Source organism: Choloepus didactylus, chromosome 10, assembly GCF_015220235.1.
Source record: "Choloepus didactylus isolate mChoDid1 chromosome 10, mChoDid1.pri, whole genome shotgun sequence".
NCBI classification, from domain to species: domain Eukaryota; kingdom Metazoa; phylum Chordata; class Mammalia; order Pilosa; family Megalonychidae; genus Choloepus; species Choloepus didactylus.
In genome coordinates, this window is record NC_051316.1 from 43,236,412 (window position 1) to 43,524,769 (window position 288,358).

General features: G+C 38.2%; 1 protein-coding gene and 1 pseudogene across 1 annotated transcript; one reads left to right on the forward strand and one right to left on the reverse strand.

The window, feature by feature from the left end:
- Window positions 1–20,485: 20,485 nt before the first annotated feature.
- TMC1 (transmembrane channel like 1) lies at window positions 20,486–172,868 on the reverse strand. Its single transcript, XM_037850748.1, has 20 exons — window positions 172,856–172,868; window positions 153,243–153,290; window positions 150,492–150,663; window positions 144,524–144,652; window positions 113,186–113,276; window positions 102,325–102,406; window positions 92,025–92,131; window positions 89,098–89,196; window positions 73,114–73,256; window positions 66,904–67,048; window positions 66,071–66,265; window positions 54,166–54,345; window positions 53,891–54,052; window positions 48,019–48,147; window positions 38,834–38,901; window positions 33,981–34,220; window positions 28,975–29,100; window positions 24,765–24,843; window positions 24,608–24,659; window positions 20,486–20,521 (listed from the first exon to the last, which is right to left on the reverse strand). Exons 1-20 carry the CDS (start codon window positions 172,866–172,868, stop codon window positions 20,502–20,504), a joined length of 2,280 nt encoding a protein of 759 aa, XP_037706676.1. The 3' UTR covers window positions 20,486–20,501.
- Window positions 172,869–213,515: 40,647 nt separating this feature from the next.
- Window positions 213,516–228,546, forward strand: LOC119545174 (annotated as a pseudogene).
- The last annotated feature ends 59,812 nt before the right edge of the window (window positions 228,547–288,358 follow it).

Consider the following 288,358-nt stretch of genomic DNA (forward strand, 5'->3'; position numbering starts at 1 on the left):
TCCCTTCTATGTTCTACCAAGTATTTTAAGAGTCTAGGGACCCCACAAGCTCCATTTTCCCAGTTACTTTCCAACTGCCTTCTGGTTCATTTCTACCAATGGGAAGCACTGGTAGAAATTTGCAAGGTAGGAGTGGGGAGAAGGGAAATAATTTTATCCAGGACCCCTAGTAGTCTGCTGTAGATGGATGATATTGAATGTTACTGTGCACAACTATACCTAGGAGCTTGTTAAGAATACAGATTTGAGGACCCTACTCATCAGAGATTCATACTGAAGAGATAAAAAATTTAGAGAACAGAAACTAGTAATTTTTATAGGCAACATTCCATTCCCAATGCCCACCAGTGTATCTGATGCAAATGATGTGTGGCCTATTTGGTGAAAAGTGTCTTAAACAGTTCTCCAAAAAATCTCACACTATGTGGTCATGAAAATGCTCCCAATTTCATGATCTTTCTCTATGCTTAGATAACTCATTCAGAGTTGATAGGCTGGATTGGATGTCATCAAACATTACACACCTGCAGCTAATTTGAAGTCCATTGAGCAGCAGCAACTTATTGACTTCATTATTAAAGTTTTGTACTGATTCTTTCATTGACTTTTTTGAGAAGTTTTATTTATTACTATTAAGTAGTATATGATAATCCATTTGTTTACCACTATGTCAGGCATAGCCTCAAGTCCACACTAGTATAAAGATTAGTAACAGTTCAAGATAAACTCTTCATCTCAACTCTATGAATTGGAATTCTAGGCCCCAGTTCTAAGCTTACTCCCTGTGGTTTAAGAGGAGAAAAGATTTTAGCCCTAAAAGTGCCATCATCTGGATTCCGAAATTCCTTTTGGTTTCCTGACTACTAAATTGATGCCCAAACACTTCAAATGAATCTAACAACCTATAACTAGTGCTGGTATCCTTTGATTCTGTTGTTTAAGCTTCTCTGATGCTCCTTCTCCTCAACATCTACTTTTCTGGGTCTTACTCAAGTATGTCCTTGGATGAGCATCACGATATATCATTGTTATCATTGTCATCTTCATCAATTCAAACAAACTTAATTAAACACGTGCTAAATGATACTTATTTCCCTAAGAACTATATATTTAATTTTACTTCATTTCATCCTCACAACAAACAATCTTATGCGGTGGGTATATTATTCCTAATTTACAAGTGAGGAAATTGCATGAGTGGCTTTCCCTCTTTCGTCCTTTATTTTTAATCTCCACTGAAAACTTCCTCAAAGGAAATTCCATATAGTTGCAGTGTTGGACCATTTGGTTGGTTCTTTTCTTTAAACATAGTCAATCTTGTCCTTAAATATGTAGTATATATATCTGTAAAATGTGTGTGACTGTTGAGTGCATATGTTGCAGGGAAAAATTCCTAAGAAAGATAAAATATTATAAAAATCTTCAGTCAAGGTATATACACTTCGTATTTTGCCTTGAATGTTACCCAATTGTGGTAGATTGTTTACAAACACGGGTCCCATCAATTCCCCCATGCTCCTTTGCAATGAGACTTTTTGCCATAGCTCAGGTCAAGAAGTTGTGTCTCTCTACCACCACCACCACCACCCCCAACCCTTGAATCTGGTTTGCTCTGACTTGCTTTGACCAATACAATGAAGAGGAAGAGACACTGGGCCAGTTCCAGACCTGGCTTTTAAGAGGCCATTTAGCTTCTGCTCTCATCCTCTTGGAACCCTGAGACCACCATGCTGTGAAGAAGTCCAGTCTAGTTTACAGGACACAAGCCCATGTGAGAGAAAACCAAGGTCCCCTAGTAACCAACACCAACTGCCAGACAGAAACTTCCAGGCCAGCCCAGCTTCCAGCTGAATGAAAGTGCGTGAGGGAATCCAGGCTCTACCAGAACCACTCAGAAAACCCACAGAATCCTGACGATTGATAGTTTTAAGCCACTATGTTTAGAGATGCTTTGTTTTACAACAAGAGGTAACTGAAATAACAATATATAGATAGTATAGATGAGCAATTTTTTAGATGAGCAATTTTTTAGATAGCTTCTTCTTTGAAATAAAAGTTTTCTCATTATTGCTTGAAATGAAAATACAGAGTTTTGTAGGGTGATTTTAGTGCCATTTTAGATGGGTGCCTCCAAGATTTCTCACAACATGAGACAGAAAAAATGTGAAACACTGGATTTTCTCTTCTCTTGGTAAAGGAATGTATTGCAAATTATTTCCCTACTAGCGCCCTGTTGCAAGCTGTTTCCCGACCAGCAGGCGTGTGAACTTTCATCTGCTTTTAGATCATGGGAGTGAGTTGTTAAATGTTTTGTCTTACTTTATATTGTTTTTGTTTCCCCAATACTGTTCCTCTATCCATAAAAAAAATCTTTCTTCATTTCCTCCTCTCTAAAACTTGCCTTTTAGACAATAGTCAAGGGTTCTCAGTTGCAGGCAAAAAATATCCAACTTTTTTGAGTAAAACAAATTTACAGCAAGAAAATCAGAGCCGACAAAATTGAGGAGAGGCTAGAGGATCAGGCCTAAGGAATGAAAAAGGACAGAATGCTGAAGAGCTAGGCAGAAGAGACCACTGCCAAGATTAAGCAGCATGCACAGGCCAGTACGGGGGGAATCAGTCACCTGCAGTGGAGTCCCGTGGATGTCACTACAAGTAGTGTCACTACAAGAGGCCAAGTTCCTAAAGAACTTCTGATTGGCTGAGCTCAAGTCATGTGCCCACCCTCTGGTTGCTTCCAGGTAGAGAGGCAAGATGAGGCCCTTTAGGGTTCTGCAGGGGAGAAACTCTTCCCCACTGAGTCCATAAATTTGTCATTCTCCCTAGTGGCAATTTTAGGTAGAGGGCTTGAAGGCCAGATTATCAAAAAGCAGCAAAGGTCCACGACAATAAATTTTTCCATCATTTTGAACATGTTTTAAGTTTGTTATTTTCTATTACAATTACACACTTCATTGAACAACTATAAATAGATTAGACTTTATTCTTTAAATAAATTTAAAGAATTCCATTTTTGTCTCAATTGTATTGCTAGGCATTTCTTTCAGTTTTCCAGTTTATACTTCTTGTAACAAAATAAGATTTAAAATGCCATAATATTATCTAATTGTTTGCTCTTCCATATCGTCTATATAAAACCAAAAATACTGGATTGCAGGCAGCACTACAAATTGATGGCTTGCAATGCTCATTTGTCAACCATATGAAAGTTCACTGTAAACATTCCAAAGTTGAGGACTTCTAGTGCTCTGTGTCCTTTCAGATGAGTGAATGAATTCGTTCTTCTTTCCTATCCTATAAACCAAAGCTGATGGAACCTGCTGGGGGTGGCAGAGGCATGGAAGGAGAATCTTTTCTCTCCCACCAACCCTGTCCCTTTATGTGTAAAATCTTCATTATACAGATAAAAACAGAAAAACAAAAAAATTGTGAATCACAAAGAGCAGTAGGATTGAAACCTAATTTCAATACTTTAACAATCACCAATTTATTGGCATAGTACGGATCACAAGGAGGGCAGGTATGAGCAGTCAACATATCTGAAGGAATGGTTTCTCATTATAGGTCATTGATCTCTAATCACACAGCCTTTCATTTCTATAGCACAGTTTAATGGAAAATAGAATTTAATCAGAAAGCATGACTTAATATATTAAAGCAGTTATTATTGCTGTGAGAATGGTTCATTTTTATATAAATGGAAAAAAAAAAACAAACTCCACTGCCAATCCTATCACATACCTCCCAGGTAGAGGCCAAAGGAACAGCCCATTATAGAACCATTTATTTCTAAGGCAAATGTGAATCTGATTCAACTTCATCCCCAGTACTGTGTTTATAAACTACCTTAAAATATACCTTAATTTAACTATTCTGGTTATTCATCTTTTCACTTGATTTTGATTTAGCAGGAAAATTTAAGTGTTGTAGTCTCTTTTGTTTTCGAAGCCCAAGAAGGAGTATCTTAAAGTGTCATAGGATAATAATTTCAATTGTTGCATTAGTGTTTTATGTAAAATTAAAAAAAAAATGGAAAAAGAAAAGAAAAAGTTTGAGCTCCCCCTTGTGGTAGTAAATTTTGACAGCAGAACTCAAATCTTAACGATTTTTGTGCAGGAAAATTGTGGATGTTATATTCAGAGAGATTTTCTCGAAGGAAAAAAATATCAAGAAGATCTTGACAGGTGGTTTTAGATTGTGAAAAAGAGAGCTGTTCATTCAAAGCACTTCTAATATCAGAGTGTGCTCTGGGATAGCTTCCTGCCAAGAGATGGTGTGTGTGTGTGTGTGTGTGTGTGTGTGAGTGATTTGTGCTAACTACTAACAATTAAATATTTTGATATTTCACATAAAAATCAAGGTTTCCAGCTTTTCCTTTAAAATCAAAGTTCTAGGACGTGTGGGTCTGTGATAATTAGTTGAAATTGAGTAATGAACTGCCCCCTAAAGAGAGGACAATGTTTTCTCTATTTCATCATAGTCCTCACTAGACAACTTCACTTATTTGTAATACTCTCTCACTTCCCTGTTAAAGCAGGAACTGCATAGCAAAAAGGTTCCAAAGTTATTGAAAGAGCATAAAACATAGAATAAAAGGCTTTTCTGGGTCTCAGCATTGTCTCTTCCTGACTGGGTCACCTTGGGCAAGAACAGTCCATAATTTTGAGCCTTTGCATACTCAGTGTGCATGGGTTATACCCTACAACATAGGATTTTTTAAAGTGATGTTTATTTCTCTATAATAAGCAAATACCCTGTTTGTGGAAACTTTACTTTTTCTGAGGTTCCCTTCCCTTTCAAAGGGTTCTTAAGTAATCAAAATCATACAAAGAAGTGCCCTCTGGTTGCCTGTTTCTCTTCAGTGTCTCAACTCCAATGTCACCCTCTCAGACAAGCTTCCCTGATTACCTTGCTAATAGAGGAGCCCTCCCAGTCACTCTATCACATTTACTTTACTCTACCTTTTTGTATCCTCCTTATGGAAAGAGATCTGTTGTGTTCACGACTGGGTCTCCAGAGCCTTGTACAGTGCCTGGTACAAACGTCCCACAAATGTTTCTGTGCCTCACAGAGTAATTTCCCAACCTGTACTTTAGACCAGAAAGCTCTATACTTTCTCTTGTTATCTCCAAGGAGATTAGACAGGGGGAGAACAAGCATCATGGAAGTCCAGCTGATGTTGTCAAGGAAGAAGGCAAAGAGAGAGCACTCACAATCAAGGTGGTAGTAATCAGCCTTGCTGAATTATGGACTAACAGTTGAGAAGCCCTTCTCATTGGTCAGTCTAACCCTGAACATGATTCTAAGAGCACTGCTGAAAGGTCTTATTGGATTCAACCAGGAATAATTGGTATCACTTGTGATTCGTAGCTTTGTGAAATTTATTTTTCATAAATATTTCAATCCAGTTCTAAACTCGAAAATGAATATGAGTTAAATAGTTAAGAAAATTGGGAATAGTGCAAGTCTCTTTATCCTTAGGGCCAGATCTCTTTCATTAATATTTGTGGTTACATTAGCAGTAATAATCCAATCAGTCGTCAAATGGCAAAGGTGTTAAGAATGAAATAACCACAAATTCTTATCACTCAGTGAGATAGTTTGCATTTTGCTTTTTGAGATTTATAGGCTTGGGGAGGGGTGGCAGTTAGTGTTCAACTTTGTCATTGCCTCTAGAATATTATCCTTGTGTTCCAAAAAAGTAAGCTCTGCGATCCCCGTTGATTCTCCACTGTCTGTAAAGCAACAGAGGAGGCAACACAAAAGTGGCAATGTGCACATCTGTCAACACTTCCTCCCTCTCACTGCCCTCCCAGATACACCCAAACAATGTGCTTAAGTCACCATGAGCATCCTCCCTTCTCTTTGACACACACACTTAGACACAAACTTTCCTAACCTCACCAGTATTAGAGAATATGTTTATTAACATTAAGATCCCAGATTTATTATGCCCACACATTTTAGGGCATAGACATTAGTACTATACAAAGTGTCATCTGGTTCTGTCTGAGAGTCCATGGGTTTATGGATTGATCTATCAGGCTCACTCACCATGTGCCCTTCTCTGTGTTCTTACTTTGCTCCTCCAGTCCTTCCAAATTGACTTGGGAATTGCCTGCCATTGATGCTTGCCATCAGGACACCAGATTGTTGGCTGTCTCCTAGCTTCCCATGCAGCCTATTGATGGCAGTGCCATTCACACATGGACAGGACGTCCCTCTTTTCTCCTCTGTCAGACCAGCAAAGGTGCATTAAATGTATCCCCTCCAGATTCTGCTTGCAATCCCTGTCTGTCTCCACTAGACTCTAATCAATGGTCACAAAGTTCTTCTCCATTCCCATTCCTTTCCTCTACTTCCACAATTGTTGCTTCCCCCCTACCCCATGCAAATCAACTTCTGCCATCAAATTGGACTGAGTTGCCAGCACCACCTGCTCTCAGATATTTCCCATCTGACTTGAATCCCAACCTTGGGTATAATTTAATTGGAATTCCCAATAAATTGTATTTCATAAACTCAGAGACTTTTTAGAGCATCTTTGTCCATTAGAACTGTCATGTGAGCCACAAATGCAGGCCACAAATGATATTTTAAATTTTCCAGTAGCTGCATTAAAGAGAGGAAAAGAAAGAGGTGAAATTAAGTTTAGTAATTTATCTATTTCACCAACTATATCCAAAATAGCATCTTTTCAACATTTAATCAAAATTAAAAAAAAAAAAATCATGCATTATTTTATATTAGTTTTTCATTTGAAATCTTGGAAATCTAGTGTGTACAGTTACAGCACATCTCAATTTCTGGGCACAATTCAAGTGCTCAATAGCCACATGTAGCTAGTGGCTACCGTATTGGACAGTTCAGGTTTATGGTATAAGGAAGGAATTTTAGAATTTACTTTGTGAACCCCCTTACCTTACAGACAATTGAGACTCAGAGAGGTTACATGATTTCCAATAGATCAAATAGCTAATCAGTGGCAGAATCAGGACCAGAACACTGGGATCCTAAGCTCAGTCACATGCATGTTTATTCATTTAATGCTGCTTCTCTTAAATTTGTAAAACCTCCTTGCTACTAGAATGTTCCAACCTAAAAAATAACTATGTATGTATTACCATTGTTTTTATTGGACTTGTGTAAAGGTAAAGTTTTTCCTGTTGAGTCAAGCTTTCATTGCAGTTGTTTGTTTTTTTATTAATAACTATGTGAATTCGATCAATTAATCTCACTCTGAATTTTTAACTAGAACATGACTAAATTTTTCAAATAAAAATAATTGACATAGAAAAGGAGAATCAGGTATCATATTTACTCAGCTTTTAATTGTGTGCTAAGTCCTGTGCTTAGTGGTTTTCAGCAACATCTCATGTAATACCTGCAGCAACTCTAGTGGAGATGACTATAATCCACTTAAAAGATGAGGTAATTAAGGCCTAGTGAGGGTAAATAATTAGCCAGGTAAAAAACTAATAATGATAGTAGCTGCTAATAATTATTGATCACTTACTTTAGACCAGAAATTTTTAAACATCTTTTTATCTCTTAGTTTATTTAATCTAATCAGTAGTGGAGCTTGAAACTGACTTTGGACTCTGATTCCATAATGCACACGCTTAACTGCACAAGATTGATAGCAAGATTGAATTGGAAAAATCCTAAGAGACGATCTGTTATAACCACCTCATTTCATAGGTGAGAGGCCTGATACCCCAAGAAGTAGAAGCCCATACCCAAAATCACACAGCCAATGAATGATATTTTAGTAAGGGACAGAACTTGAACTCAAACTCTTGTCCTAACTCCCAAGCCATTGCTTCTTAACTCCACCACTCAGCAACCACAATTACCTTGCGGTCTAATGAGCTGACATACATGGAGCTTTTTCTCTGACACAGGCCCAAAAGGCTGAGTATTTCCACCAAGTCTTATCTATTGTTCCAGCAGAGACAAACATTTCCTATGGAATCAATTCATTCCATGTTATATTGATATCAGTTGTTATTCCAGCCAATGGCTCCTTTTGCAGCAGGGTAATTTTCATCTGCTAGTGGGCTGTTCAGAGTCATTTAAACAATATTGAACTCCACTACAAAAGTACTTATTAATTCACTTGGTCAGTGATTCAAGCACCTTGCCATTCAGATCTATTGGCCTATCTATCGTCTTTTTCAGGGTTATCGTCACACCATGCATAGCAATACAACATTCACATAAAATTTCTCTTATTACCATTCAGTTTGACCTCCCTTAACACATAAAACCCATTTCTAAAAGTTTGCCCTGCATCCATTTCCTCCACTGACTTCTGTTATTAAATCTGAGCTATATTCCTATGGGAAAAGAAGTTTGATCCCTCAAAAACAAGAAAAAAAAAAGCACATTTTAGAATTTTAGCATTCACTTTAGTGAGACTTTCTGTTCCTGTTGACTCTCAGTCTATATACATTTAGCCCACTTATATAATTCTGTAATATATTAACCACAGCTATAGGGCCTTATGCTCTAATATACGAACATGCTAGTATTACAGGTTGCTAATTCCATGGCTAGACAGCACAACAGACCAAGTAAGCTTAGAGAATCAAAAGAGCAAGATTTTTTTTCCAGAAAGCAGCATGTGTGTAAGTCTAATGCTTTAAGACTAATATTGTTTTAAATTTAAATTAGATGTTGAGGAGCACCATGATATTTGCAGCATTTAGGGACTGTGAAAATCATGATCAGAGTCTGGATAATTCTCATTTCAATGGTCTTCTCAATTGCTTCTCAAAGTTTAAATGTGTGGTCAAGCAGGAAAATCAATTATACCACAAATACAAATATTTAGAACTCCATAAAAATAAGAATGTGTCATAACTATTATTGATCACCAATGATGAGTCAGCCATGGTTTTAGGTACTTTGCCTGCACTATCTCATGTAATCCCAAATAAAAGCTTGATGAAATAGGAATCCTATTATCCCCAATTTTAGCGATGAGAAACATGAGGTTTTGTTGTGGTTGAACAACTTCTGTCTTAGATTTCCAAGAAGCTGTGACGAATCCCACACAATGGGTAGGTTTAAACAACAAGAATTCATTGACTTATGGTTTCAGAGGCCAGAAGACCCAAATCAAAGCACTAGCAAGGCGATGATTTCTCCTGGGGTGGGTAGCATTCTGGTGATACCAGGCCTCCGTCACATGGCAATGTCCTTGGTTTTTCCTGGTGTCTGTGCCCTTCCAGTTTCTGCTGACATTTGGCTCCTTCCTGTGTGGTCTTCTCTGACTTCTGACTTCTGGTTTCTTCTCTTTATAAGGCCCCCAGTAATATGGATTAAAACCCATCCTGTTTCAGTTGGGCCATACCCTAACATAAACAACATCTTCAAATTCTCCAGATGGTTGGTCATGGCTTTCAGAGCCTAAGTCACCCTCTGAATTCAAGCTGGGTGCTTTGGGATATGTACTGATCCCTTCAACGTGATCAATTACTAATTTATTATATTACGGATTATTCTCTGATTCCATTTGGATTTATGGGATTTCCACTTGTTTGTGTGTGATGAAATGTGAATGATCCAGAAGGAAGTTGACTGGTGTCCTCCCTGAGATAGACAAGATGTCAAGGTCACACATCTCAGGTTTTCCTTTGGCATCGTGATAATTACCTGAAAAATGTGGTCCTTGTCAACAACCACGACACACAAACTTTTCATAAAATATCGGTGATGAACATCATATTGAGTGAAAGAAGCCAGACACAAAAGGACAAATATTTCATTAACTCAGTGATATGAAATAATTAGAAGAAGAAAACTTATCAAGTCAGAGACTAGAATAAAGGTTATCAGGGAACAGAGTGGGGATACGGAATGAGGAGTTAATGCTTAAATTGCACAGTGCTTCTATTTGGGTTGATCATAAAGTTTTATAAATGAATGTTGGTGATGGTAGCACAGTATGTGAATGTAATTAACAGCACTGAATTATATATGGGAATGTGGCTAAAAGGGGAACTTTTAGGTTATAAATATGTTACTGGAATCAAAGTTAAAAAAAAAAGCAACATAGGACTGTACAATACAGTTTACCCTATTGTAAACTATGGATTATAGTTAATAACACAAGTATAAAAATGTTCTTTCATGAATTGTAGCAAGTGTACCATATTAATGCAAGGTGTTAATAATAGGGTAGTATTTGGGAACTCTGTATTTTATGGATGATTTTCCTGTAAACCTACAACTTCTCTAATAAAAAAATATTTTACCTGTGTTCTATGATTTGGAGAAATAATTTTGGACCAGTTATTTTTAGTAACAAAATCGAAACATAAATACCATAATTATGACTGAAGTTGTAATAAGTCAAACTAAATAAGAAAGGAAATGTTAATTTTCCAGTTGGCACTTTGGATTGATTATCAAATCTGGATGATACTTGATTTAATGCAGAATATGATATTTGGAATCCAAAAAAACAAAAATGATTTAAACATTTTCTTAACTTGAAAACTCCTGAATAAATGAGACAGGTCCTGAAGAGCCACAAGTAAAACAGCCTCAAGAGAAAAATAAGTGACATTTAAGGCTAATTGGTCTAAAATAGAAAAAATATTCCTGTAATAGAAAGTAATACATTTGCATCAATAATTTGACCAAAATGGCTTCCAAATGTGTATATATTGATTAAAAGCTCTATGCTAACAATTTAATGCTTTTACACAAAAATGTATACCAAGGGGAAGTTTCAGTTTTCTGGCTGCCAAAACAAACACCATGTTATGGGTTGGCTTAAACAGTGGAAATTTACTGGCTCACAGTTTTGAGGCTAGGAGAAGTTCAAATCAAGGAATCATCAAGACAATGCTTTCTCCCAGAAGACTGTGGCTCTTGGGGGTTCAGCTTTTCTGTCACAGGGCAACACACGTGACCTCTCCTGGCTTCAGCTCTCTTTGGTGTTCCATTGGCTTTCAGCTCCTGGCTGCTCCCTCTGGCTTTTCTCTCTCTGTGACCTTCCCTATAAGACCTTCAGTAATAGAATTAAGACCCATTCTAATTCAGTTGGGCCACCCTTAACTGATGTAACCATATCAAAAGGTCCTATTTACAAGGGTTCACATCCACAAGTATGGATTAAATATAAGAACATGTTTTTTGGGTGGTACACAGCTCCAAGTCACCACATGGGACTCAAATTTAAAGCTGATATTTAAATGTAATATTAAAAAACATAAATTACTATCATACTTCTGGGAAACAGTTTGATCATATGGATTAAAAATCTTAGAAATGCTCTTACTTTTTTTCTCAGTAATTCCTTATGGAAGCATTTACCATACCTTGTGGAAGCTATAATTAAGAAATAATTATAGGTATGCCCAAAGATTTATAATAAAAGCATTCACTGTAATTATCTAAATCAATCTTAAAAATGTGTAATAATAGTAGAATGGTTAACTACTTATGTCACATTGCTATAAAGGAATATTTGTAACCATCAAAAATGCCTTAGAGTGGAGGCAGGGCAAAATGGTGGCATAGGGAGGTGTGGAATTTAGTTAGTACCCTAGTAAATAGCCAGAGATAACTAGAAAATTGTCTGGAGCAACTGATGTGAGGACATCCGTGACCAAACACACATTGTACACCAGTCCAGAATGAGTGGAATGGCTAAGACTGCAGCATAGAACTGTAAGTAAAGCTCCCCAAACTGCAGAGCTGGTGCTCCTCCTCCACCAGCATGGCAGGCTAAGTTGGAAAACTTCACTGTGGGAAAAAGCAGTCCCTGCCAGGAGCAAGGGAATGTAGCTCAACCAAGCTCCAAGTGTGGTTTTAATTAACAAATCTGGACTACAAAATATATGCTACAAGCACAGATAAACCAGGAGCAAGCAGGAAAAGAACCCGGAGCTTTCTCCTGGCAGAGAGAACGCAGGGCTGATGGGAAAAAAATGCATAAATAAATAAAAACAAAGGCTTTTGGAGTCCACTGAGCTTGGAATACTGGAAAACAGCTGTGTCCCAAGAAAAGGGGCAAACGGAACTAGGAACCAACTCCAGTTCTTGCCTGGTGAACTGAAGGGCTGGAAACTGACTCTGGAACAGGGACTTCTTTTTTTTCCTTTTTTTTTTTTGTCTCATTTTAAGTAGCACATTAGAGAATATCTCAGGTACTGACCCTGGCAAGGGTAGAGTTAGGATAGTCAGAGAGTCAAAGGAAAAACTCAAGTGTAGAAGATAATTCCCTAAAGGGCTTATCTTCCCTAAGAAAAGGGAAGATATAAAGGGGGAAGGGAGCAAATCAAGTGGCAGCCCTCCCTCAGAGAACTCAGACCCCAGGTCCTGGGGTGGGGAGGAACAGAAATAACTTAAGCTTGGCTTCTGACACCCATAGTCCCTAGCTGGGGCAGGGTCCACTGAGAATTAAATGCACCACATGTTTTTATGCCAGTGGGGAGCTGTAGACTGACAACCACCACCTGCTGGGCAGGATAGGAAAAGCACAGAATCTAGAAGCCTCACAGGAAATTCTGACAATCTGCTGGGTCTCATCTTCAGAGAAACCTGATACTGCATACAGTTCCCTCCTGAGACCTGGGCCTGTCTGGTCTGGGAAAATCTGACTGGGGTAATCAAAGAAACCAGATGCCTAGACAACAAAAAACTGTTAATCACACTGGGAAAAATAAAGATATGGCCCAGTCAAAGGAGCAAACTTACACTTCAAATGAGATACAAGAGATGAAACAACTAATTAAAGATCTTCAAACAAATTTCCTAAATCAATTCAAAAATCAAATCAACAAGTTGAGGGAAGATATGGCAAAAGAGATGAAGGATATTAAGAAGACATTGTGTGAACATACACTCGAAAGTCTGAAAAAACAATTGGCAGAACTTACGGGAATGAAAAGCACAACACAAGAGATGAAAAACACAATGGAGACATACAAGAGCATATTTGAAGAGGCAGAAGAGAGGATTCAGGAACTAGAGGACAGGACATCTGAAATCCTGCACACAAAAGAACAGATAGGGAAAAGAATGGAAAAATATGAGCAGCATCTCAGGGAATTGAGTAACAACATGAAGCACAGGAATGTATGGGTCGTGGGTGCCCCAGAGGGAGGGGGAAAGGGAAAGGGGGCAGAAAGAATAATGGAGGGAATAATCAGTGAAAATTTGGCATCTCTTATGAAAAACATAAAATTACAGATCCAGGAGGTGCAGCATACCCCAGACAGAATAGATCCAAGTAGACCAACTCCAAGACACTTAATAGTCAGATTATCAAGTTCCAAGGACAGAGAGATAATTCTGGGGGCAGCGGGAGAGAAGCAATCTATCACACACAGGGGAAGCTTGATGGGACTATGTGCAGATTTCTCAGTAGAAATCATGGAAGTCAGAAGGCAGTGATGTGATATATTTAAGAAACTGAAAGAGAAAGACTGCCAAACAAGAATTCTATATCTGGCACATCTGTCCTTCAAAAATGAGGGAGAGTTTAAAACATTTTCAGACAAACAATCAATGAGAGAGTTTGTGAACAAGATACCTGTTCCAAAAAAAACTAAAGGGAGCACTGCAGACAGATGGGAGAGGACAGGGGTAGTTTGGAGAAGAGTGTAGAAATGAGGACTATTAGTAAGGATACTGTGTGGTCTCACCAATACGGACTAACACTGATGAGTGACATTTGAGAGTTGAGAGCATGGGTTATCAGGAGATGGTAGGGAGTTGGAGATTGGGCATTTGATGCTGAAGGAGTGCAGAAGTTTTGATGGGGTTGATTGTATAGAACCAGAAATGGAATGGATAGCTTAATAGTGTGTGATGGTAACACAATACTGTGGATACTCTGAACAAGGATGAGTGTGATTGTGGTTGAGGGAGGAGGGCTAAGGGCATGTGTGATGCAGAGGGAAGGATAGAAGATAAAAACTGGGATTGTGTAACTTGGCAAAGCCTAGAGTGGTCAATGATAGTGATTAAATTTACAAATATAAGAATGTTTTTAAATGAGGGAGAACAGATGAATGTCAACATCGCAGGGTGTTGAAGATTGGATGGTGTAGGGGAAAGGATGGAGTCAATGCAAACTAGAGTCTATAGTTAACAGTAATACTGTAAGATGCTTCCATTGATTGTAACAGGGCCAATATACCAAGGCCAGGTGTCTGTAGGAGGAGGACATAGGGGAGTGGTATGGAATTCTTGGTGGTGGTGTTGTCTGACATTTTCATTGTATTTTATTTTATTTTTCTTCTATCTTTTGTAATTTTATTATTCATTTTTTTCTCCTTTTCCTCTTTCTTTGAGGAAGAGATGGAAATTTCCTCACATAGATTGTGGTGGTGAATGAATAATTGTGTGATTATGCTGGGAATCATTGATTGTTTGCTTGGGGTGGATTGTACGGTGTGTGAATAAAGCGGTTTAAATAAACAGAGGGATGCAGGTGTTGGCAAGGGTGTGGAGAGGGGGATGTGCCTATTCCCTGTTAGTTGGGGGAGGGGGGGTCCAGCCTAGCTGGAAGGAGGTTTGGTTGTTCCACAGGAAGCTGACTATGGGGTTGCCATGTCATCCTGCAACCCGTTATTGGTTATATACTTGGAGAAACTGAGAGCAGGGACATGAGTGGACATTGCACACTGGTGTTTATGACAGCAGAATTCACAATTCATCGTGGATGGGGGTGGCTTAAGGGTGCATCAACTGATGAATGGAATGTTGAACTGTGGTGTATACAAACAATGGAATAATGAGTGGTGGCAAGAAGAAATGAGGTTGTGAGGTGTGCATTTAGGTGGCTGGAACTTGAGGACAGTATGTTGAGTGAAATAAGTGAAAATCAAAAAGACAAGCATTGTAACACCTCACTAATATGACTGGCCATAATGTGTGAACTCTGATAATTGAATCTAGGAGCATGGGTTATCAGGGGAAGCCTTGTGATAGAGGTTCCCAGATTGTAAGCTCTTACAGCAGTCACATCTATTCATGAGTTGTAATGGTTAGTTGTAATGGTTATTCCTAAACTCTGAGATGATAAGCTCTTTGTGTGTAGTCTGGTTGGGTCCTGGAACTTTGGGTATTTGTGTGACACCTAAGACTCAGAGCCAGAGTTCAGCCGCTATGAATGTAAGCATTACCCCATACAGAAATCATTAAAGAAGCTGAGAAAGAGATCAGATTTCAATTAAAGATATGAATGAAACGGACTTGATTAGAACTAAGGTAAGCCTGACTAAAGGGAAAAGGATGATACTGACTGTGTTTTGGAACCTCAGCTTCTGTGTGAAATCAAACGAAGAGATGTTTTTTTGGTGCAAAATCTATATTTTCTGTAGCACGCTATATAAGTTAACTTGAATGGTTGGTTTGTTCAAGCACCATGATTGCATGGAAACTTGAGTGGGGGGGTGAGATCTGGTTGGTTTGTATGGGTTGATATGGGGCCCCAATGCATCCCAAGTAATTTGGGCAGAGAATAAAAAGTGTTTGCAAAGCCCCCTTGAGGGCCTGGGGAAAAATGTGGAAACATTGAACTTCCCCACCCAAGGAATGCCTGGTATTCTTGCAGGCATTGGAGACAACCATTATGGTGGGCCGAGTCCTCGATCTTGGGGCTTGCCCTTGTGGGGCTTGTTGCTACAAAGGAGAGGTTAGGCCTATTTATAATTGTGCCTAAAAGTCACCACCAGAAAACCTTTTTTGTTGCTCAGATGTGGCCTCTTTCTCTAGGTCAACTCAGCAGGTAAACTCACTGCCCTTTGTGGGATATGACTCCTGGGGGTGTAAATCTTCCTGGTAATGTGGGACATAACTCCCAAGGATGAGCCTGGACCTGGCATCATGGGATTGGGAGAGCCTTCCTGACCAAAAGGAGGAAGAGAGATTAGGCTAAATGGAGTCGAAAGATCATTCTGGAGGTTATTCTCATGCATTGTATAGATGCCCCTTTTTAGTTTTTGGTGTATTGGAATGGCTGGAGGGAAGTACCTGGAACTGTTGATTTGCCATCCAGTGTCCTTGATTCTTGAAGATGATCATATAAAACTATCTAGCTTTTAGAGTGTGATTGTGGGGGTCTTGTGGCTCATACTCCCTTTGTCCAGTGTGTGGACAGATGAGTGGAAAAAAGGGGGACAGGGTGGATTAATAATAGGAGGGAAAGGGTATGGGATGTTTTGGGGCTCCTTTTTACTTTTATTTTCATTTTTATTCTTAATTTTAGTTTTGTTTTTTGGAGTAGTGGGGGTGTTCAGAGGGTTGATTGTGGTGATGAATGCATGGCTATGTGATGATGCTGTGAACATTTAACTGTGCACTTTGGATGATTGTGTGGTGTGTGAATGCATCTCAGTGGAACTGCAATGCCTTAGAGTAAAATTTATGATATGATGAAATGTATATTAAAAAGTAGGGTGAAACCTAGGCTTGTCATATGACCCAAAGTATTTTACTGAGTCTGAGTGAACTTGAAAAAATATACACCAAAGTATTTTGGTGGGATTATGGGATTTCTTTTATTTCTTTACACTGCTATATATTTTCAAAGTTGCTGTAATGAACATGTAGCACTCTTGTAAGTTTTTAAATACACATGAGGTTTTTCGATGAAAACTTGGTGCATGTTATATGTTACATAAGCTAAGTTCCCAGAAGATGTCACACACTTTCCCATTATTAATAATTACTGAGTCATTGAGACCTGCCCTAAAAATGGAAGCCATCCAAAGGATGAGTATCCAAAGAGATCTGTTACAAGAGAACTTTGAGAAAAAGAAATCTCATATAGGGGCCAAAGAACCCCTGACATATAAAGATACTTCTTTCTTGCAGGAAGTAGATAGGGATAAAAGCTATAACTATAGTTTTTAATTTTTTTTAAGTTATGCTTAGGTCTCAATGTGTCTTCCAAGAAATTATGTGCGTATCTGCATGGAGAACTGAGGACACCTGCAAAGCCTATTCTTAAGACTTTATTTTTGAAGCCCTGCTCACTTATTCTTTTGCGATATCTATCGATCTATCTATCTATCTATCTATCTATCTATCTAAACAAGTAAATTTTGGAGGCACTTATTTTTGTAAACCAAATGAGCTAAAAGACAGTTATAACTGGATAGTATCACAGGCACATATTTTTGCCTCAAGGGAGGCAATAGAAGTCACCAGACCCCCATCTTACTCCTTTCTGTTGCCCTTTGCTAAAACACTTCACTGGTTTTCCCTACAAGAACTAGGTGTTAGATTCAAGCTAAACTTCTTTTTGTACCTCCCACTCACCATGCAAGCAATGCCAATTCTAAGGTTTAGGAATGTTTGTTTGTCAAAGAATCCTAACTTTGGAAGAGAGCTGGGAAAGGTGAAGATAATATCTGGATTTTGTTTGACATTGCATTTGATAGAGAAAAGGAGAGAGTAAATCCTTTACCAACTTCTGTCACTTAGTGTTCTGCAATATCAGTGTCATTGTGAAGAAAGGGATAATCTTGACCCAGATGAGAAGATATCTTTAATATTGTCCTATCTTAAAAGTTTTACAAATTCTGGTACTATGTTTGCAGATGCTGGAGACCAGAGAGACCAATGTGGCAGGTAAGGCAAGAGTGGAAGAAAATCTAGAGAGCAGGAGAAACTTGGGATAATGACCCATAGTAGGTGTTTGATAAATGGTTAGCCAATGGATCAGAAGATACAGGCCTCACTGTAGTTCCTGGTGACTCTGCACCCAGCGTGGTGCCCAGTGTTTACTATAAGCTCACACATACACACACACACACACACACACGCACACACACACACCCATCTATACATACCCTTTTGGGACAGGACTGGTAAAATAAAATAAAATATTCTGCATTCCAGTCAAGATGACCGAGTTCAAGGCAGAACTCCAGACCAAAAAGAGCACTGGCATGCTAGGTAGGGAGACTGAGACAAACCGTCTTTCTATCACCTCATCCACTAAGGACTAAAGATAGTAAAGTCTGTACCCCAAAAAAAGCTTGGAAAATCAGGATTCATCTTCTGCCCACTGGTCAGCAAGGCTTGTCCCAATCTTACCAAGTGGTAAGACTTGGTTTCCCAATATATTTCCAGACCTGGCCAGCATAGCCTCTGGCTCTGACACTGGCAAATAACCATCAGGAGGGAAAAACATAGATCAGGCCGACACTTTGTTAATCTACATCCCTCCATGTGGCTTAAGCTATGTGTTCCTTTCAGGAGCCAAAGGAGATAATTAAAACAGTGTGTTGGAATGCAATTTTGCAGTTTTCAACAAATCAAATAGTTCAAATAAGTGAACTTAGCTTTCCCATATTTGTCACAGCTTATTGTTTTTTATTCCTCTCAGAATAAAAGGTGCAGTCTTATTTCTTTGTTAGCTTTCTAATTTTCCCTATGGCTTTGGCCATTAGATACAGAAATTAGACATTGAAATAAGGTTGTGGAAATAAACCATACTAATCTGATCTTCCCATAGAAAGGCTGTTCCCTGAATACCCATAAAACCATTTTGGACATTACATCCTTGTCCATATAGTAGTATGGGAATATTTTCAACAGCTCTCTGGCGACAGAGAGGATTAACATTTCTAAATATACTTAATTTAAATCAGGTGGGTGTTTAGGTATTATAAAAATATAACTTTTTTTAATTATAAAAAGATTGAAATCTAGCATAGCATGTCAGAAAACTTTTACCATGAACGTTTGTCCAAAATGTACATTGCCTTCAGGAGATGAATGCCCTTGGAGGACAGTTTCTCATCTCTCATCATTGTCTTTATGAAATAGATAAACGGCCTGGGGCGTCATCCACATTGTAAATTTTACAATACACATAAATCGATTCTCTTATCTCATTAATACACAGTGCAAAAATGATCCAAGTAGAAATAAAAAGTAGCTTGACCTACTCATCTGCATTATATTCTAAAGAGATGACAAACGCACATATCAACAGATAATCCATTTCTTATATGTAGTAACATTTTCATCCAGATAACAGAAGTTTTTATTTCACAATGCAACTGCTGTAAGTTAAATTGATTCAATTTAATTAATGAGTACTTATTAAGCACCCGCCTGTGCACAGCACTATACAAGGCAATATATGACAAAAAGAGTTAGGTGTTATGATCCTTGCTCTTGAGGAGCTTACAATCTCATTAGGAAAGAAAAGCCATGCATACAAGAAACAATAGAGGACCATTACAAAATTACATGAAAATCAATACAAATAAAAGTCTGATTAAAGATATAAGAAATCTAAAGAAGGTTATCAAGGGAGTGATAAGATTGGGAATGAAGGCTAATCTGAAAACATTCCCCAGAGGAAGGAAGTGTTGAATTTGAGATGATGGAAGTGATGAACATGTGGGTTGGCAGAGGAAAGCGAGATCATTCTAGGGCTACTAGAAAATTGCAAAGGAAAAACTTGAAGACAGGGTAATAAAAATCACCAAGTCAATTGCAAGGAATGGCAGGTAAATTGGCTTAGCTCTGGAAAATGAAAATGTAAGTTAGTCACACAACAAAGTTAGCTGAGGGTGTTGAGCATTATTATTCAAAGTCAATTCAAACTTTAAATCAAAAGTAATGTTTAGACACATCTATAAACTAAGGCCCTAGATAAAAGTGTGTGTTTTCCTAACCTTAACAAAAAAAAAAAAAAAGGAAAAAATAGAATATTAGAATCTAAACTCAGGAGATAGATCATTGGAGATCGAATGAGCAGACTGTGATATAACAGCAGTCACATGTGGTGTCATTTACTTTTTAAAAAATAAAGAATTTGTTTGACTATGACCCATCTGCTTCCTCAAGGTGAGAGACCTTCAACCCAGTCTGATCAGGCCCCTAATCATTTAATACTTTTCCTCTGAAGAGCCCATTCCCTTTTTACTGAATTCAGCAGCAAATAAAAAGTCTTGGGTGTATACTTATGGGGCAGACGGTGGGGAGACAGGTAGAAAAAAGGAGAAAACAAGTGGCTGGTTTCAAAAAAATGAATTGGTGAATGAGTACAATGAGTATTTTATGACGCTGTTTCTGAACTTAGCAAAAAAAGAAGGTGAAATAGTCCTGCTACCCATCCAAGAAAAACTAAGGCAGAAGACATGTATAAAATGCAAGTCCATATGAGCAAAATGCTTTTAAATTAAACTTCCTAGTAAACCAGTGAACTATATTGCTGGATCACACCTGTTTTTAAGCTCAATTTGTAGGGAAAGTGTCAGGGAAATGGGTCAGGAGAGAAAGTGACAGTGTGGGAACAAATCTTTAATGGAGAATATGCTGGAATTCTTGCCAAACTATGATTGGCCAATGTCTTGATTTATCTTGATTGACTCGATTGAGCTTGATTATCCATCAGCAGTAGAACAGGGGAATAGCAGCTTCACCACGCTTGTTCTCTGGGCCTTCATAGAATTCATTACTCTTAAACAGCACAGTGAGGAGTATTTCTGGGCCCCAAATACATGTGAAAGTTACTTGCCACCAGCAGCAGCTGTCAAAAATAAAAAAGAGAGAGAGAGAGAAGATGAAGAAGAAAATAAAATTTTAATGTCATTAATGTTCTGATGAAGTGGCCTGAAATCTGTGTCTTCCAAATGTGCTACACTTTGCCATAATATTTGGCATTTTTATATTCAAAGTATTTCTATATTTCTTATTTTACAAAATCATCACAGAAATTCTAAAGAAGGCAAAATGGAAGCTCTGCTTTTGTAACATTTATTAACTATTACTTCTGTCATTAACATAGAAATGTATGCCTTTCAAATTTCTCCAGTGAAAGAGTTCTTTATTGTCCAGTAGATATTCAGTAGAAATTTCTACTGAGGGAAGGTTATGTGTCAAGTTCTGTATTAAGTCCTGCGGAAACAACTATGAATAAGATACAGTATCTGCCTACAAAGGGTTATAAAGATTTTTAAGCAAAAATTATGAGAAATCATCAGAGAAACAACATGGTCTAGTATTACATAAATACTTAAAACAAAGAAGATACCAATGTACCTTAACTAGACTTCAGATCTTAGAATTCAGAACTTTTCACTCACCATTCTCAACACTAATTTGATAAGGTTAAATTATAGCCACAATCTTGAGGATATAGAAAAGCACTGCTTCTACCCCCTAATATTCTGCAAAGAGTAGAGAATACTAGTAAGTCCAGTCTTCATCTCAACACAATGCCCTAGGTAACCACTGTGGAATGAACAGGGTTAAGATGGAGATAAAACTACTGCTTCTTTTGGTGTATGAGATAAGGAGTTTGCCTAGACTGTGGAGGTAAGCACACTAGATTGAATTTTTGCTCCTTCCCAAATTTAACTGCAAAGGTTTGTTTTTGGTTTTTTGTTTGTTTGTTTGTTAGACATACTCCTCAACAGGGAAAACAAGAGAGTAGACAACAATGATGACATATGGATTAATAAGTTCTGACAAATTGAATTCTCAAGACAGCAGTGGGAAAAAATGGAAGCAACACAATTTACACTGCAAAACCTCCAAAAGGCTCAGGAGTTGGCAACAAAAGGTGCCTCTGGAAGTGAGGAACCAAAATTAAGAGGATGGTTTAGATGTCTCTATAAAAAGCTGTTAGTGCCACAAATCTAGTCTTCCACTTGGCAAAGTGCTACCCACTCCCCTGTCCTGGCAGAAGACCGGAAGAATTTTCTCCAGAGAGAGTAAAACAGGGATGCTTGTGGCTAGAAGACTGCAAGGAGTACCAGAGTGAGAACGGGGGGCTTACGTGAGCATGAAGAGCTGAAAGCTGAGACCCATGTCTTTTCCCATTCAGATACTATGGTATTGCTAGGCAAGTCTTTACTCTCCAGACAGAAGTCTGAAAGTGACTTTTCCAGAGAATCTGATCAGTTCCAAGAGGAAAAGCCCAGACTCTAAAGTTACTGACATGAAGGTTCATCAAGCAGCTCAAGTAGAGCCCTACAGTGAAGATCTGTTGACAAGCCCCACCCACATACTTAGAGCTTCCAAACACACTTTCCTGTCCCACCCTTAAATATGGGAGAAGAGACAAGGATCACAGAGCACCTGCGAAAAGACTCTACTAGAGACCAGTAGGAAAAAAAGGAAAGGACAAAGCAGTGTGGAGAAAACAGAGACTGGAAAGCAAAGAAATTTCAAAGGGAGTTTTTAATACTCTCATAAAGAAAAAATAAACCACTGCAGCCATTAAACAAGAGCAGATGCTATTTTAAAGAGAATAAATGAAGAGTAAAACAGCCTTTGGAAATTAAAATTACAATAGCAGAAGTGAAAAGGTCAAGGGAAGTCTTGAAAATTAAAGTTATAGGTAAAGCAAAAAGACAAACAGAAGGAACATAAGAAAGAAAAGTAAGAAAATTAGAGAATCAGTTCTGGAGGTCCAATATCTAAATAATAGGAATTCCATAAAAAAGAAGCCAAACAAGGAAATAACTGAAATTGTGGAACTGTAACCCATAATATTCTTTGAAATTTGCTCTCTAATTACTTGTTAAACCATACCCTGAAAGTTATCACTGTTCTGTATATATGTTACATTTGACAATAAACAATGCATTAAAAAAAAAAGGAACAGAGACAACAAAGGGGATGAAGTCAGCAAACAAATAATTCAAGAAAATTCCCTACAATGGAAGAGCTTGAGGTTCCAGACTACAGGAGTAAAAATAGATTCACTCCAAGATGCATCATCATGAAATTTTAGAACACAGAAGGTGATAAGGCAGTAGATCCTACAACTTTCCAGATAGGCAAAGCAAAGAAAGAAATAAAAATACAAATCACACAGGAAGGATTAAAAATTAGAATGACTTTAGAATTCCGAATAGCAATTCTGGAATCTGGAAAGCAATGGAAAAGTGTCTGCAAAATTCTGAAGGTATATATTTGCAATCTAATTAGAAGGGTATTTCCTACAGTATCTATACTCTCAATCAAAGGGGAGGGTAAAAGAAGGATAGTTTCAGACATACAGTGTCTCAGAAAATTTACCTCTTATATACCGTTTCTTCACCAAAACATAGGAGCAAACAAAAAAAGAGGAAGCTGGGGAAAACAGGAAACAGGACATGCAAACTAGGATGGAGTGATGGAGAACCGCTGGGTTGACCATGAAGAGATGTCTGAGGATGACAGCTGCGCATTAGGCATGAGAGAGGAATCAGCTAGATTGCAAAGTTCAGAAGATTCCTGGAAAAACTTCCCCAATAGATAAAGTGGAGAGAACACCCAATCTGTCTGAATATACAGAGAGCAAAATTCAATAAATAGCTGAGATTTGGAAACTGGATTCGTGATAACTACATAAAAAAATAAGCAAATGTTTAAAAACAGACAATTATGAAGCCTGGGAAAATAAAAAGTGCACACAAAAAGGTAGTCATATTTTACTACATAGCTCAGCCATGAAAAACATCAGATGGCCATAATACTGTAAATACTCAATATTAACCTAACCAAAATAACAATATATCTATACTGGAAGGATATGTGGAGAGATTGGGGCAAGGGTGTGAAATGGAGTTATATCCTTATTTGCATTGCAGTTCAAAATTTTTATTTATAATACTTAATAAAGAAATAGCAATAAAAACATGCAGTTTGGGAAAAAAACAATAGAATTAACTAAAAGGGTTGGAAAGGTTTGTCTTTGGGTAGTTGAATGGCGGGGGCAGGGCTCACAGTGGAGAGGAGGGGAAGGAGATGCTGTTTTTCATAATAAGGTTTGTAGAATTATTTGATTCTAACCCATGCTCATATGTTGCCTTGATAAAAACTAAAGTGTTTTATTAAAAGACTAGTCTGAGAACTGTAAATTTTCACCTAACATCCCTTTCTCCTTCTCTTAGGTAGATGTTCCACGTGCTTCAGGGAAACTGACCAATCCCAGTTCCAAGGGTGGTCCAGACTCAACTTGGGTTGAGTTTTCCAATACTTAAAAATAAGCAAATAGTCCTACTAATATAAAGAATTTTTAGAGTTAGGAATGAAGGAAAAGCTGAAAAAGGCATTGAGTAAAAAGGATTTTCACTCAAGTTCTTAGGCATCTCTTTTCCCTGTGGAACTCAAAACATATCATTAATTTTTGCAAACAGGAAAACAGTTTGTTATAATATTTTACAAATTAAGGAGGTTTTAAAAAGAGAGAGAGAGAGAGAGAGATTAATGGATTAGAAAAAGGCTTCTGGCAATCAATGGAGGCGACTCCCTTGGGGTCTTCTGAGTGGGTCCCTACATGTACAAAAATGGTCAAAATAGGCAAAAGAGAATCTGCATTTGCACCTGCTATTTGTATAAGAGTATGTGGATGTTGTCTTCATCTCCTGTCAATTTTCAAGGTAACTTTTTCCTTTTTTATTGTTACTACTAAGTTCACCATTCCTGAATTTTTCTTTCTCATTTCTTTCTCCCACTGGAAAACACCCTATCCCCTTGGATGTGAAGGCTGAGAAGGGCTAAAATAGCTTGCTTAGGGCATTAATGCCATTCCCACATCAAATGCCCTGCTTGAAGGGGGGCAGGAAAGGAAGGGAGTGCTACTCGTGGAAAAAATATTTGCAATCATAAAGATTTCTCCAACCTGCCCGTGCAGCTGCCATTTTCATGTTTCGCATTTTGTTCTCCAAAGCTTGCTGCATGATGGAAAAAGAGACAAGAAGAAAAATTAGGTTTCCTGGTCTTTTCTATTACTTAACTTTAATAGAGACAAAAGTTTTATAAAATCAATTGCATCCTACCATTTTCATCTTCTTTTTTAGATCCAGATTTGCTGCCTTCTGGCCCTTAGCTGTAGCATTGAGATAATAGATGGTCAAGCTAAATTAAAAAAAAAGAAAAATTTAGTTTATAGTGTTTTTCAGTAGACCATAGAATGTTAGTGTTGGAATGGACTTTAAGATATTTTCTACTCTAAGACTCTTACTTTGTAGATTAAAAAAAAAGTGGGGTACAGAGAGATAATAAGGTACACTCAGAATTAACGCAGGAACAAGGGAAAAAGCTGCAAAGTTGGGCCCCAAGGCATCTGATCAACAGCCTGCTGATCTCTCCAAACACTATACTGCCTAATTTTAGCTCTTTCTTGGAAGTGTACTAATATCAGATTAAATTATAATTAAAACTAACATTTAAAATCAATGACAATGGCTTCCAAGAGAATCTACTGAAGCTTAGAAAATATGTCCAACAAAAAGGAAAACAACTTTCTGCATTAAGTTCCCTCCTTTGGCTTTTACAACTAAGAATGTAATTCTTCATAGTCACAGTTAAGTAATATGGATTTTTCTCATAGGATATTGTTCGCATTTCTCTCCCTCAAAAAGAAATATCTTATAAAAGAATATTTGTGTCTTGTAAATGACATTTATATTTCTAGAAAGAGCAAAGCAAAGTTATTCTAGACGAACTATTCTGCAAAAATAAATATACATGTCCTCACTTAATCCCACTTCTAGGAATCTACACAAATAATTGAAAGCAGGGACTCGAACAGATATTTGCACACTGATGTTCATGGTGGCATCATTCACAGTTGCCAAAAGTTGGAAGCAGACCAAGTGTTCGTCAACTGATGAATGGATAAACAAAATGTGGTATATACATACAATGGAATATTATTCACCCATAAAAGGGAACGAAGTTCTGATACATGTGACAACTTGGATGAATCTTGAAAACATCATGTTGACTGACAAAAGGACAAACATTGTATGATCTCACTGATATGAAATAATTAGTCAGAAATTAGAATACAGGTTACCAGGGGCTGGGATGGGGGTAGGGAATGAGGAGTTAATGCCTTAACCAGTACAGAGTTTCTGTTTGGAGTAATGGAAAAGTTTTCGGTAATGAATGGTGGTGATGATAGCATAACTTTATGCATGTAATTAACACCACTGAATTATATTTCTGAATATTACTAAATGGGGGAAATCTTAGAATATATATATAGAAATTAAAAGAAAAACAAAACAGTGAACCCTAATGTAAACTATGGACTACAGGTAATAGTCGAATTATAGTAATATTCATCTTTTCATCAATTGTAACAAAAGTACCACACTAATGCAAAGTATTAGTGATAGGGAAAATTGTATGTGTGTGTGATGGGTATATATGAGTACTCTATTTTTTCTGCATGATTTTTCTGTAGGCCTCCAACTTCTCTAATAAAAAAATATATATTTTTTAAAAAGGTAACTGGCATTACTGAACATTGAACACATTTTCTCTACTTATTGACATGCCAGATTAAATCCTTTATGAGCCATCTGGTGCTAGCAACATAATTATTGATACAGTTTAGCTAGGTTTGTTTATCTTTTATATGAGTGACAGGAGTTTGAATGAAATTACATATATGAAAGCTTCTGGTGCAAAAACTGGAATGAAGATTGTGCTCAGTAATGTGTGTGTGAATGTGTGAGTGTGTGTGTGCATGTGTGTGCATGTGATTTAGATTTTCTTAGCAAAGGGACTGGATATGGAGGATGAACTCAAAGATCTCACCAGTCATTTCCAGTCCTAGAAATGACTCTTCATCCATCCATCACTTTTTTCTTCTGCCTTGTAGTAAACTTTAAATGGGTTTTTCTCACAAATCATTTTCTAGTCCCCAAAAGTATGAGATTACCTACAGAGAACTAACATGAACTCTGTTTATTCAGTGACCCCAAACCATCAAGATTGAATTAATATGATCCAGTGGGGGAATTCAAAATGCTTGTAACTTTCTCTGATTAAAGATAAAGAAAAGCCAAGCCAAATGTATGGGAACCATAGAATAAGAGATGAGATCTTGGGAATTCAAAAAGCAAATCAGTGATAAACTGAAATTTGCATTTTAAATCAGAACCTCAGAACTAAATCAGCCTTGGAGAAAATCTATTTAACCCCTCCATGCTGTCAACTTTCCTCCAGACTGTCTTATCAAGGGTTGGCAAATGATCTCCAGGACTTATCTAGTCCACTGACTCTTTTATATAACTCAGGAAATAAGAAGGATTTTTACATTTTTAAATGTTCATATAAATACTTACATGGTAGGCTCAATTTTGCCTCTTGGCTCACAAAGCCTAAAATGCCTACTGCCTGGCCCTTTAAGTAAAAGCGTGTAGACACAGGGTCTAGGCCATCCCTGACAAGTAGCTTCCAACCCTTCTGCACACCCCCACTGATGGTGAACTCAGTGTGGGGGGCTGCAAATGTGTGGGGAGAATAAGGGGTAGAACAGGAGGGGCGGTTGAGTTTGAATCCTACCAATTAGCTACTTGATTTGGGGCAGTTAATTACTCAAAGCTTCCATGTGCTATTGGTAATACAGTTAATGAAGCCAACTTCTTAATGTTATTGTGGGAATTAAAAGAGTTACTGCATGCATGCCTGGGACAACGGCAGACCACAAATCATCAGCTTTAGTTCTTTCTCCGTACTCCTGAGATGGCTCACTAAACCTTTAGATGGTGGCATTAGAACAATGTTCTTCCAATGCTTGCAAAGAAATCTATCTCTTCCTAAGTTAAGAAAATATTAAGACAACATTTTTAAAACCAAGATCTCAATTATAATACTAAAGGGCCTTAACTCTTAAAGGCCACAAGGATACTTATTAATATGCTCTCAGAAGCCACTACATCATGAAAATGTGGAGAAAGAAAATTGCTTCAAGGGTCATCTGTGCAACAGCCAGGTCATTTTCTAATGCATCTGGACCAGAGATTTCCCATGGAATTCTTAAGCCCACCCCAGGATTGAGAGTCTGTAATATATAATAGTACTGTCTTATTGTTAATTGTCCTTACTGGCCATTAGGTCTCCTTATAGAAGGTGTCACAGTATAAAGGAGTAAGTAAGCACTGAATTTACCACCAAAGGATCTGTTTTAAGTCTGACTGCTACCATTTCACTATCTTTCCCACCTAGGAAAATCACTTCACTCCTATAAGTCAGTTTCCTGATTTGGTTCCTGATAATGACGATGAGATGATGGTAACGATAATGATAAGTTAACCCAGAATCCCAGCTCATTTGTTTCAAACCAGTGGAAATCTTCTGGCTGAGATATCCCGATTTTGCTTCTTTTTAAACCAAACCCACCCCTTTGCATCAACTTTCATTTCTAAAGTCTCCAGAGGAGTGGCTTAATACTTGCCCTCTTTGACTGAGAGCAGTGGCAGTTTCACACTTTCCATACGGGAGGGGCTTGGGGGTTAAAAGGAAGGACTAGGGCACTTTCTTAGCTCATCCACAGCAAGTATATATTTTTACTTAGAATGTCCATTGATCCGTGGTGGCCAAGAATCAGAAGCCAATGAAGATTACATGGGAACCAAAGTCCACTCCCGCATTCCCCCTCAGATAACCAGCTCTGACTCTGCAAGTATAAACTAACTGAACTTTCTGAGACCCTTCTGGTCCTATGATTACATTATCATGACATACAGTTATTGATGACCCACTAGAAACAAGGACAGGGTGATTTTTAAGACCCCTTAAGCCCTTAGCCCTGAAATACACCCTACAGGCTCCCCAAAGGGAATATTAACTGAGAGACTAATCACTTCTGTATATTCACAGCCATCTGCTTTCTGGAACAAGAGGTGGGTGCCAGGCTGTGGGGGGAAGCTCAATGTGCTGATTAGATTTAGCATTTAGCATTTATGTTTCCCTTGCTTTAACTGTTTACTGATAATTATTTTGGTTACTTGGGAACAAATCTTATAATCCTGGGGAGGCAAAGACAGATGCAGATGGCTGTGAACTACATCCAATAGGATCAGAATATGGTTCATGAGTTTCAGTCTCTCACCACCATGTAATTAGTTACTGAATTTGGTCAGGTTACAGCACAGCCCCTGGGGAGAGTGAGGAAGCTGGAAAAGCTGAAACCTAAAATGAGCCAGGAAGACGATTACCAACTCTCTTTCTATGAGGAAGGAAAGCACATACCCCATAACCAATACGACAGCAATGACAAGCCCGGGGTTAGAAAGCTGTCTTAAAATCTTCGCCATCCAGCTTGGGAAATCTTTTTCCAGTGTCTCCCCAATGACTTCGAACATCCTATTTTTGCCACTGAAAAAGCAGGGAGAGAAGTTTCTTTAAAACGTGGAAAAACCATAGCTATAGCAGCAAACTAGAAATATTTCTCAAACCTTGCCTAGGTACTCTTTCAGGTTAGGCATTTGACATTTATCTAGTACAACTTCTAATATTTTGATCTCACATTGTTAGCATATGGCTAGGAAATGAGAAAAGTTATTTCAATGTAGGTACATAGCCAAGGCAGTTAGGTAATCAACCATGGTATTAAGAGTTTTTTTTTTTGTTTTTTTTTTTTTAATGTATTTATAAGATTTTGATTGAAATGTATTTTGTAAATAGTGCATAAGCCTACTTGTCAACCAGCTGTCCTTGCAGGAGAACACTCCTTTTTTGGGGCTGTGGAAACCATGCACTAAATTTTTAATTAGCTTTGGAAATGAGCAAAAGGATTAGCTTAAGGAAATAAAATCTGCAAATAATCCAATAACTTTTTCCACCCAATAGCTCCCATCTCATTTTCCACCAGACCTCTTTCATCAGAGCTGTTAATAGGTAATCACACTAAATGATGAGTCTTTTTCTTCTCAGTTTCTTCTCCTGGACAAGCCCTAATGAGAACCAGCTCAGCTCCACTGCTAAGAGCAGAAAGTGCGAAGAGAAGGAAAACAAATCTAAACAACAAAGGACCTTAATGGATTGATCCTGAACATATTGAGAATCAGCCCCTATAAACTGGAGAAATGGGAACAGGGTGTCTGTCTTAACTTTAATTTTCAGAAAAGATTTTGGGTAATTTTTCACCAAGTTTTATGTATCAACAGAATAAAAATTGGTGTAGCCCTTAATATAGTGTTTTGGTTTTGCTTTTGTTTTTTAATCTTTAAACATTCTGAACTACTAAATGAACATGACCCACAAATCCCAGATGAGATTGTTTTTTGCTGATGTAACTAACAATATCTTTTAACAGACCAAGAGTTGCTCCAAGTATCTTGTCAGGGATCACTGTACCACAGGGGTATCACAGAGATATGGGTAAACTCTGCTTCATGAATCACATGTCTATACACTAGGTAACAGGATCTACAACACATGAGGGAGAAGGAAGCTCACAAACAATTTAGAATTCTATCAACTTATTCCAAAAAGGTTTTTTCTTCATCACTCCTGTGGTTGAGGGAATCATGTACCCCAGCAAAAGACATATTAATCTGCATTCCTGTGGATGTGATCTCATTTGTGAACAGGAATCTTTGAAAACATATTATCGGTTAAGGCATGGACTCATTTGTTCATAGGATCTTCTAGGACCCTGTTTAGGTGTGGACAAACTGAATCATGGACCTTAATCCATACTCCTGATGTCCTTTATAAGCAGAAGAAATTTGGAGACAGTCAGCCCAAGAAGTTCACAGGAAGAAGCCAGAGGTCAGTGGAAACCGGAAGAGCAGACACAAGGAGAGAGGGAAATCACCATGTAACAGAAAGCAGAGATGCAAGCCGAGGGGCCCCAAGGATCATGGCAAGTCAGCACCAGAATGCTACTGATTTGGGGGAGAAAGCATGGCCTTGCCAATACCCTGATTTTGGACTTCTGGCCTCCGCAACTGTGGGGCAATAAATTCCTGTTGTTAAGCCAACCAGTGTGTGGTATTTATCATAGCAGCCCTGGCAAACTAAAATAACTTCACTCTAATTGATCATAGTTCCCACCTGCCATATGGAATAGAGGGGAAAGAAATAGGCAAGGAGGACAAGGTAAGAGAATCTGTCCTTCCTTCTCTAGCATCTCAGGCTATGGGTGAGGAATGTGGTCGGAGTGGGAGGACTGGAAATTTAGCAATTTAGAAAAATAATCCCTACCCACAAAGATCTTCTGAGAATCCAGTGTGTATCAATGCACTTGCCAGCATCTCTGGGGTTATTTCTTTTCCAGACTAGGTCTCTTACTAAAGAAAGGAATCCAGGTCTGTTAACTATAAGCAAACTACACAAACATCTTCAACAAACCTGGGAATCCTATCTTCTGCCAGATTAGCCCAGGTATGCACTTTACAAAGCTCCAGAAATCCTTTCCAATCCGTCTGTGACCATACAGACAAGTGAAATGCTACTGCAGTGGGCATAGCTGAGTTGGAATGGTCTATGAAGAGGCCTGTCTTCCCAGCTAAACTGTAAGCTTGGCAGAACCAGAATCTATGTCCAATTTGCCCCAGATCTCCTCCAGTGCTTAATGGACAATAAGCATTATTCATTATTCATTCATTAACCCAAAGTATTTATCAGCATTCTACTGTGCTCTGTACTCATAGAGATTAAAATATTCTGTCCTTAACCTCTAGATGTCAGCTAGATTATTAAGGAAGATAGATGCAAAAAACAGCATTTGCAATGAGTAACGTAATAGCAGAACACATTATAATGCTAATTTTTAAAAGCTCTACACAAAGAGTTATAAAAAAGATGTCAGTTATAAAAAAATAATCCACCTAAAAAGAAAACAAGAATACAAAATGCCAAAATGTTGAGAGTTGTTATTTCAGGTCTTTAGGGTTAAGAGTAGTGTCTGTTTCCATGTTAAAATTTTCCACAATTTCTAAATTCTCTAACAACTATCACCTTTTTAGTAAAAAGAAAAACAGAAAAATTAATGTTTCCACAATTTAAGAAAGGAGATGTGTGAGAGCCTAAAGAACTACAAATTGTTTGGAATTATTGGCAACAAGTGGCAGGAAATGAGATTGAGCAAGCAGAAAAAATTTCTTCAACTGGGTACAAAAGAGATGGTTTTCAAATTGTTGAACTGTTTAAGTATATCTATTTCAGAGCCTATCGGAATAATTTCCAGGCAAATTCACCTTCTCGAACCAGACTGAGCCAGAATATCTAAAAAAAATTGCTTTGCTACATGGGCCCTCTAAAAGTTCTGTAGTCATCTTCCCTGAAACTATAGCTGTCCTGGGAATGAAGTCCCCTACCTGATAACCTTCAGTGTGATGTCCCCATTAACCTTCCTCAAATGCGTGTTTGCCAATTTGCTACCCACCCCAGGAGCCAGGCAAGGTCAGAGGACATTCATTAAACAGCCTGGAGAAACCTCCTTGAAATCAGAGTCCCTAAGGAGGTCAAGCCATGAGGTTCCTACCAGTAAATGCTTTCTCTCCTCATTTCTAGAGCAGAACAACCCTTTTAAACATTTAAGTCCAAGCAAGTAAATATGGTGAACAGTCTTTTGCTCCAAAATGAGATTGACATAAAAAATAGACTATATAGTACCTTTCCTAACATTCCACTGAAAATATTTAAATTTCCCCAATCATGACATTGTGAAATATATGCAGTGATTTGCTCATGTTTGCCAATTAGGAAACACTTGGACAAAGTGGGATACTTTAGATTAGCCTTAGATACAGAATAATTTTTTTTTTTTTCAGTACAAATCAGAATGACATAAAGAGCATATGACATAAAAAGCAGCAGAGAATGGGGGCTCAAAAAGCTAAAATTGTGCAGTACTTGTAAATGGTTAGCTCAAAGATAGTTTAAATATGAATGCACCTGAGGAACCACCAAGCAGTTCCATTTTAAATTGTGTGGTGTCCCTTGTGGACAGTGAAGGTTCTCTGCTATGTTTTCCTGAGAAAGATCAATTTCCAATTAAAAAGTTAAAAGCATCTTGAAACCTTATCCTATATCATAAGTTATAAGAATAATTTACAGTTAACTAGTGTATTTGAATGACTTGTCTCTCAAACTTTGTACCCTGAGATTTATTAACAATTTAAGACCAAGCTCTCCTTCAAGACTGCAATTTCATATTTAGTCTCCAGATGTCACTGTCTACATTATTTATATCAACCCACTTGGGAAAAAAAAAAGCAAACAGGGCCTGTCAACTTCAGCTTCTTGAGTATGATAAAACTCCAGCTGTTTTTGCCCTATTAGCTGGCTTAACATTTCTTTCTTTTTTTTTTTTTATACTTAGCCTTTGGATAAAGAATCTTTTGATTCTAATAACATGGGTCTGACAGCACGAAGGGGAAATCATATGTGGCCATGACTGCGTCATGCTTGTCACTCACCTGGCTTTTTCACTTTCACATTTCCTACACTGAAAAGGAAAAGTAACTCAAATGCATGCTAACCATTGACTCAACATGTAGAGATTTGGGGGGAGGGGACTTGTGGTAAGTTCATTTCTAAAGCCCTTCACGGACTTAGCTTTCTTGATATATGCCATGGAGAGAACACTACCATGGAGAAGTGCAGAAAGGGGCATCTCCAGCTTGGACCAAAGAGCCATCTTGACTCTATTGCTGACTTCAGCAATTTATCCTGTCACTTAGGGAGAATATAATATGAGGAATACCCTTAAGTTTTCTTAGAAGCAAGTTATAGCATTCTGGCTCATATATTATGTGACCCTCTTTTTATTAATTATTATCCAACAATCATTCCATTTCCTTGATAATTTGTGGGGCAATCTACTTTATTATGTTTTTATTTGGTGATGCAGGTGGGAAATAACGGCAGCCTACTATTCCTGGAAGTAATGGCTTAGCATCGGGAAAACCTTCACAATCAGACTAATGAAATCAAACCTTGCTTTTAGCTCTCTCCTACTATGAAAATAGCTCAGAGTCATTGTCCATATTTTATTTAGGCAAGAGACTGGAACAGTAATTTTCCCTTTTATGATTTCCAAGTGAGAAAACAGATCGAACTTGCCTAAGAACTCAATATCCACCTTACACACCTAACCTGAATACCCAAATGATCTCATTTCTACAGGATGAAAATAGCATTGATTGATTTAAAAAAAAAAAAATAGAATATACAAATAAGAGACGATTTCCACCAGCACCCCTGAAAGACAAATCAGTGCAAATGGAATTTCAAAAGAAAAAGACCTGAATGGGCCACAATCAAAAGATGGTGGGAGGGAGACGATCATATACAGGACAGGCATGGTGGACAGGAAGAGGATGAGTAGTAGCATGCCTAGGTAGAAATTATTTGATCTGGAAGCTTTGAAGACCCTGGCCTCAGGAACGTTGCAACACATCACAGCCCAGCACTGGAAGTACATGGAAGTGTGGAGTCGAAGGATGTTGATGCCTGGGAGGCAGGGAGCATAGAATGAGCCCATCCTGAAAAGAAAAAGAAAGCTCTGCTCAACTTTGAGTCTTTCCTCCGTAACAAAATCACATAGTACCTCTTTCTGGCACATCTTGCACATTTTAAAGGCAGAAAATAAATTGCCACATTCAACCACACAAACTCTTTTGATAAATTAACTTCACTACTCTAGTCCATCTTCTATGCACATTTTACCATTTCCCCCACTACTGTAGGTACAGTATACATAAGTCTTTCATGGCAGTTATGCTGTACACTAAGTATATCTGCTACCATTAATTCATTTACACCACAAAGAGTTAACCAGCATATTATATTTCTATCATTTGCTTCATTACTCTCTTCTAAACTCTAAAGAAAGCTTAATTTCCCCTAATACTCATATCATTAATTAACATAACTCAAAATTTAACTTTTTTAAAAATTGACCCTTTAAACCCACTCATTCTATTCCCATGACCTGCACATTTGGATTAATTACTTGGGTCATGGGTAATTGATTTTTGCTTAAAGAAAAATAAAAAATTACAATGAGTTTTTCTGACGCAGACTATTTTCTGTTTCTTGCTGCTATAGTGTTTTAGAGATAAATAGAATAATGTCTTTGTATCCAAAATGAGCATTTGCTTTGTTGAAAATTTATAGCTAGCTTTAAGTGTTTATAAGATGAAAATCCACATTCATTTAATTTTGGTTTGTCTGTTTACTTTTTTACTTTAACTTGTCCTGGGAATCTACTGCCTTATACACATAACTTTTAAAAAGTGCTTTAAAATACCATTTTAAACAGGAACTACCTAGGGTAGGTCACTTTTAGTTGATGGCTTAGTTGATTATTTCAGCAAGATGGATTTCAATTTTCTTGGATGAGAGATGCCTTCAGCACCAAAAAACAATAACAACTGATTACATTCAAAACCAAAAGGAAGATATATGTGCATTTCTTTCAGAATATAAGCAATGTCCTATCTTTTAAACTGTCCCAACTATAACAAAGCCCTCAACACTTCTAGTTATATTTAGGATTTTGTACTTCCTAGGTATGTAGAAAAATTGTTTAAACCAATCCATTGTAAATTCAATATATTATAGGAGGTTTTGTGAGTTAGATGAAAAATTAATTTTTCCTGTAACCGAACTTATACCAACCCCATTCTATTGAAAATTGGAATCTCGCCACAATTTGGGTTTACTTGTTGGTAGTATTTTAGACAGCAGATCTGAATGATATTTTCCATATCAAATTGACTGGAGACATTGTAAAAAGTCAAACTGCTAAAAATAAATGGGAGGATAGGCTCTGGAACAATACAGTGTATCTCTGTTACAGAAGAGTGGGGGAGAAATGGGAACTCCAAGAGTTAGCAAATGATAGAACCAGCTGAGGGGTCAGAATTACAAAGCACTAGATTATGTTCCCAAATACCAATACCTGTAATAAAATGTATTTGTAGATGACCATACTCTCCCACTCCTAGGCTTGGCCATGTGACCTGTTTTGACCAATAATACATGAATAAAAATGAAGAGCCTTTACAAGCCGTGCATGCTTTTTCCTCTCTTCTCCGTCTGCTACTATGAACAGCAACGTCCCAGATGTTTCCTATTTTGGCAGCCTGAGTCTCCAAAGTAAGGGTAACTGCAATGGCAGAGCCTCCTGACAGCCCAAACTGGAGATATAATATAAACAAGATATAAACCTTTATTTTTGTAAGCATTAAGATTTTGGTGATGTGTTTCATTGTTGCACACCCTATTCTGTGCTGAGATGCAAATTTGCATGTTATTTGAAACCTAGAGTTGCCTAAGACCATATATATTTGTACCTATACAAATGTGCATTCTTTGTATGTTTACATCTACACATCCCTATTATATAAATGAATTTCAGATTTTTGAAATAAACATCATATAGATGTTTTGAACAAATGGGTCAAAACATACCCTAGAAAAATGGGTACTGCACAGGGACATCTGAACCTTAATACCCATCTTAGCTTTGCTCCTGACTCACTAAGCAGCTCAGCTGACTAAGTCCCTTACCCAGACTTGATCCTGTCATCTGTCAGTTAAAGATCATGGTAATACCTTAGCCTTTTAAAATGCTTTTCTTCCAGGAAGGTCAAAGCAAATGAAAGTTTCTTTTATTTAACTCTCATTACTTCAGTGACATGGTACATGGCAGATAAATTATTCCCTTTTTTATCAACTGAGAAAATGAACTTGAAAAAAGTTACAGGACTGGCCAGAGGATACACAATGAGACAGTGTTTGGAACAATGTCCAAAGCTCATGTCTCCTTCACTGTATGTTCTCTGCTGTCTTTCAACATTCTGATATGATAGAGATATTATGTGCTTCCATCATATAAAAATATTATTACAAAAATCTATGATGTCTATCCAAAAATGTGCGATATAAAGGTTTACTGATCATTTTGGTTAAATCATCATAACAAAATGGATTTTCCCTATAAATGTTTGACTTTAATAACAATATAAAGAACCCATTCACTACTCAGCAACTCCTAAAGCAGTAGTTGACCGTCTCCAGTTACAAACCAACTGAACTGAATACAAAATCCCCATACTCCTTTGATGGGTTCTGTAAAAAATAGCCAAGCTCGGGCATCAGATCCTCATGTCTCATAAATTAGTGGAATTAGCATGTGTGAGTACCCTTCTGCACAATGAGCCTACTAATCTTTCATTACTCCTGGCCTCTCACCTCCCCCACCACACTATATCCCCACTCCTTCACCAACCTCCTGGGAGTTAGGAAAAGAATATCTATGCAAAAGGCTGACCTGAGGGTTAAAAAGAGTTAATTTTTTTTCTGGGACTCTGTGAATAACTAGTTTACACTCAAAAACCACAATCATGTTCTAAAGTCCTCTTCAAACTAACCAGAAGAAGACTTAATTGTCTGACCAATGAATACATAAAAGGGATAGAGTAATGGGTGACAGACTTTGACAATAGGTCTGCCTATGAGAAAAACTGTATAAGATTTTTAAGAATTTCAATATGAGCAAAAGTGGACTAAAGAGTTGCAAAATTAGAAGTAAAACCAACGAGGACGGCCATCCTAACAGCTTTTCTGATGATAAAAACGGATTTCTAGCCCAATCTGTTGTCTTAACTCTGAAAGAACACAATAGACATACAACATATGTCTGCACAAATGGCATCCACCAGGCCTGAGGGATTTATGGCATCTTGTGTAAGAGCCAAGGAGTTTTTAAACTGAAATTTAAGGCAGTGGTTTCTCATTACTCCAAAAGCAGTGCTAGCCATTTTCCGCTGTGACAGCAGAATCCTCTCCAGGAAAAGAAAGATCCAGAACCCACAGAAGCTGCTCCCTTTTACTATCTCTGTTGGTAGCCACATCTAGGGCCACCTTGATTTTTCTTTCCTGCTCAGAGAATAAAGGATACATTTCACTCTGGACACGTGAGCCATAACTTAAAAAATTTGGAATGTGAAGGAACAGGAATTGGATTTTTTAACATACCTGACAATAGGGAAAACAGTGTTTTTATAGCCTTTTCTTCATCTTGATACAACTAGTGAGGCACAGGAATTTTTTATAGGCCCCATGGTAGGACAATGGAGCCCTTGAGATTGATCTTTATGTGACTGAAGCATGATGTTTTTTAACATTTGCAGAGGGACCCAGTCTCTGTCAGTACACAAAGGTTTAATAATTCAGGCCAGCTATGACTGAAGGATTTGAGTAACAAATGAAGCTTGTTCAAATACCAAGGGTAGTTACTAATACTTGTACATGGAATAATGGTGTGTTTGGTAGCACAATATTGTGTTACATATGTGTCAATGGGACAAAGCAGCTCAATTGTAACCACTTGTGCTTTTAGATAAGAGTGACAGATTTCCAAAATACATGGTCCCCAGATGAATTACATTTTTAAATTACATTTTACATTGAATGGTTCAATTTTTAAACCCAAAGAGTGTTTCTACTGTATCAATTCATCTTAACCTGTCAGGATTTACAGTGAAAATGCCTTCATTCAACAAGAAATGACAATCCTTTGTATATCATAAGAAATAATTCTAATGTGCAAATGGTCCTATGAAATGAGTTACAAAGTAAAGATCATATTTTTAACTTTTCCTTCCTAAAATGTGTTTCATCTTTATAAACAATTGGACTTGGTAAAGTATCATTTTTAAAAGTAGCTATGAGTTCTATTTTAAATATATTCAATAGTGACAACACAACAAATTCAGTTTCTTGGAAATGTCTCACATTAATTTATTTCATACTTTACATGTGGTAATAGGATGAGGTGATGTTTCACTGTTAGATCGTAGAGCCACAGAATATAAAAAGCCTTTAAATAAGTCTACCAACCAGAAAATAGACTCTTACCACTGACAAAGGAGTACTCTGCAAAACAAGCAGATGCCTTTGAGGACCAAGGTTTATGAGACGGGGAAAAAAAAAAAAGCAAACTAATCATAGCCACCCGCTTCGCAAAGACAAATGTCGAGTTAGACGCAGATCGTCATCTACTCTGACACCTGGCAATGCTGCTTTATGTTACAAGAGACCTTTGTGCCTTTTCCATGGGTGATAAACTGTCCAACTGCTTGCCTACCAGATCATGCCTTGGTTGAAGATCAGAGCGAGGACATTGCCACTGATGTCAAATTCGGTGTACGAAGGCTAGAGGAGACAAAACATTCATTGAATTAGCATCTCAGTGAAAATTGAAAGGCAAATGTTTCTGCATAGGCATGGCTAGGTTCTCAACTACATTACTGCAGCAAAATAATCAATATAACAAATAATTAGAAACAAAGGAAATAACAAGAAGTCACCATTTTTAACATAGTAAGATTGATAGAAGTTGTTATGATCCCAAGCTATGGAAGTGTGTCAAGACAGGCACTGCTGGCAAAAGTAAAAGTCGGAGCAACCTTTTGGAAAAACAATTTGATGATACATAGTAAAAGATTTTAAGGTCTCATTCTCTTTGACCCTGTAAGTCTATCTCTAGGAATTTGTCTTGGTGGAAATAATATGAAATGCCAATAAATTTTAACAAGCAAAGGTGAAACAATCCAATTCCAGCATTGTTAATTAAATACAATACATCTACACTGTGATATAGATTGCAGCTAATTACAATCATTTTTTGGAGTCATTTACAAACATAAGAGAAATCTATGATCTAATGTTAAATAAAAATACATACAAAATTGGACACATTATTTGTATCAACTCCATAAAAAATTATGCATGGGAAAAAGACTGGAAAATAAATAGCAAAATACTAATAATTGTTACATGTGGTTGGTGGAATCGTCTATTTTCTTAGGTTTTGCATATTAAAAAATTTCAATAAAAACGGGAATTACTTTTACAATAATATAAACATAGAGAAAGAAATATAACAAAAGTTTAAGAAGCTATTCAAATCTATGCCCAGTGTCCATCTCCTAGATCATACTTCCCTATTCTGGACAGCAGCAACAGACTGTTTTTTGTGCAGAGGGGACACCAGTAGGAACTGAGCTGGGCATCTGTCCTAGGGTGGTCTACCCAAAGGCTTCCTGGTGACTCTTTAGGCATTCTTGCAGGAAAACTCCTATCAACAGGGTCAATGCTAATCAGCATAGGCAATAAAATTGGCTCTTATTTAATCTGTGATAGAGAATTCAGAGAGACTGACTGGTAATGAGAGAATAAGAAAGCAGCAAATGTGAAGTGAGAGGACCAAGACAATGAGAGAGCAATAGAGTGGCAGAATGCCCAGATCCTAACATGTCTCCAGGTGCGGCTTCAGACCCCACATTTCCTCATAACTCCCTCTCCAAACATACAAAACACACACACAAAATAAGGTGACCCAAGAGAGTTTCTGTTCTTTCCAAACCCAAGATCCCAAAAAATATATTTTTAAGGAGGTAAAACAGTTCTCTGAGTTGGAACTCCAACAAAACTATCCACAACATTCAAATGCCTTGCTTAAAAGACTCTTTTAAATTACATTTTATTGTAGTAACACATATATATAACACAAAATTTACCATTTTAACCATTCAACACAGAGATTTGAAACGCATTTGCAATGTTGTACCACCATTACCACCATCCATTACCAAGACTTTTTCTTGACTCCAAGTAGAAACTCTGTATGCATTAAGCAATAACTCCCCATTCTTCGTCTCCCCCAGGTCACTGGTAATCTCTAATCTACTTTCTGTCTCCATTGTTTTGCTTATTTTAGATATTTTATATAAGTGGAATCATATAATTTTTGTCCTTTGCAACATAGTGCTTTTGAAGTTCATCCATGTTGTAGCACATATCAGAACCTCACTCCTTTTTAAGGTTGAAGAATAGTCCACTGTGTGTATATACCATTATTTTTATCCATTCACTTGTTGATGGACACTTGGGCTGTTTCCACATGCCTTACGAGGTTCTTGAGTCCAGACCTCAACTTCATCCCTTTCCCATAAAGCAGCGGTACTCTCCTATTCAACTGAAACAAGTTTGCCTTGTTACAGATTCAGTGAAATGATAAATAGCCTTGTGTATTAGGCAAGACAAGTATGGCTGAGGTAATTTCAACAAATTCATTCGAGGTGCTGCTAAAGGATATAGAAACTGTTTCATTAGTTTGCAGATTATCTAGTGGCAATAAATGGCCACAAAATGCAAAAATGTTTAATTGACAGTTTTCATTCTAAGATCAACAATGAAGAAAATGTGTCCTTCATGGAAAAAAAAAATGAATTGCTTTTAATTTCTGGAGCATTAATTTTGAGTCTTTTGCCCTCTGCGGGAGTGAATTGCTCTGAATCCTCTACACTTTCTCCTGGATTCCTGTGTGGTCACAGAATACATTTGAAAAATGCTCAGTTGGGTGGCCTATGCCATCTGCAGCCTTGGAACAGCTTTTCTCTGTGCCAGCTCAAAAATCAGAGCTTCAACCTTGGCCTTCTTAGGAAAGTGTCATGATTTAGCCCACCAAACTATGGAAAATGAAAATAAAACTTGACCTTTTAGATGAATATTTCTTTTACTCTCACAAGCACATAAACCTCTTAAAGGTCATTTGAAATGAGATATTTTTTATAACTAGGTGACTAGAAAGCACAAAGGACACACTGGGATCCCTTGGTCTCACACTGTGTTTGCAGCAGTGGCAGCTGGAGGAATAAAATCTTTGATGTGTAAATTGACCTATGCAGAGAAAGGGCATAGGGTAGCCCTGATGGGCCATGTGGTTTAGTCAAAGACACGTGACTGGGATTCAGACCTGAATATTAGCTTTTGCACTGCTATTTCCTAGCTGAGTGAGATATGCCAGTCACTTAATCTCTTTAGGCCTCAGTTTCTTCACAAATAAATGAAACAAAACAGGGGTGACCAAACCCGGCCTGTCTTTTTTTTTTTTTTGCCACCTATTTTTGCAAATAAACTTGTATTGAACACACTACACTCGTTCATTTACATATGGTCCTGGCTACTTCTGAGCTACAAAGGCAGAAATGAGTAGTTGCAACCAGACCATAGGGCCTGCAAGGGCTGAAATATTTACTGTCTGGCCCTTTACGGAAAAAGTTTGCTGACCTCTGAATGAGATCATTTCTAATACCTCTTTACGAACTAAAAATTTTAACTGGTTGAAAATTAGATCTAGTTATTAAAGGACTGCTTCTCTGGAAACTCCTTCGGGAAGGAATTTAATACTGCATACATTAAACTCATAAACTGCCACTCTAAAAATAAAGGAAATAGAAGAGGCAACATATATATATACATATATAATTTTATTCAATATGCTATATATACTGTACAATTTAATGTATATACATTATAAAATTCAATGCTCATTCTTTTAGAGGTAGACTTTTTAAAAAACATGTTATGTTTAAAAAATTTCTTCAAGTAATAGTTTAATGACATAAGAGTAAATAAATCTGGAATATATTTGTTTAATTACCTCTAAAATAGAAAAAAGCTTAAAGATAAGTGCTGCTTGGGGAAATAAACAGGTTTTCTTGAAACCAAACATAATGAAATTATTTAAATGGGATAAGTGTAATAAACTCACTAATGGCCACTTATTCCTAATAAGATTCTTAGAGCCAGCAACAGAGAAACCCACTTGAATTTAGGCTGAGGTCCATAAAAGCCAAGGGGATGGAAATTATCTTGTTTTATTTTGGGGCCTTTGTTTGTGGTGGGCTAGAGTCAGTCATCTACCCAGAGGGAGGACATATGGTGTTCATTGGACCGAAGAGCCTGGGAAAATCCATCCTCTCTCTGCAAGTGTAGTTATTTGGGGCAGAACACCAACCTATGGATATTGTGAAATGCATTTTGGGATATCAGAGAGGACTCTGATGTTGCAGTGACCTGCCTGTTCTTCTTTATGCAAATCCCATTTCCCACAACTGGAATCACTCTACTTATAGATGCAGGCTGGCCTGGCTATGGCTCTAGGGCAGTCGTCCTCAAAGTGTGGTCCCAGTCCAGAAGTAAAGCAAATTCTTGGGCTTTCTCCAGATCTACTAAATTAGAAGCTCTGTGTTTTCCCACGCCTTCCAAGAGGTTCTAATGTATGCTCAAATCCTAGCCTCATCTATGGAACTGTTCAGCAACTTGAGGCCTTCCACTTCAACCCTGGTTGAGATCAAAACCCTGCTAACTGTAGACAGACACCCACCACAATTTCATGTGGAAGTTCACATACAGCCTCCGCTGTCGCTGTTCCCGTGTTCTCACCCCCTCAGAGCATACCAGCAACTCCCTACTGACTCTCATGTTGTCTTCCTGGACTGCTACATGTTACCTCCACATTCCCAACTAGAGAGAGAGTATCAGGTAATTTTATCTTCTAATTCTATATCCCAGCCCCTTTTGCTAACCCATTCTACTGTAAGTAACCTATCTATGCCTGGGAGCACTTTGAGTTAAAGAGGCCCTAGGTTAATGCATAGATTGGTCATGTTTTGGCATAGTTAATTTCTATGGGTTTTTCTAGGGTTAAGCATTACATATAAACATTCAATATGACGGAAATACAGTGATGGCTTTGCAATCAGTCAGACATGGGTTTGAGTCTTGTTATGCCACTGACCAGTTATGTGTCTTTCAGTAATTTATTTAATATCCCCTGAGCCCCAGTTTACTGTAAAGTAGGAATAATAATACACCTCTCATAGCATTGCTGGTATGACATGGAATAATATATATGAAGTATTTCATAGAGTTTCTGATACATAATAAGCAGTAAGTAAAAATGCAATTTTTTATAATATAGCATAATATGATTGGAATCTATTTTGATAGTCTGGCAATCATAGGCCTCCTATTTATGGATAATCTTGAGGCCCCTTCTTCATATCTCAAGGAAATCTCTCATATATCCCATTTGTAAAAATTCAAGAAGAACTACCTTAAAAATACAACTTTAAACAAGACCCTGAAGTTTTAATTTGATTGAACATGCTCTTATCCCGTGCCATGCATTCAGTTCTATTTCTTCTTGAATTCTTTACCAGCTTTATTAGTAAACAGCAAGAATGTTGTCTAAGCAAATTAAAGTGAAAGTAAGGAAGTTCTGAATTGAACTGTTGCAGAAACCTATAGAATTTATAAGAGGCCTCATCTTGTGCTGAATCATGGTAATTAAAACTCCTCCTGGGATCAAGCCATTCACTGCCAATGACTCAGTAAATTCTTTGAGGACTATCTACTATGCCAAGAAAAGCCTCGAGAAATGTTAACTTACATTACATGGTCTAACAATCTGATCCTAGCCATAATTTTCCCACCTCAATTTATCTTCACAGGCTTTTTGTGATAATACCTTAGTCATAAATTTATGACTGGAAATATAATACAGGATCACTTTTAACCCAACTTACTCAAATGTAACCAACATATAATTCAGTATACTTAACTTTATGTTTTGTCCAGAAGGGAACATCATTATCCATATTTATTCTCTGGCTACATAAACTAAGGCAAGTCTTTTCAATTCACAGATTCTCAGTTTTTCATAAGTAAAGTAAAAGCATTATGCTTGATCACGTCAAAATTTCAGTTCAACGCTAACTTTCTGTGGATCTCTGAATTGAATGCCAGGGTCTGCAGAGTTTAGTTTTTACAGAGGTTGTTGTAATAAAAGTAAATGAACGTTTTAAGAGGCACCTTCTCTATGACTGAGCAATTCAACTTAGAGATATTTATCATAAGGAAATAATTTTTGCATACCACTATGATCTACCTATAAGGATATTTATCTACATGGATATCTAAATGGTTATCACAACATTCATTACAATAACAAAAAATTAGAGACAGTTCAACTGACCTCAAAGAAAAAACTAAATTAATTATAATACATCCATACGTAGGATATCATTCAGATATGTAAAAAGCCTGTTATAAACGAATAGTTAAAAACATGGAGAAATGATCACTATTAGTTTAGAAAAGCAGGTAATGAATAAATGTATATTTCTCTTTACATACAGACATACATATATATTTAATGTATTGATATTTATAAAAATCTATAGATTGTAACCTATAATCTATGGATTTATAAAAATCTATAATCTTCTGTATATTTACAAAAATCTGTATTTTATAAAAATCTATAATGGTATAAATCTATATATAAATTAATAATAAATATAAATCTATATAGAAATAATTAAATAAGTAATTATATGTACTATATGATTCAAATTATCAAAATAAATAATCCCATGACTACTAGGATTACATGTGATTTTTATTTTCATATTTGACTTCACTGTATTTTCCAAATTTTCTACAGTGAACTGGCATTATTTTTGAGGTTAAAAAAAACAAACAAAAGCCAATTATGCTTATTTTGGTGGCAAAAATGGCTACATTTTTCATTTTTCTCTTTCATTTCTGAGAGGATTCTCAAAGGTATCTCCCCCTGTCCATCTCAGATCTTCTGTCACCTCAAGACAGGCCTTTTCTGCACCCATATTGTCCATTAGTTAAGGACAGAAGGGAAAAATCATGTTAAGCCCAGAAGAGTCAGAGCAACCTTTACCTAAGCCTCTTTTCCTCTAAAACAGCCCCATCGTAGGCTTTTGCATCTGTACTTGTACGCCCATACTTTCTTCTGGATCTTGCCTTATACCCATCCCTCCACTGAGAATGTCTTCTTCCATCTCAATCCTTTGACATCTTGATCATACTTCAAGGCTGGACTCAAATGCTTCCTCCTCCATCATGTCTTATTTCTACAAGAGTCTCACACTCTCTGTTTCCCTCATCTTCTCCCTGCTTCTTCAAAGTTCCATAGCGATTTGTTTCTCCTATGGTGATTACATGCTCTGCCCTTTATTGAGAGTGGAAACTTAGAAGAGTGGTGAAGCGTGTAGCTAAAGAACGAATATCTCATCTGAGTGGTTTCTCAGCTCAAACCAATTTCTGCCAGGCCTTCCAATACATCAAAAAAAGTAAAAAAAAACAACTACTTTTATTTTTACAGGCCCCAGTTTGCAACCTCTTCTTAGGCTTATATTTCTACACCTGGGTATCCCCCATCACCTGGCACAGAGGTTTGCTTATAATGATTTGCACTTAGTAGGCACTCAATTGTGAAAGCTTTCCACTTGGTGCATCAATGTTAACAGGAATCACATCAAAGATGCATCACCCAACCTTAATGCTTTAAAAATTGTTTTGATGATGAGCTTCACTCCAAAAAAATACCTCCCAAAGGTAGCATGGAAGAAAATTCTTTATGACCTAAAACAGGAACTTGTCTTTTTCCTGTGCTTTGTATTAACCCAAGAGCATTCTCAGCACTCAATAAATAATAAATTACAGCCATTTAATTACAGCTTTTATGCATCCGGGTCATGTTATATTGACTTCATATTTGCAGCAAATTTTCTACCACTTAAGAAGAAGAAAGCAGCAAGGGATAAAAGGCAAGCAAAAATGAAGCAATGGAAAGAAATGGCAATTTTTATGTCTGCCTCAGAATAGCTGAATCAGGCAAGAAAAATAGAAATGAAACCAAGCCAGGTGAATACCTCATTGCAGGGAATGGGAAAGCAACACAACAATATCCTGGATCTATAAGCATTACCTCACTGTCGTTTACCAAAGAGCATTACCTAACTGTCTTTGGCTCCTCTAAGAAGGCACTTTCAGCAAGTAAAACAGAGATGACCTAATAAATGAAATGGTCGTGAAGTCAGATAGCCAAGCAGAGATTCTAGCCTAGCATCTGGAAAACATTCCTGAATGTTGGACTTGTCCAGAGATTAGAAGGCATAAGAAAGGAGGGAGATCAGCAGTAAAGTATACCCCTCACTATGAGGGAAGGAGCAAAACATACCATTGGCTCAGGAGCACTAAGTCAGACTGAGTCCTTTGGCACAGCCCTGAGGAATGCAGAGTTCTGTAGACGATACTGTCTCAACAGTGCTAGAAAGTGGAGGTAAAGCAATCAGCCAGTTCACTGATAACTCCTCGCATGTCACAAGAACAGTTGCATAGTTTGAGGACAGCGATCAAGAACTCTGCTTTCATAGAGTTTACATTCTAACAGACAGAAACAGACAATAAGCACATTTTAAGAAGTAAATATCAAATAGTTATACACCATGAAGCAAATAAAACAGCGTGTTGAAAGAGAGAGTTCTTAGTGGACTTCTTTAGACTGGATGGTCTTGAGAGAAGACCTCCAAAGAGATGACACATTAGTGGAGACCTTGAAGACAAGCAGAATCGGCCATGCCAAGTTCTAGGGCAGCATCCCTAGAGAGAACAGCTAGTGCAACTACAAGGACCATCTCGATGTGTTTGAGCATCAGAAAGAAGAATGATGCTTTTGGATTTTACAGATAGTGGTAGGAGAGAAGCTCAGAGAGAACAAAAAGAAGGTTCTAGAAAGGGATTTGGAATTCATTCTAAGAACTTAGGAAACCATTGGAGGATTTTGAGCAAATGAATATGTCATCTCCCATCTCCCCAAGTGATATTTTCTGGAATGACTGGAGCTAGTTTCCTTTGAAAAAGAGGGTCAAGGGAAACCTGGAGATGTGTTAGACCACAGTGTAGTGCTGCTCAGCTGCTGCCTTCAAGTTTTATAGGGTAGCTGGAGTTGAGCAACGAGGAAAAGGCAGTGATGGAGTTAGCACCAGTGGGGGGTCCAGAGAAATCTGTGCTATTTTTGCAAGAATTCAGCATCACCACTTGCCAGTCCTATTAGCAAACTCACTGGGACTTCTTTGAAACATTCACAGTCCCCTGCTGTGTGTCTCTGCCTAAATCTTATTAGACTGTGAGCTCTATAAAGCAAAGACCATATTTATTGAATCCTTTTAACTTCCAATATAATGCACAGTGACTGGTACATAATAATTGCTCAGCAGTTTGTTTAGTTAAATTCAAAGGAATTAATAGAATGTGTAGTTGGTACCATCTACCCTGCTCTAACACCAGAAACATAAGCAAGCTGTATGGAGAGACAGCTGACTATGCTGGACAAGATTTACTGAGTTCAGTGTTTTAATGACTGGTCCAGGTCCATTGCTTTAGCACTAGACAAATCGGTGTTAATTTTACTAGAATCTTGAAAGCCATGATACCCAAGTCTGGCCTCCTCTGAACTATAGCTCTATTCATTGGCTTTCATTTATTGACATCTAAAGAGGAGACCCTACCCCCTAAACACTGTTGTGTCTTATTCCTTCAGAGTGAGTTTAAATGATAAACCACAAAGGCATAACCTGATAAGAGAAAAATTAACATACTTACGTATCCATATTCCAAATCCCAGCACCAGCAGTAATTGCAAAATCTCACAAAACATGCCCTGAGGAAGTCCCCGATGAGGATTGTGACATAGGTAGTTAAAACATCAGAAACGGTCAGCCGCACAAATTCCTGTTGAGATATTAGCTTCATTAAAAACGTCTATTTCCATCCTCAAATGGTCCTAGCCTTGGCATCAAATTTGTCATATTTCCAAAAAATTACAAGCTTGAAGACTGCAACTAATGGTAAGAAATGTAGGTATATCTAAAATTGTTTCACCCCTACTGTATGAGTCCAAAAATAATTTTTTCTCATTCAAAAATCACTTTATCCAAAGTTATCTTCTTCCTGATAAACTTTTATAAGTATAACACAAGAGCCAAAAACAGGTAGGAAATTAGTGACTGTATAGAGGTTTAAAACTTTTACCTGGCAAATAGCACCATTTACAAAGTTAAAAGACAAAAGACAAGCTTGGAAAAAGTATTTGCAACACATATGCAGAGGGTTATTATTCCTAAGATATAAAAAGCTTTTACAAATCAGTTTTATACTGTTTTTATAACAGATGGGCAATCCAATAAGGGGGGAAAATTTGGCAAATGGCATGAATAAGAAATTCAGAGAAGAAAAGATATGAATGGGCAATTAAAACACGGAAAAAATATTTTAATTCACACATAATAAAAAATTCAGATTATAACAATGAGTATTGCCTCACAGAATGATAAATATTTAAAAATCCATACTTCACACTGGTGACAGTGTGGTGAAATCAGCACTGTCAGACTAATGGGGAAAGTTGAACTGGTACAACTCCCAGGGGGAAATTTGTCATATTCATCACATTTTAAAGTGGAATTTGATTTTAAAAATCGGCTTCTAGAAATTTATCCTACAGCAATATTAACACAAGTGCACAAATCTGTATGTCCAGCTATGAAAGTACTGCTTCTTCCAGGTAAAATTGGAAATAATTCAAATGTACTCAAGGGAAGGTTAATTAAATAAAATGGGGTGTCCACTCAATGGAATATTTTCAGCTTTTCAAAAATTGGAGTGATGGATGCACAATCTCTATGAGTATAATAAAGACTATTGAATTATACACTTTAAATGAGAGAATTGTGTGGCATGTGAGTTATATTTCAATAATATTGTTTAAAAAGTGCAAAAATGTTATGCTCTGATAGGAAATGTTTTTTAAAAAACTTATGAAACAGTAAATATGAAATGAACTCATTTGTTAACAAAAAACCTAATGTATACATATAGATGTATAGCATAATAGCTATATATATATGCATAGAAAAGGTCTGAAAAATTAGAAACTGGTAGGGGTTTGAATTTATGTGCATATATATGGGTGTTGTGGGTGAGACAGAGGGGAAAGTCACTATTTTCTGTTGGAATTCCCATGATAGTAGGCAATAAATATAAGAATAGGCATAATTATAAACTTGCATCATGATAGTTTACATTTGCTCTTCAATTTCCATTCAATAATTTGTGCTCTAATACAGAAGACACTGAATATCTAACAAGACATATTTTGCCAAAAATACCAGTGCTCTTCCATAACATGAAAATTCTTGTGGTTTTTATTCCCAGAAACCTATATAGCCTCCCCTCCAAACTAACTAGTGAGAAAGAACTATCTCATAGCAAAGGACCATTTGACTTCCAGCCTCATGCTTCAGAGCCATGCTCCAAGCAGTGACATACCAGCTCCACAGTGCTTGCCATGTCCAAATACTCTCTGAAATATTGTTTATCTATTTTTATTAACTTTTATATAGTTTGTTTTTAAAAGATAACTGCTACTATAGTAAATGGAAGGTATATATCATCTTCCATAAACAGAAGTTAACTGTAAAATAAACACAATTAAAAACAAAAAAATATTATTTTGATATATATATTTCAATATATATATAATTGTCTTAGCCTTAGTTCCCAACAAAAGAGGAGCCTGTGACAAGGGCTTATAGGCAGAAAGCATAGTTTGGGAAGTGCTCTCAAAGAACAAGGGTAGGGATTGGGGAGAATGAAACAGGGAAGGAGCCTCTCCAAGGCTGCACGAAAAGGCGTCACTACTGAGGAAAGTGGGTCTTGATCCCTCTGGGGATCAGCTTAGTAACCACAAAGAATAAGCCTCAGAATTTTCCCCTCAAGAGACAGAGGAGTGAAGTTTATCCTCCAGCTCCCATTTCCCATTAATCAAGGGTGGCCCCATGAGTTTAACATCCTTGCAGTCTCAGGTTTACACAGACATCAGACTGGCTGAATAGGTTCCCGCAGGCATCCCACTGTGCTGATAGAGAAGCGCTGAGCAGAAGACGAGAATATGAGTGCAGCTCGGTTGAGAAGTTTTCATATAGCTGCACACGGAGTGAAAAAATGGGCCAAGAGTGTATGAGGGCCTCAAAGTTTCGGCATAATGTGACTCCTGTCTAGCTCTCAATATTCACCTTGTTCTCTCTTCCCTTCGTCTTTCCCAATCCCACAGACCTTCTTTCAGACCCTTAAACAACATGCTTCTTCAGGCCACAGGGCCTTTGCACATTGCCTTCATTCTACTTGACTCACTCTTACCTTACCTCATCATTCAGTTTATGCCAAATAATACACATCCCTACAGCATTACTAACTTATGGAAGCTCCTCCTCTCCTCCCTGACTGGGGAAAGCTCCCAATAAGAAGTTCCCGGAGCATCATGTATTTTATCCTTGTAAATTTACAATTTACAATATTAAAGGATAAAGTAAATTTTCAATTCTGGTGTAATTATTCAATTAGTGGCTTTGTTTCTTCCAACAGGTTATAATTCTCAGGAAAGCAAAGAACTTATCTTCATCCCCCTTGGTATCACTAGTATCTAGAATAAGGCCTCACACTTGGGACAGACTCAATGAATAATGAATGAATGATAGTAAATTCCTACCATTATTTCTGGGCACAACTTTTCTATTCTCTACTTTTATCTTCCTTGTCATTCCCCAGGCACTGTTGAGTTCAGATTCTGATAACTGGCCAAGAATCAATTAGAGGTAGGTGAAAGGATATTTTTGGGTTTCTACCATCAGCTCAGAAAGACTTCCTCAGGTAGGAGAATATTTCAGAGTGGTTTTGAAGTCCTCTAGATCCTCCTAAGCATCCCTATCCCAATAGTTGAAATTCTATTCTTTCCCAAGCAGTGTCCTAACTTTCACAAAAAAATAGCAAAGGATTCAGATACTATTTTTAAATTTAAAAATACTTCTTCCCATACCAATTGAAAGATCCTCACATACCGTAAGAGGGATATGGTGCTTTAGAGGAAGGGGAAATGCCAAAAATGGTGATCTGGCCCACCTAACTTGTTGCCTGGTGCTAGTCAGGAGGGGACATACTGTCTACACAGGCCTTTTGTTAAGCACCATACTCCTTACACTTATGACATGTAGTTAAAATGTCTGGGCAGTTTTGATCAGTAAACCTAAGGGAATTATTAACAATTAAAGGGGAAAAAATAGGCAAGAGACATACAAAGGGTCAGAGACAGTAGATGTTCCATGGCAGAAGCATGGAGAGTGTGTGTTGATGCTAACTATGTTTCTGGGAGGTGATTCAGCACTGCAGCTACAGCCACAAACTTTATCAGATTATGTAGGTTAATTTGGGGTGTTGTCATTGACCTCCCTTAAGATCTTAAGCAAATGATTTAACCATCCTAAGTCTCAGGCTTCTCTTCTGTAAAATGAGAACAATAATAAGGCTTATCACAGGGAGTAATTATAAAATTCAATGAGGTAATGCTTGGCACATTGAAAGCATTCTTTAAATATTAGCTATTGTTTCTACTATCTTCAGCTGATGGTTGTTTTGTCTCCTTCCCCAAAATGCAGACCTCAGTAAATAGCTTCAGATAGCTGTCCCCCAGTAATGGCTCTGCTACCGACCTATCAAATGCCATTGAAGAGAAGACTAAATGACTGCTTCTTGGGAATCCATTCAGAGGAAAAGACGCAGCCAGATTTGTCTTTATTCAAATACAAAGAGAGCTTCGAATCAGTCGCACAGTATCATTGAGGAGAAACAAGCAGAGGGCATTCATGAGGGAGAAGAGGAAAGAAACATCTGGAATATTCTCATAGAACAATGAATGAGCCTTTGGGGTGCATCTCCAACATTATATGCAAAGCCTTTACCATTTCTTCTGGGGTCACTTTTTTTTAATTGACTAGAATTTAGTAATGCTTCCAGATGCATAGATAGAGATATTGATATTTAAGAAAAGGCCAGACCTTGCCAGCAGTCATAGGCATGTTCCCAGAGTCAGCTTTGTTTGCATGGATTCCATCTGCCTCCTCAACATTTTATTCAGAACCACAGTACCTTCGCCCTAGCCGGCTCCTGCAGACTTCTTCACTAGTGCTCAGTGCAGACTTAGAGAAAAGAAAGTGAAAGAAGGAAGAAAATCAACTGCAAGTGGCAATAAGGAAGGATGATGAAGCAAGGAAAATCACTAGAAGCAGAATTAAAAAGCAAAAAAGTCAATGTCCCTCGACAAGATAAGCAGTAGAGTCCAGGGGCTTCCAAGAGGAAGAAATTAAATACATAAATGGCTTTTCCCTTATTTAAAATCATTATGTGAGGGAATATCACAGAATCTTCTGCATAATCATAAACTTAAGTGTTCTCCCATGATTGCATTGTCATTCATGTCTAATTTATCCTTTTCCCATCCCCAGAAGTGGCCATCAGCAATCTTATTCTTTGCAGCTAGTTCTATTAATCCTGTTTAATAGGTGTTTGCTTACTAAGGGGTAAGTTTCTCAGCCCTCATGCCAGCCTGCATTCTAGAATGGACAGAACAGAATTTCTCAGATTTTTCTGAGTTTGTGAAAACCGTATCCCTATTGTTTTTCATTTCTCATAACCTTTGCTGAAGATTTAGGATGCAGACTAGACATGATAAATTAGGCTCAAATTTGGCATCATGACTACTTTGCTTCAAACAGCCTTGAAACATGGAAACCCTTTTGCCCCTGGGTATTAGTTTCCTATGGCTACTGTAAAAAATTACCATAAACATAGTGGCTTAAAACAAAGAAAGTTTATTCTTTTATAATTCTGGAGGTCAAAAGTCTAAAACCAAGGTGGAAGCATTAGGGGAGAATCCATTTCCTGATCTTTTCCAGCTTCTTGAGGATGCCTGCAGTCCTTGGCTTGTGGCCCATTCCTCCATATTCAAAGTACATAACTCTAACCTCTGGTTCCATCATCACATCTCCTTTTTCTGACTTAGGTCCCCCTTCCCCTTGTGATTACATTGGGCCCAACTGGATAATCCAAGAAAATTTTCCCATCTCAAAATCCTTAACTTAATCACATCTGCAAAGCCCATTTTGCCACAAAAGGTAACATTTCATTGGTTCCAGGGATTAGGACATGGACCCAAAGGACACAGTCCCCAAAGATTTGGGGGCCATTATTCTGTCTACCGCAAGCATGTCTCCACTACCTGCAGACGGCTTTTATTTTCTACATAATGTGTTCCTATAAACATGTATGAAATGTGCATGTCTGAAAGTCAAATATTTAATCACATGGGTAGCAGGACTTTCCTGTTCCCTGAGAGTTTAAAAAATAAATAAAATAAAATCCTTAATTATACCATACTTTTTTGACTCAATCTTCAATAATATGTGTTTAGCAACGATATTGGTTTAGCAATGATATGTGCCAGTACATAGTAAGCATTCAGTGTAGCTTAACAACTTTCTAATAATAAGCAATAAAAAAACAGGCCACACTTAAGGAAAAAAATATATTGACTCTGCTTTCTGTAATCTACAAATTGTCAAGCACTTCTGCTTGTGGCATTCACCTGCCCCACCATTGTTTCCCAGCATGGTCCTCGAGGCACATCTGCAGGGTGAATAAAAAATGGTGGCCCAGTGCTATTTCCAGAGAGCGATGCATTGTAGGCCTTGATCATGTTGGCTTCCCATAAGGTAATATTGGCCTTTACCAACTTCTCTTCTTCAATCTAGAAAACAAAAAGATGGAAACAAAAATGAAGACAACCCAGATTTCAAAGACGTTTCTGGCAATCATCAAGGCAGTATTTAATAACACACTGATGGCAAAGACAATGCTTACCTTGTTGTTGATTTCATCCATCAAGGCAAGAATAAATACATACAAGTTGCCTAAAAGAAGGGCAAAAATGCGTCCCAGTAGCCATTTCAGAGCAATGAGGGGGTGATAGTCTTCTAACTCAGCAAATAAGTCAAACAGAGTTGGACAGAACATCCCCAGGAGGGACATAACCATGTTCATCTATGGCAAGACACAAGGGATAAACTTGATTAATCGTGTTTTAAAATGACGTCTTTCCCCCGCAATTCTGCAATATTCTCAACTAGATTCTCTTTGATCTTTTATAAAACTAAAGAAGAGTCTTTCACACACCTTTAAATTTGATCTTAATAAAAGAATGAACACAATACTCAACTCACATTCTCAAGATGTCCATGTGTGTGAGCTTGTGTATGTGCCAATAATAACAGTGTGTTTTCTCATATAGCCAAAGATACAATTTACATCACAGTACCCACAGTCCCATGAGATAGCTGATTGTGATATGGTGATGCACATTACAGCAAGATTTCCAAAAGAAAAGGCAAATGATCTGCATGAGGAATGAGGTCACACTGGAAATACCAATTTGGCAATTATCAGGATATGGGCTAGTTCAATCGATTAGAATGGATAAGTTCCCTGAGATAGACTCAGGACCAAATACTGAACTTTGGGGAATGCAAACTGTTTGGGGGCAGAAGAACAATGGTTTTTATGAAAGAAAACAGAGGACATTCAAAGAAGCAAAAGGAAAAACACATGGCATAGTTTTATAGAAATAAAGGTAGGAAAGTTCCACAGATGAAGTCTATAATTTATTTGTGAAAACAAATTGAGTCTATAATGCCAAAGGCAAAAGAACAATTTTAAGAAAAGAACAAAAGAAAGAATGGAAATATGGAAAATAGGAAATGTGTGGTCTTAATCATCCTGGCTCTCCAGCAGTCTTATCATTATAGCATTAGCTAAATTAGGTTAAAGAAAAAGACCCACAGAATGTGCTAATTTTAGAATAGGAAAAAAAACATTCCTTTAAATTAAAAAAGGCTTCAGGTATCTCTGGCTACTGTCTTTCTCAAATACCTGACTCAAGCTATTACCACTAAATAGTTTTTATCTCCCCCACCTCCATGAATGCCCATGTTCTGAACAATGAGAACTATCAGACTACATTTCTAAAATCATTTTAATATGCTTTTAACATTTTTATTAATTATTAACATTATATAATTATGGCCAAGGGAAGCTCAAAACCATGACATAGCATAAAATCAACATGATATAATTTCAACCCAAAGCAAAAAGCCTACCATATCCTGCATAATCTTATACAAGTTGTGCCAGTTTGATGTATTATGACCCCAAAATGCCATTATCTTTGATGCAATCTTGTGTGGGCAGATATACTAGTGTTGATTAGATTTTGGAATCCTTTGGGTGTTTCCATGGAGATGTGATTCAATCAACTGTGGACAAGACCTTTGGTTGGATAATTTCCATGGAGGTGTTGCCCCACCCATTCAGGGTGGGTCTGAATTAAATTACTGGAGCACCATATAAGCTCAGACAGGAGGAGCAAGCTTGCTACAGCCAAGAGGGACACTCTGAAGAACGCACTGAAACTGAGAGAGGAGCTTCAGCTTACAGACACATTTTGGAGATGACCTTTGAAAGCAGACTTTTGCTCTGGAGAAGCTAAGAGAGGACAAACACCCCAAGAGCAACTAAAAGTGACATTTTTGAGGAGCTGAAGCCCAGAGAGGAATGTCCTGGAAGAAAGCCATTTCAAAAGCAGAACTCCGGAGCAGACGCTGGCCACATGCCTTCCCAGCTAACAGAGGTTTTCCGGACACCATTGGCCATCCTCCAGTGAAGGTACCCGATTGCTGATGTGTTACCTTGGACATTTTATGGCCTTAAGACTGTAACTGTGTAGCCAAATAAACCCCCTTTTATAAAAGCCAATCCATTTCTGGTGTTTTGCATTCCAGCAGCATTAGCAAACTAGAACACAAGGTAACATTAAATTCAAGTTCATTAAATTTGTAGTTACTCATGAGTCTTTGTTATTACTTTTTTATAAAATAGGATTCAGGGGTATCCTAAGATAGAGGTCAAACAGGTTCTTTAAAAGAGCGATCCATTTATCGACACCCCTTTCCAGCATGAAGAAGTTAAAATAGTCATTGCCCAGATATGCCTGAAGATTGAGAGAATGATTAAATGAGAAGGGGGAAGTATAACTGTGAAATTAAGATTTAACAAATTATTATGACTACTAATTCATTAGATAGATATTTCTTTTTAGATTTAAGTATATTAGAATAGCTAGAAGGAAATACCAGAAATTGTTGAGCTGTAATCCAGTAGCCCTGATCTTTGATAATGATTGTAATAGCTATATGGAAAGAAAAAAAATTGGTTGCCCATGCTTGTATGGATCTACTTCTGGATGTTTTATTCTGTTTCACTGGTCTATATATCTATCTCTGACAATACTATACTGTTGTAGTTAACCTACCTTTATCGTAAGTCTTAAAATTGGGTAGAGTGCAATACTAAGGGTCAATAAGGGGAGGATAAGGGATATGGGATGTTTGGGGTTTTCTTTTTTACTTCTTTTTCTGGAGTAATTCAAATGTTCTAAAATTGATCATGGTGATAAATGCACAACTATGTGATGGGACTGTGAACCACTGATTGTTTACTTTGCTTGGACTGTATGGTGTGTGAATATATCTCAATAAAATTACACTTAAAAAAAGAGTGATCCTTTTAATGATAATCAAATACTTACCCTTTGATATGATTTATTTATCAAAAAATATGATCAGTATAAACCATGGACCAAAACAGCATGATAATTATGCCTGTAAATACTATCACAATTATAAGCAAGAATTTTGACATTGAGCTTAGGAAATGCTTTCAGGTTTTCTTTTGTTTTAAATAAATAAACTCCCTCTACCTAATGACTTTCTATTTTACAGGTTATGTGAGCAGTCTATGATATTATTGTCTCTTAAATATATGGTTCCCATCTCCACTGTTACTAATTTTGAAATACCTAGAACGTTTTTCTTCGGAACCTTTTAAAAAAAGTAATTTATATCATTTGATGCCCAAGAGTCCTCCAAGAAAGTCTATGCTTATGGAGACTTTTTAAAGATTTTGATCTACAAGGCTCTGCAGAAGTTTCAGTGATAATGCACCTCAGAAGTATCCTGATGTGTCTACACTTCCCACAGCCTAAATGCCCAAGTTCAAAATTGGGCCACATTGTACTCTAGACCATTTTATGAAACACTTAGCAACAACACTTAGCAACAACACTTGATCAATGATTTCTTGATTCTAAATTTCTATCTCTAACCTTTCTGTGATCTACTAGGTGGGCAGATGCTCCAAAGATAAATAATGACCATAATAAATAATAAATAATTCCTGACAAAAAGCTGGCCTTCCTCATTTGCATAATGTTTGGAGGGAAGGGAGCAAGACTAGGTGGGGGTGGACATGAGCAGTAAGGCTATTTGTGAAAAACAAAAGGAATCTATACCTCCCCCAAATGGGGGACCTAGTCAATGTTTCCAGTGAGATAAGTGAAACAGGACCCAAGGAATTTATCATAGTTGTTTCAAAGAATTGAGGCAACAGCTGGATCTTTCAATGACATATGTGGACACTACAGATAAAGCAAAACAGGGTAATGGAAACAGCCCTGGGCTTGAAATTAAGACTCTTAGGTTCTAGCCCTCAATCTTCTTCTAACTCTGTGCCCCTGATCACATCACCCAACCCCCTGAGATTCATTCATACATTCATGCAAAATGTTGTTGAATTGTATATTTTCTAAGATCTCTTCCAACTCTAATATTCCATAATGTCACAAATGGAAGAAAAAACATACAGTAGACAGATTTGGAGATAAGACTGGAACAGAGTAGAGGGGTTAAATCTAAGGGCAGGAGAGGGGATAGGTAAAGAGTGGCCACCTTTAATGTTCCACCATAGAAGAATAGCCCACAAAGCAGCAACTGTCAGGTTCTAAGCACATAAAAAGCATGCAGGGGGGAGGCGGGGCAAGATGGAGGACTGGTGAGCTGTAAGTTTTAGTTACTCCTCCAGGAAAGTAGGTAAAAAGCCAGGAACTGCGTGGACTGGACACCACAGAGCAATCTGTCTTTGGGCATAATTCATTCAACACTCATGAAAATGTCGAACTGCTGAGATCAGCGAAATCTGTAAGTTTTTGCGACCAGGGGACCCGCGCCCCTCCCTGCCAGGCTCAGTCCCGTGGGAGGAGGGGCTGTCAGCTCCGGGAAGGAGAAGGGAGAACTGCAGTGGTTGCTCTTATCGGAAACTCATTCTACTGAGCCAGACTCCAACCATAGATAGACTGAGACCAGACACCAGAGAATCTGAGAGCTGCCAGCCCAGCAGAGAAGAGACAGGCATAGAAAAAAAAAAAAATAACACGAAAAACTCCAAAATAAAAGCAGAGGATTTTTGGAGTTCTGGTGAACACAGAAAGGGGAAGGGCGGAGCTCAGGCCTTGAGGCGCATATGCAAATCCCGAAGAAAAGCTGATCTCTCTGCCCTGTGGACCTTTCCTTAATGGCCCTGGTTGCTTTGTCTATTAGCATTTCAATAACCCATTAGATCTCTGAGGAGGGCCCTTTTTTTTTTTTTTTTTTTTTTTAATCCTTTTTTCTTTTTCTAAAACAATTACTCTAAGAAGCCCAATATAGAAAGCTTCAAAGAATTGCAATTTGGGCAGGTCAAGTCAAGAGCAGAACTAAGACAGCTCTGAGACAAAAGGCAATAATCCACTGGCTGAGAAAATTCACTAAACACCACAACTTCCCAAGAAAAGGGGGGTGTCCGTTCACAGCCACCATCCTGGTGGACAGGAAACACTCCTGCCCATCGCCAGCCCCATAGCCCAGAGCTGCCCCAGACAACCCAGTGTGACGGAAGTGCTTCAAATAACAGGCACACACCACAAAACTGGGCGTGGACATTAGCCTTCCCTGCAACCTCAGCTGATTGTCCCAGAGCTGGGAAGGTGGAGCAGTGTGAATTAACAAAGCCCCATTCAGCCATCATTTCAGCAGACTGGGAGCCTCCCTACACAGCCCAGCAGCCCAGAACTGCCCTGGGGTGATGGCACTCACCTGTGACACAGCACAGTCATCCCTCAACAGAGGACCCGGGGTGCACAGCCTGGAAGAGGAGCCCACTTGCAAGTCTCAGGAGCCATACGCCAATACCAAAGACTTGTGGGTCAGTGGCAGAGACAAACTGTGGCAGGACTGAACTGAAGGATTAGACTATTGCAGCAGCTTTAAAACTCTAGGATCATCAGGGAGATTTGATTGTTAGGGCCACCCCCCCTCACCGACTGCCCAGAAACACGCCCCACATACAGGGCAGGCAACACCAACTACACACACAAGCTTGGTACACCAATTGGGCCCCACAAGACTCACTCCCCCACTCACCAAAAAGGCTAAGCAGGGGAGAACTGGCTCGTGGAGAACAGGTGGCTCGTGGACGCCACCTGCTGGTTAGTTAGAGAAAGTGTACTCCACGAAGCTGTAGATCTGATAAATTAGAGATAAGGACTTCAATAGGTCTACAAACCCTAAAAGAACACTATCAAGTTCAGCAAATGCCACGAGGCCAAAAACAACAGAAAATTATAAAGCATATGAAAAAACCAGACGATATGGATAACCCAAGCCCAAGCACCCAAATCAAAAGACCAGAAGAGACACAGCACCTAGAGCAGCTACTCAAAGAACTAAAGATGAACAATGAGACCATAGTACGGGATATGAAGGAAATCAAGAAGACTCTAGAAGAGCATAAAGAAGACATTGCAAGACTAAATAAAAAAATGGATGATCTTATGGAAATTAAAGAAACTGTTGACCAAATTAAAAAGATTCTGGACACTCATAGTACAAGACTAGAGGAAGTTGAACAACGAATCAGTGACCTGGAAGATGACAGAATGGAAAATGAAAGCATAAAAGAAAGAATGGGGAAAAAAATTGAAAAAATCGAAACGGACCTCAGGGATATGATAGATAACATGAAACGTCCAAATATAAGACTCATTGGTGTCCCAGAAGGGGAAGAAAAGGGTAAAGGTCTAGGAAGAGTATTCAAAGAAATTGTTGGGGAAAACTTCCCAAATCTTCAAAACAACATAAATACACAAATCATAAATGCTCAGCGAACTCCAAATAGAATAAATCCAAATAAACCCACTCCGAGACATATACTGATCACACTGTCAAACACAGAAGAGAAGGAGCAAGTTCTGAAAGCAGCAAGAGAAAAGCAATTCACCACATACAAAGGAAACAGCATAAGACTAAGTAGTGACTACTCAGCAGCCACCATGGAGGCGAGAAGGCAGTGGCACGATATATTTAAAATTCTGAATGAGAAAAATTTCCAGCCAAGAATACTTTATCCAGCAAAGCTCTCCTTCAAATTTGAGGGAGAGCTTAAATTTTTCACAGACAAACAAATGCTGAGAGAATTTGCTAACAAGAGACCTGCCCTACTGGAGATACTAAAGGGAGCCCTACAGACAGAGAAACAAAGACAGGACAGAGAGACTTGGAGAAAGGTTCAGTACTAAAGAGATTCGGTATGGGTACAATAAAGGATATTAATAGAGAGAGGGAAAAATATGGCAAACATAAACCAAAGGATAAGATGGCCAATTCAAGAAATGCCTTCACGGTTTTAACATTGAATGTAAATGGATTAAACTCCCCAATTAAAAGATACAGATTCGCAGAATGGATCAAAAAAAATGAACCATCAATATGTTGCATACAAGAGACTCATCTTAGACACAGGGACACAAAGAAACTGAAAGTGAAAGGATGGAAAAAAATATTTCATGCAAGCTACAGCCAAAAGAAAGCAGGTGTAGCAATATTAATCTCAGATAAACTAGACTTCAAATGCAGGGATGTTTTGAGAGACAAAGAAGGCCACTACATACTAATAAAAGGGGCAATTCAGCAAGAAGAAATAACAATCGTAAATGTCTATGGACCCAATCAAGGTGCCACAAAATACATGAGAGAAACACTGGCAAAACTAAAGGAAGCAATTGATGTTTCCACAATAATTGTGGGAGACTTCAACATATCACTCTCTCCTATAGATAGATCAACCAGACAGAAGACCAATAAGGAAATTGAAAACCTAAACAATCTGATAAATGAATTAGATTTAACAGACATATACAGGACATTACATCCCAAATCACCAGGATACACATACTTTTCTAGTGCTCATGGAACTTTCTCCAGAATAGATCATATGCTGGGACATAAAACAAGCCTCAATAAATTTAAAAAGATTGAAATTATTCAAAGCACATTCTCTGACCACAATGGAATACAATTAGAAGTCAATAACCATCAGAGACTTAGAAAATTCACAAATACCTGGAGGTTAAACAACACACTCCTAAACAATCAGTGGGTTAAAGAAGAAATAGCAAGAGAAATTGCTAAATATATAGAGACGAATGAAAATGAGAACACAACATACCAAAACCTATGGGATGCAGCAAAAGCAGTGCTAAGGGGGAAATTTATAGCACTAAACGCATATATTAAAAAGGAAGAAAGAGCCAAAATCAAAGAACTAATGGATCAACTGAAGAAGCTAGAAAATGAACAGCAAACCAATCCTAAACCAAGTACAAGAAAAGAAACAACAAAGATTAAAGCAGAAATAAATGACATAGAGAACAAAAAAACAATAGAGACGATAAATATCACCAAAAGTTGGTTCTTTGAGAAGATCAACAAGATTGACAAGCCCCTAGCTAGACTGACAAAATCAAAAAGAGAGAAGACCCATATAAACAAAATAATGAATGAAAAAGGTGACATAACTGCAGATCCTGAAGAAATTAAAAAAATTATAAGAGGATATTATGAACAACTGTATGGCAACAAACTGGATAATGTAGAAGAAATGGACAATTTCCTGGAAACATATGAACAACCTAGACTGAACAGAGAAGAAATAGAAGACCTCAACCAACCCATCACAAGCAAAGAGATCCAATCAGTCATCAAAAATCTTCCCACAAATAAATGCCCAGGGCCAGATGGCTTCACAGGGGAATTCTACCAAACTTTCCAGAAAGAACTGACACCAATCTTACTCAAACTCTTTCAAAACATTGAAAAAAATGGAAGACTACCTAACTCATTTTATGAAGCTAACATCAATCTAATACCAAAACCAGGCAAAGATGCTACAAAAAAGGAAAACTACCGGCCAATCTCCCTAATGAATATAGATGCAAAAATCCTCAACAAAATACTTGCAAATCGAATCCAAAGACACATTAAAAAAATCATACACCATGACCAAGTGGGGTTCATTCCAGGCATGCAAGGATGGTTCAACATAAGAAAAACAATCAATGTATTACAACACATTAAAAACTCGAAAGGGAAAAATCAATTGATCATCTCAATAGATGCTGAAAAAGCATTTGACAAAATCCAACATCCGTTTTTGATAAAAACACTTCAAAAGGTAGGAATTGAAGGAAACTTCCTCAACATGATAAAGAGCATATATGAAAAACCCACAGCCAGCATAGTACTCAATGGTGAGAGACTGAAAGCCTTCCCTCTAAGATCAGGAACAAGACAAGGATGCCCGCTGTCACCACTGTTATTCAACATTGTGCTGGAAGTGCTAGCCAGGGCAATCCGGCAAGACAAAGAAATAAAAGGCATCCAAATTGGAAAAGAAGAAGTAAAACTGTCATTGTTTGCAGATGATATGATCTTATATCTAGAAAACCCTGAGAAATCAACGATACACCTACTAGAGCTAATAAACAAATTTAGCAAAGTAGCGGGATACAAGATTAATGCACATAAGTCAGTAATGTTTCTATATGCTAGAAATGAACAAACTGAAGAGACACTCAAGAAAAAGATACCATTTTCAATAGCAACTAAAAAAATCAAGTACCTAGGAATAAACTTAACCAAAGATGTAAAAGACCTATACAAAGAAAACTACATAACTCTACTAAAAGAAATAGAAGGGGACCTTAAAAGATGGAAAAATATTCCATGTTCATGGATAGGAAGGCTAAATGTCATTAAGATGTCAATTCTACCCAAACTCATCTACAGATTCAATGCAATCCCAATCAAAATTCCAACAACCTACTTTGCAGACTTGGAAAAGCTAGTTATCAAATTTATTTGGAAAGGGAAGATGCCTCGAATTGCTAAAGACACTCTAAAAAAGAAAAACGAAGTGGGAGGACTTATACTCCCTGACTTTGAAGCTTATTATAAAGCCACAGTTGCCAAAACAGCATGGTACTGGCACAAAGATGGATATATAGATCAATGGAATCAAATTGAGAATTCAGAGATAGACCCTCAGATCTATGGCCGACTGATGTTTGATAAGGCCCCCAAAGTCACTGAACTGAGTCATAATGGTCTTTTCAACAAATGGGGCTGGGAGAGTTGGATATCCATATCCAAAAGAATGAAAGAGGACCCCTACCTCACCCCCTACACAAAAATTAACTCAAAATGGACCAAAGATCTCAATATAAAAGAAAGTACCATAAAACTCCTAGAAGATAATGTAGGAAAACATCTTCAAGACCTTGTATTAGGCGGCCACTTCCTAGACTTTACACCCAAAGCACAAGCAACAAAAGAGAAAATAGATAAATGGGAACTCCTCAAGCTTAGAAGTTTCTGCACCTCAAAGGAATTTCTCAAAAAGGTAAAGAGGCAGCCAACTCAATGGGAAAAAATTTTTGGAAACCATGTATCTGACAAAAGACTGATATCTTGCATATACAAAGAAATCCTACAACTCAATGACAATAGTACAGACAGCCCAATTATAAAATGGGCAAAAGATATGAAAAGACAGTTCTCTGAAGAGGAAATACAAATGGCCAAGAAACACATGAAAAAATGTTCAGCTTCACTAGCTATTAGAGAGATGCAAATTAAGACCACAAGGAGATACCATCTAACACCGGTTAGAATGGCTGCCATTAAACAAACAGGAAACTACAAATGCTGGAGGGGATGTGGAGAAATTGGAACTCTTATTCATTGTTGGTGGGACTGTATAATGGTTCAGCCACTCTGGAAGTTAGTCTGGCAGTTCCTTAGAAAACTAGATATAGAGCTACCATTCGATCCAGCGATTGCACTTCTCGGTATATACCCGGAAGATCGGAAAGCAGTGACACAAACAGATATCTGCACGCCAATGTTCATAGCAGCATTATTCACAATTGCCAAGAGATGGAAACAACCCAAATGTCCTTCAACAGATAAGTGGATAAATAAAATGTGGTATATACACACGATGGAATACTACGCAGCAGTAAGAAGGAACAATCTCGTGAAACATATGACAACATGGATGAACCTTGAAGACATAATGCTGAGCGAAATAAGCCAGGCACAAAAAGAGAAATATTATATGCTACCACTAATGTGAACTTTGAAAAATGTAAAACAAATGGTTTATAATGTAGAATGTAGGGGAACTAGCAGTAGAGAGCAATTAAGGAAGGGGGAACAATAATCCAAGAAGAACAGATAAGCTATTTAACGTTCTGGGGATGCCCAGAAATGACTATGGTCTGTTAATTTCTGATGGATATAGTAGGAACAAGTTCACAGAAATGTTGCTATATTATGTAACTTTCTTGGGGTAAAGTAGGAACATGTTGGAAGTTAAGCAGTTATTTTAGGTTAGTTGTCTTTTTCTTACTCCCTTGTTATGGTCTCTTTAAAATGTTCTTTTATTGTATGTTTGTTTTCTTTTTAACTTTTTTTTCATACAGTTGATTTAAAAAAGAAGGGAAAGTTAAAAAAAAAAAAAAGAAAAGAAAAACAAGGAAAAAAAAAAAGATGTAGTGCCCCCTTGAGGAGCCTGTGGAGAATGCAGGGGTATTCGCCTACCCCACCTCGATGGTTGCTAACATGACCACAGACATAGGGGACTGGTGGTTGGATGGGTTGAGCCCTCTACCATAAGTTTTACCCTTGGGAAGACGGTTGCTGCAAAGGAGAGGCTAGGCCTCCCTATATTTGTGCCTAAGAGTCTCCTCCTGAATGCCTCTTTGTTGCTCAGATGTGGCCCTCTCTCTCTGGCTAAGCCAACTTGAAAGGTGAAATCACTGCCCTCCCCCCTACGTGGGATCAGACACCCAGGGGAGTGAATCTCCCTGGCAACGTGGAATATGACTCCCGGGGAGGAATGTAGACCCGGCATCGTGGGATGGAGAACATCTTCTTGACCAAAAGGGGGATGTGAAAGGAAATGAAATAAGCTTCAGTGGCAGAGAGATTCTAAAACGAGCCGAGAGATCACTCTGGTGGGCACTCTTACGCACACTTTAGACAACCTTTTTTAGGTTCTAAAGAATTGGGGTAGCTGGTGGTGGATACCTGAAACTATTAAACTACAACCCAGAACCCATGAATCTCAAAGACAGTTGTATAAAAATGTAGCTTATGAGGGGTGACAATGGGATTGGGAAAGCCATAAGGACCAAACTCCACTTTGTCTAGTTTATGGATGGATGTGTAGAAAAGTAGGGGAAGGAAACAAACAGACAAAGGTACCCAGTGTTCTTTTTTACTTCAATTGCTCTTTTTCACTCTAATTATTATTCTTGTTATTTTTGTGTGTGTGCTAATGAAGGTGTCAGGGATTGATTTAGGTGATGAATGTACAACTATGTAATGGTACTGTAAACAATCGAAAGTACAATTTGTTTTGTATGACTGCGTGGTATGTGTATATATCTCAATAAAATGATTATTAAAAAAAAAAAAAAAAAAAGCATGCAGGGACGAACTTCATTTTTTTCCCACCACCCAAGGGTGTCAGGATCTTGCTGCGCAAATTCCTGGGATCGCTTCACAGCCCAAAAGATGAGGTATCCACTCCCACCAAGCGTTAGAAACACGAAGAAGTTAGCAAGAAACCTCAGGAATCTGATCAAGTGGACGTTTTCTTCTACTTGGGCCGCTCTTTCTTCTATTATAGCTTCCTGTACCCAGGCAAAACATAAAAAAAAAAGAATATCTGAGCTATAAAGAGTATCATGATCTCAGGATAATTTTTGCAAACATCAGAATGTAAGGAATGAAAATATAAAGTAAATCTGATTCCATAAACCAGGTGAATTTTCCCATCAAATGATGACAAGTGAAAGAAGGAATAATTACTGCAGATAAACTCAGATTTATCTAGTAACGAGAATATTCTTCATTCTAAAAGGCATTCTTTTCCAAACAGCTTTAAAAACAAAAGAAAAGAAAAAACTACAAAATAATACTTGAGAGTCATTTTAAAGATTGAGCTAACTTTTCCTGTAAATAATTAGCAAGCATTGTTCTATTATTTAAAATTTCTGATTCTTATTACTAATGGTCTCATGTTTTTCAAAACAATGCCATTACTTTATTACCCAAATTTAGAGAAGAAAAGTACGAGAGGGATAATAGTGCTATTCTAAGTAATCAAATATTTTCCAGTTTCAGAACCCTGCCCAGATCCTGGTAGGAAGAAATGGGGAGTTAACCTTTCTTTTAATTGTCAAGATACTTCATTAGCAAGACCATCAGGAATGCCCCCAACTTAGCTTTTAAGAATACAAGAAAAGACTTTCGAAGTTTGTATCTTTACCTTAAAGTTCATCGTAATAGAATTAAATTTGTTGTCGGCTGTTTCAGGATTGCCGATCAGGTAATCCCAGCTCGTGAACACTTTCCAGCTGAAGTTGAAAGTGTTGTCATCACCACCCCCATCATCACCAATATTTTTGGTCATCCTGTAAGAACAGGAGTTTAAGCCAGCATCCAGAACACACACATACAAGGTGAGGTTGGGGAGGCTGGGAGGGAATGGCAATGCACCATAATTATAGATAATTTGAAGAAACAATATCTAAAAAACATGTATGTTCTAACAAGTTTGTTCCAATAAACAGGAAGTAGTTTATTTTTAAATTTTTTATGTGTTATTTTTTTTTTTGTCGTTTGTTCTGATTTTTTTAAACAGTTCTTTTTCCAAGGCTTCAAAATTATAAGACTACTAAGCACTGAGGATTTTAACAAACAAATATAACAACAAAACAAAAATACATATTCTTATTTGTTTTCTTAAAATGAGAAATTAATGTCATATAATTAGTTCTTAACCTTGTGTGGGATAAGGTTCTCTTAAAGATCTGATGAAAGTATTAAGTTCCTCCCCAGGAAAAACAAAAATGCATAGACATTTATATTGTTCCACGCACCAGTCGTTGGTTCCCAGACCCCCTGAAGCCTACTAATGGACTAACCCAGGTCAACAAACTCCTGCATAGGTTTTAATTTCCCCTAGAATCTCTTCACAAAGAGTGATTACAGGGGATGCCTTAAATGTCTCCCTATTCTACATCTGTTGACCAAAAATCAAAATTTGCCAAGTAGATACACGTGTTCTAATCAGTGATTTAAAAAAAAATTTTTTTTTTTTGCTTGGAGAATTTAAAATGCATTTACTTACAGGTTTATTTCAGGGGGTAGAGATCCATGTTCCATTTACTCTGCTTTTTCCCCCTTTTACTATAAATAGCAAAATTGAAATATATGACATTATAAAATGGTGCCATACTTTTAAAAAAATAGTATAGTGATATGAAACCAAAAAAGAAAGGAACACAATGACATATAGCTGACATAGGTTTGGCAGAAATCTCTAAGGTCATCTAAATTCCCCCACCATTAGTCTCACTCATTATGGAGGCTTATATATTTAACACGGACTAAAAAGTTATGAGAAATAACTAAAAATAATAATCCCTTGCATCGATCTACAATGTTACCCTTTGTGAGTGGTGTTCATGGGCATTCTCATTTTTGTTCTCCTCAAAAACTTAGCAAGGAATCAAGACAGTTATGCTACTTTTACAGATGAGGAGACTGAGGCAGGAAGTGATTTGCTGGACATTATCCAGTAGTAAATGACAGAAAGGATAGAGGCTCAGGTTTTCAGACTTCCACTCCAGTGCTCAATCTAGGACACTACGGGATGTGGTGAACCACGTAAAATGCCTGTTATGGTGTTCGTAAAGGGTTGAAATCAGACATTTCATAGGTTTTAACTTAGAGAGAAAATTACTTATTTAATTAATACACCACCACCCATTTTTGCACAGTCACTTCATAAGGGGCGGGGTCTAAAGTAAAAATGGCCATTTGACGGTAAGTTTTGAATGGAGTGTTATCACAAGCAAAGTTTTGTGTAAACGAAGACAGCCTCCAGGAAAAGGGGCCCTGTCTGGAGGAGCAAACTGGGAACACATTGCAAGTGGGAACTGCCATGAAAGGGAGTGGAGCACTGAATGGAACTGGGAAAGTGCTGAAGACAAATTGCTCATAACACATTTTTGCCAAGTGATGGCCCCGATAAGCTATAAAATGCTCCCTATGCAGCACTACCCTTTATCTATAGAAAAATTATATACTGTACTTATGAAAATTCTTCCTTTTCCAAGGGGACTGAAGTTTTGAACTGCAATATCTATGAGAAGCAATATCAACTTAAATATATTTTGGCAGGGAGGGATGTTAGGGAGGGGGGTCAATTGCAGGATTTATGCCTTTGCCTAAGGTTTTTATACAGAATTTCTCACCTTGCACCACAAGTTTGCAGCTCTGTTTACACAATGGGGTCGTTTGGTCAATTTATGGATGCATGTAGAGGTTTTTAAAAAATCAAATAGATGCTTCCATAAATTCTAAGCCACAAGGTCACCATAATGCAACCTCTGCTAACACAGAAGTCAGGAAGAGGAAAGGATTGAGAGGGAGGTTAATAAACTTTTCCCTAGAAGCTCAGAAGATAATACCACTCCACAAAGAAAAGAAAATTATAACAAGGAGTATACTGAATAGCATGAATTACATTCTTGAGAAAGAAGAAACTATAGTAAATATTTTACTGCAATGGATAACACTCACAAAATATAAATTCACAGTATACAGGCAACAACCCACTGGTTGTTGCTTTGTTTCCTGTCTGTTTCCCCACCTGAGCACATGGGAATAGGGACTTCATGTCGCTCACCACTGAATCTCCAGACACTGAATAGCTCCCTAGATTGCCCATAGTAGGTGCTCAATAATAATTAAATGAATGAATAAATAAATGAATTGTCATTCTGGAAGTAAACTTAGCCTTGGCAAGAGCCTCACCAAATAAATACATATAACAACTATAGCTTCACACATGGTACAATACATATCATATGTGCAATGCTATCACTACTCAGTTCTGTCCTTATCATTATGATAGGTTTTGATGAGATCATCTCACTTCGTAAATGGTTGCAATTCATCCTGGACCAATGTTAAACCTAGTCCGTGCTTGAAAGATGAGAATTTTTTCACACTGAATTTCATAATCTTAGATGCAGTTCATTAAGCAGTAATACGAAATGGAACACCAGAATATGGTGCTTTTAAATCTGTCATACCTCATTGCTTTTCTGCTGACAGCAGAAAATCCTGACCTTTTTTTAAACAAGGTCAACCATAGTTTGAGGAAGAATAGACAATCATATGCTTTATGGAATCTGCCAGGACTTCCTGCCCTGTAGGCCAGTCCCACTTAACCTTCCAGAGCCTGCAATAACATCTGAAATCCATCATTAGAGACTTCAAACACTGGCATCCCCAGTGAGTATATCTCTGAGAAGTAAATTATTAGTCCATAGTCTATGAGGGATTTTATTCTGATTGCTTTTACTGGAGACAGGTAGCTAGGAGAGATTCTTGCAGCAAAGGAAAGTTTAATTGAGAGGAAGAAAGAGAGGACAATTTTGAAGATAAGATCTTAGGCAAGGATTTCAAGAAACATGGAAGACTTTTAGGCAGAATTAGGAAGATAACAGTTATACGGGCCAGTGTGTACAAAAGAAGTGAAGAAAATGCAGACAGAGCACTGAAACTCAAGGTAGAAAGGACAAAAATAATTTTTGTTTATTTAGAAACGTTGCATGAAGTTGGCCATGATATTAATGTAAGCTGGCAATAAACATGTCTTATCAAAGACATTGTTTTGATTGTTTTACTTTTTTTTAATAAAATTTTTGACCACAGAAATTACACAGAGACCATAAAACTCCAAAGGAATTTGGCAACAGACAAGGAACAACTTTTTAATACAGAATTAAAGAAACCAGCCAGATCAAGGTAGAAGCAGGTCTTGTCCTCATTACGATAGATGTAGCCTCATCAGAGTTTAGGGGAAATATCCTGGAAGGAAGGAAGGAAAGACCTAAAACTTGGGTGACCAACCATCCTGGTTTGCCAGGGACTGAAGGGATTTCCAAGATTCCAGCCTTTCAGTACTAAAAAAGGGAACGTTCTGGGCCAACCAAGATAGTCACCCTATCAAAATCCCCAAAGGACTCTTTTGGGTTTTATCTCATTTTACCTTTCAATTTCTGTTAGGTAATTTAAAAAATAGGTATTTGCCCCATTTTGTAGATAAAGATGCTGAGGCAAATGGTATGGGCAAGATGACAAAGTCAATCAGTAGCCTAGTTGATTTTAGAACTCAGACCTCCTTCTACTCAATGAGTGACCCATCCCTTAAATTCACCCATGTCTTTTTCCCACAGTGTATTTCACTGGGGTAGGGGTAGAGAGATGGTAAATGATTCTGCATAGTCATTTAGAAAATACTTTTTCTACCAAACATTGTCCCCAGGTCTGGGGCTGAGGGTGAGTGTGAGGTCATGTATTGTTTTGGGGTTGTCTTGATATACAGGCCAATGAGTGGAAGACATTTGCCAATCAGGTAAGGAGTGATCAGAGACCCACGCCAGAGGGAGGGGCCAGAGCCAGGTTAGTTGACATAACGTGAATAACTTCAAGGGAGAAAATATGGCGTTGATTGGTGCCTTGCAACCAACCTAAATGACATCCTTGAATGAATTCAAAATAAGCCACCACTTCCTCTAGAGGTGTGCTGTTCAGTGATCACTGAACGCTTATTAAATGGATCGCTCAAATTGAGATTGCTAAAAGTGTAAATACACACCAAATTTCAAAGACAATACCAAAAAAAAAAAAAAAACATTTCCATAGAAATTTTTATATTGATTATACGTTGAAATGATAATGCTTTTTATATATTGGGATGAATAAAATATATCAAAATTAACTTTGTTTCTTTTTTATTTTTTTAAATGATGGAAAATGTTAAATTATTTATGTGGCTTGCCTTATACCTCTTTGGCACAATGCTGCTCTAGATACTTTAAATCCATCTGCCATAAAATTGCTCTAATAAGTATACAAATCTATTGATGTACAACTGCATAACCATATGTGCTTGCCCTGCCTTTGGGGCTATCACATGGTCTCAACAAAGCCTATGAATTATGACTAATAGAATGGTCAACTGTTGTCAAGCACTTACCACATGCTAGGGATACTGTAAGTGCTTTGTATGTATTAACTCATTTAGTACTCACAACCAGGAGAATAAAGCAGTTGAGCAATTCATCAAGGGTCATGTAAGTTTGCAGCAGAGCTGGGATTTGAACCCAGGCAGAAAGGCTCAACAGCCTTTGCTGTTTACCATTAGGGCGCACTGCCTCTGTAGTCACTGAGCAACGGGACCTACAAAACATATTTTTCCCCAGTGACCAGAAAGACTAAGAGACCAACACAGAAGTGGTGTTCACAAGGCCTCAGTAGTGTAAATGGTACGCTTAATTAGCCCAGCAAAATCAATATGGTCAGAAGACTAGAAAATACCTTAGATTTTGGCATATGGTAGTATTGTATCAGAGGAACAGTTACCTTATATTTGGGCCTCTGACTCCACTTGGACACACAGATAAATAGCATGGATATGTGGTCTCAATTAAGGTTTTTTTCAAATCCTGAAAGGGCTTAAAAACTACATATGACAGTTATCTCTGAGGGAACAAGTCAGTCTGTCAGGGGCAGCACACACAGCATGGCTCAGACTCCTGCAGAGAGCTCCAGCTTAGAGAGGCTGTATACTTTATCCCTTTTGGACCTTGGCAGAGGGACTTCTCTATAATGGGACAAAGGCTGCCACATTGTGCATAGTGACAAAAAAAAAAAAAAAAAAAAAAAAAAAGAGTGGGGTCTTTAATTGAGATGTCTCAAATCTTCTACTAAACTAGTTCAGAAAATTGGCTAAAGGATGGATTATTCATAGTTCCAAAATATCTGTGCTAGGTTTCTGCAGTGTCTTTAAGTGAGGTATTACACATATATTTCAGGCAAGAGAAAAAAACGAACTGCAGTTTAGTTTCATCAATTCTCCAATGAAATCTTTCCCCCATGCTCTAATAAATCCTTTTCCAAGACAAACCATGATTATATAGTTGATCATGATGCTCTCATTGGGGGGCATTCTTTCTTTGCTGTCATTCCCAGCCAAAGTTTTTTGGATGAGTGGTTATTCTGGTTCTTAAAAAATGAGCAGAGAACAATAGATTCTGCCTATTGAGCTGATTCTGCAAGTCACAAACCTCTCTGCACATAAAAAGAAAGGTCAGCAACTATTTCCCTAGCTTAACATTCATTCACACCTTGAAGTATAAAAAGGCATGTATTTTAATATGCTCAAACACAGGAGAGGCATGCAATCATCACCCGACCCAGTGAGATGACGTTCAGCTCTTTTGTTTTGAGTATGTAACAGTCAGTCATTAGTGTTGGTGTTAAAACTAATTTCATCTCTTACAGGCCTTTCATTCCCTTGACATAAAATAGCAACAGAATTATATCTGATTCTCGAATTAATTCCCTGGTTCGATTCCAGAAACCATTGTTTACTTCCCAAAAGAAAAATTAAACTTACGCTTTGAGGACAACCACAAAGCTGTATCCAATGCACATAATCCCCACCAAAAAATAGGAGAGCGGCATCCTGAAATTCATCCATCCAATTGTTCGTCTATTGTCGTAATAGCCATAAAAGAGGACAGAATATTGCGCCAAACCCTAAAATCCAACAACAAAGCCACTTAGCAGATACTGTGAAGAACAACTCAAAGTAAAAGATATTAAGAGGAATAACAAAATAATGTTAATTTTCAAACTTTGGTGACGGCTCTGACATGAGCCCTATTGTTTTGCTCCAGAGAGTGAATGTTTCAGCTGCCGCATTGATTGGCAGTTTTTTGGTTTATTCAAAATTCAACGACTTCTAAATAGACCATATTTTTAACCAAATATAGGCTCGCTCAGCTGTGGATCCATTACCGCAAAATGTCCATGTATTTAAACATCAAAACACACTTCATGGTGTCATTCGATTTACAATTTTAAGAGCTGCTTAATATTGGGGGAAGGCTCTGAAACATGTTTCCTCAAAGAGCTTTGGCAGGTTTCCACTTCCAGTCACCTGAGCCATGATTAGATCAGTTCTCCTTAAACCACAGAGGCTGAGTCTCTGCACGTACTTAGCAAAAATGATAAGCACATGAAACCCATCTATACAACCTTCTATTCATCAAGACTATTATAATGTTCTCCCATAACAAGCATGTCATTTATACACTAAGGGCTCTTTCCTAAAAGTTATATGCGAGGGTTGGAATTACCATCTCCCAAAGCCACCTAAATAGCCTCTCTTTCTCTGCAGAATGTTGGCTTATTCTGATGTTGAATAATATATTCCTACATAGTATTCTTCATCTTTCTCTCATTCACTGTGTCTTTCACACTCAGCATTATTTCCACATTACTATATATCTACTCTGAGCTTCTCTCTGATTTTCTTTCTTTAAATTACAATGCTTTCTAAGGTGAGAAGGTAATTTGACAATCTGGTACTTCCTCCTGGGATCAAGTTACTCTTACATCTGAGAAAGTCCAACTGGTTGTCTTTAATTTCATTAATACCAACCCAGGGTCTTTGAAGCCCAGCGGGGAGAAGAAGGTGGAGAGAGGAAGTAGAAGCAGCAGGAGGAGAAAATACAATGGATGCTAATCCCAGAGGAAGAAGTAAGAGAAGTGTCTTAAAACATAGTCCTTAACAAAGATCATGCCTACCTCAATTCAGAGCCCAAAGGAGATCTGGAAAAACTATTGCTTTCAATTTGGGGGGAAATTTTATTTTTAATATTCTGTAAGAATTACCAGGAAAAATCTCAGAGGAGCTCATGGGCTTAACTTGGGAGAGGGGGAGAAGTACTTTATCGGAAGAACAGATATCTTGTATTTGGGTCTCTGATTCCACTTGGACAGGCAGATAAATATTTTGGATGTGTGGCTTCAATTAAAGTAAGTGCTTTGCTTCCCTGCACCATACCAGCCTGCATTTGAATTTTTGGGCTCAAGAAAAAAAAAACAACCCAAAAGAAAATTTGGGGTTAAACAATAAGTAGAAACCTCAAATGGGGGAGCAGGTGTATCCAAGATAAGACACAAATAGATAACTTGGCCAGCTGCCCAAGACTCAGAAATCACCCCAAGGCAAAGATGCTTCAGCAGGATTTCTCAACACCTAGGTCAACGACATCTTCTTGTTCATATTCATCTAGTTCAGGTCTCCACTTCCTCCCATATGTTTTAAATCCATACTCCTTCTAGCCTGTCCTGAATCTTCAGCTGGTCCACCTGTAGCACAGTTCTTTTGACTGATTTAAAGGTTAAATCCTGAACTACTCTTGCCTATAGGTGCAGCACACATTGTTTTTCCTGATAATTGATCCCTACCTCATTTCCTTGCCACAACCTTGATACTTGGTGATAATTGGTGTAATAATATCAATTGATAAATGTTGTTGCTCATTTAGCATTTGCCAAATACCTTATCTCAGAATCCTCACAAGAAAACTATGAACTTGCTACTACTGTGTTCTGCCCTTGCAGTGGGAATCCTGTCCATGTCTGGGCTGCTGGGTAGCTAGTTCTGGCTTTAAAGCCCACTTTGCCCATAGAGAGATGCCACATTCTTTAATATTAGCTTCAACAGTAATAAAGGTGACGTGTTGACCTCCAACTATTTTATTCTTTGTCTTATATCTGGTTGGCTCACAACCTCGTTGGGTAAGAGAGGGAGTGTTATTTACCATTACTGCCCTACAAAGATCCAATATCCACTATTTTTTAGACCTACTTTATAGGTGACTAAAGTGAGCCTTCAAGAGGTTGAGTAACTTGTCCAAGTCTACATAGTAAATGACAGAGTCTGAACTTGAACTGGCTCTGTCTAATTCAAATCCATATACTTGACCACTGTGCTATACTGCTTCTCCCAGGCTCTCTTCTGCCTCCCAGCCCTTGTATCATGATAGCTCTATACTTACTCAATAAAGCAAAGAAATGAGAAACCCTACTAATCCAATATGGACTTCTGACCTATATCCGTAGATTGGTCCCTGGTGGTACCAGGGCCTCTTGGAAAGGACCCTGGACACCTCTTTTGAAAAGATTTCTGAGGGCCTAATGTCCACATCTATAAATATTACAACCTGACATCTTTGTCTAATTCATCACGACAGTATTAGGATTAAAAATCACCCCCAAAATAACATGAAAGGAGAAAGTAGATATAGAACAAGCATCTGGTGAGCTTGTTAGTTTAGCACAATAGCTACTGGGGGCAGCCAGCTCATCTGGTGTATGTACCATTCAACATATGTTCATGGCTGGCATCTCATAAATATTAAATCACAACCAAAGAAGGGTAAGGGTCCTGTTTTTCCTGATTATTTAAAAAAAAGTTTCTTTAGTTTGCCTCTTTATTACATACGCAGTTAAATGTTTAAATGAAAGAGGTATGACTGAAGAGTAAACTTTGTAAAAGGTTTATCAAATCCACCATAGTAGTACATTGCAGGGTGGCTTTAAACACAAGTTGGAAGGGCTTAATAAAGGAACACCCCTCTTCTCCCGCCCGGTGGGCACACCATACTCCAAACATCTTTTCCTTTCCCTTAAAACTACAACAGCAGACATGTGGCAGTAACTAAAATAGCAATGACTCCTAGCCTAGCCAAGGTTCTATTCAGTTTCCATGTCACTGCATGCTGCTCTCCCTGTGGGAGCACTCTCCCACCCCAATGTCTGTGACAGAGAAACCACAGCTAGAGCCAAGTTTCAACAGAGCACAGAAAATTCCTGTCCAATTCTGGGGTCCCAGGCTATTAAGACTCATTTCTGTTAGAAGGCTGCAGCTGGTCTGGTTCAAAGTCACTGACATATCAGGAGTCAAGAATATTTTGATTATCTAGGCACCTGGAGTCAATTCATGTATGTATTAATCTAACATTTACCAAGAACTTACTATTTACCAAGTACTAAACATAGATGGAGAAGGAGACTGGATTATAGAGGTCCCTGAAAAAAGTTCTATGTGAAAAATGTCCCCTTCACCAGTGTTTGTGGCCTGAAATTATATTAGAACTCCATCCCTTTGGTGCTGTTCATGACTATAAGTAAATACTCACCGGAAAAGACAACACTATCCCCAAGATGGTGAATGAGTTTCATTACCCTTAGCAATACTACTTAACTTGCAGTAACTGTCAGACCACTATTTGGAACAAGATAAAAGATCAGCAAGTAAAAAGTGGTGGGAAAAGGAGACATAATGGATGAAGAATGCCTGCCAATGGTATGCGAAGGAGAAGTGGTACCAAATATGTCAGAGCTATATTTTTATTTTCCTCTGAGCTGCTATCAGTCATTTACACCTTCGTGTAGATGAGAGATAGGGAATGATATCACTTAATATGTGATAGAGTGGGGCTGAGGAGAGAAATAAGGAGTGGAAAGGCTAATGACACCAAAAACAAACCTCAACTAACTTCACAAGGACAGCAGACCTGCCTGGCACCAATGCATGCTGAGACCCAGCCCACAGCTCCCCCAACCAGACCCACCAGGCTCCTACCTAATGCTTTCCTTACCTCTAAGTTTCCTTTTCCTTTGCTACAACCCAGATCGAGAGACAGGAAACAGATGCCATATGGTTCTTAGTTGGGGAGTGTTTAGATTACAAGGAGGAAATAGACCTGAGTAAAGTACTGTAGACACTGAACTCTGGGAGAAGAGTTGACTCCCAAAAAGGCTATGAAGAGGACTGTTTGGGTGTCCATCCACCTACCAGTGCCCTTGTCCAGGTGGGAATGTTTCTGCTGCCCACCCCCAGCTTTACAGCCACTGTGTTCTCACCATCAAGGCTCTCTCTTCCTGTTTTCCTGTCCCTTCAAGAAATGGGTATTTTCATGAGCTTAGTTACCCTGAATGGGCATTTAAAGAAAGAGACATTTATTAAGCATGTACAGGTTCCCAGACATTATGCTAATACTTTATACAAATAATTTCTTTTGTTTTTCACACCACCCTGCCACATAATACTGCCATTTTACTCATGACAAAAGGCTCAAAGTGGTTATCTAATGTCTCACAGGTAGAACATGGCAGGATTCAAACCTGCCATCTGAGTCCCAAAACTGGCTATTTCCATTATCCTGCACTGCCTTTTTAAATTATGCATGTTTCCATAAGGAGTAACTACATTTTCCTTTGTGCCATGGCCCACAACTGACACTAATGGTGGGAATCCTTATGCCCAAAACCCATTGCAAATTTTGCTCCACTGGAATATCCTACAAGAAACTCAAACTCAGTACATTTTAAAAAATAGCCTCCAAATTCCCAAAACTGCTTATTCCACCTATCTCGGAGAATGGCACCACCATCCCATCCAGTACCCTCAGGTGGGAAAAAGAAATGCTGTTTAATGTGTCCCCTCAGAAAACTTCAATACTGAACTCTCCCTGCAATATGCCACCATGTACCTAGAACATATACCCATCGAGATTGCCACATATTATGACAATTGTTTGTTTAGATATCCAGTTAGACCATGAGGTCCCTCTGGGCAGGGAATCTGTATTATTTTATTTGCCTTTGTACTCCCAGCATCTGACCTTCACTTTATGTTTATAGAATGGCTGACTGAACAAAGAAATTGCTTCTGATGGTCATTTAGCAATCCTCAGATTATCATTGCACTGATATCTGCTACCCATTTTAATAAAACAGAGTAAATCATTCAAGACAGTAACATGACAAAAATTATCTTATGTTGGGATTTTATGAATGCAAACACGAAAAAAGTGTTTGAGAGACACTAAAGCTGGCAAAACTCTAAATTTTTTTGGTGGTCTGATGGCCAAAATAGGCAATCTCAGTGCTAGAAAATGAGCTGCTATGCAAAATTTCTTCCCACAAAAGAAAAATGGCCGTCTTTTGTTTCACATGGTGGAGTTTAAAGTATTATATCCTGGAGTTTTGTAGGTCAGTTGACTCCTGAACTTGTAAATCTGCCTACTAGTTCTCTAAAGCAATGAAGAATGAGGCTTTGTTAATTCACACACAAAATGAGAAATGTATTGGCATCTAGACACAACCTGTACTGGGAACGACCTTAGTAATATCTATTTAAAAATGAGTTTTTTAACAAAAAATAATGTAGAGAAAATATTGAGACTACTTTGGAAAATGAATTGAATTCAGGAACTTTCAATCCCATATGAGCAACATACATTTTATTTCAGATACTTAAGGTTAGCAAATATAATTCATTTCAAGTACAATTTATGAGCAAATGATGTCCACTGGAGATATATGATGCTAGCATGTATGATAGCGTTTTTACTAAGTTGTGTTCAAGCATTTGCAAATTTAAATGAATCCATTTGTCTGTGATGCATAAGACTTGTATGATTTGGCATTGTTTGTCTGTATTATGAAATATAATCAATAGGTTTTGAGGTTCTAATCCCACTCAATGGTTCAGCCTTTGATTCATTAGGTTGACAGTGAATGTTTAGATATCAGCCAACTTTCACCAGGTAAATTTAGCTTTTCTAAATAATCTTAATCTCTCACTTGAACATAGCAATAAATTTCTAATAGGTCTCCATATCCATCTGTTCTTCTCCAATTCATTGACTTTTTCAAAATCCAAGTCTGATAATGTCATTCTACCTACCCTCTACCTAATCAAATTATTCTCAATTGCTCTGAGGAAAAACAAATTATCATGGGCATACCCTCCTTCCTCTCCAAATGCCATCTGCCCCTGACTCCCTTCAATCTCTTAACTCTAGCTTTAAGGCCCTTCATTCAGTCTCTACAGCTAAGGCAAGCTCTCTCCCACCACAGAAGCTTTGCACTTACTATTCGTACTGCCTAGAATGTCTTCTTCCTTCTCTTAAATAGGCATTCATTGCTGGAGGACTCATTATCCACCTGGCCAAGATTTTTTCAGAACTGTGCTGCAGTCTGAGACTCTTACTATGCAATCCTTCCTTCCCTCTCTCCATTCACAGGTGTCAGACCCGCATTGCCATTTGAAGGCTCTTTCTCCTTCCTCCTTTATCCTTTATCCCCACCCCCACCCCCACCCCCAAAATCTGCCCCTAATATTATCTTGGTGTCTTCTTCTCAGGAAACCTGAAAAGATAAACCCCTTCACAAGGGCTCCATGAAAATAAAGATGCATTTAAACTACTGAAATATTCCTAAAAGATGTGTTATTCCATGTATAAATTAAATGTAGCCAGTGTAATAAGAGATGAAGGTGACAGACCTCAAGGATGGGATGTGGCAAAAGTCAGCAGAAGGACTAGGCTTGGGATGCTACATTAAGAGTAAAAAAAAGATCAAAGTGGCATTGAAGTCAGCCAATTTTAGTTCAGGTTTTGGTTTTCCCCGATTACCTGTGCAGTCTTCGGCAAATTAACTTCTGCAAGTCTCTATTTCCTCAACTGTAAGAAGACTAATAACCTCTATCTTAAAAGGTTGTTATGAAGATATATTTTAATGTATGTTCCTGCTGAGCACATAACAGATATTAACTCTCCTTTCTTGCCCCTTCTAAGACTTTCCCCATCTCCCTAAACTATGATGATAAGCAGAAAAGGTGAGGCAGAGTGGACTCCAACTTATCCATACATAATGTATAAGATGCCCTCAAGCTTGAAAGTTTTACTCACAACTCAAATCTTTACCTCTATTATCTCACCTTCTGATATCAGCTCAAGCTCCTTTCAGATTCTGCCACAGTTGCTCCCTCTCTCTCTCTCATAAGAATATCAAAACTGTAGAGTCTCTTCCTCTTTATCATTCCTGAATCATTTTTCTCTCTAGATATCTTGCCAAAAAAGACATCCTCTTCTTACTTACAGAAACTCATTTTTATAATTTTACTGATTCAAGTCATACTATTTCTGCTGATTTAATCCATAGAATCCATATTAATCTCCCTATTCCCTCCTATTTGAATAAAATAAATTTCCTTCCTGATCAATAAGACCCATCATTAGGCAGGCAACAAAAAGGTAAAAAAAAAATCTTGCTTTGTAAATGGTAAAATGTAATTTGAGAAGCCATAAAGACAGGGTTGACCTTGCATATATCAAATGGGACTTGTTTGATATCAGTTAAAGGGAATTTGGATGAATTGTGATACATGTTTATAAGTGACAGAGCACAGTGCTTCTGGGCAAGGGTAGGAGATAGCGGTGGACTCCAAGTCTCCCAGATGAAGCTCAGTATGGCTTCTCGTGACCTCCCCCATTTCCAACCCCAAAGTTTTTCTGATCCTTTCCATCCTATAGGCTCCTCTACCAAAAGGCATCATGCTTACATTTGTTTTGCAGTGCTCTATAATGCAGATATTCCATCCTTTTATGCTTCTCTGAACCTGCATCTGTGTGGCATTGCTTAGTTAAGCTGGTATTAACCTTCTTAGATGCAGCAAACCAATCCATGATGACCAAGTTATACTGTTCAGGTACCACAGTCATCCCTACCCTAGGCCTGTTACATGTCTTTTCCTCCTGACTTCTCTGGATTCTCTGGAAGTACAGAATTCTAACTGTCCAGGGAGCTTGAGGGAGCTCAAGGACTTTGGGTCCATGTCTTCCCTTGTGGTGCCATGATAGATGGAATACTGGGCTGTCCTCTTAGATCATCTTAAAATACAGAGTGGGCATCACTATGATGTCATTTCTCAGAGCATCAAATCAAGAACTCAGAAAGAAAAAATATTGAAACTGTCATTCTTTTGGAGAAGCTTATTTGGGAATGGCAGATCTATTTGAAAGGTTACAATGAGATCCAACTGTTTCAGCTCCTCCTCCTTTTTTGAGATAGATGTAGCATTAAATGGAGTCAGTCCAGGCATGAGGAACAGTCAGTGAGAATGCTGTTAAAAATTATAAGAATATTCCTGAAGGGATATGGGACATGGAAAGAGCACTAGATTTGGAGCCACTCATCAGCCATAAGATCCTGAACATGCTTCTGTGACTCAAGTTTCCCTAACTTTATAATGACAGACATGGGATGAAAGAACTGTCCTCACATTTCTAACTCTAATAACCTCTTATTTTGTGAACTTCCAATATAGAATTACAGTGATCTCATGGACTTCTGGAAGGATGTGTGGAGAGAGTTTGTTCTAGGCTTTAGAGTCAGAAAGAACTGTTAGATAGAATGACCGAGAATCCCAGCCCACCAATTACCTTCTATAGAATTTGGGGAGGAAAATATCTAATCCTACTAAAACTCAGTTCTCTCATCTGTAAAACAGGGATGGTTATATCTACCATCTGAGGCTGGAAGAGGATTAGATTTTAGTATAAATAGAATAATGAATGTTATTCAGACCCACTCTGCTCTGTGATATTGGACAAGGGACTCTAGAAACCACATTTCTCCTTTGTGAGCTGACTTCTGTAGGTTCCACCAACAGAGGGCACTAGAGGCAGAAGTTGGCAGAAGGGATTGGCTCCTTGAATCCATCCTCCAGCAAGGCCTCTTCACTCTGGCAAAAGCATGTGATCCCATTTCCAGCTCCTTCTAGCACATCCAAAACCAGTCTCATCACACCAGCTCCCTGGAGGTCTGGATCCAAGCTCTGCAGGGACCTTCCTCCAAGCTCCTAGGCTCAAATTAACCACTGCCTCTGCTCATCCTTCTCCCAGTCCTAGGCTTGATAACTGCTTTCTGTGTTAATTGTTACTGTTCCTGTTACTCAGTGTCCCTTTTTGCCCTTTAAGTCCCCCAATACCTGCTTAACCAATTCCTTATATTAAATTAAATTCTCTCTGTGTAAATATCTGATTTCTGTTTCCCCGATGGACACCAAAACAGAAAATATAAATAAGATATGAGAGAGAAAAAACTAAGATGGCGGCTAGGTGATACAGGGCTAAAAAACACCTCCCTAAACTGAAAAACACTAGATAAAAACCAGAAAGTGACCCAGAATACTGGTTACAGTGATGTGCCATCTGGACGAGCTCTGCTAGTTCCACAGGGGCCGTATACTTGGTGAAACCAGGAGTCTGCATTCTGAAACTAGTGAGTAAGCTGGCTGGAAGTCCCGCAGCCACACGGCGGTGTGGGGAAGCCAGGGGTTGGCATTTGGAGACCGACTGGTTCTTTAAAAAAAAAAGGGAAAAACCCAGGAGCGGCTGCAGCTGCGATAGTGGGAACCACACAGTAAAACACAGCAAGAGGAGGCTGGGCTGGCCTCTCGGTGTCTGGCCTGGAAGATAGCCTGCTGAAGATACCCTTGGGGCTGGGGGAATGGAGGGGAGAGCCAGAAGCAGAAAGAAACCCCACGGCTAGCAGCTGGCTCCCCAGAGGGCTGGATAAACTCCTGCCTGGGGCCGTGCCCACAGCCCAGAGCCCTGCCAGTTGTCCTGGAGCTGGGAAGAAGGAACTGTGCGAGGAGGGGGGTGCTGAGATGCCCCATTCGGCCATCTTTGCATCAGGCTGAAAGCGCCCCAGCACGGTCCAGCGGCCTGAGGCTTCCCTTGAGGGATAGCGGCCCGGCAGCCCAAGGCTTCCCTTGTGGGATGACGTGCACTGGTGACGTAGCACAGTGTCCTAGTTTGCTAATGCTGCAGAATGCAAAACACCAGAGATGGATTGGCTTTTATAAAACGGGGATTTATTTCGCTACACAGTTACAGTCTTAAGGCCACAAAGCGTCCAAGGCAACACATCAGCAATCGGGTACCCTCACCGGAGGATGGCCAATGGCCTCCGGAAAACCTCTGTTAGCTAGGAAGGCAGCTGGCATCTGCTCCAAAGCTCCGGCCTCAAAACGGCTTTCTCCCAGGACGTTCCTCTCCAGCAAGCTTGCTTCTCTTCAAAACATCACTCCCAGCTGCACTCTCTTTCTTCCCCCCAAGTCAGCTCATTTATATAGCTCCACTGATCAAGGCCCACCCCGAATGGGCGGGGCCATGCCTCCATGGGAACATCTCATCAAAATTATCTCCCACAGCTGGGTGGGGCACACTCCAAGCAAATCTAACCAACACCAAAACTTCTGCCCCACACAAGACTATAAAGATAATGGCATTTGGGGGACACAATACACTCAAACTGGCACACACAGCATTCCCTCCATAGAGGTCCTGGAGGATTGCAGCTGGGCGGGGGACCCGCTCGGAGAACTCAGGGACACTACGCCAAGTCCGGTGGTTTGTGGGACAGTGAGAGAGAGGGTCTGGGGCTGAAATGAAATGAAGGCTTAGACTCTTGCAGTGGCCTTGAATCTCCAGGAACCTGGGGGATTTGAATATTAAAGATTCCTCCCTGGCCACCCGTACACCTGCCCCACATTCAGGGCAGACGGCTCCAGCAACACACCCAAACTGAGTTCTCCAACTGAACCCCACAAGAATCATTTTCCCACACACTGCAGGGACAAGGTGGAGAACTGACTTGAGGGGTATAGGTGACTCACAGACACCATCTGCTGGTTAGAGAAAGTGTACGCCACCAAACTGTGTTTCTGAAAAATTAGATAGGTATTTTTTTTACAACTTGAAAGAACCCTATCAAGCAAAGCAAATGCCAGGAGGCCAAAAACAACAGAAAATCTTAATGCATATGATAAAACCAGATGATATGGAGAATCCAACTCCAAACACACAAATCAAGATATCGGAAGAGACACAGTACCTCACACAATTAATCAAAGAACTACAATCGAGGAACGAAAACATGGCAAAGGATTTAAAGGACATCAAGAAGACCATGGCCCAGCATATAAGTGACATAAAGAAGACCCTAGAAGAGCATAAAGAAGACATTGCAAGAGTAAATAAAAAAATAGAAGATCTTATGGAAATAAAAGAAACTGTTGGCCAAATTAAAAAGACTCTGGATATTCACAATACAAGACTAGAGGAAGCTGAACAACATCTCAGTGTCCTAGAAGTCCACAGAACAGAAAATGAAAGAACAAAAGAAAGAATGGAGAAAAAAATAAAAAAAATCGAAATGGATCTCAGGGATATGATAGATAAAATAAAATGTCCAAACTTAAGACTCATTGGTGTCCCAGAAGGGGAAGAGAAGGGTAAAGGTCTAGAAAGAGTATTCAAAGAAATTGTTGGGGAAAACTTCCCCAACCTTCTACACAATGTAAACACACAAAGCATAAATGCCCAGCGAACTCCAAATAGAATAAATCCAAATAAACCCACTCCAAGACATATTCTGATCAGACTGTCAAATACTGAAGAGAAGGAGCAAGTTCTGAAAGCAGCAAGAGAAAAGCAATTCACCACATACAAGGGAAACAACATAAGACTAAGTCATGACTACTCAGCGGCCACCATGGAGGCGAGAAGGCAGTGGCATAACATATTTAAAATTCTGAGAGAGAAAAATTTCCAACCAAGAATACTTTATCCAGCAAGACTCTCCTTCAAATTTGAGGGAGAGCTTAAATTTTTCACAGACAAACAAATGCTGGAAGACTTTGCCAATAAAAGACCTACCCTACTTCAGATTCTAAAGGGAGCCCTACCAACAGAGAAACAAAGAAAGGAGAAAGAGATATAGAGAATTTTAACAGACATATATAGTACCTTACATCCCAAATCACCAGGACACTCGTTTTTCTCTAGTGATAAAAGAACTATAACGTTCCTTTGGAGCTTTCTTAGAGCTGCATCTTTATCTGGGAGATAGGGCATATACACATAGACTTTTAAAGAGCACAAGAGAATATATGAGTTAAAGAAAATAACTATTTGGAGCAGTGCTTCAGGACTATTAAGAAGAAAAAGAATCATTCTCTTTCAGAGTCTCAGCTTATTCTCATGATTTGTTTCTCCTTCTCTCAACTGGGCAGTTTATGTCTCTTCCTCTACTCTTTCCCCTCCCCCTCTCTTCTATCTCTATATTTAATCCCCCCACTCATTTTACTTTGTCAATTCTCCTATATATAACCCCATTCCACCAACATTTAATCTCTCCTTTAATGAATATGTTCATTCATTCATCCAAAAAAAATAAATAAATAAGATATGAGAGCACTAAGCCCAGTGCCTGCCCATAATAGGTACCCAGTCCATGTTAATTTTGCTAATATTAACAAAAAATAGGATAAAAACAAAAGCATATAAGTGGAAATTTAGATTCTATCTTCCGAGAAACATCCAGTTTCCTTACGTGACATATTCAGTTCTTGAGCTCAACTAGACTTTACTTCTCCTTCCTTATGTTCTCTCCTTATTGTATCCAATTGTGATGTGCTAAGGAGGAACTGTCTATCCATGCTGTTGGAATTCTCCAGGAGGCAGTTAGCTACCTTTGGCAACTGATTCCTCCTCCCCACACACACTGCTCACCTCTTTTTTACTTCAGGCAGAGGAGATCATGTCCTGACCAAGACAGGGCCTCCTGTGAATCGATAATGTCTTATTGTGAATAAAGGACAGTTTGGCTTTATTCTTCTGGAGTTCTAGTGAGAAACAAAATCTCCTGATTTCAAATTGAGTGTTGTACATTTTTGCCTTGTCACTATCTTCATGTGTATAATTGGATGCCTGTGTCTTCTTTTATTGATCAACTTGTGAAATTGTTTTGATCTAGTATACAGAGTATTCTCAATCATTTGACTATTCTAGGATGGACTCAGTTCCCTTTTCTTACAGCAATTGGAATGCAGGATAGCACTAAAGTGGATCAACCTGTCTTTCCCTGCCAGTTTTAGAATAAAATGATTGTACGAAACAGAGACAAAGCCATTCAAACTACAAAACTCCAAACACATACTGCACACAAAATTCCTTAAAGCAGCAATATTAGTTTCTCTGCAGGAATGATCATATTCAATGCACAATTTGATAACTACTACATAATCCTATTACTTCTTCTCCCCAAAGCCTTCAGGGACTTCTCATTAGGGTCAGATGCTTAACAAAATATTTTCCTAGGCCTTTCATTTCCTTGTCCCTGTTCACATCTCTGGCCTTGCCTAGTGCCACACCCCTTAAATCCAGTTCTGTCTCTTCATGGCTGTTTGCTTGTGGACAAGGTAGGACTCTTTAAAAAAGGGAATATTCGCCATGTATATCCTCTGGTTAAATGCTTTTCTTGCATTAGCTCACTTGATGCTCTTTGAGGTAGACACAATTATTTTCCCCATTTTTATGGATGAGAAAACTCATAGACTCTGTCTCAGATAAAAATATGCACTTTGTGAGGTGACAATTCTTAATTATTAATCACCTGTCACATGGAGCAGGCACTGAAAAAATAGAGCTATTATAGGTATTGACCACAGTAATAATAAAAGCCAAATAATTGAGCAACTACAATATGTAGAAAAATATGAAAGTCTGTAAGTGAATAATTTCACTTGGATGATTTTCTTACTTTTTCTCAACCTTTTAAAATTCCTTCATTGACTTAGAGGAGTTTTCAGGCAGGTCTAGAATTATACAGGAAAATAAATATCATTGGATACTCTAGCTTCTGTCTTCCTTATCCACTATAAATGGTATTTCACCCAACTGGACATTAGAGAGCTAGCAGTCAAGATCAGTAATAAAAATCTCAGTGAGCCCACTTATCACCTTTCCTCTAGCTTCACTTAGGGTCCCTGCATCGCCCCCCTCCACACCTTTTGTCTCTGAGACCCTCTTGTCCACCCTTAGTAGCATTCTTATATACCTTCCTCTCTGCCCTCCTCAATTGAGTAAATATCTTTTCAAGTGGACATTTTTCCCCCAGAATTTTTTATTTCAGTTAGTCAGTAAATTTCTAAGTGCTTAAACTTCAGAAATTCAGAAATAAGTGCTTAAAAAAGTAAAGGCCTTCAGTTCATATTTTTAGTTCTTCCTTTCCCAGTATGACCAAAACATCAGAAAATGCCAATGGGATTATTAGGTCTTATTAACTTGCCTGGAAGGTCATTATCTTGCTATTATCTTGCAAACAGAGGCTGAGAATGAGAGAGAAAAATAGTGGTATGGTGGACATGGTTATAAATTACTTAAAACTTAAAAGAGAGATGGAGAGACAGAGAGAGAGAGAGAGAGAGAGAAAGATGAAACAAGTAAACAGTGGAAAAATAAAAGATAAAAGATAAGAAGTAAAATCTAACTCAGAACCCCCTCTTCAATGAAGGCCAGACCCTTCCAAGCAGAATTAATCACTTCCTCAGGACTCCCAGAATCTATTCTTTTTTTTTTTTTTCATTTTGCACATATGGCACTTAGTGCCATAGCATGTTGTGTACTACATGTTGTATACTAGCTGTCTATGTACCTTTCTTCTACTGTCATGAGTTCCTTGAAGTCCAGAACTACAGTACATTCATCTTTATAACACCAGTGCATGTTTAGGTTCAATAAATAAATGGAAAGTCCAACCGATGGGGGAGTTTAAAGATCCCAGATGCCACATAGTCATTGCTGTCATGACAGACATGTGTCTTCTCTAGCTTGCTTTGTTCAATCCAAGACTGGGAACCTCTCTTAAAGTCTGCATTTTCTGGTTCTGCTCACATAAATTAATTTCTGTGGCTTTGATCTTGAGGCTCTAAAATCTGCCCCCTCCCTCTTTCCTGTCCCTACAGGTCTTATTAGTCATCAAGATTCTTCGAGTCTCCATGGGGTGAAGACTAAATGGGGGACTGCAAAGAAGACTTAGCTGACATGATCTGCTCTTGAGGAAGCTTACAATTTAGGAAAGTTGATGATAGAAATCAAAACATCTATGAACATATCCATATTAACATTAAGAATGTGAAGACTGCTCTTTTTAGTCCTTTTTTCATTCCACTGACTGCATAAAATTGTATTCTCATTTGCTACCCTTCAAAAATTCCTTGAATTATCAAATCCCCAATCTTCATCTTGCTACTTACCCACTCTATTCACTTTCAAATATCTCTAACCTGCTCATTATTTTCCAAAGAATGTGTGAAATCATGTTGTTGTTACAGACTTGAGCCACACTCCAGATTTTTCAATGGGCAGGAATGAGTCTTTGTCATAACAATATTCTCCACTCTGGGATGGAGCAACACTAATTTTAGTACTACAATGCAGTGTTACTCAAGTTAGTAGTTTTTAGAAGTTAGAATTCAGTAATAAGTACTTAATATTTAGCTTTATTTAGAAGTGACTATTGAGTAATACTAATAGGTCTGAGACTTGTTTGGGGAGTGAAAGGGTTAATATTAAGTGTAAGCGCTAATTCCCCAAGAACACAACAAAATATCCCAAAAGCACATTTACAAACTCTTCCTCTGTTCTTTTTCGAAAGCCAGAGATAAGAATATTTGCTTCTAGTATTTGAACTCTAAGCTCATCTTCATTCATTAGTCTGTATCCTCATTTAATCATATTAGCATATTCCTAAACCCTATTGACATTTTTTTTCCCCTTTTAACAAGGGCCAGGGACATAGCTCTCAAGACATTCATCCATCCCTGGGTTTCAGAAAGTAAGGCCATTCTGTCCTCCTACCAACACAACTCTGTGAAGACACTTACATTGAAGTCATACAGCACACCAAAGTTCGCTGCAGATGACTCCTCAGCTCTGGGAACTGTTTTCCTAGGTAAACTGCCATATGGCAAGCCCCAAAGGTACTATATGAAGAAGCAAAGAAAGCAGTTAGCCATTGGAAACAAATTCTGAGCCACACATGAGATGACAAATGGTTTTGTTTAAAAGCACTCTTCTGAAGCATTTTCATGGGGACGCTATGGGTCTCCATGTGGAGTCCCGTTTTCTGGGAACTGACTGCTAAATGGAGAGTTAAGAACTAAGGGTGTGCTAAGGACCCTACATTCCAAGTTCAGGAAGCCACCAGCAGTTGGGGCCCACCACATTCCCCAGAAGGCTGGCTGAGAGGCCCCACTACCCACCACTACCTCCAAATGTGATTTAGACGAGTTCTGAAAAGGAGAGAGGTAGTCTTTGGGGGACCATAGTGTGAAGAAAACCATATTACCTACACCTTCATAAGGGAATACCCTTTAGTTAGTGGTGGGGAGAAGACTGTCGCCTTGATGTCGAGAAACAGAGGATTCAAGGGAATCCTTCATGCAATTTCAAGGCATCTACAAGGAGGGAAGAGTGTGCCCTGATCAGGCTATCTGCTTTACCGTATTCAGACTGCTGCCCTGAACTTGTGCTACCAAATTAGAAAAGCTCATTAGGGGGATAATATTGGGGAGCAACCAGCCAGTGAGGGGCCAGGAGCACCAAGAATAGGGAGGTAGCCAAGTGCTTTTGTGAGAAGTGGAAAAAGCATCCTTCTGCCCCGAGGGCAGGCACATGGAGATGCTACTCCACCCTTGAAGACAAAGCTTCCCTTCCATAAAACTGGGGGGAGGAGGATGGAGGATGAATGTGGCTTGAAGCCTGAGTGCAGAGGTTGACTGGGTGAGGGCTCGATTTTAGCCCTACGTACTCCCTTCACACAAGCTGCACAACCTTCCAAGGTGGACCTTTGGCCCCTCTGGCTCCCCCAGATGGAAAGAACAGAACGTGGGTTCTGCACATACTTCCAAGCCCCAAAGTTGGGAGCCACAGAGGACAGAGAAGATTAGGGTCTTGGCATGCCCAGGAACACAGCAGCTTAGGGCAAAAGGGCACACACATCAGAGGACTGCTGGGTAGGGCTGCTGGATGGAAGAGCTGAAAAATGTAACCTTGTTGCCAGGAGGTGGACAGCCCCCATTTCTGGTGGTTTCTTAAGTTAGCATGCAGGGCGCTCATTCTTTCTGTTCTCTTCCTAGAGTTGGTAGTCATTGCCCAGAAAACAGGATGAAGCTCTGACCCTCAGCCTTCAACACCATCCCATTAAAAGGCATGCAAAACTCCAATCTACAATATATTAGCTCCATCCCCTATGTAATATGCATTCTGCAATCTCGTGTGGTGCAAATGAATCAGCTACAACCCTTCATTTCGTCCACAGGGAGGCAGCATGGTGTGGGGAAAAGTAAATGTAGCTCGATAAATCTCCATTTACAGCCTGCTTCTGACAGTAAGTGGTGTCATAGTAGCTGGGAGATGAAATGGAGGGGTTTCAAGTTTCCTGAGAGAGATGAGCTAAAACAAAGCTGGGGTTAGAATGCATGAAATGCTGCCCTGCCTAAACTTTTCACTTAGGAGACAAACTAAACAGGACTTCTGATTTCTGCCCATTATTCTTTATGAGCCAAGTAGATTAGAAACTCCAGAATTATCTCAGGGATTACAGGAATAGTAGGTTCGAGTATAAAATTGTGGGGCAAAAGATAAAATCATGGGGCCCAGCCCCAGAACAACTTTAAAAAATAATGAAATTAAAATAAAAATTTACTCTGAAACTTTAGGTAAGCCACACAAGCACTGTGACTCAATTTTTAATATTTCTAAAATGGGGGAAGAAAAACTGTTCTGTAGTCTACCTCATAAATTTACTGTGAGGTTCAGTAAGAAGAAGAAGTGAAAATGCTTTGCACTATTAAAAGCTGAAAGGTCTTTATGAATTTAAGGGACTATTATTATAATTATGCCAGAGGGAAGGCTCAATGCAGAAACTGGCACTTATTCGAAGCTATGGGGATAAAGAGTGACTCAAAACACCAAGTTTGGGCTGTTACAAATGCCGTAATGGACAAGTTGGCTTTGAAGTTCCGGTACCAAAAAAGGTCGTTTATAAGCCTTACTCACCTTTTGTATCCACCTTAGCATCCAAAGAGGTTGGAGACTTTTAACTTCATATGGGTGAAGACCCAGCCCTCAATCTTGCTTCTTGGCCTTAGATTCCCCTTTTGCCCCTATCAGCTCCGGGCTTCGCCTTCTTCCTCAATCTGAACCCATGCTCCATCTGCCTCACTTCCCTCGCCAACGTTGGTCTTAAGTGACTCCATCTCATCCCCTATTCCATTTGTGTGTGAGTGTGTTTTGTGTGTTCATGTGTCTAGGGTATCTTACTTTACATCTGGAAAAAAAATGGTCACTTTGTGTTTCTTCATTTCAGAAAACCTGGATGCCTTGAGTTGCATCAAGAAGCATTTCTTTTAAAGCAAACTTAGCAAAATAAACAAACACAAGCTCACAAGATATCAAAGGCTTCCTCTTGAGTAAAGATTCTTAACATTTGGACACTGGAAACACCTTGGGAATTTGATAGAAGCAATGAAACCCTTCCACATAAAAAAAAGCACATTTGAACATATACCCAACATTCTATATTTGATTTCAGGATGCTCTCACACCCTTTGGAGCAGAGTTAGGACCCTTGGCCATGGGCATCATTTTGCAGGTTAACCTCATGACAAATTTTCGGACTCCAAGAGGTGGATGTAGCCAGTTAGTTAGTCAATCTACTCCTAAAGAAGAGAAAAGAGCTTTCCTAGGGAAGTGCCCATGTGAGAAACTTGTTTCAACATGTTTTCCAAACTGGAGGTTGGAGTCTTACCTCTGGCAACATGATGAGGCTGAATGTCAGGATAAAGAGAACCATATTAACTCCATACATCCATCTCAAAAAAAGGAAATAGGAGGCCACTGATGAGCCAAATTGACCTATTAAAAAGAAAATTAAAGGTTGTAAGGGGGATCAAAATGAAACAAAAGAAAAACTCTGTCCAAAATACATCTCCTCATTGTTGGATATTTGTCCTTTTCACATTTAGAGTTTTTAGCAGTCTTCTTTTTTCTATCCAGGGAGAGAAAGTTGAATAATGATGGGCATGCTGCCTGTTATGTATGTGCAATTGTGTAGAATGACTGTGACCCTTCAGAGTCCATCCAAGAGATAGTTGCTGGGGGTGGGGCAAGATGATGGCATAGGGAGGTATGGAATTTAGTTAGTCCCCTAGAGCAACTAGTAAAGAGCCAGGAATAATAACTAGAAAATAGTTTGGAACAACTGATGGGGAGATACCTATGACCGAACACACATCGTATACCAGTCTAGATGGGTGGAATGGTTGACATCACAGCATAGAAATGTAACTAAAGCACGCCAATCTGCAGAGCTGGCACCACTCCCTCACCAGCAGGAAGTCTGAGTTGGAAAACTTCACTGTGGGAAAAAAGAAGCAGTCCATGCAGAGAGCAAGGGAATGTAGCTCAACCAAGCTCCAACTTCAGTTTTAATTAACAAATTTGGACTACTGAATACAGGCTATGAGCACAGATAAACCTGGATCAAGAAAGAAAGGAGCACAGAACTTTCTCCTGGCAGAGAGGAGGTGGGGCTGATGAAAAAACAATACATAAATAAATAAAAACAAAAGCTTTTGGAGTCTGCTGAGTTCAGAATACTGGAAAAGGGCTGTCTCCCAAGAAAAGATGCACTACAGAACCAGGTAGCAGCTCTGGTTCTTGCCTGATGAACTGGAGGGCTGGGAACTGGCTCTGAAAAGGGTACTTCTTTTTGTCCTTTTTTTTCCTCCCATTCTAAGTAGCTCATTAGAGAAAGTCTCAGGCATTTTCAATTGTAATCACTGACCCTGGCAAAGGTGGAGTTAAGATAGAGAGTCAAAGGAAAAACTCAAGTGTAGAAGACAATTCCCTAAAGGGCCTATCTTCCCTAAGAAAAGGAGGGGGTAGGGCCCAGCCAAATGGTGGCTGTCCCTCAGACAACTCAGCCCCAGGGCCTGGGGTGGGGGCAGGGACAGAAACAGCTTAAGTCTGGCTTCCGACACCCTTAGTTCCTGGCCAACACAGGGTCCACTGATAATTAAATGCACCACACCTCTTTATGATGGTGGGGAGCTGAAGGCTGACAAGCACCACCTGCTGGGCAGGACAGGAAAAGCACAGAATCTAGAGGCCTCACAGGAAAGTCCGACAATCTGCTGAGTCTCACCCTCAGGGAAACCTGGTTCTGAATACAGCCTCCTCCTGACACCTGGGCCCATCTGTTCTGGTAAAATCTTATTGGGGTAATCAAGGAAACCAGATGCCTAGACAACAAAAAATTATGAATCACACTAGGAAAAACAAAGATATGGCCCAGTCAAAGGGACAAATTTACACTTCAAATGAGATACAGGAGTGGAAACAACTAATTAAAGATCTTCAAATAAATATACTAAATCAATTCAAAAATCAAATCAATGAGTTGAAGGAAGATATGGCAAAAGAGAAGAAGGATATAAAAAAGACATTGGGCAAACATAAGGAAGAATTTGAAAGTTTGAAAAAACAATTGGCAGAACTTATGGGAATGAACGGCACAACAGAAGAGATGGGAAACACAATGGAGATATACAACAGCAGACTTAAAGAGGCAGAAGAAAGGACTCAGGAACTAGAGGACAGAACATCTGAAATCCTACACAACAAAGAACAGATAGGGAAAAGAATGGAAACATATGAGAAGTGTCTCAGGGAATTGAATGACAACATGAAGCTCATGAATATATGTGTCATGGGTGTCCCAGAAGGAGAATAGAAGGGAAAAGGGCAGAAACAATAATGGAGGAAATAATCACTGAAAATTTCCCATCTTTTATGAAAGACATAAAAATACAGATCTAAGAAGTATAATATACCCCAAACAGAATAAATTTGAGTACACCAACTCCAAGACACTTAATAAACAGATTATCAAATGTCAAAGACAAAGAAAGAATTCTGAAAGCAGCAAGAGAAAAACAATCCATCACATACAAAGAAAGCTCAATAAGACTCTGTGCAGATTTCTCATTAGAAACCATGGAAGTGAGAAGGCAGTGGTATGATATATTTAAGAAACTGAAAGAGAAAAACTGCCAACCAAGAATTCTATATCTAGCAAAACTGTCTTTCAAAAATGAGGGAGAGTTCAAAATATTTTCAGACAAACAGACACTGAAAGGGTTTGTGAACAAGATACATGCTCTACAAGAAATACTAAAGGGAGCACTAGAGACAGATAGAAAAAGACAGGAGAGAGAAGTTTGGAGAAGGGTATAGAAATGAAGAATATCAGTAAGGGTACTGTATGGCCTCACCAATATGGACTAACATTGATGAGTGAAATTTGAGAGTTGAGACCACAGGTTATCAGGAAATAGAAAAAGGTTAGAGATCGGGCATTTGAAGGAGTACAGAAGACTCAACAGGATTGATTGTATAGATCCAGAAATGGAATGGACAGCATAATAGTGTGTGATGGTAACACAATATTGTAAGTACTCTGAACAAAGATGAGTGTGAGTACAGTTGAAAGAGGAAGGCTATGGGAATATATGACACCAGAAGGAAAGATACAACATAAAGACTAGGATTATATAAGTTAGTGAAACCTAGAGAGGTCAATGATGTTGATTAAATGTACAAATATAAGAATGTTTTTAAATGAAGGAGAACAAATGAATGTCAACATTGCAAGGTATTGAAGATTGGATGGTATAGGGGAAAAATACAATTGGTGCAAGCTAGAGTCTATAGTTAATGGTTACATTGTAAGATGCTTCCACTAATTATAACAAAAGCAGAATACCAAAGCTAAATGTCTATAAGAGGGGGATATAAGGGAGTGATATGGAGTTCTTGGTGGTGGTAGTGGTGTCTGACCTTTTCATTGTATTTTATTTTTATATTTCTGCTATCTTTTGTATTTTTATTCTTCATTTTTCTCCTCCTTTTCCACTTTCTTTTGGGAAGAAATGGAAATGTGCTCATATAGATTGTAGTGGTGAATGCATAATTACGTGATTATACTTGGAATCATTGATTGTTTGCTTAGGGTGGATTGTGTGGTGTGTGAATAAAGCTGTTTAAACAATAAACAGAGGGATACAAGTGCTGGAGAAAATGTGGAGAGAGGGAAGTACCTATCCCCTGTTGGTAGGGAGGTAGAATAGTGCAGCCCACTTGGAGGGCAGTGTGGTGGTTCCACAGGAAGCTAACTATGGGGTTGCCATATGGTCCTGCAACCCCGTTATTGGGTATATACTTGGAAGAACTGAGAGCAGGGACATGAATGGACATTGCACAGTGGTGTTTATGGCAACAGAATTAATGTTTTGCAATGGATGGAGATGGCCTAAGGGTACATGGACTGATAAATGGAATGGTGAGCTGTGGTGTACACATACAAGGGAATACTGAGCAGTGGCAAGAAGAAATGAAGTTGTGAGGTATGCAACTAGGTGAATGGACCTTGAGGATAGTATGTTGAGTGAAATAAGCCAGAACTGAAAAGACAAACATTATAATACCTCACTAATGTGAACTAAATAGAATGTGCAAACTCTGAGAATTGAATCTGAGAACACAGGTTATCAGGGGAAGACTTATGGTAAATGTTTCTGGATTATAAGCTCTTACAGCAGACCACATCTATTCATAAGTTATAATGGTTATCTCTAAATTCTAAGATGCTGAGCTGTTTGTGTAAAACCTGGCTGGGCCCCGGAACTTCGGGTATCTATGTGATACCTGAGACTCAGAGCCAGAGTTCAGCAGCTACAAATGTCAGCATTACCCCATACAGCAAAGGAGTATGAGATGTTTTGGGTGTTCTTTTTTACTTTTATTTTTATTCTTACTTTTAGCTTTATTTTTTGGAGTAATGAAAATGTTCAAAAATTGATTGTATTGATGAATGCACAACTATATGGTGATACTGCAAACGATTGTACACTTCAGATGACTGTATGGTGTGTGACTGTATCTCAGCAAAATTGCATTAACAAGAAGAGAGAGAGAGAGAGAGAGAGAGAAAGAGAGAGAGAGGGAGGGAGAGAATGCTGCCTTCTGTTCAGCAGCCATAATTGCTATCCGAAGAGCCTATTTTACTCCTTGGGTTAATACAGGTAAATGAGCAATAATATGTAGTTACTACTGAACCTAGCCTGTAGTTAGCCACTGTTAAAATTACAATTAGTGCAATTCTTCCCTTTTTTTCTCAGGCAAACAATGCTCCTCTCAAAAAAGTACAGTCCATTCCTAGTGGATGCTATCTTACTGAATGCCCTGTGCTGTTTCCCCTCATTACTGGTCTTCTGTAGGTAGAATGTAGAGACTGAAATTCACTCCTTGACTCCATACATCTTCTGCCAGGCATTATTTTAGATGCTAAGGACAATGTCACTCACAGGGTCCCTGCCCCAACAGAACTTACATTTTAGTGAGATGTGGAAACAATAACAATTATGGGGAAAAAAGAACAAAAACATAAACTAGTAAGATCCAAAGAAGAGAAAGGTAAAGTATTGAGAGGGGATGTTTTTGAAAGGTATTTCAAGGAAGTATATCAGAGATGACATTTGAGCAGAGACCTGAAGGGTCAGAAGAGGAAGCAAACCCAACTGGAGAAGAACATCTCAGGCAGAGGAAAGAGCAAGAGCAAGGACAAAGCTCCAGATAGAGGCAAGAGCTCAGGGCAGTTGGGGGGAAAAAACCAGGCCTGTGTGGATGGAGTTCAAAGAAAGAGGGAAGTCGTTACAGATGAAGATGAAGAGGAAGGCTAATGGCACATTGTGGCATTGTAATGCCACATTTACTTTAAATAAAGTAAAAAGTGAAGTTTTATTTTAAATGTGATGAGAAGTCATTATCAAGTGTTATATATGAGGGGTGTAACTTAAAAAAAAGTTGCTTTGGCTATGGGTAATGAATGAGGAAGTTATAGGCCAAAATTTTCTATCAATTCCTACCTGCTCTAAATAGTGAGGAGCCAATTCTTAGGTTGAGAATTCATAGCATTATTGGTTTGTTGAATTTTCACAGATTTATTGATTAGCAGGTTGGACATCAAGTTGCTAGTTTTCCCAGGCCTCCTTGATGACATGTTCAGTCACCCAAGAAAAAACAGTGCACAGTTTCAGCCTTTGTTCTGTCTCGTTTTGCAAAACATCTCCTGTGACCAATTGTTTTCTTAGACCCACTGCCTTTCCAATATTATCAATGGGGAGACATTATTACAGGAGCAGGGAAGTTCATGTGGAGTAAATTCCAGTCTCTACTTACTGAGATGAGGCTGCCTCCCCTGAGAGGTGTGCCTCTAGTTCTGGAATTTGTTCTGTTCTTTAGAAACCATACTTAATCCCATAACACAGTGGCAGTTTTTTTTAGAAACTTAAAAAGAAGTCAGTCTGTGGATGGATCATTTTGAGAGAAATCAATTATTTTGAAAACTGAAGTTTGTTTTTCTTTCCACTCAAAAGAGGCTTAGATCCATTCAACATCGTGTGGGGAGACGGAGTGGTACCAGATTTCTAGAAGCATGTGGTTTTGAGAAACATGCCCCTCCCCCACCCAGATGCTGTAACCAGATGCACAGGTCAGTCTGCAGAAACACTAAAGTAGATCTGCCCCTCATAGGACATCTGATCATCTACCTGGCTCCCAGTGATTTCATATCATTTCATGGATGTTATGATGTTATTTATGTTATCTAGTAACAACTACCCAAGTCTGCCTCAGCCAGGTTCACTCATCATGTTTCACTGAAGGCAGTGGACTTCCAGTCTGTTATTCATTACAGTGACTCATTTAATGAGAAGCTCAGTCTCTAGGTATCTGGGGTAAGTAGTTCCCTGAAAACAAATGTGAGCAATTATAGGGAAGACCCAACAGAGGTCAAAGAGATTTACAAATATCAGAGGAAAGAACAAAAGCAAAACAAACATGCTCACCAGACAGTTTATGCTAAGGAGATGACACAGTTGGGAGGAGCCTCACCTGTAGTCTTAGGGGGGATGGGGGACTGGTCATGCCAGAAGGACCAACCACGTGATTAGGGGGCTGGGGCTGTGAGCCCCAGCATGTCAGCCCAACCTTCAGGGGAGAAGGGAGGAAAGGGGCTTGAGATCAAGTTCAACCATGTGGGCATTGATGCCATCAATCATGCCAGCATAATGAAACCCCAATAAAAGGTCTAGACACCAAAACTTGGGAAAGCTTCCATGACTGGTAATACACATGGATATGCTGGGAGGTTGGCACATCCCGATTCTATGGAGAAAAGACACAGAAGTTTAGTGTTTGAGACCCTTCCAGACCTCATCCTTCTTTTGGTTCCTTCTGATTTATATTCTTCTTGCTATAATAAAACTATCATCATAAGTATAGCACTTTCCTGAGTTCTGAAAGTTGTTCTAGCAAATTATCTAACCTGAGGGAGTAATACAAACCCCCAAATTTGTAGCCAGTTGGACAGAAGTGTGGGTGGCCTGGGAACTTGAGGCTGATATCTGTAGTGAAAGCAGTCCTGGAAAGGACTGTGCCTTTTAACCTGTGGAGTCTAACCTAACCCTGGGTAGTTAGAGTCAGAACTGCATTGGTGACAAGTGTTATTGCAGAAGGTAAATTACGTAGGCCTCTTTTACTGAAAATTTGTTTTCCGTTTAACTGTTTTAATAATTTACCATTGTTATAAGTATAAAGAACTTCACATGATGCTTACGTAGGTGTATAAAACTGATTGTAACTTATAAACCATAGAATGTTGGGATGGCAGTGACCTTGTATAGCAACTAATTAAACCCTAGATTTCATGAATGTGAAAACAGAGGGCCAGGGGTGGAAAGGGATTGTCCGAACTAGACAACTGATGTGATGGGTTGAATTGTGTACCCCAGTTTGGACATGTTCTTGGTTTGGGTCTGCTTTCTGGTGTGCACCCACTGTAAATAAGATCTCTTCAAGAGGTTACTTCAGTTAAGGTGTGGCCCAACTGAATCAGGTTGGGCTTTAATCCTGAATACTGGAGTGCTTATAGACAAAGTGAAAATCAGATGGAGAGAAGTCATGGGGAGCGGCCAGAAGCTAGAAGTCAATGGAACCCAGAAGAGAAAAGAGAACACACCACCATGTGCATTGTTGGAAATGGGGAGTGGCCAGAAGCTAGAAGTCAATGGAACCCGAAAGAGAAAAAAGACACCAGCATGTGCATTGTTGGAAAAGCCAAGGACCAAGGATCACTGGCAGCCAGCCCTAGTGTGCCAGTCTTGTGAGAGAAACACTACCATGCTGATGCCTCAGTTTTAGATTTCTCCTAGCCTCAAAACCATGAGCCAATAAATTCCCATTGTCAAGCCAGCCTACTGTCCAGACTTTGTTTTAGTAGCTGTGAAACTGAAACAGCTGCTATGAAGCACAAGGGCCTCAATCCTTAAAAAAACTCATCCCAAGTCCCTTTTATTTCCAGATGTCCTTTCAGGTCTGCTTCAAAGATTGTTAAAGATACACACTTACCCTACCTTTGGAATGGTACTTTCTATGAGATGGTTAGTCCAATCCAATGACTCTACTAAAACACTCTTAGATAGGATTTGTACTTTTCAACCAATGCAATAGCACAAACATAGGTTCTGCTTACAACTATTAATATTAAAATCTTAGTGCATTAAGTATCTTATAGAATACAAAATAAATACATGAGAAAATGGAAAATAATGCTCCAAAGGCATTAGTACTTTTCTCAAAGATACAACTAATACACTCCAAAAATGAAGGAAAAAGGTTATGGAGATAGATAGATAGAGACTATGTGTGTCTAGTCATGTCTGTATCTGTGTTTGAATGAGGATGGATTGGGAGGATTACCATCAAGAAAATCTATAAATCACTATCCTGCCATTGGCCTGGTGGAATACTCTCTAGTATCTAACATATTGAAAAAGAGAAAAAGTCTACAAAATTTTTCCCAAATTAAAAATCAACATGCCACATTGTAAAAAGCCCAAGCTTTGGACCCAGAGAACCTTTACCTTATATCTCGCTTCTGACTACTAACTAATTTTGGGGAAGGTATTTAATCACAACTGTTATATATGAAAATTAATATGTACAATTGCAGGTACATTGACTATTAAATGAAATAACATTTGTAGAGTGTATGATTTACAGTGAAAGTCAACAAATGGTGGTCATGGTTATTGCTGATTGAATAGGAAATAAGGGTCAATTTTCCACAGTTGAGGGAAAGCAACATTAAAGGTGAAGAAGTAAGGACAACCTAACTAAATAATAAGTTACATAACAGAAGGAAGATAATTCACATTTCTTGAATTGTCCAGATTGTTCCAAATTTACTTGGGGGGAGAGGGAATGAGGGAAGCTAGCTGAAGGTATTATTGAGTAGCCTCTCAATCTGTCTTTCCCACTGTGACACGCATGATGGATGATGGTCATATGGCAACTTATTTCTGTGTGTACTTTCTGGAGATAGAAATAATTCTATCTGTGTCTACCCCAGTCAGGACAGGCTACTGGAACACAAGTGAGCATGACATCATTATCGTGCTCTAGTGTATTTAAAAATTAACAATTCACCAATGCATGTTATTTCAACTATTGTTAATCACAAATTTCTTGGAACACAACTGGTCAAGATTCAATCCTATCAATTTATAACTGAGTAGACTGACGTCCAGAGGGCTTAATGATCAACTCAAGGCCAAAGAGATAAACTGTGGCAAAGCAAGCATCAAATCCAGAGTTCTTTCCAATCAAATTGTATTGGGGTTTTAATGCCATAAATGGCTCCGCAATGACTTTACCATATTTCAGTTGTACAATTAAAACTTAAGGATCCCATGATGTCTGTTCTTTTTTAATGTGTCTAAATTTCTTCTTCTATCTCCTAGAATGGTGGACATTTGGAGGATGTTGTTTGCATTTAATTTTATTCAATATATATTTATTAAGTGGTTGTTCTAGGTCTGAGAATATAGGAGTGAACAAAACAAAATCCTCACTTTCATGTGTATTGGGAGAGAACATACAATATGAAATAAAATAAAATTATATTAAAATTAAATTAAAATCATAGTGTTTTAGATAGTTGTGAGTACTGAGGAGAAAATAAAGCAAGTAAGGAATGGCAAAAAGAATGTGAAGAAGGGGTTGCAATTAAGGAGTAGATATATTTTAACTTGTTGCCATTTAATAATGAGAGACAGAGGATTGAGGGATAGCCACTCCTCAAACATGCCTAGCCATGCCAGTGAAAAATCCATCAGCTCTGTTATCTCCCTCTAGATCCTCCATTTTAATTATGCAATGCCACATTTAGCCATCAGGAAAACCTGTCTCATGATCTGGAGAGGCATAGAAGAAAATCAGATTTTCCCTTAGAAACCAGTGTATGGCAAGATTGTGCTCAAAATGTTTTTAAATATTATTCCTTTTCATTACATTCTTTGTTTTTAAAATTATTTAAAATTATTTATTATTACATTTACAATATTTAAAAAATATATATTTGCCTTATTCTAAGCCTAGTACTAAAGAGATTTTTGATTGGGTATCATCTTCTACCTTCTCTGCATACTAAGAATACTGTACAAAATGAAGGCATACTATGAATATTCAGATAGCAATTTCCTAGATGATTATTGTTTATTTTATTCAGAGATTTGAAAATGACACTTTGAGACTTCTTCACTCTTTTTAAACATTGTTCATTTTGATTATTGCCTAACATTCATGAGAGTATATATTTTCAATGTCATATTCATTACCAAAATAAAATCCTTGCATTCCCAATGATATGACTTAATGTCATTGTGCAGTATATTGATTTCCCTGTATAGAAAATAAAATAAGCTCAGAAAGGGAATGCTTTGATCTAACCTAGGAAGTGAGACTGGGGCCTCCAGTAATTGGCAAATGCTTACCAATCTTAACAGTGTGCAAAGGAGGGAGTAAAACTGCTTCTTTGGTTTTAATACTTTCCAATTTTCTAGAAACTGAGAAAGGCATCTGACAAAATTACAATACATTTATCTAGGATAACTTCCCCCATCTACTGAGATCTGATGAGCACTTACTTTCAATTGCCTTGATTTTATTTTCCCATGGGACACAAGCTGCTTTGAAGTTCTCGAAATCACGGAGAAATTTTGCCCATTTCTGAAAAGGAAGCCAAGTACAACAGTAAAACTCAACCTCTCCATTCGTCAAGACATTTATTACCCCACCCTACCACAAAACAACACAAGGTAATGGGCTTGGAAATATCTCTTTGGTACTAAATACTGCTTTCTATAAAAAGAGGAAACAGTAATTTTCACCTGTCTCCCTGTATCCTTCCTATCCCCAGACCAGTTTAACTCAAAGTATGTTAATTGACCTTTTGCTTTATAGCAATAACCTGGCCACTGAAAATACAAAGATATGTTTATTCTACCAGAGCATAAGAGAGCAGGGACTGTTCATTAGATGGCTGGTTCGCAACTAATAAGGTGACTGGCACTTAAATGTGTGCTTAATATTCATTGTATGCAGGAATTAATGAAATGTGAATAAGCTATAGTTCCTATCTCAGGCTTCTCATATCCTACAGTAGGATGTATGTAAACAAGTAATTTCAGTAGAAGTTTGGTAAGTGCTATGATATGGGACAATTCTTATTCTGGTAATGGCAGAGCAGTCAGTTAAATGGAAAGACATGGTTTCATAAGAAAGGGAAGAAAAAGAATCATAAATTAATTTTACAAGAAGATCTTCTTCCATTTTAATCCACAGTATTGGGTCATCCATGGTCAAGGGGCCCACTAGGAAGACTGGGAATGGGATAGATGACTTTGCATATGTGCAGATTATCCCGAGATAATGTGTGAGCCTGTACAGGCACATAGAGCCTTATAAATAAAAGTATAGAAAAATATGAGGTTCAATAGATTACCCAAAACTAGAAATGATCTAAATGTCTATCAAAATAGAATGGATAAATAAATGGTGGTATCTTCATACAATGGAATACAACTCAACAATAAAAGTGAACTGTTACTACCTACAACAACATGGATGTATCTCATAAACATAATAGTGCATTAAAGAAACCAGACATAGAAATGCAAATCCTGTACAATTACATTTATTTAAATTGTAAAAACTGTCAAAACTAAGCTATTGTGTGACAGCCATGTTTTCCTTTTGGGGGAAGGGTACTGATGGTAAGTGTGCATAGGGAGTTTCTAGAATTCTGATCATGTTCTATTTCTTGATCAGTTTGCTGGATACCCAGAAATATTTACTTTATAAAAATTCATTGGGCTACAAGATTGTGGTTTTTGTGTTTCTCTGAATGCTTGTATGCTTCAATAAAATTTACATTAAAAGTAACTAAACTAAACTAAAAGGGAAATTTTAGGTTTAAAAAAAAAAAGTAACTAAACCTAAATTCTAAAACTTGCAAAGAAAGTACAGGAAAAGAAAATTACAGACCAATATCTCTTACAAATATAAGAGAAATCCTCAATAAAATACTAACAAACCAAGTCTAGCAACATATAGAAAAGATTACACACCACCATCAAGTGAGACTTATCCCAGGAATGCAAGGTTGGTTTAACATCCAAGTATCAATTAATGTAACATACCATATGAATAGGAAAAAAAAAAAGACAAAAATCATATGATCATCTAATCAAGGACAGAAAAAGCATTTGAAAAAATAAAAATCCAAAACCCCTTCATAATAAAAACACCCAAGAAACTAGAAATAGAAGGGAACTTCCTCAACTTCATAAAGGGAATCTATGAAAAACTTATAGGAAACATCATACTCAATAGTGAAAGGCTGAATGTTTTCCCCTAAGAACAGGAACAAGACAAGTATGTCCACACTTGCCACTTCCATTAAATATTGGACTGGGAGTTCTAGCCAGGGCAACTATGCAAGAAAGGAAAATAAAAGGCATACACATTAGAAAGGAAGAAGTAAAATTATCTATATTGGCAAATGACATGGTCTTGTACACAGAAAACTAAGGAATCCACTAAAAAATACATTAGAACTTGTAAATAAGATGAGCAAGTTTGCAGGATATAAGATCAATGCAAAAAAATTCTACCATCTTTCATACAGTAACTAGTTAACTATAACAATAACAATCCAAAAATGAAAATATTCCATCTATAGTAGCATCACAAATTTTGGAATAAATTTAACAAAATAAGTATCAAACTCATACTCTGAAAATGACAAATCATTGTTGAAATAAATTAAAGAAGACCTAAGTAGATGGAAATATATCCCATGTTCACGTGTTGAAAGACTTACTAAGATGGCACAACTTCCCAAATTTGTCAAGAGATGCAACACAATCCCTATCAAAATCTCAGCTAACTTTCTTCAGAAATTGACAACCTGATCATTACATTCATGTGGAAATGCAAGGGACCCAGAATAGTCAAAACAATATTGAAAAAGAAGAATCAAGTTAGAGGACTCACATTTCGGATTTCAAAACTTACAACAAAGCTACAGTTACCAAGACAGTTTATCCTGGCATAAGGCTAGACATATAGATCAACAGAATAGAACTGAGGGTCCAGAAGCAAACCCTTACATTTGTGAGCCATTGATTTTCAACAAGGTTGCTAAAACCATATGATGCTAAAATAATTTTAAAAATAGCATTCTCAACAAATGGCGTCAGGACAGCTGGATAACTCCACAACAACAAAAAAAAAGGAAAAAAAAGAAAGAGAAAGAAAGGAAAAGAAAGAAAGGGAAGGAAGGAAGGAAGGGAGGGAGGGAGGGAGGGAGGAAGAAAGGGAAGGAAAGAAAAAGGAAGGAAGAAATTGGACACTCTCCCTCGTACCATATACAAAAATTAACTCTAAAGTGGACCACAGACCTAAATGTAAGAATTAAAATTATAAAACTCTGAGAAGAAAACATAGGAGTAAATCTTTATGACCTTGGATTAGGCAATGGTTTCTTAGATAGAACACTGAAAGCACAAGAGACAAACGATGCATTAGACTTTACCAAAATTAAATGCTTTTGTGTTTCAAAGAGCATTATCAAGAAAATGGAAAGATAACATGCAGAATGGATGAAAATATCTGCAAATCATATATCTGATAAGGGACTTATATTCAAAATATATAAGTAACTCTTACAGCTCAACCACAAAAAGGCAAATGACCCAATTATCAAATGGGAAAATGATGTAAATAGGCATTTTTGCAAAGAAGATATGCAATTGACCAACAAACACATGAAAAGATGCTTAACACCATCAAGCCTAAGGAAAATGCAAATCAAATACACAAAGTATTATTTTCGTCAATCTGGACAGCCAGCTGTAACGTGATGATGAGGCTGAACCTACAGTTGACCGTGGGAAACTTCTGTTTTGCTCTTCAGACTAATGGGAGTTGCTTTTGGAATGAATTTGGAGTCTTCTCTTGAGGACCATGGATATTTGGGCTGAACACCAGAATTGTGTTTGTGGGACGTGGTCAAATGTGGAGGTATTTGCTTTCATTCCTTGGACAAAAGCTAGAAGCTCCTTTGCCTCCTATAATGGCCTCTTTGCCTAAAAAGACCCTTCAGGCAATGTTCTGGTTTGCTAATGCTGATGTTATGCAAAATACAGAAATGGATTGGCTTTTACAAAGGGGGTTTATTTGGTTACAAAGTTACAGTCTGAAGGCCATGAAAATGTCCGAATGAAGTAATCATTAAGTATACCTTCACCAAAGGAAGGCCAGTGGCATCCAGAAAACCTCGGTTAGCTGGGAAGGCACATGGCTGGCATCTGCTGATCCCGGGTTGTGTTTCAGCTCCACTCTCAGCTACCCTTCATTCTTCAAATTGTCTCCCTTGGCTGCAGCACCTCCTTCTGTCTCTGAACACTTTTATAGGACTCCCGTGATTCAATTAAGACCCACCCTCAAAGGATGGGGTAACACCTCCATGGAAATTATCTAATCAGACATTTCACTCACAGTTGATTGAGTCACATCTCCAAGGAAACAAAGGATTCAAACCTAATCAACACTAATACCTCTGCCCCCACAATATTGCGTCAGAGAACATGGCATTTTGGGGGACACAATACATCCAAACTGGCACAGGCAGACAGAGGGATAGAAATGAAAAGCAGCCTCAGGCAAGATGGACTTGGATCTAGCAGGAATATCCTAATAAACCATTAAGAACACCCTGTGGGAACTGCATATTTTGTTATGTTAGTCACAGGAGACTTCTGATATGCTTTTATTATTTCCTTTTATAGAGTAGGAGACTTGAAAAAAAATCAGTGATATTTAAATTATAATGTCTGATGGTAAAAACACATGATGGCAGGCACAACACTAGAACTTAATTGCATGATCAGAATTCTGAGTAAAGAAGCAAAGTGCTTGCTTTGAAAAAGGCAAAGATTCTATTTCTACAAACTTAGAGAACTTTTTATAGACATGGTGTGAATCATGGAAAGATTAATTTAACACAAAGTGCAGATTATTTTATATACTTTTATTTGATTTCTACATACAAAGAAAAGTACAATGTTAATGTCAAATGAAGCCTATAAACTTGATGAACCCACATTTAAGATATCAGGTAGCCATAGTTTGTAGTTCCTACCGGGAATCATGTTCCTGTGAATTTCCTCACTCTCAGGTGACTGAAAGCTAACATAATATGTATTAACCTGAAAACAAATTCCGGAAGTTTGTGCTTTAAAATAATCACTGACATTCTTATTTTCTTGTGTGTGCCCCTTTTAAATATAAGGCGGATACAAGTAATTTAATATCAGCATTATTTGGATTCCAGTTAAGGAGATTTTACTGTAATTCTGGACTCCTAAAACTATTTTCATTGTGTGGCTATAATTAAAGCCTTTTGAAATAAAGTAGAAAGCAAATGTTTCCATTCTGTTACTGTTTTGTAGCTGCTTTGTCCATGGCCTGGTTTTTAGAGTGTATGGATCTGCCACCCCACCCCTAAAAAGGAATATTTATGTAACCCAGCCAATTTATATTGCCTACACCCCAAAGTTGACTGATAGGCTTCCTAAAACAAGTGGGAAGATAAATTTTAGAATTGTAATAACATTTAGTTCCCACAGAGATTGGGGTTTTTAAAAAATGGCTAATATCTGTAAACAGCAGCTATCCTTTTTAATATTTTAACTGCCTTTTTTTATATTTTTCTGGACATTAAGTACAGTTTGCAGTAGAACATTATAGTTAAACTTGCCTCCAAAAGAAGCATGACTGGAAGATTCTATAGTGTCTCCAAGAATCCAGAGCAGCTCTTACAATGCAAATGTAATAGTAATGGCAGAATAAATATGCCTAGCCTGTTGATGTTGAGGATACCCTAATATGCCACATGAGGAAGTTTAGCAGTCCATTTGCCAGGGGATTTGGTGATAGGAACATAACTACTATTCTAGATGCTGATTTGAAAGGAAACAGATTAAGTTACAAGTAAGGTTTCCTCACTCCCAGGTGTGGTCATGAGAAGCCATTAGAAGGAAGCTGAGAATAGAAGGGAGGAGACAGATTGGCTTGTCTTGGAAAACTAAGGGGCCCACTCTGCATCTCACCTTGTTCTGAAACATGCTGTATAGTGCCATTGTTGGGACTGTGAATATACAGCCCTCTCTAGCATTTTAAATGCTTGGTGCTTTTCATGGACATCTTAGCAAAATTATACTTCAATTTCACAGTGCCCACTTTTCTTTGGCACACCTCAGAGCCCTCTGCTGCTAATTCTATTCTTATGCTATCACCGTAAAAAAGGTAATAAATATTACTTAATTGTGAATTATGAAGACATCAGCAGCCCAAAGGGCAAAATTTGATTTGACTAAGATCAGGAAAAGAATAGAATTTGGTAATTTTTCCTTATAGTGTTACTGAGTTAGTGAGCTTGGGTAAAAAAAAAAAAACATATATTTTTTAATGAGTCATGTCCCATCAATAAAAGGAATAATAACATAACTACCTCATATGTCTGATACGGAAAGTTACTAATGGTTTATAGAATTCTTGTAAGTGTTTTTAGATCAAGTATGATTTCAAATGTCAGCTAGCTCTGTTTTGACAACTGCAAGATGCTTCTTGTGTTCACTCTCCCTTAAATAATAAAACAGAGCCTATGCCAAAGAATATGAAGGTCAGTAGTTTTAAACGTGGAATTAAAATAATATAGCACATTAACTACTATTTGAAAGTAAGGTGACAGAATTTCAAACACTCAGTGATGTGAGTAAGCAAGCAATTATATCTCCTGCTTAACAAGTACAAGGTATGATACCCTTAACAGACTATTTCTTTGGAAGGTTCTATGAAAATGTGGCAGAATAGATGTCATTTTAGGATGTCATTAATGCTTACGTTACTCTTGGTTTAAAAAAAAAAAAAAGGTTGTAATAACCACCACTTAAACAATTTCTTACTTAAAAGCTACTTATTTTGGTGAGTTGTTCCAAGAATTGTAAACATTTTCATTTTCTGGAATCACAATATTAAACTCAGGCTTTGAATTTAGGATTTATTTTCATTATTTTCGTAGTAACTACTAAGGTGGTCTAACAGTGCATAGAATAGGATATCTGGAGATTGAGTTCTACTCCCAAGCTCACTTCAAATCATCTTTAGTCTTTAAGATCTGTGATACAAATGGCATAAAACCATTTCAAGGCATAAAGCTTTGAAAAATATTATTACATATACAGATAGAAGAGAGACAAAAACTGCAAATATATAAATGTTTTCTGATATCTTGAAGTAAAGATAGTTTTGAGTTAAACTATTTTAAAAAACACAATAAAATATCACTTCACACACCCTAGGATAGCCTAATAAAACAAGCAGATAATTACAAGTACTGATGAGAAATATGGAGAAACTAGAACCCTCATACATTACTGGTAGAATATAAAATGATGCAGTCACTTTGAAAAACAGTTTGGCAATTTCTCAAAGGGTAAACATAGAGTTGTAATATGAGCCAGTAATTTCTCTCCTTAGTATATATTCAAGAGAATGAAAACATATCGCCACATAAAAATCTGTACACAAATGTTTACAGCAGCATTATTCATCATGAGCAAAAAGTAGAAAGCACCCCAATGTTCACCAATGATGAATGGCTAAACAAAATGTAGTATATCTAAAAAATGGAATATTATTTGGCAGTAAAAAAGGAATGGCATACTGAAACATGCTACAACATTGATGAGCCTTGAAAACATTCTGTTAAGTGAAAGGAGTCAGACACAAAAATGCACACCTCGTATTGCTTCAATTTATATGAACTATCCCAAATCTACAGATAGAAAGTAGATTAACGATTGCATAGGACTGGGGAAGTTGAGGGGGAATGGAGAGTGACTGCTTAATGGTCATGGGGTTACTTTTTGAGGTGATTAAACTTTTCTAAAATTAGACTGTCCTGATGGTTGCACAACTCTATGTATATACTGAAAATCATCCAGTTGTACACTTGAAATGGGTGAATTATATAGTATATGAGTTACATCTCAATAAAGCTATTTTCAAATGTAACCCAGGACATCATCAACACAGCAACTTAAACAGCTATGGAAAACCTCTCCTTAGAGATTCAGTGAATAAAAAGACAATTCTTACTTTTTCAGAACTCTGAAGGAAGGTAAAGACTGGAGAAGGATCTCACAAACCCAATCAAAGAGAAAAATATCAGGCAGGAAACTTTGTACTGGACCAGCCAGTCCTCTCCCCTTCCCCACCCTTGGTCCCACACAGCTTGGGGATTGCCTTGTGGCAGCAGCTGAGATCCCTGCCGCCCACCCACTAGAGACACACACTATATAATCTTTAACAGCATTGAGGCAGATCCCCACCTATATCCCGACAGACACCCAAGCCCACAGCAAACCATGACAGGACTTAAGCTGAGGGGGAGGGCAGAATACAAAAGGGTGACAGCAAGGAGGAATTTTCAAAATGGAGGATCAGGGAGGTAATCACAAAATTGCCCCTAAAAGTGACAAGTAGCCAGGCAGAATCTACCCATATCAACTGTTTGGGGACTCAGGGGATAGGGGAGGACATATCAAGACCAAGGTCAGCGAGGGATGAAGAGTCTGAGAAAACATGGACAGAGACTGTGTTTCCAGCCCTGGGTCCTGGTGCCCAACCCCCACTCTTGAGGAAAACAGCAGCTGGAGGCCGAATTCTTGCCCGGAAGATGGATGCAGACTGGAGCAGCTGGGGGAGCCCTCTGCCACAAGTACAGTGGAAAACACACCCCCACAATGAGCCAGATTTTGGCCAAGAAAATGAGAGCACAAAAACCCCACACTCTCAGCCCCACCCAGTCAGATGCCTCCACAGCTCCAGGAGGAAAACAGCTTCTGAGGCTGATCAAGTCACCACACAGCACCATCTGCCGGACAGGCCAGAAATTGCAGAGGAACTGCAGGGCTTTTCAGAGCCCTCTCCTCCAGACCCTATCCCAGGCCCATTGGAGCTGGTCTATACTCCCTGCATGGGTACCCAGCTCTGTTTTGGCCGAGAAATACAGACAATCCAACTGTCAAAGCAGTGCCCTAATACAAATCCAGGCAACAACTAAACCCTATACAAGGAGAGAGAAATTGTCCTTTAAAATAGACCCATCAAGATAATCAGATGACCAGATAGTTACAAAAAATCACACAGCTTATGAAACTCAAGAAGAAATGGCCCAGTCAAAGAAACAGATCAACAAGTTGGAGGAAATACTGAATCTGGAAAAACTAATCAAAGATGTGCAAAACAATCTCCTGAATCAATTCAAAGAAAGGAAGGAAAATGTATATAAAGAGATAAAGGATATTAAGAAAACACTAGAGGAGCACATAGAAGAATTTGAAAGAATACATAGAAAAATAACAGAAATTATGGCTATAAAAGACACTGTAGATGAAACTTAAAATATACTGGAGACACACAACAGCAGATTTGAAGAGGCAGAAGTGTTTCCTTTTTAATTTTTATTTCTTTTCTGGAGTAATGAAAACGTTCTAAATTTGATCATGGGGCTGCATGCACAATCATGTGATGATACCGTGAACCAGTAATTATGCAAGTTGGATGATTTCTATACTGTGTGACTATATCTCAATAAAATTGTATTTAAAAAAGTAACCCAAAGCAATATATATATATATATAGTCTCATCTTAACCTGAGAGGTGAAGCAAAAACCAGTCCAACAACATTGGTATAAGAGGAAAGTAGTCTAGGTGATCAGCTGTGCAAAAAGAGAAGAGGTAAGCCTTATCTGGAAACTTGGAGGATAATTAGTAAAGTATATTGAGATTATGTACAACTTAGCAATAAATGTGATGATGCTGATGATGAAGATAAGGATGATGATGTTCAAACTATCTCTGCTGCTGTTTAAGTTGCCTTCCTTTCTTGAGACACAGTGACACACTGAAACTTTCATGTATTAGAGAAGGTAAGTAAATTTTAGCAAGGAAAGGCAGCATATTTTAGTGGCTAGAGTTTTCATTCAGGTCACTTGGTGTTCTGGTTAAAATCTGTCCCAGTTTGCCAATGCTGCTAGAAGGCAGAATACCAGAAATGGATTGGCCTTTATAAAGGGGGTCTATTTCATTACAAAGTTACAGTCTTAAGGCCATAAAGTGTCCAAGGTAAAGCATCAACAGTAGGGTACTTTCACTGGAGAAAGGCCACTGGCATGCAGAAAACGTCTGTTAGCTTGGAAGGCATGTGGTTGGCATCTGCTTGTTCCCAGGTTGCGTTTTGAAATGGCGTTACCCAAAATATCAGCTTTCAACAGTCGTCATCAAAATGTCTGTCTCTGCTGCAGCTACTCTTCACAATGTCACGCTCGGTTGCTCTGAGGTCCCTCTCTTTGTGAGCTCTTTTTATAGTACTCCAGTGAACTAATCAAGACCCACCCTGTATGGGTCCTGTTAAGAAAAGGGGTTGAATAACTAGGTCTCCAGCCATTCTGATGCTCAGAATAGAGCCCTCAGGTAAGCAACACGTCTTGCAGAATCATGACCAAAAGGGCTTATTTCTATTTGAGGTTACCCTTTAAGCCACAGAATAGTCTCTATGGAAAACAGAGGAAATTTAATTTAACTGAAGAATATGAAAAAAGAGTAGTAGAATATATGAAGTGAAAAGTGGAAAACAAAACTGAAAAGACAGTTCTGAACTATTAGGACCTTGAATGGAAAAGTATATGAACTTAATTCAGAGAACTCCGTCTCTATGGGATACGTTTAGCTTACAGGTGGTATATCTCATCTGTAAAGAGGAGACACTAACACATATGTACCCACTCTGCCGTGAGAATTAACTACAAATCACTTTATAAAAGGATTAAGTTCAGTGCTTGGTACATAGGAAGTACTAAATAAATGTTAGTTTCTTTTCTACCTTTCCCCAAAATCTGTATTTGTGCTGTTATGACTCCTGGTTTTCCTTATTTTATTGTCTAATTTATAGTTAATAATCATGGTAGAGAAAAACTATATGGCTCTGCCACTTGATCACATATTGAGAAAGAAATCTCAACCCAGAACTCGTAATTTGCAGGTAAAAAAAATGAAAGGGGCCTAATCTTTTAAGTTGGGAAGTGATAAAATCACACAAGTAGGTTTTTTTTTTTGCCATAAATCAGTGTTTCTCAACCTATTTTTCATTTTTGCCCCCCTAAGGAACTTTTTTGAACATTTTTTTTCTTAATGAAGCTCCCCTCTCCCCCCCCAAAATTGTAATGCAACAGGTATACTATGTATGTACTGTATTCATAACCCTGCTTTATATATAAAAAGAGTAAAATTTATTTCACTCTTCTAAGAACCATTTTTCATCCTTTGGGGTGATATTGCCTCCACCAAGAATGCATGGCATAAATGAAAATACTTACTTTGGCCATCATCATCTTAAATGCAAACCACTGTTTTCCTTTTCCTTTCCCAAGAGCTCCTTCATTTTCACTCACAAATTTTTTTGCTTCCCTGAGAAAAGAAAAAAAAATAAGGTATGGGAGGTGGGGTTGAGATTAATAGAATATAGAGATAGCAGACATTCAATTTTATTAGGTCTGCATCCTTATGTCTTCTAGAACTTTCTAGGCCCTTAATAAGTTTTATTTCATAACCAAGGAAATTGTAACAGATGTTTAAGTTTTTTTTTTTTAAATTCTGGACAGGAAGAATAAGATATCTTAGTCTCACTTTTTAATCACCTAGAGTCATTGAAAAGCAAGGAATTTATGCTAAATATCAAAATAGAAAATCCTAGTTCTCATTTCTAACACGTATAAAATTGAATCTGAAGTTTATTTCAGATTCTGGCAGTCAAAATGTTTCTTTAAAAATACTTTCTTTCATTCCTTTTTAAGGATTATCTTTTTCTTTTGTTTTGAAAATAGGGCAGTGAGTTTAGGACAAATCAAAATCAAATATACTTACTGACCCAGTATTTAATCCTATAAAAGAAATTATGTCTTAGAACATAAGAATCATACTCTGTAAAGCAAATTGAGCTGAGGGAAGAAGAGAAAAGAAAAGGAATATCTTTGGCCTCACATTCAGAAAGGGCTTCAAATTTAAACTTAGACACTATTCCCCCAAATGTATACATTTACAGTATATATATATGTGTTAAAAAACATCAAGTCATCAAAGTGGATTATGTGAGCATGTTAAATATACAACAACTATTGTTTGGCCATTTTTATTGTTTGTTGTTTATATATGAGGAGAATTTACTTTATTTTTAAATAGAGGTAGCCCCAGCTTCTCTTGACCTCTTAGGGGTCCTAGACAGTATCAACTACGTGATGGAGAGTAGCCTCTGTAATGATAAGGAAAAATAATCCAAACCGACTCTGATTTTGCAGGTGCAATGTTGTTTTCAGTTGTTTGGACCCTGGAGTGCATGGTTTTGCAGACAAGACCCTTCAACACAATGACTACAAAAAAAACTTTTAATTAACACACAGGGTAAACCTTAAAAAATAAAGTGTTGGTTAGGGATATTTTTGTAAATTGTTCCAGGGTATCAATGCTAAACTTAGGATTTTACCATACACAATGACCAAAACACACCACCACACACCTGCTGACTTAGCCAATACTAGGGAGGGGTGCCTCATTTCTCATGTGTATGTGCACATAAAAACACAAGCACAGTGGTGAAGATTCTCTTCCGTCATCAAACAGAAGCTCAAGAGCAGTTGTTTGATGGTAGGGAAAATATTTTAACTGACTTTCTATCTTCCGCATCATTCACCACTGCTCTACCCATAGAAGCTGCTTAGTAAACTTAAACCTTCTTGAAAATAGAGCTAAACAGAGCAGATGCAGACAGGGAGGTAGTCCCTACATTGATTGATGCTTGAAAACAAAGTCATTCCCAGATATTGGACCGCACCTTTAATCATTAGTCTTCCCAGAAAGTCAACAGGGCAGCCTCCTGGAAATGCAGAAGTCACTAGACTGGTCTTTCTGTCAAACCCTCTGACATTTGACATGACCTCTGTTCTGGGAAGATTAATTGAAAAACAGTTTCTAAAATGTTCTGAATATTCTAAAATGTTCAATGAAGCCACATAAAAAATTATAACTGGATCTCATGGCTGGGTTTTTAGATCTGTGCAATCATGGAAACACATCATATTTAAGCATTACCTGTGTGTTATAGGAATGATGAGCCAGGACTCAGTGTGGTACCTGAGTTGAACTGATCGCAACTAAAAATTAGGTAACTTGGGTTCTATCCCAGCCGCTATAGTTTGTCTCTGTGTCCTCGCCCACATTTTGAAGCTCTCTATACCCACATTCATAGGTGTCCTGCTTTTCAGAGGAAAGAACGCTGACCCAGCATTCACAGACCTGAGCAGGGTCTGGCACAAGTTCTCTCAGTGGCTGAATGGTCTTTAACAGGTCAGGATTTCCCAACAGAGAAACAAATGATCAGGCAATTGTTTACCTGCTTGCCCAGGTAGTTGTGAGAATAAGGTGAGTTCATAAAGATAAAGGTGTTGAAGAGATGATTACACAGTCAGGTCTCTTTTAATGCTTGTTTTGAAACCATGAATTTGTTCCAATGTGATTGATATGTTAAGGAACAAGTTGAACATAACATGAATTTTGCGTTTGCTTATGTGTGATTTTATCCATGAGAAACACTAGGTGAAGGCAGAAAACTGTACTCATGTGAACCCAACAGCATAGGAATACACAAAACACACACCCCTCAAACATCTACTAACCACCTCACTGCACTTGTTAGCATCCACACCTATTCACATCTGGTGATATCATTTTTCATCTAATTTTGGAAGCCTTCCTTCCACCACTTCACAATAACACAAACAACAACCCTTCCAACACCTGCTTCCACAAGCCAACTTCAAGTCTTTTTCAAGATAAAGTGCCATATTTATGTAATATTTATATTTCTTAACCATTTAATATGCATAAAACTGTTACCATTTTTAAGTTCCTATCTTTTTATTTTAATGTGCCACTGATGATATTTCTGAGTACTGTACCCCATCCCCATTTTTCCTATAAACTCTATAGTTTTTGTTGCACAATTTTGCATAGCACATTGATTTTTAGGAATCCATTCATTGTGTTATAACAGAACAACTATAAATAAACATTTTGGTGTTGAGAATTTTGAATTTCATAAAATCTACCATACATATGAGCAATTCCATCATTCTTGATTATAATAAACATTTACATAAACCAAAATCCAAAGTTCCTTATAAAATAAAAATTTATTTTTCAGATATAATAAAGTGTTTACTTTATGGGCATATCCACTATTTTATATGTTTAACAAACAATAAACGACACTAAGTGTAGCCTATTAGAGTTACATCACTTTCTAAATGAGTAATCAATTAGAAAGCCTGACCTTATTCTAAGCATTCAGAAGTTTAAAGAAATAGCTATTTTACTACACATTTCTGCCAAGATTTTTAAATTTGTGAGCTGATGATTATGTTACAAGATCATTAAACTAGTAAGACTTAGACAGAAGGGAAGGTCAGTATTGTAACCAAATTTAAATCACTATAAAATTCTAAAAGCATTTAAAATACAGAATCCCATTTGCAGGATACTAATAAGATTTTTGTCAATTGTTACAAATATAATTCTCCTTTGAACAATCAAAGCAGGTTTTTATCATTTGTCTCTTCAACTACCAATATTTCCTCTGATGTTAAGTATAGTTTCATACTTCTCTCTCAGTCACTACATCTTCCCACCATCAGCATGTATGTACTGACTCTGGTTTTCAGACAAAAGTCTGACTCCACGCTACTCCATATAGTCTCATGTAAGGATTTCTTTTCTTCCTTAATGCCCTCCCCACTCCATTTTTCAAGAACTCCCTACCCTGAAGTTTCATACCCAAGTGGGTCCATGAACAACTATTCTAGCTACCCCCTGCTACCTACTGCCCACTCTGCCCAGAATTACTACTAGACTCAAATCATCAGAAATCTGGGGGATGACTTTCCAACCAAGTCAAAGGCCATAACATGGGGGAAGGCAAAGAATAAGGGTTTAGCAAAAACACTATCTTGATCCCACTAATCTGATGCTCTTCGGAAGCAAGGAAGTGCTTTTGCAGTCTGGTGGTCTAGAAGAAGGGGCACTGAGCTGGAAGAGGTCAGAGATGCAGGGAGAGAACGTCTTAACACTATATTCAGGGTTGACTTTTACAATGGACTGGCATGATTTCAAACATACAGAAAACTAGTATCACCCAACCCCATTCTCTGTGATAATAGTTAACAGAAGACAACATTTTTCACTATGCAAATAGAAATAAAGTATAAAAAGCAAGTATCCAATATAGAGATAAATACTGACCAATACTCATTATACTAAAGTCATCCATGATAGTTATCAGAATGTAAGCAAATAAAGAGAAGAATCTTCAAAAAATTAAGAAGACAAGTTAAAAAAATTTTCCCCAATAGCTAACACATTTTCCTACTCATTTGTATTTACCAGGATAATTTAAAGGGATTTTTCAATATGGCTAAGATGAAATAGGCGTTTGTGGATAAACTTTGAATATCTATTGGCCTCAAACCATCCAAATGTCTGCCTGAAAAATGTGTGTCATCCCCTTGAACTGCATTCAACAAAAGCCACCTGCCAAGAGTGTAATCTGGTCTCCAGATCTCAGAGCTCAAGCAAGCCCTGGTACAATATGCACAGTTCTCTGAGCTGTAACCCCAGACTCAGGAATAAATAATTGAGTGAGGTCTATTTAATGACAATACCTGGCCTCATAATTCATTTATCAGCCCCTTGTGTTGGTAATTAGAATAATAAGGTTTCACAGACTTTCAAGAATGCTTTCACAGTTAGTTGAAGAAACACACTCTGGCCTACCTTACAAAACAGATAATTTACCCATAACACATGATACAGTGCTGATCACACTGGGGAGTTAGGACATGCTGTGCTGCCTTTGACACATTCTTATCCCAGGAAACATGTTCCCTGTTTGGATTAGGTTAAGTTGGCTTTTCTTTTCTCTTGTTTTCCCTTTGACAGTGTGATTGAGCAACCAATTTACTACTCAATTAAATGAAAGATATTTTCTAACTGGTGTTTAGTGCAACTGCAATGAAACATGATACTCATGACCACTTCCCAGTAATGAAATCAGAAGAAAGAGAGACCTTTTCCTAATAAACTCTTTAAAAAAAAAAAAATTAACCTATGGTCCAGAGAACTCTAAATATACCAACTAAAATATTACAAAATAATTAAAAGAAAGTGTGTTGAAAGAAAGCTTTTGAAAGAAAGTAATGGAAAGAAAGAAAGTTTTGGTAATTGAAAGGCTACTCTAAAGTACTGAGATTGAAAATAAGGACTACAAGCCTCCTAGATAATATGACTCCAAAGTTAGACTGGAAGAGTGCTTTAAAATCATCTCCAATACTGGAAATGATGATTCAAAATCTGTTTTTATAAGGGGGTGGCTGGTGGCAGTAGTTATAATGGTTAAGATGCCCAGCTGCTTCATCTGTAAAATGGAAATAATAATAGCAGCTACTCCATAGGATTACTGTATGTTTTATAGGACATAATGTACATAATGTACTTAACTTCACCCATGGCAAGCAGCAAGAGAATTATAAATAACAACTATTATTAAAAGCAATAGTACCAAAAAAAAAAAAAAAAAAAAAGCAATCGTACTTATAATGCTAACTTGTTTATGCCGAATCTTTAAATGCAAAGTTGAAAAAGGAATAGGTACCCAAAGTCCTTCAGAAAACAGGCCCACTTTCCCTCAGATTGTCACCCCAATAAGATAAGACCATGGGCCTGATTCTAGTGGGAATTGTTCTTGCTGTTATATGTGCAATCAAGGATTATGCTCCCTTGAGAAGGCCCAAGTGTAGCGTTTCAGAAGCCCCAGTAATTAGGAACCTAGGAGGATGAAATGAGCCAGAGATTCTTTCTAACCCAAGTCCTGCTCAGCATGACAGTCTCCATGATACCGTGATAAAAGGCAAAAGAGGGATCCTTCTCCCAATCTCTCTCTCTCCCTCTCTCTCTCTCTCTCTCTCTCCATGGAATGATCTGAAGATATTTCTCCAACTGTGTTTTCCCTCAGTCCTCAGAATCATGCACATGTTCTCTGTCTCACTAAATTTTAAAATGTTACACTTGGACTACATTCTATTCAATTCTGTGAGCTGTATCTCCTATCATAATTAGGACATGGATTTGAATCCCATCTCTGTCCCAAATTCTAAATCCACAAACTTTGTGATCTCAGAAGAGCTACTAGACATCTTTGACCCCTTACACCTGTAAAATGAAAGCAGTGACAGCTAACATACAGTAAGTGCTTCCCATACACCAGGCACTATTTAATTCCACTGGCCCATTTAATCCCCACAAAATCTGGTAGGTACTATTATCATTCCCATCTCAGAAATAAAGAAACTGAGGTTTAAAAAAAAATCTTTAAAATAATTTAAAATAAGTGTCTAAGGTCACCCAACTAGCAGGTGGCACAGCTCAGCTGGGTATTGAGCTCAGTACCCCCGGTTCTCCCAGAATAACAACATTACTTATATTATAGGGTTATTATAAGGACTTACACATGCTAAGGCAACATGAGCAAAGCAGTACCTGCTACACAGAGGATAAATAGTACTTTTGATTATTATCCAAAAGATATTTGGGTGTGGGGGGGGTGGATGATATACTGTTAGGTAAAACTTTAGAATAAAGAATAATTTGTACACTATTCTTACAACTACATTAAAATAGTTATGTTTCTATGACCAAACATTAGGCAATTGGGCAATGATTAGTTCCTCTATTTTTGTAAACTTATTATAATATTGTCATACAGTATTGTTCCCAGTAATAAAAATATAGATTTTTTGTTGTTTCAAAGCCCTGTGTCAAAGGCAGAAGGGGGGAAAAAGAATGTGTAGCCGTATGCACTCCTACAAGGAATTTATAATCCAATAAGAAGTAAAAATATAGATAAATGTTCTAGGCATCATCTAATTGCTACCAAATGAGAATTAGTAAAACTAAGTGCTATAAGACTCAGATAAAAGGGTGGAGTGGCTAGAGGATCCCTGAACAAAGGAAGGATTCAGTTACATGATCAGAGCAGGAAGGACATTTCAGTGAGAAGAAATGTTGTAAGCAAAGGTGAAGAGGTGGAAACACACCTGGAGTCTTCAAATGGGTAATGAGGGCAGTCTAAATGCTTTAGAGAAGTGAAGGCGACTGAAAGAAAATGTTGATAAATAGGTTCACACTTTTGCATATCCTGATGCCGCGTTAGGCAGTGAATTCATTCTGATGTCAGTAAGAGTCCATGAAGATTTTTAAACAGGAAATGGATGTAGGCATAACAGTGCTGCAAAAAAGACATATCAAAAATGATATGCAAGAAGAATTAGAGGAAAATGTAGTTGGAGGTTGCACACAACTGGATTTCTACTGCATCCCTGTGTGACAGGGGATAGTCCTAGCACAGCCTGCCACCATTTCTTGGGACCCTGGTGCTCAGGACCAGGTACGTCAGTCTGGAGAAATGAAACACAAACCCCTAGTAGATAAGGGGGCTGCTGGTATATTCCTTCCCCTATTGTCCTGAGCATGTGTAAACACTCATTGGAGACATATGATTCTAGCGGGCATGTTTTATGACATCCAGCTCACACCCTGGTGGTGTATCTGTTCCTGAGGGGGGAGGTGGGGAGGCAGGGTTCCTCTACTACAGCACACAAACACGAGAAAAGGGTGCTGTGCGTAGAACATCTCCCTGGGATTGAGATCTGCTGGCTGTGAGGAACTCACGCCCACTAGTGAAGGTGATCTTGCTGTCTCTTCTCTCTGTGAGTAAAATGTCTTTCCATCACAACCTGCGAGTTGTGCTTTTGCTGGCGACCTCGACACCTGTATTGGAGTGGGTTGACATCTCTTTGGGTGTTTCTTCTTCTGACTGATACCATGCCTTTTATACGCTATTTTGGAATGCCCTTCTTCTCCTTCACCTTTATTTTGTTTCTTCCTTTTCAGTTTTTAAGAGTCAGCCCAGCACCACAGCTTCTCCACAAGGCCTTTCCTGACCCTTTCTTTCCAACTAACCCTCTCCCTTATATCCCCAGGTCATGGTGATTTAACCTCTGCCCTTTCCATGGCAGCTTTCCTATTGTATTGTTTTCTGGTCCATTTTCACCAATGCACTGGGATTTTCTGAAACCAACATCTATGTCTTTTATCCTTAATTGCTCAGTACTTAATATGGCACTTGGCACAACACTGAATTTCAACAAATGCTAACTCACTGAACACAAGTAAGGGGAAAGAATGATAGTTAAGCCAGTGGTTCCTAAACTGTCTGCACATTAGAATCACCTGTAGGATCTTTTAAAAATTAGAAAGCCCAACACTACCCCCACCCCACCCCACTCCACCCCTGAAGTTACAGTCTCTGGGGCTGGGACACAGCCATTAATACTTTTTAAACTCTCAAAATGATTCCAATATGCAGACAAGTGTGGGGCCAAATTTGAGACTAAACCAAATTCCATTTACTGGAATTACTAAATTTAAGAGGTCTTTATACTCATCAAGCAATTGTTGGATGGTTGGGCTACTTAATGATATATAGTGGTGTCTCTTTGAATTGGCAGTATTCTCCATATTTTGATGCTTGATAAATTGCCTTTGATGAATAACTTCATTTTTCATGTCCCTGGCTCACTCTTTATCTTACACCCTTCAAGGGTAACTAATAGACTATCTGAAAACAAACAAGAAAGAACAGGCAAGAGAGATGTGTTTGGATTTATGTAGCCTCTTAGCCTAGAGATCTGGCTTATTTGAAGGTACTTCCTTTTAGATAGTGCCACCTCACAGATAATGTGTGTGGGGGGTGGGCTGTGGGGTGTGTGTGTCTATTTTAGATTACCAAGGCCTCTAAATTATTTTTTCTCAGCCACAGAGTATCCTGTGCACCGACTTAATCAAAGCAACTTTTTCACTAGCATTGAGGGCACTCATGGGGATGTGTCAAGGCCAGATGCCAGTGTTGGTGAGTAGCCAAAGCAAAGCTGAGGGGGGTCGAATTTGTAATAAATTCAAAGATTTTTCAGACCCAGGATAACTTGTTCACTCTCTGGGGGCTATGAACCAATGATAATGTTCATGGCTGTGGCTTAAATGTCAAATAAAGAATAGAACCCATTTTAGTCATACCCTAGAGGCCAGGCACACATCTCAGAACAATTTCAGATACTTCAGAGAGAAGCAACATGGTTGGGCTTTAGTGGTTTAGTAAAAAAAGAAGACATATCAGCTCCTCTTTCTGCCAGCTGATTAAGTTGCTTCCTAACTTTGCTCTGACTCCAATTGATTTACTATTCAATTTATAGTACAAAATTTTACAAATAAAAAAATTTCCTTTAAACTGTAGTAGCAGTGTAGAGGGGACAAAAGATTATACAGATTTCACCAGGAATTAAATGCTTATGCCAAGTTTTAGATATTGGTAGCAGCATACAGTGTCTTTACTTCCATAGAAGGACACCAAAAATTTCTAAGATTACACTATTATCAGCAGAGACAATGTACAACCAAATTACTATAATGAATTCTTACTCAGTGGGAAGCATTCTATAATGGTAACTTTATAAAAGACTCTGAATCTTCTTACTAAGTTCTATGCAAGGATTATTTTTTGTTTTGTTTTCTTTTCTTTTGTCTATCAAGTATATAGAGTTAGCAACACTAACACCTGTTCTAGGCCCTATCCCTATGGCATCTTGGGATATGCCAGTCTACTGTTTTACTTTGATTTTTGAGCAGAAATGAGATTTGGAATGAAAAAGTTGGCTGGTCTTTGACACCAGTTCCTGGGGAAGCAACCTCTGAATCTGGAATTTCTCTCCATAGGAATGTCTATTGATCCTCATGGTGAGCCCAGGACCACACCTGAAGCTTTCGGGTGGGGGCTGGCCACACCAGAAAGACCAACCATGTGATCAGGGGGTTGGGCTTTGAGCCACCTCCTATCAGCCCATATCAGCCCACTTCCGGGTGGGGGGTGGGCTGCAGATCGACTTCAACCACATAGACATTGATTCTATCAATCCTGCCTATGTAATGAGACCCCATATAAATTCAGGACACTTGAAGTTCACAAGTGCTTCCATGATTGATAAGATACATCACTGTCCCGGATGGGTGAGGGAACACATTCTGACTCCAAGTGAAGGGGACACAGAAACTTGTGGTTAAGACCCTCCCAGACCTTACCTTATGCATCTCTTCTTTAGGCTTCTTCTTTGGATACTTTTACTACAGTAAACTATAATCCTAAGTATAGCTCTTTCAGTGAGTTCTGTGAGTCATTCTATCAAAACACTGAGCCTAAGGGGATGATGGGAACCCCCAAATTTGTAGCCAGTTGGTCAGAAGTGCAGGTGGCCTAGGCCCCCGAATTTGTTGACTGGTGCCTGAAGGGCCATTTGTAGAGGATTGCCCTGGGCCTGTGCAGTCTGGCTTAACTATTGGTAGTGAAAGTCAGAATAGAATTAAGGTATACAGTATCTGCAGTTAGTGTCAGAAGTTGTTATAGAAGGTTTTTCCCAACTTTACAGGGGAGAATGTGATTTTGAAGCAACAAATGAATTTTAAGATCAATAGCCCAAGAGTATGGAGGAAAACTGTATCTAAAGACTTACCTCAACTACTCTTACCACCAAATATTTGCAAGATGTTGGTGTTTCCTCTCCCCACTTTACTGTAGGAAAATCATTCTCAGAAGTAGATAGAAACAGCACTAAAACTATGGATTGTTATACATGGCTACTAGAAGGGCCCACCCAAAAATTCTGATCAAAAGACAAATTTATTTTTCTATCATTCCCTCATTCTCCCTTTTACTTAGTCATTTATTCAAAGTGTTTGTTAAGTTTATTTTATATGCCTAACAATGTGCTAATTGTTTTGGAAGAAATAAAGAAATGTGAATTGAGTTGATTCCTTTCTGAAGCTTAAACCCTATTAAGAAAAATGGGATATAAGCACACAAAATTATTGCAAAACAGCACAAGACAGCGTTGAAGCGAAAAGGGAGAGGACAATGGAGGCTTTAGAGCTTGCTGAAGACTTTATAGTCGAGATAAGAATTAAACTGGACATTAAAGGGCTGACAGAATTTGAGTGGGCAGAAGAAGGCATCCCAGGCATTACTTTGCAGGAATTTCCCTAACAAAGGAGATATTTCCACTATGAACCACACATACAATCTCATATTCTTAGATATACTAACATTTGGCTCTTCACAAGGTCATCCACATGGCTTGGTAGACAGACTGTGCTAGTTTTGCTTGGTTCATTTGCATTCTAATCAAATAGGCTCTAATGAATTCTTACATTGCGAAACAGAGGGATTCATAACGTGCTGCATCAGAGTAAGATGAGCCATCCTGCTCCAGAAGTTTGGGTAAAATGTTTCTGCACTATACCTGTGTGCTCATATTTATACCCTCTTACACATATCTAATTATTATGACATATTTTTTTCAAACTGTTGAGTGATGGTATTTAGGAGCGCTATGTTTTTGTTGGAACACTGTGTTCAGCCTTTTGATCTGTGAGTGGGTATAGACTTTGAAATGATGGAAATTCAGTGAGTTCTGCATATAACCATGACTACCAGGTAAATCTGATTGCTTGCCATGTGGCAGACTTAGATCTGGCGAGGTCTGTCCTAAGCCCCTGGGAAACACAGCTCATGCCCAGAGCACAAGAAGCTCCTATATGAGCCAGTCTCTCTGCTGAGTTAATTTGGACTCTTAATATTTCCATTTTCTTCCATAGCCTCTCTTCTAACCTTTCCTGATCATTGTGAGCAAGCATCAGTCAAGAAATACTGTACATGGGTAAAATGTAAAATTAATTTACCCAAAGCGTCATGTATCTTTATACAGAAAGCATCACTAACACAACTCTTTGAAAGAAGCAACTCATATTTTAAAATTTCTGTTTTTCATGATTGCAGAAGGGAACCTAAGACACATTAAAAGATGAAAGTGTTCCCCTTTCTTGCTCTCACCCAATTTCTTATCATATTCTAATATAATGATCTCCAAATATTTACTTTCAGTAAATGCATTTTAATAGGGCTTAACCATTTTTATCCCATAGCCACAAGAGTATCTAAGCCCCCTAAAATAGGATCTTACTTGCTATTCCTTAGCCATATACATAAAGATCTCCTTGAAAATGCCTTGGTTATTCTATTAATACAAACTAGACAAAGCAAAGGATTATCCTCACAGCAAGTACATTATCTGAGTTCTAGATGACACCTACCAAAACAAGGATACATTTACTCAAGTTAATACTATAAGGGCTTATTTTGTGCTTATCAGGTGCATATTTGTTTCCTCTTACTACTAATGTATTATGTCAAATATATTTAAAAGCATCCCTAGATAATCACAAGTGAGAATTAATGTATTTCTCCTTTTAATCACCTTTCAAAAATAACAGATTATGTTTATGGATAGCATAGTAAGTTGTGAAAATGAGCTGTTACTGAGAGCTGAAATTCTAAATAGTGCAAGTTAGATAAGTTGCTATTTATGAAAAATTATTGGGGTGGGGGGTAGAGTGCTCTAGCAAGCTGTGCAAACCAGTTCAGTGGGTCTTACCATATAAAATACATTGCTAAATCTCTAGGAATTAGAGTACAATGAAATGCAATTAAAAGGAAGATAATAGTAAGCACACTTTATCAATCTGGAAGCAAACTTTAGTAACCTTTTCATGCTAGGACTTTTTTTAACTGTAATTATGATGAACTTACACTGTACTGCAAAAAAAATTGCTTATTTGAACTTTGGGGTTAAGTGAATTCTGCATATGCAGACATTTATGGAACCTAGTCATGGAGACTGATTGCCAAGAATCTTGGAAAACATCTTTAAATATTTGCATTTTTAGACCCATTTTTCCAATGACTATATCCTTCCAACCATCTAGGCTGAACCTTAGGCTGATTTAACCAGACTGTGTGCTTGAGAGTTTGAGGTAGGTACAAGGACCATAAGTGCCTTCAAACTCTCTAAAAGAGATATGAAGAGTAGCCACCTGAAAAGCTTTCCAAATCAGGGTGAAGAATAGAACATCTCCATGTAATTATGGTAAAATGTCACAGTAGAATAAGAAAGATTAAATGAATCATGAAACATACAAAGGAGGGTTTTTCGTATACAAAAGTATATTTATCCCAAGTATTTCAGCGCTGACTTCCTTAACAAGTAAAAAAGTCTCCCAAACATGCAAGTCCCAGGAAAAAAAAAAAATTTTAATTGGTTCCTTTCAGTATCCTTCAAGGGAGAATTTCAAAATATTTTTTCATTAGCCACACTAATCTCTAGGCACTTATAGTAATACAGTAACTATCCATGGGCTAAATGCTGAAGCAGGAAGAATTATCAGGGACATTGATCTTGTTCAATAGAAATATGTAAGGTGCACAGCTGATTTAATACTAGTTAGAGAGACTCAAATGCAAAGAAAATGAGGAGACAGGCAATTGCAACCAATGAAATCTAAGGTGAATCATAATCCAGAAAAGATTCCTTATCTCAATCAAGAACTGATTTCTCTTGGAAAAAAAAAAAATTTTCCTCTTTAAAATAAATGTTTAAAAGAGAGAAAAGAGGAGAGGGTGGGGCAAGATGGTGTAGTGGTGAGGTGTGGAATTTAATTTCTCCTCTAGGGCAGCTGGTAATTAGCCAGGTACTGTATGAAACAGTGTTTTCCGGTTCGCCAATGATCAGTCACACATTGCACACAAGTCTGAAACAGGCTGAAAAGCTGAGACTGCAACAAAATTTGTAAGTTCCCAACCAGGGGTCTGGCTCTCCTCCCCACCCAGACCCCATGGACAGTCTTGCAGCTAGCTCCCTGAAAGGAAAAAAAAAACAATCTGCTGGAAGCAAGAAGGGGAGCTCATCCCAGCCACAACTGCAGTCTTAGTTGACAAATTAATTAATTAACTTTTGGAGCTGGAGGTGCTAGAGAAGGGCTGGGCTCTGGGAATGGGGGGCACATAAAAGTGGGCACCCATTCCCTGGCTCCTGGCTCCAAAAAGGCTTGTTTTTTTGTGTGTGTTTTTCGTGGTTTTTTTTTTTTTTTCCTACATTTTGTCCCTTCTCCTTTCTCACTTTCTGACTCCTTATCTTTTTACACTTCAATACCCCCCTGGCAAGTGCGGAATTAAAGATTTTGGAGATAATAGCCCAAAGTGCATCATTAAATACTCTATTCTGACACTGACAAAACTTCAAGGCCCAGAAAAGGGTTTATAAAGGGACTTCTTCTTTCTTTTTTTTTTTCCTTTTCTTTCTTTTACTATTATTTTTTTAAGTAGCATATGTGGCTCAAAAATTTAAAGTAACATATGTGGTTATTTTCTATCAGGCAGCCCAAGTTGAGGGTCTAGGCTATTCTTGGGGGGAGATGGAGTACCAAGAACTTCTTTGAATTACAGATTCACTTCTGAAGAAAGTCTCCACCCCAGTTGTTAATTGGCAAGTCAGGCTGACCAAGGAACTAAGCTGAAGTGCCCCAAAGAGGAGAGGGGAGAAGGGAATAGTGTCCCTGGGAGACAGCTGGAGTCCCTAGGATTGGGAGAGTGGAGGGAGGTCAAGCTCAAGTGGCAGCCCTCCTCCAAAGAACTCAGACCCCAGGGGCTGTAAATCAGAAACCAGCTTCAGTCAGCCATGCCCACAACAGGGTCAGAGTCAGCAGGGAAACTAAACACACTGCACCTCCTTACACTAGTGGGGGAGCTGTGGGCTGGCAAGTGCCACCTGCTGGACAGATAGGAAAAGCACTGGGTCTAGAGGCCTCACAGAAGGGTCTCATTTTCAGGGAAACTCCATATCCTCCTCCTGAGACCTGGGCCTCTCTAGATTGGGAAAACCTGACTGGGGTTGAAAATATCTGACAAGACACTCTCACAAAAAGGCAACATCGAGGCAGGGCAAGAAACAGAAAACAAGAGGGGAAAAATTCTGATCAACTAAAGCCAAAGTTGAGAACAAAGCCAAAGAACAAGAAAATCCTAGACAAAAGAGTGAAAACAATCTCCAGAATAAACTAATCAAGAAAATCAGATGCCTAGACAGCTTAAGATAATGAGCCATAAATACTAGGAAATATGAAAATATGGACCAGCCAGAGGAGCAAACTAACACTTCAACTGAGATACAGGAATTGAAACAAATAATTAATAATCAAACAGATCACCTAAATCAATTCAAAAATCAAATCAGTGACCTGAGGGAAGATCTGGCAAAAGAGATGAAGGATAAAAAGAAGACACTGAATGACCATAAAGAAAAACTCGTAAACTTGAAAAAAACAATGGCAGAACTTATGGGAATGAAAGGCACAATGGAGGAGATGAAAAACACAATGGAGTGATACAACAGTAGATTTTAGTAGATTTTAACAGGCAGAAAAAAGGATCAGAGAACTGGAAGACATGACATTTGAATTCATACACACAAAAAAAACAGATGGTGAAAAGAATGGAAAAATATGAGCAGGGTCTTAGGGAGCTGAGTGACAACATAAAGCACATGAATATATGTGTTATGAGTATCCCAGAAGGAGAAGAGAGGGGAAAAGGAGCAGAAAGAACAATAGAAGAAATATTCACTGAAAATTTCCCAACTCTTATGAAAGACAGAAAATTATAGATTCAAGAAGTGCAGCACAAGCCAAACAGAATACATCCCAATGGACCTACTCAAAGACACTGATCAGATCATCCAGTGTCAAAGACAAAAAGAGAATTCTGAAAGCACCAAGAGAAAACCAATCCACCACATACAAGGGAAGCTCAATAAGACTATGTACAGATTTCTCCACAGAAACCATGGAGGCAAAAAGACAGTGGCATGATATATTTAAGATACTGAAAAAGAAAAACTGTGAGCCAAGAATTCTATATCCAGCAAAACCGTCCTTCAAAAATGAGGGAGAGATTAAAATATTTTCACACAAACAGACACTGACAGAGTTGTGAATAAAAGACCAGCACTACAAGAAATATTAAAGGGAATACTACAGGCTGACAGGAAAATACAGGAGAGAGAGGTTTGGAGAAGAGTGTAGAAATGAAGATTATCAAGAAGGGTAAAAGGAGAGAGAGGAAAAAATAAGATATGACATATAAAATCCAAAAGACAAAATAGTAGAGGAAAGTACTGCCCTTACAGTAATAATACTAAATGTTAATGGATTAAACTCCCCAATAAAAAGACATAGACTTGCAGAATGGATGGAAAAACAGGTACCATCTATATGTTATCTATGAGAAACTCACTTTAGACAAAAGGACATAAAAAAAGGTGGAAAGTGAAAGGTTGGAAAAAGATATTTCATGCAAACAACAACCAGAAAAAAAGACTTCAAAAGTAAAACAATTAAAAGAGACAAAGAAGGACACTACATATTAACAAAAGGGTCAATTCATCAAGAAAACATAACAATCATGAATATTTATGCACCAAGCCAGAGTGCCCCAAAATTCATGAGGCAAACACGGAGAAAACTGAAAGGAGCAGTAGATAGCTCTACAATTATAGTTGGAGACTTCAATACACCACTCTCATCAGTGGATAGAACATCTAGACAGAGGATCAAAAAAGAAGTGGGGATGTTGAATTGTACGATAATTGAACTAGACTTGACAGACATTTATAGAAGCAGGATACACATTTTTCTCAAGTAGTCATGGAACATTCTCTAGGATAGACCACATGTTGGGTCCCAAAGCAAGTCTCAACAAATTCAAAAATATTGATATTACACAAAACACTTTTTCAGACCATAATGGCATGAAGTTGGAAATAAATAACAGGCAGCAGGTCATAAAATTCACAAATATATGGAGGCTAAACAATACCCTCTTATAAAACCAGTGGGTAAAGGAAGAAATTACAAGAGAAATTAGTAAATACCTCGAGGCAAATGACAATGAAAACACAACATATCAAAACTTATGGGATGTGGCAAAGGCAGAGCTGAGAAGGAAATTTATTGCCCTAAATGTCTATATTAAAAGAGAAGAGACAGCAAAAAATGAGGAATTATCTGTTCACCTAGAGGAACCAGAGAAGGAACAGCAAACTAACCCCAAAGCAAACAGGAAGGAAAGAAATAACAAAGATTAGAGCAGAAATAAATGAAATTGAGAAGAGGAAAATAATAGAGAGAATCAACAAAACCAGAAGTTGGTTCTTAGAGAAAATCAATAAAATTGATGGGCCCCAGGCTAGACTAACAAGAAAAAAAAAGAGAGAGAGAGGGAGTGGATGCAAATAAATACAATCAGAAATGGGAAAGGAGACATAACTACTGACCCTGAAGAAATAAAGGAGATAATGAGATACTATGAGCAACTACATGCTAATAAACTAGACAACTTAGATGAAATGGACAACTTCCTAGAAAAGCATAAACAACCAACATTGACTTGAGAAGAAATAGATGACCTCAATGAACCAATCACAAGTAAAGAGATTGAGTCAGTCATCAAAAAGCTCCCAAAAAAGAAAAGTCCAGGACCAGATGGCTTCACATAAGAATTTTACCAAGCATTCAAGAAAGAATTAGTACCAATCCTGCTCAAACTCTTCAAAAAAACTGAAGTGGAGGGAAACCTACCTAACTCATTCTATGAAGCCAAGATCACTCTAATACCAAAGTCAGACAAAGATACTAAAAAAATAGAAAATTATAGACCAATCTCTTCAATGAATACAGATGCAAAATTCCTCAACAAAATACTCGCAAATTGAATCCAGCAGCACATTAAAAAAATTATACACAATGACCAGGTGGGATTTATTCCAGGTATGCAAGGATGCTTCAACACAAGAAAATTAATTAATATAATACACCACATTAATAAATCAAAGCAGAAGAACCACATGATCATCTCAATCTATGCAGAAAAGGTGTCTGACAAAATTTAACACCCGTTCTTGATGAAAACACTTCAAAGGATAGGAATAGAAGGGAACTTTCTCAATATGATAAAGGAATATATGAAAAACCCACAGCTAACATCATACTCAATGGGGAAAGACTGAAAGCTTTCCCTCTAAGATAAAGAGCAAGATAGGGATGCCCACTGTCACCATTGTTATTCAACATTGTCCTGGAATTTCTCACTAGAGCAATTGGCAAGAAAAAGAAATAAAAAGCATCCAAATTGGAGAAGAAGAAGTAAAATTTTCAGTTTGCAGATGACATGATTCTATATGTAGAAAATCCAGAAAAATCTACAGCAAAGCTACTAGAACTAGTCAATGAAAACAGCAAAGTGGCAGGCTACAAGAGCAACACACAAAAATCTGTAGTGTTCCTATATACAATAATATGCAACAAGAAGAGGAAATCAAGAAAAAAATTCCATTTACAATAGCAGCCAAAAGAATCAAGTATTTAGGAATAAACTTAACCAAGGCCACCAAAGACCTATACAGAGTAAACTATAAGAAATTGCTAAAAGAAATAGAACAGGACCTAAAAAAAAATGGAAGAACATACCGTGTTCATGGATTGGAAAATGAAATACAGTTAAGATGGTAATTTTAGCTAAACTGATTTATAGATTCAATGCAATACCAATCAAAATCCCAGCAACTTACTTTGCAGAAATAGAAAAACCAATAACCAAATTTATTTGGAAGGGCAAGTTGCCCCGAATAGCCAAAAATATCTTGAGAAAGAGGAACAAAGTGGGAGGTCTCATGCTACCTGACTTTGAAATATATTACAAAGCTACAGTGGTCAAAACAGCATGGTACTGGCATAAGGAGAGATATACAAACCAATGGAATCAAACTGTGTGTTCAGAAATAGACCCTCGCATCTACGGATGATTGATCTTTGATAAGGCAGTCAAGCCAAATCAACTGAAACAGAGCAGCCTCTTCAATAAATGGTATTTGGCGAATTGAACACCCATTTCCAAAAGAATGAAAGAGGACTCCTTTCTCACACCTTATACAAAAACTAACTAGAAATGGATCAAAGACCTAAACATTAGCACTAAGACCACAAGACTCTTAGAAGAAAAGGTAGGGCAATATCTTAAAGATCTTGTGATAGGAGGTGGTTTCCTAGACCTCACACCCATAGCACGAGCAACCAAAGAACAAATAGACAAATGGAATCCCTCAAAATTAAACACTTCCGTACATCAAAGGACTTTATCAGAAAAATTAAAAGGCAGTCTATGCAATGGGAGATGATATTTGGAAACCACTAACCAGGTAAGGGTTTAATATCCCAAATATATAAAGGGATCCTACAACTCAACAACAGAAAGACAAACAACCCAATTTAAAAAAATGGGCAAAAGACGTGGACAGACACTTTTCTGAAGAGGAAATACAAATGGCTCAAAACATATGAAAAAACACTCGACGTCATGGACTATTAGGAAAATGCAAATCTAAACCACAATGAGATATCATCTCACACCTACCAGAATGGCCATTATCCAAAAAACAGAAAATTACAAGTGCTGGAGAGGATGTGGACAAAGAGGCACACTTATTCATTGTTGGTGGGAATATAGAATGGTGTAGCCACTCTGGAAGGCAGTGTGGCACTTCCTCAGGAAGCTAAGTATAGATTTGCCATATGACCCAGCTATTCCATTGCTAGCTATATACTCAGAGGCACTGAAAGTTAAGACACAAATGGACATTTGTAAACCAATGTTTATTGCAGCATTATTCACGATTGCCAAAAGATGGAAACAGCCCAAATGTCCATCAACGGATGAGTGGAAAAACAAACTGTGGTATATACACATGATGGAATATTATGCAGCTGTAAGACAGAACAAAGACATGGAACATATAATAACATGGATGAACCTTGAGGACATTACATTGAGTGAAGTTAGCCAGAAACAAAAGGACAAATACTATGTGGTCTCACTAATATGAACTAACATTAATAGGCAAACTTTGAGAGTTAAAAGCTGATAACACAGACTATCAGGAGACTGAAAGAGGACAGAGATCGGGCATTTGATGCTGAAGGACTGCAGAATGTTCAGGAGGATTGTTTGTATAGATTCAGAAATAGATAGCATAATACTGTGTGATGGTAGCACAATATTATAAGTACACTGAACAAAGATGTCTGTGAGTAAAGCTGAATAAGGTTGGATAGGGACATGTATGACACCAGAGGTAAAGAAAGATGATGAAGACTGGGATGTATAACTTATCAAAAACTGAAGTGGTCAATAACTGTTACTAAATGTACAAATAAAAAAATGTTTTTACATGTGGGAGAACAAATTAATGTCAACCATGTAGAATGTTGAAAAAGGGATGGTACTGGGGAAAAAATAGAATTAAAGCCAATGTAGAGTCTATGGTCAACAGTAACATTATAATATGCTTCCATTAAAAGTAACAAAGGCAATATACCACAGCTAAATGTGTGTGAGAGGGGGATATAAGGGAGGGATATGGGATTCTTGGTAGTGGTGGTGTTGTCTAACCTTACAATTACATTGCATTGTACGACATTTTGTTTTTCTTTTTATTAACTTTTTTATTATTCACAAAAAAACAACTTTTTTTCATAGTAATCAATATGTTCAAGTGCCAACTGTGGTAATAAATGTACAACTATATGATACCATGAGTGACTATACACTGTGAATAATTGTATAGTATGTAAACATACCTCTATAAAATTGTAGGAAAAATATAAATAGGGATAAAAGTGCTGGAGAAAACATGGAGAGAGGGATGTACCTATTTACTGTTGATGACGAGACAGAATGGTGTAGCCTTTCTGGATGTCAGTGTGGTAGTTCCACAAGAAGCTAAGCATGTGAGCGCCACAAGGTCCTGCAACCTCATTATGGGGTATGTACTTGGAAGATCTGAGAGCAGAGACATGAATGGACATTTGCACATTGGCGTTTATGGAGGCAGTATTCATGATTTGCAATGGACAGAAGCAGCCTAAGGGTACATCAACTGAGAAACAGAATGGTGAACTGGTGTATGCATACAATGAAATATTGAGCAACTATGAGAAGGAGTGAAGCTGTGAGACATGCAGCAAGGTGAATGGATCTTGTAGACAGCATTCTGAGTGAAATATGCCAGAAACAAAGGCAAACACGATAATGCCTCACCAATATATACTAACTACAATGTGTAAACTCAGAATTGACTCTTAGAACACAGCCTAACAGGGTAATGATTATTGTAATGGTCCCTAGACTGTAAGCTCTTACAGCAGTCAAATCTATTCCTGAATTGTAATGGCAATCTCCAAACTTTGAGATGCTAATCCCTTGGTGTATAACCTGATTGGTCTCTGGAACATTGGGTATCTGTGTGACACCTGAAACTCAGAGCTAGAGCTCGACAGATATGAATGTCAGTGTTAGCGCATACAGCAACTGTTTAAAAAAAAAAAAAGGCTGAAAAAGACCTCAGACTTCAACTAGAAATATGATAATAAAAATATGGTTAAGACTAGGGTAAATCAGGCCAAAGGGTAAAGGTCAAAGCTGACTGTGTTTTAAAACTTCAACTTTCACGTGAGACCAAGGGAAAAGATATCTATTTGGTGCGGGATCTATATTTTCTAAGCAATATAAATTCTACAGTCAGTTTGTTCAAACACCATAATTACATGGAACTTTGAATAGGAAGCCAGATATGGTGGGTTTGTATAGGTTAATGTGAAATAGTGATGCTTCCCAAAATAATATGGGTGGAGAATAAAAATATATATGCAGGGCCCCCCTGAGGAGCTGGGGGAAAATGCAGAAGTGTTGGACTTCCTCACCTGGATTGTTGCTGATGTTCTCACAAACATTGAGGACTGACGGTTTGTTATGCCGAGCCCTCTATCTTGGGGCTTGCCCTTACAAAGCTTGTTACTGCAAAGGAGAAGCTAAACCTGCTTATAATTGTGCCTAAGAGTCTCCCCCTGAGTACCTCTTTGTTGCTCAGATGTGGTCCTCTCTCTCTAGCTAAGCCAACTCAGCAGATGAACTCATTGCCCTCCCTGCTACGTGGGACCTGACTCCCAGGGGTGTAAATCTCCCTGGCAACGCAGGATATGACTCCTGGGGATGAATCTGGATCTGGCATCATGGGATTGAGAACATCTTCTTGACCAAGAGGGGGATGTGAAATGAAATGAAATAAAGTTTCACTGCTGAGAGATTTCAAATGGAGTCAAGAGGTCACTCTGGTGGACATTCTTACACACTATATAGATAACCCTTTTTAGGTTTTAATGCATTGGAATAGCTAGAAGTAAATTCCTGAAACTATCAAACTCCAACCCAGTAGCGTTGACTCTTGAAGACAATTGTATAACAATGTAGCTTACAAGGGGTAACAGTGTGATTGTGAAAACCTTGTGGATCACACTCCCTTTATCCAGTGTATGGATGGATGAGTGGAACAATGGGGACAAAAACTAAATGAAAAATAGGGTGGGATGGTGGGGGGATGGTTGGGGTGTTCTTTTTACTTTTGTTTTTTATTCTTATTCTTTCTGGTATAAGGAAAATGTTTAAAAATAAATTGGGGTGATGAATGCATAACTATATGATGATACTATGAACTGTTGATTGTACACTATGGATGACTGTGTGGTATGTGGATATATCTCAATTAACTGAATTTAATTAAAAAAATAAAAGCACACCTAGGCAGGAAGGCTTTAAGAATGTTTGGGTGTGAAGGGAAGGAGATATAGAAGGGCAGTGAGAGAGGGTGGTAAGACCAAGGGCTGGTTTGTTCTGGTCATTTATGGTAGTGCATGGGTTAGTAGACTAGGAGAGAGATTAACAATGCAAGAGAAATCAGGTGTAATGAAGAGAGGACATTAGAGGGGTGGGGCGTTTGCCTTGCAAAGGCGGACAGCTGCTTCCTATAGTGGGTGAGGAGGAGTGGGACAGGTGAAGACACAGAATTTTTTTGTAAATTTAATTTAATTTTTTAATTATGAAAATATTTCACATAGTTCCATTTGCATCCTACATTCCCTCTCATAGGTGTATGCCCAACAGAAAAGTATACAAATGTGCATCAAAATATGTGAATGAAATTATTTACAGCAGCATTATTTCTAATAGCCCCAACTGGAAACTGCCTTAATCCATCACTGAGTGGATAAATTGTAGCATATTCGCCAAGAACACTATTCAACAACAGTTTTCAAAGTGTAACCCACAGAACAATGGGGGAAAACTCTTTCAAGGGATCTGAGAGGTCAACACTATTTTTATGATAACACAAAGACGTTATCTGCCTTTTCCACTCTCATCTTCTCAAGGGTGTACAGTGTTTTCCAGAGGCTACATGACTTGTAATGACATCATTGCTCTCAAATAATGGAATGTGTGGCTTCTGTATTCTTGGATTTTAAATATTTCTCAGTTTTAATTTCTAATACAGCAAATATTGATAGATACAATCCACATAAACAAAAGCTCTTTGGAGCCTTCACAAATTTTAAGTGTAACAGGATCTGGAGACTAAAATATTTGAGAACCATTCCTATAGAGCAATCAAAATAAACAAACTACAACGCCTTACAACAGCATGGATGGATCTCACAAACATAATATGGAGCAAAGGAGGTCAGACACGAAAGCAAGCATACTATATGATTCCGCTTATATGAAGAACAAAACAGCAAAACTACTCTGTGCCATCAGAAATCAGCACAGTAGTTATCCTTGGGGGAAAAGGGGTACTTAACATGTTCTGTTTCTTGATCTGAGTGCTGGTTACATGGATGTATCTACTTTGTGAAAATTCATCTAGCTGTACATTTATGATCTGTGCAGCTTTCCATTAAAGTGTTAAATTTCAATGAAAACTTTTAAAAGAGAGAGAGAAAAAAAAAGACCAGAATAGGAGGAAGAGAGAAAGATTGAAATTCCTCATACTGTACATGCTAACATATTAGGGAGGAAATTCTGGAATATGAAGGGAAAGACATTTATCGGGGTATTAACATAAAAGCTAAGATAAGAGGTTGTAAATGCACTTTAGACGTTTATCTAGAGTCACATGAAGGATGGATTGTTAAATTTTCAGGAATTTTGAGAGCTGGTTATTAAGCCCAAATTAGTTTGAAATTCCTCATAGTGAGAATATTTACCCCAGGGAATTTGGCAAATGTTACAATTCATGTCTTTTTACCAGCACACTCTTGCCCTTTCCTCTTTTTGTTGGACACTCATCCCTGAGGCAAGAGAATCATTAACATTCACCAAGACAGGAAACATTAATTGAATGCCTAAAATGTACATAGCACTAGCCTAAGTCCTGAGGAAATGAAGAGCTATAGTACGCTTTCCTATAGTTAGTAGCTCAAAATCTATTCTAAGGGGAAGGAGATTTACATCCAATTTCAAAAATGCAACACAAAGCAGCAAAACAATAGAGCCAAATGGATACTATGAAGAGTACTTTCTATGTAAGCTGGCAGAAAAGAACCTCAGAGAGATAATTTGTGAAGAAAATAGAACTCAGGTATGGAAGAAGCAAAGGGCACAGAAAAGTGGAGAGGAAACTGAAATGAAGTGAGAAAATGTACACAGCCATGTCCAGAGAAGATTAAACTCATTTCACTGGAAAACATGGCTCAGATGAGAGGTCGTGTGGCACATTAGAAAAAGTATGAGGTTTTGGAGAGGGACAAACCTGGATTTAATCTTTGCCTTGATAGTTATTAGCTGGTCGAGCAGAATTCATCCATGACAATCTCAGTTTTCTCTTTTGTAAAATGGGGTAATAACTTCTACTTTCAAGCTTCTTACAAGAATTAAATGAATTAATGTGTGCAGAGTCTCCCAACACAAGATCTGACACATAGTGTCAAAAAATCTATCATTTGGACATAGTTTTTGTCCATCTCTAAAACTTCATAGTCATCATCATCCGTAACTAATGAGATATCTATTTGGAAAGGGAGCTAGAAGTCAGGTTGTGGAGTGCACTGAATTTTTTAAGAAAAAATTTTTAAACCTTACTAGTTACTGGGAAGACACTGAAGACTTTGAAAATGGAGATGATATGTTCAAAGTAGTACTTAAAAAGAGTATCCTGGCTATAGTGCATGATCACTGACTTTGGCAGACTTGAGTTCAATAATGTAAATTTGCTGTATTATTTGAGACCATTCAATTCTCCTTTTGGGAGTGGATGGAATTCCCTAGTCAGTAAGTAAGGTAGTAGCTCATAATATACAAGTAAAACTCATAGGCAGAGCCAACTTCGTGACCTTACAACCTGTGTAGGCACTGGGGCTCCACACATAGAATTGCCCTGTCCTTGGTTTAATGTTCTGCTGTGGCCATCTTGAAATCCTTAATAACTGAAATTCTTAATAATTTTTTAAGAAGGGGCCCCACATTTTCATTTGAGATTAGGTTCTGCAAATTATGTCCTGCACATAGGATATGTTTTGTATAACTAATAAGTAAACATGTAGCAGGTGAGATATGGGTATAATTTATATGATGTGTTAAATAAAAATAGTAAGTACATTAGGACCCTGTAATCCAGGCCAAAGAAAGGCAGAAAATAGACAGGAAATACGATGAATAAACAAAAATACTGCAGTTAGAAAGGAATGGAAACACCAACTCATGAACCTGCCACAAGGGGCTGACAGCTGCTAAAACAGCCACTCATTAGTGACCTGCAATATGGTTTTGTTTTACTCCACATATCCACTACCCCAAGAAATACAGACACAATCCACGGCATTTCAACAGGCTAACTGACAAGATACAGCCATGGTCAAGCTGCATTACTTGCCTCTGCACTTTTCCAAAACAGCAAGTACCCGTCATCGGCATAAGGTATCTTCATTCTGTGAACTCCTTGCTGAGCTGGTCCTCTTACCCTTACAATCAGGAGGAAACGAGAGTGACAGAACATATGAACATGGTGTAACCCACGAATCTGAAAGCATGGTCCTGTTGCCTGCTTGCATTCTGCCCCAAGTGTGTTAATCTATCTCATCCCTTTCCCATTTCTTCTCACTGTGCTTTCAACTGACTTAATAAACCATGTGACTTGAAAATTTTGTGTGAGCCTTTCAGTCCCGTGACCTCAGAGAGAGCTTGCCTGGTGGTGCACAGAGACACCTTCATTGCATCGAGGTAATTTTCTCCATGACACGTTCAAATCATGGATCTACTACTTAACAGTTGTCTGGATGGTGGTGATGGTAGTACAACTATGTGAATGTAATTAACACCAGGGAATTACGTATTTGAATATGGTTTAAAGGAGAAATTTTAGATTGTATACGTGTAACTAGAACAACAATTTTTAAAAAACCATAGGACTCTACAACACAGTGAACCCTAATGTAAAATATGGACCATAGTTAATAATAATAATAATAGCATAATTGAAATAATATCATTTCCTCAATTGCAACAAAGGTAACACACTAATGCAAAGTATTAATAAGAGAGAAAATTTTGCATGAGGGTTAGTATATGAGAACTCTGTATTTTCTGCATGATTTTCCTGTAAACCTAAAACTTCTCTAATAAAAAACATATTTAAAAAATAACTATGAAGTAATTCTACTTTGATTCCCATTAATAGATAAGGAAATTCAAGGATGCAGTAGCTAATAAACTTGCCCAAGGTCACAGTATATTAACTGGTACCTGGTAGGCACTTATTAAATAGTGGAAAAATTGGATGTCAGTGATACAATTTGATTAACAAAATACAAATGTAATGCAAGATGCCTGTAATATACAAGAACAGAAGGTCTATGATTTGGTTGAGTTATTGGTTAAAAAGATTCCAACATATTTGAAAAGTATGTTATGTATGTGTGTATATATCTGTTTAAATGTCCTCTCTTTTGTAATCCCTCATTCCTTCACAATGACAGCTAAAAGAAAGGCCTTTACAAACCAAAGTAGAAGCCACAATTCTTGCCCATGAAAATCTTAAGCTCCAAGGAAACTGGAGAAAAAGGGGTATTTTCCCATAAACTTTTTCAAGTGGCTTCTGTGGAAGAAATCAGCCTGTTCTGTTCTCAACCAAAAAACAAAACCAAAAGAAATGAAAGATTGGTCCCCAAAAGGTGCGGTAGGGTAAAGGGAGATTGAGTAAAGACGAATGTCACCTTAATGGTTAGCTGACACTTTTAAGTGCCTGCTTAAGTGTAAATAAATCCTAAGGGGAGGTACTGTTCTTGGCCTTATGGGGTATCTCATGCATAAATCATCAGGGCTAGTCTGGCAATGGACAAGGGGACGTAAAGCTCAGAAATTAAAGCAGTCAATATAATAGCTAAATAAACATTTTTGTTATCAAAATAATTTTAAACCGACTTCTACCCAAGAGCCAGTTCCATGCAAAATTATACTTGGAGTTTTCCTGTATCCTAATTTGTGGACTCATGAAATGTTAGAACTGTCCCCTTACCAAAATAAACTTCTTTATATATCCAGTTAAGTGGGGTTTTCTTTTAAGTTTCTTATTTTAATTGCCACAGAAGCATTCCTTCTTCAAATGAATGCTTTATACGGAATGCTTTATATAGAAGAAAGAAACAGTAGTTCTCCTCCGGTTGAGGCTGGGGATGTGGCCGAGCAGCCCTCCCTCCCTCTTAGCTCTAACTCCCGTGCCCTGAAGAGCTTTCACCAAACCACTTGAACCCCGAGGATGGCAGTTTGAAAACCATGAGCCCATAATCCAATCCCTTCATTTTATAGAAAACCAAACTGAAGCCCAGAGAGAGTAGGTTAGAGCTAGAGTTTAGACTGGAGCCCAGGTCTCTAAAATTTCAGTCCACGGTCTATTCCACTATCACAAAATAAGTGGCTGTTTATTTAAGTTTAGTCATGAGAGCTTTCCATCTACCACATAAAAAGTTGTGATAAGGCTAAGGTTTTAGGTATCGGGGTAAGTAATAAGTAGACCCTTTATTTTCCACCTAGATGTTTTGCTTCACCTGTGGTAGCTGCCACCAGGTCACTGCTGCCATCTCTTACTGGTAGGGGGACCTAGTCATCCAACTTCTGAGTTTAACCTATGAACAACTTAAACATAGATTATACTTGATAGTCTCACTGTTGGATATTTTTTAATTAAGGTAACATATAAAATAGGAATTAATTTACTTTCAAATTATTGGAAAATACTCCCTTTTCCCTCCTCTCTCCCAAACAAACACATTCTTAATTTAATGAATTGTTCAGAGCAGTGTCCTGCTTAATTAAGTTTTCTATTTCTCAGAGTTGGAGACAGTGGTTAGGACTGCATAACAACGACTGTTAGAGTAAAAAAGGAAAATACACATTCCTAGTCCTAGGCCAGACACACTTGCCCCTCCACCCAGAGATTTTTATTCAGTAAATTTAAGATTGCTTTAGTGTGTGAAACTGTATTCACATGCAGTGAAATAGGTGGAGAAACACTCTTGCAGAGTGATGGTGGAAGGGAGGTGGCTTCCCTTCAGCCCTATAAGCCCAGTAAGGTAATATGGCCTCCAAAAAAGAGGTCTGGCATTTGTCCTGACTCCTGGGGATTAACTCAACATCCTTGGAATTGCCCATGTTAGGAGAATCTTTTCTTATTCAAGGTGGGCCCCAGACACACCGGATAGTTTAGGCTCAGGAGATGACTCAGGGTGGGGCAGAAACACCAGCAGCCTTAGGATGGAACTGGCCACACCAGAAAGACCAACCAGGTGATTAAGGAGTTGGGGCTTTGAAGAGCATCATATCAATCCAACATCCAGGCAGAAGAGGGGAAATAGAGATTGAGTTCAACCACATGGGCATTTACATAATGAGACCCCATTAAAAACTCTTTGACCCTGAAGCTTGGTAGCACTTCCTTGATACATTAGTGTGCTGGGAGGGTGACACATTCTGACTCCATACATGGAGCACTGTGTTTGAGACTCTTCCAGACCTCATCCTATGCATCTCTTCTCATTTGTATCCTTTTTGATATAATAAAACTGTAATCATAAATGCAGTAGTGTTTTGAGTTTTTCAAGTTGTTCTAACAAATTATCAAAGCTGAAGGTAGTGGGAACCCCCAAATTTGTAGCCAGATGGTCAGAAGTGAGGGTGGTCCTAGGAATCTCCAAATCTGTGGCTGGTGCTGAAGTAGAGCTCTTAACCTATGGAGTCCAGCCTAACTCCAGTAGTTAGAATCAGAATTGTACCATAGTTAGTGTCAGAAATTATTGCACCTATGGAGCCACTTCTGCTGCCCTGAAAATATCAAGTTCCAGTTCCTGAGTCATGTTTGACAGTCTATACAGATTCACAACCAATTTCTAGAGCTTCTTGAGTGTGAATTAACTGCTTGTATTAACGATTTTTTGATCCAAGCCCTAAGAATGCTCTATTCTAAAAAAGAAAATGTGAGAGCTACTCCTGATTCCCCTACAATGATCTCAGAACCATAAGCCACCACTGCTGAGGCTTTACCCTAAAATGGATCTTGAAAGCCTGATCCTCTCTAAAATCTGTTTTAGAAGTTTCACAAGTTGTTCAGAGTCTAGCACCAAAAGAGAAATCTTGGAATTCAGACACAGATCCAAACCTATGATCAAAACATCTACCTGCTCCAGTTATATTAAACCTAGTATCTTGGGTTCCAGAGACTTAGCCAAGAGAGATGGTTGGAGACTAATTCTGGGTATAATAAAATCCTTATAAGCACTCTCTGAGTTAGATGTCTCTGAAAGAGATAAAGCAGGGACAAGTGGGAAGATGCCTCCCATGATCTTTAGCAGATTAGATAGAGAAACCTTTATGGCATATACTATGCAAGTATTGACTACTCACTCTAATAATGTAATTGGCACCCACGGGAGAGAGAAGCTTAGTACAGCATTCAAAAGCCTTCAGAGGAAGACAAGCCAGACATTGTAGTTCCAACAACTTCATCACAGAGGCTGCAACCAAGAGAATCAGGTAGACCATCGCCACTGGTGCCAATCCTGCAGAGAGCTGAGGAGCCACAAAGCAGGAACCATTTCTGGCCACAGAGAATCATCATGAGACAGTGCACATAGCTGACAGAGGTGAGAAGCCACAGTTACTCCTTCTCTGGGCCTAAATTTGTGATTTCATTCTGCTAACTGGTTTGATGTTCAGAGTCACTGTCTTGGTATTTGACTTGATGGAACCAGTGTTTTCATCTGTCCCTGTCTGTCCATTTGTTTGACTGAGATTGTTTAGATGTCTAGGGATTGGAAACCAGTATCAGTAGTACCTGTGTTGGTACACAGTGATGTACCCATGAAGTATTTTCATAGCTTTGTTCTGCCTCAATCTAGAATCCAAATCCTGGGGCACAGAGGCCACAGCACCTCACTGAGAATGTACCATGAATGAAGGCAGACACTAGATGCATTTCTTATTTCATAGAGCTAATAATTTGTGTATACATGTGTGTGTGTACATGTGCAAGCACAGGGAGTTCCCAGCCTACAATTGTGACATTTCAGAAGTTTTCCAGGAAGACCATTGTTCAGAACTTGGAAAACTTTACTCTGCAAAACAAAAATATCATAATTTATGGCTAGGTTCCCAGCTCACAGGGAGATCTAGAATATCTTCCTTTATTTTGGATATGAGGCAACTGAGCTCCAGGAGGTTAAGCAAATCCTCCAAAAGTACACAAGACTAGAAGTGAATGATCCTGATAGCTACTTCTGTTCTTTTCTTCACCAGAGACAATAATGCTATCATATAATTTTAACAGCATTATTAGCTAAATTGGCTTGCAGAGGGAATAGTTTTGGAAACTTAGCATCATTTATAAAAATGGTTCTATGAGAAAATTTAATTTTGGCACACTTAAGAAAAACAAGCATGACTGTTATCACAGACACACACGATTTTTCATTCCCCTGCTATAACCACCATGGAAGTGAAACATAATGTGATCCTCAGGGACAAAGCTGCTCTCATCACCCAGAATGGGAAAATCATTTGACTTTCTATAAAATGTACCTCCGAGTGTGTCTGCATCCACATCAACACTCAACAGAAGACTGAAATTGGGCCACTGACATGTTACCAGGAAATAGCTATTAGCATAACCCTTAATTGGAATCCTATTTATTGCTCTTGGCTTCTCATCTTCCCTGTGTTTGAATGAAAGCTGTCACATGAAAATATCATTTGAGGCTAGTACCCTGCAGAGAAACAAGTGTGTGTAATCCACACAAACTTGTAAAATTCAAATATTTTATCCCTTTCAGAGAAACAGCAATGAATGTATTAAACTAAGGAAATGCTCAGTTCAAGAAACGAATGTTTAAAGAGGACCACAGAGGTTATAAGACCCCAAACAGTGAATTTGCTTATAGCTTTTCTAATACATATAGTATTAAATATGTACATATCTGTCAATGGGCATTATATTTAATAATACAAGTATTATATATAAGCTACATTATATAAAGTTTTATAATATATCTTAAATCTATTATAATTGATATAAAATTAATTAAATTATTATAACATTAATATGTTCTATAATATATATAATACTGACAAGGTTTTAGGAGATAAATATCAGGGAAAATGTTTCTACTTATAAAAAATGGCATCATACTTGAGAACTTCAATTTTTTTCTCCATTTTCCAAGGCTTGCATTTGACAGTAGCGATCGTTTGTCTTTGCTCATCTAACTCTGCCTTCAATCTTTCCAATTCCTCTTCATCAATTTCTTCTTCTTCTTCCCTTTAAAAGAAAAAAAAAAAAGGCCAAAACTAAAGTTAATTTTTGCTTGGCTTCCAAACTTAAGACTGACACTAGACAACATGCCCAACTTTCTTTACTTGGCTGTTTATAGTCAATCCTTAAGTTTTAGAGCACGTATGTGAACACTGGGGCAGGATTTCTGGAATTATTGTAACCTTAAATAATAGTATTTATATTTCGATGTTCTAGATTCAAGTTGTTCTTCTATGTCTATAGCCTCAGATCTCAAAGCTAGAAAACCTGTGGAAAGGACAGATACAAATCTAACGAAGATATTTTCATCTTCTTTGTTGCCTTGTCCATCTTTCCCCACCAAATTGTACATTCATTTGATAACTTTATTTTTCAATAAAGATAATAAATTAGAGGTGTGATGTCCTTGAAGTACACTTTAAAAATTCAAGTCAGTCCTGTCTCAAGAAAAAAAGAGAAAAACTGAAATAGGAAAAGAATAAAAATCTAGTTTGTTAAACTCAAAACTTAAATAGATAAAATTCAAATTGAAATGAATCTGGTGGAAGTGAATCCTTTGAAGCAACCCTCAAAGGAATTTATTTCTTCCTGAGCAAATGAGATACATCTTTTCTCTTCTGTTGTTCCAGAAGTACAAATAGGCCCCAGAACTCAAAGAAAACAAAACCTAACATGAGCAGCATGATTTTAAATTGAGGAATGCAATACCATATTGCATAGATAAAAGTTTTTGATAATCAGTTGCTTCCATTATTAAGCTATTATCTCTCAGCTCCAAACTCATCCTTCTATACTTAACATTGTGATACTGGGACTGGGACTCTGTAAATCACATTTCTGCTTTGTCAACTGGTTCTATATTAGACTCCTCCTATAGGGGATACTAAAATGGGACTTGGACTTTCCCTTGCCTTCCTGTCTGCTTCCTGGAGTGATGCTTCCTCCCCACCAACGCTCCTTCATCGCAGGAGCAGGGGTTCCCTCCCATAGCTGCAAGTGAATCTAGTTTGCAATTTTTCAACACTAGCAGAACCAGCTGCATCACCTCCCAGTGGACTCCAGCACCAGCTGAGCAGCATCCCTGCCCGCCTCAGAGGTCTGTTTCAGCTCAGTTGGTCTCTCCTCTAAACTAATAAGTTTTAACAATTTCAACTTCTTTCCACTGTTCCTCCAGTCCTCAGGGTGGTAGCTGCTACCTAGTTAACATTTATACCTAATAATCCATTCTCTGATTAAATTCTCTCTGTTCAAATAACTGTTGTCCTTTCTCTCTCCTAACTATACTCAGACAGTTACCAGAAACTGTAATCTCATTCAGTGTTATTCAGAGACAGATTTTATTGTTCAGTAAGCGCATGACTAGAAACAGCAGGGATACAGAAAAAGCTGCCAGTGTTTAAACTTCCAGCTGAGGAATAGGTAGATATTTCTCCAGACTTAAAGCCCATCCTACAACACAACTTTGCAATCTCTTTTCTTTCCCACCTATCCATAGTTGTTATTCATGTCATTATTACTGAAAAAACAACTCATGTTTATTCCACAATAATACCTTCTATTGAAAGTTTGGTTTTTTTAGCTGACTCAGATATTTTGCTCAGGAACGTAAGCCTGACTCCAGAGAAACTACACTTTACTAGGATACAACTCTGGTTGCCACTAGGTTTTTTTTTCCATTTTACTATATAAAATCCTATGGTGCTGTACAAACACGGCATAAAACAGTTGAGGAATTATTACTACATTTATATTCAAAGTTGTTTTTTTTTTTTAATTTACCAATTAGAATAATATTTGAGTTGGTATGTCTTAGGAGGGAAAATATGTCTTAGTAAAAATTACTGAAATTGTTTCCTTGTAGACATAAATCTAAATTATATAATCATTTTTGCTGAAATCTTTTTGGAAATGAGCAAAAAAAAAAAAAAGGAAAAGGAAAAAGAAAAGAAAATAGATGCCAAGGGATATCAAGTATGGAGTCAATTAGAAAACAAAATAACTTTAAGTAATAATTTGATTGTTTGATATTTTAAGCCTTTAATTTGCACACCCTTCCAAAATAATTCATGATATTTACATGTAAATACCTTAAAGCTTTACATTGCTGAACTTCTATTAAGACTCATATATAAAACAGAACCTCATTTGATCCAGCATTGTCAAAGAATGAAAAGAATGATCTATTCAATATGAGGATTTACCAGGTAACTAAAGCTTATTTCTTTACATGCCAGTTTTTAAAAACCATTTAATGGCAACTTTTCTAAGACTAATTATATATTTTTCTGCATCTTAAACACAGCCCATCCTAATTATATGATTCTTTCAAAAATCAAATGAAATGTCTTCAATAATCTCTTTTCTGATAATCCCCATAAAGACAGTCTTCTCGGAGATTCCAAACTTTTTGTTTGTGCCTCTTCTCTGGTATGTGTATACTGTCTTGTTCTAAAATAATTTGCATACAAGGGGTCTGTGCCTTACTGCATTAGGAACTTTTGGAGAATGCAAGCAATCACATATTTATATCCAAGTCCCTCAAAGAAATTAGCAAATCATCTTCCACAGAACTGGTGCTGGATAAATATTTATTGAATGAATGTATATAGACAGAACTTTTCTGGATTGCTCAGGGCTTTACCTGGCACCCACAATACACTAAAACATAACAATGCCCTCCAAGATTGTCACAGTCTGGAAAGACATTTGCTCCTACAATAAATGATTCCAGATTTGTACATTTTTAAAGACTTTGTTGTTACATGTAGGTTGTTTCAGGATGATCAAGCTGTGATACAGAGTATAGCTGTTGACAATTAACTGCCCTTTGAATACATAGGCAATTAAAATATTACATTAGCATTAACAGGAAATCTGCTTCCTAGGAACCTCTCTAAGAAATCACTAATCATATTAAGAAGATACACCCTAGGCATGCTTCATCTTCCAAAATTTAGGGCTAATCTATGAATGGTGGCTTAGAGCTATATGCCCCAGAAAAACATGTACTTAAACTTAATCCATCCCTATGGTTGTGAACCTGTTGCAAACAGGACCTTTTGATGAGGTTTCCTCAGTTAAGGTGTGGCCCAAATGAATCAGGATGGCTCTTAATCCTATTACTGGGGGCCTTATAGAGAAGAAGATGAGGAAAAAACAGGGAGCAGCCAGATGCAGGAAGTCACTGGAACCCAGAATCAGGAGAGGCTGGTATGTGCATTGTCATGTGACAGAAAAGCCAACGACCAAAGATCACAGGCAGAATGCCAGTCTTTTGGGATAAAGTATCACCTTGATGACACCTTGATTGTGGACTTCTAGCATCAAAAGTGTAAGCCAATAAACTCCCATTGTTTAAGCCAACCCATTGTAAGGTATTTGTTTTGGCAGCTAGGAAACTAAAACACTAGTCAAGATTGATTCTTGAAGGCAATTGCATAACTACGTAGCTTACATGGTGTGACTGTATGATTGGGAAAACCTTGTGGCACACGCTCCCTTTATACAGTGTATAGACAGATGAGTAGATAAATGGGGACAAAACCTAAGTGAAAAATAGGGTGGGATGGGGGGATGAAATGTTTTCGGTGTTCTTTTTTACTTTTATTTTTATTTCTTTTGGAATAAGGAAAATGTTCAAAAACTGATTCTGGTGCATAACTACATGATGGTACTGTGAATAACTGATTGTGTGCTGTGGATGATTGTAGGGTATGTATATTCACATATACCTCAATAAAATGGTATTTTAAAAAACCACTGGGCAAGAATGGCTTTCTGTCATAAGTCTAATTTATTTAAACAAAAGTTGTTAGGAAAAAGAAGGTGTACTATGCTAAATTTCTCACTGCTCTGAACATATTACTTACTCATTTAAAACTGGGTGAGGAAAAGCTTAAACTATTATTAGAAATACTCCAAAATGTCTAATAAGGCAGTACTTTTTTAACCATTTCCAAAGATAGTTAACATTACAACCTTGGGTTTAACTGGTTTCAAATGTCTTGTCAGCACCAGGGAAATTCCCTGAGGCATTGCTCAAAGATTTAAATAAAGACCCTGAATTAATTAGCCTAAATAAATGTGCCCTGTTTTGCCTACTAATCTTTCTCAAAATACATTTGCTAATACACTTTCTTTAAGAGAAAAAAAAAAAATGCTTCAAAATGAACAATAGAAGTGAGGCCTAAAATAGCAACTGGAACTCTTAAGCATCACAAATAATAATTTATGATACTATTTAGAATGTAAGCACACATTGTGACAGTAATAATGTAACTTATAAAATCTATGAAGACAAAGTTTTAGCAGAGTTTGACTATGTTGCGGGGAGGAGGCTGCAGGTTGGGACCAGCTCAGAGGAGGCACGGCTTAGGGAGAAGGCCACCTGATTACAGGGCCTTATTTCCTGGAGGTGGGGAAGTCAAAGAGGGCCTTCCCCACATCAGGAGAGCAGAGGAATCCTGCCCAACTCGTCTTTCTGGAAGGAACTTTCTGAGGCAAAAGTGCAGAAGAAAAGCAAATTCTGGAATACAGCGTACCTCTATTCTGCATACTTCTATCAGTGTTGTTTTCTCAATGAAATGCCACTGTCAGAAAGCATCAGCTTTGCTAATAGGAGATATTACTACAAAATAGTAGTAATAATAATAACACGTGGAACTTATAAATTTAAAGCAAGTTACTTCTTGATATTAGAAGAAGAAAGAGGAGGCACTCAGGGAAGAGGAAGAAGTGAAGGAGGAAGAACAGAAGGGAAATATAAAAATTTAAATAAACTAAAATATAAAGAAGAAGTGGTTGAGGTTGCTCTTTTATTCTAGAAGGAACTATCATCTATTAATGCCTAGGTTCTCTACCTGATAAAATTTTCATACAGTTTTATTTCACCTCATTGTCTTTAATTGCAAATATTTATAAGGAGGAAAATAAAATAGAGTTATTAAATAATGAAGGGTGTAATCTTGAGTGGGCATCTTGAGAAGTTCCTCATCATTTAAAGTCCAAGGAGTGATTGGAGAAGAGCCCTAGGAGTGTTTTGTAAGAAAGTACATTAAATGTTGGGGAGGCAACTGGCCCTATGACTTTCCAATGGCAATGTAGGTTTGCTTTTCTCTTAAGTCCTTTCCAAGGAGGGGGAGGATCTATACTTTCTTTTATTATATTCGTTTTTAGATGAGCATTTGCTTACCTGCCTGCCATCTGCAAATTTCCAGAAAGCAATGATCAGAAAGTTCTTTGTTGTATTTTCCCAAAACACTATTTAATATATTATTCTACAAAAAGCCAATACTCAATAAAGTGTTGGCCTGGTACAAAGGAGAGATATAAGGTTCAATTAGGCTTTGAGTCTTTTTATTAGGCTTTAGGTCTCTGTTGCATACTAGTCTTTATTTTTTGTTAATAACTCTTTAAAAATGTCAAAAACATTCTTAGCTGTTGCACTGTATTTGGCCATAGTCTGCCAATCCCTGCTCTGTAAGATGAAGTGATGCAGGCACATCCATTAGAAGTTTTCCATTTAACTTAAACTTAGATAACAATTCATATAACTAATGGGATAATTTTAAAACTTTTAAATTAACAATAGTATGTTAATGACCTATGACAATTTAGATCTTTTATAAGGCAATTCTTAATATATATTCATTTGTAATTCTTGTTAATTATTAAAATACATTTAACTGGAGTAAAACGAAAGCACCAGACTAAGTCTGTCCTTCTAAAAGTAATTTTAAGTTCCAATTTTAAGACCCAAAAGTGTCTAAAGTAAGTGGTCTTTTTTTCAAGGTCAAGTGCTATTGAATGAACAACGCTTTCAGTTACATTGTCTCAAAAAACTTACGCTCCTCTCTTCAACCTCCTCCTCCTCTCCTTTTCTCTTGCCTTCCTTGTTTCTTCATCCTCTGGTTCAGGTTCTGGATCATCCTCATTGATAACGTCTCTGGTCCGTTTCCTCTTTGGTCTCATGCTTTCTCTACGAGGGAGTTTGTCTTCCTCCTCCTCTTCCTCTTCACCTAAACCCAGGAGTTAAGGATTCGGTGAGCAAGATTAGAAAGTGCTCTTTCCCAAGAACAAATTATTCTTTTTTATTTAATTGCTAGTGTCACACATCTGGGACCACAATCCAGCAATGTCTCACAGAACAATAAGATGCATTATGCCATATAATAATAAATTTAACTAGATTTTCATTTCTTGTGTGGTTCATCTCAAAATTATAAATATGGGTCTCCAAATTTTCATAATCTTTACCATTTCAGTCTTCTTTTACTTGGGTTATTAGATGGCTTGGAGTTTGATGTCATGCCATACCTCTATGGCAACTATCAAAATCAGGTTCAAGTTTAGAGGTTACCAATTTCATACTTCAGGGTTTAGTGATTAACCACTGTATTTTACCACTACTTCTATTTTAGAACAAAGGACAGGAATGACAAGGAAATGCTAGGAACTGGAACAATTTTGGAGAAATTCTTCCAGTACTTAAGATTCCTCTTAATTCAAATTACCTTTCTTCTTGATTCCAAATAGTTCCCTCTTACTCCCAAATATTTCTTGTCCCTTTCCTTAAGTGAAATTGATAGTAAACACAGCGGCTTGGTCATTCTACCCAAATAGAAGTATGAAACTTCTAAATAACATGAAACTTAGAAACATGACAGCATTATTTTATTATTCATCAACTAACAATTAATGCCACATATATCCATAACTTCTTACAAAGCTCTGAGGTAAAGATAATTCAGTTTGTTCCTTTACAGAGTTTATAAAATACATTCCTACTTTCATTTCTGTTACTTCTGCCTTTTAGAATAAACTATTATAAACAATCAACTATTACTCAGAGTTACTACTATCCTCTTGAATAGAGGATACAATAGGGAAAATTTGTACTTCAGTGGAAAACTATGAACTATTTCTAGCATCTTCTTCTGTGTTACCTGATTCTGATTCTATGGGAGATATTTTACAACTTTATAAATATAGCTAACTGGATAGTAATGCAAAATAATTCTTGTTTATAGACTTGCAAATGAAATCTGTCCTGTGGAGGGACAAACCTCCACCTAAGCCCTTCCCCAAAAGAAACCAGTTTTGCCTCCATTTGCACAATTACTTCAATATTCCTGATCTATAAATGTGTCCATTCTTTGGTTTTTCCTTTGAATTGTTGTAACACTCACCAGTTTCCTTGTTAATAAGTTAAATATGTTCTTTTTAATATATGCATGAGAGTCATGATTATACCTTTTTTTGAAAATTATCTTTTAACACTCCTTGTTGAAACTTTTTTATTGATATTTCAGATCTAAGATGTAAATATTGTCGAGATTACCAAATTCAGGCTAGCAAAGAGAAACAGGAGGATAACTTCTGAGTTTTGAAAATTATCCTCTTTCATCAACACCAAAAAAGAGTTTCTGTTTGTTAAATTTTGTGTAAAATGTTGAATGTTATTTGAACTCCATTCTGGCTTTCTGAAAATCTACCCTGCATTTATTAGTCACATTGGCCACTAATTACAGAAAGGACAAAAAATTGAGAAACAGCTTCACCCACAAATGACTCAAGAACTCAAGCATCCACTTAGTGCTCTGCATTTTAGTATCTTTGTATTAAGACTAAACTATTAAATTCTTTCTTTTACTACTTGCATGGTTTCACCAAGGATGAAATGTGCATCATTAAATTTATCTATTACTATTGAGAAACAAAAAGGCAGTCTTCAGTTCTTTAACTAGTTTCCAAATATTCAAATTCTGAAAAATGAACATTTTAAGGTTGCCTACTAAATGCAGATTTACTCAGAGTGCTACTTTTTGGAATGGGCTCAGTTCAATATAGGAGTCACAGTACCCAGGTTCTGTGTGAGACTATGGGCTGTTTTCATTTAGGACACACCTAATTAATGTAAGCAATTGGCATAAGGAACATTTATTCACAGCAACATTGTGTTCGGAATATTAAAGGAATAGTCTCAGTATATCCTCTAATTGAACTCTTGAACTCTTCTTTAGATGCTGCCCTTTCTTTCAGTTTTGGTTAAAAGCAGCATTTTTGCTCATACAATGAACAGTCCAGGAGTGGACTGGATCCCTGGAAAGGGGTCACAATCCAAGCTCTTGGGCTGAGACTGCACAAAGTAAAAACAATGGAACAATTTGGTCAAAATACTCATGAATTCAGTACAAAAGAACCAGTTCATTCACTTTAATTGAACCATCTGGTCAGTTATATTAAAATGGCCAATCTGTTAGTATCTTATAGATTCAGCCTTAGAGAAAAGCTAATGGGAACAAAGGATTTTCTGGGAAGAACAGGAGAAAAATAAAAGAGCAAAATTTTCTGGACCACCATCTACTTGATCATGGGCAACTTATAAATTGGTTGAAATGTGCATGTGCCAACTGAATGAAATCTGGAGTGGAGGGTCTATTTGCTGAACTTGATCTCTTTCCTGAAACCATCAAAACTCATTCATACATGCTCTCTGTTTAAATGTGGTAGCACAAGCCCACAAAAAAAAATGAATCCCCTTAACACACTTCTCTACCATGGGGAACATATTCCTAGTGGTCCCATCCCCACTTACTTGAACTTTCCTCAGTATCATCTTCTTTTTCCTCTACTTGGATTTGTACTGTTGAAGAAAGAACAAATACAGCAATTATTTAAATTCCAGTACAATCATTAGGAACTGATTTTTAATTTTATTACCTTCATAATAATGTTTTTGTACAGTAAATAAAAACATTTCCAATAAACATCGAAATGAACATTATTTATTAGCGATATACTGCTACAGCATCTTATACAATGTTATGCAAAGACTTCTTCACTGCCTTGAAGGATTTGCAAAATATATCCGTTATGAAACTTTCAGCTTAATTTCAAAACAACTTCAACCAAAATAAATTCTGTATTAAAATAGGTAAACTTGGGATTTGTTGGATATTTTATTCTCTGAAAAACTGAATTCTTAGTAATGCTATATCCACAAGCTCAATTTGGTTACTTTAACCAAACTAACTCCTAAAAAACAGAGAATAATTTATTCCAAGCAGTTACCCAATGACAAAGAGCCTTTTATAAAATGCTTAAAATTTGATCTTTCTTATATAAATTATTTCTATAGGTATTATATTATTACAGCCAAAACTTCCCAATATACTGGGACTATTATACCGATTTGTAACGATCAACTCATCTTAACAATGTGGAGACAGGTGATTTTGTTTTTAGTTTTGCTTTATTTTTATACAGACATATAAAGGTTTTACAAAAATTTTAAGGTGCAGTAATATGGGAAAAAGTATATTGATTGGCAGATTCCTTCCCTTGTCAACCAAGTATCCATTTGTCACAGGTTTAGTTAATCACCCAGGGACAGAGCTCTGCAACTCATGGTAAAAATTAGAATAGACTATTTCTTTTAAAAATACAGTGTAGTAACTGGTTTATAAAATATTTAATCTTATCATATTTTTATCAAAGGTGAAAGGGTTTAATTTTAAAGGAAAAAAAGCAAAGATCACAAACAATGTTGCTGTCAACAGCGAAAATAACCTCCAGTTTTCTTTCTGCTCATGCACTGTCAAAGGTCATTATTCAGCATATTAAGAGGCACCACATGCCAAGAGTTTAAATTCCATTCACAAAGCAGATTATTGAGCATTTTTTTTGCCTTAAGACAGCATCTGCATAAAAATTTTTAGGGTATGCAAAAATGTTATCACATAATATCAGCCACAGAATGTGAAAATAAAGGCTCTTTTGTTCAGGGTGGACATATGCCTTCTGTTGCTGGCTGTAACTAGATCTGTACAGGACAAAGATCTTTATGTTACTACTGAGAGTTTGCAATAATGAAGGCAGATACTTCTAAGAAGATATTCTACATTCAGCAATAGATCATGGTCTTTTATTTGCAATTAATACCACCACCAAGCTTCTCCAAAGAAGAATATCTAGAAAGGCATTTTAATGATATACAATTAGCCTTAGAGCAGGATCTTATCAGTGTGTATAATATAGGAACAGCTGAGGACAAACAGTAAATGCTGACACACAGCTTATTCTGCAACATGCATAGCAAGTTTTTAAAAATTTGCACAATATGTTATACAGATTTATAATGATCAACTCATTAAAACATGGTTAAAGTTAATTGAATGAAATAGAAAAAATACTAAATGAAAAATTATAACCAAATTTGTAGGAAGGATCATACAGTAAATAAAAACAGCAGAATCAAATGTCTCAAATCAAGGAGATGGGCAATAAATCAATTTTGTCTAATAACTAGCAGAGAGAAAAAGCAGTGCTGGAGCAATGAATCATTTTCTCTGGTACAGGAAGGACAGTTATAAATGATCACTGAATAAAACCTAAAAATCCCTAAGGGGTGACATCCCTGTGGCTGCAAGTGGAGAGCTCAGAAAAGAGCTATAATTTCCAAGTGAAAGAATGGGGAGTGTTGTGGTAATAGCCTTTTCCTTCCCTTTGTGTTGGCTTTCCAGTTGTGTTGCTGGACTGTACACAACAATCTCCCATTCTCATAAGATGTCTTCTGTGCTCAACAGCATTCCTTTGTATGGCAGTTGTTAGGACTTCAATCGGAAAAGTCAGGGCCCAGGAACAGCCATTTTTTGTAGTCATTGTGAAAATAGTTAGTCTGCTTTTGATTTGAATCCCCAGCAAATGTATCATCAGCATCAAGGACTAAACAGCAGAAATATGACCAAGAGATAAGATTCCTTCAAGATCCTCAGACCAAGTATGAAGGTAGAATTACTTAGCCTGAAAAGTAAACTGTCAACACTCGTCTGCATCTCCTTCAACTCAAAGCAATGCTATGGAACCAAGCTAAGAAAGTCCTTGCTATGGGTTGAATTATGTCCTCCAGAAACAGATGTTCAAATCCTAACCTCCAGTACTATAAATTTGAACTTATTTGTAAAATCATTGTAAATTGGATTAGATTGGACCCAAATCCAATGTGACTGGTGTCCTTACAAGCAGAGGAAATTTGGACACAATAAACAGGACACAGACAGAGTCACAGAGACAGAAGGACAGCCATGTGACAGAGGCAGAAATGAAGTTATGCTGCCACAAACCAAGGAATGCTGTGCACTGTTGGACACCCACCAGAGGCCAGGGGAGAGGCGTGCGATGGAGTCTCCCCTGTAAGAAGACATCTAGCCTCCAGAACCGTGAGATAATAAATTTCTGTTTTTCAAGTTAACTAGTCTGTGGTATTTTGTTACAGCTAAGACATCTCTCCAAGACAAAAGCCCATGCAAAGGAGTAACTCAGTACACTTAAATGAGAACTGCAGATTACCCTTCCCTGCTCAGACAATTTCTGGACTGGCCTGTTGTCATCCCTTCTCTCAGCAATCCCTATTAGCTTATTCTCAATCATATGACTTCCCCTCATGCTCTGGCTGCTTCTCAAAGCTTACTGATTATCTGCTTTAAAAATAACCTTTTCTCCTAGGGAGTGATGTGACCAAGTAGGGAGAGGAGAGGGTGGTCCTGTCAAAATGTTGGAGGCAGCAAGCAAAACTGCACTGAAGTATGCTTATTTAAGAAAGGAATATGCAATAAGCACAGATGAACTCCTAGGCAACCCAGATCCTCATTTCATGCAAATAAACCCAGTAATTAAAAACTGCAAAAAGAAACAACAGCAAAATGTCACATTTCAGAAGCACTGGAGTCCTTCAGAACAGTAAATACTATTCTGAGTGTTTCTCTCTCTCTCTCTCCCCCTCTCCCCCCCCCCCATCCTCCCCCTTTCTCTCTCTCTCCCTGGGCTTTCTTTTTAATTTATAGTGTTGAAAGTAGTTTATTGTTTTTCAGTATCACAGAGTGGCCAGGTGGCCATGAGAGTTGAATGGCATTGCTTTTTCCTTTGCCCCACATTTAGCTCTTGAATTACTGTTTGTAGCACCAGATCATTACTTGAGAAACTAAAATTCATTTACTCAATTGGCATTTATTGAGCACCTACAAAGGGGGTCAGTCACTGAGCAAAATGCTCTAGGGTAGGAGGTTGTAGACTGGCAAAAAAAATAGTGTTACTTTTAAAGAGCCTTGCTATTTGATGCAAAAGAATGACTTTATAACGATGAGATCCAAGATGAGATTTTAGTATCTCATTGTCCAGCTTAATTAGGTTAGAGCAGCAATTTATTAGATATGTTTATTAGGCTCTTTTGTGTGTTCATTTTCAGGGTTCCTTTTTTGTGTGTGAAGAACCCGGCTGACATGCCCTCAGACTAAACTGCCCTGTGCAGTAGCAAGCAGATTTCCAAATCTTAGCTGATGAATCTGTGTCATCAGTGTGGGGTATCAATGTGGAGTGAGAGAGAAAGAGAAGAATCAAAGATGATCCCAAGGTTTATGGCCTGGGCAACCAGAAGCAACGAGTTGAAAGAAAAGGAGATGGGAAAGGCTGTAGGGAGAGTAGGTTAGATGGGGGAGTGGTTGAAGATCAGGAGTTTAGTTTGATATGTTGGACTTAAGATGCCTATTAGATGTCTAAGTATGATGCTGAGTAGGCAGTTGGATATTTGAATCTTGTCTTCAGAAGAAAGGTCTGGAATAGAAATATAAATCTGGGAATTATTACAATGTAGATGGTATTTAAAGCCATGGGACCAGAAAGAAAATGGCTGTAAACAGAACAATAAAGGGAGACTCCAAAATTGACAAGACAGGGAGAAGAAGAACCAACTGAAAAGACTAGAAACAAGCAAATAGTAAGGCACAAGAAAAAAAGATTGTGGAAGGCAAGTAATGTGCACCAATGACATGTCATAGACTGCAAAGTCAAATATGATGAGGGCTGCAAACTGCTCATTGGATTTGGCTAATGTGGAGATCAATAATGACATTAGCAGGGGTAGATTTAGTGAAATGGTATGAGTAAAAACCTGAGTTAGAGTGGCTTTAAGAGATAATAGTCTTGCAGCTTGCCCTTATGAAACGTTTTCCTGCAAAGGAGAAGCTAAGCCTACCTATAGTTATGCCTAAGAGTCACCCCAGAGAACCTCTTTTTTGCTCAGATGTGGCCTGAGCCGAATCTGACCACCCCTTATGTGGGATATGACTCCCAGGGATGAACCTGGACCTGCCATCATGGGATTGAGAACATCTTCTTGACCAAAAGGGAGAAGGGAAATGAAACAAAATAAAGTTTCAGTGGCTGAGAGACTTCACATGGACTCAAGAGGTCATTCTGGAGGGTATTCTTATGTGCTACATAGACATCCCTCTTTAGTTTTTACTGTATTGGAATAGCTAGAAGGAAATACCTGAAGCTTTTGAACTGCAATCCAGTAGCCTTGATTCTTGGAGACAATTGTATAATTATATAGCATATATGGTGTGACTATGTGATTGTGAAAACACTGTGGCCCACACTCCCTTTATCCAGGGTATGGACAGATGAGTAGAAAAAAGGCGGACAAAAAGTAAATGAATAATGGGGGGGGTGGTATGAGATGTTTTGAGTGTTCTTTTGTACTTGCATTTTTATTTTTATTCTTATTTTCATTTTTATTTCTTAGAGTAATGAAAATGTTCAAAAAATTGATTGTGGTGATGAATGCACAACTATATGATGATACTGTTAAGAACTGATTGTACACTTTGGATGACTGTATGGTATGTGAATATATCTCAATAAAATTGCATTGAAAAAGAGTATATTGTTTAATTTCCACATATTTGTCAGTTTTCCATTTCTCCCTCTGTTATTAATTTCTAGTTTCATTTCATTGTGACTGCACAAGATATGTTATATGATTTCAATATTATTGTGTTTATTGAGTCTTGTTTTGTGACCTAACATACGGAGTATCCTGGAGAATTTGTATTCTGTTGCTGTTGGGTGTTCTCAATATGTGTGTCAAGTCAAGCTAGTTGAGAGTATCATTCAAGTCTTCTATTTCCTTATTGATCTTCTGTTTGGATGTTCTCAGATGTGGCCTCTCTCTCTAAGCCAACACTGCAGGTAAACTCACTGCCCTACCCCCTATGTGGGGAAGTATAAATCTACTTGGCAATATGGGACATGACTCCTGGGGATGAGCCTGGACCTGGCATCATGGGATTGAGAGAGCCTTTTTGGACCAAAAGGGGGAAGAGAAATAAAACAAAATAAAGTTTCAGTGACCAAGAGATTTCAAATATGGCAAAGAGGTCACTCTAGAGGTTATTTTTATATGTTATATAGATATCCCTTTTAAGTTTTTAGTGTATTTGAATAGCTAGAAGGAAATACCTGAAACTGTTGAACTGTAATCCAATAGCTGTGATTCTTGAAGATGACTGTATAACTATATAGCTTTTAAGGTGTGACTGTGTAATTATGAAAACCTTGCAACTGGGACTCCCTTTATTCAGTGTATGGACAGATGAGTAAGAAAATAAAGACAGTAAATAAATAAATAACAGGAGGGGATAAAGGGTATGAGATGTTTGGGGTGTTCTTTTTTATTTTTATTCTTATTTTTATTTTATTTTATTTACTTATTTATCTATTTTTTGGAGTAATGAGAATGTTAAAAAAGTAATTGTGGTAGTGAATGCATGTGCCAGTTTGAACGTATTATGTTCCACAGAAAAAGCCATATTCTTGGATGCAATCTTGTACAGACATATTAGTGGGGATTAAGTTGAAAAGTTTGGATTAGGTTGTTTGCATGGAAATGCGCCCCACCCAACTGTAGGTGATAACTTTGATGAGATATTTCCATGGAGGCATGGCCCCACCCATTCAGGATTGGCCTTGATCAGTGGAGCCATATAAATGAGCTGACAAACAGAAGGAACTCAGTGCAGCTGAGAGTGACATTTTGAAAAGGAGCTACAGCCAAGAGGGACACTTAGAAGAAAGCACAGGAGCTGCAGATGAGAGACAGTTTGAAGACAGCCATTGAAAGCAGACTCTTGCTCCGGAGAAGCTAAGAGAGGACAAATACCCCAAGTGCACTAGAGAGGAACATCCTGGGAGAAAGCCATTTTGAAACCAGAACTTAGAGCAGATGCCAGCCACGTGCCTTCCCAGCTAACAGAGGTTTTCCAGACGCCACTGGCCATCCTCCAGTGAAGGTACCCGATTGTTGATGCATGATCTTGGACACTTCATGGCCTTAAGACTGTAACTGTGTAACCAAATAAACCCCCTTTATAAAAGCCAATCCATTTCTGGTGTTTTGCATTCCGGCAGCATTAGCAAACAACGCACAACTATGTGTTGATACCGTGAACCATTTGTACACTGTGGATTATTAGCTGGTATGTGAATATATCTCAATAAAATGGCATCTTTTTTAAAAAGGGAGAGAATAAGGAGTGAAGAATAGGAAATATTTTGCTACAAGTAATTTTGCTGCAAAAAGGAACAAAAAATGGAGAGGTAGTTAGCAACGGAAATGAGGTTCAAGAGAATGTTCTTGTATGCTGATGGGAAGGATCCAAAGAGAATGAGAGGTTGATGATGTAGTTATTTCATAAATAACTCCCCTATAATGTTTCTCAAGCAACATAAATTAAGACACGAATTCCCTATTGTTGTTGTAGTTGTTGTTGGCTTTGTTGTTGGTTTCTCGGGCTGTGCTTCTTTGGCTGAAAGTTTGAGAGACTGGGGAACTTACTAATATACTTCTTGTCCACTATATACCAATTCAAAGTATGGGACTAAAAGATGGGATGGGAGAAGAAAAGAGAAAGAGAAAGAGGATGGGGAGGAATAGGGAGAGGAAGGGGAGAATATAACAAAGGAAGGGAGGTAAAGGAGCAAAAAATGACAGAAGGGATTACAGTAAATGATAAGAAAGAAAAAGAATAGGTATAAAGCTAAATATAAAGAAAAAGTTGTGTTTTTCTCTTTGCTACAAAGTAGGTATAAATTCCCATAATAAAAAGCATTCTATATTTTAGAAACACCTCAAGTTAATAAAAACGAGACTATCTTCAGCTATTTCTACTAGAAATATTTTTCTTAATAAGAATTTCAAAGCGAGGAGCTAGAAAATGTAGGCAAAATAAAGGTGCTTTTTTCCTTAAAATGATGCATTCCAAAGTCAAATTTGCCTTGTTCCATAAGGAAGGAGAGTTATGAGCCCCTTAACATAAACCTTCTTCCCTGAAGGGATGAAAAGAAAAGAAAGACAAGAAAGACTATTGAAATTATGAAAGTAAGCTATAATTTTTTTTTTCATTTCTTTAAAATGTAGCATCTTTTTGAATAATAAACAGTGTGTGAATTTTTTACTCCCAAAAATTCTAGGTCTGATGCCATCCAGCAGCCCCTAAAAATGCTAATGTTTGATTATAATGATGGTAATGATGATGATGATGATGATGATATATAGGAAATAATATATATAGGAGCTACAGTTAAGAACACCATTTAGATATTCTGCTTTATCAGATACTAAATAAAAGGTAAACCAATGCAAATGTCAAAAAGAGTAAGCAAAGTTTGCCCTAAGGAAGACTTGAGTTACCAAACCACATTGAGGTATCATCCTTCCTAAAAATTGTGGCCCAACTTTCTACGTCCATTCATTTATGACACTACTGGGTGGGAACAGAAGCTATTGTCTATGAAATCTAATAAAGACAATATGTCTGATTTTTCTTTCTGTAGAATAGTATCTACTCAGGGCATTACATCTGTTTCAGTTTAACTCAACAGCTCCCTTTGTTTTTGTTACATTTAGGTAAGGACAAGAGGATAGTCATGAGATTTGAATTTAACAATCCCAAGTTCTTCAAATAATGGACTTAAGCATAATATTTGGAAACCATTGAGAAAGAGAAGAAATACTTAGTCCTTACATCAATCAAAAGACTAAATAAATCTGTAAACTATAAGACATTAAAAAATTCTCAGGAGTGGGAAAAGCAGAACGGTATTTGGGGGAAAAAAATTGAGAGACCTAAGGCTAATAGGCTTCTTTGTGTGCCAGTCTCTTTGTTATCTTTTTTCACACCAGTTTGAAGAAAACCATGGGGCACATACACTCAGAAGCACCCTAATGGAACTTGTAAAATAAATCTCAAAAAGGCTGGTCATATTTTCAAACAGTATAATGTCTTGGTGATACAAAATAGTTATTTTAAACTCTAAGGTTATAAAATTATAAAGAGATTAATAATTTTGGTTTTTGGCAAGGTTCACCAGACCAAAAGAGAGAGGAACAAAAAAATACAACTGTTATAGTAGCTGTCATTCTGCAATGCTTTTCCTTCTTCTAGCTTATGCTCATTTTTTGAGGCTCTGGGGTCCCTGAGGAGTAGAAAAGAAATAGCTGCTAGTGTCTGCTTTATTAAAAACACAATATAAAATACTGTAGTTGCCAAATGGAGGAGGATGAAGTCTGTGGAGAAACACGTTTTACTGTGAGGTCCCAAAGAGAAGCTAGCTAACTCTGAGAAGAATAAAAGAAAGGGAGGTGGGAGGAGAAAGAAAGAAAGAAAATGCACTCAAAATAAAGATCCCTAGTCTATCCTTTTACAACATAAATAAATCTCTCTTTTTTAATAAGGAGGAGGGGATGGAGCAGCATATTAAATTTTTCTTGCACTTTTTCCTTCTGCTTTTATTGTACATGAAATTAAAATTAAACACAGGCTGAGCAAAGTGGGTAGCGGGTGTTTCCAAATTCTACCACCCCTGGGGTGAAAGAGCAAATATGAAATGCTGAAGCATAATTCTTCGAATGGGGAATTACATGTTGGAGTCTTTGTGAAAACTACAATTAGGTATTTCATGACACCATTGGTCTATAGAAAGAACAAAAACAGCTCTTCTATGAGGTTTGGAGCATTTGCTTTTTCTTTAAACTATACATATTCAATAAATAGTTATTTGCAAAGACATTTAGAGCTCTCTGTGGTTGCACAAAAACAAGTAGTGAGTCTTGCTTTTTCTTTGCATTTAATTATTTTGAGGGAAGGAGTATTTCTTATTTGACCACGCCGTAATAATACATATTCAGTGTGTGTGCACTCACACTGCAATTACCACCATAAAGGACAACCACTGTAAATAAGTGTGGTGAAATGAAAGTACATTCTCTTGTGTGGCCAAATCTTTTATAGTAATAGGATACCAAAATAACAACCAGATGAAAATACAAACGTGTGTTATAAACCCTTGGCAGCTGTTCTTATATCCTTGGATAGCTTAGAACAAAAAGCAATTTTTCTATCCTATAGCACTTCTGCAATATTCCCAGTCATGAAGAAGAATGGTTGTCAAGATTCATGGATAAACAAACAAAATGAAATAAACAAACAAAAAATACCAAAGAATTGTTAAACAGTTGAAGGTGGACAACCAGTCCAAGCATAAAGCAGTGTGGAGCAAGGCAGCAGAACTCGGTACATATTTTTACCTTTCTCTCCTAGAACAGCTTTTGTTCACATTGGAGATACTAATTACTTCTCATTAGCATACATTAGCAAATGTTAATGATGTCTCCTAAAGAACAAAGGTGGTGGGGGCAGGGTAGAGAGAGGATGAAGGCTGCCTGATGAAGGAAAGACTGTGACACTGTACTAGAAGACAGAGGCAGAGAGAAAGAAAACAAAAGCTGTATAGGAATTGTGTTTGTCGTTTCCTAAAATCTGGAAGATCTATCTTCCTGACAAAATTCAAGCATAAAGGCTTCAATGATTTAGCTTGTTATTTTTTCTTAAAAAAAGAAAAAGGAAGCCATTGACTAGAACGAACCGTTCTTTTTTCAGCTTTTTAGCTGTTTGGGAAAATCATGCTTTGTGGGGTTTGCTACCTAACTAAAGATATTAGTTAATACAGTTGCCAGTTAATGAAAAGGAATTCTGAGTTCTAGGCTGCCTCCTGAGTTTGTAAGAATCGTAAGCCCCACTCCCATCCCCAAATTTTTCCCCACAGACTCAACTTAACAATAATCAGTAAGATTAACCTACAATTTTATTGTGGCCTGAAATGTTATTAAAATAGTTCACATAGAATGTGGTATGTGTGTGTTAGTTTATAGTGTTAGTTTATATCCTAGAGGCCACTAGATAACATTTGAGTACTCTGGCTAGTAATAAACAACGCTGGAATGGATATTTAATATCTGAAAGATGCTAGGCAAAAGCATTTCCTCTATCTCTATCTCAGATGAACACCAGATGGCTTGTTAATTGGAGTAATGCTTATTGGAAGTAAATTCCATGAAATTAAATGTGATCAAGGTATGCGCATTGGCTAGAAATACTATGTCTGCACCCTGTCCATCATATGCAAGGGGTCAGAGAAGCTACTTGGCCCTCGTCTTCTTTCAGAATGGCGCTCTAGGCCTAGGAGTCCCAAATGGTCCTTTGCTTAGGTGCTTGATGGAGGATTTTGCTATCTAACTTTAATGTTATCAGACTCCTGCCCCTAGAGTATAACCACAGTTGCCTCTTTACTTATGTAAGGAGCTGTCCAAGTATCCAAAAGGAATGCAATCCAGTTTACAGAACTGGGTGTGAGACATGTAAAAGGTAGCCTGAGTCTTGATTTTTTGGTAACATCACCTGAAATGAGATTGTGTGGGAGGGAACCTATAGCCTATTTGAGCTAAAGATCTACTCTAACTAGTTTAAAAAAAGAAAAAAGAGATAGACTAGCCATTGCAAATAACCAAACTGACTTGGGCCATTTTTGCCACAATACTAAGAATGGCAATGCTCTCTTACTGAGCATTTACTGTGTGCTTTACATACACTATTTCATTTAACCCGAACAGAAACCCTACGAAGTGGGGCTTATTCCCATTTTCCAGATGAGGAAATGTGAGAACCAGAAAGGATAGTAGATAGGTAGCCTCAGCCACACTACTAGTAAATTACACATCTGAAGTTTGATTGAAATAAATCCGTCACCAAAGCTATTGATTTTACACCCTAAATATCCCTAGAATCTGTTTCTCTTAGTTACCACTGCCCACACCACAGGAACCATAACCTCTACCATCACCTCTTTCCAGGAGTACTAAACTACCAGCCACTCCTGCCATTCTCCAAGCTGCAGCTGTTGTATATAGTCATGGAAGAAATGCTATATTTTACTTGTTAGACTGTTGTTGTTGTTTTATTTTGGAGGGGGTCGATATATGTCCTGCAGACTTTCAGGACTGCATCTCACTGCCTCTTCACAGCATCCAATAGGGTAAATACCTTTTTTTTAATTTATTTTAGAAATAAAATAAAACAATACACAGTAGAATTTTGATATTCTCAAGGAAGTTTGAGTTTTTCAAGAATCACCAAAATCACCATCCATGATAGAATATTCTAAGAGTAAATCAGTTAGCAGAAGTTTCTTCCAAAATATTGTGTTTGCACTTTGTACAAAAAACAAATGCTTTGTTTAAATGAAAGGCAACAGGGACAGGAAGAAAATAGGTATGATGGTGACAGAGAGAGAGGAGGACCACAGACCTGGGCAAGCCTTCCGAGGTCTAACAAGAAAGAAAGTCTTAAGGGAGGAGAAGAAAGATAATTACATTCACCATTTCATTCTGAACATGATGAGGCCTTAAATACAAAGGAAAAAATGTAAACTCATTTGTCCCAATTAAAAGGTGATTTTAAACATAAGACAAAAATTGGTGTCAGGCATTGGCCTAAATACACTTGAGTAGCAGGAGCAAAATGAGTCTCTCAATCAAATAATTGGGAACTTGAAAAATGGAAGAACATTGATTAAAATACACTGGTTTTTAAAGGAGACAAAAGGTAAGAAACTACATAACTATAGAGGTTTTTTCAGTGGAATAGAAGGTGAAAATGCTATAAACAAACATATTAATAAATGACTTATCCCAACACATAATTATGTGCCTCACATAGATTTTATGGGTAATATTACTGCGACAAAGGAAAGAATTGATGTATATGACATCAATTTCTGGAATCATTTTGGCCTTGGTTATTAAATATTTTACTTTAAGATTACAGTCAGGTATTTCTAATTATCTTACTTTCTGAAGAATATCAGTCAAAAGAAGTCAAACCATGTGCCTCACAAACAGGTCAACCAATTCCTGGCTGAAATTGAGAATTCTGAAAACAGAATAGAATATATACTATAAAAAAAAGAAATTGAGAATATATAACTTTTTAAAGCTGAAAATTTTTAAGATTCTTCTCTGTGCAAGTACTATCCAACTACTATATCGTATCATTTCGTTTCATGCTCATAACAATATAATAAGATTGTTATTACTAGCACTATTTTACTGGTGAGAAATCCGAGACTCAGAAAAATTGACTTGCTTTAGTCTTCAAAGCAAGAAAGGGACAGAACCAGAATTCAAACCCAGGAACATGAGTTTGAACTTTAAAACTCATGTTCTTAAACAATGTAATTTATTATTCCTCTAAGGTAGAGAGCATTGCCTGCAATGTGGAAATGAACAAGCTAACTGAGGATACACAGCTAAGATTTATCTGTGCCTAAAGGGACTGTCAGAATCAGTAAGTTCTAGTTCAACTCCCTCATTCTGTCAAAGAAACTCTGGACACACAAAGGTTAAATAACTCACAAAAGATCATAAAACCAATATTTGTCACAAGCAAGATTTAATTCCTTTTTCCATAGCTCCTATTTCCATGACCAGGACTGTTTTCAATACCATGCTGCCTCAATTACTTCCACTTCAAAGGTTCACCTAAAAAGGTGCAAAGCCCCTGCTTTAAATCAACAATGAAGGATGCAAGCAGCTCATTTTCATAATAGGTCTGAAACAGAACACATAGATCCAAATTCTGGTTCCCACCATCAGCTTCAATCCTGACATGAACAAAGACTGGTGAAAAGTGAGTGCATGGATGCCACAAGTTTGCCATGCTTCATTCATTAGACCAAGCCCGATTCATCTCAGAACTTCTCTCAGGACCTCTTTCAGAGTTTTAGACAGCACGTGCTCAGTGGATGCTTGGTCAAGCAACGATTTAAGCCGGGAAGAATTCCAAATAAAAAGACCCAGGAGAGGTCCAAACACCTGTCCATCTCCAGAGGAAATTATACTGTGAAGAGAGGCAATCCCAACTTTTCCCTCAGAAATGGTTGTTGGTGGAGTGGGGTAAAAGAATGGGGGGTATAATAATTGATAGTCTATATTTGAGCCATATTCTAGGAATAGCCCCATCCAATGTAATTCAATAAAGATCCATTAATCATCTACTATGTGCAAGGCTCAGCACCCAGCATTAGAGATGATACACAGGTTAGTAAGGGATCTCCGTCCTCAAGATTACCTTAGTGGAATCAGACAAGTACACTAAAAACAATAATGCAAGATATAATTTGGTAAACTCCACCTGAGAAATACAGGTCAAAGATCTATTAGAGCTTACAACAGAGAGAGAGCATGTTCGTTAGGGAGTTTCAGATAATTGCTTATTGTTACATTTCTTCAAATATTCCTAGAAATAGGCAGAAGATTTATCAATGTAAACAAAACTATATTTCACTACCTGAATTTCTTTGGATTAATCCCAATTTCTTCAAGACCATACCTATGAAGAAAAGAGTTCTTAAGAAATAAAAATAATAACTATGAATAAGAAAGAAGGACGTTTGTTCTTGTCTTGGGTCCCTAAAACTATTGTATTTATACCTTGAGACTAGAAAAGGCAACTCAAGGCTTTTGGGTTGGCAGTTGGCTCTAGAAGAAAGATGCTGAGTATTTGAGTTTTAGCTCTGCCACATTTTATGCTATCTTAATACTTGAGAAAATGTATTTTAGCTCTCTATGCCTTAGTGAAAGGAAGATAATAATATTCATCATAAACGGTTGCTGTGAAAACTAAATGTGGTAATAAATTCATACACTGTACCTAATATGGTAAAGGTTGTAAAAAAGCCTACATGGGCTGTTCAAACTCTAAACACATACTTACACATGAAAAATTTGCATCTTTCATTTAAAATCCTAAGACGAAAGACACGTCTACTCTGACCTTTGTCTTAATACTTAGACCTTTGCAAGTAGGAAATTGCCATTAATAGTCTGTCTAAGATGAGATCAAGGAGCAGTTCATAAAACATAAAGACTAGGAATAAAATATTACCCTAAACTCCCTGTCTTTTGGTAATCTTAGATCCCTTCTCCCATGCCCCACTTATGATGCCAATCAAGTGGAGGCAGCCACATCCAAACTTGTCATGCTCCCTGAGCCAAAGGTCAGCTTCACCATCTCATTCTTGCCTGTTAGCCATTGGAGGAGCAATTGTAACACATGACCGATAAATAAGGGACCAACAGCCATTTTGAGTAATAGTCTTTCAGTGCCGTAGAAATTATAAAATCTGATTCATACAAACACAGAGACAGGAGTCAGTGGAGTCTGGGGCTAGAGATTTGTACAATCTCCCTCAATCAGCTTCTGAATTCATTTTCTTGGCTGCTCTCTGGCAATCAGAGGATTGATTCTTATGACTATGGGGCAACAGGAAAAAAGAGGGGTAGAGTGGGGAGCACTTAGTGAGAGACTGACAGTCTGCCAAGTCTACTAAATGTCGAGACCTTGTCTCAGCTAATATATTTGGTATACTGATTATAAGTGATTTTTTTTTCAGCTAAAGGTTGTCACTTGCATCTTGATTAAATGCCAGAGATTTGGGACTGTAATTATAACTATTACTTCCTGCAGGGAAAAACAAAGGTCATATACTAAGATTTAGTCCTGTAACAGCCAGGTAGAAGGCAGGAAAGAAAGTTAAAGTTGATGAAGAGACACCCTCTAAAGAAGCAACAAATAAGTGCAGACACTCATTAGTTAATTCCATGGTCCTCTTCCTTCTTCTTCCCTGAGAAGGAATCACTTTGGTTATTGGGATAAGGCATAGCCCACCTCTAGAAAGTAAAAACAGGCTTTAATAGACCAAGTTTCCTAATCTAATATATTTTACAGTTCAGAGGTTTGAAGATAGGACTAAAATTCTGATGGTAGCCTCCAAACCTACTCAGCCTAATGTATTCAAATATTCACCTATTCCCCAAGAAACTAGTTCATAGCTCATGCTCAGTTAGAATAGACCTTCACCTCTTGCTCTTCAAGATGATCTTACCACTCATTCATCAGAACAGTTCAGTTCCACATTCTATCTTGTGTGTCATGAATTCTCACTGTGAATGCAGATATGTGTGTGTGTGTGTGTGTGTGTGAGTGTGTGAGAGAGAGAGAGGTATGTTGTGGGGGGGGGGAGAGGCAGGGGAGAGGAAGGGAGAGAGAGAGAAAGAAGAATTTTAAAAGACTTAGGGAAAGATTTCAGAATCCTGGATTCCTTTTCACAGCTTCTGCTTTCTTCTCAAGCATCTACTTAACTATAAGTTAGTTTCAAACAACAAATTGTGCCTGTTGTTGATACTTGGTGAAGTTGTTTGCTTACACTGAAATGCAATTTTCATCAATAGCTTGATAGCTAGAAATGAGATTAGCTTATGTTTTATTCATCAGCTCCACCTGGCAACCTTGAGAGTGTATTTTAATTGGTTCCATGGACAAAAGCCATCAGCTTTCCTCTTCGTTCTGTGGCACTGTATTCTACCACTGTCTCCAAACCTCTTCCCTGGTCCCCAAAATCTTGGAGAATTTCTAGCCTGGAGAGAGCTAGGCAATGCTTCTCAAAGCTTAATGTACATCAAAATCATCTGGTGAGCTTGAGAAAACACAGATTTCCAGGTCTCACTACAAAAATTCTAATTCAGTAGGTCTGGAGTGGGGGTTTTCTGACAAGTCTTCAGGTGATGCTCATGATGCTAGACTTTGAACCATCATGTGGGAATCACTGTTTTAAAGCATCTGTGGGAACCCAGGGCCTGGGCTTCCCCTCCCTAGTGGCGAGTGAGGCCCCACAGTATGTAGCAGCCTGTGTGACCGGGACAGAAGTTAAAAGTCATCAGACCTCCTCAAGAAAGAAAGCATGTAAAGATGGTATTGTAAACAAAGAATTAAAACTCCCTTCCCCTGATCATTGTTGATAACAAATCTCCAGACCCCTAGTGTCACGAGACTCTACTGAAACTCTGTTCTCATACCCTATGGAATGTCTTTGTCCTAAACCCTTAGAAGCTGCCCCTTGCACCCCCACCTTTGCGGAGCTCTGACTTACCCAATAGCCATCACCCAGAAAAATCTTCTCCTGTTTGTAAGTCCTAATAAACTCATGTCTGACTCTGTGCCTGGCATGTTCTTTGGTCTTAGGGCTGCGCCAACCTGAGCCCTTCAAGAGCTGAGTTGGAACACCAATTTAAAGGGAGTGGGGAAAATCCATGGCACCTGCCACTTTCTATTAGGAAATACAAACCTCGGGACCTAGAGATTGTCTTTCTTTGGCTATCTTCATACCAATCCCACACTATCTTGATTACTGTAGCTCTTTAATGACCCTTGAGGACAGGTACATAAGTCCTCCATCTTTGCTCTTCTCTTTCAAAATTGTTTTGCCTATTCTAGGTCCTCTGCATTCCCATATGTACTTCAGGATAAACTTGTCAAGTTATGCATAAATAAATAAATAAATAAACAAATAAATTTTTAAAGATGCAGACAAACCCCAAAACCTGGGATTTTGATTGATTGTGATGAATCTATGGATCATTTGGTGAGAACTGAAATCTTAACAATATCAAATCTTCCAATCCACAAATACAGCATATCCATTTATTTAAGTCTTCTTTAATTCTTTCAGCAATTTTTGGGGTGTTCAGTTGTTCAGGTTGTACAACTTTTGTCATATTTGTCCTTAAGTACTTTGCAATCTTTGTTGATATCATAAATGGTATTTTTTTTATTTCAACTTTTAATTGCTTGTTGTTTGCATACTTTGGTCTATCATTTCATTTTCTTGTAATGTCTTTGTTTGGTTTTGGTATCAAATTAATGCCAGCCTCGTGAAATGAGTTAGGAAATATTCCCTCCTCTTCAATTTTCTAGACAAGTTTGGGTAAAATTAGATTTCTTCCTTAAATGTTTGGTAGAATTCTCCATGAGGGCTATCAAGACTTGAAGTATTCTTTGTGGTACAGTTTTTAATTACTGTATTAGTAAGGGTTTTCTAGGGAAGCAGAACCAACAGGTTATATATATATATATATTATGAGATTTTTATAAGAATTGTCTCATGCAACTGTGGGGATGGACAAGTCCAAATTCCGTAGGGCAGTCTGCAAGCTAGGAACTCTGATGAAGGTTTTCAATGAATTCCCCAGGAGAAGCTGGCTGACTGTGTAAATCATCACTTCTCCTTTTAAGGCCTTCAACTGATTGGATGAGACTTCTCTCATTGCTGAAGGCAATCTCCCTAGTTTACTGTAGATGTAATCAGCTGTAGAGGCAATCAACTTACTGATTATTTCAATTCATGAAATATCGTTACAATCAGGCCAATGCTTGCTTGACCAAACAACTGGATACCATAACCTGGGCAAGTTGACATATGACCTTCACCATCACAACTACAAATCCAATTTCTTCAATAGGTAGAAGGCTATCAAGGTTATCTATTTCTTGTTGAGTGGGCTTTGGTAGTTTGTGTAATTCATAATTTATACAATTTACCTAATTTGTTAAATTTACTGGCATCAGCTTTTCATAATATTCCCTAATTATCTTTTTAGTATGTAGAATTTGAAGTGATGATGCCCCTTTCATTTCTGATATTAGTATTTTCTCTTTTCCCTCTTTTATTCTTGATCAGTCTGGCCAGAAGTTTATCAATCTTATTATTCTTCTCAAAGAATAAATTTTTTGTGTCATTGATTTTCTCTATTTTTTTTTGTTTGTTTGTTTTCTATTCCCTTCACTTTTGGCTCTGATCTTTATTACTTCCTTTTTTCTGCTTATTTGGGGTTTTATTTGTTCTTCTCTTTCTAGTTTCTTAAGGTAGAAAATGAGCTCTTTCATTTGAGACCTTTCTTCCTTCCTAATATAGGTGTAAAATATTAAGTTTCCCTTTCAGAATTGCTTCATCTCAAAAAAAAAGATTTAACAGCTCAAAGAGTCCTTAGCCCTTCTGAGAAATTATAGGTAGGATACAGGTAGTAAATATTTCTGTTATATAGTGATTTCAGCCATTACTGACCATCATTCAGTTCATGCATTCAAAGTAATTGTAGTTATTATTGATCACTGAAAACTGGATTCAAATCAGTTATAGCTCAGTGAACTAAAGATACTACAAATCCTCTACATTCAAAAATACAGTTTTATAACTGGAAAGTTTAAGGTAAAGGAATACTTATTGTTCATAAATATCTTTAGATATAATTGAGACTTACACTACCATACTTTATTAGGTGTACTACTATGCATAGTTAATTCCAGTTACCATATTATATATTTACTAGTCACCAACAGCACAAATTTTTATGCTTCAAAAGAATTTTTGATCTAGTAAAATGTCTACATTTAATCTTCATTTAATTAACTAATTTAGATGACCTAAATTGAAGGAAGATTGGCTTCCCTTGATATCTTTTTCAAACTAGTGATACAAATTTACCAAAAAAATAATTATATATTTTGCCTAACATCAAATAATCTGCAAAAAGTTTCTAAGATAGATGCATCTCTTGTTCAAGCCTCCAAAATTTTCGGAGAAAGCCTCCAAAAATAAAGAGGCTTTCTAACTCAAAGCATTGACATTCTTAGCTCTCTAAAGTAAACATTAAACAACAAAGTACAAAAAATGCTCCCTCAGTTTTTGAATAGCCCACTTACTTATATAAAGCATTTTCTGTCCCAATACTTCCTTAATTCAAAAGATATTTATTTACTTCCTAAGAACATGACAGTCTTCATTTCAAACCATTCAGTCAGTTTCCATGGCAATGCTGCAGGATTCCTTGGCTACCATGAGTCACATTAGCTGACTGTGGAATTTCTCAATCTCCTTTACATCTTGAGCTTGGTCTGTTCTATACACCAAACAAATTAAATTATCTGTTACTTTAATACACAGAATCCCATCAGAATGCCTATATTTGAGAACCACATGTGCCTTCATAGGATCCACAAGGTAGAGCATTCTAAGTGGTGTGGCTGAACTCCTTTCAGGTTTGTTCTGGAGCATCGTGGACTCAAGGTGCAAAGGGAGGGGGGAAGAGGGGCAAGGCTATGGGACTGGGGGCAGCACCACCTGGCCCACCTACCTACCTACCTCCCACAGTCATCATTCTCAGAGTCCCAGTCCAGGTGAATTAACTTTTAAGATTGCTATTTCCTCTTGATAAATTTGCCTTTTATCATTCTACAACAGTGTTTTTTTATCATGCAATTTTATTGTGATATAATTACATAACATACAGTCATTCAAAGTGTACAGTTTTTCACAGAATTGTCATATAGCTGTGCTTTCATCATCACAAACTTTGAACATTTTCAATACTCCAAAGAATAAAATAAAAATTAAAATAAAAAAAGAACATCCAAAATATCCCATTCCACTCCTCCCCCCATTACAATAGTGTTCTTTACTCTTGATAATACCATTTGCTCTAAAATTTGCTTTAGACAATATTGATATGGCTGCTCCTGCTTTCTGTTGATTAATTTAACACAGTATGTTTTCCCATCCTTTTACCTTTAATCTACTTGTGTTGATACTTAAAGTAGGTTTCTTTAAGGTAACATATAGTGGGATTTTTGCTTCTTTTCCAATCTGACAATTTCTAAATTTTAATAGGGATATTTAAATCATTTCCACTTAATGTGAATATCTATGTGGTTGGGTTAAACCTACTCTTTTGCTATTTAACTCGTATTTGACCCAAATGTTCTCTTTCCCCCCTTATCTTTTTTAGCTGCCTTTTGGATTAATTGATTTTTTCCATTAATTCCACTGTAATACATTTAACGGCTTAAGTTGTTAATTCTTTGCAGTACTATTTGAGTGGCTGGTGTAGGGTTAAGAGTATATATTTTAATTAGTCACAGTCTACCTTCAAGTGATATTGCACCATTTCATGAATAGTGTAAGAACCTTACAACAATATATTTCCATTTCTTCCCTTCTAGATTTGGTACTACTATTATCATACAGGTTTTCAAATTCACTAATCTTTGCTTCTGCAATGCCTAATCTGCTATTAATCCCATTGGGCATTGTTCCAGTTTGCTAATGCTGCCATTATGCAAAACACCAGAAATAGATTGGCTTTTATAAAGGGGGGTTATTTGGTTACAAAGTCACAGTCTTAAAGCCATAAAGCATCCAAGATAAGGCATCAACAACAGGGTACCTTCACCAAAGGATGGCCGATGGCATTTGGAAAACCTGTTAACTGAGAAGGCACATGGCTGGCATCTGCTTGCTCCCAGGTTGCATTTCAAAATGGTGTTCTCCAAAATGTCAGCATCAGCTTTCAACGGCCGTCTTCAAAATGTCTAAGCTGCTCTCCAAAATATCACTCTCCGCTGCTCTTAGGTCCTTCTGTTTGTGAGCTCTTCTATAGGACTCCAATGATTTAATTAAGACCCATGCTGAATGGGTGGGGCCGCACCTCCATGGAAATAATCCAGTCAGGGTGTTACCCACAGTTGGATGGGTCACATCTCCATGGAAACAACCTAATCCAAAGATTCCAACCTAATCAACACTAATTCATCTGCCCCCACAAGATCGCATTAAAGAACATGGTGTTTTGGGGGGCATAATACATCCAAACCAGTACAGGCATATTTTCCATCTCAGACATTGTAGTTTTCACCTGTAAAAGTTTGAGTTTGTCTTTTTAATATTTTCCATAATCTTACTAAATCTTTCCTCTGCTTTTTGAATATGTATAAGGCAGTTATAATAACTGTTTTAATGTCTTTGTCTACTAGTTATATCACCTGTATCATTTATGGTTCAATATTATTTACTTGATTTTTCTCCTAATTATGAGTATTTTCATGCTTCTTTGTATTCATGATAATTTTTTATTAGATAATAGACACTGCGAATTTTGCCTTATCGGGTTCTAGATATTTTTATATTCCTATAAATATTCTAGAACTTTGTTCTCATATCCCTTTAAGAAACAGTTTAATATTTCCATCTTGCTTTAAGCTGAGGACAATCATAGGGTACTTCTCATTTTTGTTCTCCATCTCAAAGAGGTTGCTATCCTTTGTTGTCTGAGGTACAATGTCTTGAAAACTGTTGTTTCATATATTTTGTCCATTTATTTGTTTCAGGTGGGAGAGTAAGTTCAGTTATCTGTTGCTACATCTTCACCAGACAAGAAATCCATTCACTCTCAATGCTCTAGAAGTCTGTAAATTGCAATCGTTTTTTTTCAGTCATGGAAACATGAATCCAGTGTCCTGACCGCCTCCTATCTTTTCTCTTTTGCTTTACATCTAACCACCTCCAGGTGTGTGGAATTACCAATTTTAAGGAAATGATGGTCATATCAATTAACTGTACATCCATTAAATAGAAATAGTGTTTAAAAATATTTTAATGGCCTGTAGAAATGTTTGATGTACATTTTGCCAAAAGCTTATATAAATTGGATATACAATAATATATAAACTACCTGAAATAAATGCCTTTTGCAAAAGAAATAAGGCTGAATGGAAATATGCCAAAAAGTTATATGCCATATCTAGATGATGATATCATAAGGAGTTACTTTCTTCTTCTTTAAACTTTTTCATTATTATCCAGATTATTATAACAAACACATTAGCTTAAACAAGGCAAAGTTGTATTTTGGTTTTTGTTTTATTTTGTTTTGTTTTTAAGAATGAGATTTAGGGAGACAAAAAGTGAAGGATAATTTAAAGAAAAATTCAGAGGGTACTGCTTACTTATCTCTCCTAGGATCTCACACAAACTCTTTTTGCTTGAACCGTGCAGTTATAAACCATACTCCTGTGTCTCTACAAAAAAGGCCTGGATTATAAAACATCATGAAAAAAACAGGAACAGAGCAGCCAGAATTTAGATAAACAAACATTTTAATCCTATAAATGTTAGGAAAAAAGGAGCCAACCCTTATAAAATGTCAAGAGTGCTCTCTTCAATAGTGGCAAAAATATTCCACCTTAAAATTGAGTTTAGGACCAGGATTCTGGAACATTCTGGAAGTTTAAAGAGAAGTAATGAGAGAGGGTTTTAGTTAATTAGTTCTTTCCCTTGGTTGCCAAATTAAGGAAACTCAATTTCACTGTTTTATTCTAGGTCAGATTCCTTCCATGGCCCTTGTTTTACAGCTGAGGGATCAGACCAGACTGGTCATTCATTAATTCACTCGCTCAACAAGAATATGCTTAGTGTCTCTGCAGATAAAGCACTAAAAGAGGCTTTGTGGCCAGTTGAAGGAGCACTGTCTTATTCTTAGAATCAGACAAACCTGAGCTCAAAATGGCTCTGCTACTTCTAAAAAGTATGACCATGGGAAGGTTGTTTAACCTTTCTGAGAATTGGCTTTCATTTCAATAAATTGTGTGAACATCTTCCATAAGAGAGTTGTGATAATTAAGTAATATGCATGACAATGCCAGACATATAGAAGGTACTGTGCTGGTTTGTATGTATTGTGTTCCCCAGAAAAAGCCACATTCTTTGGTGCAGTCTTGTAGGGGCAGACATATTGGTGTTTATTAGGTTGGAACATTTGGATTGGGTTGTTTCCATGGAGATGCGCCCCACTCAACTGTGGGGTGATAACTCTGATTGGACAATTTCCATGGAGGTGTGGCCCTGCCCATTCAGCATGGGCCTTGATTAGTTTACTGGAGCACTATATAAGCTCAGACAGAAGGAGCAAACTTGCTACAGCCAAGAGGGACACTTTGAAGAATGCACGGAAGCTGAGAGAGGAGCTGTAGCCGAGACAGACATTTTAAAGACAACTGTTGGAAGTTGTTGCAGACATTTTGGAGAATGCCATTTTGAAAGGCAACCTGGGAGCAAGCAAACACCAACTACGTGCCTTCTCAGCTAACAGAGGTTTTCCGGATGCCAATGGCCTTCCAGTGAAGGTACCCTTTGTTGATGGACACTTTATAGGCTTAAGACTGTAACTGTGTAACCAAATAAATCCCCTTTTATAAAAGGCAATTCATTTCTGGTGTTTTGCATTCTGGCAGTGTTTGCAAACTGGAACAGGTACTCAAATCTAGGTAATGAAATCTAGGGAGCTATAAAGGAAATAAGATATTTTCCTTTCATTCCAGGAAGTCACAGTCAAGCTAAAAGGCCAAATATTCACAAATAAGGCAATAAACTCACAGATATTCATAAGATATTCAAAAATAAAACAGTTAAATGTTGGTATGAGATGGAATATATTTAAGTTCCCTGATAATTAATGTCAAGGATAGGTGCTAAGAAAAATGAGATATTCTAGGGGGCTGAAATGGTCAGTGCAAGTCACATGGAAGAGGTGATCCTTAAGCTGAGTCTCTAAAAGAGAAGATGAATTGGTAGAGAGGAAGGACAGCCCTACTGGGATTAGGAGGACACCTATAACAACAAGTACCATTACCTGACCATTTTCCTGCTAAGCAATTTAAAAATTGGAAGGTTAAAGATTGGTCCAAGTTCCTCCGAAGAAACTCAGCAATGGCTGTGTCACTCAATTTTAAGCAGCTTAAGTGGATGTTGGGGATTAAATTGTGCCCCTCAAAGATACATTCAAGTCCTAAACCCAGTCCTGTGGGTTTGAACCCATTTATAAATGGGATCTTCAAAGATGTTATTATTAGTTGAGGTATAGACTCATTTGTAAATGGGATCTTCGAAGATCTTATTGAGATGAAGCAAATTGAATCAGAACAGACCTTAATCCATGTGACTGGAATCCTTATAAGCAAAGGAAATGTGGATGTACCTGGTCAGCAGAAGGCAGAAGTTAGTGGAAATCAGAGGAGCAGACACGAGGAGAGACAGATGGCCGTGAGATGGAGGGTTGCCCGAACATGACAGGCTCTGGGAGAAAACAAGCCCTGCTGATACCTTGAAGTTGGTCTTTTGGCCTCCAAAATGAACAGTTTGTGGTATTTGTCATAGCAGAGCTAATAAACCAAGCCAGTGGATAAGACCATTCAAACAAGGTGGATTGTATTCACAATTTTGTCTCAGATCCAAGTACACATGATAGTAAAGGAATTTTAAAAGACAAAAGGAGAGAAGAAACAAGAGCAGATGAGAGAGTTCATAAAACTTGGAAAATGAGAAAACAGAGAAGAGGTTTCTGATATTGACAGGCAAAAAAAAATGTGGGCAGAGGGTAACAAGAAGAAGGAAACTGACTTACATTGCAAAATCCAGGAGTCAGATCTTATCAGTCCCAAGAAGGGTGAGGGGAGGGGTGAGGAGATCTGGGATGGAAAATTGCCCTAACCTGAAAGTCAATGCTGGAAATTTCCATTACCAGTCCCACCTTACTGAAGATTCAAAAGCAGTCAGGAAGATGGAGAAACAGAAAAGCACCAATTATCACTACATCTACCCTGTTTGAGTTTTGTTCATAGTACTTGTTGCCACCTGACATAATGTTAGCCACTTATTTGTTAATTGATCCACTGTTTATTTCCCCCACAAGCATGTAACAAGTTCCAGAAAGACAAGGACTTCATTGATCCCATGCACCTGTTCATCCTTAGTACTTGGCAAATATGTGTGGCATGAATGAATGGATGAATGAATAAAACAATCAATCAACAGTAGGTATATTACACAGTAACTACCTTCTAGTCTCAGATTTACCAAGTTTTACCTTATGTCTTGGGCCTGCGGATTAGGTTAACTAAGTCTTCCAAGAAAAGTAAAAAGACACAAGGAAGAAAAAGCCACAGGGCATGAGAGGAATAGAGATTTGCCAGACTACTTTGTCCTGTTTTTTCAAGGTTTGTCTTAGTCTGCTAGGGCTGCTCCAACAAAACGCCACAAATTGGTTGACTTAAACAAGAATTTATTGTCTCACAGATTGGAAGCTAAAAGTTCAAAGTCAAGGTATCAGCAGGCCATGCCTTCTCTGAGGTCAGTAGAGCGCTCCTGGTGGCTTGCTGGCAATCAGTCTCTGCCTATGTCACATGATGATCTGTTTCTTTTGGTCCTCCTGTGGCTTGTACTTCTGTGTTGAAATTTCCTTGGCTTATAGAGACTAGTCATATCGGACTAAGGCCCACCCTGATTCTATTTGGTTTCATTTAAGTAGGATCTTTGAAGTTCCTCTTTACAAATAAGTTCATGCATATATGACCCTGGGGTTAGGATTTGAACATGACTTTATGAGGGATTTTAGTTAATCTATTGCAGAGTACTCCCTCATTTCCTAGAGAAGATCCTGCTTTACCCTTATCTCCATCTCTCATGCCTCTCAGGATCAAGGCACTTTTTAACGTAGCAAATATAAATCTCTCCTCTTGAAATTTCAAATATTTTGAGGTCTCCTCTTCTCACTACGACATTGATGCAGTCTGGCAGCTTTGCCCCTCTCAAAATCTAAGCCATGCAGCCTTCAAAGGAGAGATGTAACTGCAGGAGGATCAACAGAGACCACTGCAGGGAACTGCGGGCCTTGTCCCCCTTTCTGGCAGTCATCATGCAGGGAATTCCTCTTCACAGAAAAAGCAAAGGTCACCTCACTCCTGGTAGTTGATGCTGATTGCACAGAAGCATTGAAAACATAAAGCAGGAGAAATTTAGAGGGAACAAAAAGCAAAGTAGAGTTTTTAAGTGAAACAAACATTTTGACAGCCCATTGTTTAATCACCAAGTTTCACAGACTGAGGAGGGATGACAGTGCCAGACACAACATTCAGGTCTCCTGACCCACAGCCTGAGTCACCAGTTGCCAGACGTGTGGATTCCAAAGAGGAGCTGGCAGGAGTTTATTTCAGTTTCCAAGTGCTTCTACCCATCCCACCCCAGGTTATTTGAATGCAGTGTTAAAGCACTGTGGATGCGCTATCCTACGTGTGAAATGTCTTTGCACTACTTTCAATGGCAACCTATCTAAATGAGTTACCAAACCTAAAAAGAGACCTATTTCCTTAAGTTCTCCATTGTCCCATATAACCTACCACGGGAAATATTACTGGACGCCAATCTCCTTTTCTAACACCTCCCACAAGCAGGAGCTAAAAACAAAGAATAGAATCCCGGACTAGAATTATCTCTTCTTACACCCACCTAATAACAGGTAACAGGAGATATCTTATAAAACCCAGGTTCACTCAACTTAACTATTCATTTACCTACAGTCAACCATTCACTCAATAAATATTGTCTTTACTATCCTTGTGGTGATAGGAGATACATGGTAACAGATCTCTGCTCTCCCAGATCTTTGGTAATATTCAGCAACACAATGATCCATCCTGAAATTTCTGGAAGAATTCTGATTACAAGTATTTTGTTAACTACAATGTATTGTGAACGAATTTTTAACTTTTCTTTCTTGAAAAAAGCCCCAAATTGTTGAATACATAGCTTAATTGAGCACGCTTTCATTTCATAAAAAAAAAAAAACATAAAAACTTTTAAGATACTATTAAACATCAAAACATAAAAGATGACATCAAACATATGCAAAGAAAGGCTACATAAAGAAACAGAATTGCTCCCAGGGCAGGACAAGTAGACAAAATAATGACAAAAATACATGTAAATTAAAACAAAGGAGGTCAAAAGAGAGGAAGTGGTTAAGAAAAAGCAGCACAGAAAATGGGAAGCCAAAGAAGAAGCAATGCCAGTGCTTATGAAATGTTATCCAGGGGAAAGAGATCCAGAATCTGGAGAAGACAAGCTACCCCAGTGTGCTCTTGTTTTGTTTTGCTTTGCTTTTCTGCCAGGAAAACAGGATACTCCGTCAGACCTTAATATAATCTCTCTCAAGTTTATCAACCTGTCTTGGTTCTGATCATGGGCTTTCCAAGCAACATTTGCATTATAATATTTGATCTGGATAAATGGTCACTATTTGTAAAGGGTCATAAATAACATGTCTACTCCAAAGCACTCTGAGAGGAGTGACATGTAAATGATGCATCCTAAATGCTACAGAATGTATGGAGAGAAAGAAATTATGCTGTACTGAGGAGATCCAGGAAAGCATCACAAGGAGGGGTAAACAACTGAGCTTGAAGGATAAATAGGATGGTGATGAGCAAAAATTGAGAAAGGCTAAAGTAATTACTTCAATAAAATATATCTGTCGGGCATGCCAGGAATGGAGAGTAGACCGAACTGATTAGATAGGCACTTAAAGTAAGATTAAGTTCAAACAGCAGAGGACCATGACATCCCAGTATTGAAGTTTAAATGTCACATGGCAGCTATGTAAAACCATCCAAGCTTTATAATGAAGGAAGGATGTAATCAGAATGATATTCTAGGAATTAGTAAAGATCTTAAAAAAATATGAGCCATGGCTAAAAGCTGAAAAGCATACTTTAAGTTGTTTAACAATAGTTAACATTCTAGTGTAAAAATAACGTTCTGAAATTTTCCATCCAGACACCTGGATAAAAGCAGGCAAAAATAAAAGTGGAGGATAGAAAGCTCACAGGTACTAAGTCCTGGATCATAATGAGATTATTATATGGGGAAACCACAGGAAGACAGAAGTATCTGACTACTTTATAATTTTAACTGGGGCTTCCAAGCATCTTAGATTCCTATAGTGTCCAGGAAATATTTTATAAGAAGAATCTTGCACATTTTTTTTGTTAGGAAGATATTAAAAACTAATATACATTTATTTTCTGGGAATTCAGAAGGTTAAAATTGCCAATATGTATTTATGTGCAAAATCTCAGGTGTGGAGTCAGAGAAACTCTAGAAGTCTCTGAAAAACTGTGTGTTTGAGAGTTGCAGCAGAAGGGTAAGAAAAATTTTTATTCTTTGAGTCAAAAGTAAAAGGTTATTTTTTCAAAAGAAAATAGAATGGGGGGAAGAGATGCTATTGTACTGGACATTGCCTCTCAAAAACCAGATATTTAAGAATTGGAGAACAGACCTGAATATAATTCATTATGTTCAAGGAAAAGGAAATATATTTGAGGCAGAGAATTCTATTTCACAATAATCACCATATGTGAAGCCTATGGCTAAATGCAAGTTTAACTTGCACACAATATTGGGTATGAAGTGAAAAATAAACACAACTATTATTGCTGGGAAGGCTATTTAACTGAAGTGTCATGGTGCTATATAAACAAGGGATCCATTTTCAGTTCAGACTTTAAACAGTAGGACAGCATTATCATCAAGGAGGTTATGAAGTCCATTTGAATCTACAAAGCATATAGACTACACTTGCCCTCAAGGAGAAAGAACACACATGAGGAATAAGACAGATATAGGCCATTAGCCCTCAGGAGTACAAAAAGACTTTAGCATCATGCGGTCATTGTCAGGGTTAGAAAGCAATCAGTGAATGCTCTGTGGTCAATAATTACAGCCCTGGAATCATAAAAAGAGATCCCAGCTAAGAACAAACCACATAGGACTTGTTACACATGGGTTACACAGAAGGGAAGATGAACTTTACCAACCGTAAGAAATTCCTTAGTGATCTCGGTTAAAGGTTCTGATTTCTTTGTGAGAAAGAACAGGATATTTATATCAAAACCAAAACCCACTGGGTGTCCTAGTAACTGTAATTATAGTTCACTTCAATAAGTGCAGGTCATTTGTTTAAAGGGTAAATAAAGGCTACCATTAATCAGTCTCCACTGTATCTCACTTTTCCACCCCTGGATAACATCTCAGCAGATTCTGTAGCTTTCTAGCCATTTACATTTATATATCCCCTTAATAATTCACACTTGTTCAGGTATTAAAATATCCAGTTCTGTCTAAATTAAAACTGCAATCTCACATCCTATTCAAAGCCTCTTCCCTCTCCTCACCTCATGCCAGGAACTTCTGAAGTGGGGAAGAAAATATAAGAATGTCTCTGACCATTTTTCCTGACTTACGCCTCCTTCTTTACTCACTACATGGTTTCTGGTTTGTGCATGGTCTGGACTAGTACAGAGAGTATTAGGAGGAGAAAAGCAAAGAGTTGAACACACTGAGTAGCCACCATGTCCTCACTGTGGCCAACATCCATGACCATTACATGGGAAAAATGTAGGAATTCTTCAGAATCACTCCCTTTAGTCCCCAGGGGATCTTCACAATTTGATTTCTTGACATGGTTAGCGCATTCTCCTGCTGGCATCTTGCAACAAACAGTCTCATAGTCATTTCCACAAGAGTTTACCCCACAGAATACCTCTATCTGCACAACCCTTACCCCCAGCAAGCAACCTTCTTGAGTAGAAAACAATAGAAGCAATTCAATCCCTGTTACCTTCCACTGAATCTACTTGGCCCAGGGAAGAATATATGAACTCATGCCTTGATAAATGAAGGAAATGAAGGCTGTTTCCAATAATTCTATTTTATCAAGACATATTCCTAGCAAAAAATTGTCTAGAACACAAAGTGAAAGACTGGCTGTAAATGAAGTCAGATAAAAGAAGGGATGGAACATAATATTGATGAAATACTTCCTGTACATTAGGTCATAGAGTAGGCATTATATGCGCATTATCCTGTTTAATCATCACAAAAAAGAAAAAAAAAAGCTGTGAAATAGGTATTGTCTCCATTTTGTGATGAATAAGTTGAACCTAAAAGAGTTGAAATGATTTGTTATAGTGACAGCTATTTTATTATCCCAGTTATCCTGCTTTTGGGGGAATTTTTCTGCTCCCACCCTAACACTTTTTGTGAACTCTACCCTAACATAGACATACATCCATGGATACACCCACATGACTCAGAAAATGGAAGATTTAGGCACTCTTAGCTGCAGCCTTATCTTTCATGTCCACTATAAGACAGAAAATACTATCTGCAGCCAGAATGAAGAATGAAGCAGATTTGCAGAGGTAAGAGAAAAAGAGAATTTCCTGAGTCTGTAATAGTGCTTTCATCTCCAGATCTGGCTGATCATTTTTGCCTTTAGGTTCCTTGCTGTCTTTTGGCTTAGCCTGGCTAAGCTGGAATATATTATTTTCAACCAATTACTTTTAACTAGTACTCATACTCAAGATCTAAAGCTTGCAAGAAGTAAAGCAAGGATTCAAACCCAGGTCTGGGTGATTTCAACATTTGTTCCACTAGCAACACCGACTAGAGATAATGATATGGTCTGGCTGATCAAGAGCAAGTACAGGCATGGAATGCATAAACAGAAAAGCAGCAGTCAGAACTCTGAAGTAATCATCCAAACATACTCAGAACTGATCAAATTCATATCTGCTAAATGTTTCAGCTCTGCAGCTAAGGGATGGTCTGGATATATTGCAGGCTATTCAACAGAGAACCATGGAAGAAGATTAAAGATTTGGAAAAGACAAAAAGTGCATAGTATATATTGCCTCCGTAATTCATTTGACACTTCATACCCTGTGCCAAACATCATTTTCATTATAGTCTTATACTGCTTTTTAACTTTTTCTGTGTATTTGTCTCATTTCCTTAAATAAATTATGAGCTTCTTGAAGTCAAGGAGTATCTATTATACTTTTTCCTGTATTCAATAATCAACAACTATTGTTTTAAATAAATTAAAATTAACACAGTATGTTCCAACACAAGAAGATAAGAGGATAATTTAATAATAGTAATATAAATATGAATCTCTGAATTAATGGAAACTGACTTTTCCCTATACCACAATCAAGAGTTCTCAATTATCAATATGAGATAGTTTAGTTAGTGTTTAAGATAAATTTCCAAATTGAAGCAATTATTAAACTGTAAAATGTGTTACAGGAAGAAAAAACTTAGAGACCTACTTTTTTCATAATGATATTTTTCATTGCCTAGGACAATTTTACTTTGGATCCTTTTAATGTTGCCCACATAAAAAAGAGTTATGGACTTCATAACTCTTCACCAAGTCTTTCTAGGAGCTGGGAAGATACCAAGCAAGTGTGAAGTTTCATCTTTCTTTTCCCATTATAATGTGCCATGTGGATATACCAGATATTTATGAATATTGGCATATGCAACTCAGATACTAAAAATTTAAATCTTTGGCCAAAACCAGGACTGTGAGAACTACACCAGAGAGGAAAAATAAGTTTTGAAGGTATCCTCATTTACCTGCTTGCATCATCTACAATTTATGATAACTAAAATAAGTAAGTCAAAGTATACTATAAAACTGGAATTAGATTTTTGGTTCCAGCAACAATAGAGTAACTAGAAATGGTTATCTTCTTATCTTACACAACTAAAAAACCAGATAAGATAAATGAAACATCTCTGTTCAGACATTGCTCCATTTGCAGCTTGTGACAGCAATCCCTGGAAGAAAGGACATGAATCAAATGAGCCCCGACATTGCCTGATCTTATTGCTTGAGGAAATTTCTAGGCTGCACCACAGGGAGCAAGAACCCAAACAAAAACTTGTGATCTCACTGCGTTGAGGATTGAGGATATAGTTCTGATTTCAAGAAGCCGATGACAGAATTTGTGGGGTGAAATACTGGAAATAAGGAAGCTGTGCAGAAAGAGAGGTCTGGAGACCTATGGAGGAGCCTTTACAAACCATGAGCATAAATGTGCACATACATGCGAAGTTACTATCAAGGCCAGGAGAAGAACCACTGGAAAGAAGTAGGTAGAACAATTTCTGGAGCTCACAAAGGCTGGAATTATGCAGGGTTTTCCAGCAATCAGAGACGAAAGCCCTCCTCATTCACAGAGTGTTGATTAGAGTGCTCAGGAGGTTATTGTCTAAACCAAATTAACCCTGGACTAACCGCTGTTCTGAACTTGCCCTAACAAAGCTTGAAAGCAAGAATTAAAAGGATCCAACTGAGTCCAAGTAACTTAACTGCAATCTTGACAAAAAAAGCCCAACAATATTTAAAGGAATATAGAAAAACCCAGAACCCAAACATGTAAAACTCCAAATGTTCCAACATAGATTTAAAAAATTACCAGGTAAGCAAAGGAGTAGGGAAAAATAGTACTCCTGACCTGGAGAGTAATCAAACCAATCAACAGAAACAGATCCAGAAATGACATAGATGATAGAATTAGCAAACAACAACATTAAAACAGCAATTATAAATATTCTCCACATGTTTAAGAAGATAGAGGAAAATATGAACATGATAAGAAAAATAATAAAAATTTTTAAAAATACAAATCAAACTCTAGAGATGAAAAATCTGATATCAGAGACAAACAGTAAAAATATTCACTGGGATAAACAGCATATTGAACATTGATGAAGAGAAAAGCAGCAAACTTGAAGACACAGATTCTATCCAAAATGAAACACTGAAGGAAAATAAGATTTAAAAAAAAAAAAAAAAAAAGAAGCATCAGTGACGTGGAAAGTTATCAAAGAAGTCCAAAATATGGGTAATTGGAGTTCCAGAAAGAGAGACAGCAAGAAAAAAATAAAGAAATAACAGCCAAAGCATATTTTTAATTTGATAAAACTCTATACCAAAGATTCAAAAGGCTCTGTGAATTCTAAACAGAAAGAGGAATAAAACCACACAAGGCAAAGCATAAAGAAATTGCAAAAAATAAACAGTAATAATGAGAACATCTTAAAAAAGACCAGAGAAATATGACATAATACATACAGAAAAACAAAGATAAAAATGATCACAGACTTGTCATTAGAAACTATGAATGAGAAAAATCTTTAAAACACTGAAAGAAAAAAAAACTATCAACCTAGAATTCTATATCCATCAAATGATATCTTGCAAAAATGAAGGTGAAATAAATACATTCAAACAAAAAAGCTGAGAGAATCCATTGCAAACAGACCTGTACTATGAGATACATTAATGGAAATTCATCAGGCAGAAGGAAAATGATAACAGAAATTTGGATCTAAAAAAATGGAATGAAAATCACTGGAAATGGTAAATAAATGGGTAAATATGAGACTTTTTTTCTCATTTCTATTTAAAAGATCACTGAATGTTTAAAGCAAAAATTAGAATGATAGATTGTGAGGTTTACAATATATATGGAAGTTAAATATATGAAAACACTATCATAATGTACAAGGGAGAATGAAACTATAGTAAGGATCTTATGATATTATTTGAAGATAGACTATGAGAAGTTAAAGATGTACCCTGTAAACCCACTGACCCACTAAAATGAAACAATAAAAAGACATAGCTAATAGGCCAAGAGTGAAAATAGAAGGGAATAAAAAAAATTACTCAATTAATCCAAAAGAAGGCAAGAAAATAAAAGAACAAAGAATAGTTGGGACAAAGAAAGAAAACAGTATGAAAACATGCTAAACATCATTAGTCTTTAGGAAAATGCAAATTGGAACCACAAAGGCTAAAATTTAAAATATTCACAATATCAACTTTTGGCAAGTTGATGTGAATCAACTGGAACTCTCAAACACTGTTGGCCAAAATGCAAAATGATACGCAAAATGCAAACATAATATAATCACTTTGGAAAAGTAATCAAACATTTGCCCTACAACCCAGAAATTTCAATCCATAGATTTACACAAAGACTTGCAGGCAAATGTTCATAGCAGCTTTATTCATAACAGCCCCAAAATGGAAGCAACTCAAACGTCCATCAACAGGTGAATAGTTAAACAAGTGGTGGTAGATTCATACAATGGAATACATCTCAGCAATAAAAAGAAACAAACTATTGATACACCTGATAATGTGGACAATTTCCAAAAACATAGTGCTCAATGGAAGCAGCCAGGCACAAAGAGTACCTTCTGTATGTTACCATTTATATAAAATTTTAGAAAATGCTAATCTAACAAAAAAACAAATTAGTGATTTCTTGGGGCCAGGAGTAGAGTGGACTTGGGCCAGAGGATATGGCTGATGGCGAAGGGACATGAGGAAACATTTGGTGCAATGGAAATATTCTAAATCTTTATTGTGGTGGTGATTATAATGTGTACACATGTCAAAACTTGTCAAACTATACATTTTAAATGGATGCAGTTTACAGTATGCAAATCAACAAGGTTGATTTAAAAAGTGGGATGGAAGATCTGGAAATAAGACAGTGTCAACATTTCATCATTCAAAGGAATACCAACTCTTAGTCATCACTGGTGGACATTCCAAATCTGAGAAGTGCTGTCCATTTTTAAAATGGAATCTGAAAAGCACGGGCTAGGTTATAAACAAACACGACAATTTACTAATTTTTAAAGGCCCTCTTTAGCTTGTAATGTAATGTTTGTGACTGATTTTGTTTCAGTAATTGTTCAGTACTGCACGAACACAATCTATAAAATCTTTGAGAGAGGGGGCTGTGTCACATCAAGTTCTTCCCAGGACCCATAAAAAGAACCAAATGAAATGCTTATCAAATGAGCGGATGAACAGAGTTTCTATGAGAATTTATATGCAAGTGCATCTACATGTATTAATTATCTCTTGTAGGAAATGCCATCTATTTATTTCTAAGTAGAGTAAAATGTCATTCATTTGAGCTCCATAAATTTAGAATTTTGAGTAGTTTGTATAGCCAGGGCTGGCTGAGATTTTTCTTTGTATTGTTAAAAAAAAAATGTATATAGCTAAATAAAATTGTATATCAATATGGTGATGAATGCCACCTTTATTTTGCATGTCATTTCAGAGTTTATAAACGGCTTTCACAAGCTTGAGCTCATTTAAGCCACTTAGGAGCACTATTTTACCAATAAGCAGTTTCTACCTATAAATCACAAAATTTATTGATTGGTTGAGGGAAAATTTTCTAAGGGCTTTTGCTAGTTTACACTTTACTAATCTGTTTCAAATTATGATGATCATAGATGACAGAGATTCATTGATATAATTACATTCTAAAATTGCAATTCAGAACTGTCATCATTTTTATAAATGTTCCCATGATTAATCTGCAATGCAAAATATTAATGTGCAATATACTGCAGTTCTTAACTGACCACCAGCCCTGCCTCTTTAAACTCTCTATTCCCTTAGCTTCTGTGACTCTTCTTTTCAGGATCTCCTTTTACCCCTTTGACCCATCCTTTCTGTTTCCTCCACAGGCTTATCTTCTTCCATTTACCACTAAATGCCAAAGTCTTCTTGGGTGCCATTATTGGCCATCTTCCTTTGTCATTTGATATGTTTTTCCTGGGGAACCACATGATTCTAGGAATTTCACCCCCAGATCAAACCAAAATCACTATCACCAATACCTACCTCTCCTGACCTCTAGCAAAAATCTTGCAAGTAATCAAGCCATACTCCAACCAAACTTTTTCTTTCTGCTATCTTCTTGTTTAATTTATTAGAATTTCCTTTTACTCCATCCACCAAGCCAGAAACTTGGTAGGCATTCCGTTCTCCTGCCTCATCTTCTAACAATCAATCTACCCAAGTACTAGTACTTCTATATGCCAAATGAATTAGGAGTCCTTCCTTTCTGTATCAGACACAAACCTAATACACTACATCGGATTCTCCCAACTTCCTCCTTTCCCCCTAGCTCTGACTACTTCCCAGACCAAGCCCATCATTTGCTATCAAAGTGCCATGCACATAGCAGAGTTGCCCACCTGTAAAACCAGAGTTTTCAGGCCTCTGTTGCTCCTGACTTGGATGGGCCACCCCACTATTGAGTGTGGGATCTGGAATCTTACAGTGCTGTCAAAGGGGCTATATAACTCAGAAGTGTGCTGTGTTGACTCCCTATGGGATGCACTTTACACAAAGGGAAATGGGAGCCAGGAGGGATCCAGGCAGATAAATTTGCTTTCCTTCATCTTTCATGGACTACCCCAAGGCACAGTTTCCCCTTGTGTCCAGTCCACAGAAGTTTAGCATACTGAACAATGTATATTCCAATTGACCTGCAACGTTCCTTCACGACTCATTGAAAGTGGTAGCCATCACAGTAAGATATCATACTACATTGCTTCACATCTAGACATTGTGGAAACTCACCACAACACAGTATAGAGAGCCTGGCATGTAATAAGCACTCAATAATAGAAGCTATGGCTAGGATACTCTGACATTATATAAACCAAAATAAGCAATGCTCTTCTTTTCCCAAGCATTGTCTCAAAAACTATATTCATTGTATATTAATTAGTTTCTATCAGTTTTATTAAAATGGATAAAATTTCATTAAAAGAATCCAGAAGAAGATACCCAAATGTCAGTGGCAATCTCTGTGTGGTGGAATTCCGTGGTTTGTCAACATTTAATATATTTTTTTCTAAAACTATCTATAATTTACATATTTTTACATTCATAATCAGAATAAAGTTATTAAAGCTTAACTTCCTGCTATTGAGAAAGCAATAAAATAAATAAATGATAAATAGACAGTATTAATAAACAGCAAGAAAAATCAATTCTAATCTTGTTTAATGAGGGGGCTGGCATTTAAGATAGCCTGAGAAGCTTCATGGCAAGTTTTTGTGAGAATTGATGGAGATCTAAAAACAGCCTGACATCCCCATAACTACCCAGATAACCCAAGAAGCCTGAGGACCCCAGCAGGGAACCCCTGAAGGTGTTGAAGTCTAGTATCTTACATTAGATTTGGATCCTGTCTTTTTTAATGGAAAACCCAAACCCATTCTTTTAAAAGCTAATATGCAACTCGAGGCCACTTCCAGTAGCTTTTGTGGAAAAGTATGTAGAGCAACAAAAGAGGTGGTTGTTTTTGTTTTTTTGAAAGCAATGACCTACTTGGATAATGATATTCCTAATACTCTCCAGATGTTTGAAGTCAATAAAATGGCTAAGCATTTGAAATTAGCTACTGCTCAGATTCCCAAGATACGGGGCTGAAACTGGATGGCTTTAATAGATTATCCCTAAATGAGGTCTCTGTCTCCACTTTCCATTATAAGATTAAATAAGTCAGCTAAGGGAATGACCCATAAGAAGGCTATCTAGATTAGAAATTATATTCTAAAAGGCAAATGTGTATATCCCAGTTTTCTTGTTTGAAAAAATTTCACTAGTTTGTCTTTTGGGGACTGAACTGTTGCTGAAACAGATCCAAACTTCAGCTCCATAAGCATCAGAGAATGCCTGCTGAACAAGCTGCAGATTGACTATGTGGTACCAAAATTTCACCCATTACAGCAGGTCTCAGCAAAAAAAAAAAATGTGCTTCATCACATGGTTCATCCCTCGACATAAATACCACCACCCCCCGGTGGGAATTTATGCCTCTTTTCTTGGCTCTCTTGAAGGAATTCTGTTTACTCTCCTTTTCAACTTTATTTAATTCAAAACTTCATTTAACTCACAAACTGGAGTAGAGCAGGTCTCGTTCAAACACTCTTCCACCCCCGGTGGACTATGCAGCATGGAATGTATACCAAGTTTGAATTGCTGCACTGGAATCTCAAGGTATTTTGCTTTTCCCCATTATCTTTCTGAATGAAAGGCACTTACTAGTTAGTGAAATCACAGAGCCATGAAAGAAAGGAAGGAATTGAAGAATAAAAATCATAAGCCCTCCTCAATTTCTCAAGAATCATAGGGAAACTACCCACAGAAAAGTAGAAGAGGGAAAACCCCACCGGAGAGAATAAAAACGTTGAAGCAAACTTTTCAAAGTGCTCAATCTCTAAAAAGGGTATACAGTGTTCAATGAACAGGGTTTTATTTTGAAATACCTTTTTTGGGCGGCATCCCAGGGTGTCCTGTCAGACCTTCTTGGCTGCTGACTGACTTGGAGAGGAATTAGAGGTTGAAAAGATGAATATTTTGGTCTAGCACATCCACACACTTCTGCCTGTCACTGACAGTGCTCCCCTGGTGCCATTTCACAGTCTGAAACATAAGAAGATACTAATTTCCCTGCCATTAAATTTTTATGAATGTTTAGTTTGCCATTTAGGGACGGAGTACTCAGGTCAAAAGGGTTGCATATGGTGTTCATGCTTGAAATAAAACTAAACGGATGCTATAAGTCCTATTCGAACAAATCTGGCTTCATCCCACTCTGCGTGTGCTTGCCTGCCTCATTTTTAATGTCTTCCATTCTAGGGCTATATCCTAATTATACACATTGAGGGCAGTGTAAGTGAATGCACTCCTAGGAAGGTGAGAAATACTGACCACCAAATATACTTGATAATTAAATGAGTAAGTAGAGATGCCTACACCCTGAGTTCAGGTTTAAGAAGCAAAGCTATCGAACATCATTTAGCAATCAGTCTCCGGTATGGGCAAAGCTGGAGACACTGTATTCGTTTTCTCAACTTCTCTTAAGATAAAACTTGTTATAAGAGGAAAATGCTGATTTTCTGGGGAAATATTACCTATTTTTTCTATCAAAACTTCTCATAGGAAGGTAGTCGTCTTTGCTTTAAAATGACAAAGAAAAGATGTCCAGCTTTGAAAACACAGAAAGGGCCAAAAAGCGCTGAAATTTACATTGCAAAAGAAGCTGCCTTTTTGAGAGTGAGAAGCTGGCATTCTCTGGTTACTTCGGTGATAGCAGGCATGGTTGCACTGACCTTGGCAAGAGGAAGCAGTGTTCTGAAATGGATCCTGGTGGCACATTTACACCACAGCAGCTTTTGGCTTCACAAATGCATTTGTGTACACATCTGGACGCTTCTAGAATGTAGAGAACAGTACATGGATTTTAGCCAAAGTTATGTAGCACACTCAAAATTACAGCTTAATACAAAGCACAGTTATGCTCACCTGGTTTTGCCCTATTCTGGGCTCTAGATTCCAACTGTAATAGTGAGAGAGGATACACCTGATACACTTACTTACATTTAAGGGTTCCCACCATGGTTTCTTAACTTGGGAATTTATAAGAAGATTAAGAAGTTTTGTTATAAATTATTAAACTAGAGTGAGAATTACATGCAATTTGATTTACATTAACTTAAACAAAAATTTATAAAATAATCCTAAATACAATTCTGACAAAAACCATAACAAATCTATAAGTCAAGTAACAAAAAATTGTCTGCAGGCCTTGTATCCAGAAAATTATAAAACAATACTAAAAAAAATTAAAGACAGAAACCATAAAAATAGATAAATTCAAAACTGTATTATAATAAAAAAATTTTGTTCAGCAAAAGACATTTCAAAGAAAGATAAAAATGGAAGATATTTACAATTTACAGAGCACTTCATAGGATTAGTATAAAAAGTAAGGAACAGCTTATCTATGAATTATAAAAAGACAAGCACTCCAATAGGGAAAACATGGCATAAGATGTGAACATATACTTCACACATGAGGATATAAAATTGCCTGTAACTCAATAGAAAAATGAATGAAAACACAAATAGCCATTTCACAGAAGAGAGATACATAGACAAAAAACCCAGTCACATCTAAGGAAATGCAAGTCAAGAACAAAAAGGAAATATGTATCAATTTGCACCTATTTGGCAAAATTAATAAGTCTGACAATACCAAATGTTGGAGAGAATGGGGAAAAATATGATCTCTTACAGGCAGCTGATAGGAGTATAAATTGCTTCAACCACTTTGGAAAACAATCTAGCATTATCCTGTGAAGTTGAGCTTATGACCCAACAAATTCATTAATAGGAATATACACAAGAAACTCTTGCATGATGAGGCAAGCACTATTCTTATTAGGAGCATTGTTCATAATAGAATAATAATAACAAAACATTGAAAAAGATCATCAACAAGAGAATGAAGATATATGAATACTCACAAAACAGAATGTTATGCAGCAGTAAAAGTGAATAAATTGACAGACTGATTCTTAAAGTTCTTATATAAATGCAAATAACAGAATAGGTGAAACAACTTACACTTCCTAACTTCAAGTCTTATTAGATAGATTTGAGAAGTCACTCTGGAGGCTATTTGTGTGCATTATATAGATATTCATTTTTAATATTAGAATAGTTAGAAGGTAATACCTGAATCTGTTGAACTGTGATCCAGTGGATTTGAGTCTTGATGATGATTGTATAACTATATAGCTTTTATCATGGGACCATATGATTGTGAAAATCTTGTGACCGACACTCCCTTTATCCAATGTATGGGAAGATGAGTAATAAAATAAATACAAAAAATATATAAATAATAGAGGGGTAAGGGATATGGGATGTTTTGGGTGTTCTTTTTTACTTATATTTTTATTTTTTTCTTTACTTTGGAATTATGAAAATGTTCTAAAACTGATTGTGGCAATGAATGCGTAACTATATGATGATACTGTGAGCCATTGTTTGTATACTTTGGATGGATTATATAGTGTGTGAATATAACTCAATAAAATTGCATTTTAAAAAGACTTATTAGAAAGTCACAACCATTAAGACAGAGTGGTATTGGCATCAAAACAGACAAATGGATCAATGGAACAGAATAGAGAGTCCAGAAAGAGAAATACATATACAGTCAGATGATTTTTAACAAGGGTACAAAAACAATTTAGTGGAAAAATGGTCATCTTTTCAATAAATGGTGGAAGAACAACTGAATATCTACATATAAAAAAATAAACTTCAGTCTCCATCCTGCACCATATACTAAATGGATCATAGACCTAAATGTAAAACCTAAAACTATACAACTTCGAGAAGAAGAAATCACAGCAGAATATGGGTTAGGCAAAGATTTCTTAGGTACAACACCAAATGTCCAGTCTATAAAATTAAAAAATTGATAAATTAGACTATATTAAAATTAACAGTTTCTTCAAAAGACCATATTAAGAGAATGAAAGGCAATCACAGACTGGGAGAAAATATTTGTGAATCATTTAGCTAATCAAAGGATTCATATCTAGAATATATAACGGAATGTTTTTCTAGAATATATGTATATAACAACTCTCAAAATTTAATAATAAGAAAAATAATTAAAAATGCACAATTTAAATAGATACTTCACCAGGGAAGATAGATGATGGCAAATGAGCATAAGAAAAGATGTGCATCATTAGTCATTAGGGAAATGCAAATTAAAACCACAATGAAACCCCACCATGCATTTATTAAAATGGCTAAAATTAAACAGTCTAACCAAACCAAGTATTGGAGAGGATGTGAAGAGACTTTCATATGCTATGGCAGGTGTGTAAAATGGTACATACTTTGGGTAACAGTTTGGCAATTTATTAAAAAGTTACACACATCTACCACATGACCCAACCATTCCACTCTAAGACATTTACCCAAGAGAAATGAAAGCATATGTCTCTATAAAGACTTCTACCTGAATGTCCATAACAGCAAAACTGGAAACAATTCAAATGTCCATCAACAAGTACATGGATAAATTGTGATGCAGCTATACAATGAAATTCTACTCAGCAATAATAAGGAATGAATTACTCATATACATAGCAACATCCATAAAATAATTATTAGTTCACTCAAAAAAAATAATTATGCTGAACGAAAGAAATCAGACCAAAAAGAGTACATGTTGTTACACTAGATTCCTATAAAATTCTAGAAAATGCAAACTAATCCACAATGACACGAAGCACATCAGATGGAGGGGGTGGATTAAAGAAGGCACAAGGAAACTCTGAGGTATATTAATTATCTGGAATATTGTTGATGCATTGGTGTATGTACATGGGAAATTTTTCCAATTGTGCACTTCAGTATGTATAGTTTATTGTATATCAGTTTTATTCCTACAAAGCTATTAAAATACAAGCCAAGCATTGGCCAATAATGATAGCGTGATAATGTGTTATGACACAAATATCAAGATTAATCCTCTTTTGTAAACCTAATATCTAAAAGGAAAGAAAGAAAGAAAGAAGGAAGAAAGGAAAGAAGAAAGGAGAGAGGGGGAGGTAGGAAGGAAAGAAGGAAGGGAGGAAAAACTTTAAAAAACTAGATAGAAACATAACATGGATAAATCTCAAATGCTTTATGCTAACTCTTCATGGGTTAACTTTGATCTAGTTATTTTTTTCTGCCTATACTGAGTCTTTTTAAAATTTGAATTAATTGTCAGCAGAAAAAGGCAAAAGATTACATGCAAATTTTTTTGGATTTCTAACTTTTTAAAAAAATGATTTGACAACACTGCCCACATTGTTACTTGATGTCTTAGTTTGCCAGAGCAGCTATAAAATGGACCGCTGGCCAGTTGGCTTAAACACCACAAATACATTGTCTCACAGTTTTGGAGACTAGAAGCCCAAAATCAAGGTGTCAGCAGGCCATGCTTTCTCTGAGGTCTGTACCATTTTCAGGATGGCTTAATCTCTGCCTCCACACATGATGATCCGTCTCCTGTTTCCTACTATTAGGTTGGTAGTTTTATAGTTTATGGCATACTGCCTGCTCAATCCTAGAGTCATTGGGGTTCAAGTCCATGCCTTAAACCTGTGTCAGCTAACCCCGTCACTAGCAGGATCTGATACCTAGCTATGAGTAAAAGTCTACAGAAGTGGAACAAACAAAGTACATGATGATACTAGAATCAGGGAGATAGGGATTTCTGGGATCCTGTATACACACACATACATACACACACACACACATATATATACACACACATACATGTATATATTAGAACCTGGGGGATAGGATTTGAAACTTAAGACTGATATACAGAAAACTAGAGCTAAGCCTTTGATATTAAGGAGATGAAAATATAGCCACAGAATGAGCCAGACCCTGACACTGAGGAAAGGAGAATACCTTTTACTAGAGCTAAGCCTTTGATATTAAGGAGATGAAAATATAGCCACAGAATGAGCCAGACCCTGACACTGAGGGAAGGAGAATACCTTTTTGACCAAAAGGGGGAAAAGAAATGCAACAAAATAAAGTTACAGTGGCTAAGAGATTTCAGGTAGAGTGGAGAGGCTGTCCTAGAGTTTACTCCTTTGCAAGCTTCAGCTGGATATGGCAAATAGCCACAGGATGACAAGCCCAAATCAACAATAGTCCTGAAAACCCTAAAAACTACCCTGATCCTTACCTGAGACTCTATAAAAGTTTCACTCACTAAGTTTAGTTTTCAGAAACTTAAATCCTCTAGGGTGTTTCTATGCCAGATAAGTCCCAAACTCAGAGGCAACAGCCTCTTCCCAAACATCAACCAGATGCGTCCTCCTTTCCCATAATGCCAACACCCCTTTTCAACATGAACAAGTTAGGGTGGTCACTGCCTAGACATCCCTGAAGATCAGGAAAGTGATTAAACTAGAGGAAGGGGTAGCAACAGACAAGATAGGATTTTACAAAGGATTATGAATACTTAATCTTTATATACTTTTTATTTTCTTAGTTGCTAGTGTATTACAATAGCTAGGAGGAAAGAACTGAAATGGTGGAACTGTAACCCATAACATTCTTTGAAATTTGCTCTATAGCTACTTGTTAAATTGTTCTTTGAAAGTTATCACCTTTCTGAATATGTTTTATATTTCACAATAAGGAAATAACGGAAACTGTGGAACTGTAACCCATAGCATTCTTTGAAATTTGCTCTCTAACTACTTGTTAAATTGCACTATGAAAGTTATTAGTTTTATGTATATATGTTATATTCCACAATTAAAAAAAAGAAATAAACAGGTATAGCCACAATCTGAGTCCTATTGAAACTATGTTATGGGATCTGTATCATTTTATTTCCAATAATGAACACAGTATCTCATATATAATAAATGGTCAATAATTGTTGCTTGGAAGGAAAAATAAAGGAAAGAGGAGGAAGGAAAATAGACAAATAGATGAAAGATCCAAGCAGGGTCAACTACATGGGCCCAAGTCCCACACAACTGCCCAGGAACCAAGGAATAGAAGGCCCGTACCTGACTGAATGTTCTGCCGCTGCTATCTTGAAATTCTTAATATTTTTTTCAGCAAGGGACACCTCATTTTCAATTTGCATTGGGCCCCACAAATTATACAGCCAGTACTAAATCCAAGAGACCAATAGCTTTTGGAGTCATCATTGGGCTTTCTCTGATAGAGAACAGCGAAGGGGACTATTTTTAACAGACTTATCCCTTGACATTGTCATCAAGACCCATGAGTCACAGTGAAGCATAATTTCAAGTTATAAGACCTAACCATAGTGTGTTGGCAAACCACAGAAGCAACAGGTTATTTTTGAGTTGACAGATTTGACAGCCCCTGAAGCAAAAAAAAAAAAAAAAAAAAAAAAAAAATCAGGAATTGAAAATAGTGCCTACAACCTCAAAATAAATCACAAATAACTGGTATGGAAAAGACTGCCACTCAAGTGTCACAGGTTTGGGCCATAGCCACATGCATAATTGTAACCACTACAATTCTAGTCCATCTTGTCTGCCAAATGAAAAGATAGACACACATTTCAGAAACTTATATAAATTTTCATCTGACACCAAATCCCAACTAAAAAATATTTTGAAAGGAAGGGTGAAAAGAGGTAAAGCTGCAGAGGCTTGTGGTTTCAGTTCTTTAAATGTTGCCTGATTTTTTCATCTACAAAATGTAAGAGGATATGGCACTGAAATAAGTGTAACATTTTGAAATAAACCTTCCCCCATGTGGAAAGTTTATTGTAATTCATGCTACTCAACCCCTTACTAGGCCTGGGTAGAGATGAGTGATAAGAGCATGACTGGAATCTTCTCATCACAATCACTTTTGCGTTATAGGTTGGGTGACCACATAATTTCTCATCCAAAACAGGACACTTTTGAGAGTGCTAAAATGTTAAGCTGGGGCAGACACTGGGACAATGGGCATAAACCAGGACTATACCAGGCTAAGCATAGCATATGGTCACCCTAACCATGATAGCAGGCATCTCATTAACCATTAGTCCCAACATACATCACCAATAAAAATAACAATTGCAAAGACTTGTCCAATGCATATTGAGTATCATGCACTCTTAAGTATTTAATTTTCTTTCAAAATTTTAGACTGACAAAGTCAGAAATATATTTTATTGGTAGAATATAATGGTTAAATAGTAGTTTGGAAAATTGAACTATAAAATTGGTTCTTTTGTCTATTTTAAACTATTTTGATGCAAACTAGAATTAATTTTAGTTGTTGGATTGGGAGGATGAATAGCAGCTAAAAATTTCATTTGATTAAGAGAGATGCACAATAGCAAAAAAAAAAAAAAACTATGGTTACTTTAAAATGTACATAATGGAAAATCAAATTACATTTGAGGGCATTCTTGTTTAATTAAGAAAGCATTGCAGTGGTATTAAAACTCTGTTAATTTATTCATTTATGTATTAGTAAGGATGCTTATTTTAATAACAAATGCTAGAGCAATTAAATAAATTTTAAGCATATAATTCACAAGAGTGCCTGCTAACATATGTAAAGACCAAAGAGCTTTATACATTTATCTGAAAACAACTTCTGCAGGAAAAATCCCTAGAAAAATGTCAAAGATTTTATATATATTATTGTTTTTAAAGATTAGATAAATACATAGAATTATGCTTTTTATCTAATAAAAAAGGCTATGGTTTATTTTCCTGGTCCCAAATATTTTCTAAGAAATAATTAGGTTTTCAAAAATCTGTGGAAACCAACATCACCCTAATACCAGGTAAAGATGTCATAAGAAAATAACAAACCAATATCTTTTATGAATATAGATGCACAAATACTCAACAAAATACTAGCAAACTAACCCAGCAGCACATTAAAAGAAATACACACCATGATCAAGTGGATTTATTCCAGGTATACAAGGATTATTCAACATAAGAAAATTAATTAATGTAATACACTATATTAACAGAATGAAGGAAAAATAAAAACATATGATCATCTCAATTGAAGCAGAAAAGGTATCTGATAAAATCCAGCAACATTCCTGATAAAACCACATAGAAATCTAAGAATAGAAGGAAACTTACTCAACCTGATAAAAGGTATATATGGAAATCCCACAGCTAACATCATACTCAATGGTGAAAGACTGAAAGCTACCACCACTGTTATTCAACATTGTACAAGAAGTTCTTGGTAGAACAATTAGGCAAGAAAAAGTAATAAAGTACATCCAAATAGGAAAAGAAGAAGTAAAACTTTCTTTATTTGCAGATGATTCCATCTAGAGAAAATCCTGAAAAATCCACAGCAGAGCTTCTAGAGTAGTGAACTGATTTGAAGATGTAATGAACAATCTGAAGAAATCAAGAAAAAAATTCCATTTACAATACCAACTAAAAGAATCAAGTATGTAGAGTAGATTTAACCAAGGATGCAAAGGCTTTGCTCACAGAAACTATAAAAAAAAAAAAAAAAAAAAAAAAAAAAATGCTAAAAGAAATCAAAGAAGACCTAAATAAATGGAAGGACATTTCATGTTCATGAATTCAAAGACTAAATATTGCCATGATGTCATTCTATCCAAAGTGATTTACAGATCAATTGCAATCCCTATCAATATTCCAACAGTTTTCTTTGCAGAAATGGGTGGGTAAGAGGCTCCAGTAGCCAAAAAGCATCTTAGAAAAGAGGATCAAAGTTGGAGGACACACATTTCCTGATTTTAAACTTATTACAAATCTACAGTAGTCAAAACAGCATGGTGCTGGCACAAGGACAGACATATAGGCCAATGAATTGAATTGAGAGCCTAGAAATATATCCTTACATCTACGGCCAAGTGATTTTTGACAACAGCACCAAGTCCACTCAATGGGGAAAGAATAGTTTATTCAACAAATGGTGCCAGAAAAACTGGATATCCACATGTAAAAGAATGAAGGTGTACACCTACTTTGTATCATATATAAAAATTAAATAAAAATGGATCAAAGACCTAAATATAAGAACCAGGACTATAAACTCCTAGAAGAAAACATAGGGAAGCTTCTTTAGGAACTGGTGTATGTAATAGTTTCTTCAACTTTATACCAAAAGCACAAGCAACAAAAGAAAAAAAATAGATAAATGGAAGGAACGTCATCAAAATTAAAAATGTTTGTGCATCACAGGACTCCATCACAAAAGTAACTGAGAACTAACAATTTAGTAGGCTGAGCCCGCTATCTTGAGGCTTGCCCTTATGAAGCTTGTTACTGCAAAGGAGAGGCTAAGCCTACTTGTGGTCGTGGCTAAGAGTCACCCCCAGAGAACCTCTTTCTTTCTCAGATGTGATTTTTCTCTCTCTCTCTAAGCCCACTTGGCAGGTGAACTCACTGCCCTCCCCCCTACATGGTACATGGCTCCCAGGAGTGTAAATCTCTCTGGAAACATGGGACATGACTCCCAGGGATGAACCTGGACCCAGCATCATGGGATTGAGCAAATCTTCTTGACCAAAAGGGGGATGCAAAATGAAACGAAATAAAGTTTCAGTGGCTGAGAGATTTCAAATGGAGTCAAGAAGTCACTCTGGAAGGCATTATTATGCGCTATATAGATATCCCTTTTTAGGTTTCAGTGTATTGGAATAGCTAGAAGGAAATACCTGAAACTGTCGAACTGCAACCCAGTAACTTTGCTTCTTGAAGACGAATGCATAACTATGTAGCTTACATGGTGTGACTGTGGAATTGTAAAAAGCTTGTGGATCACGATGCTCCCTTTGTCCAGTGTATGGACACATGAGTGGAAAAATGGGGACAAAATCTAAATGAAAGATGGGGTGGGATTGGGGGAATGCAATGCTTTGGGTGTTCTTTTTTACTTTTATTTTTATTTTTATTCTTTTTGGGGTGAGGAAAATGTTCAGAAATTGGGGTGATGATTACACAACTATATGATGGCACTATGAACAGCTGATTGTACACCATGGATGATTGTATGGTATATGAATATATCTCAATAAAACTGAATAAAAAAAAAAAGACAACCTACAGAATGGGAGGAAATATTTGGAAACCACATTTCTGATTAGGGTTTAATATACAGAATATGTAAAGAAAATCTACTACTCAACAACAAAAAGACAACCCAAATTAACAAAATGGGCAAAAGACTTGAATAGACATTTCTCCAAAGAAACTACACAAATGGCCAAAAAGCACATGAAAAGATGCTCAACATCATTAGCCATTAGGAAAATGCAAATCAAAACCAAAATGAGATGCCATTTCACACACAATAGAATGGTTACTATTAAAAAAAAAATGGAAAAGTACAAATCAGGGAGAGGATGTGGAGAAACAGAAACATTTATTCATCATTGCTGGGAATGAACAATGGTTCAGTTTCTGTGGAAAAGAGTTTGGCAGACTCTCAGAAGTTAAGAATTAGAATTACCATATGACCCAGCCATTCTACGTCTAGGTAGATGTCCCAACGAATTGAAAGCAGGGACTTGAATGGATATCTGCACAACAGTGTAAATAACAGCATTATTCACAATTTCCCAAAGATGGAAGCAACCCAGTATCCATCAACTGATGACTAGGTAAACAAAATGTGTATATACATACAATGGAATATTATTCGGGCATAAAAAAGGAATAAAGTTCTGATATATGCAACAACATGGGAGAACTTTGAAGACATCATGCTGCGTAAAACAAACCAGACACAAAAGGACAAATATTATATGATCTCAGTGATATAAAATAATTAGAATAAGCAAATTCGTTGAGTCAGAAATTAGAATACAGTTTACCAGGAGAGAGTTTGGAGTAGAGAATGGGGAGTTAATGCTTAATTGGTACAGAATTTCTGTTTGGGATGATGGAACAGTTTTGGTATTAGATAATGGTGATGGTAGCACAACCTCATGGATGTTATTAACAATGCTGAATTAAATATTTGAATGAAGTTAAAGGGGAAATAGGTTGTATATGTTAGTAGAATAAAAGTTATAATTAAAAAAAAAAAAGCATAGCACTCTATAACACAAATAATGAGCCCTAAAGGCAAATTATGGACTACAGTTAGCACTATTATAATAATATTCTTTCATCATTTTAAACAAAGGTACCACACTAATGCAAAGTGTTAATAATTGTGCAAGTAGTTATATGGGAACTCTGAATTTTCTGCATGAATTTTCTATACTCCTACAATGTCTCTCATGGAAAAAAATAATTAAAAAATCAGAATATTTTGCAGTTTTTAAAGATGGTTGCAATAAAAATTCAAGAGGTGAGAAGTGCTAAATTGCTTATATTTATTCATCATGTGAACTATGGTTAAAATCATGAAGTCTACTTGCTTAAACCTATTATTAGCCTTCTCTAAAATATCTTTCTAGGCACTATGGAAATTCATATTCCACAAATTGCAAATAGCCCAAAAAATATTAGAATAAGTTACATTAAAATATCAGCAGTAGTTATTTGCCAGTAATCAAATCTTTATACATCGATGTAATTTTCCATATTTCCTGATTATAAAAATAAATGCATACTTGTGGTTAAAAAAAAAGATACCAATGAAGAAGCAAAATATAAAGTTAAAAGTAAAAATGAAAGGCATTGTGAGATTATGAATCACTCCTTCATTTCTTTATGCTCTTCAGTCATTTAGAAACTTTCAAGACTGTGAATTTCAATGACTGTGCATTAAAGTGAAAAAAATATTAATTTATTGTTGGTGAGAAAGAGTGAGGAGTTAGGGTAGCATGTTTCCAGTTAATAAATCTTTTGCCAGTCTGGGTAAGACAGAGCATGTGATCACTTTAGCAGGAGCTGATTGGGTAACCTAAGTTTAAATGGTCTGGGCATGTAGCAGGAAACTAAATTTGACCAGCATAACACAATAATAATCTTGCAGCATAGTAACAAAGTCCATCTCAAATGTGAAGTGAATAACTGGTTAACAAAAATATATGTCCTACTCATGAAAAAAGGAAAAACAGAATAGGTAGGGCCACGCTTCACTGAAATCAACAAAATATATGTTTATACTAGAGTCATAATTTTGGTGAACAAACTGAACAAAGAAAAACTCCACACATCCTTTTGAATGTTAACATTCTCAATATTGAATTATTTTGAATCATTTCTCAATGACTAAAGTAAACTTTCAAGCCTTTTTTATATTTTTTTTTCCAGAAAAGTATATATATGGGTGGTTATAGACCTTCCACTTATAAAGTACATCTTTCCATTGTCTTTACTGATGAAAAAGGACTTGCCTGGTTTTAAATACCTGCACCATCATCTAGTACCTTCCAAAATTTGCAGCTACATTTCCAAGTTCTTCTGGAATTTAGTGTTACATAAGAAAAATTGGATTCTACCTACATTTTGCTCCTCTTACCGGAAAACTTTTTTGTACTGCCTGAGTGCTTATTTTTTAAAAATCTTGTAATTACTATATCTTTAAGAATGTGCTTTCCAGTGTTTTTGGTTTTAGTGCTTTTTCATTGGAATTTGTGAGCCTTTTCAATATGCATACCTTGGCCTTTTTCAATGCAGGGCCATTTTCTTCCTTTAAGGCTTTAACATATGTTCTGTTTTTATTATCCTCCATGGTTCTTTATGAATACTTAAACTTCTTCGTTTTAGCTTAGAACCCCATTCTCTGCCCTCTGTGTCCATTGTCTTTTCCTTTTCCAACTCCTTGTCCTTTTACTCTATATCTTGGGAAAACTTCTCAAGTTTGTTCTGCATGTGAGTGTTCTGCACATCATTTAATTCCTAAACCTGACTTTTTAATTCCATTTTTGTATTCCTTTCAGTTCCTTGCCCCTTCCTTATCTCTCCCATGTCTGTTTCCATCTCACCCTGCTTCCCTGTCGTCTCAGCTTGCTCTCTCTCTCAGCGGTGGCTTTGTGCTTCTATTTCATGACAGCCCCGTCTTCTTGCATCCTACTATTATTTTTATAGGCCATTTTAGGTTTACTCAACTTGCATGAGATAAAATATGTTCAGACTTGTTTTTTTTTAGATAGGGAGAATGTGGATGGCTGATGCTTTTTAAAGCACCAAGAGGGCTGTCCCTGCTTTTTCCAACAATTGCTCTTGAATGACACAGCAACTTTGAGAAAACTACAGTTCAAGAAGGTTGTAGTTGATGTGAGACTAGCTGTGGTGCATTACATGTTGGGAGATGTAGTTCACACCAATAAAGTGCCAGACACTCTGTGATACACCTGTAGTACCTAAAATGGATTGTAATTTTTCATGAATTCCATGTTTCCAGGAAATCAGAAAGATGGGCCAGGGGAAAATGGTCTCATTATAGTTCAGCAGCTATCCTCAGAGAAAGCTTGTTAATACTGGGAATTTTTAAAAGAATTTTCCACCTGCTGCCCATCTACTACTCTGAGAAGTTAGTTTGACAGAATCAGGAAACATAAAATAAGATTGGACTCCGTAATGCATATTTTCTTGTTCATTACCAGAAATATTTACTAATATTTTACTTGTAAAATTTTAAAAAGAAATTAAAGAATATGTGGAAAATGTATAAAAGTAAAAAGAAAAAAATATCCATATTCCTACCATCCAAACATAAATATAACTTTACAGGATGGGTGTGTGTTTGTGTGTATGTATGTGTGTATATATATGTGTGTGTGTGTTTGTATGTGTGTGTGTATATATATATATTTTTTTCAGTACCCTACTTTTTCAGCTAAAATTGTATTTAATGCATTTTAAATGTTATTGTGGAATATTTGTAAGCATAATTTTTAGTGGTATTTTAAATTGCAGTAAAATAATATACTGGCATACTGGTTACTTGGGCTGATTCTAGTGTTTCACCACTAAAGAAACTGCAATAAATATATTTGCACATAAAGCTCAATTAATATTTATAATAAATTTCTTATTATGGAGATCCAAAATTAATACTATCGAATCAAAAGGCATAAACACTTAAAATATCTTAATATATCTTATGTATACCTTTACAAAAGTGTTGCACAATTTATAGACCAATCTGCAAAATATGATACGCTTATCTCACCTTATCCTTACCAATATTGAATATTTTCACTGGTTTTATTATTTGGTTGGGTTAATTTTCTTTCTTTACTTTGATTACAAACAAGACTTACTGTTTTCCCACATATATGTGTACTATTTGCATTTCCTCTTTGGGAAAATACTGTGAGTATTAGTATATCTTTCAAAGACAGATAATGCAGAGCAGAAGGGAAATATCTATCTTAGCAAGACAACTTTGAGAGGTTATGTTCATTCCGAACAGTAGAGCTCATGATTTCACTATTCTCAAGTCCTTTTGTTCTCATTTCTCATCACTCTACCAAACATAAACGCTAGTTTATAGTTAAACCAAATACTTTGCAGTTTCTCAAATAAGCCATATGCTCTCAACCTCTTCACTTTGTACATGGAATGTTGTCCTTTACCTTCCCCCAAACACACACACACACACACACACACACACACACACAGGCATACACAGGGTCTGTGGCATTTCCACAGGCTCCAATTGTACCTTGTAACTTCTCTCATAGCACAAACATCCTGCATGATGATCATTAATATTCTTACTAGACTTTCCCACAAGCCCATGGGTTCCTTGAGGACGGGGACACCTCATCTTTGATCTCCAGATTCCATATCATTTATCACAGCAGCTGTAGGAAAGTAGAAGTTCAGTAAATGATTCTTGGAATATGGACAGTATTGAATGGTGAAGAGTTGCCTTCCTAGCAGGTGAACTGAGTCTCATTCCTAGTTATTGCCATGACTTTGAGGGGCAGCTTGTTTAAGTGGAAAGAACATACGCTTCACAGGCAACCAGACCTCACAGGCAACCAGACCTAGGTTCAAACTCCCAGTTCTGCCACTGGCCAGCTGTGTCCTTGGAATAATTACTTATCTTTGAGACTCCACTGAAAAAATAGTGATGATAAAACATACTTTATAGGATTATTTTGAATATAAATGAGGTGATAAATATATGTATAGAGCCTGGCATATAGGAGTGGCTCAATAAATAGTAGACATTTTTCTAGTTATTACAGTAAGGCTAATTGCTAAATATTAACAAATTCAAAGAATCTGATTCTTCTGTATTTTTCTTTAAGTTATCAAGGCCAAGAGACAAGGACAATTTTACTACTTGTATTCTTGCTGCCTAGGAATGAATATTCCTTTTAAGAAAATCTTAGAAAAGAATTAGCTCTAAACACAGTCAAGAAAAGAAGGCCTATATTTTCCAAAGGCAAAGGAAGAAAAAAAAAGTTCTATAAGGTAGCACATGGTCTAATCATAGACATGCTTAATTTTGGTCTATACTGCTTAATTATGTTTATTTGTCTGTCTCATTAATATTGCTGAAGGTATCCTGGGACCTGAAATTACTAAAAATAAAAGTATAACTCTGCCTGATGGCAGAAGAAAAGAACTTTTGGAACATGATCTACTTTTCATTTCTAAAAATATATTCACTTGGGCCACACTACAGAAGCATGTGAAATCTGCCCAATTGCAAATCTGATTTAAACTGGTGGCACATTCAGCACAAGGCTTGCACAAATGTGCACGTGCACACATGTACACGCACGTACACACACGCACTCCAGAAACCCTCTGAGGCTTGGCTTCTATTTATCACCCATATTTCATATATGCCTTCTGGGTGCCTTCCTTGAGGCTAAAAGACATTTTGCATCCATCTGCCAACCAGAAGAACTCAGAAAGAGCCCACAAAGACTACACAAATGAGGGATGATGCAGTATTTGTGAAGAATAAATTTGCCAATAGCTTTTCTCCCTCTTCCCTTACCCCAAACCCCAAACCTCATCACAAGCCATTTTTAAGTCCCATGCACTGCAGTTCTCCCTCTAGATGGCAATTTCTACCATTTCCCCCAGGATTTCATGGCCCCAGGTCTCATTCCATGCAATTCAACATTTTTAAGTGTGGAATGTGACGGCCCCTAGCACTAAGCACAAAAAATGTGCTCAATAAATAATTGTTTTATTTCTACCATTCCAAATCCCTGAGAACTCACAAAATCATCCACCACACCCAACATTCTTCCACAGAGGGTTAAAGTTATTGCCCCAACAGGACTTTTCAGACGCTGAAAAATGCCCAGAATTTTTCCATTTTAAAGGCTTCTAGCATTCTAGGAAATGAAGAATCGCCAGAACAGATTTTCAAAACTTACGGTACATATTAAGATTTTACATCTAACAAAAGAATGTTTTTAAACACACACACAAAAATACAATACACTACATAGTGATATTTACAAGATACCCACAGGATCTGTAAAATGTATTCATCTTCAAGGCACTATAGTATAGCCCAGGAATGCAACAGGAGTTTAAAACGCATGCTACAGGTCTTCATCCAAATCTGTTAATCATAGTTTTGTCTGCCTGTAAAGCCACATTTGGAAACGACATTTGAAATACAAATGGCAAGTCCTTTGAAATGTAAACTCTCCATTTAAAGGCCTTGCTCCAACCCCTTCAACCCCCCAATCCCCCACCCCATCCCACCCCCACCACTCCCTTCCTCGTGGTAGCCCTTGCTTCCATGCCTCTATGGCAAGGGAACCACAAGCAAGTAATAAAGAGATGGGGTCAGATTCACCCTGAAAAGAGGTGAGAAAGATGGCTCAGAATAGCCAGTGGGGACTATTGTAGCAGAATCTACTTAGAGGTAGAACAGAGAGGAATTTCTCTCCACAACTCCCTGGCAACTCATTCACTGTCGCCACAGAGGCCTTGACCTTCACTGGAATAAGCAAAGTTCCACACTAGCCTCCTGGGAGGGTAAACTTCGCAGCCTGGCAGTCGGGCCAATGAATTAGCACTGTTTGACCGGAATAATTTTCCCCAGACCTCCCTGGCAAAAGCTATTCCTCCTGCAGAGATGCCGCAAGGGTTTAAGGGTTTATAACTTTTAAACTGAGATTGTTTTCCTGCAGTAATTATAAGGCACAAATGAACACTGAACACTTGATATTATTTTAAATGATGAACTATTTTACGTGCAAGAGAAATAAGTAATAAGAGATTTAAAGTGATTATAATGACAGGAAAAAAAACACAATAATAAATTTATAACTGGAAGCTCTAGGTTAAAGTACATCATTAAATATACACCAGTATATGATTTAGCCATCTATTATGGTGTTGTGGGATTAATGATATGATGTGATTGTTTTCTGGGCTATTGAATTGTAGAAAAAGGATTAGATACATGCAAACAGTATGCATAAGGCCACAGGATGTAATAAAATCACATGGGCTTTGTGTCTTCCTTCTCATCTTCCATTCCCTCCTTAGCCCTCTGTAATCTGGTTTTTGCCCCAACCACTGTTTCACCCCCAATGTCCCTGAAACTGCCTTTGCCAACAATATAGCTCAGCTAAAACCAGTTTTTGTTTCATCTTTCTTTCACTTATCTCCCTCCACAGCACTTGGCTCTGTTGACAACATTCTCCTTTCTGAAATACTTTCTAACACCCTCTCACCAAGACACACCATAGTTTCCAATGGTTAGTGCTCTCCCTCATTGTAACTAGTAGTAAACATAACTTGTTTAACTGCAGGTGTGTTCCTGGTGGTCCTTGGCTTCCAGTGTAGCAAAGACAAGACCTTGACCATTTGGATAGGAACTCTTACGAAAAAAGACGTGAAGTTCAGAGAAAAGGAAGTCTGAAAAAGAGTTACATGGATGCGCCTATAGGAATGAACACAAAGAACATCTCACATTAATGGCCCACCAAAAAGCATCTGTTGCTGCGGAGACTCTCAGCAACCATTTGCACAGGATGATCTGTCCTGAGGCTGTTAGCCAGCCCCTCTCTTCAGCCACCCCAGTGCTTGTGGGTGCATAGTGCATGGAGGCTATGCATGGTCCACCAATTTGGACCTTCCTCACAAAATCTGATCCAGTTACTACTACTGTCCAATTCCCAATCTGTCAACAGCAGAGTTTAATGTCAAGCCCTTGATATTCTAACGTTCCTCAGGGAGGCTAGCCAAGTCACCTGGTAGAATGTTAATTATATCAGAACTATCTACCTTGGAAGGGATGGCATTTGTCCTTACCAGAATCAACACATGCTCTGGATACATGTCTGCCTTTCCTGCCTGTAGCGCCCTCACCAGCATCAACATCCAAGTGTTTACAGAATAGCTAAGTCATCAGTGTGGTGTCCAGTACAGTATTTCTGAAGACAAAGGTACCCATTTTACAGGAAGGGGAGTGCAACAATCTGCTCATTGTCATGGGGATCACTGGTCTTACCATTTACCCTATCACTTAGAAGCACAAAGGATAACAGAACAGCCTATTAAAGGCTCAGTTAAGGCATCAACTTGGGGATAAAACTTTGTTGGCTTGGGGCACTGTCCTCTGGGATGTAGTATATGCACAAAAGTAACAGCTGATATATGGTTCTCTGTCCAACAATTAGAATACCTGGGTCCAGGAACTAAGGACCCATTAGCACTCCAAACGATCTACCACAAAAATTTGTGCTTTCTGTCCCTGCAAACTCAGGCTTTCCTGGAATAGAAGTCCTATTTCTTAAAGTAGGGAGACACTTTCACCAAGGAACACATTAAGGTGTCCGCTGAACTGGATGATACAATTACCAATTGCTTATTTTTGGGTTCCTCAAACCACTGAACTAGCAAGCAAAGAAAAAAAAAAAAAAAAAAAAAAAAAAGGGATTACTGTATTAACAGTGGTCAAAGACTCTGACTTCCTTCAGGAGCTAACGTTTTCATACAATAGAAGCAAGGAAGACTAGTTTAGAATCCAGGGGATGCCCTAAGGCATCTCTTGGTATTTCCATGTCCAATAATAATCGTGAATTGGCAATCCTAGCAACATCCTAGTCAACAAGGACAAGGCAAATGAGGGTCTGGGTCACCTCACCAAATAAATAATAAATAACTAAAACAATATTATTCCTTTATATGGATGTATCCTCAGTTATTTAACTAGTTCTTTATGTTGAGCATTTAACTTCTCTGTCAGGATCCAATCAGGAAACAGAAACCATATCAGTTATTTGGACACAGAAAATTTAATACCAAAAAAAATGTTAACTACTAAAAGAGGTCGAAGGGGTACAGGCGTAGCAAGTGAAAAGAGCAGCTACTACCTCTACGTTGAGTAAGAGGGATAATAAAGGAATTATGGACTAGACAAATCCCTCCCTACCCAAGGCTGAGATTCAGACCCCTTCAGAGGTAGGGGCTACCACCGGAAGCCTGCAGTGGCAGAGACTTGACTGAGATCATGGGCTGGCACTGAACTATAGAAGCAACTAAGCATTCCTGGTGGGTGTGAGTGAGTCACAGCTGGTCTGCAGGAATGGTCTGGGTGACAGGGATGGGCCAGTGGTCTGTAGGGGTGGCCTACCATTGTGGTGGGTGTGGGCAGGCTGGAGCTGCTCAAAAGAAGCCACCATTGCTGGAGGGCAAGGATAGGCTGGAGCTCCTCTGGCATGGCTGCCAGTGGGAAAAGACGGCCTGTGGTTGCAGCTGAAGGTCTTCCTAGCTGCTTGGCTCTCACAGTATATATACTGAGAGACAGAGAGAGAGAAAGAGGACTGGAAACTAGAAAAGGAATATCTTCCTGCCACTACTGCATTGCAGGAGCACTTCAGTGCTTCTATCGATGAAGCTGAACATTCTGCCAGCTGGTGAAAGAGTAATGTGTATAGGGTCCAGCTCCAGTAATACAAAGCAGGACAAAGAAGGATGAACTTGGAGCTGAGAGACACTAAACTGATAACTGGGACCTTGCAAATTTTCTTATTGTAAGCCTTTGTGGGGCTCTTATGACTATTTTCTCTAGAATAAATTCCTAGAGGTGAAATTACTGAGTCAAAAAATCCAAACATTTTAAAAACTTTGGTGATATAATAATAAAATTTCTCCAGAAATACTGTACCAATTTATGATTATCCCAGCAGAGAATGACTATATGAAGAAAAACTAAGCACAATCTGGGTAGTTCCAGGAAGCTGGGGTGCTGGGACACACCCAGCTAATATTTAATCTTAGCTGACTGCCTAGTATATCCAACTCTTGTTCTCTACTCATTTTCTGTGTAATATTTTTGTAAATTATTTTAGTCAATTTGCTTATTAAAATGGCTATCAAAGCAGAGTCAAAACTAAAATTCCAATGATTGGAAAACTAAAAAAAAAAAAAAAAAAAAAAAATCATGAAAATGCCCAACATTTGATTCTTGAAAGCAATGTGATTCAGGAAAGCCTGCAACCATGTCCACATTTTTTAATTTAGAACTTAGGAACTACTCATGATGTCCTGTCATATATTCCAAAGGTCTACTCTAATATACTGACTTGCAGGATTGTTGTGAGGATCAAAAATAACATATGTAAGGCGCATAGGAGAAATTCAATAAATAGCAGCTTTGCTTCCTGAGAGCATTGCTGTTAAACTGCTAAGAACCCAGGCATATATGTTTTCATTTTGCCAAAGCTGTTTTCATTAAGGATGTAAATACAGTATGCTCTTCATGCCCAAGTTAAAAGTGTATTACAATAAAGCATTATGCCCTTTATAACACCAAAGGTGAATAGTCTGTGACTATTACAGACTTCTTGGTATTTCTCCCAGCTTCTTAACACGTACCATTTATCTTAACTACTTTCACTGCAATATCATTCCAATGCAATGAACAGAAGTGGAATGGAATCAGATATTGCATGATCTGTTTATTTGTCTTTGTTTCCAATTCTCTTAACTTGTATTGCTATTTGAGCACTTACTGTGCCAGTATTGTAATGTCGTTTACACTTTGTCTCTCCTAAGAAGATGCCATGAAGCAAGTGCTCATTTGGAGTAAACTGCATGCCTGGCATTTAGAATTGTACTTTGCATGTAGACATTCCTTAGAACTCAGGAGTTGCAAATACAAATGCTTTCATGGGCTTGGCATGCATCATTAATTAATAAAGTAGGAAAAATATAAAATAATAAGGATCAATGGGGAGCAGACAAAATTGAAGAGCTCATGTCCCATCCAAAGGCATTATATAAATATAAATAATATAAATATAAATATAAAACACTCTGCTAAGGAGGAAAAAATCTCCAAGCTGGACTAGCAGACAAACAGTTTATTACTTTAAGACTTTTAAGTAAAGCTTGGGTGAACTTCATTAGAAGTTTAAGTAGTGCAAAGAAAAACTAAAAATGAATAAACCAAAGAAAATCAGGAGTGAGGTTGTGAGCCAGAAATCCCTTTGAATCTAGCTGTCTCTTTGATCCCTCATTTTCTTTCTATCTCCCTTTGACTGCCATCATCCAGCAACTCCCTGTTCTTCCTGCTATCATTCTCCTAGTGCACTACATTTGAGACTTTATTTTAAATTTTTTTATTGTGGTGGTTAATTTTATGTGTTAAATTGGCTGGGTTATGAGGTCCAGTTGTTTGGCCAAACACTTGACAGTCACTGTGATGGTATTTTATGGATGAGATTAGCATCTACAATTAGTTGACTTTAAATAAAGGGTATTCTCTTCCACAATGTGTTTGTGCTTCATCCATTCAGTTGGAGGCCTTAAAACCAAAAAACTGAGAGGGTTCCAGAAAGAAAAAGAAATTCAGCCTCAAGACTATAGCTTCTATTTCTCTCTGAATTTCCAGCCTACTGGCCAACCCTACAGATTTTGGACTGAAGACTTCAACATCACTCTTACTGGAATTTCCCTGCCCTGTGAAATTCGGACTTGCCAGCCTCCACAATCATGTGAGACAATTCCTTAAAATAAATAAATCTCTTTATGTATATATATAGCACATTCACATGTTGTGCAAGCATCACTATCTAGTTTCAGAGCATTTTCATTGTCTCAAAAGGAAACCCATATGTACCCATTAAGCAGTCACTTCTCATTCCCTGCCCCTACCCCTAAGACTCTGACAACCAATAATCTGCTTTCTGTGAGACTTTTATTATTTGCTCTTCCTAATGTTCTCACTTCAGCCAACATGCAAAGAAAATCAGAGCAGAACTCAAGTCCGAATAGGTGAGAAAACAGAACAAAGAGTTAGGACAGAATAAAGCTCTCCAGCTGCTTGGGGAAGCCACAGACACATGCTCAGGGGCCATCTTCCAGCCACGCCTACCTCTGCCTCCTTCTCTGTTGTTTCAGTGTTGTTTCCATTCTGCAGCCCAGCCTGGGGGAGATGTTAGGTTTAATGAAAGGGCCTGACAATGCCTTGAACTCAGAAACCCAGAACAAGCGGCCTCAGCTGCTTATCAAGACAGGAAATCTCAGTGTCAGGGCGCCCTCCCGCCAGGTCATGTAAATACCCCACCTTTGGCAACACAGATTGGTCTCTCCTCTCCAGGGCAAAGTGAGGCATGCAGAGCTACCGTCCACCGACCCTGACCCAAGCAGCTGGTCTCCCCAGGAGAGGAGCCATGATGGGATCGCTCCCCGTGCACTTTTGGACCCTTTGCACTGTGTAAGTAATAAAACGGTCATTTGCTGAAAGTTTCTGTTGTGCCTGAGCCTGTGCTCCCACAACGCACCATGTAGCAATTCGCTCATTCTCTAGATTCAAAGATAAGGCAGAAGGGGATATAGCGACACTTTCCTTTGTTTCCCTCAGTCTGGCTAAGACGCCGATCATCCCACCCAGAATCAAAAGATGTGACAGGTCTCCATTCTCTCGGTTTTAAGTTTCATTTTACCTTATTCTACCTGGCTTTCTTCTTTTCTCTTTTTAAGACATAAATGTTCTAAATTACAGCTTTTTTGTTTATTTGTTTTTATTACAATGAATTCTAAAATCCAAGTCAAATGAAATCACTTCCCTTTTGAGGTTTCTTTCCTGTTCTCCACTGCATGCGTCTCTCCTTTGTGCCCTAAATCATAGCTGATAATATTCTTTTGCTCTTGCAGACACTTTTGCTTTATGCTTTGAATCTGCTGAAAATGAGTTTAGTATGCCTTGAGCACACCCTTGCACACTCTTGTGCCAAACACTTTCATTGGCATGGATTTTTCATTGATGGCATTTCTCCTTGAGAACCACCATGGGGAACCCTTTGGAGAAGGACCCTCTTCTAATGCCAAATTTCTCTAAAATGGTGAATTGCCTTTACTCCATAGGTCCTTCATAGCTAGTTATGGCAAAAAATAGAAAATACCTCTTGAGATGCAGACTAATCACTATAAATCTACACTGGCCAGATCTTGGAGTTCCTTGAAGTTAGTCTTTTAGTCACTCATTAATCGGGCCATGATGAATTCATCTGTAGCAAATTTGGCCCTTTTTTCTCTAGTTTTAGGAGCTAAGTGCAAAGGTTTGAACACACAAGTGTAGTACTCGTTTAACTTCAGAATAATGCAAATCTAACTTCTAAAATAGAAGAGTATTTTCTACTTTTGACTTTTTTTTTCCTTTAGAGCCTTGCTAAAGATAGTCTTGGGCAAGTCATTTCACTTGGGGGAGGGGAGGTCTTCTTTTCTCGTCTTTAAAATGAAAAAGTTGAAGTAGATGAGAAGTTTCCTACCTACTGAATCCCTGAATACAGGCACAAGCATTATCTAAAAAATAATTTGTAATTATCTCTCATCCATGTGCTATCATTTAAAAAACATTTGGACTCAATTTTAATTTTTAGCTTAATAAATATTTGGCATATAACATCTTTTGTATTCAAAATGTAATACATGCACAATGTAGAAAATTGGAGAATAAAGAAAGGATAAAATAAAATTACCCATAATCCTGCCACACAAGATTGTAGTTCTTTTCACTTTTGATTATATCTCTCTAAGGATGTGCAGTCAAATTACTATGTTTTAAAGTCACTTGAAATAATTCCTTTCTGTGTGGTAATGCCACAAACTTGATTCATTTAGGATAACATGTTTATTTTAATTTCCTTTTTAGAAGCTGTTCCCTTTTATTTTGTCTTTCTAAAAAAATTACAAAAAACATTAACTTGGTTCCAAAATTAAATCTATTAAAAAGGTATACCCAGAAAAGGCATGTTTCTATCCTTGTCCTATTCATTCTGTTCTCTCCATCCCCTTACAGGCAACCGTTTAAAAAAAAAAAAAAAAAGATATATCCTCCTTTTCTTTCATTTTACTACATACACACACAGACAATACATATGGATTTATATATGTATGTATATGTGCATGTATAAATACATACCCTTCTTGGATAAATGGTACCTACTACTCATGTTTTCTCTTTCTTGCTTTTTTCATTTAACAACCTGCCCTGGAGATTACACCTTGGCTATGTGCAGAAATAGTCCTCATTCCTTCTCTTAGCTACATAGTAGTCCATGGTGTGGATACAGCATCATGGGTTCAAACAGTTCCCTATTGGTGGACAGTTGGGTTATTTCCAATCCTTTGCTTTCACAAATCATGTTGCATGAAAAGTCTTGCATATATTTTCATGTTTTTCATGTACAATCATTTTTCAAATCAAATTCTTGTGTGATGAATAAAATACAAGTTATTTGGGAATTACTGAGTTCATATGGTCTTTTGCCGTTTGGTATTGTGTCAGTTAATGGTTTTAAAACACATAACTGCTATCATGTGATAGTCTGAGGAAATCTCTAACATTTAAAAGAAGTATTCATGCTGGACTAGATAAGCATGTTTCATACCCAAAAGAAAATGTATTAATCACTTTCGAAGGGGGAAAAAAAACCTACATCTCTCTAATTTCTTACTTGATTTTGCTTAAATACATAAAATGATATTTTTAAAATACTTAAATATGTAACACAAAAGTACAAAATAAGGTAAAAATGCCTTCTGATTATATTCTTATGAAATAACTAAACAACTTTAAAAAGTAAAAGCAAACAAACCTACAATGCTAATAATTTTCAAATCAATAACACTAATTGAACTTGACAGACGGTGTGGCTTTCATAAAACTGAGCCGTCTGCTTTACTGAGCACATGGTACTGACTACAGAGGAGGTGGGGCAGGTTCTTTGGATTTGGTTCACCCATTGTCCTGTGACCTTGTAAAGATGTGATTCTCTCACTACTTTCTTCTTCTCAAAGAACTGTGAAAGCCACAGCACTACAGCCCCATTCCATCATTTGTTTTTTAATTTAGGCAAATACATCAGTTCTAAATAGGTTGGCCTCTCGTCTGTTCTTATTGAGCTTCAGCAATTAAAGATACACTGCTTAGCCCTGACACAACCTTTATTGTACATCATTACTAGGCTCTGAACATACTTTTTTTTTTCCATTTTAAATTTCCCCAACATTTTAACCCAAGTCTTTCAGTTCCACTATACACCCCAGACTGAAACAGACAGGCCATTTTCATGACTTGAGAAAATGAAGGCAGAAGTGACTGTGATTCTTCTGAAGAGCCCTGGGATCTGAATCAAGCTCGCTGTAGCCCAGCTCTGCTACAGGGTGGCTTTGTGAATTTGGACATGTCCCTGAACTTCTGAGGGTTTCAGCTGCTTCCTCAGTAATGTGAGTAGATTAGGTTATTGCTAGGGCCCTTTAAAGTTCTAAACTGTGAATTTTCTACACTGGCACAACATCCAGTATATGACAGAGGAATGAGTGAAGCAATAAGCTTCCTCTTTGCTGTGGCACTGCTGCTTCCATCACACATATTAACCAAAGGGAAGAGAAGAATTGGGAAATTATTCTGTGACTGTAGGAAGCAGCTATTTCAAATAATTTAATACTAAAAGGATGACCATTATAAAAAAAAATCTATACACTCTCTTGGAATCACCAAATATTTACGTAGAAAAGAGATTTTGGAACTCAGTACAATTCCTCATTTTACAGATGTGATGTGTGATTTTCCCAAGATCACACAGCTTTTTTGAGATATAGATAGGATTTATTAGCTGGATTGCTAAGAGCTAACAATAGCATAATGCCCTCAAATTTATCTTCTCAGATTCACCACAGAAATACAGAAAAGGGAAGGAGCATAGGAAAGTGATTAAGAGCAGGATCTGAAATTAAATGTTCTGGCTGCAAATTTCAACAGCACCACTTAACTGTGTGGTCTTGAACTATTTACATGACCTCTTTGTGCCTAGGTACTCTGCATTTGTAAAATGAGATGACAATAATTAGTTGCACAGACCTCAGTTTATCAGGTTAATTAAAATAGTAATCCATTTAAATTGTTTAGCATACTGTCAGGCAGGTAGGAAATAATAAATATGAGCTAGGATTAATATTAGACTGCATATCTAATACACTGGCTAAATTCAGTTTACTGTTTCAATTACACCTCTTTCGCTGGTATTCAGGATTATTATTATTATTCTAAAATGTTCTTTCAAAGATTATCAGTCTACAAATTAGGCTATGACAAAAGATACCCACTAGCAAAAATGAACTTTAATTTTAAGAAGTTTGGAGCCCAGTGTAGAGCTCTTTTCCACTGAATTATTCTAAGGCCAAGTTCTTCCCTTGAAAACCCTGCAAAAAATGACTCAGAAATATTACATAAGTAATATTTCGTCCACTATTTTCAAGATTTGTGTTCCCCATTAAGCAGCTGATGATTTGATTTTTGCCGGTATATGGGCATTGCTTTAACATCACCATATTTAACTGGCAATAATTAAATCCATTTAACACACTGTGTATGAATTTCAAAAGGGCTTTATGACTGTTTATCTCATCTTTATGGACCTTTAAACTTAATAGCTTTGGTTGCAACAGAAAAGTGATTTCTAAAAGTTAAGCATCTCTTCAAGGCCACTGCCAGGCTGTTTGGATGATCAAAACTATGATGTCATCCACACAGAGACCTCCAAATGCCCTTGATCTTTAACTTGTCTACTAATTAACAAGATTGAGGAGGGTAGAACATGGTCCCCTGTCATTAAAAAAGGACAGTAGTCAAAAGAAGTATCAATTCAGTTCAGGGAACACTAATATTGCAATGTTGCTCTGGTTCAATGGTTTTAGAATAATATATAGGTGTAATAACCCAGGCCAGAGTTATCATCCATTCCTCTCCTTTGCCTTCTGAAATATTAAGGTAGCCAATCTTAACCACAAAGCCCCAGAGAAATATAATTAAGAGGTCTAGCTCAGGGCACAACACCCAGTCAATCTTTTCTAACCAGTCATTTTTCCAGCTGTCAATCTCCCTCCTTCTCCCCATTAATAAAATGCCCCCAGTCCCTTCCAACCCCTGAAACCTTCATTAATCCCATCTACTCACACTAGCCTAATCCCCTTTCCACAGGCACAAATCACATCCCTTTTCATTATTTTTATTTTCCTCAGATTCAACTACTAATACCCCAACTCTACAGCACCCACCACCCACACCTGTACAATACCCATATCCATTCTTTTAGGCCAAATCTGATTCTACCACCACTCAGTCCTTCATCTTAACCAGCAAGCTAAGGAAATCCAAGAAGACACAGTTTCAGTATACTAACCAGATAAAATTTTGCTAAGAGAGGCACAAATATCTTCACTACCCACCAAGAAGATACTTAGGGAGCAAAAAGAGAATATTAAGGTGGATTAACTTGACTAATGATGTGAGGAATAAAAAAAATTGCTGAGGAAACCATCACACTTTCTAATAAATATCCAACTTTTCTAAAAAGTACCATAAAATACATTTAAAATTAGATCTAGCAAAAAAACAAAAACAAAAGACGTCCTAACAGTCTTTAATATCTACAAAATTAGTTCTGTGATTTTCACAAAGCCATACTCATATGGCAAGTGAGAACTGAATCATGTTACCCCAAAAAAGGCATGTTCAGGTCCCAACCCCTGGTCCTGTGGGTGTGAACCCATTTGTAAACAGGACCTTTGAAGATGCTACTAGATAAGGTGCGCTGATGCCGAGTGAGGGTGGTCCTTAGTCCAATATGGCTGCAGTTTATAAGCAAAGGAAATTGGACACAGAAAGAGAAGCCACAGGAAGCATCTAGAAACTGGTAGTCAAGGGAATCCAGAAGAGAAAGGAGAAGCCAGGAAAGGCTGCCATGTGCATTGCCAAGTTTCAAAAAAGTCAAAGACTAAGGATAACCAGCAGTCAAACCCAGAGCACCAAAGTCTTGTGGTAGAAAGCACAGCACTGAGGACGCCTTGATTTTGGACTTCTCCTAGTTTCAAAACTGTGAGCCAATAGATTCCCACTGTTTAAGCCAATCTACTACATGGTATTTATTTTTAGCAGCCAGGAAACTAAAACAGTGAGCAAACTGAAAATCTCTTTAATCTTTTCTAGACCAAATCTCCCAGTCTTAACACGACTGACATTTTGGGCTGGATAATTCTTTGGGGGTCGGGGTGGGACTGCTGGCCTGTGCATTTGGAGGTTCTGTGTATTTGGAGGTTTAGCAGCATCCATGGCCTCTACCCACTAGATGCCAGTAGCACCCCTTTCCAGTTGTGACAACCAAATATGTTCCCAGACATTGACAAACATTTGGGGGCAAAACAGTCCAGCTTGAGAACCAGTTTCACAGACCAAACAGAAAACTGCCTTACCCTAGGTCAGGGGTCAGAAACTGCAGCCTACAAGCCAAATATGGCCCACAGCCTGTTTTTGTAAATGAAGTTTATTAGAACACAGCCATGCTCATTCATTTACTTATTGTCTGTCTGGGCCTGCTTTCGCACTGCAACAGCAGAGCTGAGTAGCAGTGACAGACACCATACGGTCAGTATAGCCAAAAATATTTACTCTCTTGCTCTGTACCAAAGAAAATGTGCCAGCTCCTGTCCTAATCTACCGGTTTCAAATACTTTTAGCGATACCACTTTTTATAATGAAATCTTACATAAAACTTGTACCAGACATGGTCCAGATGGAACATTTAAATTGGATAATTTTTGAGGAAGTAATGCACATACTGAATAATTTATATAAGCATTTTCAAAGGTATGGCAGGGTGTACAGAAATCACAAAAGAGGAAGAAAGCTTGGAATTATCGTCATCATCTCTAGGCCTGAAGGTGAGAGAGAAGGGAATTATTACTGGAATCCAGAAGAGGATTATTTGTCCTTGTGACCTTAGTTGTGACCTTGGTCAAGGATGCAGCCAGGCCAAGGTGATCCTGTCAGAAGGGAGCCAGAGGAAGAAATAGCTTACCTCACATCCCTCCCTCCCTCTACTCATGCTACTTCTCTCCCAATGACCAAATCCAAATAGAGGCAGGAGGGCAAGGCAGCCCGTTGACGCCATCCACATACATCAGCCTCCTGTGTCCCAGACCAGAGTGGAGAAGGGTGGGGGGTGGACACAGAGGGCAAACAGAAGATATCCAGCATGGAGCCCTAAATTGGACACCAATAAGAGCAAAGCCTCCATGATGCTTAGTGGGAGAGGGTACTGAAATCAGCACAAGACAGACCCTTGGCTCAAGCACTGACCCAACACACCAGGGAATGCAGTTTGAAAATCCTGCCCTACATCTTCTTATGGCCTTCTGACTTCATTTGCTTCCTTGATGAGACATAATTCCAGTGTATCTCAATGCTGTATTTTCTAGCAAACTATAATCCTATATCCATTCCCACCATTCAAACCTACAACCCCAAGTTACCAGACATGTCCTCCATCCCTCCCTACCAATCTGCTTTCTCTGGTCCTGTCCCCAGTCTGCTAAGTATTGATTTAAAATACCCTGGTTGCTGAATCCACGACAAAGTCATAATATCCAACGACAACAGGGGCTTAGTGGCTGCTTAGTTTCCTATGACTCCCAGCTTTTAATAGAAACTGCTTTGTATATGCTAGTCAGTAAATATGATGCCCTTTACCCAAAATTCATCAACCTTAACCTCTCTGCAGCAGAAAATTTTATTATCATTTCATCCTTCGCTCTTTAGTTCTTCCTCTGGCTCCCACAGTGCCATGTATTCTAAGATTCCCTCCGACATATTTGATCACCTCTCCTTTGTATCCTTTACAGGTATAGGAATACTTCATTTTAATATGCTTCACTTTATTGACCTTCACAGATATTGCATTTTTTAGAAATTGAAAGTTTGTGGCAACCATGCATTGAGCAAGTCTATCAGCACCATTTTTCCGTCAGCATGTGCCCACTTTCATGTCTCTGTGTCACATGTAATTAAGATATGTACATTGTTTTTTTAGACATAATGCTATTGCAAAGTTAACAGACTGCAGTATAATGTAAACACAACTTTCAAATGCACTAGGAAACCAAAAAATTTGTGTGACTTGCTTTATTGAAATATTTGCTTTATTGCTGTGGTCTGAAACTGAAACCACAATATCTCCCAGGTATGCCTGTACTGCTAACTGAAGGAAAAAAATCTCTCTAAAGGATCTCATGATAAATGATGACCCCAACAAAACAATTAAAGCAGATAAAATGAGTAGTTTCAGAAGGTTGCTTCTCTAGAATGCCATAGCTTTTCCTGGAGGAATATACATAGAATTAAAATCTTATGAATAAGTAGTTTCCACACAACAGGAAAATAACAAGCTATCATCTCCCCTTCACACCCTGGTCCTCTTCATCCACTGCCCATGTTTCTTAATAGGTCCATTAACCCAGTCTTGAAATCTCAAAGTGATGGCAGAGTAGGTGTTTCAGAGCTGGAAGTATCTTCAAAATCATCTAGCTCAACTCTAGCACTCTACAGATGAAAACATCAACTGCCCCATCTCCTTTGCTTTCAGGTAAGGACTTTAAGAAAATTTCCTAGGCCCTCCTTTTACCAGCTGTTTTAGTTTGCTAAGCTGCTCAAAGCAGATACCATAAAATGGGTTGGCTTTTAATAATGAGAATTTATTAATTTACAAGCCTACAGTTTTTGAGGCCATGAAAATATCCAAATCAAGGTATCATCAGGGCAATGCTTTCCTCCCAAAGACTGGCTGCTGGCGATCAGGACTGCTCTGTCACATGGCAGCACACATGGCTGCATCTGCTGGTCTCTCTTTTTCTTCCAGGTTTCTTTACTTTCTGCATCTTGTTTCTGTGGCCTTCTCTCTGTATTCATCCCATTTATAAAGGACTCTAGTAAAAGGATTAAGACCCACCATGAATGAGGTGGGTCTCACCTTAACTTAAGTAGCCTCACCAAAAAATCCCACTTTCAGTGGGTCCACACCAACAGGAATGGATTAACTTAAAGAACATACTTTTCTGGGATACATACAGCTTCAAACCACCACACCAGCCTTTCCATCTTGGCTTTGAAGACAGTGTGATAGCTTCAATTCTCTTCTCTGTGAGGCGCTACCAATTCTTCATCTACAGGCTTTTAGTCTTCTCTTGAGTTCTAGTCCAATATTTCCAAAACCAAACTTACAATTTCCAACAGTGTATACTGTTAGGAGCTCCAACTCAATAAATGCAAAATGGAATTTTTTCATTTTATTCATCCATTGACTTATTCACTTAATAAACATTTATGGAATGTCTACTATGTGCCAGACACTCTGCTTGGTACGTAAAGTAGGAGCCTTGGCCTCAAATAGTTCACAGGGTAGTAGGAGAAATAGACACAATTGCCTGTGACAAGCATCCTGGTAGAAACATACATGGCAAAGAGGCTTTAAGAGCTGTGAAGGGGCATTCTGTAGGGGTGGGAATGGGGGCTGCCATTGGGGATGACTTTCTGAGGAGTCAAGGTTTGATGGGGAGATGTGCACCAGGTAGACAGGATGGGGTATTTGACAAAGGGAAATAATATTTGAGGCAGATGAAGAGAGCATGCACAAAGGAACTGCATGAAATAGCTTATGGATATGAAAGGAGTTAGGTGCTCAAGAATAGCAAGAACTAATCATGATTTTCAAGTTGATGAGAATCAAATTATTGACATAAAAAGAGTCCCATTTTCCCCATAAGTGCCTGTATTAGGTTAGGGTTCTCTAGGGAAACAGAATAAACAAGTGATATCTATAAATATAAAAATTATAGAAGTGTCTCATGCAACTGTGGGTATGCACAAGTCCAAATTCCATAGGGCAGGCAGCAGACTGGCAACTCCAGTGAAGATGTTTGATGAAATCCTCAGGAAACAAACTGGCAACTTCGACAAACTCCTCAAGAAACGCTTTTCTGGTCAGCTGAAGAAGAAGTGAAGCTCCTCTATCTGTTTTGCTTAAAAGTCTTCAACTGATTGGATTAAATCCAGCTGGCTGCATTCTGTCATTGTGGAAGACACACCCTTCATTGACATCATTAGTTACAGCTGCAGCCAATTGACTGATGATTTAACAACCAGCATTCTGGTTTATCAAGCAGCCACAAATGTCCTCACAGCAATGGTTAGGCCAGTGCTTTCTTGACCAGACACCTGAGTACCATCACCTGGCCAAGGTGACACATGAACCTAACCATCAAAGTGCCTGTCAAAAAGAGTTTTGGTATAGATGTATTTAGTCTCTTCTCTCCTGCTTTCAAAGGAGTTCCTGCCTTGCCACTCTAGTTTGTGGGCTTTTTAGAGGTAGGGGAGGGGAAGGGGAAAGGGAGGGGGAGGGGAGGGGAGAGGAGGGGGGCAGGGAAGGAGGGAGGAAGGAAGGAAAGAAGGCAGTCACATACAATTGGTTCATTACGTGAACTAATAACCCCTGTTTTGGTGTAAGCCATTTTGAGAAATACTTTAGCAAAATTAGTGAAGTATTCCTAATAGATTCATCTCTTATTTTGCAGAGAGGGAAACTTTTGACCAGCTTCCTTCAATTCTTTCCCTAGGTCCAGTCATTTTTCATGAAATGTAACTCATACAAGTTATACCTTTCTATTCCCAATGCTACCTCCCAAATTTGTCCTCTCGATCACCCTGTACCTAGACTATTTTCTAAGCCTTTTGATTTTTCTCTCCATCACAATTCAGTTTTCACAATCATAAGAGATTAATTTTCCTAAAGCATCAAAATGTTCCAATCCTGCTCCAATTTGGATTGGAGCATCGATCCAAATTCTATGGTTTGACGTTAAAGCTATTTTGTTATCTGGCACCAACCCACCCCCTCCATACTTGCTCCCAGTGACTCCCCTTCCAGTCATAATCATATCATATTCCAGTCCCATTGGAGGAAGAAGAGGGTATTTTTGCTCATATTGTTTCTTATTCTTAGAATATTTCATTCTAAGACACATTCATACTCTACCCTGCCTTAAGCTTCAGCTCAAATGTCTCCACCTTTCATGACAAATAAATCAATATATGACAACTTGCGGCTTTGAATTCTTAAGATTGTCAGTCTGTAGTGTTCCCATGGCACCCACTATCTACCAAATTTTGTTGTAAATTCTATTGTAAATCCCTTAAGGACAACATCCATGGATTCATTCAAAAAAAGTATTGAGTATTTACAATGTGTAAGGCATTACACTAAATTCTGGATGATAGTAATAGGAAACAACTAACATTTTTGTGCATGTCCTTTGTATCCAGCATGTCCAGCCACTAGTCTAAGCACTTTACATGCATTAACTCATGTAGCACTCATAAAATCCATAGCAAACATATGGCATTTCTCTCATTTTATATATGAGAAAGCTGGGGAACAGAGATTGAATAAGCAGCTAAACCTCTTACAACTTGCAAATGCCAGAGTCAATATTCAAGCCCAGGCAGTCCAGCACCACAGCCTGGAGTCCACTGCCAACCCAACCCCTGGTGTTTTTTATTTAGTAGAATACATCATCATGCACCAATATTTGCAACATTTATAAATTTGTTTGACAAAGAATTTCAAATGTCTCTTTAGTAAAAAATGATTCACCCTGAGAAAACTTAATCCCTACTCAATTATCACAAGTTGCTAAAAAGGATTCAATGTCATATTTCACCAATTAGTCAAAATATTTTATGTAACATGAATACATAAAGTGTTGCATTGTGAATATTTATTTTTAATCCATCTGTGGGTACCAGCCTCAAAGATGACCACCAGTGATTCCCCTTGTATCATTTTACCTCTCCCTCATTTTACCAGGGTTGGTCTACGTGACTTACAGAAGGCAGCAGGAGTGATGATATGTCACTTCCAAGATGAGGCTGTCAAAAGACTGGGGGCTCCATCTTGGGTGTTGTCTCTCAAATCACCCTCTTGGAGTAGCTAGCAGCCATGCCTTGAGGACACTCTGGCAACCTAAGGAGAAGCCTTTGAGGCAAGAACTGAAGTCTCTGGCCAATGGCCAGCAAGGAACTAAAGCCCGCCTACAGTTTTATGAGTGAATTTGGAAGCTCATCCTCCTTCAGTTGAGCCCTTAGATGACACCACAGCCCCAACTGACAGCTGACTACAACCTTTCAAGAAACCTTGAACTAGACCACCCAATTAACTTGCTGCCAAATTTCTGACCATAGAAACTGTGAGATAAGAACATGATTGTTCTTGAAGCTGGTAAATTCAGGGGTAATTTATTGAGCAGTGGTAGATAAGTACTATACCACTGAGTTGCTTAAATTGCTTGTGATTTAGAAAGACAAGTGATTTGTCTTTCTAAATCTGTGCTATGATTGAATGCCATATTGTTTTTGGCATATGTTACAGATACTTTTTTTTGTTATCAAAATTGCCAGAAACTATTTATTCATAGAGTTTATTTTTTCCATCCACATTATTTGATTTTAAGGGGAAGAAAATAGCATATAAAAATGAATTAAACTATACAAGACTTTAAAAATAGTCTAGTCTCTTTCAATATTTATCGTCTATTTTCTATATCTACCAGTATAGAACACACAATCTGTTTTAGGTATTTATCAGAGCATGTGTAAATACATCTTGTTCTATTTTTCTCACCTGGTGTCAGAAAAATGGAGGAAATGCCTCTACACTATCTTATCAATATTCATTCTACATAACTTAATAGAAAATTTTCAGCTGCTTTTCATCAGGTCTGATGATAACTATTAAGCCAATATATTTTAGCTATTCACTCATTCACTTATTATCCATTCACTCAACAAGTATTTATTTAATGCCTACTATGTACCAGGCACTGTTTTGGCATTGAGGATATAGCAGTAAACAAAACAAATGAAAATCCCTACTCATTGAGCTTATGGAAAGAAACAGCAATAAACAAGAAAAAGAAGTAAAATATATACTATGCTGGATGGTGATTTCAGGAAAAAAAATAAGCAGGGAAAGGGGATAAGCAATGCCAGTGGTGTGGTGGTGAGGGTACAATTTTAAATAGGAAGACCAGGAAAAGACTCACTGGTAAGTTTTACATTTGTAAAGACCTGGAGATGGTGAGATCAAGCCATGTAGCTATCTTGGGGAAGTGTTCCATCCCAAGGCCTTGGGGTGAGATCATGCTTGAAATATTTGAGAAAGTGCAAAGTGAAGAATGAATGAGGGGGAGAGCAGTTGGAAATGAAGTCACAGAAAATTAGATCATGTGGTGTGCTTGTAAGGACCTTGGCTTTTACTCAGAGGCCTGGGAGCTATTGGAAAGTTCTGGGTAAAGGAGTCACATCATCTGAATTATGTTTAATACTATCATTTTGGCCATTGTGTGGAGAAAAGACCATAGGGAGGCAAGAGTGGAAGCAGAAAGACCAGTTAGAAGGCCATTTCAATAATCTAGGTAAGGGATAATGGTGGTCTTTTCAGAGCAGTAGCAGTAGAGATGGTAAGGGTCTAGATCTCTTCTGAAGGTAGAATGGATGACTGTAGTGATGGACTAAATATGGTGTAGGAAAGAGAGTGGCTCCAAATGGGCACAGCAGCCCTGGCCCAGGGGGTGCCTGGTGAGAGCAGGGGGCTGGCCATGGATGAGCTGGGTGGGCCCATGGCAGGCAAGGGGTTGGGCTGGGGCTGAGTCCCCAGGTCCTTTACAAGAGAGATTTTGGTTTCTCTCTCTGTGCAGTTGATAGTTCAGGTAGTGAAGAGATGGCTGACAGTGTCAAAACCTTTCTCCAGGACCTTGGCAGGGGAATCAATGACTCATTCTGGGATATTTGTACCATCTCAAAGCCAGATGCTTGAATCCAGCAAAAGAGAAGGAAGCAGTGACAAAGAAGGGTAAGTAGTGTCTTGGCACAGTATAGAGTGGAAGCAGGAGAGTGGACCAGATATTGTTAGTGGAATTTTCCAGTATTGTGCTCAGAATGGCAGAGTATTCTGGTCCATTCTCCTCTTGTTTTATCAAGTGTTTATTCCTGTGCTCCATTCAGTAACAGCACAAATTATTGGTGATCAGTAGCTACATGAGTATGTTTTGTCATAGCTGTGATTCTTCCTCGCATCAGTTTTCAGTGCTCTTTGGGTGTTTCCCTTTTTGTGCTTAGCAAAGTTGTCAATACCATTTGGTTTTAAGCCACAGCTCATCTGACATTTGAGGGATCATACAGGAAGCTTCACGCATTCCCTAGTGTCAGCAAAGTAATTGTGGCACGCTCTTCAACCGTTTGCTGCAGGCTCTTTTCCTCAACCAGGGGATATTTGTGAGTCTCTTTCCCATCCATCTCCTTGGTCAGTTGGTTAATCTCTTACATATGTGCCTTCTCTATTCACTTTACTCTTCAAATACTGCTCATTCGATAAAGGACTTGAAATGCACCGGCGAATGTCAGACACGGAAAGGAACTGACCTTACTATTTTGGATTTGGTTGCCCTTCGCTTTTCTCACAGCAATGCAGTCCTCATACATTATCATTGGCTACCTCTTCTCTATCCTCTTTCCTTTATTCATTTTCAGCACCAATGGAAGCAATGACCACTGGCAAAGCCTACCTTTTCCAGTTATGCCCCTTCTCCTTGGCGGTCTTCTGAAGCAACAGACAGTTTCACAAAGCAGTTTATCTGTAGTCTGCCTGAGTAGCTCACCCTCTGCAAAGAAGTTCCCTTCACCAAGTTCATCTCCTGCCAAACCACTGAATTGCAGACCACTGAATCTCCTGCCATCAGAAAGGGGTAGATGGGAGCACAAGGAGGCTACGGCAGATCTACCCTGTTCACCCTCCCCTACTGAGGAAGGCAGGACCCACTCAGCCAGGGACTATCTTCATAGTCCCTTCTCTCTGAGGAATTGGGATTTTTGTCCCTGATGCACTTAAGCCAAATCTTCCTGACATCAATTTGTGGATTTTTAACACCACCGTGAGTATGATAGGACCACAGGTTTTTCTGCAGTATTTTCTAGCATTTGCCAGCCCCTGTGCCTGGACTGATTTGAACACTTTGTTTTTCTCTCTGTACCATTTGCCCTCACCTCGCCTTCCTGCCTTCCACCACTCTTGGATGAATGGATTTTGTAAACCTAGCTATCTTAATGTGTGAGGGAGGAGGGATTACTTCAAGTTTTATGAAAAGAATGAGAAGCAAAAAAGCCAAGAGCCTTCTTTCCCTCCATTGTCTATAGTCCCATGCTCACCTCAGACCTCATTCCATTATCCCCAACCATAGCCATTGCAAGAAGCTTAAATTTGTAAATAGCAAAATGGGAAATGTCCTGTGTGCTGGTTTGAATCTATTACGTACCCCATAAAAAGCAATGTTTTTAATGCAATCTTATGGAGGCAGACCTATTGTGGGTGGGATCTTTTGATTAGGTTGCTTCCATGGAGATGTGACCCCACCCATTCAAGGTTGGTATTAATTAGTTTACTGGTGTCCTCTTTGAGAGGATAAAGGGCAGAGACATTTTGAAGAGAGCTGAGAGAAAACGCCTGACACATTTGGAGACAGCTGTTGAAACCAGACTTTTGGAGTTGCTAAGCTAAGAGATGAAGCCCAGAGTTTGCCCCAGAGAAGCTAAGTGAAACAGATGCTTAAAGAGAAGCCAGTGGAATCAGAAGCTGAAAGCAAAAGGACCAGCAGACACCAGCCATGTGCCTTCCCAGCTGACAGAGGTGTTCCGGACACCATCAGCCTTTTCTCAGTGAAGGTATCCTCTTGTTAATGCCTTGGTTTGGACATGTTTATGGCCTTAAAACTGTAAATTTGTGAACTGATAAACCCCCATTGTAAAAGCCAATCCATTTCTGGTATTTTGCATTCCAGCAGCTTTAGCAAACCGGAACATTATCCTATTTTGTTGGTACAGAGGAAAACACAGATAAAATGACAGAAAAAAAATGCATCACTGTTAAGTGAAAATCAAGAAAAAACAATTAAGTTAAGAAAGAGAAAAGAAAATGAGAAAGAAAGGAATGAATTAAAAGAAAGATGGAAGGAGACCAGAAAGGTTTCTTAAAAGCACTTTAGATTGATTTTGATTATAAATATCCTAAAGTTAAGAGCCATGGGGCTCAGTCTCTGAGCTCTCTCTTCTTCAAGAATGGTTTAGAAGCCAAAAAATATTTTCCAAAGGAGCTGTCATTCTTTTAGGTATCATTCAAAGGACATTATAGCTGATCCAATTCACAACCCCAGGAACACTTCTCTTACACCCCTTCCTGTTTTCTCACCTCCCACCCCTCTTACTCACCACCCTCTTCCCACAAAACATGCTATCTAATCCCCCCACACACTGCTTTTTCCCTTTCTTTATTCTGTAGCTTGACTCAACTTGCCAAGGCCTTTCTCACCTACTCCCACCACACTAATTGAATTCTTTCCCCATATTGGGGATTGGATCATGTCCCCTATACATGACCAAGTACTAACCTGAGATCACATGGGTGTGAACCTATTTACAAATAGGATCTTTGAAGATCATACATTAAGATGAGGCTAAAAGAATTAAGGGTGGGCCTTAATCCAATATGACTGGAGCCCTTATAAGCAAAGGTAATTTGGACACAGAAATAGAAGCCACAGGAGGAGACAGAAGGAAACAGATCTCCATGCGACAGAGGGAGAGACTGAGTCATCACCAGAACGCAATGGACTATAGAGAAAGCATGGCTTGCCAGACTTCTATCTCCAAAAGTGTGAGAAAATTCCTGCTGTTTAGCCAACCATTCTATGGTATTTATCATAGAAGCTCTGGCAAACTAAGACACCCCACCACTCTCTAACTCTGTACTAGGAGAGCTTAGAAACATTTCTGGCCTAGACCAAGTCCCCCTACATCATGGGTAGAAATGTAAAGATATTGGGCTGGTAAGCAGAGGAATCTCATGAACAGTTCCATCTTCTTATTTCATCTTGTAAATTTTCAGGGGTAGAAGGGATAGAGTCCTATTTTAGTTTGGCTCATTGTTAAGCTACTTTTCATGGTTTGTTTCAACATGTAGCTCCTTTTTGCAGTTCTGTTCGAGATTATAATGAAAGCCTATCAGCAAAAGAGTTGTATATACTCAAAATATCTTGTGACAAATTGGTATTAAAATTAAAATTAACAATGGGATTATGATCACAAGAAACATTATCACCAAGTGATGATAGCCCATTATTTTCTGGTAAAATAACAGCTTTAAGCCTAAACATTACAGTGCTGTTGGTCAGAGGAGATGTTTTATACTTAGCTTCTGGTCCATCATATCTCATGCTGTGTGTGTGTGTGTGTGAGAGAGAGAGACAGAGAGAGAGAGAGAGACAGAAAGAGACAGACATGGAGAGAGTTAATTTCTTATGCATTATCCATACACGGTTATGGGTAGGGAGACTAGAATAGGCAAAAAGCTGGAAAAATAAGCAATAAAAAAATCCCTGGTGTGTGGTCAAGCATGAAGTTGTAGCTTGAGCCTTCAGTTACCCCAACAATAAAGTATGTGTCCATTTTAGATGCTCAGAGTCCAAAGCAACTGAAACAAAATGATTTACATGACCAATTTTCCCTGAGTCAGGATTATACTCTTGTTCCTCAAGATGCCTTAAATATTTATCAGCGCCATCTGTACTATCGAAAAAAATAATCTTCACAAAGCTTTCAAGACCACCTCCATACACAGTACTGTAAATGGCATTTTATAAAATGAAAATAAAATGATCTATAGTGGGTGGCAGTCTATCTTTATGCCCACCAACTCCTGAACCAAAAAGCCATAAACTAAACAGTAGACACTCTGTATTATTATAATGAGTCTACAGGTTTGACAATTTTTATGTAATAAGAAATGCTTATTGGAGATGAAGTAAATTTCTATCTAAAAGTATTAATGACTTCACAAAGAATAATATTCATCTTAGAACAAGGCAATATTAAGTCACAAAACACACCAACAAAATTTCCCATGGTTCCAAAGTCTCTAGAGGGGCAGCACACCTGGGAGATAGGAATTCACCAACAGGAAAATCACAGTGATTCACTCACATGTAGAATTCCCGGTTCTATCCTTGCCCACTACATACTGGCTAGTAGCCTTGAGAATAAATCTTGGCCTTATTCTCTCAACTCTCAGTGTCTTCACCTGTAATAATGTGATATAAGAATGCCTCCTAGGGTTACCATTAGGACCGAATTAGCGAATCCAAGTAAGGTACTCAGAATAGAGTTGGAACATAGAATATGCCCAATAAATATTAGTCATTATTGTTTCAGAGCAGTGGTTCTCAAAGTGGGGTCCCTGGGCCAGGAACATCAACAATACCCAAGAACAAGTTAGAAATGCAAATTATCAGTCCCCATCTCGAGCTACTGAATCAGACACCCTGGAGGCGGGACCAGCAATCTATGTTTTACAAACCCTGCAGGTGATTCACGTAAACACTAAAGTTTGAGGATCATGCTTACAGAATATAGGATAAAACAGAAAATATGTTCTAATATGATTTGTTATTAAAAACCTCTGTTTTATTTGAATGCAAGAGAATGCTTAATTTTATTTTTCCTAAATAACTAGAAAAAGAATTAAGAAGAGCAACTTGAAAGCATTAAGGTTTTTGTAGGATTATTTTCACCATTTCTTTTGACTGATCTTTTCTAGATAGATTAGTTCACACCACAACAACTATGTTCTGAGATCTATGATTAAATTGCATTATTGTATTTTGTAAAGCCAATGATGCAATGGAAGAAATCAGTTTAAAGGAGAGTCAACAGTATTGGTGATAATAGTGAGATTGTGCATTTGAACACAGCCTATTAATCATCAGTTTTAACCATATGCATAAACAATATTGTATGTTAGAAGATGTGAGAAGACTATGCTGAATCAGTGGCAAAGCTAGATATGGGTGTGTAAGGCAGGATTTCTAAGCCTGTGCATTTTATTGCTTGAGTATAGTCAATAAGGCAGGTATACAGTTGAAGGTAAAATTGCCATTTAGAACAAAGTAAGCCAAAGTGTATATTTTTGGCATTTCATCCTCCACACTTCTTCCATAGAGATCTTTCCAAAGTACTCATTTAAATCATGTCACTGCACAGCTTAAAAGACCCTTAAGCCTCGTACATGAGAGCCTTTGTGATTTGGCGCCTGCTGACCTATTACATGTACCCAAATCCTAAAATTACACCTCCTCCATGAAGCCTTCCTTCACACACACCCCACATCACTAGAGAGTTGGTCCCTCCTTTCTCTAAGCTTCCACTACCGAGGGCATACATCTTACAGGAATTTTTACTTTGCCTTAAAATTGTTTCTTGAATGTCTGTGTCTCAACAAGACTTTTACTTAGCTTTCACTGACAGCAAGAAGCACAATTTCTTCTTTGAGTCCCCAGCAGTTGGCATAAAGCCCAGCACAAAACAGACACTTAATATATAAATGAAGACTTTTCATGGGTCTAAAATGCGAGATTCATGCAGAAGCCAGAGATCAGCCCAGGAAAACACAGTAATCACCTGCAGCCTCTCTCCAACCATATAAGGGCCAAAAATCTTTGAATTTGGGGGAAAATCTAGGCCACTTGCCAGGTTACATTGTCATCCGTGTTGTAGTATATACACTCTCCACGACAGAACACCCTATCCTTTGCCTATATCTCCTGAAAGCTACTAAAACTCATTTTTCTTAAGATATTCTGACACCAGAAGTTACTAGATCAATTGGTAGCGAATTGAGAGCCCCAATTTTTATCCCAGGCTGTTGGGGATTGATTCATGTCCCTCATAAAAGGCCTGCTCAGGTCCCAACCCCTGGTCCTGTGGGTGTGAACCCATTTATAAATAGGACCTTTGAAGATGTTATTAGTTAAGGTGTGCCCAGACTGCTTGAGGGTTGGCCTTCATCCAATATGCCTACAGTCACTTTAAGCAAAGGAAAAGGGAAGGCGTTTCCATGGGAGAAGCAAGAAGCTGGAAGTCAATGGAACCCGGAAGAGAAAGAACACACCTGCACGTGCCTGCATTGAGACAGAAAAGCCAAAGAACGCTAAAGATCACCAGCCAGCCAAAAGATACCAACATCAGGGACTGCAAACCAATAAATTCCCATTGTTTAAGCCAACCCACTGTATGGTATTTGTTTTAGCAGCTGGTAAACTAATACACAGGCTATAATTCATAAGCTTTCTATCTTCGAGACTTTCACAAAGCTGCAAAATAAGCTGAGTGTAGCAGTTAAAAAAGCAGCCACCCAACATTTGTTGGCCAACTGAGCAATCCAGGCCTCTGCACTCAAGGCTCAATGTAATCATTTGCTCATCCACAACTCACCACCATCTAACTTCTCTTACAGCCCTGCTACCATTTTACAGCCTCCTAGAGTGGCATTTTAGAACAGTCTCCCATCTCAATTTGGCTCTGCTCTGTGCTCCTGGTATTTTATTCTTGTGAAATCATTTACCCTGATACATATGGCCCATGGTGGAGGAAGTGGGGGTGAGGAGGTGAGGGAGAAGCTGAATACCCAGCCATGTATTTGAGCCAGTTCCCTCTCTGGAGCACTTGATGCTTAGGAGTTACAACACCTTGAATTAAGTGCAAATTCTTTGAGAATATCCTATTTGGTTGCTCAAGAAGATCTCCCTGTCTTCTGCCATAGCCCTTAAACCAAAAGTTACATTTCTAGTTTTCAAGTGAATTGGAGCAATGGATGGGTCCCAATAGAATGACAATTACTCTCCATTCTAAGTCCACAGCTTCTCATGATCTGCCTTTAGAAATCTACTGAGGGTTCCCTATTGCTGATTCTGAGATGTTTGACGCTCCTCTTGCCCTGAAAGCCTTTACGATGCTCTTTTGCCATGACCACTGGAAGCTTCAGTTTTCTCATCCTTGTAGAATTTCTGTAAGGTTTCATTCTGGTAGTAGAAATAAAGCACTTGGCACACACTGGACACATAGTAAATAATCAACAAATAGTAATTATTATTGTAATTGGATTTGGGAGACTTATCAACCCATTGTGGTAAAAATACAGACCAGTATTTTGTTTTTTCTAATAATTGACACAACTTTGTTTTGTTGGCCTCCCTTTTCATGCTAGGGAGTAGGCTTCTGTAATTATATTAAACTTCTCAGTCCCCTTTGGTTATTAGAACAATCCAAACCAGTTAACATCTCAACCTCAACTGGTTGGCATGGCAAGAAGGCAATAGGATGCTGGTAAACCAGTTCTCTAGGAGAGAACTAATTAAAAAGCCCCAATTTGTGGCATTTGTTGGTTTCCACTGTGCATTGAGTGTTGAACTGAGTACTCCCACCATGTCTGACTTAACAAACAACAGGCAAAATTTATGGAAATTTAAAGTCACGTCTCATGAACTGGTGTGCACTGTTTCCAGCACGTCACTGAAGACATGCTCTTCTTTTCCCTATTGCCGTCTCTCTTTCTCCTGCCCCAATTATACAGCCGATTCCTATTCCCCAAACATGAGGCAGTGGGTTAGTGAGGGAGGAAACTCTGACATCCCCTTTCTCATGGTGGCTGCTGCTGCTTCTCCCCTACCAATGTGACTGGGCCATTGTTCTCCTCCATGTGGCAGGTGTCCAGGTGTTGGATTTGCATTTGTTGGCTACTTGAGCATCCTGAAGGAGCCTAACATCTGAACGGTGTATGGTTTAGAAAATCCAGCTTCAATGTGTCTTCCTTTTACCCCTCTCTCTAGCCCTTTTCATGGGAAACTCAAGCAACAGACTTTTCATAAATGGGATCCCTTCACCCACTGGTCAGCTTTTTTGGGAGATTATCTGCAACAAAGCTTTAGCCCCATCCATTCTATTTTGGCATCCACCCAACAGAAGGAAATTCAAATATCTTTGCCAATAAAATGGTGGGAAATGCAGGCTGTCCCCCTGGCACTCCCTCTCCTAGTTAAGCCATCTCTCTCTTGCCACTTTCTCCTCCCCTAGTTAGTATTAGACACTCTCCTAGTCCAATAATAAGCAACTTTAAGATAAGTGGTCATAGCCAGCACCTAACCAGGCGAGGTGAGGGAATTAATGACTCTGATACCCCCCAAATGTATGGGAAAAGGAAAGGAAAAAGCCAAAGTCCCTTTTCCCCAGGGGAAAAGAGTAGGAAGGAATAGTTTCTACAACCCGAATTCTGCATTCTCCCAAAACACGTCAGCCTCTGTTCTTCCAGTGCCCCTTCAATTTGGTTCACTGGTGAAGACTGTCAAGCCAGTTTGGGTTTTCTTGAAAGGGGGCAGTAGGAAGGTAAGGATCAGGAATCTCTTGGCCAAAAACCAGGCCTGTGGCCTTGGGGAATTCAGTACCTTTATTTTCAGGGCACTGGGTCCACTATATCTGCTACACTATTCAGTAACCTCTGGGGTCAAAAAGAAATACTGCTAGTAATAGAGAACATTATGAAGCAGAGAACAATCAGTACCTCACAACATTCTGTTACATTATTCTTCTAATAATAGAGAAACTTTTCTTTAAAATCAAAACTAACCATAATCAAATCTGCTTGCTAAGGTGGAAAAACAGGGGCAGGGAGGGGTGATGGAATTCATATCACTGGGAAAATAAACCTCTGTATTGCCCCTTTCCATTGCAGAGACAGTGGGCAACAAGGAATGAGACCCAGAGAAGATGGTTTAGCCAAGCACAAGCATATTAAATCATCTTTGGATACCTAAAAAGAGCCCCAGAGAAGAGATTGAGGATAAGTTCTGGCTCTTTTCATTTTTCAGGAGGAAAGGGGAGTAAAGAAGATAGCAAAAAAGTAATAGTAAAACAACAATGAATTAGCTGATTTTGTTCTCTTTTTCTATTTTTCATTAAAGATGTTTGCTCTGCTATGATATAAACCCCATTCTGTGTTCTCAAATGCACAGTAAACAGTGTTACACATAAATGTACCCATGAGGGTAGGTGTTTCTCATTTAATTCAAAGGAAAGGGATGAGTACAGTACTTGGTTCAGTATGAATTAAAGAGAGGGGAACTCATGTGGGAGATGAGAAGCTAGGGATATAGAACAATTTCTCCTACAAGCAGAAATTAGGAGCCAGATGTGATCAGACATTAATCCTTTGGGAAGGTCTATAAATCTCAGGGAAGACATGGAACAGAGGGCCTACACCGACATCTGTGTTTTATTATTATTACTGTTGTTATTGCTATTATTCTCCATTAGGAAGCCAAACAAAACACATGCAACACAGCTCCCGATAGCATCAAAGGCACAGTGGCCCCTTATGTGAGGGCAAGGGACTAGGGAGAGATATCATGACCAATTCTCTATGTGCCCAAGAAGCACTAACTTTTATTCACACTCAGGGCCACACGGTGAGAAGCTTGGCAAATGCTGCAGTTCCTGGGACTGACATGTGGGTGGCCAGGATCAACACATGCCAATTGCTACAAATGGCTACCCTTCTTCAACCTTAATCTAATGCATGGGGAACAGCAGGTGCCCCCTCGGTGGCCCTTCCTTTTCCAGCAATTGAAATCTGTCATGGAGCACTGGACTCCACAGAGCTTAGTAAATCTGAGCCAACCCACATCACTGGGGAAGAAAGCAGTCCCTGTGTCCCGCTGACCGGCTTGGCACGGCACATGCTTCCTGCCCCATAGGAACAGCATTTGCACTCAGCTTCTCTGAGCATGAAGAAAGCTCAACAGCTAGAACTTTGGACCACTGCTCAGCAGAAACTTTTCTTATCAGGAATTCCACATCTCGTCATCCGAGAAGTCTCCCCCACAGTGGTTTTGCAATAGTTGCCACAGCTCTGTAACCTTAGTAGCAAAGCCCTCACCAGGCTGTATTTAAATGCATGCACTGTAAATCCACAAATACTGATGGTAGCCAGTGTGCCTTCCACTCCATCACAGAGTAAAATATGAGGTTTTCACATTAGATTCCTATAAGCCACTGATGGTCAATTAACTCAACCACTATTTTTTCCTATTTTCCTATTTTGTCTTTTTCCTATTTTTTTAAAACGTTTCTCTCTTTAATTAGTCTTGTATTTTACTCAAGATGGAGTGAAAGCCTTTAACATTTGATTTCCATGTAGGAGGCTTACTGATATACAACTCTTAAACTTTTAAGATGTCCAAAACAAACATATTAAATACATTATGTATTTATTTTCCTGAGAGGACACTGTATGCAATTGCTAACCAGATGGGCTTAGGTGTAGATTTACTCTACATGCCCTTGACCAAACTTTCTTCTTGGAAGAGTCCCTGCTGCTTGTCAGGAGGTGTGGCACTGGGTACCTTCAATAGAGGAATTCTTTATTCCTAGGGTTGGTCATTGTGCAAACTTGAATAAGTAACAAGGTCTTTGTATCTGAATTGTCTCTTCCACAAAATGAAATTACTGTAAAATCTGCTGTCTCTAGCTGGCTCTATTGTGAATCACCATGGCATATAAGCAAAAATAATTTAGTGAACCACACATCTATCATTGATCTTCAGCATGCTCAGCACACTAAGAAGGTAAAAGATTTGGAAATGAAAGAGAAAAAGGAAAGGAATGGAATGAGGAAGAGACAAAAGAAGGAGAGAAAGGAGATGGAGATGCAGTAGGATTAATTAGACATTAGGGAAACTTTCCCTGCTAGAAAATCTGCTCCAAAAATAGAAATCTCACATTTTGGGGGGGGTATACAACTAGGCCAAGGATACATAAGAAGTCTATAGTTGTCTGCAAGTGGTTTGTTTTGTTCACTTTTGTAACTCCAGTATCTTGCATATAAAAAGTACCCAGTAGATGCTATGATAAATATTTGTAGAATAAATGTTTAAAGTTAAAATGGAAACCATTAGAGGAAAGGTTGATAAGGAAACAGAGGGATGAAACTCTCAATACTAGAATTCATGGATCAATGTCTCTCTCATTAAAAATGAATGACTAGAGATAAGGTGCCCCTTGATGCAATGCAATGTGAAGTGCACAACATCAATTAGGAAGTATTCTTCCAAAAAAGAGTCAATGGCATAGAAAGGAGGAGAGGAAGGGAGAGAGAGGACCTCTGGACCTTGACCGAATCCCAATTTGAACAAATAAATTATAAAAATACAATTGGGGAAATTGGAAAGTGGACAGTGTGTTGAATGATCCCAAGGCTTTATTGTTTTATTTGTCATAGGTAATGGAGGCATTGTGGTCATATAAGAAAACGTCCATTTTTTAGAGTTTCATATTAGAATGAAATGATGTGATATTTGGTATTTGCTTAAAATATTTCACACACATGCATAAAGGAAAGAGGAATAGATGAATCTTGTGTGACAGATCTTCATAATCATTGGATCTGATAACATGTATAAGGGGTGACAGGTACAGTATGTTGTTTTCCATACTTTGTGTTTAAAATGTTTATAATAAAACTATTTCAACAGTATAAACTCTGGGGGAGGCTCTGACTGGGAAGGGGCTTTTTGAAGTGCTAAAAATGTTCTATGTCTTGATTTGGGCAGTGGTTACATAGATGTACACATATGCAAAACTCATCAACCTGTACACTTAAGATTTGTACTTTTTACAGCATTCGAGTTTTAGCTCAATAAAAATAAACTATGCTTCATCTTTCGAAGGCAAAAATAAATAAATGAATACATGCATGAATAACTGAATGCTGCACGTTTGCTCCCTTACTCCCATCAGATGTCTCCACATAAAAGATTCTTGAGAATTCCTGCATCCACTCTTTAACCTGGGTCCATGGTGCCAAAGAGAAATGACACTCAGTCACTAGGAACACTATTCCCATGGCCTATGGGCTGGAAAAACTATTCCCAGGTTTCCGGCATGATGGGGCAAGAGAGGAGAGGCATTTACAAGTATTGGCCTTGAGTTACCAACATCTCAGAGCCCTGGTAAGAAGTGGAGGAAAATCTCATCTGCACAGGGATGGAAAGAGAGAGGCCCAGGGCAGGGTCTGAAGGAAGGGCACTGGTAGGGGGACAATGACTTGACTGGGATGCACCCCAGATCTGTACCTGACAGTCCCCTCACCCCCACTCCCATCCCTACAACCCCAGGGAAAGAAAAGAGGAGGAGGATAGCTGAGCTGTGCCAGCAACTATCAGAGAGCTTTTACCATGCAGACTATAGAATTAAAAGAGTGGTAGGCTGAGTGCAGACCTAACACCTTAGTGGAATTAGTTTATTGTAATGACTGAATCCAATCCCTTTCATTTGCATAAAGGAGAGACTCTTATAGAGAAGAAGGGAAATTATGCCTAAAAGGAAGGGAATGAGAAATAAAATGATCTCAGGATATAAGCTTTATTTAGTTAAAAATGTTGCCTTGTATCATGAAAGGAAAGTTTTGTATTCCAGTATATTATGAAGAGGAGTCTATTTCCACTCTGACTTCCTGCCACTCTTGCAGCTCCCTATTCAGAAAAGTGCTCTGGGTAGTTCTTTATTCATAGTGGCCATTATAGGTGTCTTCTCACCCATGTCACCTTTCACCATTGTCTAGCAGTTACAGGTTTTGGAGAAGAATAACCATAACACCAGATGTAAGGGGTGGGTCCTGATTTGTCTGTTCCAATCCAATTATGGCAAACCTATCTCTCCTGCCTTCAATAATTGGTTTAGGAAAACTAAGACTAAGCCAATCAGAAAGTGTTCAGGAGTGAACCAACTACATTGGAGCTCACAGTTTTTGAGAAATGGTTTTGAGAAATGGCCCCTCCTTCCCACTAGACATAGTTGAGGAATCAAGTAGCCCAATTTTTAAGAACATCCTGAGGTAGTCATTAGTCTGTTAACCAAGTAATTTTAGCTCTTCCCTTCTGGGTACATGATGGGATTGTACTTCCAAGTTGCCTGCGTTTGGGGCCACTGGACATTGGTTATGAGCAGAAATAGGGTGTTATCACTTCAAAATTACTCCTGCAAAACTTTCCAGAACTCTTGTTTCCTCTGCCCTAATGAATAACACCTTTTCTGATTGTATGCGCTCCCTCAAACTGGGTCCCAGAGGGAAGGTGATACAGAACAGAGCTGCCAGCTGGTCCATGATGGACAAATAGTATGAATAAGAAAAAAATCCTTGTTTTCAGCCACTAAGATTTGAGGGCTATATAGTATGATATAATCTTGCTTATCCTGACCAATACTTGTGACGTAAAGGAAGATAACCTTAGAATGAAGCTAACACTCTTGATGGTGAAGTGAAAAAAAATAGAGTTCTTGAAACCATTGAGCCACTGGATCAGCCCTCATCTGAAGGCCATTCTAACACTAGACTTTCCAGTTATACAAGAAATAAATTCTCTTACTATTTAAGCCAGTATGAATTGAGATTTATCTCATTTACAGCAGAAACCTCTTTACCCGATACAGTGATTATTGCATTATGTGACCCCCAAAAATGGATGTATCTGAATAGAACAAGAGAGGGTACCAAATCTTTGGGCAACTGATATGTAGGGTCCTCAGGGGTCTATGCAGTAGCTGGATACAAAAGCTTGGTCCAATGGGGACATCACATAGCGGGACGTGATGGACCAAATCAATCAGTTTGGCTTTGAGACCTTCAGGAGGTTGTGGGTCTGTTGGTAGCAGCAAGAGCAGCTGAATCAGGAGATGAGAGCTGCACACAGGGGGAGAGGTGCATAGCGGGAGAGCCTAGAAGTGGGAAGTATGCTCCTCTCCCCCTCTACATTAAAGCATGTCCCATTCCCTCTATATTGTAGCATGTCCCAAATAATTAAAAAACTTTCCCAGCATTCCAGAGAAAAATCAGTTGGATAAGTGTGATAGGATACAAAATAGAAAATGTGATTCATAGTCAAATCAGTTATATAAATTGTGGGACATAACCACAGTTTTAGTACTCTATCAGACAGTTAAAAAGTCGTATCTCTTCTCCATTATAATAGAAATTAGAAGCTAAGAAGAGTTCTGAGTACACTCTTGTCCTGGTTTGTATATATTATGTCCCTCAGAAAAAACTATATTCCTTAATGCAATCTTGTGGAGGCAGATGTGTTAGTGTGGAATAGGTTGGAACCTATTGGTTCAGTGTTTCCATGGAGACGTGATCCACCCAACTGTAGGTAATAGCTCTGATTAGATAATTTCCATGGAGGTGTGGCCATGCCCATTCAGCGTGGGCCTTGATTAGTTTACTAGAGCACTATATAAGCTCAGACAGAAGGAGCTCACTGCTGTAGCTGAGACAGACATTTTGGAGACAGCCGTTGGAAGCGGATGCAGACATTTTGGAGATTGCCATTTTGAAACACAACCTGGGAGCAAGCAGACGCCAGCCACGTGCCTTCCCAGCTAACAGAGGTTTTCTGGACACCATTGGTCATCCTCCAGTGAAGGTACCCAATTGTCAGTGCATTACCTTGCACAATTTATGGCCTTAAGACCGTAACTGTGTAACCAAATAAAACCCCTTTTATAAAAGCTAATCCATTTCTGGTGTTTTGCATTCCGGTAGCATTAGCAAACCAGAACAACTCTCATACCCGCACCCCAGCCCAGCCATCAACATTTTAGTAACATCATGCACTTCTGCAGAAGGCATGATGTCATGGAGGGAGAAAGTATTTGAAGGAGAAAGTAATCAAGGCCTGCGTCTTCTACTGGGCAGGTTACAAGGCAACCAGCTAGAGATGAGCAATATTCTCAGTCAGTTGCGAAGTACGAGTTAGTCTCTGAGCAATATGCATGTTCCTGTTTTTTTGCGACACTGGCTTTGGGTGGAGATCTCTAACTTCCTTATTTCTGTATTCTGTTAATAAACCCCTATTAAGATGGCTCAATTCTGTCTCTGTTCTTTGAAAACTGAACATTTGTTCCATTAAATACCAATTTTTTCAACTAATTATCTCAGAGTCTACCTTCCCTTCAAAGAATTTTATTGTATTTTTAAAATTTAAAAATCAGTCTTTTCTCCCAGAGCACCATTGTTTAAACAATCTTGACTGAACCTAGACGGCTGTATAATAAAGCTGTTGTGTCACTTGTTTCCACCAGATGGCGCTCCTGCTGGCTCACGCATCCAGAGCCCTACAGAACATAAACCTCATCACTGAATAAACGCCAACATGAGGATAACCGCTTCTCCCCCTTCTGAGAAATCACTGCTATTTTAACAACTGCCATCTCTGTAATTCACTGACTGGTCATTCAACATTTGTTAAGTGTGGGACATTCAGCTAAACCCTAGGGATTCAGGGGTGTTCAAAACGGACTGGTCTTTGTTCTCCAGTCATCTCAGACACTTAGAATCCGTAGGGAAGATGGTCATTAAGCAAATAATCACACAAATAAATACATAATCACCAACTCTGATAGGGGCTAGTGAACGACACAAAGGTACCTAGCTGCTAATAAGGACTCAGTATAATCCAAAAGAAGAGTCAATACTGATTACAGAAGGAGCAAAGGGAGAAACCTCCAAATACAAGAAAAGACTAGCAGGAAGACACTGAGGTTGGGAGGATTATGGTGCTTTTGAAGGACCAAGAAAAAGAACAGCCAGAGCTTTGGAACTGAGGATAAGAGCAAAAAGAAAGAGTGATTTGACAAGATCTTGACTCCAATGACTCCCAAATCTACATCTCTGATTGCCCTTTCAAGTTTCATGTGTATACCTCCCTACTAGATGCATCAACTTAATTGTTTCAAAGGCATCTCAAATACCTGCCCAGCACTGAATTTATCATCTCTGGTCTGATCGATTATAAATGAAGATCAATGAATGATGTCACCCATATATTCAGTTGCAGAAATCAGAAAACTGAGTCCTCTACTGCTTGTTCACCTTCAGCTCCACAGAAAATTCATCACCAAATTCAGTTGATTTTAACTACCAAATCTGATAGTTTCGCTCTAGATCAGTGTGGTCTCCAAACTAGGCACATTAACAACATCAAGGAACTTAGAAATGCAAATTTTCAGTCCCCACCCCAGACCTACTGAATCAGAAACTTGGTGGGGACTCGCAATCTTCATTTTAACAAGTCCTGATACTCTTTGAGAACCACAGCCCTAGATCCACCATCCCCAACATAACATTATTTCTTACCTGGGCTACTGCAATAGACTTTTAATTTGAATCTCAACCCTGGAATACATTATAATCTACTGGGATCCCCCCTAAACCTATTAAATCAGGATCTCTGGAGTGGGGCCCAGGTTTTCATATTATTAAAAGTTTCTCTTGAACAGTCAAGGCTGAGAAGCACTACTCATCTCTAATCCATTCTACCCTGCAGCCAGACTGATCTTTAAAAAATACAAATCTGATCTTGCAATTCCCCAACTGACTGGCTGCTTTGAGGATAAAGGCCACACTCCTTACCGTGGCCTACGAGGCACAGCCCGCGCCTCTCCTGGGCTTTCACCACACCCGCCTGCCTTCAGTCCTTCGCAGGCTCGGTGCTTCCTCCTGCCGAGAGATTTGCATGTGCTGCTTGTTCTCTTGGCCTAAATTGCTTTCTTTTTCCCCTTTGGCCTGGTAATCATCACTCATTCTGTGGATCTCAACTCTATCTTCCCTTCCCCAGGGAAGCCTTCGTCAACCTTCCCTTTTGCAGGGATGGGGTGCAGACGAGTAGGAGAGGAACCGTGTGTCCGAGCTTGCCCCGGAAGTGATTTCTGCTTTTTATTCCGGCAATTGGCAGCACCCTCTTTCACTCTCAAGGTGCCCTGTTTGGGACAATTAGTGAGATGTCCCTTTACCTATTATACGCTCTCACATTTTCATGTACCTTTCCTTTGAGGCTCTCACCACAATGGTAATTTTACATCAATCTGGTGATTATTTGATCAGTGTCCATCTTCCTCAATGAACTGGAAAATGCAAAAGCTTGGCACACAAGCGGTGCTTAGCACACGTTTGCTGAATGAATGAACAACCTTTTGAAGTAGGCACTAACTAGATTTTCCATTTTAAAGAACAGGAAACTGAGTCTAGAGTTTAAATAGCTTGCCAAGATCACACAGCTAGTGAAATGGCTTAGCTGGAATTTGAACCTAGGTCTGGTATTTTCCAAGATCATAACCACAAAGTTGTGCTTAAAAAGAGACCTTCCACTTGCCTGACTCAGTAACTGAGGTTCCCCAGAAGCCCAGCAGTGAGTTTTCTTGGTCCTTATTAGAATTGAACTTGGCTTGAAAGTTACACAGTTATTTCCTTTCCATTGAAATTGCAATCTGCTCCAAGGAAATGAGGCTTATGGCTCTCAGTGTATAAAGGTCAAATGTGTGGGAGAAGCCAGAGATCAAACAGTCAAATACACTTGTTATGGAATTTTTCATGAGCTAAATTCAGATGCTATCAGTGGAGCTTCTCTCACTTGGATTTAAAAGGCTGAGAACAAAGAGTAAGGGGAAAGCAGCTGTTGGGGCATAATCAGGAGGCAGATGGGAATGGTCTAGACCTGGGGGCTTGAAGCAGATGCAGTGAGGGGCCCAGACAAAGGTCACAGGAGAAGCCAAGGCAGCAGAAGCAAAGAAGAACTTCTCCCTCAGCCCAACACAAGGGGACACATTGGATTCCCTGTAGTTCCCCGGTGTGTCCCCTCCCTTTGTATCGGCTGCCCTTCCTCTTTCTATGTTATAGTGAGTTGTCACTCCATGAGGTCACTTTGCCTCTTTGATTCTCAATTACTTCATCTACAAAATAGGGAAGTTCAACTTAGATGAACGTTAAAGATGCTCTAAGCTCTAAAATTCTATGACCCATGGCCAGTGCTGTTAGGATTGAATCAAGAAAGACAGAAACATAAATAAATGTGAGTAGCAATTCCCTGCTCAGAATCAGATAAAGCAATGCCCCATTTATACTATTCTTCAATCCCTACGGCAACCGACTCTTGAAAAAAGTGCTTCAGGTCAAGCCCAGCATGCTCTGAAAACTCAACTGAACCGTGAAGTCCAAAGCAGAATAAATTCAAAGCAGAGTGAACACCACTAATCTATTACATCTTAAACTGAGGTAAACTGAACTATTATTACAAAAGACATGCACCTAACAGAAGAGTTTAGTGGTGGCATTTCTCATTTTTTAAATAATTGCATTTGTTTGCATTAGAATGAATCATGTATAATTTTAGACAATTAAATCAGAACAAACCCAGGTAGTAGTTCACATTTGCAAAGCACAATGCATTTAATATATATTTTATAATTGGATCAAAACATTTTGTAAGGTTTTATAAAGGTTTTTGTCAGCACTAGGAATGAGTAGCTCTGGGGTGGGACCAATTGAGAAAAGGGAGGTGGAGAAGGTCAAATGCAATCAATCCAGCCCTGAGATACCTGTGCCTTTGCTCGTGCCATGTACTTTGTCTGAAACAAGCTCTATGTAAAGAATCTTGCTCTTTCTTTGATCCTGTCTACCTGCCTGGGAAGTTGTAGTAGTTTTAAAACACGGCCCCAAATTCTTTGACGTCTCTCCTATTGACATACATGGTCCACGTTCCCTTCCCTTGAATCTGGGCCCTGCGGCTCCTGGATGAATAGAATAGGGTAGATGTGATGCTGTGCCAGTTTCCAGGCTCAGGCTTTAAGAAACTGGCAGCATTTACTTTCTGCCTTGGAACCCAGCCACCACGATGAGAGGAAGCCAGAAAGCCACATGCAGAGGTCACATGTAGATTCTCTGTTGACAGTCACAGCTGAGGTCTCTGTCAACAGCCAGCGTCACCTGCTGGACATGGGGGTGATCAAGCCTTCAGATGTTCCCAGCCCCCAGCCTTTGAATCACCCTCAGCTTTCCAGCTGCCCCAGTTGATGCCACATGGTATAGAGATGAGCTTTCTCCCTCTCCATCCTCATTGTTGTCTTCAGCCCCTAAATTTGGGGTGGTCTGTTGTACAGTAGTAGATAACAGAAACAAAAGCTTCCTCCGCTCCTCACACCACCACTATCATCAAGGTCAGTCATGGGGGTGGTCCTTCCATCAATATTTTGCTTTCGAAAAACTTCTTTATCTTTCAAGCCCTTGTAGAAGGAATTGCTTTCCCTTGTGTCACAACAGCAAGTTGCCTTTATGGCTATCTAATACTTGTTTCATTTCCTCTTGCATTATGTCTGTTTCTCTCTCCTTCTCTCCTCCTTCTGGGTGTATGACAAAATTGCACTTCCTGTCCCCCCTTGAATTTAGGTGTGGTCACATGACAGATCATGGCTAATGAAATGTGATTGGAAAGGATGTGTGTCACTTCTGGGCAGAAGCTTTAAAATCTAGTGTGTGATTCACCAAGTTCCCTCCCCCTGTCACAGAGATGGTGTTAAAACACAAAGAAATACAGTTTCCATCAGCCAGAGCCTCTGAGGGGACCACAATGAGCAAAGTGCTTTGCCAACCCATGCTGGACATACAGCATGAAGGAAAAATAATCCATTATTGAGTTAAACCACTGATGTATTTAAAAGTTGCTTGTTACCACAGCATAATATAGACCAGGATTTCTCAACAGAGCACTATTGACATTTTGTGCAGATAATTCTTTCATGGTGGGTGGGGGTGTCTGTCCTGTGTACGTAGGTTGTGCAGTAGTATCATGGTCTCAACCCACTAGACGCTAACAGGACCACCCTAATGGCCCTGAGATGAAAAAAACAAAAATGTCTCCAGATTGCCAAACGTCCCTTGGAGAGCAAAAAGGGCCGAGTGGAGAACAGCTGACTTAGACAACTCTGATTTATGTAACCACCAGTGGGCAGAATGGGTTCCCTCTCTTCACTCTTTGAAAGCACTTCGTAGATACTCCTCTATAGCTCTCATATCACCCACTACGTTGAATCACAGTGAGTTATTTGTGAAGCTGTCTCCATGGACTAGATGGTGAGGACAGGTGGGAAAGTAAGGCAGGCACAATCATCTAATAGAGCTTGAGTTTTCTGGTAGCAATGTGCCAAGTAATGTGGCTGGAACTCAGTCTCTCCCAGCAAGGGGGCCAGAAGATCCAGTCCAAGGCCAACACAAATGGTGGTATAGTGCACAAGCCGCACAACAGCACCCAACGATGGGGGTAAATGGTGATTGAGATCCATCCTACTCTGCTCATTAAGCTAACTTCATAGAAGGCATGGGTATTCATCAGCCTGAAGAAAAGCCTTTTTAACAAAATTACACAAAGGCTCTTTGTCCTCATGCCCTCTCTCTGCCTTGGAAAAATCCAGTTAATCTCTGCCATCATTTTTTCCTTCTCTTTTCTTCTTGTATTACATTCTCCTTTCCTCTTTTGCTTCCTCTATTCACTGTAATTGTCAGTTCAGAAATAGACCCAGTCATGACTGATAGATATATAAGAAGACCAAATGACACCTCTTTATGAAGAAAAAGCAGAACAACAATTTTTAAATTGAAGTGCATGTGATAAGGACTAATGTAGTGAAGCTACCCAGAAGTCCCCTTAAAAAAATTCCACTCACCTCCAAATAAATGTGCCTTCCTCAAGGAGCAATAATAATGATAATCTGTTGCTTATTAGTAATGCTCTGTGACAACATCGTTTGTCATTTCTCACTGTAATGTAGCAACATTACGCTTTCTTCACGCAACCTCCTTGGCTTAGAGTGTCCTTCCCTCAATATTTTGCTTTCGAAAAACTTCTTTATCTTTTAAGCCCTTGTAGAATGAATTGCCTTCCCCTGTGTCACAAGAGCAAGTTGCTTTTATGGCTATTTAATACTTGTTTCATTTCCTCTTACATTTTGTCTATTTCTCTCTCCTTCTATACCTGAAAGGCACTCAAGAGATGGAGCCCTGTAAGTATTTGTGTTCCTCACTGCCATCACATCCGTCTCTTCAACAGTAGATGCCATAAAATGCATATTGAAATGAAATAGGCTTCTGGAGGTTGGACTAGGAACCTAAAGACTACTCAAAGTTATCTCCCTGCAAAAACACATTGCCTGTCAAACAAATGACTTATCCTTTTATTTATACCCTACCTTATTCCATAATAATTTCAGGCAGCATAAAAACACATTTACAATTTTTTTGTAGTGGCATATTTTATAAACTAAAACCAGGATTGAAAATCAATTTCAAGGGGCAAAGAAGAGTCTGCTTATGTGGGCTGCAGGATCTTACAGAGCCACAAAAGTTTGCCCCTGAGTTTCCTGGCAACCAAAACACAAAGGAAGATATGTTCAATTACATGGTTCTCACTATCCAGGAGAAGAAGGCATGCCATTGCTCAGGAGAAGTAAAATTTTCCTGGCACTTAGTGCTGACACAAAGTTCTTGTATAAAATTTCTCATAGGGGGTGCTGAGTAGGCAAAAAACTAACTTTCAGTTGGAATTTTCATGCATAATGTGCTTGTTGTTGGAAGTGCTAATGAAGGGTTTATATGGCAAGAGTCAGAATAAAAGAAGTTAGTTAAAGTTGGGAGGTTTTTCTATCTTCTCTTAAATAACAAAGATTATTAGAACATGCCTAATAAAATCCACAGAAAGCCTAACATAGTATTTATGGTGGCTTGGAGTTAGGTACCCCAGAAAAAATTGTTCTTAATTCATTACCGAGGGTGTGAACCCATTGTAAAGAAGACCTTTTGATGAGGTTACTTAAGTTAAAATATGGCCCAACTGAATCAGGATGGATCTTAAGCCTATTACTGGAGGCCTTATAGAGAAGGTCACACAGAGAGAAGCCACGGGAAGCTACCAGAAGCTGAAAATCAAGGGAAACCAGAAGAGAAAGGAGAATACACCACCATGTGCAATTGCCATATGATGAAAAAGCAAGGAAATCCAAAGATTGCCAGCCAGCCAGAAGATATGAACTCCAGGGGAAAGCAAGTCTTCTAGCCCTCTGAAACTGTGAACCAATAAATTCTTGTTGTTAAGCCAACCCGTTGTATGGTATCTGTTTTAGCAGCTAGGAAACTAAATCAGCATCCCACCAGTAGGTGCACAAATTGTTTTGCTGTGATCATTTGGTTATTTGTTTACTTCCAATGACAATGAAGATATTTATACTTCTGCTTTGTGGAAATTTTGAATGGAAAGTTACAGATCATTGATTCAATATTCTGAGATCTAGTGTGGGTGTAATGAGTGGGATATTGGAAAGGGGTATGAATAACTTACACTTAATCATTAAACCATGGAGACTATTAAAACAGAAATAATTTAAATAATTTCCCCCTCAAAATCAATATGAAAAATTCAAGATTTTAAAAATCAAGAATTTTATTATTAAAATGTGATCTTCCCCCTCTAGATTGAGGTAGGAATTCCAGAAAATCAGGATTCTACATAACAAAACTAAAGAAGGCAGAAACCAATAAGAAGGAGTAAAATAGGGGTTATAAAAGGCTAATCAACCTCTTTGGAACGTTCCGAAGGTACCATTTGGGTTTCACAGTCAGAAGGAGGCACAGCCTTTGGATATTATCTGAATCCCAGTTAATACATAGGCTTTCTATCCAAGCCAAGATCAACCATGCTTTAGATTTAATTTTAAACATTCAGAAAAATATAAAACAAAACAACTAAATCAGCTGTGTAATCAGGACATTAAATCATAGCATAATTTTCTAAATGTGTTTTTATTGCAATTTGCCAACATTTACAAATCTTTGTGTGTTTATTGTTAAGTACAAGATGCCATCATTCCCTCTAAAGTTATTCAACGTGAAAACTGATAGCACTGTTTTGCTCATTCTGTTTTCTGCCAATCATCTCAAAAATTTTTTTCAATACAAGGGGGTGGGGATCAGACTTAATTTCAGTGCTGTGGAGCACGAGAATGTAAAATGTAAAGTGTTCACCCCAAAAATAGTTTACTAATAAAAACAACCAGATGTTTGAGTCATTCCCAATTATTGGGTTTTATTTATGGAGTTCTGTGCTGTTACTCAGGAAAAACAATAGAAATGAGAAGGCAAATCAACTAAGTAAAATATAGCAAGAAACCCTTGAAATTTGAGTGGAATTTGGAATTGAGGAGTTGCTGTTTCTTGCAAGGTCACTGTATGGTGAAACTGTAATTCTTCTTTTAGTAATAAAACAGACCCAAGAGGACTCTCCACGAGGAACTCCAATCCAGTGAGAATCCGTTTAGAAAGAAGAATGAGAGATATAAATGGATTCAGTGCATCTCCATATACCGACTACAGTTCCAGTTAGGATACAATCCTATGAGCCAGCCATTGAACAACTTTTACAGATGGCCAGGGACAGAACCTAATATTTATTCACGGAATATTCGTGTAAAAGGTGGTATTGAGGAAACAATCTGGGAAGCTATACATAATTAAAGAAAAAGAAATAAAGACCTCCACTCTGTTTCCCTTGTCAAATTTCAGTTTTCCCTTATTCTATTTAACAATGATACATCAGTTATCCAAGAAAATTTTATATAATTTGTACTCCAAAATGCTAATCCTTCACCAATCATTATACAATATTTATGAGGTTAAACAGATAGGAATAAATTCATTTTTCAAACATATTCCAATAACATAAAAGTTCTCTTGAAGTTAGGATAAAACTTTTTACAGAATATTGGAACTTTTGCTGAGTGACTACACTTTCTGTCCATATGGACGGCAGAGTCAGCAAGAGTTGTTTGCCACTCTGGAACCTCTGTCAATTGGCAGAGCATCGTGGGAGTGTTTCTGGTTTGACTTGGACATCATCCAACCCTAAATGAGATTGTAGTTTTGAGGAGGTGCTATGTTATCAGCAGACCCACGTTCAGAAATCTCCCTACCCTTGCTTAACTTTAAAGAGAAACAGTTCAATGCTAAAGGAAACTTTCCAAGGCCACTGAATGTTTGGATTTCTTTGTCTGGGAATCCAACATTGAAGTAGAACTCCAGCAGGGATTTCACAGCTGTGGTGGACATACATTAATGGACCAGCTAGTTTGTCTGACCAGACTTAACTCTGTGTGTGTGTGTGTGTGTGTGTGTGTGTGTGTGTGTGTGTGAATGCACACATGCTCCCAGGTTTAGAGAAGTTGGTTGGAGGTCAGTGTCTTCAATGCCTTCAAATGTGCAAAGGAAGGTACTGAGAGATTGAGGCAAGGGATATGACAAGACCTGAAGCCAGGTTGGACCCCCACACTCAGACAGATGCCTGTGAGTGGTGTAAGGAGATAAGGGGGTATGTGATACAAGTGAGGCTCCACAGTGAGCTGAGAGTGGAGTTGCTAGGAATGCAACCTGCTAGGCAATTCTTCTAAGCAAAAAATATGGAAAAAGAGACAAGATAATATAATGGGAAAACAAGGTACTCTAGGATGGTGCTTCTTAAACTTTAGGTTGCTTTGGAACTACCTAGAAGGCTTGAGAAAATACAGATTCTTGGGCCCCAGCCCCCAAAAACTCACTCAGTAGTTCTGAGATGGAGTCCAAGTATTTGCATTTCTAACAGATTCTGCTGGTCCTGCACCATGCTTTTCTGAGTAACAAAGTTTAGAGATTGAGAGATCTGAGTTTGAACCGTTGCTCTGCCATTTTTAATTATGTGTCTTTGTGAAAATTACCCAAGCTCTCCTATTCTTGGTTTTCTCATCCTTTAAATAAAGATGATAATACATACTTCATAAGGATGTAGTGAAGATTAAATGTAAGAGCATATTTAAAGCAACCAGGACATAGTAGAAATTTTATACCCTTCTCTTTCTATTCCTTCTGAAGCAGACCCAGGAGGGGCTAACAGTTCAGCACCAGGAAAAAGGATGGTGAGTTACGGGCCCAGAACCTACAGCAGCATAGGTCAATGCTGGATGGGCATCAGAAGCAATTGGAAAGCCATTTACAAGTGGCGGTTTCTGGGCTTCATTCTCGAGTCAAAGACATGGAGTCAATTAAGACAAGCACGGCGGCTGCAGGATCCTGAGGCCAGCCAGAATGAGACTCAGAGATACAGAGAAATGTGAATCTCAGTTTTCCAAGGCAGAGTCCTAGACAACAGAAACCAAGAAGGTGAAGCAGGGAACTGAGAAGGCCAAAGTTTAAACTCACGGGCTGTAATGGAGTTAGGCGAAACCAGAGGAAGAAGCTTGCAGATAAGAAATGGGGATTTTAAAAAGATCAGTTTGAATAATGGCTTAGGTTACCAAACTTTATATGACTTACACCTTTAAAAAGATTGAAGAACAGACAATAAATGCCTAAATAGACACGTGATTACAACTGGATAAAGACTCAGTTTTGAAATCAAATGGATTATGTTGATTTTTCGAAGTTGAACAAGGTAGACAATGAAGTGAAAAGGAAGTGGGGAAAACCCAGAAGCTCAGGATCCCCAAAGAGTGATCCACTATTCAGATCTACTCTCTCCAGCCACAGCTCCAATGGCGGGAACTAGAAAATTAGCCACTGACCAATAGGAACGCCAAGTCGGAAATTTTCTCTTCTAAATGCCTATTCATTCCACACTTCTTTCCTTGGCCTCAGGCACCACTAAGGTGTGTTTCTCCAAATGCTAGACTTAGAGAAAGCCTGGGAGTGACACAGTTTCTATGATAAATATGACAAATGGTGCATACTGCAACTCCCCCGTGACTACGCCTGAGGCATATAAGCGTATTTGATACATAAGAAAGTGTCCTTATTGGAAGTCCTTATTTCAAGAAATGCTTCTGTAGTATTTCCCATCTCTGATTCACCATGCCAAAAGAAACACTGCCTTATGGCAAAGTCTGCCATTGTCACACCCTCTGTCTGAACCCATAGCTAAGATCAGGCACTGAAAGCTGCACTGCTTAAATGCAGAGTTATTCAGATACCAAAGTGCTTCCTGTTTGAAAGAAAACTTTTCATAGCTTTCAGATTCACGGTCTGAAAAGTGATGTAAGAATGTCACTTGTTTGTCAGTTGACCTTTGTCAGTTGTGCAGTGCTTAAGAAACAGATAGTATGTTAATAACATGGACATCCCTGCTTGGGACTCTCCATCTCGAAGCACCTAACACAGTGGGTTTATGACTGATGCCCCTCTAAGGAAATCCGGAAAAAAAAACCCTCTCTCTCTCTCTCTAACACACACACACACACACACAGGAAGGAAGGTGGAAAGAAGTTGTTAATGTTAAAGGAAAAATGACACAACATCTTCAAGGAGGAAAATGAAATCACCAGAGATGAAGATGAAAATAGAGTATGCTGGCTGGACAAAGGCCCATAACACAGTTGTCTTGTTTTCCAGCAAGCTAATACTCCGCTCCCTTGAAACTCCAGTTTGTAATATATTTATAGCTGCTCAAACACAACATGCCAGATACTAAAGAAAACACTTAGTCATGGTTCCTGGTGAACTAGTTTTACAAGAGTCAACCTAATCCTTTGCATAAAGCTGAAACTAGTTTGCCAAAAGCTTCAGCAAGCAAGAGCTGCATTATTTGCCTAGAGGTTAGCTGATCTCAGTCGAGCTGCTATAGAGACTAAGATACTCATTTATTTACAGGATGAGCTGTTTTGAACTGACAAGAAATGGAAGCATTACTGGGTGCTGTTGCCAGTACCTATGTTAGTTGACATTTCTCTCTCTTATTCAATCACAGTAAGTATTATGAGTGTTTTGGCTTCTTGTTCAAGTGCTCCACCCATCCCTGTGGGGCAAGACACAACAGTCTGCTAAAGTGGGAGTTTCCAAACCAGTTGTGCCAGCCTTTCATATCAACTCCCAGCGTGACTGGCGAATTTTAAAGCAATTAACCTAAACGTAGCTTCCCTAGGTTGTGAGCAGCCTGGGGTCAGGAAAAATGGGGGCTGCAAAATTTCTAACAGGAGGGGCAAGAGGCAGTGATTTTATTGGGAAAACGGCTGTTGAGATGTTGCTAGAGGACTTGTCTTGAAACTGTGATTGCATAGTAAGCACATTATTTTTCCTTAGATTATGTTCTGCAGGTCAATAAAAACAGTAAAGTTTCTGAGGGTAATTTACATAAAATTGAGAAAAATGCCAATTATTCAAATTAAGTAATAAGAATGCCAAGGCTGGGGAGTAGAAAGTGTTCCAGGAGGTAGAAGTTAGAATAGAAGTTGGGGGTCACAGTTCTTACTCTATAAATATAATCGGGCCTTTTTTTTTTTTTTTTTTTTTAATCTAAGCGGCTGTCTAGAAGTGACTTCACACAGCTTTCTTTGAAGTCGTAATGAAAATTCTGCCACTTGGATCCTGCTGAAGTAATGGTGTCTCTTTAGGACAAAGGAAACCTGCCTTACTTCTTAGACTTTACCTCCAAAAACATTTTCCTGAATACCTTCCCCTGACAAGTTCTTCATATACTTTCGGACACTTGTTCAACAGCTGATGGGAAGATATGTGCGAGCCCAATTTTAATCACTCCAGCCTTCTTGCCTGACTCAGAGACACCAGTCAAAAACTAATGGTCTCAAGCTCTGTCATTTCCACTCTAAAGGAGAAAAGTGTCGTAAGCCCTGGATTGTGAAGTAAGGAGATGAGCAATACAGAATGGACGGGAGAAAGACCAGAGCAAGGCAACAGGACCACCCTGAAGGCTGCCGTGAGTGACCCCATCCCCTCCTGGTATAAGGCTTCTTTGTTTCAGAGAGTGTTGCCTTCTGGGCGAGAATGGGCCAATAAAAGGCAAACCGTCTGTGCATGTATTTCTCTCAGATGTCCACAAAGACCCCATGATTGTTACCTTCTGGGAAGTTCCAAATGTTGTCATTGTTCCTGATTCTGGTTCCTGAGATTTGCAACTTTAGAACGTGAGATTATATATACATGCCTGATCTATTATTGTGGAATAACAATACAGATGAGATAATGCATGTAAACCCACTGTACAAGAGTATTATTATTGATCTCCTTTTTGGTAGGGAGATGGAGGTGAAAGTGAGGGCATGGCAGGGGCTGGGAAACAAAAGCCTGCAGGCAAATCAAGCAGGCAAAAACAAGTTTCTGAGCCTCAGGTTCAACAACTAGGCAGAGACACAGCTAACACCCAACTCTCCCTAAAGTCAAACCACAAGGATGTGGACTCACTGTCCTGAGCCTGGGGTTTGGACAGCCAGCGCTAGTACTGGCTATCTAGGGGTCTAAAGACCAAGAAAGATAAGAGAACATCACAATGAGTGATTAATTCCAACAATGGAATTGAACACGGGGAGATACAGAAGAATACATGGGGACTGTAGAAGGCGCTAGTGGGCAGAAAGTACTTCTCCGAGGAGTTGACTTCTAAAGATTCACCACTGGCCTGCATCATGCTTTTCATGATTCCTATTACAGAGCAAGGATGGATGTAGAAAGCGAGAAGGAAACAACAGCTATCCACCTTAAATTAACTCAGCATCCAGGCTTCCTGTGATTAGCATGTAGCATTTTACAATCTCCTGTGAATGGCTAAAATTTCCAGTCAAGAAACTGATTCAGGATTACTGGGGGAAAGAGTGATACTGAATGCCTTTTGTAAAAGGAAATATTCTTTGAAACTGGATTATCAAGTTTAATCTGGTTTCATCCGGACTGTTGCAGAGGAAAATGTTCATCTGGAGAGCTGGCCTGCAGGAGCATGGCTGCTGCAGTCAAAAAGGCCTCTGCACAAGACTCAGATGTTTGCTTTACCTCCCTGGTATGAGCTCCTGAAACAAGGGATCGACCAGGATGGCAACCCCCCTGCAGCTGCCAGCGGCTTGGGCACCTCGTTAAACATCTTTGTTTAATGCTGGAGAAGACCCTGTTCACAGCTCTTCATCTTCTCTTTTACTAGTCCCAATGCTGTCATCTCAAAAATGCTTTATTTCCAAAGAACATCCATATGCAGCACAGAGCTTGGCTAGGGCATAATTAGAACAGAAACAAACAAATAAACAAATAAATAGAAAAAGTGATAAAGATCTTAGAAGAAAATATTTGATATAAATACCCTCAAAATATTGCAGTAACAGAAATTCTAATTAATAGAAGATGAAGTGAGTCAGATTCTTTCAGAGAATTATAGATCATTACAAACCATACAAACAAGAACAAGACCAGGTGCTTTTGGCTAAGCCACCTTACACAGGAAATTGTTCACTGCTTCTTTAATGGTTTAAAGCCAGGTATGTTCCTTTCCAAGGTCCACACACAGGACTTAGCAATATCGTCCCTTTGTCCTCCAGTCTGGGGCATCATGACAGGTAGAAATGCCGGTACAGCATGTCAATGTCATCGTGTACTCTGAGGCCATTAGTAGGTGGTGGATTTTGAGGTTGTATATTTATTATACCTCCTCTTGTCCTATTTACAGAAGGATACACTGCACCTCTGCCTGCACCACCCTTCTTTTTCCTGAATTTTTCTTCTTTTTCCTCAAACTTATACAAAAACAGACATGACATTAAAAATTCTAGGTGTAGGTGGGTGAGGGTGGAAAGAATGTGTCTGAGCGAGACAACAGCGTAGACACACAGAAAGTGGGCAAAGTATCTGAACAGACGATTCACGAGAGAGAAAACCCAAATGGCTAATAAACATGTGAAAAGAAATGTAACCCCACTAGTTGTCAAGGGAGATGCCAATTTGACCAATGATAAGAAACCATTTTATAACCAACAAGATCTGGCAAAAATTTCAAATCTAAAATTAGCAAATGTTGGTAAGAATGAAAGGAATCAAGAAAGTGTAATAATTGGTAGTGGGAATGTAAAGTGGTGCACTTCCTTTGGAGAGCCATTTGTCAATCTCCAGCAAAGTTGCGTATGGGCATCGCCTGTAGCCCTGCTTGCAAGAAATTCTTTCACACTTAAACAAGGAGAGCTGTTCAAGGATACTTGTTGCAGCACTGATAGTAATATCAAAAATATTTTTAAGTGGGCTAGAGAAAAAATTGTGGTGCTGATAAAATAAGTAAATTGATTTACCTGAAGCAAGACTATAAATCTCAAAAACATGATGTTGAGATTAAAGAAAGCAAAGTGTAAAAGGATACAAGATGCCACGTGTGTCAGTTTGGCTATATTTTGTCACCCAGAAAACACCACGTTCTTTGATGCAATCTTGTGAGGGCAGACATATTAGTGTTGATTAGGTTGGAACCTTTGGATTAGGTTGTTTCCATGGAGATGTGACCCACCCAACTGTGAGTGACACCCTTTGGTTAGGATGTGACTTCTGATTGAATGTTTCCATGGAGGTGTGGCCCCGCCCATTCAGTGTGGGTCTTGATTACTTCACTGGAGTCCTATAAAAAGAGTTCACAAACAGAGGGACCTCAGAGTAGCTAAGAGTGACGTTTTGGAGAGAGCTGCAGCTAAGAGAGGACAAAACACCTCAAGAGCAACATTTTGGAGAATGCCATTTTGAAATGCAACCTGGGAGCAAGCGGATGTCAGCCACGTGCCTTCCCAGCTAACAGAGGTTTTCTGGACATCAATGGCCATCCTTCAGTGAAGGTACCCTGTTGATGCCTTACCTTGGACACTTTATGGTCTTAAGACTGTAACTTTGTAACCAAATAAACCCCCTTTATAAAAGCCAATTCATTTCTGGTGTTTTGCACAAGGGCAGCATTAGCAAACCAGAACACCACATATATAATTACTTAAAACATGGAAAATATGTAGAAAAATTATTTCAAAAACAATCGTATATGAGAGTGATCCACATCTATGTCAGGAGAGTAAAAACCCCTGAGAGAGAAAAGAGAGAGACAGAAGTGATCATAATTGGGTGCCTTGGCTAATCTGAAATTTTATTTCAGATAAAAAGAAGAATTGGCAAAGTGTTGTTGTCTCTTGAATCTAAGGAATGAGTGTATGTAGGTGTGTCATAGTTTATTTGTTTTTTGGTACTTTTCTGTGTATCTGAAGTATTTCAAATTTAAAATGGAAGAAATGAATTAGAGAGCAGTATTATAGTGAGATACCATAAAATACAGAGATTGATCACAACAAAAAATATACACTAAAAAAATCCAGATGACTGAAGACCACATTGTTAGTAACTTGTTGCCTCTGGGAAAGGTATTTCAGGCGGTTTATTACTTATTTCCATATTTTTGGTGTTCTAAACTTTAGCAGTGAGTATGGATTACTTTTAAATCAGAACAAACCAAGATGTTGAAAAGAGGTAGGAGAAGTAAAGAAAGATTTAAAAAAAACTCACATTTAAGTCCTTACTCAAAAATAAACATCCTTTTAACTCCACCCCTTGGTCTCATCTTTCGAAGAGAGAGCCAGAGGAAAAAAGAACTGCATTTATGTTCTTAGAAGCCAATAGCTAGCTAAGCCCCAATTTTGCAATTATGCAACACCAGCTGCCATTTCTGAACATTCACAAAGAGCTAAAAAAGGGCTCATTATGTTCCTCTGAAATCTGCTTCTCATCCTGTATTCTCTGTCTTGATGAATGTTGCAGCGAGGATCCCCGATTCCAATCACTCCTACCACCTTAATACCTTTCCTCCTCTCCTTCCCTTTCATCCCCAACCCACCCTCTGAGTTCAAGCTATCTCACTGATTGGCCTTTCCCCTCCCTCAGGCCTTAATGCCCCTAGAATCCATCGAGCAAGTAGTGCCCACAGCCATCAACCTGAAAAGCACATTTTATCATACAATGCCTTCCTTCCTTAATTAATCACCTGCACAAAACCTGTCGAGGCTTCTTTACTGACATAAAACGCAGCCTCTTTGGCTTGGCTGCATGGGCTGGAGCCCTTTATGGCCAGCCAATGCCTCCCCACCAGGCTAACCTCTTTGCACGCACACTTCTGTTCTTTACTCTCTGCAACTACCTGTGGTTTCCTGGACTTGGCTCTGTGTTTTGTTTATGTTGCTTCCTCTGCCTAAAAAGCCCTGCCCTCGTCCACCTGGCTATCAGTACATCTACAAATGTACTGATAAGCTCAACCGAGCATTTCCTTTATGAAGATTTTCCTGGTTCTCACTCATAGATACTCAAACACACATGCATGCACATCCATTTGGTCACGGAGTCCAGCTTTTTTGACTGTATACTGTTCTTAAAATATGGATTTAATGATTTCCCAGTCTCTCTAAGTAAACTAATTAGGGGCTGTTGGTTTTATATATATTTTTTCAGTTCAATTCTGTATTTCTCAAATTACTTCCATTTTCTAAAGAGTCCATTTGTTTTTTGTGGATTGTCTGATTTTTGCTGCTGGCTTTCCACACATGTCTGGTAATTGTATATCCTACTATTCAATTTACCTTTCATTTTCTAGAATGTTTTTTGAAATCTCTTATCTGTTGATAATATCCCCTTCCTCTCTCTGCTGTATGTGTTTATTTCATCTTGTACAACTACACTTTTATTTCAGGGAACTATGGGGAAGCACAATGAGTAAATAAAAATATTTGGTCCACCATCTTGGATCACAAGTCTACCCAAACATTTTAAAATTCACTAAGCCTAATAATGAAAAACAAACAAGCAAATAAACAGAAACTTCTCAAGACAGAAAATACCTAAGGATGTAGGTCAAATACAGCATGGTTAAACAATAATTATATCAAAATAACTGGAAAGCTTACAGTGAAAGTTTCTTTGAGGAAGGGCCTATGTTCTCTTTATCTTTGTATCTTCAGTGGCTAGCACAGAGCCTGACTCATAGAAGGGCATAAATAAATAGTTATTTTATAAATGCAACATCAATAATGGTGCCTGAAGAAAGCCTTCTTTTTTTATTTTTTTCCTGATCATATCCATACTAGAATATGGTTCTAATCTCGCTTCCATTCTAATAGGAAAGCAGGGATTTAAAACGGGGACAGAAAATACATGGGACTTGTTTAGAATAGATTCCTACCTTTGTTGTGTCAAGGAACAAATTTTCTCCATAGGTAAAGCTTGGTGACTGACTGTGGGACAGAAGAAAGGGTGTTGAAAAGGGAACTTCCACTTGAGGGGTTGGGAAGAGGTGGAGGAGGAAACAGCAAGTTTGGGAAGAGGAACCTTCAGCAAAATCTCAACCATTTTCACCTAGGAAATTCTGATCATCTCTCTTTTCCCATCAGAACTTCGAAAAGAAATCTTAGCCAGAAACCTCTGGTCATGCCGCCCTCCTCTAGCCCATGGATATTAAAATAATCAGCATGAGCCTCATACTTTCTTCTTCCCTTCCCACACTTCCATCTGCTCACAGGTCTTCAATCCCAAATTCAATACTCACAGTCCACAGACATGGAAATTATGCCAAATTATAAATTTAATCTATGGAATAAAACAGGATCTAGGACCAGAATCTCCCAGGAGATTACAATGAATTTTTCAGAATTTAGGTTAAAGTCTTGACTAATGAACAAAGAGTCAGGAGGTAGAATTGTTTATTTAAGACAAAATAAGACTAAATGAGAAAGTCAACAAGTTTACAGGCTCTAACTGGAGACCTAGTCTGTGGGTGGTGCTAAATACCATTTATTCCTTCCACATAAGGAGAAGGATGAGTTTTTGTTGAGTGTCAAATATCTGAACTTGTTCTGGGAATAGGAGATATAATGATGAACAAAGACCCTCACCCTTGAGGAGTTTTGAAGACTATTGGGGAACACTGACAAGCAAACAGGCAAATACAAGAAGGTGTGATAAATCAGCTATAGGGCAATCACCAGGTTCTATAGGAACAAAAAGAGGAACATATGCTTAGCATGAGGGGTCAGGGAGGTGCTCTGAGGGGAGGTGACAACTTCTCTGAAACCAGAAGTGAATAGATGTTATTCAGGGAAACTGTTGGAAGGGAGCCACCTTGGGAAGGGGAAAAAGAGTCTTACAGCAGGAGCCTTGCTAGGAACTCATTATGGCTGGAATACTGTATGGGAGGCAGGGAATGGTGAAACCTGAGGCAGGTGCAGTAAGCAGGAAAATCAGAAAGGGACTGTGCTGGTTTGGATCTATTTATGTCTCCCACAAAAGCCATGTTCTTTAATGCAATCTAGTAGGAGCAGACTTATTAGTCGTTTGATTAGGGTGGAACTATTTGATTGAGTGTTTCCATGGAGATGTGACTCACCCAACTATGGGTGAGACATTTGATTAAATTATTTCCATGGGGGTGTGGACCCCACCCATTCAGGGTGGGTCTTGACTAGATCACCAGAGTCCTTTAACAGAGCTCACAGAGGAAAGAAACTCGGAGAAGCTGAGAGAGACATTTTGGAGAAGCTAAGATATGTAATCCAGAGTTTGTCCCTGGGAGAAGCTAAGAGCCAACACAGACCCAGACGCTTGGAGACGCAGGGAGATGCAGACAGAAGGATGTTTGGAGATGCTAAGCTAAGAGGCAAAGCCCAGAGTTTGCCCTGGAGAAGCTAAGAGAGGTCCCCCGGAAGCTTAGAGAGAAACACCCCAGGAGAACAAAGCAGAGAGCCTAGAGAAGCTAAGAGAGACAGAAGCCCAGAGACAGTTTGGAAAAAGCCATTTTGAAATGCAACCTGAGAGTGAAGGACAAGCAGATGCCAGCCACGTGCCTTCCCAGCTGACAGAGGTGTTCCAGATGCCATCAGCCTTTCTTCAATGAAGGTATCCTCTTGTTGATGCCTTAGTTTGGACACTTCTATGGCCTTGGAGCTGTGGGTTTGTAACCTAATAAATCCCCTTTATAAAAGCCAGTCCATATCTGGTATTTTGCATAATGGCACCTTTAGCAAACTAGAACAGGGACTCATGCCCTACACTAAAGTGTTTGAACTTGGACAAGAGGGCAAAGAGGAGGGCAATGAAAAGGTTTAAGATTGGGATGCAACAAGATCTGGTTTACATTTTAGAATGCTCCCTCTGGCCATCTCACATAGAATGTATTAAAATATGAAATGATTCCCAGTCATGGGTGCTGGGAACTCAGGTAGGAATCTGCGGCAGTAACCTCAAGAAAGAAGAGAGTGACCCTAGACTAAAACAGTAGTAGTAGATTGGAGAGAAGAGGCTGGAATCAATTTGAAAGATCGATCAGTTTCAGAATCAACAAGGGTAGGGGGAAGAACCTAAAGCTTTGTGCAAAATATGATTTTTGTATCAGAGTCCAAGAACTCCAAAGAGTTCCACTATTCACTGCTGGGTCTCCTAGCCTGCTTCTCCTACTCTCACATCCTTTCACTATCAGGCCTCCCCTTTCTATAAAGGGCTTGTTCTTTTAACATCTGTGGTTCACTCTCCATTTCCCCCAACCCCCACCCCGAGGACAGCTTCCTGTCCTCTCCTTTCTTCCCACGCCTGCCATGTACACTTCCCAAATTCTGAGACTTTCACTACAGAGTAACTTCCTGGGAGCTTCCATAGAGGAGACCATGATATCCCTGGGTTTCCCAGGACCTTCAGAAGACTTGAGGGCAGATGCCGGGGATGGAGGTAGGGGGGCAACTCCAGGAGAATGGTCCCTCTTAAGATCTCACATCCAGTATGAGCCAAGGTCTCATCTCTTTATTTATTCTACAGATGGCCCATCAGACACTATCGAAACAATCACACATGCACGCACACACACAATGCTCTCCCCCACATGCTCCTCCAAAGGGCAAATATTAATTCTGAAAGATGATACAGTACATGAAACAGTAAGAAAAAAAGAGAAAAAAATTCCTAACTGCCTCACAATTTTCAAGGCATCTGACACAACAGAGTTGCTGTTTTATTTTCTCCATCACAGCTTTCAAATGGTGCTTCTTCAGTATTAGCAGAAATAAGAAAAGGCGTATTGCTGAACTATCTCTTCATGGTCACTCTAGATACCCAAGAACTCATTCAAAGCTTTGTGACAACCTGTTCTAAGGGCTTGATTAAATCTTGAACCAAATCTGCTCATCATCCTCTGCCTGGGATAAGGAGAGGTAGTTTTATTCTTCAGATGCATCTATGTGTTCTGTTCTTCTAGTTGAATAATTGAAATTATTCAGTGGCAGTGTGATATTATGGAAAGGACACTGGTAAGAAGACATTGGCTTAAAAATGCTAACCTCCTGATACTGAGTAAATCTCTGAGCCTTAGTTTCCTCATCAGTAAAATGATGGCTAACATGGGATTTTTTTCTTCATAATCAACTTATACTGAGTGCAAAATATATATGAAAGTAGCTGACACATAGCAGGTGTTCAAAAATATATTTATTTTGGGGGGAGTTAAAATCAGAAATCATCTAATGCAATCATTAATTCTGCATTAGCTGAAGCATGGATTGAGGTAAGATTTCCCAGGCCACGAAGCTCATTAGGGGCAGAATTGGAATAAACACCAGGTCTCATGCTTTCCTAGTTCAATGTTCTTTCCATTATTCCGTCTGGAGTATAACAAGGCAAGGGAGGCTTTCACTATATAGTCTATGCCCCAAAGACATGTTCCCCCAAAATGTCTAGGCTAAGCCAGTTCTTTTCAATATCCATGAGGTTTTGCCTTGGATGGAAAAGTTTTTTTCCAGCACCACCTATCCTATTATCCTGTTTTGAAAGGATAATCTGTCAGGCACATCAAACATTAAAAGCAGTGAGAACATTCTGAGGTTTGTAGTACATTCATGCTTCTCACTGATTAAATCTTCACTCCTGGGCTATAGACAAAAGGGAGAAGAAACTGTTCCCTTCCTCCCCTAAAAGGAGAAAAGCTTTTCAAACAGTTGGCAGCATTCACTATTTAAAGTAGAAAAATAAAAATTTCAAGCAACATCAGATGACAAAGGCAAAAAGCACATGTGTTCAGGATAAAGTTTGTTTTCTTTCAGACTAAATATTGCTGCTTCATGATTCTGAGCTATTATCATTAGAACCATTTTAAAAGGAGCTCTGAATAGGTTTCAACAAAAGACAGAATTAAAGATTAGGACCAGAACAGACTGCTTGGGAGGAATGAGAATTTTGATGGATTCCCTAACAGAGACAGGTGGTATGGCATCTGGATGACTCTACAATTTTGTTGTACAATTTAATATTTTTAAAGTGCTTTAAAATAACTTCTCCTGACAAGCATTATCATTCCAATTTTCCAAACGATGAAATAGAAACAGAAGCCAGTGCTGCAATCTGCCTTCTTCAAATAGAAAATGGCCAGTGGTTATAGATCAGAGATTGCTGAGCCTGAAATTCTATCTGGCTGTCTGAGCCTAGGGCTGGAGCTACCCCTGGTTGAGTACATCTTGGCATTTTCCAAATTAAATGAGCAAAGCTGTGCACAATTGTGACAGTTCATCCAGATAATTCGGGTCAGAATCTCCCTGTGACCCTGTAATCTCAAAAACAAGGTAGGCTGAAGTAGTTAACAAATCCATAATTTTATGTTTAACTTTACTGAGGTGGGTCCTACATGGAAAGGGAAGGGAAGGGCTTTAACTCACATTTGATTGTGCTGAGGTGAAGTAATGAGAGTGATAGGGAATGTTACTTATGTAAAAATGTTGCATTTTAATTTCATTGTTTATGAATTTTTCAATGTTTTGATTTTTTTTAATAAATCCAGAGGCAAGTTACAATGTTACCTATATCTTTAATTTGAACAATTCTCCTCAGTGAAGAATTTTTTTTATGCCTATGCCAGAGAAGTCTTTCACTGTGAACACAACCTGAAATCTTGCTTCTTAAAATAATCAGCTCCCAAGGACTCTCCACACTGGCCCAGCTGTAAAGGCCAACGGAAGGAGAGTGCCTGTCACATCCCTCAGATGTTGCTCAATGTCTGTACTCATCAACAAGAAATACAAAACAGCCTGTTTTTCCTCCTTAGCCTCTCTCTCTCAACAAAATACATGAGGACTTGAGGGAGCAGAGCAAAACACGGGCAAATGACTCAGTGGAAACCTTGAATGTTTACTAAGATCTTCTGCAGCATCCCAGACCAAACACCTTGGGTTGAGGGCCCCCCTCCCACAGCCTGACTCACGTTGGAGAAGCCTTATGGGTGTGGTTAGCCTGAAGTCTGCTATCTGGAGACTCTTGGTTAATGGTGGAGGTGTTGACTTTTTCAGGTCTTCCATGTTTGTTGGTTTTTTGTTTTGTTTTGTTTTGTTTTGGGGGGGCCTGTAAATGATTGTAAATTAAGTGCTCAATAACAAACATTTGGAAAGGATAGAAAAGGTTTTTTTTAAAAAAACAGGGGGAAAGTAATCACCCATAATCCCACCCAGAACCAACCATGGTTAACACTTTGGTCATTTCTTCCAGACCAGGATTTCCCAACCTCAGCATTATTGACAGTTGGGGCCAGGTAATTCTTGGTTGTAGGTGTTTCCTGTGCATTGTAGGATGCTTTGCAGCATCCCTTGTCTCTACCCACTAGATGCCAGTAGCATTCCATTCCAGTCCCCCAATCGTGACATCCAAAATGTCTCCAGACTTTGTCAAATGTCCCTCATTGAGAACCACTGTTTTAGATCATATGTTTTTGGGAACTAAGAGTGTTGAGTTGAGGTTTATGAATGGAAAAATTTTAGGAAGTTCCTTAGGGAGAATTCAGTCCAGTCTTCCATTTCACAAGTGAGAGGGCTCACAGAGAAATGACTCGTGCAAAGTCACCCTGTAGATTAGTGACAACAGTTGGGCTTCTGATCCATCCCTCTTCCCACTATTCTCTGTGTAAATCTTGTAATTCTTACTTGATAGTGACACGTGTATGTCACAGTCAAAGTTGTCTTTGTCCCTGGCTCTTGAATTTCAACCCACTACCATTCCTAGTGTGAGGTGTGATTCCTCCCTGCTCTGGCCAACAATGACCCATTGGTCACATGGGTGGTAAAAGATTCTCTTTTACTAAAAGGAAATCTCGTTTTCTTATCTTATAGCCCTTTTGCCGAGGGAAGCTTGGAAGAAACCCCCAGAAGTTCTAGTGTTTCAGAACTTAGTGCCCCTCTTTTTTTCTGCTCCTTGTTAGTTTTCTGTCTTCTTAGAGCAATAATCCAGTGGTTTAGAATACCTTTTTCTTCCTTCTTTGTTCTGACCCATTAATCTCAATATTAGACCTAAATTTCTCCTCGTTTGTCTCTCCTGGAAAGCCTCTGCTTCTGTTCATATTCAGACCTCCATCATCTTTCAACTGGACCAAGGGAAAAGTCTCCCAAACACCTCTTTGCTTCAGCCTTTTGCTGCTCTATAATCCACAATCCATTCTTCATCAAACTCTTATCTTTTCAAAATGAAAATCAGACCATGCCACTCCTGATTAAAATCCTCCCATGACTTTCCATTGCATTTAAAGTCCACATTCTTTGCCAAGGCCTACAAGGCCTTCCTCCCTCCCACAAATGCTCCCTTCATCTCTCATCTCCCCTCTCTATTCAGATGATCTTAGCCTTATGGCTGTTCTTGAATATTCCACATTCCACCCATATCAGGGTCTTCTCCAGTGAGCATCTCTCTTCCTGGAATGCTCTTCCTCCAGATGTTCCTGTGACTGGCTCCTTACATTTAGGCTTCATCTCAAAAGTCACTTCCCCCTGTTGATGTAGCCTCCTCAGTCACTCTGGATCACGTTGCCCACTTTCAATGCCTTCATAGTATTTACCTTTATCAAAATGATTCTCTTTATTAGTTTACTTTTTATTATCTTTCTCTCCCTTGCCCCATACCAGAATGTGTCTATTTTGTTCACTGCTATATCCCTATTCCCCACAACAATGTGTTGCAGATGGTATTAGATGCTCAATAAATAAATTTGAATGCATGAGTAATTGATTGAATAGGAAACCTAGGGCACTTATGCATACAGAACTCGCATCCTTCCCTAACATCCCTCACCCCTCCTATTTGAAACCTCTTTCTACCCTCTGTTCCATCTTCATTGTACTAACCTAATATAGTAAGGCAGAGTCATACCCAAAACATAAAAGTGCTCTTTTGGTGACACTGATTTAATAATTTGTGCCCTATCTGAGTCTGAAACAATCAGTTAGATTCTGTAAAAATTTCCCAGTTTTGTAAGATGTCATTAATAGCCCTGATTTTTTTTAAAATCTTAGTCATGGATTCATTTACCTGAATAGCATCATCTAATAGCCAGGCCCAAAGCCAAAAGGACCAGAGGAAGCATGGTTACTAAGAGAACTCAAATTATTTGCGTGGGTTTACTACTACCTCTTCCAGATATTATGAGAACAAATGAGATAATATCTGTGAAGTGTTTTCATCTTAATAGGAAACATTCATATATATGAAAAATAATGCTATTGGTTTTCTGCCATGGTAATGACTCATTTATATACCTGTTACTAATAACTATATTAAGGTCAAATTGTGTGTAATTCTCAAAATTCAAAGGGAAATCCAATTCCTTAGGGCATTTACTCAAGAGATCCTAACTCAAAAGTTAAGACTATTCAGGAATAAAGGCAGTGAGTAAGTTTCAGTAATTTTCTCCATTCTTTACTCTCTGGGGCTTTTTATCTGTCATCCCAGAATATGGAACATTGGTGAGTCAGAAAGACCCTTAAAAATCACCTGGTCCAACCACCTGATTTTACAGATGAGAAAGCAACACTCACAAAGTCATATACCAAGGTCCTTCAGGCTTGTTAGTGGTTGAGGAAGCCTAGCACCAGTTTCCCCCACTTCTACTCCAGAAATTGTTCTGTCATACCCACTGCTCCTCACATGTTATTCTATTTCCCTTCTCTAGCTTTCAAAAGTCAAGATACAAACCAGGAAGGGGGAGTAAAAGGTAAGATCAAGATATCGCCAAGAAATAAACACATAGTTTCTTCTTAATTTTTTCAGCTTTCAGTCTTTTGATGAGAAATAACCACTCTCCTTAAGTATGCAAATATGCGTCTGGAAAGAATTCACATCAACATACTCAATATTTTTTTTTAAATCTGGCTAACTCTGACTCCAGCCCTGTGGAATACTCTGAAAGCTGGAACAACACTTGATCCAGTATTAGCCTGGGGGAAAAAAATTAAACTTAAAAAGGAGTTTTGGTAGGAAAGAGTCAACTCATCTTTAATTATTCTGCTACAAGTGATCATAGCTGAGAAAAACCAAAGACCAAAAGACATCACCCAATACTTGGGACCAGTCAATTTCACGGTGTTTTAGATTCATGACATCTTAAATTCCTAGGGCTGCTGTAAATAAAGTACCACAAACTGGATAGCTTTAATAAAACAATAGAAATTTATTGTGTCACAATTCCGGATGCTAGAAGTCTGAAATCAAATCTGCTTTTGCCTCATCTGGTGTTTCATCAGCAATCCTTGGGCTTCAATCTCTGCTGCAGTCACCACATGGCGTTCTCCTGTGTCTCTGTCTCTGTCCAGTTCTCCCCTTTTTATAAGGACCAGTCATACTGAATCAGGTCCCATCCTAATCCAGTTTGGCCTCCTGGTAACTAATGACATTTTTGAAGATCCTATATCCATTAGAGTCATAGTCACAGGATCAGAGGTTAGGACTTAAACATATCTCTTGGGGGGACACAATTCAACCCATAACAAATGGAAATAGAAGAATAGAGACTAATGCCTACTGTTTAAAGTTTCCCAGCTGCTAAAACAAATACCAAACAGTGGGCTGGCTTAACAACAGGAATCTATTGGTTCATAGTTTCAGAGGCCAGAAGGTTTGCCTCTTCCCAGGGTCAGTATCTTCTGGTCGGCCAGCAATCTTTGGGGCCTTGGTTTCTCCATCGCATGGCAATGCACATGGTGGCAACTTCACTTACTTTTCTCTTCCTCGGGTTCTAGCAATTCAATAGGGTAGGAAGGCGATTTCCCAGTAACGTGGTGAGTCTTGGTTTATAGTGCCCTACCAGGCCCAAGCTGCTTCTCTCTCCATCTGACTTTCACTCTGCTTATAAAGAACACAAGTAATCTGGATTAAAGCCCAACCTGATTCAGTTGGGCTACACCTTAATTGAAGTAACAGAAGAGATCTTATTTATAATGGGTGCACACCTACAGAACCAGGTTGGGACCTGAATATGCCTTGTGAAGGGACACAACTCAATCTCCAACACCTATAAAATATCAAGGCTATGAAGAATCAAAAGTCAAGAGTGTATGCTGTAGATAATGGAAGAAAATATTAAGTTAGTTGCTTTCTACTCTATTTGAGAACGCAAAGCAATTGTAAGTAATTTTTTTTTTATGGATTTCCATTTGTAAAAGTTAAAAGAAATACTCATTACTCAGGCTTAAACTTCAATTGACCTGAAAACTGAATTTCTTTTCGGATAGCTATAGAATACAATAGTACTTACAAAAAGTATATTTTTAATGCATTGAAAGCACAAATTGAGATAGCTCCATAGAGAACCAATAGTATTATTTCTAACATTCTGTGCCTAAAGCTGCAGAAATCCAATTGTCCTTAGAAGAAAACACTAGATGATGGTAGCCATAGTAGTTGCTCTGCACTGAACTGGCCAATTCTCAACTGTTAATACAAGACAGATTAATTTAAAATAAGTTTTTAACTGTCCAAGCTGGGGAGAAAAATGTATCAGCAGAAGTACAGGCAAGCTTTGATAAAATATGAGCACACTGCCTTGATGGAATTCTTTCTCTTCTGTTTCATGCTTTGTTTTATTCCTTTTTTGTCCTTCCACCAAAACTAGCAGTAGAGAAGAGTAGAGAATTTATAACTGGGTTATTTCACAAATATATGGATATCTTTTTAAATAGAGTAGAGCTTAAGTGAGCTTAACTCCATATTCAGTTTTCTTCACCATAGAATGGTTAAATGGCAGGGAAAAAAAAAAAGAAAAAAGAAAAAAACAGTATGGTGACAGATAAGTGAATATGTTTTGTATCTGGAGCTCTATGCTTAGATTTTTAACTGGAATTGAACTCTAAAAAGCATATTCTAGGCAACCTTGACAATTGTGTTAGTGCAGATATATAATTTGTAAATTTAAAAATATATCTTTATCATATGTAGAAAGAAGACATAAAGCATTGAGATGTGCTGACACTGATCCCTTTTTTTTAATATGATAAATAGATCGGCCATATACATCAGAACAGAAACAATCATAATATGATAAAATGTAGTTACTATCATACCTTGGGATAAGCAGAACAGGTAGTTGGTTGGTTTGTTTTACAAACAGCAAATAATTCCCTGTAATTATCATTTCCTTGCCTGCAAAGTATTCTTATTAAGTATTCTCTTTAATCAAAACTTTAGCTAATCGTAAATGAATAATGCAAAGATATTTTTCCAGGTCTCTTGTGTTCCATGTTAACGAACTTGCACTATAACCAAAGTGCCCTGCCATAATTTAAAGTTCAAATAAGAGCGATGATGCATCCCCATAAAAGTGCTTGAATCCTCCTCCCCCTATACAGGTAATGACAAGAACTTCAGAGGCCCATTGGTCTCCTCTAGGATCTCAACCCTTCTCCATTAGTTGCCCAGAGGTCCCTTAGCACTTACCAGTGTCTTTGGGGGAAGTTCTTTACAAGTTGGCCCTTTCTTAGCACACAGACTGGAATGGAGAGAGACGAGTGCAAGTCTGTCCAAAGCACAGACTCTCTGCAGTAGCTAAGATTCAGGAGCTTGTTCTGTGGAAAGGCCTCTAGGCAAACAAGCCCAGATTCAGGGGGCCTTTCTATTCTTTATCTCCTTGCTTACATTTGGGTTACAATGGACCAGGATCACTGCTCACCACTGAGTTCAAATTCCTCTGGCAGAAGGATGCTAATGGCGGGAATGGCTCGAAACAATGGCTACAAGGTCATAGAGCCTGATCCATTCCAGCCAAGCTCTCCTCAAAAGATCTGGTCAAGAGAGCAGTGGCAAACACTGAATCTTCTGCTCCATCTGCTTCTATGGGTTCTAGCAATTCAACGAGGCAGGGAGGTGACTTCCCAGTAATATGTTGAGTCTGGGCTTATAGTGCCCTCCACGCCCAAGCTGAAAGGATTACTTTTGTGGTTTCCTTTGTTTTTTTGTTTTGTTTTTTTCTTTTTCTTTCTTTCTTGTTTTATTTTATTTTATTTTATTACCATCAACTTTTGTTTTAGATAAACCGCCACATCTTAGGGCATAAAGCTGCCACAGAGGAGCTAGGCACGTTGGTTCCAGGGCCCATTGTTCTGGTTTCCTATTGCTGCTACAAAAAATTTCTACAAATTTAGGGGCTTAAAACAATACAAATGTATTATCTTATAGTTCTGAAGATGAGAAGTCCAAAATCAGTCCCACTGGGCTAATATCAAGGTGTCAGCAGGGCTGTACTCCTTTTGGAAGGATCAAATTCCTTACCTTTTTCAGCTTTTAGAGGCTTTCCCATATTCCTTGGCTTGTGGCCCCTTACTCCATTGTCAAATCCATCAGTGTAATATCTTTAAATATCTTTGTGAATATGACCTCTGCTTCCATTGTCACGTCTCCTTCTCTGACTCTCCTGCATCTCTCTTTCCCTTATAAGAACCCTTGTGAGTACATTAAGCTCACCCAGGTAATACAGGATAATCTCCCCATCTCAAAATCCTAACTTAATCACATCTGCAAAGTTCTTCTGCCACGTAAGGTAACATATTCACAGGTTCTGGGGATTAGGACGTGGACATCTTTAGGGGACCACTATTCTGCCCTCCACACCCACATCCTTTTTTATTCCCTGCGTCTACTTCCTAGGACTGGAGGAGCTGTAATTTCAAATCCTCAAATTACGAAAAGGTCTTGCTTTACGTTTATGTCAGGACATCAGAACTAATTGCCCTGCATTTCCTCAGTTAATTCAACTTAATATCCGCCTTCATTTAAATGTAAAATGGCTAGGTTTACTAAAGAAGAGAAAACAGACATTCTTCAATGAAATGTAATTTCTGATGAGCACTGTGATGGTTAGGTTCATGTGTCAACTTGGCCAGGTGATGGTACCCAGCTGTCTGGTCAAGCAAACACTGGCCTAACGATTGCTGTGAGGACATTTGTGGCTGGTTAATAAACCAACAGGCTGGTTTATTAAATCATCAGTCAATTGGCTGCAGCTGTTACTGATGACTCACCAAAGGGCGTGTCTTCCACAATGAGAGAATGTAATTGACTGGATTTAATCCAATTAATCAGTTGAAGACTTATAAGCGAGACAGATAGAGGACCTTCACTTCTTCTTTGGTTGCCCAGTGAAGCACTTCCTGAGGAGTTCGTCAAAGTTGCCGGTTCGTTTCTTGAGGAGTTCATCGGACATCTTTCTTGGAGTTGACAGTTTGCTCATTGCTCTACAGAATTTGGACTCATGCATACCCACAGTTGCGTGAGTCACTTTTACAAATCTGATAGTCAGAGACACCTCTCATTGATTCTGTTTCCCTAGAGAACCCTAACTAATACAAGCACCCTTGTCTTAGTTTCTCAAGCTGCTATGAAAAATACAACACAGTGGGTTGGTTTATACAATAGGAGTTTATTAGCTTGTGGTTTTGAGGCTAGAAGTCCAAAATCAAGATATTGGCAAGTCTTGCTTTCTCCCAAACATCTGTAGCATTCTTGCGCTGGCTACTGGCAATTCTTGGGGTTTCTTGGCATTTTAGTTTTCTAGGCTGCTTAAAGCAGGCACCATGAAATGAGTTGGCTTAAACAATCGGAATTTATTAGTTTACAGTTTGAGGCTGAGAAAATGTCCAAATCAAGGCATCCTTAAGGCGATGCTTGCTTACTGAAGACCAGCTGCTGCGATCCTCAGTTCCTCTGCTACATGGGAAGGCAAATGGCAGTGTCTGCTGGTCTCTCCCTTCTCTTCTGGGTTTTGTTGATTGCAGCTTCTTGCGTCCCTGTTTTCTCCCTGTTTCTGGACTCACTCCCTTTATAATGGACTCCAGTAAGAGGTTAAGTCCCATTCAGACTGAGATGGGCCACAACTTAACTGAAGTAGCCCCATCAAAAGGTCCTACTTACAATGGGTCCACATCCACAGGTATGGATTAAATCCAAGAACATGTTTGTCTGGGGTACACAAAGCTTCAAACCATGACAGTGTACAATAGCTGGCCTTGCATGCACTTTCAGTGAGTAATAAAACTCAGAGAAAAGGTTTGTGACTAAAGATGCTACTTGGAAGCACCAGGCCCTGGAGATCTAATGCTCCTTATGAACTATTCTAAAATCCTCATTCATTTATCCCAAAAATATTTATCACATGCCCACTATGTGCCAGGCATTGTGCTTGGCACTGAACATAAGGTGAACAGAAGGCATGTCGTTCCTTCAGTCATGGAGAGAAAAAACTGCAATCTAGTGGAAGAGACAGACACCACAAATAAACACTCGAATATATAATTGAAAATTGTTAGAAAGGTTCTAGAGGAGATAAACAGGATTTGATGTTTGAGATTAAATGGATAGGAACTGGCACAGGTAGCAAAACTCTCAAGAGCAGTTTTGCACCATGGGCTAAAGTGGTACATTGTCTTTAAACAGTTTAAAAGCAACAATAAAAATAGCTAAAATCAGTGTGCTTTTTATTATCACCATGTACTGGCAATTCTAAATAATGTCAGTGGTAAAATACTCCTCCTGGTAAAAATGTTTCATTGGGTCTACATTCTAAACAGCTGTTGTGGATACTGTCAAATTTTAATAATATGCATGTAAGCCAAAAATTAGCACATTTTTATTACTTACCCTTTAATAAGCACTGTATTCTGCATGGAAGTTAATTTGAAGAGTTCCCAGTTATACAATCAGTTCCCAACACATGAGCACTTGGCTACATGCATTTGTTTCTAGATTAGGTTCATGGGGGTTAAGAATCATTTGAGTTAGCTTTGGGCTATTTGTGTCTCTGCTTAGTTTACCAGTGCTGCTATAACAAACACAGTAGATCGCTATGAGGTGTAACAAATACCACAGATTGGTTAGGTTAAACAACAGGAATTCGTTGTCTCACAGTTTTGGAGGCTAGAAGTCCAAATCAAGGTGTCAGTAGGCCATGCTTTCTCTTAAGTCTGTATCTGGTGGTGGCTTTCCAGCAATCCACAACTCAATCTCCGCCTCATCACATGGCCATCTGTCTCCTCTGTCTCCTGCTATGCCTCTGCTTATAAGGTCTCAGTCATACTGGATAAGGTCCATCCTAATTCAGTTTGGCCTCATCTTTAATAACATCTTCAAAGGTCCTATTTACAAATGAGTTCACATCCACAGAACTGAGCATTAGGACTTGACCATGTCTTTGTGGGGTCATGATTCTTTCCATAAAAATCTCCAAGTCTGGTTCTTTTTCATAGCACTTTGTCTTCCTGATGTTTCACACCATGATCAAATGTGTGAAGTGCTCAGTTTGTAGCCATATTGAGGGCAGCTAATTTGAAAGAAAGGACTCATTTTGGGGATTCTCTCCTATTTTCAGGATAATGTCTGCTGGAGTCACAGAAAAGTCATAGGACAACTGTATTGAGATGGACTGGATATGCCCCTCTCCTATGGTCAAGGATAACACAACGCTGCAACTATGGCTGATAGAATGGTGTGTGGGTAAAAATCACAGAAGTTAATCCTGAATTTTTATTTGTGAATCATTTATCAACACTTTGAAGAGTTCTCTCTCTGGCAAGCCTTTCTTCATATATAATGTGTATTCTTGTTTGCTAATGCTGCCAGAATGCAAAACACCAGAAATGGATTGGCTTTTATAATGGGGATTTATTTGGTTACAAAGTTATAGTCTTAAGGCCATAAAGTGTCCAAGGTAAGGCATCAACAATTGGGCACCTTCACTGGAGGATGGCCAATGGTGTCCAGAAAACCTCTGTTAGCTGGGAAGGCACATGGCTGGCATCTGCTCCAAAATTCTGGTTTCAAAATGGCTTTCTCCCAGGACATTCCTCTCTAGGCTGCAGTTCCTCAAAAACGTCACTCTTGGTTGCTCTTGGGGTGTTCGTCCTCTCTTAGCTTCTTCAGAGCAAGAATCCACTTTCAACAGCCATCTTCAAACTGTCTCTCATCTGCAGATACTCTCCCAGCCCCTGTGCATTCTTCAAAGTGTCCTTCTTGGCTATAGCTCCCCTTCAAAATGTCACTCTCAGCTGCACTGAGTTCCTTCTGTTTGTCAGCTTATTTATATTGCTCCAGTGATTTAATTTACACCCACCCTGAAAGGGTGGGGTAACACCTCCATGGAAATTATCCAATCAGAGTCATCACCCACAGTTGGGTGGGGTGCATCTCCATGGAAACACTAAAAGAATTACAATCTAATTAACACTGATAGGTCTGCCCACATAAGATTACGTCAAAGGTAATGGTGTTTGGGGGAACATAACACATTCAAACTGGTACAATGTGTTTCGGAATCTTGGAGAAAAATGCATTCATTCTTTTCATCAATTTTGAAAAGTCATTGATGGAAAATGCTGCAGATACAGGTATAACAGTGAAAAGGCTTTCACAGACACAATAGGATGATCATTTTGAATCTGTACACATAAAGACAAATTTTGAAAAGTTAATCCTAACCTTTGAAGTATTATATGATCCAAACGAAAACAAGGACACAAGAGGATCAGTCAGATTTTGCTCTCTGCTGAGGCTACTTCTCTTTTCTGAGTCCACTATGGAGTGAAGGTTTAGTTATCAGACCCACAAAAAATTTGCAAACAGACACAATTGGCCTGAATAATATGCAATGAAACACCAAGTTTTAAGTTTTCCTTGAAGATCAGTGCAGAGAGATTGTGGAAAAGGCCAATAGCTATGCAACAACAGATATTTTAAAAATGGACATTTACACAGAAAAAAGAATCAAATTTTGAAGAATAATGCCAGCAGCAACAAAATATGCTGTTCTTACATCACCAGAAGAAATCAAAAGTGCAATGTTTGAATGCCGTGATGGTTTTCACCAAGAACTGGACACTGTTCTAAAGCAATGAGTCAAATAATCTCAAAGCTCACTATCATTCAATGATTTTCTCTGACTTTTTACTGAAAAAAAAACTCCCAAAGTTTTTACCAAATGTAACATAAACTTAAGATGAATTTTCTTGTGAAGATATTTTAGTTGAAATATTTTGAGTGAAGAATCATTTGAAAGCCCCTAGAATAGATCTCAGGGAAGCAAAGACATGGCCAATTTTACAATTTCTGGAAATTACAGTGAAATAGGATTTTTATGATTCTGCCAAAATTATCCTTTTGTTTAAGATTTTCTGAACTATCTGTATATCTGTTGCTTCATGTGAAAGAAACCTTTCAAAATTAAAATTAATAAAAATTGTTCTTTGACTATCAATGAAGACAGATTGACAAATCTGTTTATACTGTCTAGTGAACCTGAATATTCAAAGATCAATTTTAATGAAGTCACTGACAAATTTGCAGAATTTAAGTCTTGAAAACAGAAGCTATAATATCATTCATTATGATGACAAACCAAAATATAGATATAAGGTTTTTGAGTTTCTTTAACCCCCTTTTCAAGAAATACATTAATGTAATTACAAAGTATTAATCCTGAAGAATGAGAAAGAACCATCTAAAGAGCAAGGGCTAAGATCGTTCCATGTAGAAGGACCAGCAAGTGCAAAGTCCTGAATGATGAAAGAGAAGGTGAATGTGGCTGTGCCAGTTTGTATGTATTATATCCCCCAAAACGCCATTATCTTTGACGCAATCTTGTGTGGGCAGACATATTAGTATTGATTTTGTAATTCTTTCAGTGTTTCCATGGAGATGTGCCCCACCCAACTGTGGGTGATAACTCTGACTGGATAATTTCCATGGAGGTGTGGCCCCACCCAGTCAGCATGGGCCTTGATTACTTTACTAGAGCACTATATAAGCTCAGACAGAAGGAGCCAGCTTGCTACAGCCAAGAGGGACACTTTGAGGAATGCCCAGGAGCTGAGAGAGGAGCTGCAGATGAGAGACAGTTTGAAGACAGCCGTTGAAAGCAGACTCTTGCTCTGGAGAAGCTAAGAAAGGACAAACACCCTAAGAGCAACTGAGAGTGATATTTTGAAGAGGAGCTGCAGCCTAGAGAGGAACATCCTAGGAGAAAACCATTTTGAAACCAGAACTTGGAGCAGACACCAACCATGTGCCTTCCCAGCTAACAGAGGTTTTCTGGACGCCATTGGCCATCCTCCAGTGAAGGTATCCGATTGTTGATGCCTTACCTTAGACACCTTATGGCCTTAAGACTGTAACTTTGTAACCAAATAAACCTCCTTTAGAAAAGCCAATCCATTTCTAGTGTTTTGCATTCCAGCAGCATTAGCAAAGTAGAACAGTGGCTAAAGCATTCTGTGTGACATGGAGAGTGTCTTGAGGTGTGACTGGAGAAGCAAACATGGGCCGTATCATATAGCACCTTATGTACTATGGCAACAAATTCAAAATTTATTTTAAGCAAAGAAGAGCCTACTGAAGCATTTTAAGCAGGAAAGTGATATGATCAAGGGAATAACAGTGATTTCAAGAAGTTTCTTCCTGCCTTCGGATGTTTTGAGCTAGCCATCACTTATTTCTGAGAAGTACATGGAAACCAGGAAATCAGGAAATTTTCATCCATCAAGCTTCCTATTCTAAAGTAAATGTCCACCAAACTGTCCTGGAAAGCTTCCAGGCCCTTTAAGAGTGGTTTAGTTATTCAAACAATTCATTCAGACAAATATTTATTCAGTATCTAATGTTCAGTAGGCTATGAATAATTCAAAAGGACAAAATTTGACACCTAGAAGTTTTAAATTTGGTTGGAGAGATTAAGATATAGATGTTAGAGATTAGGGTGTAAGGACTGGTTAAGTGACAATGCTGGTCTATATAAGACTTGGTGTCAACATCAGCTGCTAACACAATAAGGGCCATTGACATTTCACAAAGGGTAGCCATCCATGCAGGTGACAGAAATCAATAATCAGGGGGCTGGAAATGGAAAATGAAGAGCAGTTTATTTTTTGAAAAGGGGAAAAGGAGGAGAGAGGCAAATTTGAACAGAAGAAAAACCAATCACACTCGGGGCCTGGCCAAGTCCAAAACCGGGTCAGGAGTTTTGATGAGCATTGGCAGTATTGGTCATTGGATTTAATGGAGGCAGAAGAGCTAACTTGAACAGAACAACTAATCACTACACTTGCATCAACTCACTTAAGCCTCGTAACAACCCTATGAAGAGGTACTATTTCTACCTCCATTTTACAGGTAAGAAACCCAAGGCATACAGTAGTTATGTAACTTGCCTCAGTCACAGGCTAGCACATTGCAATTCTGAGTTTCAAGCCCAGGTAGCTCAGCTGCACACCCTGTGCTTTTGAACACTATAGTTTCTGGCCTCTTCCATGAGCACCTGCAGTTCCTGACAATCAAATGGAGGGGCATCACAATGACCAAGACAAGGTCTGGGAACAATACCTAGGGGCAAAAGTAAATAACTACCAACAAGTCACTGCAGAGACAGAGTCGGATTGCAAGGACAAGCAGGCTTAAGAGCCAACTTCAAAACAGTAAGGATGAGCATATATATGCATTGAGAGCAGGTTCTGGAAAGGCATAGTGCTTGACTTGGAAAGGGAATGGGAGTAAAAGGGAAAAAAGTCAAAGAGTAAACAAAACTTAAGATAAGCCCTCCTGAGACAGATTCCTGGCAGAAAGCTGGTCTGGCTGCCCCTGATTTCACTCCTCATGTGGCTACCTCTTGCTTGCATCTTAGGGAAGTCATGCCAGCTCTGACAAGGGAGTAAGTGAAATGGTAGAGATCGAGCATGAAATGCTTAAAGCCCACCAAGCAACCCATCTCTCTATCTCCTTCCCTGTCTTGTGGAATAAATGTCAAGTATTAGGAGATAAGAAACAAGACAAACCAGAGATGTCAGAATATGGAACACTGACATTCAGGATGAGTGCCTGGAATTGAATCTTGAAGGCAATACGGAGCCACTGACAGCTCTTGAGGACAAAATTGGCATATCAAGTACCGTCATCTGACTATGGTTTAAAGGGTGAAGTAGAGGAAAGAAAGAAAGGCAATAAGCAGAAAAATTTTAATGTAACCAAAGAAAGAGAACATGTAACTCTGGATTAAGAGGATTCGAGAAGGCAGTTAAAACCAAGATAGAAATATGAGCTTTCAGAAGAAATCCGAATTTTCAGCGATGACTTCTAGCAACTCTGGGAGAGATTCTTCCTGCAAGGCTAGTAGCGCAGAAGGCTTGGAGTACTTTTATAGCCTGCTCAACAACAAGCTGAAAAAATGAATCCCTTGGAACATAGGTGAACCATGTAATTTTAAGTAGATTCATAGTTTTCCCTGAAAACATTCTTTCATCCATGATAAATATAGCTTTAAGCAGTATTCCACATGATTCATGTGGCTGTAACATACCCAACTAGTCTTTCTGTCTAAGAGACTCATGAATCAACTGCCTTTGTCTAAGAATGGGGACAATTTGCAAAGATCAGCTTATCAGTTAATAGCTAAACCTGAAGCAAGAGTAGAGATACTGAAAATGAACCATTTCTACTCTGGTTTAAAAAAATTAATAAAAATCTTTTCTTTCACCGTATCTTTGAATACTGTAAATCTTTATAACAGACTGTCAAGTACATTATAAGTTGTTGGTCTTTTTTATTTCTTAACCACTATTTTTTAAGCACTTAAATTAGAAACCTAAAAGTACCTAAAAAAATCTTTACAGTCTTGACTCAAGTTCTCAGTTTTTTCATTAGTAAAGTAAGGAAATTGAACTGGGTATTTTCACAGGAACTAAATATATATGGTTTCATGAATGTTTTCATAAATATTTATCTGATGATGGTCTTCAAAATATCTTAGAATTTTTTTGATGGCAAAAATATAATTTATGGACTTAGGTATTAAACACAACTTTAAGAAGTTACAGAATCCACATCTATGTGTTAGGCTTTTTAACAAATCAATCATAGTTTCTCTCTTGATAAAGTCTTTTAATTAATTGTTTATCTGTTATGGTTTTTATGAGTAAAGAGTGTTTCCAGTATGTTCATAAATGTAACAGATTGGATCACATTAGAGAGTTTCTGTGGTGGTGCCCTTTTAGAATGTCTGTTCAACGTCTCCCTCCAAATAGCCACCATCTTTCCTATGAACTGCTATCCATCCACAGGATTACAGGGATAGATTCTAATGTCACATTTCTGATTCATGGTTCTCCCTCATGACCACAGTTGGTTGGGCCAAGGGAAGGCATTTAACTCTGGAATTTGGAATTGGAAATGAGAAAGCATGAGAGAGAGAGACACCTGTCTCTTTCCAGGTAGCTGGAGATGGAGCATACAATGTAGGGAATTTTCAGCAATTGTATTTTTCCATTTGTACATGAAAAAGTAGCAAAAACTAGTCCCTAGAGAGAGGAAAAAATCTGAAACCAGATGCACAGAGAAGTGCTAAAAGTCTCTGATCCAGTTCTTCCTGAAGCTCAGCTGCTTCTCTGTCTTAGACTTTGTGAAACTGACCTGTACCTTTATAATAAATTCCCTTTGTTTACATAAACTACCTCAAATGGGTCTCTGCTCTCAGTTTATCTCTCCAAAACTGTAACTGTCACATGACAAGCAGTGCAAGGCTGTGGGGATGGTGTCTCCCTTATAATCATTGGATGGCTGGGTGAACTCAGCTACAACTCTGGTGGGAATGGGAGACTCCCACCATATTCTCAACATACTCCATAGGGTTATGATGAAGAGAAAATAAGGAGGGGAAGCAGCAACTCAGGTGGACAGATTGCCAGGCCATGTCCTCTTCCTCCTTCAATTTATCTCCCAGTGTCTGTAACAGGCCTGTCCAGTGAAGAAAAGGAAATGGTGCTAGCTATGTATAGGTTCTTCTAGAGCCAGGGATCTCTCTCAGTTTTCTCAAGATAGCTCAAGCCTGTCTCAATTCATGCAGGATGAGGGTTATCTTGATGGGGACATTCCACAATAGGATGGTCACCTTCCTACATGGGCAAAGCAAGAAAAGGGGCATTTGAGCGGATCCTGGGAGCTACCTCATAAGAATCTCCATGTCCAAAGCTAGAGAAGAATCAGGTCTTACTACAGACTTAAGCTTCCTCCCACAGAGCACTGCTCCCCCACCCCTTCCACCACACTCCGTATATATCCAAAGCCATCATTTTATGGGGAGGCAGGTTAAGAGGTGAACCAGTTTGTCACAACAACAAGGTCCTCTATTTTAAGCAACTCAAGACCATATTCATGAAGTGACCCTTCCACTTTAAGGAATTCAGAATCTATAGGATCATTAAATATATCTTTCTTGGCCTTTTCCTTCTTAGATGTTCCCCAGGCACTCAGAAAATTTAGTCTCATCAGCAAACTCTAACAAGACTACATTTGTATTTTATCTTTCTGAAGATTAATTTGAATCTATCCAAGGACATTAAAATACATTCTAGTATCCTTTAAAAAGTCTTACCACAGTCCATGGTCCCAAATCAACACAGCCCAAATCAGTATGCCTTCTGAGAGTCTATTTTATCTCACCTCACCAATTTTTTCACAAGGTCATGGCCATGACTTCAAGATGACTTGGCTTTAAGTCTAGTAAAGCTTTTGTAATCAAAATTTCTGCTTCTGGTGCTAGCAGAATAAGAATATTAGTCAGGGTTCTACAGAGAACAGAACCAACAGGATACACACTCATATACACATGTTTATGAATATATATATATATAGGAATATGTGTGAAAGAATATACTAATATACACACACATATACATAAATTAATATATCTGTAAAGAGATTTAGTATAAGGAATTGGCTTATGCAAACATAGGGGCTGCCAAGTCCTTACTCCATTGGGCAGACTGCAAAACTGGAGGCTCCCCTGATAAATGTGATGCCGAAGTCCTTAGTCTGAATTCTGCAGAGGAAGCTGGCAGAAGAGTCCAACAGAAGCTAATGCTGAAGCTGAGTCTGAATTTCTCTTCTAACTTCTGAAATCCTCAGTTCTGGTTTTTAAGATCTCCAGTTGATTGTATGAGGAGATTCCCCACATTGTTGAGGGCAATCTCCTTTGTTGAATGTAGATCCAATCAACTGATTATAGATGCAATTCCCATTTCAAACTACCCACACATTAACAAGCAGGCCAGTGCTTGAACAAACAACTGGACACCCTAACCTAGCCAAGTTGACACACAAAATTGGCCATCACACTAGGTAATATGAACCAATCCTCTCATAAAAGATGACAAAGAGAGCTGGATGAAATTTTAAAAGTTAAAAATCTTTCTGGAAGTTTCAAATAGCTAACAGGATATGTGGGGACCCAGGGCCTAGGCCCCCTCCCTAATGGGGAGTGAGGCCCCACATTATGTAGCAGCCTGCATGACTAGGACAGAATCTGAGGTCACGAGACCTCCTCAGGGAACAAAGTGTGTACAGATGATATCACAAAAAAAGCATTGAAACTCCCCTCTCCTGATTACTGTTGGTAACAAATCTCCAGATCCCTGTGTCATGAGACTCTGCTAAAACTCTGTTCTCATACCCTGTGGAATGGCTTTGTACTAAATCCTTATAAACTGCCCTTTGCACTCCCCACCCTTGCAGAGCATTAACTTCCCTTTTCCATCAGCTGCTGCCGGGAAGAACTCTCTCCTGTTCGTAGGTCCTAACAAACCTGTGTCTAACTCCCTGCCTGGTGTGTTCTTTGTTCTTAGGGCTGTGCCGACCCAAGCCCTTCAACAGCTGGGTTGGAACAGAATATTAATAAATAAGTCTAAGATACAGGAATAATGGGAAGTCAGATAGGTAAGTTTGACACTTGGGGGCACTTTTAAATTGGGAGTATATTCCTATTGGAAAGACATAACCAAGAGGCTAAGCTGTACTTCTGATACCTTCATAAAGCTTGGAGGACAAAAATCAGTGTCTAGGAACAGGCAGGATAGGGATTCTGGGTAAGCTATCCTTCATTTTGAACTGGTAGCCCAAAGGGCTACATATATTTATTTCCTAGAAGTAAGGGTAATCCAGAAATAAACCATTACTTTTAGGGCTTTTAGATAAGCTGAGTGGCCTAGAAAATATCAAGCCTTGAACTTGGATTAAGTTCATCCTGAATTACTAGCGTCTGCAGGCACTTAGCTAAAGTAATTTAAAACCTTCTTTGAAGGACAAAACATCATTCTAGGCTTCAAATTATTTTGGTGCATTATGTTTAATAAGCTATTTGCATAAACAATGTCTATCACACAATCAAATGTTACCAGGCACATGTGGAGACTAAACATTATGAATGTAAATCAAAGAAAACACAGACAACAAAAATGGATGTCATATAATTGCGTAACTATATAGCTTACATGGTAGGACTGTGCGATTGTGAAAAGCTTGTGGCTTACATGCCCTTTATCCAGTGTATGCACAGATGAGTAGAAAAATGGAAACAAAAATTAAATGAATAATAGGGTGAGATGGGTTAGATGGGATGCTTTGGGTGCTCTTTTTTACTTGTATTTTTATTCTTATCTTTATTTTATTTTTTTTTTTTGGAGTAATGAAAATGTTCAAAAATGTATGGTGGTGATGAATGCACAACTATATGATGGTACTGTGAACAACTGATAGTATGCTGTGGATGATTGTAGGGTATGTGAATCTATCTCAATAAAACTTGATTAAAAATGGATGTCAGAAGCTACAAACAATGGAATTACTAAATAAAAATATAAACAACTATGCTTGCTATGTTCAAGGAGATAAAAGTCAAACTTAAAAATTCTGGCAGGAAACAGGAAACAAGAGGCAAGGCATTTCAGAAAAAAACAAATTAGATATCCTAGAATTGAAACTTTGATAACCAAAATTAAGAATTCCATAAACAGACTTAAAAATATACTAGATATAGTTGAAGAAATAATTAGTGACCTGAAAGACTGTTACAGGAAATTATTCTGAATGAAACACAAAGATATAAAGATAAAAAATACAAAAGAGAAAGTATTAGATGTAGAAAATACAGTAAGAAGATATTGTGTGCATTTCATTGGACTCTCAGAAGAAGAGAAATAATGGAGAAAAGGCTTTATTTGAAGAGATAATAGCTTATATATTTCTGGAACTGATGAAACACATTTATTATCAGGCTGTATTACAGAAACACAAGTTCCAAGATGGTTCTTAAAAACCAAGGAAGAAGCATTAGTTATAGGTAATCATCTATCTAAGGTACATCCACTTAGATATCCTCACACCCATCTAGTCTTCAGCTATTGGTTCACAGAACCAGCTGTCCCTGCTCTATCTTTTATTTCCTACTGGAAGGTCTCTTCACCTCTGCAGCTTTCTTCTATGACTGTGCTGCTCCTACATTATTCTGGCTTTAAGGAAATTCTGTAGAGCTATTTCAAACCTACTTGTCCAGATATACCATAATGATATGCATTTTATTCCCACTTCATGGAGGGCATGTAGAGATTCTGGGTTCTGCCTTGCTCCCCAGACCCTATTTCATGGGCCTCTGTGATCTTCACTTCAAAACCTATTTGTGGAGATGGGGTGAAGTGAGGGGAAAGAATGGGTTCTCTTTTTCTCTACCCTCAGAACTTGGACAGAGCCCTTATCAGGAACTTGATAAATCTTCACTTACCTCCTAATTCTCTCCTTTCTCCTGGAAATTTTTATCTAGTTGCAAATGGGAAAAACTGATTTAGTCTGACAGCTTCACTGTAAATTTTCTCTCCTTGCCAAGACCAATGGTTCTGTAACTCAAAGGACAAAATTGAATCTTGTGTTAGTTCTTCTGTGTCACTTCTTCCCAAAGGCAATGAAAGCCATTGAATGACACAGAGTAAAGGCAAAGGAAATAAGAAAATCCTGGAAGCAAAACTTCAGTTATTGCAAAATATGATTTCACAACATTTGAAGCTGGAAGTCTTAAATAAACACACACACACATGCACACACACACTCACGCACATATATAGTCAGGTCAGAGGCCTGACCCTAGGAATAGCGGCCACACCCGGGGAGGCAGAGAACCAGTCTGCACCGGACTGACAGTACAGGAGGGGCATATCCCTCAGCCTGTGGTCCCTCTGCTGCTGATCAGAGGGGAAAAAAAGAAAAAAGAAACAACAGGCCGCCCTGGTCAGTCCACCTCCTCAGAACCATTCTGTATGAATATATGCATATGTGTATATATGCATATGTGTATATATGCATATACATATATGTATATACATATATAAATTTCATGTGCAATGGTTTAGTATAATAAAATGTATTATTTACGAAGTCATAGGAATTTTTGTTTGGTATCTAAATGCCTTCTAACCAACTTTTTAATGTATTTTAATATAGATATATAATTATATAATTGTTGGCCTTTTTCAGCCTTCATGCATCTCACTAGTCCTTTATGAGCTCACAAAAATAGTAGGGAGTGATTTTGCAATCATTTTTCTTATCCTGTTAAGATGTCGACCACGTAAATGTGGCAAAGGTCATAGTGAAATTCAGTCTGCAGGACCACCTACCTCAGGAATCTAGTAAATTTAGGAAGGAACTCTAGTCCCCTGAAAGAAGTGAGGAGGAAGATGTTAGGGCTGAAAACCAAATACCAGGTACTCAACTTCAGAACCTGCAAGAGGATAGAAGGGCTGCCCCAGTTCTGGGGGAAAGTACCCCCAAGAAAATGGGAATACTGAAGGACATGGGCTCCTTCTCAGCTTTTAGAGAACAAGTTTCTGAGGGCAGGTTGAAGAATGGTGTGTGGAGGAGTGGGAACCACAGGCTATATTTGGGGCCCCACGATGCCATCGTCACTTAGGGACAGAGCCTCTAAGTCTAGCTGATAGAAGTAGAACGTGAAAAGGAGAAGCTCCTTTTTCTTGCAATAGAAACAGCCCAGCGATTGCAGCTTTATAGCAGTGGCAACAGGAACAATAACAAGTTCTCCTACCACAAGCAAGGGGCAGAACAAACAACAGCAACGGCAGCAGGGGGAAAACAAGACCTGTGCTAGTGAACAGGGAGCAGGCAGTGTCAGCAAAAGGCACAGCAGTGTGCTGGCAACCACAACAAAGAGAGGTCAGAAACAGGAGAAGTGTGAGTCATTCAGGACCTGGGGGAGGGAGTGTGGGGAGGAGGGTAGAGGAAGGAGTCTCTCTCCTGATGGTAAACATCCCCTAGATGAGCAGAGCCAAACCAGGAAACACTGGAACATCAAGTTCTGGTTACACAAGCAGATTCCTGGGCTCTGCCACAGAGCTGCTACCTCAGAACATGTGAACTCTAGGAAGTTGGATTTTAAAGAAATTCTCAGGGTGATTTTTCAGTAGCACCACCCATAGACCTGAGCAACTGGGAGAAGATGCCCATCTCCACCTATTACCTAAGCACCGGCCACCCTGATCATGTTTCAGGTACCCTCACGACACCAAGACCAAGTCCAGGGCCCAAATGGACCTCTTCCCCAGGGCTGTCTCCCATGGACGGACCACACTGCATGGTATACACTCTCCTAGAACCAAGCATTCACCAAAAGGCAGCTGCTTGGTGAGTAACGAACTTGGACATGGATACTGGGCTGACCACACGTGTGCTCTCCAAGCCTCTCAGACTGGGCAGGAGCAGGAGTAGGGAGAAAAGGAGCTCCATCTGCACTCTGCCTTGGGCCCATGGATGTTAGAGCCATCTATTGGTCCTAAACTAGGGACTTGCTAGTTATTTTTGGCTGTTTTTTAAAGTTGCAGGGTTTTAGTTTAGTTTTGTTTTTAAGAACCAAAGAGAAAAAGGAAAGCCCTTAGGGGCAAAACGCCAAATACAAAATGAATGAATGCTTGAGTTTAAAACCTCAGTAACTTTCCAGACTCTTGATTTCTTCCCATGGCAGGTAAAGTCTTGGTGAACAAGGCTTCCATAATTCAGTGGCATCTTAAAGCTTTGACTTCATTGAATTAATTTTGATAAAGTAGCATCAGTTGAGCACTTATTCTGTGCTTCCCATTGTCCTAGACAGGGAGAGGATCAATAATATACGATGAATAGCCTCAAAGCAAAGCCATTGGAAAATTCAAGTCGTACAAATGGAATGCAAACATAACAGCTATGCAAGAGAATATGTTATTTTAAGTGCTAAAGTGAGTGCCCCAGACAATGCTAAGTGCTATAGGAATTTAACAAATCTTCACCAAGTTCCTCTTCTTCTATTCTCAGCATTGCCATCCTCTAGAGGAGGACACACACATGCACACACCCTCCTAAATGATGGCCTAGTTCTTTTAAGGTTCCGGAACAAGCAAGACCAGTGAATGATACTCTGTGCATCAACACTTACTTGGTTAGGTCATTGGTTAGGATATTTTTCCGTGTGAGCACGAGACACAACAGCTCAGCATGTTTTCCTTTCTTTCAGTGATGATCCATCCACTGAGCCTGTCATCTATGACAAGCTCTGCATTTGTCAATTCCAAGTGGCCTTTGATAGGCTGAGTGTCATCAATATTCCTTTCTGAGAGAAATATTGAGCAATTAACCTTTGGAGGAGATTTGATTAGTCACACTGTTATTAAAATAAGACATTCATTTTGCCCTAAGCTTACCATAACCCAAGCCTAAGGCATCTGAGTCAGTACTTGGAACTACCATGGGTTAGTATCTGTTCACTTCCCTGCCACAGAGTTTGCTGTGGAGGACAAAGAGCAGCAGAGACAGGAAGCAGTGACCAAGGAGAGAGCTGGGAAATTCCAGCTGTCCTCCTGCCCTACTTATAAGGAATAGACATGACTCATTTTTAAGAAGCGAACAGATGTTGACTTGGCTAACAAAATCCTGTGGAAAACTTAACCTCTCTAGGCCCTTGCTTCCTCTTCCGGAAAAAATAAAACAGATACGCTATTATATTTGAACACCTGCATAGCGCTGTCAA

Excerpts from the sequence above, each read along its gene's own strand:
- TMC1 (XM_037850748.1), bottom strand. Across the intron at positions 113,277-144,523 it reads AAAAAAATTGAAGTTCTCAA|GGAAGCAAAAAAATTTGTGA; the intron begins GTATGATGCCAT and ends TTCTTTTCTCAG. Across the intron at positions 54,053-54,165 it reads TGGATGAAATCAACAACAAG|ATTGAAGAAGAGAAGTTGGT; the intron begins GTAAGCATTGTC and ends TTTGTTTTCTAG.